A 204,013-nucleotide genomic window follows, 5' to 3' on the forward strand; every position below is an offset into this window, starting at 1 on the left:
AATCTTCCCACGCAGCTGAAACAAATGAGGAGCTGATGAGCTGAAGGGGTGGGAAGGGAAGAGACACAGTCTCCAACGTGGGCTCTCTGGAGGACAAGAGTGCTGCACGTCCACTTCCATGAGGAATATAAGGATTTGGAGATACTTACCTTTGGGAAATACTCACCTTTGGATATATGCACCTGTGGAAATACGTGAGAGACATTTGGAAGGACTTTTTACTGGGTTGGCCACTAGCTGCAACGTGGACTACAGTAAGGCTGGGGAAAAGTTATCTGGGCGAGTGAGAATTATGATTTTGGATGTGGAAGAGACATCCCTGAACTGTTAACCCTTAAAGAGCCACAAGAGAACAGAATTTTGTTATATTTTCGTTAATTTCCCAAGACCTATAATAAAATCCTTGTTTTGTTTGAACCTTGTCTCCTTGCACTACTTGAGCAATCCCGCTGAAAGCTGTGTAGCCTCTCGTGACGTCACAATATATATATATATATATGTTAATTTTTTTTGCTCCTGAACTTCTTCTACTCTCAACCTCTCCGATCATTTTCATGATGTCCATCCGGTTTGCTTCTATATGCCATATCTTTCTAACTGTGCTCTTTCCCAAAAGCTCCCAACATACAACCTATATACTTATTGTATTAAGCATGGTGTTTTACTGTTTTACTGCAGGCCAAAGGGTTGAAACCTCCAGGGAGCTATAGGAAAAATGTTGAGTCTCCACCTTCGCAAAAGAAAGTCTCAGCCAAAGCCCCTTCAGATCGCGGCAACGCACTCGAGGCAAAGCAGTTTAAGCACCTCCTTCACCCAATCCTGATACGTCCAAATAACCAGTGACGAAACCCCCCAAAACGGAACTACTGCTACTCCTGATCTCATGCATCCCTTTCAGTCCCGACAGGTTCTTTGGTCTACATGCAGAATCTGCCCACGAGAGATTATGGGAAACTAAGACTTACATTTTGGGGAAACAACAAGTGGATTTAAAAGTATTAGGATCAACGTGAGTCTCTTTCATCCAATCCATCAATAAACACTGATGAGATGTGCTCTCATCATCTGTATCCAAATGATGAAACAACACTAGATGTATGCCTGAGACATTGTTTCTGCTGCATTGAACTGATCTTGACTGAAACACACTAACTGCAGACACGTGTAACAAATTACATATTTTCCATATGGGTTGAAATGAGTGGTGTGATGTGTATGTGTGTGTGTGTGTGTGTGTGTGTGTGTGTGTGTGTGTGTGTGTGTGTGCGTGTGCGTGTGCGTGTGTGTGTGTGTGTGTGCGTGTGCGTGTGCGTGTGTGTGTGTGTGACCACACAGTGTTTTCCATGACGAGGCTAGCTAGGTAGTTAGATAAGCTCACTTATCATTACTCCACTGCAGAGGTATTGCTGTTGGGGTAACAGTCAGAGGATTGCTGAATCTAACACAACACATGCCATGGCACAAACTCACAAATATCCCTGAATTAGAAAATAATGGAGTATAGTAAGGAGCAATATTAGTGCCAAAATAAATTAAATTAAATTACATTTGTTGTGATTTAAAATTATATTTATTTTGGCTTTAATATAGAATAGTCCTTATCATCAAATGCTGAGACATGTGCATCACTGTAATGTACATACAAATACATAGATTTGATATACAGTATACAGTAACCTGTTTCTGGCTTCGTCCCATATGACACCCTATTCCCTACATTGTGCACTACTTTTGACCACAGTCCCTGAATATGCACAAAAACAAGCTGCCATTCGATTGAACTGAACCATTAACTGCTTTGCTCTCCTGTCTGTGTCTGGTCCCCACCAGCACCATGCAGAGTGCCCCAGAACAAACAGGTTATTACTGTCATCCACAAACTCTAAAAAATTATACCTTGCGAAGGGGTAATTGTGTGGCTCTTCCATTGATGTCTGGAGGGAGGAGGGATATTCTGAACCATTAATATATTCAGTCAGAAAACCAAAGGCTTTATTCTGGAATTTAAACTCATTGGGTTATAGGAGTTTAAGCTCAGGCACATGCCTTCACTTAAGAGAGCATGTCACTTCTTTGTGTGTCTAAAGACAATTTGGTTATGTTGTGAGATAACCAGATCCTCCTTAGGGAACGCGTCACATCACATTGAAACCAGAGCTAAAGTCACCATTATAGAAGGGGAATCCATATAAAGGAGGAGACTTCAGGTATTGAAAGAATGAATATAAATATGTCAGATTAGCTACAAAATATTAGGCTCTGTGGATTAAGAGCAGGGTAGAGGTATGACGAGGTCTTAAAATTACCTTTCTCCCTACACTCAGAGTCCCTTTACTTCCTACATCAATAATGACTAAAAGGTGACTTGGAGAATCACCATCATACAGTGCTAAGATTCCTCTGGCATTCTCACTGGAGCGTCAAACGTATGGAGGTGCTTAGTAGCGCCTACTGTTCCTTTTCCTTCTCTGTCTCATTCTTACAGAGACAACATCTGTTATTGTACAGAGAAGGACACTCTCTAACCCTTCTCAAACCAAAGACAACAATTGAACTTCACCCAAAGGCCAATCTGAATCTATTCAATGGCAAAATGAAGAGTTTCCATTTCAAAACAAAATGATATACTTCCGCTCTCAATTATGATGCTGCTGCTAACAAAGGCCTCAAAGGGCCAATCAGTGAGTCAGAGGAGAAGGCAGAGAAACATAGCAGAGCTGGAATTTGGTATTTTATTAGGATCCCCATTAGCTGTTGCAAAAGCAGCAGCTACTCTTCCTGGGGTCCACACAAAACTTGAAACATGACATAATACAGAACATTAATAGACAACAGCTCAAGGACAGAACTACATAAATTAAAACATATATATATTTTTATTTTTACAAAAGGCACACGTATCCTACATATCAATACATACACACAAACTATCTAGGTCAAATAGGGGAGAGGCGTTGTGTCGTGAGGTGTTGCTTTATCAGGTTTGCTGTTCACTTGAGCAATATGAGATGGAATGGAGTTCCAAGCAATAATGGCTCTATATAATACTGTACGCTTTCTTGAATTTGTTCTGGATTTGGGGACTGTGAAAAGATCCCTGCTGGCTTGTCTGGTGGGGTAAGTGTCTGTGTCAGAGCTGTGTGTAAGTTGACTACGCAAACAATTTGGAATTTTCAACACATTAATGTTTCTTATAAAAAGAAGAAGTGATGCAGTCAGTCTCTCCGCAACTCTTAACCAAGAGAGACTGGCATGCATAGTATTTATATGAGCCCTCTGATTACAATGAAGAGCAAGACGTGCCGCTTTGTTCTGTGCCAGCTGCAGCTTAACTAGGTCTTTCCTTGCAGCACTCGACCACACGACTGGACAATAATCAAGATAAGACAAAACTAGAGCCTGCAGGACTTGCTTTTTGGAGTGTGGTGTCAAAAAAGCAGAGCATCTCTTTATTTCAGACAGACCTCTTCCCATCTTTACAACCATTGAATCTATATGTTTTGACCATGACAGTTTACAATCTAAGGTAGCGGCAAGTATTTTAGTCTCCTCAACTTGTTCAACAGCCAAACCATTCATTACCAGATTCAGCTGAGGTCTAGAACTTAGGGAATGATTTGTACCAAATACAATGCTCTTAGTTTTAGAGATGTTCAGGACCGGTTTATTACAGGCCACCCATTCCAAAACAAACTGCAACTCTTTGTTAAGGGTTTCAGTGACTTCATTAGCTGTGGTTGCTGATGCGTATATGGGTGAATCATCCGCATACATGGGCACACATGCTTTGTATAATGCCAGTGGTAGGTCATTGGTAAAAATAGAAAAGAGTAGAGGGCCTAGAGAGCTGCCCTGCGGTACACCACACTTTACATGTTTGACATTAGAGAAGCTTCCATTAAAGAAAACCCTTTGAGTTCTATTAGATAGATAGCTCTGAATCCACGATATGGCAGAGGTTGAAAAGCCATAACACATATGTTTTTTCAACAACAGGTTATGGTCAATAATATCAAAGGATGTACTGAAATGTAACAGTACAACTCCCACAATTTTCTTATTATCAATTTCTTTCAACCAATCATCAGTAATTTGTGTCAGTGCAGTATATGTTGAGTGCCCTTCTCTATAAGCATGCTGAAAGTCTGTTGTTAATTTGTTTACAGATAAATAGCATTCTATTTAGTCAAACACCATTTTTTTCAACAGTTTGCTAAGAACTGGCAGCAAGCTTATAGGTCTGCTGTTAGAACCAGTAAAGGCCGCTTTACCACTCTTGGGTAGCGGTATACTTTGGCCTTCCTCCATGCCTGAGGACAAAGACTTTCCTCTAATCTCAGATTAAAGATATGACAGATAGGAGTGGCTATAGAGTCAACTACCATCCTCAGTAGCTTATCATCTAAGTTGTCAATGCCAGGAGGTTTGTCATTATTGATCGAAAACAAAAAAAAATCCACCTCTCCCACAATAACTTTACAAAATTGTAACTTGCAATGCTTTTCTTTCATTATTTGTTTTTTTTTATGCATGAATACGATGGCTCACTGTTCATTGTTGGCATTTTCTGGCAAGTTTGCCCACTTTGCCAATGAAGTAATCATTAAAATAATCAAATGGATGAATTTGTCTTTCTGCCCATCATTTAATTTAAAGTACTCCAAAGTTTTTTTCCATCATTCTTTTTATCATTTTTATCTTTGCTTCATAATACAGTTTCTTCTTCTTTTTGTTGGGTTTGGTCACATCGTTTCTCAATTTGCAGTAAGTCAGCCAGTCAGATGTGCAGCCAGACTTATTAGCCACTCCTTTTGCCCCATCTCTTTCAACCATAACGTTTTTCAATTCCTCATCAATCCATGGAGCCTTAACAGTTCTAACAGTCAGTGCAGGGTTGGTAAAGAAGAGATCTGTGTGTGTGTGTGTGTGTGTGTGTGTGTGTGTGTGTGTGTGTGTGTGTGTGTGTGTGTGTGTGTGTGTGTGTGTGTGTGTGTGTGTGTGTGTGTGTGTGTGTGTGTGTGTGTGTGTGTGTGTGTGTGTGTGTGTGTGTGTGTGTGTGTGTGTGTGAGAGAGAGAGAGAGAGAGGAACAGAGGCTCTTAGTGCCGCAACCCCTTTCTCTTTCAGACGGTCAACTCCAGTGTAATTACTGGTCTCCACAGCACAGTGCAGCTCAGCTATCTAAGATTATAGGAGTGTTTTACACCTGATGCCAGAGAAAGTACTCCATACTTTCAATATTTAATCAGCCCCTTCATCATGAAGCAAATGAGGTGTACCTCGGAGGGAGGGCTGCAGATCACAAGGGGCTGACTTGGCTGCATTTGTGAACACACACATACATGCAGGCATGCCGCAAACATGCATGCACACACACACACACACACACAGACACACGTGTCTACATGCGTGCGTGCGTACATGTTTGTGTGCGTGCATACCTGTGTACGTGTATGAGTGTGAGTGTGTGTGTGTGTCTAGGGGTGGGTTGCACACCTGCCCAGGATCACGGCCAAGGTGGCTATGGGGTCCTAGAGGCTCAGCCATAACAACAAGCTAGCCGTGAGGAAACAAAGAAGGAATTCTCCCTCAAACTAAGCCTGTTAGAGTCAAATACATGTTTTGTTGTTGAGTGGGGGAAGTGACACAGGTTGCCAGATGTTATTTTTGGCTAAGGTATGAGAAGCATCTTTGACACCGAATAAAAGGAAGGGAAAGCAATTGCCATTTTCAGCAATTAGCAATCTGGCGACTATTTCTCCTGGGGGAATATAGGCTAACCCTCTCGATCAGTTGCCTACTGCTATAACAGAGAAGCGATACCACTGATAGATGCTACTGGCCACTGGGGAGGTGTAGAGCGGACGAGACAGAGAGAGGAGAGAGAGCAGAATGATGTGATGTCTCTCAGGAGTATCTACCATCAGGCAGCGATGTTGCCAGGACAGGCCAGTTAGAATGTGTTCCTATTCCCTTTCTAGTGGACTACTTTTGACCAGGACCCGTGGTAAACTTTATAGGGAATAGTGTGTCATTTGGGACACACCCTTAGAGTGCTGCCTACACTGATACACTATCGCTCTCTGGTGAGGAGAGAAACAGGGCAATACAGTCTCTAATGATCTCATTGAGTCCTTGCTAGGATCAAGAGTTTTCACTGGGATCTGTGAGCTCTCTGACACAAGCACCTTTACCAAGTTACACTGTTTTCTTTTCTGTTTTCTTTGTGTTCTTGTTTGTGGCACTGTATGTCAGAGGGAGGAAAAGGCATCGTTTCTTTACAGAAATACTGTATGATTAATGTTTCTTCTGCTTTGATCTGGGAACTCTGTTTGAAAAGCCTCAGGATAAACCATTTCAGGTTGTCTAAACAATTTCCAATCATGGTTTCCATATTTAGGTTTTTGTACAGCGGGTGAGAGGAAAAAGACTCGCATGCAAGCGTGCTCGTTTCAAAGGAGAAGCAGGGGGAGGAAAACATGATCCCATCCATTAAGGGGGAAAGCAGACATTGGTTTGTGCAGACGGAGAAGCGCTGCCCCTGTTATTCTGTTCTCCTGCATAACCAGACTGGTCTCATAGACGTAAATCCGGGACACTCAAATTAGTATGATATGTTAAGTTTGGTATGGTTACATAAGATAGAAGGTTGATTAAGGCAAAAATGTAAGGTGGGTGGGGGTATAATGCAAACGTATAGCAACCCTGAGGTTGCTTGTTCGAATCTCATCACAGACAACTTTAACATTTTAGCTAATTATCAACCTTGCAACTACAGTACTTACTACTTTTTAGCTACTTTGCAACTACTTAGCATGTTAGCTAACCCTTCCCATAACCCTAACCTTAACCCTTTTAGCTAACCCTTCCCCTAACCTTAACCCTTTAACCTAACCTTAACCCCTAACCATAACCCCTAGAGCTAGCTAACGTTGGTGTTAACCACTAAGCCACCTAGATAATGTAAGCCACAACAAATTGGAATACATAACACATCATACGTTTTGCGAATTCGTAACAATTTGTACGAATTGTAATTCATAACATATCATGCGAAATGGATGATAGCAATCCACAAATTAATACATACCATAAGAAACGTAACATATCATACTAAATTAAGTGTCTCAGATTTACTAACAGAATAATACGAAATGCTCAGAGATCACATTGGCATAAAACACACACACAGAGGTGCACGTTCATCTCATCCTCCTGTATCCCCTCACACACACGCACCTACAGTATGTGCACGAACGCACACACACACCTGCCCCACAGAGTCAGGTTACAGCCCGTGATGGACCCCTGGCCCATAAAGTTGGGTGTATTATGGCATTAGTGATGACCACAGCACAGCAGGAGAGGGGGGAAACGCACCCCTCTACTCCCCTAATGGCTCCTGTTCCCCCCTCTCTTCTTCTCTCATCCCTCCATCTCTCATCTCTCCCTCCAAACTCACATCTGCTCCACGATTTCTCTCCTCACCTCACATCTCTTTCCAACTCCCCCACCCATGCCCTATCTTGTTTCACATTCGCAACCCATCCTCTACTTTTCTTACATCTACCACCAACCCAATTATTAAATGTCTCTTTCACTCTTGAACTCCAAAAATATGTACATGTTTGAAGTGAATAATCCATATATGCAGTAGCCTATGTCATTTCTTGCACGCTGTACATTTCATGGTGTCGCACGACACCGGCTACACACGTAACAACTGCTAAAAGTTTCTCAAGGCCATGCAGTGAGCCCCAACTGTAAGTGGACACAAATCGCTCTCTACAGTATATGACATCATTCAGCTGTTTTTCTAGCAGTGTAGTCCACCACAATGCCATAAAGGAGGGAGTGGAGGCCACATTCCACCAGCCACGAAATACAAATTCTTAAAACTCTAAGCCGTTGGGGGGAGGGGGGTTCTGACATATTGAATTGTTTTTAGAAGGTCATTCCATGAATCATTTAGTTATTTGGGTACCCCCAAAAAATATGAAACAAATTATTTGATAAAATATTGAATTTGGCCTTTACTACTATAGCCCATAGAAACGCATTGAATAACACATTTTCGGGATGTCTCCTGGTCTGACAAAGAGCGCTGTAGCTCTGCCACTTTCCACCACAGATGCGGAAGAGCGACATAGGCGGATGCGTAGATTGAGACTTAGCCCATGAAAAAAAAAAAAAAACGCTAATTTAAACTGACCGATTTTGATGGGGATTTTTTTATTATGTTACTTAGATTGACGCACCGGTACGTCAATAGACTCTAGGGGGTTTTAAGCAATATTAAGTCACCACATCTGTCAGCCCCTCTGTCCCCCCTCCTCCCCTTCCTCCCCTTCCTCCCCTTCCTCTTTGTCCCTCTATCCCTCTTTCTCTGTTCTTTCTTGGTCTCCCTCTCTCTAGCAACGCGCATGCTCCGCCCACCCGAGGATCTGTCTTTTTCAGCCATCTTTTTCCTGTGTTTGAGGGGTGCAAAATCCACTTGTCACTTAAATCTCACTGGATTAATTGCTTTCATTTTACTCTTGCGACTCTTTTATACTCTTGCCCGTGCCTGTTGTTTTTTCCCGTTAACAATACGACTGCGGACATGTTTGTAATGACCTGTCAAACACACCCGGATAATGCCTGAAATGGGCTCAATAGAGCCACACAGTGGAGGTGTCATAATACCCATAAAACCTAGCGGTCAAACAGGCAAATGGTTCCAAATCGTTTTTACACCATTCATTTTTTCCCATTGGAGATTTTAGAAACACTTAAAATATATGCTTACCCTGGAGTGACATTTGATAACCATATACAGTTGAAGTCGGAAGTTTACATACACCTTCGCCAAATACATTTAAACTCAGTTTTTCACAATTCCTGACATTTAAATATTCCCTGTTTTAGGTCAGTTAGGATCACCACTTTATTTTAAGAATGTGAAATGTCAGAATAATAGTAGAGAGAATGATTTATTTCAGCTTTTATTCATTTCATCACATTCCCAGTTGGTCAGAAGTTTATATACACTCAATTAGTATTTGGTAGCATTGCCTTTAAATTGTTTAACTTGGGTCAAACATTTCAGGTAGCCTTCCACAAGCTTCCCACAATAAGTTGGGTGAATTTTGGCCCATTTCTCCTGACAGAGCTGGTGTAACTGAGTCAGGTTTGTAGGCCTCCTTGCTCACACACGCTTTTTCAGTTCTGCCCACACATTTTCTGTAGGATTGAGGTCAGGGCTTTGTGATGGCCACTCCAATACCTTGACTTTGTTGTCCTTAAGCCATTTTGCCACAACTTTGGAAGTATGCTTGGGGTCATTGTCCATTTGGAAGACCCATTTGCGACCAAGCTTTAACTTCCTGACTGATGTCTTGACATGTTGCTTCAATATATCCACATAATTTTCCTTCCTCATGATGCCATCTATTTTGTGAAGTGCACCAGTCCCTCCTGCAGCAAAGCACCCCCACAGCATGATGCTGCCACCCCCGTGCTTCACGGTTGGGATGGTGTTCTTCGGCTTGCAAGCCTCCCCTTTTTCCTCATGGTCATTATGGCCAAACAGTTCTATGTTTGTTTCATCAGACCAGAGGACATTTCCCCAAAAAGTACGATATATGGCTCCATGAGCAGTTGCAAACTGTAGTCTGGCTTTTTTATGGCGGTTTTGGAGCAGTGGCTTCTTCCTTGCTGAGCGGCCTTTCAGGTTATGTCGATATAGGACCTGTTTTACTGTGGCTATAGATTGATTTGCACTTTTCACAACAAAGTACGTTCATCTCTAGGAGACAGAACGCATCTCCTTCCTAAGCGGTATGACAGCTGCGTTGTCCCATGGTGTTTATACTTGCATACTATTGTTTGTACAGATGAACGTGGTACCTTCAGGCATTTGGACATTTCTCCCAAGGATGAACCAGACTTGTGGAGGTCTACAATTCTTTTTCTGAGATCTTGGCTGATTTCTTTTGATTGTCCTATGATGTCAAGCGAAGAGGCACTGAGTTTGAAGGTAGGCCTTGAAATACATCCACAGGTACACCTCCAATTGACTCAAATGATGTCAATTATTCTATCAGAAGCTTCTAAAGCCATGACATCATTTTCTGGAATTTTCCAAGCTGTTTAAAGGCACAGTCAACTTAGTGTATGCAAACTTCTGACCCACTGTAAACAATTTTTGGAAAAATTACTTGTGTCATGCACAAAGTAGATGTCCTAACTGACTTGCCAAAACTATAGTTTGTTAACAAGAAATTTGTGGAGTGGTTGAAAAACTAGTTTTAATGACTCCAACCTAAGTGTATGTAAACTTCCGACTTCAACTGTAAATCTCTCTCAGACAAGGTGACTTTAATCAATATATTTGGTTCTATTTACTCTCATATTCGAAATTGCTAATAAGTATCTAAGTAGACACCATGCAAGACTACAAATCCCTGCAAGCTCCTGCATGTCATCTCGAGCTGAAACCTTTGCTAAACAGGTATTGTGTCAATTTAAAACTTGCACAAGACAGTTCACAGAATTGTCAATTTAAAGAACTTTAGCCAATTTATTTTTGCATTTAGCTAGCATCAGATAGCTAATCCAGAGATTCTTACCTTTGCCTTGATTCGGCAGGCTCGTCCAGATCACCATAGTATTTGTAGTTCTTTATGATAGCCACATTAGCAGCTAATTAAGATTTCATTTTTTTGTGTGTAAATACAGGCGAATATATTGATAAAAGTCACCTTGTCCTAGAGAGATTTACACGGTTAACAAAACGTCACGCCAGGGTAAGCCTACACGAAACACAGCCCTTATTTTAAGTGTTTCTAAAATCCCTATGGGAAAAATGTATTGTTTAAATATTTGAACCAATTCCCTATTTGACTGCTAGGTTTTATGGGTATTGTGACTCATACTGTGGTACTCCATTTAATACATTATCTTACCGTTGCTTCTATAAGAACGTTAAAGCTTAGTCCGGGATTTAACGCATTGTCTTGACACTTGCATCACAAGAAAGAGAAGAAAGATAACTTTATTTTGATTGGTGTAAATTCTTTTGCAGAATTGAAAAAACAAAAAATGTAGTACAATTGAAACGTTTACAAATTAGATGCACTGAAATGAAAGCAACTTCCTAAAATGAATACTCGGCTTATAGTGATATTATGTCTGATCTTGCAAACAATGTAAAGTATGTATACAGTGCATTCGGAAAGTATTCAAACCCCTTGACTTTTCCCACATTTTGTTATGTTACAGCCTTATTCTAAAATTGATACAATTATTACTTTTTCTCAGCAATCTACACACAATACCCCATAATGACAAAGTGAAAACAGTTTTTTAGAAATGTTTGCAAATGTATAAAAAAACTGAAATACCTTATTTACATAAGTATTCAGACCCTTTGCTATGAGACTCGAAATTGAGCTCAGGTGCACCCTATTTCCATTGATCATCCTTGAGATGTTTCTACAACTTTGATTGGAGTCCATCTGTGGTAAATTCAATTGATTGGATATGATTTGGAAAGGCACACGCCTGTCTATATAAGGTCCCACAGTTGACAGTGCATGTCATGGCAAAAACCATGCCATGAGGTTGAAGGAATTGTCCGTAGAGCTCCGAGACAGGATTGTGTTGATGGAGAAGCAATCGGGGGAGAAGGGCCTTGGTCAGGGAGGTGACCAAGAACCCGATGGTCACTCTGACAGAGTTCCAGAGTTCCTCTGTGGAGATGGGAGAACCTTCCAGAAGGACAACCATCTCTGCAGCACTCCACCAATCAGGCCTTTATGGTAGAGTGGCCAGACAGAAGCCAATCCTCAGTAAAAGGAACATGACTGCCCGCTTGGAGTTTGCCAAAAGGCACCTAAAGGACTCTCAGACCATGAGAAACAAGATTCTCTGGTCTGATGAAACCAAGATTGAACTCTTTGGCCATTTGCCAAGCGTCACGTCTGGAGGAAACCTGGCAACATCCCTACGATGAAGCATTGTAATATAATAATAAATAAAAATAATATGCCATTTGCAGACGCTTTTATCCAAAGCGACTTACAGTCATGTGTGCGTACATTTTTACGTATGGGTGGAACCCACTACCCTGGCGTTACAAGCGCCATGCTCTACCAATTGAGCTACAGAGGTGGCAGCATCATGCAGTGGGGATGTTTTTCAGAGGCAGGGACTGGGAGACTAGTCAGGATCGAGGGAAAGATGAACGGAGCAAAGTACAGCGCGATCCTTGATGAAAACCTGCTCCAGAGAGCTCAGGACCTCAGACTGGGGCGAAGGTTCACCTTCCAACAGGATAACAACCCTAAGCACACAGCCAAGACAAAGCCGGAGTGGCTTCGGGACAAGTCTCTGAACGTCCTTGAGTGGCCCAGCCAGAGCCTGGACTTGAACCCGATCGAACATCTCTGGAGAGACCTGAAAATAGCTGTGCACCGACGCTCCCCATCCAACCTGACAGAGCTTGAGAGGATCTGCAGAGAAAAATGGGAGAAACTCCCCAAATACAGGTGTGCCAAGCTTGTAGTGTCATACCCAAGAAGAGTCAAGGCTGTAATCGCTGCCAAAGGTGCTTCAACAAAGTACTGAGTAAAGGGTCTGAATACTTATGTAAATGTGATATTTCCGTTTTGGATTTTTAATACATTTGCAAATATTTCACCAAACATTTTTTGTTTTTTTGTCATTATGGGGTAGTGTGTAGATCAGGGGTGTCAAACGTACGGCCCGCGGGCCGGATCAGGCCCGCAAACGGGTTTAATCCGGCCCGCGAGATGATAAAAACAAAAAAACAAAACAAAAACAAAACAATTTGTAAAGTATAAAAATGCGCTGCAATTTTTCAAGAAAATAAACTGCTGTTCCAATTGCGTCCACTGGATGGTGCAATAGCAATTGTGTTAAGCAAGCAAACTGTTTATACCGGGGCAGAGCAAGTAGGTCAAGCACGTGCAGCCAATGAGCTACTTTGTTTTGCCCGCGATATTTATTACGGCTTCTACTTTTAACATTATGTGCTTTGGCACCCTCATTGCCCCAATATGTCTCTGTCAAAAAAGAGAAAAGTGGACGCAGAGTGCAGAGTGTTCCAAGAAAAATTGTCATCCTATTTAATCACGGAATTGAATGGGAAAGCTGTATGTTTGGTGTGTTCAGAGCATGTTGCAGTGCTGAAAGAATATAACCTTCGTCGCCACTATGTGAGTCATTTATTGCGTTTTCGGTTGCAATTGATGAAAGCACGGACATTACAGGTGTTGCACAACTGGCCATTTTTTCATCCGCGGAGTTGATGACACATTGACCGTCACCGAGGAGTTCGTGGAGTTGGTGCCGATGACAGATACAACGACAGCAGCTGATATTTTTACCGCACTCGTCGGCGCGCTGGACAGGGTCGGAGTGGACTGGTCCCGCGCTGTCAGCCTGGCTACAGATGGTGCGCCCTCAATGATCGGGAAAAAAGCAGGCGTTGTGACAAAGTTCAGAGAGAAAGTGCAATCTGCAAATGGAGGACGTGATTTTTTGACTTTTCACTGTATTTTACACCAGGAGGCTTTGTGTTGCAAGTCATTAAAGATGGATAACGTAATGAAGGTGGTCATCCAAACTGTTAATTTCATCCGATCCAGAAGCCTGAATCACCGTCAGTTTGACAGCCTTCTCAGAGAGAAAGACCACATCTATGGCCTGCCATACCACACTGAGGTAAGATGGTTAAGCCGAGGTGCTGTGCTGAGGCGTTTCTTTGATTTACGAGAAGAAATTGAACAGTTCATGGAAGAAAAGGGCAAACCAGTGTTAGAATTTCATTCCGCAGAATGGATGCCGGACCTTGCATTTATGGTGGATGTTACAGAGCACCTGAATAACTTGAACAAACAGCTGCAAGGGCGCAACAAAGTTGTCACGCAGTATTATGACAGCATACGTTCTTTCAAGTTGAAGCTGTCATTGTGGGAGACGCAACTTGCCGGTGGTGATGCAGCTCACTTCCCCTGTCTGAAAAATGTGTGCGCGACCCAACATGTGGCAGACATGAAGCGGTTCAAAGATAAAATAACGGGACTGTTACGGGAGTTTGAGCAACGCTTTCAGATTTATGTTTATATGTTTTTATGTTGATGTGCTATTGTTTTTAATTGATTTTATTTTATTTGTATATTTAACCTATTCTTGACTCTGTGGTTCTTGCACTTGTTTGGGGAACAGGATTTCATTATTTTTATCTACATTTCTGCCTGAGAAATGACACCCTGATATAGTTCTGTGATCTGTGAAACAGTTCTGTTAATCACTGAGGCATTGTGTGTTTGTGTGTTCTTTGTCCTCAGAACTTTCAAATAACTTGAGGTGTTTTATGATTAATAGTGATGTTGTGCTTTTGGACACTGTCCTCAGGCTCCAGCTTTATGTTTATATGTTTTTATGTTGATGTGCTATTGTTTTTAATTGATTTTATTTTATTTGTATATTTAACCTATTCTTGACTCTGTGGTTCTTGCACTTGTTTGGGGAACAGGATTTCATTATTTTTATCTACATTTCTGCCTGAGAAATGACACCCTGATATAGTTCTATGATCTGTGAAACAGTTCTGTTAATCACTGAGGCATTGTGTGTTTGTGTGTTTGTGTGTTCTTTGTCCTCAGAACTTTCAAATAACTTGAGGTGTTTTATGATTAATAGTGATGTTGTGCTTTTGGACACTGTCCTCAGGCTCCAGCTTTATGTTTATATGTTTTTATGTTGATGTGCTATTGTTTTTAATTGATTTTATTTTATTTGTATATTTAACCTATTCTTGACTCTGTGGTTCTTGCACTTGTTTGGGGAACAGGATTTCATTATTTTTATCTACATTTCTGCCTGAGAAATGACACCCTGATATAGTTCTGTGATCTGTGAAACAGTTCTGTTAATCACTGAGGCATTGTGTGTTTGTGTGTTCTTTTTCTTTAGAATTTTCAAATAAACTTGACGTGTTTTATGATTAATAGTGATGTTGTGCTTGTACTATTTTGGACACACTGTCATCAGGCTCCAGCTTTATGTTGTATGTTGATCGTATTAAAACAAAGAAAACAATCTGAAGTTGTTGTTTTTAAGTTATATATACCATGATTTTTCCGGTCCGGCCCACGTGGGAATAGATTTTCCTCCATGTGGCCCCTGAGCTAAAATGAGTTTGACACCCCTGGTGTAGATTGATGAGGAAAAAAACAATTTAATCAATTTTAGAATAAGGCTGTAACGTAACAAAATGTGGGGAAAGTCAAGGTGTCTGAATACCATCCGAATGCACTTTAGATAGATGTAATCTAGAGCCAAGCGTGTTAATTTTTAATCCGAGGGTATCCTGCTATTGACACACTTGTTGAATTATGCAACAGAACGTGACAACAACAGTAATTAATGCAGCAGTCTAGACAGTGCAGGTGAGTGCAGGTAGGCCCAGACAGAGCAAGTTTTTGGTGCAGCCCCGTTCCACCCCTTTATGATAATGTTTCATATATGCAAATACACCCAGTATATTTTATTTATTTTAGCACAAAATATTTTTACAAAAAATACCGGATACCATTACAAAATGTATATATGACTGCATTCTAAGAGAAAAAAGTTAAATTTGACAATAAATTGAATACCTGAATTCCCACCCAAATCCCTGAACTCCATTCATTATATGTCCATGCCAGTAAAATGTGCTATAATTTGTTTTATTTAATTTGGGAGTATCTTCATCCATTGTCCAACTTTTGCATTCATTAGAATCGTTTTTAAAAACCTTTAACAATTTTGATGACCGTTGCTACTCTCTCTGTCTTTCTCTCTATACCTCTCTTCGCTCTCTTTCTCCCTCTCTCTCCCTCTGTCTCTCTCTCTCTCTCCTCTTTGTCTCTCTCCTCCAGCTGAGTGGTCACCTCTGTGCTATGTATGCAGCAGGTGGCTACATGCTGTCGTCCTCTCGGAGTTGCAAGGCAGAGGAGGCCAGGGATCTGGTTTCGTCTCCCCCGTCTGTCTCTCCCATCCACATCCCCACGGACCCCCATTAAACATGACATCAGACCCCCTGTGCACAGCTGTGCCCAGAGTTAAACCAAACCCACACACCTCATCTCCTCTCCACCCTCCATAATTTACACAGTATCAGCTAGCTGTGATTCTAGTATAGTCCATTTATCACAGTCAAGATAAAGGGCTATTATCAAGGGTATAAAATTGAATTTGCATTTTTGTTTTCATGTTACAGTTATAGGTGTTGAAGATGTTGTTATTCTTCTTAAGGGCTGGTTTGTGTTTTCCTGTGGAAGAAGTGAGAGATGTGGACAGGTGTTGGCTTGGCTCCCCTCTCAAAACCCCAAAGTCTTGCTAGGACAAAGAACAACTGGTGAGACTCAGCACCTGTTTTCAATGGAGCTTGGAAACAATATCCCAACTTACGCCTGAGAGTCAATCAAAAACAAAACCCAGCTATGGTATCCATGTTATGAAGGTTTGGTCTATCCCAATACAAGAGAAGATCGAAACATTTTCTCATGCATTCAGAGTCAGACATCTTTCTGCTCGCCGTTCAGCTGTGTTTATGCGGACCCTTTCCATACATTAATCCCAATCCCTTTTACTCAATGTAGAATAAGTTCTTCATAGTTTTTAAAGACAGCAATAGACTCTTCACTGTAACACCTCTCTGGACAGACAGCACCACAGAGACCTCCAGTGGTGACACAACAAAACCTTGAGGAACCCCAACCCTGACCCTAGCCAAACTATTCCATTCTTCACATTATAGGAGTATTGCACACACAATGTATTTCTATAGTATGTTTCCAGGTGGGTTTCAAACTTAATACTGACAATTCTTCCCTGAGAGCCTGACTGGGAACATCTTGTTCTTCTTCCTTCTCCCCATCTTCTTCCTTTTCCGCCCCTCCTCCTCCCCCTCTTCTTCCTCCTCCCTGTACTCCTCCTATTCTTCCTCCTCCTCCTCCTCCTTCCTCCTCTTGTTGGGGTTGGGTTATGCCAAAGATGATCTATTATATTGACAAGATGGTCGCTCGAACAATGGAAATACATGGAAATGCATGTCCTCAAAGATGGAAGGCAGGCGAGAGGAGGTGATATCAGGTGGGACCATTCTAGCCAATGAGAGGGCAGATACGCTTGTGAAGAACAGGCACAACTTCGATATAAAGTTGCCGAAATGCCACGTGCACCCACTTATATCAGTGCCTTCATAACAACCTAACCATTACAAAACGTATATTTGAGCAAATTAGCAATTCATATTTTTGTTGACTAAATTCAACACTCTCTCATTGACCTCCATACAAAAATTACTCACTTCTTGGTCTTATTTTCATGGACAGATTTTGGGCAGAGTAAACCCTCTAGCTTTGCCTCTTCCTCTCTGGTCATTCTCTCTCCTCTCGCTATGGGTGACCCCTGAACGCTCCCCTGGTGATCACGCCTCGGACATATGAACTCTGATCCTGGCCTTTGTCTCAGCTCTTCCGTGAGAGGGGAGGGGGTTCCTCAAACTACAAAATGCAGAGGTCCACCTTGCTGCTACTGAGGCATGCCTCTAGCTCTCTCTTTCTCCCTCTCCCTCTTTCTCTCCTCCATTACGCACACCACCATCCAGTTAGATATGAAAGAATTTGCACATTTATCAAAGCATGTCAACCATGCACCATTGTTTTGGACTGTGACATTATCTGGAGTTTCAGTCTTCCTCCCACTCTCCTTGCTGGTAGAGCAGAGAGGCATGGTTGGATATGAGCTATCTGTTGTTGTGTCTGGGAGTAAGGTCAGTCTCTGTGGTTACACCTTATGAGTAGATGTGTGTGTGTGTGTGTGTGGTCATGGGATTACATATCTTAATCTGTCCCAGCATCTCTCTCTCCCTCTTTAAAAAAAAATGAAAATATATATAGTCATTGCATAAGTATTCAGCTCCCTGAGTCCATACATGTTAGAAACACCTTTGACAGCAATTACAGCTGTGAGTGTTCTTGGTTAAGTCTCTAAAAGATTTCCGCACCTGGATTGTGCAATTTTTGCCTATTAATTTTTCATAATTCTTCAAGCTCTGTCAAGGTGTTGGGGATCATGGCAAGACAGCAATGTTCAAGTCTTGCCATAGTATTTCAAGCAGATTTAAGTCAAAACTGTAACTTGGCCAGTTAGGAACATTCACTGTCTTCTTGGTAAGCAACCAGTGTAGATTTGACCTTGTGTTGTAGGTTATTGTCCTGCTGAAAGGTGAATTCCTCTCACCCAGTGTCTGGTGAAAAGCAGAATGAAGCAGGTTATTCTCTTGAATATTGCCTGTGCTTAGCCCTATCCCGTTTCTTTTTAACCTCCCCTCTCCTCTCTCTCTCCCTCTCAAGCTAACCCTAATCATTAGGCCAGCGTCTATATAACCAGCTCTAACCCCTGACTCCCAGGGGCCTGTAGTGGGATTAAGGCATTTGTTTGTTTCCGTTTGGGTGCTCTCTCCGATACCCCTCCAGGCCCTGTCCCACCGTATGTCACCCTCCCAGCCATGTCACAGTCACAGGGAGCTTGCAGTGATGCGTACTGCAGAGGGCTGATAGGAGCTGGCGGACAATTAGGCAGCTTGTTGTTAACAATGGTCACAATACCAGCATGGGCATGTAGAGGGAGATCTCAAAGCACAGGGCATCCCTTCACAGGGCATAGATTCACCAATAGCAGCTCTGGTGGTGGGTATTAAAAGCAAAATGGTGTGTGTGTGTGCGTGCGCCTATTATTTGTCCTACCCCTGCTCTTTCAGAGTGGTCTGGTGTCCCTCTCTCTGTGAGCCACATCTCCCTCTCTGTGACACACCAGATGGCCCCAGATTGACAAATCAATTACCGCAGGCTGAGGCTCCACCTCAGAGACAACCAGAGGGACTTCACTAACAAACCTCCCCACGTACACCGCCTCCACCCTGGGACCAAGCCCCCCTCCTCTACCTCCTGCCTCCAATAATCAGGGCCTGGCATCACATGAATCACCTGGCATCAATATGGCTGACTTACATGGAGAGCTAGAAGAACTGAACCAAACCAAACCGCAGTGAGTGGGTGTGTTGTGTACCCACCTGGCTACACCAGAAAGGATTTAGCTTGCGTTGGAGAGCACTGCTGCCAGCTCTATCTGGTGGTGTCTCAAATGGCACCCTATTCCATATTTAGTGCACTACTGTTGACCAGGGCCCCTTGGGCTCAGGTCAAACGTAGTGCACTATGTAGGGAATAGGGTGCCATTTGGGTCGCAGGCTCTGTCTGTTGCGGAGGAGGACGGAGGTTTGAGGAACTTAATCCGAGGAGAATAAACAACAGCACAGCCTGAGGCAGGTACTGAGAAAGAAGCATCTGGGTCGACTGACTGGAGATGATGGCTAAAATGTGTACTTCACTACCCCCTAGTGGTGAGATTAAGACATTACAGGGAGGAGGACCAATGATAAAACGTGGTTTCTCTAGTAGGTTTTTAGAAAGAAGTTGTTGTGACCATAGTTATTTTTCAATCACAGATAAACCTACACCATATTGAGCGAGAATGAAGTGGTTGTATTTTATCTTTTCATGCCCTAAGCAACATCCCTGCTTGTACTGTAATAAAGAAACAGAGTGATGACATATTGACTCAGTCCAAAGATTTCATGGCCTTTCCTTATTAGCAGTCATCTTAAGGTTTGTGGTGCATTCAATTTAGAAACATTCCATTCAGGATGAGGAAGGGGGTGGGATGCAGAATGTTTCATTCAGAGTGGATATAAAAACCTGTGGATATAAAAACTGGGTGATTTCATTGTGACAGTGGTGGCAGATTCTAAAAGCACAAAGTATAGGCCTACATTTAGTGGAAGTCTCTCTCTCTCTCTCGAAAGAAGTAGATGTACCGAGAAAGATGTGTGGGTGCCCTAGCTCCTATATCCCTCGATTACTCATCCCTCAATCCCTGCCTTCCTCATACTACTCCTCTATTACTCATCCCTCTATCCATCCTGCAGCCAGCCAGTGACAGCAGAACGGATATCCCTGTTGAGAGATTAGACCGCTGACAGCACAACAAAGAAGAATTATACCTCTTATACTGGGCTTTGCCAGTGCTGCACTGCGTTGCGACAAACTCAAATGTAATGTATGGGTTTAACTGGAGCCAAGGAGGATCAACATAATATATGACCAACCCACTTTGCCTGCGTAGTTCCCTGACAGTGATGTAAAAGTGATTTATATATGTCCGTAAAAACGTGTGAGCTAATGAATTAAGACGACACAGAGGCAAAACGCAATGAGCTTATGAGAGAGTTGGCAAGGCAAGCAGCGCAGTGTGGCCTCCAAAGAGAAGAGCCTACCTGTGGCTGAGAGAGAGAGTGGGGGGAAGAGAGAGACTAGAGAGGGAGTGAGAGGAGGAGAGAGGATGGCAGGATGCAAGCCGAGGGAATTGAGAGAGAGTGCTTCTGCATTTTTCTGGAATCAATATTTATTGTTTCTGAATCAAGGAGCGGCACAGAGGGCAGGATAGATTGAAGTAGAGTACCAGGTGCAGTGATTGTTGAAGTATTACTAGATAGTTGATCTACTCAGGTTTGTTTTGGGTTTCTTTGAGGTTTCTGGCTAGCTAAAACACACACGCACAGACACACTATTAATTATTAAATAGGTTTCTCCTAAACAGCATGTTCAAAACGCTCATCAAGTTGGCCTAATTAGTATCTAACTCACTAGAGCTAGGGACTCCATCAGGGGAATTCATGCGCTGTTAGCTAACAGGTTTTGCTAGTGTGTGTATGTGCAAGCTACTAGATTCTATAGCCAAAATTAATGAGAGGTTGTAAAACAGCTATCTCTTCCATCTCCCAAATTAATCAGAACACCTTGTTCTCCTCCACGCAAACACACACACACACACGAACTCTGTGGGAATTATCAGATCACATCCGTGCTAACATGCTACCTCTAATCTCAGATGGTTTCTTCTCTGTTCCTTCACGTTTCACAGGCTAGTGTAGCACATTGGGATGTGTGAAACGTACTCCTCAGTCTTAAGTGTCCCGCTTACATCGCCTTATTAGCTAGCTTTTGATCGGCTAAGACGCTTGAGGAGGGCGGTCATGTGTGTTTGTAAGGCAGAGGTCCCGAGTTCGAGACAGGTATGGGCCGAATTGGGAGGAAGTGGTACTTGCTAAGCAAGCAGCATGATGTCCTTTACACTAGCTTTACCTAATTGTAGGCGACATGCTATTAATCATTTTGTTGAATCCTGTTGCATGAGATGGGGTTGTTTGCCTACCATCCCTCTGTTTTTTTAATTAGGTACAAAAATAGAAAGAAAAGACATGGAGGGCATTGATTATAGACCATCTATTGCATGGTGGCCGAAGGCCTTGCAATGTAATGGCTTACCTTGCTTGTTCATATTTAGGTGATAAACCACATTGGAAGGAACTAGGGTTAGGCTGCAGGGGGAGGTGGTGGGAGTAGTTGATATGATATGTATGTGTTGTCGAAGTGTGTACAGGTTGGGGGTTGTTGAGTAAGTGAGTAGGCTTAGCGTGCACTACTTTTGAACAGAGCCCTATGGGAATAAGGTGCCATTTGGGAATCAACCTCTGTGTAAGGTTATGACATCACCACAAACAAGCCTCGTTTTCACCCACAGCGAGGAGAGGGCTGCAGTCAATGGGGAGGGCGTTAGGGTGTGTGTATGCTGGCAGGGAGAGGTGACATGCAGTTTTAACATCCTCTCTGAGGATGAGGAATGTGAAACAGAGTGAGGTTGGTTCCTGGATCTCTCTGTTCTGTCAGGGCGTCTGTCTGCTCTATGTGTGTGTGTGTGCGTTCGTGCGTGCGTGAGAGTCTGTGCATGTGTGTTTAGTCCACCTCCTGAGATCAGAGACTCCTCGTTGATGTCCATTTTAGTTGGTTTCCCTCAAACTCTTGCCTACATTAGGGTAACTGCCAAAATAAAGGAAACACCTGGGTAAATAGAAAGCAGGTGCTTCCACACAGATGTGGTTCCTGAGTTAATTAAGCAATTAACATCCCGTCATGCTTAGGGTCATATACACTACATGACCAAAAGTATGTGGACACCTGCTCGTCGAACATCTCATTCCAAAATCGTGGGCATTAATAAGGAGTTGGTCCCCCCTTTGCTGCTATAACAGCCTCCACTCTTTTGGGAAGGCTTTCCACTAGATGTTGGAACATTACTGCGGGGACTTGCTTCCATTCAGCAACAAGAGCATTAGTCGGGCACGGATGTTGGGCGATTAGGCCTGGCTCGCAGTCGGTGTTCCAATTCATCCCAAAGGTGGTTGATGGGGTTGAGGTCAGGACTCTGTGCAGGCCAGTCAAGATCTTCCACACCGATCTCGACAAACCATTTCTGTATGAACCTTGCTTTGTGCACGGGGGCCTTGTCATGCTGAAACAGGAAAGGGCCTTCCCCAAACTTTTGCCACAAAGTTGGAAGCACAGAATCGTCTAGAATGTTGTTGTAGCTGTAGCGTTAAGATTTCCTTTCACTGGAACTAAGGGGCCTAGGCCGAACCATGAAAAACAGCCCAGACCATTATTCCTCCTCCAACAAACTTTACGGTTAGCACTATGCATTAGGGCAGGTAGCGTTCTCCTGGCATCCGCCAAACCCAGATTCGTCTGTCAGACTGCCAGATGGTGAAGCATGATTCATCACTCCAGAGAATGCATTTCCACTGCTCCAGAGTCCAATGGCAGCAAACTTTACACCGCTCCAGCCTACATTTAGCATTGCACATGATGATCTTAGGCTTGTGTGCGGCTGCTCAGTCATGGAAACCCATTTTATGAAGCTCACTACAAACAGTTTGGAACTCGGTAGTGAGTGTTGCAACTGAGGATGGACGATTTTTACACGCTACAGCACTCGCCGGTCCTGTTCTGTGAGGTTGTGTGGCCTACCACTTCGGGGCTGAGCCGTTGTTGCTCATTGATGTTTCCACTTCACAATAACAGCACTTACAGTTGACCGGGGCAGCTCTAGCAGGGCAGAAATTTGACGAACTGACTTGTTGGAAAGGTGGCATCCTATGACGGTGCTATGTTGAAAGTCACTGAGATGTTATACACCTGTCAGCAACGGGTGTGGCTAAAATAGCTGAATCCACTAATTTGAAGAGGTGTCCACATACTTTTGTATATATAGTGCATAAAAATGCCCAGCTGCACATTATTTTGGCTACCATGGCTAGAAGAAGAGATCTCAGTGACTTTGAAAGAGGGGTCTCAAAGGAACATGTGTGTGTGTCTCAGTCACCAGATCTCAACCCAATTGAACACTTATGGGAGATTCTAGAGCGGCGCCTGAGACAGCGTTTTCTACCACCGTCAACAAAACACCAAATGATGGAATTACTTGTGGAAGAATTGTGTCGCATCCCTCCAATAGAGTTCCAGACACTTATAGAATCTATGCCAAGGTGCATTGAAGCTGTTCTGGTGGCTCGTGGTGGCCCAATGCTCTATTAAGACTCTTTATGTTGGTGTTTACTTTATTTTGGCAGTTACCTGTATGTGTTAATTTACGATCTGAGGTCTCAGGTCCGGTTTTAAACTTTGCCCCTGCTCTGTTTTGATAAAAAGGGGAAAACATGTCAGAATGAGGTACCGGTAGGTCCTATTGAATCATGTACCTACCAGAGGCTGTTAAAAACGGGTGGAGAATAGAGGGCCCGGCCCCTGAATTTCCAAATGAGAAAACAATTAGCTCATTTCTATAATTCATGTCTAGCAGACCACAGTAAGAAAGGCTACAGGCCAAGGTTGTGTCCCAAATGGCACCCTATTCCCTACATAGTGCACTTCTTTTGACCAGAGTGTATGGGGCCTGGTCAAAAGTAGTGCACTATGTAGGGTATAGGGTGCCATTTGGGATGCAACCCCAGAGTCCCAAGGTGAGTGTTTGAAGTGAAGTGCACCATATGCTGCTGGTGTTTTTCTATCAGGTCCTGTGTGGTGCCAGAACAGCCCCTGGTCTCCCTCTCCCAGGGCCTGTAGGGGATGAGGTATGTGGCTGTGGGCAGGTAATGTGAACAAGTCCATTATGAGCCATGAATCATTGATGTCACCTCAGTGTTTTAGTCTGTTCTTTATGCAGGTGGGCTGTTAGTGTCAGGACCAAAGCAGGGGGGTTGGGAGAGGCTTTTCTGGGTTGCTTGAGTCAGTCAGTGGACGTTTACCTACTGCATTTTCACCCACATTTTCTCAGTTAATATCTGTTTTTTCAGATGGCGATTGATAGGCTTTAATTAGCATTATTAATCTCTGTGCTCAGGAACAGATTGGCTTAATCCCTCCTGTTCCCTGGATCTTTTTCAATACGGAATTATTCAGTTTGATTTATACTTAAAAATGAAGAATTTCAGGAATGACAGATGGCATGCTTCATACATGTCGACCGTCCAAATTCCATGACATTTGTTTGACAAGATCATAAAATTACCACTTGCATACCGAGTCAGAGGACATTTTATTTGACAAGTTAACTGCTTTAACAGACCAATATATAACAGCAAACAGAGGGCTGGTACAACTTACTGCGGCTGCATTTCCCCCAAGAGGAGCAGGTTAGTTGACAGTTACGAGGAGCGATGTGCCACTGGCCCCCATGCATCCATCTCTAACATTAGCCCTGCCTGGTGCTTGGAGGGGGAGGGAGAGAGGGCGAGGTCGAGGGAGAGATGGGCGGAATGATAGCATTGACCTTCTGTTGGACTCTAATGACATTCCTGAAGGTACCTACGTCACCAGCTCACTCTGACTGCATAAGTACAGAACAGGAGTGATCAATAAGAGGACACATGTTGTGTAGTCATTGTTCTCTCTGTATCGATAGGCAGTGTGTGTAATTATGTGTGTAGTATTGTGCATCAGAATAACCTTTTAAATGAATCCAAGGCCAAGATCCATCAATTACTGTGTTGGAACTGACAAACATGTTTCTGTCTACAGTGTAAGCCTTTGGATGTTGCATGATCCAGATTCAGTGGTCACCACCACACAGTGATTTAGTTCATACAGGAATTCACTGCCGTTCCAATCTGACTATGAAAATAGTGCAGTCTGCAATGAGCTAATAGTCTATGAGCTAATAGAAGGTAGAATTTAAACCTATTTCAGTGATGTTTGCTAGAGCCAGTGCACTCCACTTCGGGCTCGCCGCATGATCAAAGATTGAGCACTTACTAGTCTGTCTTCTGCTTGAAAACCCATTCACTTAAAGAAATAACTCATTTGCCGAAGTACTTCATTCAAACTTATCCTTTTTGTAAATGTGCTGTCACAGAGTGTGGGAGCGGGAGAGAGAAGTAGGAAGTGAGGTGCTGTAGGAAGTGTTTGCAATGCTATGTAAGCGTGTAACTATTCCAAATGTCATCCGGCTTGTCGCCGTTATTAACGAGGTTCAAGCGGCAGTAGTGGATCATTTTTCCATGGAAATTCAATGCATTTTAAATAGCAGGCAGCCACATTATTCCAGGCCAGGATTTACATAAGGTAATTGCAGAATGCTGAAAGTACCATAGTGGGGCTAGTGACATAGATTTTTCTCTCTCTCTCCTTTCAGTAATAATATCAAGTCCATTAAATAGGCAATAAATACAAGGCAGTCTGTATCAGTACCCCTGACAGATAATAAAAGCTCTCTCTCCAGATATACAGGCAGTGCAATGTCAGTTCCTGGTAGGCCTATGTCAGTTCCTGGTAGGCCTATGTCCGTTCCTGGTAGGCCTATGTCAGTTCCTGGTAGGCCTATAAGAACATAGCGTCATCATCCAGACCTGGGCTACTGTAGTAGCCTACGCCCCAATACAGTCCCCCACCCAGTTACCCCCTGAGAAGGCTGGAGCTAGGTACTACATACAGGGATCTGGGGAAATCAACCACACTGAGACATTGATGAGGCGCATAAAGATAGACTGTGGGGCTGGGAAGGAAAAAGAAAATGGAGGAGATGGAGAGATGGTTGAGGAAGAAAGAGGGAGAAAGAAGCAGAGTAAAATACAGCAAAGAAAATAGACTATTTTCATTTTAGGGCAGCCTGCTGTGAGAAAAGATTGCCCAATTCACCTCTGTGAACTGTTCATTTTGCTCTCAGACAATCATTGACATGCCAGAATGCAACTTGTTTAATCAAATCAAATCACATTTTATTTGTCACATGCGCCGAATACAACAGGTGTAGACCTTACAGTGAAATGCTTACTTACAAGCCCTTAACCAACAATACAGTTTATAGAAAAATAAGTGTTAAGAAAGTATTTACTAAACTAAACAGAAGTAAAAAATAAATAATGATTAATGATTTAATTATTAATGATAGTACCTTTAAGTTATTGTCCTACACCCATAATCTATGTTATGTTTTCCATACATATTGGAATTACCAGCGCTAGATGGTCTGAGGTAATAGCCTGCGTAGGTATGTCTGCATCCCAAATGGCACCCTATTCCCTATGGGCCCTGGTCAAAAGTAGTGCACTACAGTTGAAGTCGGAAGTTTACATACACCTTAGCCAAATACATTTAAACTCTGTTTTTCACAATTCCTGACATTTAATCCTAGTAAAAATTCCCTGTCTTAGGTCAGTTGGGATCACCACTTTATTTTAAGAATGTGAAATGTCAGAATAATAGTAGAGAGAATGATTTATTTCAGCTTTTATTTATTTCATCACATTCCCAGTGGGTCAGAAGTTTACATAGACTCAATTAGTATTTGGTAGCATTGCCATTAAATTGTTTAACTTGGGTCAAACGTTTCGGGTAGCCTTCCACAAGCTTCCCACAATAAGTTGGGTGAATTTTGGCCCATTCCTCCTGACAGAGCTGGTGTAACTGAATCAGGTTTGTAGGCCTCCTTGCTCGCATACGCTTTTTCAGTTCTGCCCACAAATTTTCTGTAGGATTGAGGTCAGGGCTTTGTGATGGCCACTCCAATACCTTGACTTTGTTGTCCTTAAGCCATTTGGAGTGGTTGAAAAACAAGTTTTAATGACTCCAACCTAAGTGTATGTAAACTTCCGACTTCAACTGTATATAGGGAATAGGGTGCCATTTGGGACACAAAACCCAGCCGTGATCTGCCCAACGATGTCTCTCTACCAGACGAACTCAATGTATTTTATGCACGCTTCGACAAAAACTACACAGAGCCGTGCACGAGGGACTCCGCTGACCCAGGGGACTGGGTGATCTCGCTCTCCGAGGCCGACTTGAGTAAGGTTTTTAATCAGGTCAACACTCGTAAGGCTGCAGGGCCGGATGGTATTCCAGGACGCGTTCTCAGAGCATGCGCAGAAAATGCTGGTAGGCATATTCAGTCATTTCCAACCTCTCCTTGTCCCAGTCTGTAATCCCCACGTCTCAAGCTGACCACCATCATTCCGGTTCCCAAGAACTCTAAGGCTTCACGCCACAATGACTACCACCCTGTAGCACTCACATCTGTAATCATGAAGTGCTTTGAGAGGCTGGTTATGGCACACATTAACTCCATCATCCAGCCACCCTAGACCCACTCCAATTTGCATACCGCCCCAACAGATCCAAAGATGATGCAACCACAATTGCACTCCACACTGCCCTCACCCACCTACATAATAATAATAATAATAATAATATGCCATTTAGCAGATGCTTTTATCCAAAGCGACTTACAGTCATGTGTGCATACATTTTTTTTTTAACCAATTGAGCTACAGAGGACCACATAAAATGAATACGAGAATGTGAGAATTCTGTCCATTGACTACAGCTCAGCGTTCTACACCATAGTCCCCTCCAAACTCGTCACCAAGCTTGGGACTGAACCCCTCCCTCTGCAACTGGATCCTGGACTTTTTGACTGGCCGACCCCAGGTGGTCAGGGTAGGCAATATCCGCCACGCTGACCCTCAACACGGGGACCCCACAGGGGTGTCCCCTCCTGTACTCCCTGTTCACCCACGACTGCGTGGCCATGCACGACTCCAACACCATCACCGGTTGATCACCGGTGACAATGAGACAGCCTACAGGGAGGAGGTCAGTGACCTGGGAGTGTTTTTTCTCTAATGTGTTTTTGTTCAACTTGACTTTTTATATTTTTTATATAGTACTACTGTACTGATATTGATTACTGCATTGTTGGGAAACAGCAACCAAGAAAGGCATTTCACTGTATAGTGCATGTGACAATAAAAAAAACTTGAAACACATACACACACACACACACACATACTGCAGGGGAAGAAAAACTGCTAAATTGAGTCTTTCTCTCTGTGTGACGCAATCAGGGCTGCAGCAGCACTTCATACTATGATTTCTACGTTTTAATCAAAGCTGGTATTAGTGCAATTATCTAATTAGACGTCAATTATGGTACTACATCATTAAGGATTGGAGCTAGATTTGAACTAACGCAGGGTTTCCCAAACTCGGTCCTCGGGACCCCAAGGGGTGCACGTTTTGATTTTTGCCCTAACACTACAGCCGATTCAAATAATCAACTAATCATCAAGCTTTGATAATTTGAATCAGCTGTAATCTGTGTTAGGGAAAAAACCCAAAAGTGCACCCCTTGGGGTCCCGAGGTCCGAGTTTGGGAAACGCTGACCTAACGAGTAATGACATTCAAAGACTGAATGACTGCAGTTGCAAAAATCCAGGAGCATAGACTACTGTGACTAAAGAAAATAATCATTTAGCACTAATTGTGTGTTGTCATTAATGGCCAGTGACCAGCAGAAAATCTTTGAAAAAGACAGTGCATCCCCAAATGGCACCCTATTCCATATACAGTATGACACATTACTTTGGACCAGAGCCCTATGAGTCTTGGCCAGAAGTATTGCACTACATAGGGAATAGGGTGTCATTAGCACTGGTCGAAAGTGCATTGTCTCCCGAGTGGCGCAGTGGTCTAAGGCACTGCATCGCAGTGCTAGCTGTGCCATTAGAGATCCTGGTTCGAATCCAGGCTCTGTCGTAGCCGGCCGCGACCGGGAGACCCATGGGGCGGCGCACAATTCGTCCAGGGTAGGGGAGGGAATGGCCGGCAGGGATGTCGCTCAGTTGGTAGAGCATGGCGTTTGCAACGCCAGGGTTGTGGGTTCGATTCCCATGGGGGCCAGTATAAAAAATAAAAAATATGCACTCACTGACTGTAAGTCGCTGGATAAGAGCGTCTGCTAAATAACGTACATGTAATTAGGGACGCAGCAATAATGGTTATTAAATGTGTGATTTATTGCTCTTATGAGTCATGGTTAAATTATAGTTGTGTCAAGTCTCATTAGCTGTCAATGAGATGTTCACTGTAGCATATAGACAATTAGCTGCTGTTGATTGGGACGCTAATTGAGACGCCTAGAAAGCAGACTCACGTGTTTCTTTATCGACTGATGTTCTGGTCAGCGCCGATATAGGAGGGTCACCTGCTGCTTTCAAACGTTTGTCGGCACATTGTGTTTATTAGTCCAGTTCTGGCCCAGTTGACCTGCAATGGATTTATTTAGCCTTTATTTATACAGGTAGATCCCACTGGAGGTAAGAACAATGTATTACGAGGGAGACCTGTCCCAAGAAGGCAGAGAAGCGGACAGACATGTTACATATATGATTGGACAGTAGTGAGTTACTATTGTTATCCTTTGCCACCCTTAACCTTAGTGTCAACAGAAAGTGAAAAATGTACACTTGTTGCATCTGTCCCTTTTAGTTTTTTATTTATTTATTAGACATAGCAATGTCACAAACAGCAGTTGGTCTGAAAAGTACATTCAAAATGTGCAGTTGACCATGCGCCAAAATCCAGATACACTTTCAAAACCACTTCCTCTTTTGTAAGGATCAATATGTATTCTTGTGGACAATTCAGATTTACAAAATCATATAGTGATATTTCACTTGTTGAACCAACCACTCACCATCAAAACATACATACTTGAATTACTATAAGGGACTTTGAACAATTCATCTTTTTTAATGTAGGCTGCTGTACATAATATGCACAGAGGCTTTTTTTTGCATTGTACCTTCCATCACAATCAACTTTAATGTAATACTATTTTTCCAGTACAATTTTCTCTCCAGTCCCAGTCCAGTGCATATTAGCTTAGGTAAGGAGAGGGATTATGAAGCGGCCAGAGGCCTAGTGCACTAAATAGGGAATAGGGTGCCATTTGGGACGCATCCATTGATCTGAAATAGTAATGTTAGGGTTGACTGCTATTCCCTGGCATCTCCATCTCTCTTTTCCTGTTTGCAGTAACTCCATGACACAAGGGAAGAAAGGAAGAGATGGAGAAAGGGAGGGAATCGCCTTTCACTGAAAAGCCAACAATTTACTTACAACATGTCCACTTTACATATATGAAGGCCTGTCACTAGCAGAGGCCTAACATACCAAGCACATTAGACTAGACAATAACACACATCTGGTCTGTTCTCTAACTGTACACATTAGGGAAGATCTTAGTCTGCATACTAAATGGCACCCTATTCCCTTTTAGTGCACTACATTTGACCAGATCCCTATGCACTACATAGGGAATAGGATGCCATTTGGGACACAAGCACAGTCTTCAGCTCATTGTTCATCATAACATAAATCAGTTTATTTACTGTTTTATCCCCCCAAACACAGGTTTGTTTTGATGCCTCCCAAAGCCAGTCATGTGACATACTGACCATTGTTGATTTCACTGGGGTCAAAGAGTAGATCTGGAAGAAGGAGTGTGTTTTTAGTTCTAGTGAGGGAGGTAGGATGGGGGTTCTAGTTCTAGTGAGGGAGGTAGGTAGGATGGGTGGTGACCTGTGTGTGTCCAAAATTGCACACTATTCCCCGTATAATGCACTACTTTTGACTCATCAAATACTCTGGCCAAAAGTAATGCAGTATACAGTATATGGAATAGAGTGGCATTTCCCTGGGATGAATTTGATGGTTAATTATTTTGTCATTATAAAGTAGGGGAAATATAAGCAAAACATATGAGTAATGTCCCATCCAGTTGATCCAGGGGTCCCCTCCAAGAGACCCCATATTTAATACTGATACTGTATTCATCCATACCACTGGGGCTTTATACTGCACATACAATAACATCACAGAAGTCAGAGGTAGGGCTGTGGCGGTCATGAAATTTTGTCAGCCGGTTATTGTTATGCAAAAGCCTGCCCATCTCACGGTAATTGACCGAAATTAACATAAACACATTTTGCATCTCCAGGCCTCCAGCATAAAAGCTGATGCATGCCTTTGGAACATAGACATTTAAAAAAGTAGAATAAATCAATTTAATATACACCATCACAATAAATCCATTATTTATTTTAGTCAGGTCTAAAGAAATATTATGATATGAAGAAAATGTATTTGAGAAGAACAGAATATGAGTTGGCCTACTGTATTTTAGTTATCTGGCTATGCTCCATGCCATAGGCTGTAGGCTTGTTCATTTAGCTGACAAGATATGCTTATAAGTCCTGTGCCATTATTTTATATGATTTTATAGTAAGAAGAATATAATTGAACTTAGCTGAATAATATAGAAAGGATATTTTTCCCATTACTGCGCGAGTGCGCATATGAAATGGCTATGTTGAGCATAAAAGTGATCATTTGAAACCGGTCCTATATGCTAGATTGAGAGTTATTTGGCAACTTCAGTTGTGAATGATACAAACCTTAGAATGTCTTAGAAATCAAAACATATATGGTGCGACTATAGGCTATTGATGATTTGAGAAAGTACAAAAAAAAGCTTGCTCTGTTCCTTGCCTCAGGCTGCACAGCTGTTCTCTCATCAGGTGATCATATTTTTCACCCATCAGACTATTCTCAATGTAATATTGTCTTTACTAATATGTAAAAATTAGTTTAGATTTAGAATGGCCCACTATCAAATGGGCAGGAACAGGTGCAGGGGAAAAAATACATGTCATCTTTATGCACCTGAATAGCAAATGGGTCAGCACGCTTTCCCGACGGTCCGTTTTGTAGGCTACTTCAGGTTTTATAGCGGAGCTGTGCTTAATATGAGCAGCTGATAAATAAATATAAAAACACTTATTTCACTTCACGCATCAACCATTGTTTGAGGAGCATGTTATCGCTGCCCGACAGGTGATATTCTGCCCAAACTCTGTATGCCATGGGCTCTCCAACCTTGTTCCTGCAGCTACCCAGTGCTTAATTTGGGAAACCAAGTGAAATCTGTTCGGGAACATCGCAAGGAAACATATTACACAAAACTGTTGACAGCCCGTCTACGCGCTCGAGAAAATAATAAAGGAGAGAGGAGGAGATGGAAACGCATGGTGGTGAGATATTCTGTATAGCTAAATGTAATGTGTCACCCTAGTAATTATGAAAATATAAACAATTCCCCTTTACTAGGCTATTCAAAATCAAATACAAAATCAATAATTGTAGGCTAACTGTAAGCCGCCCTGCACAATCAATGGACCAACAGCATCGCCTAGGACTATACGTTCTCTCCCAGACTCATGGATATACATTTTGGAGCGTACCATAACGTAACCAGTCCATCCAGTATGCATAATAATGCAGTCCACACTCAAAGGCTAGACCAATTATGTACCAAAGAAATCTTAAATCAGTTTTCTTTTATGTTTTTCTGCCATGGTAATATGTGTTAGGCTATGTATTGTATAAAGGCAATATTATAATTTTATTCAGTTTATTTTTTTTTCGGGCTTGGGCTCATAAGACTATGCATAAGCTCTAATATGCATATGGTGTTTTGAATTAATCATCACCTTAGAAAGCGCTGTCCATTTCGTTGTGTTAGGCTTTGAAATAACATCCACAACAACCATGTTTTACACTGTTTCAACCGGCTGTGGAACTTCTTTCTTCAAACTGATCATCACAGTGCGGTAAGTTTTAAAAGCACTACACTGTATAGGCCTACTGTTTTGATGATAAGTGTTTGATGTGATTTTTCGATCGCATTTGCATTAATGCCAGAGTGGTTAGAGAGACAATAGAGCCCAGAGTACCAGGCCATTACAACCTGATGGTAGTTAGCAAGTTGTGTACTACAAAAGCATGTCCAGAGTGCATAAAATGAGATGACCTTGACCAATGGTCACAAGGAATTTGACTGTGGTCATGACTCATGACTGCAGGTGTGGCAGTAATAGGATCACCACAACAGCCCTAGTCAGAGGTCAATGTTCCACAACACTGAGAATATACAGTTCAGAGGTTCAGCTTATTATTATTCAAACACAAAGCAATGAGAGTAGTCTTAATACACACAACCAAGCTTGGTCTTTACTATACCACATGGTAGTAGCAGGATATAGGCTTCCATTGATTTGACAGAGAAGGAGAGACCATCCAGCCAGTAATTCAGTGGGTAGTTGTTGCTGTTTGAATGATCTGGAGTGCGCTGTGCCAGTTAATGTGTCTTGATGTCATCAGAGAAAGGAGGAAGTCACTCCGGTGGGCCACATCAATGTATGCCACAATACTCTTCTTCAGTTCCACTCCAGTCCAAAACAATTAGTCTTATTCACCAAGCTCTTGTTTTATGTCGCATGTACTTAATACTGGCCATAGGAATCCAGTGTAAAACACAGTTATACCCTGAATACTCAAATCCACTGGATCACATCACATCGAGGGAGATCCATCCACGCCATTCACACTGCACTCCGTCTGTCATCATGGCAATGACGACACGGTCTTAGATCCAGCCAGCTCACCAACCAACTAACCAACCAATCAACACCCTCCTCTAGAAGCAATGGCTCCGCTCTGCTACTCGCAGCAGGCATGGCAACCAAAGGGAATTAAATCTGTATTTATTTACATCATACTCAGCTCTCTCAAAATGTTAAGTGCAAAGTCGTTCACTAGCTTCCTTTATTAATCTTATTATCAAATGAACAATAATTAAATTTTTGTTTTTCTTTCTTTAAATTGCTTGGTCCACAGCAGCAATGTTTCAGTCACAAAAATAAGCAGAATTGGGTCCGACCAGTCACCAGACCATCCTCTTTCTCAGGTCTCTTCATCAGGTGTTTATTTTCTACCTGCCGAAGATGTTCTCGTACTCCAGTAAGATGAGCTCAACAATCTGGTTCTGATAGACCATGTGAACAGCGATGTTCCCCGTCTCGGTCTCAGGTCTGAGCAGGGTGGGGCCGAAGACGATCGCTACGCTCTGGGTCGTCATACGGTTGGCCTCTCCATGGTCAATCACCCTGGAGAGAGACAGGAAGGAGAGGACGACAATTTAGACAGGCCCACTGGGCTAAAGATGGACCAGCCCATCTGGCATTTTCCCGAACTGCCCTATGGTCCGTTATGGTGAGATAGGCCTATCATTTAGGAAACACATTACATATGTTGGTTGGTCAACAAAGGGTTCAGGTACACACTGGAGACAAAACTCTACATGTATTATGTAACCTACTGCTAGTATTCGAAAAACACAATATGCAAAATGCGATCAAAATACTTTGGGTAATATCGCATTTTAGCCGAAATGTTGCATGCTTTTTCCTTACCTTCTGAGATGTTTGAAGAGGCATTGCATTGTGTCGTGATTCGGTTTTGGCAACTGCTTGATTAAGTCTTTTATTACATTTACTCGCTGCTTGTAATCCGAGCATTCTGGAAGAGAGGGAAAAGTAAAACACCATTAGTTTCACTGCATAAGGAAAAACACAGCATTTACATCAGGGATCATTATTAACTAGATTTAGCCACGGGGCGATTTTTTCTTGAGCGGATGGATGGTCAGGGGGCCGGAACATAATTACAAATCATTTTTATACTTCAAATTGACTGCAAGAATCCCAAACAGATATAACATTTGACTAAAACATAATCATTTCAAATCTTGCTTACATTTGTATACGATCACATATATATCTCTATTATAAAACTGGTTGTTTGGACCCTGGATGCTGATTGGCCAAGCAGCGTTCCTAGTCGTGTTGTATTGGCCATCACAGTCACACTAGGTCTGCTTACAGTTCCATATGAAAATGATCACTGTGTCTCATAAGAGTATCATGTTCATGTTGCTGTATGAATCATCTCTTGTATTTATCTCAACTCGCACATTATTTTCCCTTGCTTCCAGCCTAGCATTTAGTTTGGTACAACGGGGGTTATTATAAACCTTGCTTTTTGCCTGTCCGACCTCGGGAACAATGTTTCACTTTTGAATGTCGATCTCTGTACCATAGAGAATGAACTGTGCCCAGATGAGACTATACATTTTTTTTTGAGCCAGGCGAAATCACGCATCACCTTCATTATCCTGGACATATCCAAGTAAATGCCAATAGAAAAAAAGTTCTAACAAATGAAAATGCAGCTAGTGTACTGTCATTCCAGGTTCAATGTTTGACGTTACTCAGTTACTTGAAGTTGGCTAGTGACAATAACGTTATCCAGCCTGCATAGCAAACATTTTGTTTAGAACGGACGACCAGTCCTTTTGCACAGCAACTATGAAAAAATAATTAAGGACTGGGTCACATCTGTAGCAACATGACCAAAATAACTAACAACCAGATTTTTCTGGTGGAAGAATGAAATTGTATGAATTTACTTATCAAAATAACGTTTTAATGAAAATGTTTAATTCATTGTTATTTTAATATGTTGGTAACAGTTTTGTAAAACCAATAAGTCACGTGAGGCAGTGCTGTATCATGAATACAGACAGTCACAGGTAAATAAAACAACGCCATTTACCTGTGACTGTATTCATGATACAGCACTGCCCCTTGTGCCTTATTGCTTAATTATGCATAGGAATACTTTGGAACAGATTTCCAAAATTAAAATCACTTGGAGCTGATTTGCTGGTGTTTTTATGGTATTTTGTGTGTGTGTGTGTGTGTGTGTGTCCCCCAAAAATAGAAATAACCCCTGATTTACATTATCCTAATTGACTAGGGCGCCATCTTGTGGACACATTTCAAACAGCAAATATTTGGAATCACCTAAACCAAGTGGTAAATTGAGCATGAAGTCAATGTCTTAATGGCCATTGTCTTTAGGCAAACCATCAAACCTTAATTTAACTATTAGAAACAGTGTCTCAGTAGGACAAGCATACAGTAAAGTACAGTGTTATACAGCACAGTAAAGTGTGTTACAGTGTAGTTAAGTATGTTACTACTCACTGATGGCATTGATAAAGTCGTTGAAGGAGTCGTAGGTGAAGAGTGGTTCAGGCAGCTCTCTGAAGAACATCTTCAGGGCTCCCGTGGTGACGTGGATGTCCTCCCACTTACTGTCATCCAGCTCTAACTTTTCATCTGGGAAACAGAGACACAGTCAGGCAAGCTTTAAGACAAGATATCATGGTCTGTTCAAGAATCGAGTATCACAACACAAGTTACTGTTGGACTGACTCACACGAAACTTCTTTACAAAATGACTATATCTCCAGTTACTTCGTCACTAACCATGTACTAAAGCTACTGTAAAAAGCTATAACATCATATTATATCATTGAAGGGAGAAAAGCCCTACCGTGATTCACAGCGAAGCGCAGCTTCTGTATCACCGCTAGGTTCCCACTCACTCTGTATATGCCATCTATACTCAGACCTGTAGAAGAAGGTAGAGGGAGATGGAGAGACAGAGAGAGACAGACAGAGAAACAGCATTATAATTCATGTTTGTGACTGAGCACACAAATATCAATACACAAATCTTGACATCTTTCTCTGGAAAAATTCTAATCACAATTAAAAAGACAGAGAGAGGGAACAGGTAAAGGGACAGAGATGGATGGCTCGTACCTGTGTTCTCCACGTGGTCGATGCACGTGGTGACAAAGCTGGGCACGGACGTGTTCTCCCTCTGACACAGGCTGCTCAGACTGCAGCCAAACACCTGGTCTGAGAGACAACACAGAGCGACGTCAAATGACAATGTTTCTCGTTATCAAGGGTTTTATCACTACGCTTAGCTTCCTCTAGTTGAGGACAGCTGTAAGTCCATTCTCGGAACCCATAACCAAATCTCCATCCATACCTTTAATGTAGCCCTTGTCCTTGACGGCCTGGTAGGTGGGTCGGCGGGTCAGGAACTTCTTCAGCTTCACTCTAGTCTTCTTCTGGTCAGAGGAGTCCATACTGATAGACGTCTTCATCGCTGAAACCATATGGAGGGAAAATGACTAAATGGGTACTAAAGAGGGAATTTGGTGACAATACCTTCTTAGATCACTAAAACGCACAAAGACACCCACACACAGCGTATTTAGTCAAGGCACCTCTGTTTTTCTTGGCGTCTCGGTGGTCTTTCTCCTTGTCTTGTTTCTCTGCCCCCGGGGACTCAGGCATGTCCTCCTCTATGGCCTCATCTGACTCCCATGCCTGCCCCCCCCCACACACACACACACACACACACACACACACACACACACACACACACACACACACACACACACACACACACACACACACACACACACACACACACACACACACACACACACACACACACACACACACACACACACACACACACACACACACACAAACAACATCCGTTAGGGAAGTCAACCTGGACCTAAACAGATAAAAACTAAATGCATTTTCAGAAGACCCTCATTACAGAGATTATAGAGCGTAATTGGCTTGTACTGTACTTTACTAGTCCCTCTGACGGACATCTAAACCGAGCAAGCTAGCGCAGGATTTGATTATGACTTGGGAAATAAAGGTGTGGTAGTTACTACGCTCTGGACTGAAGAGAGAGAGGTCCACTCACATGTGTGCTGATGGTGTCTGTCAGGGTTCGGTACCAGTCGTTGATGACGCTGTCGATTTCTGATTGGATCAGCAGCTCTGTCCCCTGACGGGTCTTCAGTTCAATAACGTGCTTCTTGCTGGACTTATCCTTGGATGCCCAATCCACTGACCCCCCTCTGAGATCCACAGTGAACTCCGGCTTTGACTGGTTACCCACAAACTTCTACAAGGAAATAATTCAACATTCAGACAAATCAGATGAGAGCTGGGTTTCCAGCTCAAGGATAGTAATAGTGGTAAATCTTTAATGAATATTTTTCACAGTTATTTCAAGACGCATTAAAAACAACCAAAGCAGTGTTGTTACAAGTTACTGTGTTATAGTTATACGTAGTTATTAAGTGCTACGTTGACTTGAAGATAAACACGGGTGATCGTATTCACACCACTGTGTTGCAAGCTGGACATTTAGTACAGTATTATGAGGAAGTTCAACTGTTATCTCATTTTTTTGTACTCAGTAGGTTAGTATTGTATGCATATCAACAACACCTTTATCTAGGCCAAACCCCCAGAGGGGTCAGCAAGGGGGGGGCGGGGTCCCCCCCCCATTTTTAAAATAAATAAATATTATAATAATAATAACAACAATATGTTTCATTTTAAGGAACTCAGTCCGGCTTTGAAAGTTGTCATGTTAGTCATTGCATACCTTAGAGAGCTATTTAGAACTTGTCAGAAATGTTCAGATCAACTAGCCCATGTCAGCTAAAGTTTTTATATTTAGGTTTTTTAGCCCACAGATATTGTTGTAATTTTTTGTCACTCAAATATCACATGAATACACATTAGACATGGCAAAATGTATAGAATGGCAAGAAAATTTGTTTTACAACTGCAAAATGTTCTTTGCACCCCATGACAAAATGTGTAGAATTGCAGGAAATAAGCTTTCAACCTGCAAAATTATCTCCACCAACAAGAGGGGTGTGAACAGTTTGTGTCATGAACAGTGCTTGTGCCCATAGAAATAGATGTGGCGGGGGGGGGGGGGAATAACCCAGAGGAAACGCATGCCTCAAACTCAAAGTTCCTTCCGAAATCCCTTGGTCAACCAATCAGGTTAGGTTATGAGCAGCAGGCAGGGGATAGGGCGGGGGGATAGTGTGAGCATGACGGACAGGCAGAGGGACAAATGGAACAAATGCACAGGGACAGAGGAGACATACAGTGGCAGCTGGGGCACGCCCATGGACAGAGTGGACATAGGAGACAGCTGGGCGGGGCTTGACCGAACGCTTCCAGTTGGCCAGCAGAGTGAGCAGCAGCTCAGGGATGGAGCCACTACGGTAGGACGGCTTTGGATGAGGAGAGGAAAGAGGAGAGGAGGAAGGAGAGGAAAACGAGAGAGTAAGAGAGGAGAAGGTGAGGGAAGAACGGCAAATGAGAAATAAAGAGTCACAGACAGATGAGAGAAGAAGGGACAAGGGAAACTAAAGAGCAGATAGAGAGAGGTATGGTGCACTACTACTAAATGGAGATAGACAGCCAACCAGGTAGTTCTTAGGCACTAAAAACTCCTGCAGGTTATTGGAAAAGTAGGGGAGGTATTCAGCTCTAATTTGATTTTAGAAAAAATTAACTGACGTCAACTTTACAAACTCTGCCACATTTTTTAACACAAGACGGTTCCTAACAAGGCGGCTGATGGGGTACGTACCCAGCTGGTGCCACTCCCCTGTCCTTTAGCGAAGAGCAGTGAGGAGCCCTGTAATACTGTCCACGAAGATGTCCAGTTCTTCCTGTTAGAACCATGTCACAACACAACCATTTATAAAACCATCAACCACGTCAGAACAACCATTTATCAACCAGTCCCAACTTGGGTTGCAAAGCTACTGGTAATTTACCAAAGTTACCGGAATCTTCAGTAATTTTGGTAATTAAAAGAAAATATATGATAATCTATTGTTACTTTGGTAATGTTTACTTGAATAACTTGTAAAAAAAAAAATCATATATAGTATTCAGTTTGTATATCTGTGAACATATTGTCCATGAGTTTCTAGTAGATAGACCAGGGGTTCCCAAACTTTTTTGGCCCGCGACCCCGTTTTGAGATAAAAACATTTTTCGACCCCACCATGTAAAGAAAGTTATGTAATCATTTCCATTTTTATTTATTTTTACATTTTAGTCATTTAGTAGACGCTCTTATCCAGAGTGACTTACAGTAGTGAGTGCATACATTTTTGTACTTTTTCCCGTACTGGTCCCCCGTGGAAATCAAACCCACAACCCTGGCGTTGCATGCACCATGCTTTACCAACGGAGCCACACAGGACGGCAAATGTTTACTTTTTTAAATTTGGCCTATGACAGTCTATTACAAATCAGTCTGACAGTATTTTTTTTTTAACAGTATTTCAATCTGAAGAAAGTATGATTTGAAGTGACTGAAATGCATCAGAAAGGTACTGGGAAGTTCAGATGATCATCAGGCAATAATGCTGTATGATCTTCTGTGTAGAAAATATGTTATTTTCCCCCTAGTCTGATTTAGTGCCTGGTCTTGTCCACTAGGTTCTAATGTATAGTAGAGGGAAACAGTACGTACGTACGTGTTCCTGAGAGTCTTATCTTTCAGTGATGGGGTCACTGAATTTGTATTTGTAGGAAGAAAAAAGAAACCGAACTGTTTATTACAACCGCATCGAGCGGCTACCGGAGGTTACTGAGGTAACCACGGTTCTATGAACCAAGCTCAAACTATCTCTCGCAACCCCATTTTCATATCAGGCGAACCCTAGTTTGGGAAAACCTGCGATATACCATATGTTTCAAGAGAAAATAGCTAATTAATGAAAAAAGCATCTAATCAACAATGGCATTATTTTAAATGAACTCTCCAACAATCCCAACTATAGATTTATTTTCACAACTGCCACTAGTTTGACGCTAAAACATTGACAACACATACATACTGACATAGTAAAATAAATACGTGTGTAAATTTAAAAAAATAAAATAATAATACAGATATTTCATGCTGAAACCCTCATATTAACAACAATGGTATTCACTAAGTTGATGGTTTATATTTAGTAGGGCTGTCCCTGACTAAAAAAGAGTCGTCTGTTCTTTCGACCAACACTAAATAAATTACAAATAATATCAGAGGCTGGTCTAACGAAATAAAGTGTAAAGCCTTTATTACAGCATAGCCAATAAAAAACAGCAGAATTTGTGAAATTGTTGCGTGAGTATTGGTGCTCACGGAATCAGTAGGCTATCAACCAAACACTCAAACAGGCAACAGAAGCAGGATCTGTCTTATTTCTGTAGATATATATGGATGATTTATAAAGCAGGCACATTTAACAGTTAGGCTATTGATTATAGACCTAATTAAGTTGGGGTTTCCTCTCGCCTCACTTTTCTTAGACAATTAAGGCAAGGGCTGTTTTCTCGTCTCCTAACTCTGCTGCTGCCTCTGCCGCATTGTTCTCAACACCAATATGCTGGTTAACTTTGCTATTATGCACATAGCAACATGGTCTAGGAAAAGGCGCCAATTCAACAGCGCACTGATGTGTTTCAGAACTGCGGACAGTGACCACTATCCAACGCGAGAGAAAGCGCATTTGTTATAAAATTATATAATATATATATGTTTTGTGTTTCACCATTGTTCTTACATAATATAACCATATACAATTTAAGTAGCACATGTCTTGGACTGATGGACTGTGCCATCCCCAGGGAATCCACAATGGATCAGTCCACTCAGACAGGCGTGAATCAGACAGGTTTCTTGTACACCATTATATATATATATATATATATATATATATATATATATATATATATATATAATTTTTTTTGCTACTGCTCGTCTATAAAAATCTTGGTCAACCAACAGCCTATCGACCAAACAATCGGCCAGTCGACTAAATGGTGTCAGCCCTAATAATTAGGATGCTTTACAGCTTTGTCATTCAAATGTGTTATTTAATTATTTTATGTGATAAGGCCACACAGAGGGCCAGAGATTATTACAGACACCTGTGATAATCTAAATTACCCCAAACAGCCACTAGATGTCTTGTAATAGATTACATACAATCTTTGAAAGATACCAAAATTCTGGTAGTTTACTGGTAAACTTAAAGTTTCGAATAATATACCCACCATTTGCAACTCTAGCCCCAACACAACCATTTATCAACCATCAGTCTGTCCATTATTTCAAAAAATTAATCAATGACAATGTTTTGTTTGTCTGTATGATGCTGTATTGTCCTCTAACTTCCTCATAAGATAATTATAATGTTTTTCTAATCTAATCTACATGATCTTTGTACAATATGGCTTACCGGACTTTCTTGCCATTCTCAGTGATTTTGGTGACGTTGAGGACTCCACACTTCTCAGAGGGCTGTGGAGGGAGACAGACAGGAGACATTAACACAGTCAGACCCAGGAGGTTTACGCACGCACGCACGCACGCACGCACGCACGCACGCACGCACGCACGCACGCACGCACGCACGCACGCACGCACGCACGCACGCACGCACGCACGCACACACGCACACACACACACACACACACACACACACACACACACACACACACACACACACACACACACACACCACACACCCACACCCACACCCACACCCACACAGCAGGGGAGAAGGAAAACACAGCCAGCGGCCGTGAGATACAGAAAAAAGATTATAACAACATAATGAGACTCATGCCTTGAGCACACACTAACACACACATGTACTGATGTACACACATGCAAACACAATGACACAAAGACACTCACTCACACACACACACACACACACAAAAAGTCCTAGAAGAAATGGGGCAGTGAAATGGGTGTGATGCCCATGCAAACAGACATGGTTTGACACAGACATACAATCTACTGATTCAAACGGTTCGTGATCAATCATCCCACAAGGTGACAGACATTACCGTAACAGAGAAACACAACATAAACTAAAGGAGATTGGACATTAGAAAAGGAAGTTGGCTACGGTAGCAGATAGAGACAGAAAGAACACATGCAGGAGAGAAAGAAAGAGGTTTGGGCGATATATCTTTTATACCGCATACCAGGGTTTTTCAAATTACCAACGGTATGATTTCAATACCGTTAAATTTATATTTAAGTTCGTAAAGTTTTGTCACTTTTTGGGATCACTTAGACATTTCCTTGATTTCGAAAGAAAAGCAATTTTATTTTGTCCATTAAAATAACATCAAATAGATCAGAAATACAGTGTAGACATTGTTAATGTTGTAAATGTCTATTGTAGCTGTAAACGGCTGATTTTTAATGTAATATCTACATAGGCGTACAGAGGCCCATTATCAGCAACCATCAGTCCTGTGTTCCAATGGCACGTTGTGTTTGCTAATCCAAGTTTATTATTTTAAAAGGCTAATTGATCATTAGAAAACCCTTTTGCAATTATGTTAGCACAGCTGAAAACTGTTGTGCTGATTAAAGAAGCAATAAAACTGGCCTTCTTGAGACTAGTTGAGTATCTGGAGCATCAGCAATTGTGGGTTCGATTACAGGCTCAAAATGGCCAGAAACAAAGAACTTTCTTCTGAAACTCATCAGTCTATTCTTGTTCTGAGAAATGAAGGCTATTCCATGCGAGAAATTGCCAAGAAACGGAAGATCTCGTACAACGCTGTGTACTACTCCCTTCACAGAACAGCGCAAACTGTCTCTAACCAGAATAGAAAGTGGAGTGGGAGGCCCCGGTGCACAACTGAGCAAGAGGACAAATACATTAGAGTGTCTAGTTTGAGAAACAGATTCCTCACAGGTCTTCAACTGGCAGCTTCATTAAATAGTACCCGCAAAACACCAGTCTCAACGTCAACAGTGAAGAGGCGACTCCAGGATTAGAAATAGTTTTCAGCTGTGCTAACATAATTGCAAAAGGGTTTTCTAATGATCAATTTGCCTTTTTAAATGATAAGCATGGATTAGCAAACACAACATGCCATTGGACCACAGGACTGATGGTTGCTGATAATGGGCCTCTGTACGTCTATATAGATATTCCATTAAAAATAAACTGTTTTCAGCTACAATAGCCATTTACAACATTAACAATGTCTACAGGCTCTGTCGCAGCCGGCCGCGACCGGGAGACTCATGGGCGCCGCACAATTGGCCCAGCGTCATCCAGGGTAGGGGAGGGAATGGCCGGCAGGGATGTAGCTCAGTTGATAGAGCATGGCGTTTGCAACGCCAGGGGTTGTGGGTTCGATTCCCACGGGGGGCCAGTATAAAAAAAATATGTATTCACTAACTGTAAGTCGCTCTGGATAAGAGCGTCTGCTAAATGACTAAAATGTAAATGTAAATGTACAGTGGGGAAAAAAAGTATTTAGTCAGCCACCAATTGTGCAAGTTCTCCCACTTAAAAAGATGAGAGAGGCCTGTAATTTTCATCATAGGTTCACGTCAACTATGACAGACAAATTGAGCATTTTTTTTCTCCAGAAAATCACATTGTAGGATTTTTAATGAATTTATTTGCAAATTATGGTGGAAAATAAGTATTTGGTCACCTACAAACAAGCAAGATTTCTGGCTCTCACAGACCTGTAACTTCTTCTTTAAGAGGCTCCTCTGTCCTCCACTCGTTACCTGTATTAATGGCACCTGTTTGAACTTGTTATCAGTATAAAAGACACCTGTCCACAACCTCAAACAGTCACACTCCAAACTCCACTATGGCCAAGACCAAAGAGCTGTCAAAGGACACCAGAAACAAAATTGTAGACCTGCACCAGGCTGGGAAGACTGAATCTGCAATAGGTAAGCAGCTTGGTTTGAAGAAATCAACTGTGGGAGCAATTATTAGGAAATGGAAGACATACAAGACCGATAATCTCCCTCGATCTGGGGCTCCACGCAAGATCTCACCCTGTGGGGTCAAAATGATCACAAGAACGGTGAGCAAAAATCCCAGAACCACACGGGGGGACCTAGTGAATGACCTGCAGAGAGCTGGGACCAAAGTAACGAAGCCGATCCATCAGTAACACACTACGCCGCCAGGGACTCAAATCCTGCAGTGCCCCCCTGCTTAAGCCAGTACATGTCCAGGCCCGTCTGAAGTTTGCTAGAGTGCATTTGGATGATCCAGAAGAGGATTGGGAGAATGTCATATGGTCAGATGAAACCAAAATATAACTTTTTGGTAAAAACTCAACTCGTTGTGTTTGGAGGACAAAGAATGCTGAGTTGCATCCAAAGAACACCATACCTACTGTGAAGCATTGGGGTGAAAACATCATGCTTTGGGGCTGTTTTTCTGCAAAGGGACCAGGACGACTGATCCGTGTAAAGGAAAGAATGAATGGGGCCATGTATCGTGAGATTTTGAGTGAAAACCTCCTTCCATCAGCAAGGGCATTGAAGATGAAACGTGGCTGGGTCTTTCAGCATGACAATGATCCCAAACACACCGCCCGGGCAACGAAGGAGTGGCTTCATAAGAAGCATTTCAAGGTCCTGGAGTGGCCTAGCCAGTCTCCAGATCTCAACCCCATAGAAAATCTTTGGAGGGAGTTGAAAGTCCGTGTTGCCCAGCGACAGCCCCAAAACATCACTGCTCTAGAGGAGATCTGCATGGAGGAATGGGCCAAAATACCAGCAACAGTGTGTGAAAACCTTGTGAAGACTTACAGAAAACGTTTGACCTGTGTCATTGCCAACAAAGGGTATATAACAAAGTATTGAGAAACTTTTGTTATTGACCAAATACTTATTTTCCACCATAATTTGCAAATAAATTCATTAAAAATCCTACAATGTGATTTTCAGGATTTATTTTTCTCATTTTGTCTGTCATAGTTGAAGTGTACCTATGATGAAAATTACAGGCCTCTCTCATCTTTTTAAGTGGGAGAACTTGCACAATTGGTGGCTGACTAAATACTTTTTTTCCCCTCTGTACACTGTATTTCGGTTAAATTTGATGTTATTTTAATGGACAAAGAAATTGCAACTTTTGAACGGTAGTGTACATATATATACACTGCTCAAAAAAATAAAGGGAACACTTAAACAACACAATGTAACTCCAAGTCAATCACACTTCTGTGAAATCAAACTGTCCACTTAGGAAGCAACACTGATTGACAATACATTTCACATGCTGTTGTGCAAATGGAATAGACAACAGGTGGAAATTATAGGCAATTAGCAAGACACCCCCAATAAAGGACTGTTTTGCAGGTGGTGACCACAGACCACTTCTCAGTTCCTATGCTTCCTGGCTGATGTTTTGGTCACTTTTGAATGCTGGCGGTGCTTTCACTCTAGTGGTAGCATGAGACGGAGTCTACAACCCACACAAGTGGCTCAGGTAGTGCAGCTCATCCAGGATGGCACATCAATGCGAGCTGTGGCAAGAAGGTTTGCTCTGTCTGTCAGCGTAGTGTCCAGAGCATGGAGGCACTACCAGGAGACAGGCCAGTACATCAGGAGATGTGGAGGAGGCCGTAGGAGGGCAACAACCCAGCAGCAGGACTGCTACCTCCGCCTTTGTGCAAGGAGGAGCAGGGGGAGCACTGCCAGAGCCCTGCAAAATGACCTCCAGCAGGCCACAAATGTGCATGTGTCTGCTCAAACGGTCAGAAACAGACTCCATGAGGGTGGTATGAGGGCCCGACGTCCACAGGTGGGGGTTGTGCTTACAGCCCAACACCGTGCAGGACGTTTGGCATTTCCCAGAGAACACCAAGATTGGCAAATTCGCCACTGGCGCCCTGTGCTCTTCACAGATGAAAGCAGGTTCACACTGAGCACGTGACAGACGTGACAGAGTCTGGAGACGCCGTGGAGAAAGTTCTGCTGCCTGCAACATCCTCCAGCATGACCGGTTTGGCGGTGGATCAGTCATGGTGTGGGGTGGCATTTCTTTGGGGGGCCGCACAGCCCTCCATGTGCTTGCCAGAGGTAGCCTGACTGCCATTAGGTACCGAGATGAGATCCTTAGACCCCTTGTGAGACCATATGCTGGTGCGGTTGGCCCTGGGTTCCTCCTAATGCAAGACAATGCTAGACCTCATGTGGCTGGAGTGTGTCAGCAGTTCCTGCAAGAGGAAGGCATTGATGCTATGGACTGGCCCGCCCGTTCCCCAGACCTGAATCCAATTGAGCACATCTGGGACATCATGTCTCGCTCCATCCACCAACGCCACATTGCACCACAGACTGTCCAGGAGTTGGCGGATGCTTTAGTCCAGGTCTGGGAGGAGATCCCTCAGGAGACCATCCGCCACCTCATCAGGAGCATGCCCAGGCGTTGTAGGGAGGTCATACAGGCACGTGGAGGCCACACACACTACTGAGCCTCATTTTGACTTGTTTTAAGGACATTACACCAAAGTTGGATCAGCCTGTAGTGTGGTTTTCCACTTTAATTTTGAGGGTGACTCCAAATCCAGACCTCCATGGGTTGATACATTTGATTTCCATTGATAATTTTTGTGTGATTTTGTTGTCAGCACATTCAACTATGTAAAGAAAAAAGTATTTAATAAGATTATTTCATTCATTCAGATCTAGGATGTGTTATTTTAGTGTTCCCTTTATTTTTTTGAGCAGTGTATATATATATATATATATATATCTGTTGGTTTTATCCTCTATTTTTCCTCCTTGTTGTCCTTATGTCCTAGCCCCTCAACCCTGCCCTTGCTGCTTCTTGTTTCTTAAACCTGTTCACACTGCAGGCCTTGATGCTCAAATCAGTTTCGTTTTTTAAATCAGTTTTGGACTACTGACTGTCGGTGGTGGTGCTCGTGCTTCCTATCACTCAGAAGTTATGTAGCAACCTAAGGTGACAACAATGCCTGCCATGGACGTTTCCCATTTGCTTTGAATGTTCAAAATCATAGGGTAAGAACACTTTAAAAGCCTCAAAGGATAACATGATCCAACTGCTAGCCACAGCAGTCAAGTAGCTAGCTAGGTAGAAGTTTAGCTTTCTAGCACATTCACTAAAGCTAGTTAGCTACCACATGTTCTTGTCAAGCTGTCAGAAGAGTAGCTAGCAAGCAACCAGATATGCTGAATAACAGTCTAAAAACCACTTGATGGCAAATAAATCAGATTTGACCGTTCAGACACAAGTCACATGGCCAGGAATCAGATTTGTATCTGATTTGAAACCACCTACGAAGGTGGTTTGAAATGTGGCTTGAAATATCTGATTCCATGTGCTTTTTGGCTGTTCAGACTGCAGGAAAAATAACAGATTCACTTCAAACTGCCAATGTGAACAAGGCTTTAGTAGACTAGTTTGCTTTCAGATCCAGGTTGATCAATCTCTCAAAATATAAAAATCAAACAATCTTCTCAAAGGAAAAACAGATGTGGAGAACACAGCACTGTATTGAAACAACCAAACTGTTCACTAAAAACAAAATAATCCTAACTGCTGCTGTTCAGTTACATGGTGATGTCACATTGGTGAGACATTGGATGTGTTTGTAAATTCAATCTGGAGTGCCAGAGTGCGCTCTGGGCATTCGTAAATTCAGAGTGTTGTCAGATTGTCAGTTCGTAAATTCATAGCGTTTTGCTCTCGGAGCATTCAGAGCGCACACTGGACGCTCTGGCCGAGGAGTAGGGTTGATCCGAGCGTTCTGACCTTACAACTGCAGTCAAGCACCCAAGCGAACTTGCTAACATTGGCTAGTTTGCTAGCTACTTCCAGACACCTCACTCTGAACATTTTACTTGCCCTTGCAGAGCTGGTTAGGTTGTTTTCATGTTAACCAGAGTGTTGGTGACTGTAGCTGTGCTGCTGGCAACAATTTAATTACGCTTTTTTGCCAACACCAGCCATATTCAACGGGTGTTGAGCATTCGTAAATTCATCAGTTATTCTGTGCTCTGGCACACTCGGACGAGAGTGCTCTGAAATCGGAGGAGATGGCCAGAGTGAAATTACGAACGCACCAATTGTGTCCAGAGAGAGGAGATATCAAATGTTAGATGGATGTTGCATGTTGTGGAGTCAAAGCCAGGGAAAACTAACAGGAGTCAAAGTCAGGAGAACTCTGCTTGGGGGCTGTAGGGCCACACTCCTACAGACAGAGTGATAAAGAACAAGGTCAACATGATGATGATGGAGACTAGAGAAGGTAGGATGAAGAGGCTGGTTAGATTATGGTTAGTTGGTGAGGAAGAGAAAATGTATCAAGAACCTGGAGCAGAAATCTTCCATAGTAGCTAGAGCAGGGGTGACAAAATCATTCCATGGAGGGCCTAGTGTCTGCAGGTTTGTGGTTTTTATGTTCAATTAAGCCCTAGACAACCAGGTGTGGGGAGTTCCTTACTAATTAGTGACCTTAATTAATCAATCTAGTACAAGGGAGTAGCGAAAACTCACAGACACTCGTCCCGCCGTGGAATGAGTTTGACACCTGTGAGCTAGAGTGATGCACCCTTGGATACTTAAGGCAGATTGTCTGATGTCAAACTGGCAAAGGCTATTGTGAAGTGGTTGTGTTAAAAAAAAAAAAAAAAGGAAATATGTTAGTTAAAGGCTTTGTTTCACTTTCAAGGTATAGTCAAAGGTATTCTCTAAATGATTTGGTTTGACTCACAGACAGACAGAGATCAACACAGCATATTTTATTGAGTAAAGGAATTGATTCAGGATCAAGATTTAGCGAGGCAACCTCATACACTGCTTTTTTGGTTTAAATCATCAATTAGGTAGGTATCTGATAATTTCCGCTCTGGATTGGTGGAAGCGGGGTAAGAGGGGAGGCGTGAGAGCGGGGGATACTAACTTTACCACGGTAAAGAGTGCGACCAGCTCTCCCCATGTGATGGCTTGAGTCAAAGCGCCTGCATTTTTTGAAAGAGAACTGGAACAGAACCACAAAGACCTGGGTCAAATACATCCGTCAAATATGTTCAAATACTAAGGCTGCACCTGATTCACTTTTCCAGGTACAATGGAACAAATGGACTAGTCCCAAGGAGAATGTTTGGAGAGCATGGTTTAGCCTACATCACGTGACTGGGATTTGTCAATGAGGTATTCAGGGATTAAACTCACTGAGACCCAAAGAAGGCCAAGAGGATGTGAAGTCACCACATGCTGGCCAGACTGACCACCTGTTGTACTGACCAGAATAACTACTGACCAGACGGCTTCGATAGGGTTCAAGAACAGTCTTACAGAGAAGCGTCAAACTTATTTACAGCATCAAAACAAGTGGTGACTGGTGACAACCAGGGTTGGGGGCCGTTCCATTCAATTCATTCAATTCATTGAAAATCAATGAGGAAAATTGGAATTTCAATTTAGTTACGGAATTGACTCAATTGAAATGGAATTGACCCGAATTGACAACAGTAAACATGGAGTTGCTGAAAGAAGGTTACTGTACACATAGACAGAGAGCATGTGGTCTTACCTTGTCATTGAGGTCTAGTACGTAGGTGCTGTGTCTCCACTTGGTCAGGACGATGGGGTCTGGCTGTTTCCGCTCCAGACTACGACTTTTGGGGGGATCGCCTGGCTGGGGAGGAGACACGTTGTACTGGAGGGAGGGAGAGAGGGAGGGAGACAGGGGAGCGAGACCGTGGAGAACGTCAGAGGAGGACAGAAAGAGAGCGAGCGAGCGAGAGAGAGAGAGAAAGAGAGAGAGGGGGGGTGGGTGAGGGTGAGAGAAATAGTGGTCCAGGGTTAACTCGTTATCCTCCACTGATCAGATGACAAAGTAAAGGTCCCAGAAGATCTCTGGCTTGGCATGTATCCAGTATCTCCTCTTCATACCTCTCCTCTCATGGCCCAGCGTATCATCAGTCACCCATCAGTAGGACCCTACTCTGAGAGAAGGAGCTCCCCGCATGTGTATTAATCCAGGATTGCTAAAGGATACCATTTCACCCAGCTTATCTGTATCTACAGTATGTGTGTCTGTCTCTCTGTATCCCTGTGTGCGTCCACTCAGCCCGCCGGTTGGCCAGCCAAACGAAAGCTAATGCCTATTCTCTACCTGTCTGATCCCTGCTAAACCTACAAGATTACAGGAAAGTCACTAGCTACTAATAGTCCCTGTCAAGTACATTAGTGCACAACCTCCACGCCGTCAATGGACCACAGGTGACAGAGACTGAAGACTACTGTAGATCATCGGGGAGGAAATAGACTGAGGCACTAAGAAGTGTGCCATCAGGTCGTAGTGTCATAGCAGTGTTTTCCATAAGCGCCGACCGTCGGCTAAAAAGCTGATAACAGACTCATTGTAAGCAGGCTACTTTTTCCACTTCATAAATTAACTAGGCTTCTTTTCACTTAAAAGTTTCAATTCGCTTGTCAGAAAAGCCTTCGCATAGCCTTCCCCAGCTAGAATGAACGATATGCATCTTCTAGTGATCTATTCATAGGACAGGCGCCTGTCAGTCACAAAGTGAGCGATGACAGGGAAAGACTGCTGGTTTGTCAGTCTGCTGTCTGTCCTGCCTCTCGGTATCAGTGTTATTTTTGTGCGCTGTGGTCAAATGTATTTTCACGGAGGAGCGAGAGCATGATGCTTCTTCATCATCACCTTGTGAGCGAATGTACATGTCCCATGCAATGGAAGTGGTAACGATGAGTTGAAATCCACTTAATTATTGTTTTGTGGCACATTCATTTATTTTATTTTGCGTGTTTCATAGGCCTATAAAGCCACAGAGTGGGGGCGTATAGGCTATTTAGGCTACCGTGCTTTGATTGATGACCGAACAGCAAGTGTTGACTAGTTTATAAAAAGGTGTCGAACTGACTGAATAAAGTACATCTCCTATATCCCTTTGCTATTTATAAATCATACAACATAGTTACACTGAGTGTATAAAACATTAGGAAAACGTTCCTAATATTGAGTTGCACCCCCTTTTTGCCCTCAGAACAGCCTCAATTCGTCGGGGCATGGACCCTACAAGGTGTCGAAAGCGTTCCACAGAGATGGTGGCCCATGTTGACTCCAATGCTTCCCGAAGTCGTGTCAAGTTGGCTGGATGCCCTTTGGGTGGTAGTCCATTCTTGATACACACAGGAAACTGTTGAGCGTGAAAAGCCCAGCAGCGTTGCAGTAATTTGAAGAACAAAAATCATATTTTCCAGTAAAACTGTGAATATGACTTTAATTACGGTTTAAGAGAATTACGGGTTTACTGTTAAAAAAGGTTCTCTTACTTAGAAAATAGTCCTGATCATATCGGCCTAGACGATATCCAAAACACCAACACACTGAATTTATACATTTTCAGTCATTTTTATTGTAAAGTCATGTCTTTCTACTCAATACCACAACACATTTTTACCAAACTGGGAGGTAAAGTCATTAAAGTATTCAATACTTTAGCTGTGGATTTCGGATGGAATCAAAATAGAGCTCATTCTGCAAAACAAATTTGCGGGGGGCATGCCCCCCCGGACCCTCCCAACCCGGAACTCCCTTGCTGGCTACTTTTTCTATTTGTCTGGCTACTCCATGTGCTTACGGAAAACACTGCATAGGAGGTCAAACCAGAACCAGAGCCAGCACAACACAACACATTGATATGTTGACTTACTTTGGGTAGCTCCCATTCGGACCTGGAGCCATCAGCGCTGTAGTAGTATGGCCTTCCCTGCTCGTCCACGTGCTTTATCCACTACAAACACAAACACTAGTCAGCACTGATCACAGTTTCAGAAATACACTGCTAATACACTACTTGTCACAGATAACAGCAGGGTAAAATGTTCACGAATAAAGGTAAAGAAACTAACAAAAACAACTTCTCTCAACCAAAAGTCCCAAAGCCAGTCCTGCCATGGGTACATAGACATGCATAATTTATTGATTTAGGATCCATCACCCCATGAACCAGTGACAATACCCAGAGCCCTGGGAGAAGTGACAGAGAAACAGAGAGGAGGAGAGCCCCAGAAAGGAGAGCCCCAGTACCTTCTCATGAGTATATTCACAGACATAGAGGGTGTGTCCGTGTTCGTCCAGTTCCTCTGACCAGCCTCTAGGGGGCGAGCCGTACTGACTGTCTGACTGACTGGAGTAGGTGCTGCTGTGACAGTTCTCCTCGGAAGACAGGGGCTGCATGGGGCAGCAGGGAGGAGGAGGAGGAGAGGAGGAGGCGGAACAAAAGATGGGAGAAAGGGAGAGAAAGAGACCATTGTGATTCGGGGAGAACAGAGGTTTTTTTCCAGTTTCATATGTACAGTGCATTCGGAAATATTCAGACCCCTTTACTTTTTCCACAGTTTGTTACGTTATAGCCTTATTCTAAAATGGATTAAATAAATAAAAATTTTACATAAGTATTCAGACCCTTTGCTATGAGACTCAAAATTTAGCTCAGGTCCATCCTGTTTCCATTGATCTTCCTTTAAATGTTTCTACAACTTGGAGTCCACCTGTGGTAAATTCAATTGATTGGACATGATTTGGAAAGACACACACCTGTCTATATAAGGTCCCACAGTTGACAGTGCATGTCAGAGCAAAAACCAAGCCATGAGGTCGAAGGAATTGAGCTCCAAGACAGGATTGTGTCAAGGCAGAGATCTGGGGAAGGGTACCAAAAATATGTCTGCAGCATTGAAGGTCCCCAAGAACACTGTGGCCTCCATCACTCTTAAATGGAAGAAGTTTGGAATCACCAAGACTCTTCCTAGAGCTGTCCGGCCAAACTGAGCAATCGGGGGAGAAGGGCCTTGGTCAGGGAGGTGACCAAGAATCCGATGGTCACTCTGACAGAGCTCCAGAGTTCCTCTGTGGAGATGGGAGAACCTTCCAGAAGGACAACCATCTCTGCAGCACTCCACCAATCAGGCCTTTATGGTAGAGTGGCCAGACGGAAGCCACTCCTCAGTAAAAGGCACATGACAGTCTGCTTGGAGTTTGCCAAAAGGCACCTAAAGACTCTCAGACCAAATGAAACAAGATTCTCTGGTCTGACGAAACCAAGATTGAACTCTTTGGCCTGAATGCCAAGCGTCACGTCTGGAGGAAACCTGGCACCATCCCTACGGTGAAGCATGGTGGTGGCAGCATCATGCTGTGGGGATGTTTTTCAGCGGCAGGGACTGGGAGACTAGTCAGGATCGAGGGAAAGATGAACGGAGCAAAGTACAGAGAGATCCTTGATAAAAACCTGCTCCAGAGCGCTCAGGACCTCAGACTGGGGCGAAGGTTCACCTTCCAACAGGACAACGACCCTAAGCACACAGCCAAGACAATGCAGGAGTGGCTTTGGGACAAGTCTCTGAATGTCCTTGAGTGGCCCAGCCAGAGCCCAGAGACCTGAAAATAGTTGTGCAGCGACGCTCCCCATCCAACCTGACAAAGCTTGCGAGGATCTGCAGAGAAGAATGGGAGAAACTCCCCAAATACAGGTGTGCCAAGCTTGTAGCGTCATACCCAAGAAGACTTGAGGCTGTAATTGCTGCCAAAGGTGCTTCAACAACATACTGAGTAAAGGGTCTGAATACTTAAGTGTGATATTTCAGTATATATATATATATATATATATATATATATATATATATATATATATATATTTATTTATTTTAATTGCAAACATTTCTAAAAAACAGTTTTAGCTTTGTCATTATGGGGTATTGATGAGGGAAAAAAACAATGTAATCAATTTTAGAATAAGGCTGTAACGTAACAAAATGTGGAAAAAGTCAAGGGGTCTGAATACTTTCCGAATGCACTGTAGACTGATAGATAGATTGATATCTCTATGGCTCTAGTTGAGCCTTTAGAGAAGCTAGTACCCACTTCATATGTATACACTGTATTCTAGTCAAAGCTCATCCTATATAACTACTGCTGGACACACCTTTTCTATTCATATACGGTCCATAATATCTATACACACCATCATACATATATATATATATATATATATATATATATATATTCTGGATATTTCTTAATTCCTTTTTATTTTTGGGATTTGCGTGTATTGTTTTGTATTGTTAGGTATTACTGCACTGTTGGAGCTAGGAACATAAGCATTTCGCTACACCCACAAAAATATCTGCAAAATATATGTACGGAACCAATTTATTTGATTTAGTAGTGAATGATCAATGATGCCCAAGTACCCATAATAAGAACATTTATTGAAAAAGGAAAACATCCAACTATGCATTCATGCATCCCACCACCATAAAGGCTTAAATCCCCAGGAAAAGGAGAACTTGATCAACTATGGAAATAAGTGTGTATTTACAACTCTAATATTTCCTGCCTGGTTGCAATACACTCAACCACCTCATGGTGGCAGTGTTGTACCACTAACACTACATGAAACCCAAACTGAGGATACTCTTACTGATTTGGTATATTTTACTGACTTGGTATATTTTACTACCTAGCCCTCATGAAAATAGCACCAGCTTGTTTCACTGCCCACAGTTACCACAACATAACTTCTACAGTCGTTGGAAATCATCTATTCCTCTCCGTACATTCTCCCTCAGGTTTCCCACATTAGTATCATATGAAAGTGACATGCAGAGTAGACACATATTATGTCCCAGATGTCACCCTATTCCCTTTTTAGTGCACTAATTTTAACCAGAGCCCTATAGACCTTGGTCAAAAGTATAGCACTATATTGGGAATAGGGTGGCATTTGGAACGCATTCCATCTGTGCTTCTGTCAGCTGTGGCATTACATCGGATGAATCATAAATATTTGGAGAGCGTCTCTCTAACTGGTACTTAAATATAGTACGGCCTCGTCGGCCTGAAACCTACTTCAGTCCTGACCTGGTTTCATTTAACACAGAGTCACACTCACCCCGTTTCAAAAACATAGGGAGAGCTGTAATAGGACCTGGACTACCACTGGGCCAGACCAAACCAGTCACGAGACCGCTCCCTTTAGCCTCAACACCTGAACTCCTTCCCCTTTCAGCTTGGATGACAGCCCAGCACGTCAAGCTCAACCTCGAACAAGACGGAGATGCTCTTCCTCCCAGGGAAGGCCTGCCTGCTCAAAGACTTCTCCATCACGGTAGATAACTTCATGGTGTCCCCCCTCCCAGAGCGCAAAGAAGCTTGGCGTGACCCTGGACAACACCCTGTTGTTCTCTGCCAACATCAAAGCAGTGACTCGCTCCTGCAGGTTCATTCTCTACAACAGCCGTATAGTAGACCCTTCCTCACACAGGAAGCTGCACAGGTCCTAATCCAGGCACTTGTCATATCCCGTCTAGACTACTGCAACTCTGTTGGCTGGGGTCCCCGCTTGTCCACCCCTGCAACTTATCCAGAACGCCGCAGCCCGCCTGGTGTTCAACCTTCCCAAGTTCTCCTCTCCCTTGTCACCCCGCTGCTCCACACACTTACTACGACTGTGATGTGGTTGTCCCACCTAGCTATCTTAAGATGAATGCACTAATTGTAAGTCGCTCTGGATAAGAGCGTCTGCTAAATGTCTAAAATGTAAATGTAAACAGTAGGACCCAGGGCCACCTTTCAGAGCAGTTGTTGATACGTTAGGGGGCCAGATATATTAGGTAGACTGTAGATCAGTGGCAGGGGTCAACATGCTGGGTTGAACTTCCTCAGTTTGATCCAAACCAAACTCTTTTCTCTCTCTCCTTACAGCTCAACTTCAGCTCTGACTGTGTCGACAGTATGCTACAGCATGACAGTCAATGGAATGTGGGTCTGTTTTGATGGGGCGCACAAGAGGTGTGTTACCTACCTCCATCTCTCCAGTGCCGTGGGGGTCTCCCCGACTACTACTGGAAGTGCCACTAGCATCCCGTGCGCGGGGCGGTTTCCACGTGCGCTCTCCGGTGGCTCTGTTATAGTAGAAGTGTCTGCCGGTGAGGTCCTTGTGGGTCTCCCAGTCCCAGAGGATGTGCAGTGGAGAGCTGGAAGGAAGGGGGGGCAGGCTGGACTGGGAGATCTTCAGCTCCTGGAGGTTGGTGTAGACAGGAGACTCAGGCCGGCCCTGCCCCGCCGGAGACGTCGTCTGGAAGGGGGAGAGGGATAGAGAGGAAAGGTTAGTCGCTTGTGAAAAACTCGAACAAAGTAGCATGCCCAGCACGCACTGACCGGAGAGGTGAAGTTTATGGAGAACTATGGAGGTACATTACAGAGCGAGAAATATGGGAGAGGGTAGTTTCAGACCACAGATACAGTGATATAATCTCAACAGCAAAGCATGAAGTAGAAAGAGGACGCATGGGCAGCTTTGGCAGTCAGACATGTGGTACGGATGGACGTTGAAACATACTCTATCCATCTGTTCAAAACAATGCTGCATGGTATCCAATATCTATCCTACATACTTCAACTATAGTCAAGCTATCCTTTGTTAGGCCAGTCAAATGCCTTATTTTGTTGCAAAATCCATACACACACACCTGTGCATAAACTTGACTTTTTTCATGACATTCAAAATAAAAACTACTGTGCAATACAACAAGATTCAAGATTTATCATTACTGGACATTGATGGGCCATAATTGGATTAAATACAATGCCCACATTAGGAGATCGAGAGAATGATTTCAAGAAGAAAAAACAGAGGGTCCTTACCCTGGTGAGAGGAATTGAAGGGGTGTTTAAAAGAGGAAGTGTAGGCAGATAAGATACAGAGCACTAGAAGGAGGGTTTCCTATCACTTAAGTAGCTAAGCGTCAATCTCTAAACCAAAGTACCCACTGACAGAAAGGAGACAAACAATCCTCTCAGCCTAGAATTTTTACGGAATATTGCTCAGTTGAAACAATAGTTAAAAAGAGTGATATTCCATTTGGATTCCAGGCTACAAAAGCTCTAAAAACTACCTTCAGACTCTAAACATTGGAAACATTGGACTCTAAACAAGGCTTTTGGCTGAGCTGTCGTTTATGATATATATTGTCAAGACAAGAAACGAAAGAAGGCATGTTGCATAATAGTGTTGCCATAGTGCTGGCCTAGTGCTGGTGAACCTATATTTTGAGGAAATTTACAAAACGCTAGTATATTAAGGTTAGGGGGAAACTGAAAGTTGGCTCCGTCAACAGTTTCACATGCCACTCAGTCTGGCCCATACAACAACACAGACAGGATTTCCATGACTACTGAGAATCAAATGTACTAAAATATGATGGTTTCGGAATAGAATAGTGAGGTTGAGGTACAGTAGTGGTAACCAGACTGCCATCTCTGGTGTGGGCCAAGGGTCAAACTAACATTGTGTAAAGTGGCCGTATTAATCACATAGGTCGTAGCTAGACCTCGATAGAAAAGCGCCTGACTAGACCCCATGGGTCAAACACATACTGTCAGTGTCAAATATTTGAGCTGTGTTTGATTTCGTGTGTACTGTACAATGGAACCAATAGAATAGTTCCAAAAGTGCAAACTCCCAAGTTAAATCGAGCACACCTTAAACACAGTAGGCCTATGTATTTGGACCCATGTCTGCACCTGACCAATACAGATGCATCATATTGCACTCAGTGCCATAGGCTGGCTGCCTAGTTCTGGATTATCTTTTTATTGAAGACAAGCAGAGCCTGGCAGGTGAAGAATGCAAGAGGAAATGCGACAGGGAGGAGGGAGGGAGGGAGTTTGAGTAAAAACACCGGACAGCACAGCCAGACAGACATTCCCTAGAATGGAAACAGATGGGGCTTCCTGCTGGGCCTGGAAAAATAGGAATATCATCCAAAATAATTATTTAATATCCTGTAGAGCTGCGCTGGAACAGAGTGAAGTTTGCACCAGGAGAGGCCCCGTTATTTGTCCATTCTTATCCAGTGTTCTGACTGTGGCATTGGTAGAAGACATTGGCAGCTGGGGGTTAAGACGCACTGAAGAAGGCTCTTAACCGAAACGTCTGTGTATGATTCTAGTGAAGTACAGTAAAAATAATTTGCTACATCGTGTGGGGACCTACTATATTTCCAGCAGCTGGGTGTCAGTCAAAGAGCCCCAAGGCACAAATAATAGTAAGGCACATTTTACATTGAAACTCAGCTGTCAAAGGCCAAACTCAGCAGGGAAACTGAGAATTAGAATGAGAATTGAATGATAAGAGTCTATGTAAATCAACTGCCAAAAGTGATATGAAGTACCCCAAGGAAAGGTTAAGGGGTCAAAATGTATATTAAATAAACCCCATGGTGCCACCCCCATTTACCTGCACTTGTCTTTCCTACTAGCACTGACTTATTATGATAATTACTTTATTGAAGGAAATTGTACTTACGATGACTGAGATATGTGGTTGTCTCACCTAGCTATCTTAAGATGAACGCACTAACTGTAGGTCGCGCTGGATAATACCGTCTGTGTTAAATGACAAACTGTAGTGTTTTCCTGAGAAGGAATGTTTTAGCGAGGGAAGGCGGAAGCTTGAGCATGCAGACAGCGTTTTGTCCATGGATGGAAGAAATCAATAACATTTTTGGAGAGTGCTCACTGCTATACCACATCAATGTGATTTCTAAACGGAATGTATTTCTCTCCTCCACAACATTTTGAGAGTTCATATTATTAAGTCCACATCCGCAGGGAAGGACTCCAGAAATGTACTTAACACACACACACACACACTCCCCTAAGAAGTTGTTTGCATTCTAATTACCCTTCTCTCCACTGTTCTGTTGAGAAGTAAAATAAGAGGTCTCTCTCTACAGCAAGCAAACTCAGAAATAGACCGACTACTAGAGTGAAGGCAAAGAGAAACGAGGTGGCCTCATTTGCTAAATGGGATGGACTGGATGAAGTAAGAGTTAAATAAAGTTCTGTCAAGTTTTTAGCTCTTGGCAGGTTTGCCACACAGTGCTGAAATAGGCAATTTAAGCCAAATGAAAGAAGATACTTTATGAAGCAATAGACAATAGCCTATGTATATTTTTTAACATGCAAACATTTTCATCTTACATTTTGAAGTAAAAGCTGACAGTGGATATCAAGTATGACCTACTATATCACAACCATGACAAACTAAAGACCTTGTCAGATATCTCTGATACGTCTGTTACCTTATTTCCTTGGCTGCAGACAAACACCTCATCATCCTCCTCCTCTGTCCTGCTGCAGCCTTTAAACGTACTGAAAGGGACCATGGCTGACGGCTGCAGCCCTCCAAATACAGTGACCCCCTTGGTTACCCCTCTCTTCCTGTCCCTCTCTTTCTCTATCAGTCTATCCCCGCTTGCTATCTCATTCCCTTGCTCTATAAGTCTGTCCCGCAAGGTAGAGGTACTTGAGATACTGGCAGGGTCAGAAAGCCAGAGGAAATAGGATCTCTCCCTCTGCCAGACGGACACACATGATTGCACGCGCACACACGACCACAAAAGGAAGTGGTGGTGAGAGTTCCCTTTCCTAGCAGACAGCGTGTGTGTGTGTGTGTGTGTGTGTGTGTGTGTGCGCATAATTAAACAGGGTCTCGATGCCCTGACGTTGGGTCACAATGAGTCCAGAGAGGTCACAGTGTTGAGTTTTGACAGATGAACTAGTCGTTAGGGAGGGACTGAGGACGGGGTGTGAGTATATAGACACTATATTTATCCTGCTCTCTACATTCACAACAGTGTGATAGAAACAACATGTGCAGAGGGGAGATAAAGACCCTGATCACCATCCATTGAGCTGATATTTCCCAGCCAGTCAGTCAGTCCCCCATAGCTCCTCTATGGAGTGGGTCAGAGTGAGAGAGAGTTCAGGTATTCACCTTTTCAGCCAATTAAGAGGTAGATTGAGAGACTGATATGTCCGCAGAGTGCAGTCAGTTAACCTGAAGTAGCCTAGCTGTTCCGCCCCTGGTGCTTAGTGAGATTATGGCCCCTAGTGATAGGATCAAGGCAACTACAATCATTGATGACCACCACCACATTTCATTTAGAATCTCTATCCTTTGTGAGGAAGACAATCCACTCATTTTCTTTTGAACCACATTGAAGGGAGTCAAGCCAGGTCTCACTGTTCTGTCTGTACATATTCAGAGTTAGCTTCTCTAACAGCTTGTCGCAGACTCGGATTCCTCCAAGCTAGATTAATATGAAATGAATGAGATGTGACAGACAGCACGTGTGGATATATAAGGGGTCATTTACTGCTAGAGGGACCTAGGAGGTGTGGTCCACTGCCATAGAATTAGAATACTAGTAATTTAATAGGACCTCTATGGCCACCTCTAACTCTCATGACTGGTCTGACAAGGTCTTTAGTCAAGCTGACTGTTCTGCCGTTTATGCAGAGTGGTCTTTGCTAGGCTTGTCTCTGTCCGCCAGCCCAGACCCTGATAAATGAGTTCTTCTCCACTCAGGGTGAGTAACAGTACCGGCCCAGAAAGGCAGATTAGAATGCATTATGCAGCCCTGTAGCTGTAGCAGACGGTAGTTGCATTCCAAATGGCACCCTATTCCCTTTATAGTGCACTACATTTGACCAGGGCCCATAGGACTCTGGTCAAAAGTATTGCACTATGTAGGGAATAGGGTGCCCTTTTGGGATGCAACCTGTAGCTAGGTGCACCTGGGAGGAGATATGGGATGATACATTCATTCTGAGGTCAGAGGTTAATTGAGAATTTGGCAATATGTTGCAATATGGTAGCCTATATGGAGTTAGGGGCAATATCTGCCTAATAAAGACCACTTAGGTACAGCATGATGTCAGTCTACATTTCCTTTCACTCTTCCTCCCTCTCATCTCCATCCATATATCCTTTTCTCATCTCCATTGATATTGTAGTCATTTAGCAGATCTTATCCAGAGGGACTTCCAGTTAGGTGTCTCTCTCCATCTCTCTCCCCAACCTTTACAGCTGAAACAGTGTACTGTGTGCTGTTCCAATCACTTTGCCTTGTAGTAGCCTATGTAATCTTTAAATAAAAATGAAGTCATCAATCTCACTGACATGCCGTGCAGGTCAGCGTAAGAGCAGAGACCAGTGAGAGACCCTCTTGCAGTTCTCCTCTGTGACCACTTGGTGTCTTCCTCAGGCTACAGAGGAGCCAAGGGTGGGTTATGAGGAGGGGGGCTATCTGTCAATCACAGCTAGCACCATGAGGAAGGCAGCTTGAGGGGAAGGGGGAAGGGTCTATCACTGGCAGGCTGAACACATGGCAACCCACTCCAGCACATTCTTTCCTCTCTGTTGCACATCATCCACCCACACCTCTGATTGCAACGCTTCCGGGCTGCGCCCCCCCCAACATAACGCTCCAGTCACCCCCTATTAATGTCTACTCACAGAGACAAACGTGGACTGGACACACGAGGGAAGACACACACACACACCGATGAACAAGAAGTGAGTCCATTCCATTCCATTTCAATACCCAGATACACTCCATCCCTTAGAGAGAGTATCAAATAATCTCATTGGTGCAAAATGGGGGTATGGCGTAACCCATATCAGACGTTCAGTGTGTATTGTAATCAGTCCCACAGGAACAGCTAATGTAAAGCGGGACTAGCTCAGCATGTTGCCGTAAGTCTTTGTGACGCGGGTTACGAGACACACTAGGTCTTTCAATTAGACTAAAGCAGGTTAAAGTCACTGAGGTGGAGAGGACAGAGTGGAGAGAGGAGTGGGCTGCTGATTTGCTTCTCGCTCGGTGGCCATGACGATACAGACACACACCAGCAAGCACACGCACACACATCGAACGCATGCGCGTGCACACACCTAGTACTAAATCCCAAGGATGAGTAGAGTAGTAGAGCATGGTTTGATGGGTGATGTCACCCCCCCACACCTCCTATTCATTGATCCAATCTTCTCTCTGCTGACTGCACATCCATCCACTCCCTTTCTCCTTTCTCCTCCATCTCTCATTCATTCTTCCTCCCCACCATCACCTTTTTCCCCATTCATTCCCTCCTTCAATAAAATGCTCAGCCAACGCCCCTCTGTTCTGCCCCTTTTCCCATGCTACGGACACACACACAGGACTGTACGGAGGTACGGTGCCATATGACCAGATGAACCTACATTTCCACCTCACTGGGTATCAGTCAGACCATTTTCACATTACACCCCCACCCACCTCCTCTTTACCCCCACCAACCTCCTCTTTACCCCCCTCAATCGCGCTCTCTCTCCCCCTCTCTGAATCTCAAATAAAATCTCCTGCGGGCCACCTGCCAGTTGGGGAACCCTGTAATACACCATGCAACTTGTCCAGCTTAGGAAGTTAAAAACATGGAAAGTATTTTTAAAAAGGTCACCATGTTAAATGGTGTTAATAATTTGTAGAAAATCCTATCAGACACAGAGAGAGAGAGAGCGGGCTAGAGAGAGCGAGCGTGTGTGCGAGAGAGAGCGCGCTACAGAGCGCGGGCTAGAGAGTGAGAGAGCGGGCTAGAGAATATTTGACCTAATGTACCAAGGTTGGTGGGATTTTAAAAGGGAAAGTTCTGAGGAACCCATCTGGGGATATAAGTGAGTCTGTGTGTTTTTCCGTGTTGGGACGAAGACTTTCATTTCTTTCCATTTCACAGATCATTGAGTCTAGCTAGTCTCACGTCCTTACAGACAAGCAGCCAATTCACCTTTAAAACCTGAGCTGATAGTCCTCACAGGAAATGAAATCACTGTCTGTCTGCAGAAATACTAACTCCACAAACGTCTCCCCCAACCCCGCTCATAACTACTGCTAGTAGAGAACAAGGTCCGTCCCAAATGGTTCCCTACTCCCTATATACCCAGAGCCTGGTCAAAAGTAGTGTACTATATAGGGAATAGGGTGCTACATACAATACATCCGTCCATGCGTACACAATGTCTGTCAGCAAGAGTCTAGCCTCAGAGAGACTAAAGCCAAGATATCCATAATAACCCGTCTGGAACACAACCCAACCAGAGAATGTGGCACAGTCAATTCATTTCAGCCTTGGCTGTTTGAGGTTTGAAATGAAAGCATGTAAGTATTGGCTGTCTGAACAGGGCAATGTAATTGTATTTCCAATGATAATTCCAACAACAACTGAATTCAACGAGCTGTCGTTAAAAAGAGCAGCGCTCTCTCATCACACTGGTCACATCCCAAATAGCACCCTATACCTTACATAGTGAATATACCTATGGGCCCAGGTCTAATGTAGTCTACTACATAGGGAATAGGATGCTATTTGTCGTTGTGTTGCTTTAAGAGACCCCCCAGTAATGGTTTCTCAACATGACACGATGAACAATGATCCATTTAACCAGTGAGTCTAAACCCCACTCTGTCTGTCTGATCATTGGGCTTTTCACTTCACTTCTCAAAAGCCATGTAGTGAAACATTAATGAAGGATGGAGTGAGGGATGGAGGAATGCCTGGAGCGAAATTCCCCCCATTCTGTCCTGGCTCATATGTGCTTGTGTGCATTGGGAACAGTGGTGCCTTCCAAAAACCAAACCAGTCCCTGTTACTAGGCTGCTAACGAGAGCCTTGTGGTGTGTGTGTGTGTGTGTGTGTGCCAGTAGTGCACATGCTTAACTAGAGAAAGAAGCATTGCATTCATTTCTGGGACAACACGTCCATGCTACTTTATACACAGAAAGAGCTTACTAAATTTTACATTTTAGTCATTTAGCAGACGCTCTTATCCAGAGCGACTTACAGTTAGTGAGTGCATACATTTTTCATACTGGCCCCCCGTGGGAATCGAACCCACAACCCTGGAGGAATGTGTGTGTGTGTGTTTTTTTGTTTTACTATACTTGTTCTATACTATACTAGAATTAGGACAAGTGAGGACATTTGGCCGGTCCTAATTAGGAAAAAGGCTATTTTAGGCTTAGAGGTTCGGGTTTAGGGTTATGGTTAGAATAGGGTTAGGTAAAATAGGATTTTGAATGGGAATCAATTGTGGTCCCCATAAAGTCCTCACTTGTATGGTACCCAACTCGCTGCAGGCCAGAGAGTCTGCCTGGGTCCCTTCAGCGATGGCACCCTATTCCCTATATAGTGCATTAGTGTTGCACAGTATACCGGAACCACGGTAATATGAAGGTGCCAAAACGTCATGATACTTATGATACCAAAATTTTAGAATAAGTAGTACCATTTCATATGATCCTACTGACTTTACCTACCCTACCGAGCTAAAGAACCCGCTGGCGCCTGTTTTAAAATGTTTATAAAGTCAGTTTGGTTTATAAATTCAGTTGAATTTAACAGCCACTAGTCTCTTATATGCGCAGGTCCAATAATATCCACTTCACTTTCATGCGCATATCAAGTGTGGCAGCAGGAATCAGCCAGCAGCATCCCCTACCAGCCCTCAGCCAGCAGCATCCCCTACCAGCCCTCAGCCAGCAGCATCCCCTACCAGCCCTCAGCCAGCAGCATCCCCTACCAGCCCTCAGCCAGCAGCATCCCCTACCAGCCCTCAGCCAGCAGCATCCCCTACCAGCCCTCAGCCAGCAGCATCCCCTACCAGCCCTCAGCCAGCAGCATCCCCTACCAGCCCTCACTCACCTGCTTCTCTCTGTCTGCTCTTTATACACGTCTTTTCCTCCATCAGTAAAAAAATGGATATATAATTTTGCCGTGGTGGCGAGCGAGGATGCAGACCCAGACCCTGATGAGTCTTCTGTTGTTAGATTTGTACATTTGTTACGGCTTGTCTCTAGCCTAAACGTTTTTTTTTTTTAATGACCCATATTACCGGAGGTGCCTTATTTTCTTTCTATCGGGATTCGTGCGCATTTGATATTATTGCACAAACCATGTCACCGGCCGTTTGAAACTAATCCCGGTAGCTAATTATTGGTTTGATAACAAACAACGTTGTTCAGTCATGTTATCTAGCTAGCTAACAACCTGGTAACTTGACAGTAGGTTTAGGCTAATTTGATTGGCACAGGAAGAAAGGAAAAGGGTCTGCTACTCATGAGATGTGCTTCAAAAGGTAGGATTCACATAGGCCTAATGGTAGACTAAACTATATCAAAAACACATTTATTTCTGGTGCTCCTTAAATTCTGTTTAGTGCCTAACTTTTTAAAAGTTGGGAGCAGTGTGTGTATGTGTGTTTGTGGGAGAGAGAGAGTGGTGTGTGTGTTTATGAGAGTGTGTGAGGAAGGGAGAGTGTGGGTGTCTGTTAACTGAAGGAGGTTTCATGCTGTGTTTCCCCTTACTGACACAATGACATACAGATCATTATGCATGTATATCACAGGAGGCTGGTGGCACCTTCATTTGGGAGGACGGGCTCGTGGTAATGGCTGTTGCGGAATCAGTGGAATGTGTTCTATGTGTTTGATGCCATTCCATTTGCGCCGTTCTAGCCATTTGATGAGCCGTCCTCTGTTCAGCAGCCTCCACTGATGTATATTCCTTCCTCCCATTCCTTCAGCCAATTCACAGGTAGGCCTTTGTAAATATGAGTAAATCAGCCATTCTATGCAGTATTCTATTATACACTGAACAGTGTGAAGTTGAATTCAATGTGTGGTATTGAGTAGAAGTGTGAATTTCAGTGACAGGTTTTTAGAGAACGTTTACAAAACGTGAACAAGGATCCTTGGCCACTGATTTTTTTCCACCGCGGTATCGCGATACTACTCGGTATCGTGATACTTGGCCTGGTAACATATTGTTTATAAAATGTTGGTATCGTGACAAGCCTATTGTGCTTGTCACGATACCAGGATCCATAGGTCCTATCCATCCACTGCACTTTGAACCATGGTTGTATTTGGGCACAACGTAGCAAAACTAGTTCCTGTTCTTTTATTTCATTTGGTGTCTAATGAACATGACCCAGGCAATGGCCTCCGTGATCTACCCTGCATCTTCTGACCATAACTCCTCCATAATGCCCATCGGACGGACGGACGGACATATACTGTAGGTACAGACAGTACAGAGATACACACGCCAATATCTGTTACTCACACATGTACTGAGCTATCAGGAATATATGATGGATTAAGGTTGAATTCCTTAAAAGGGTCAGACAGGACAGGGGCTAATAAATGGCTACTGGCTCAATGAGTCAGATGACCTGCCACAACCATGACAAGATCAATTTGTTTTGCTTTTGCAATTCCAGCTCGGTGACATTGTCTTCTTCTTTTTTCTTACAAGAGGAGAGAACATTGAGAACTGATGGTACAGGGACAAATAATCCAATTTCTTTAATGGATTTAGTGTATAGCCAAAGCTCTCTCTCTCTCCCCACCTCAAGTTTCCATGTACAAAGTACAGACCATTTAAACCACACAACCGTCGGGCCTAGGTCTGCGGTTCAGTCTGCACACCACACACAGAACCAGATTGAAGAAGCTAATGCTGAGGAATGTACATCTATAGGCCACACAACACATGGACACATTCAGAACTGAGAGATTGGACGGCTCATGATAGCCTTTATTAAGTCTATGTCCCCAATGGCACCCTATTCCCTATATAGTGCACTAAGTTTGACCAGGGCCGATACGGCTCTGGTCAAAAGTATTGCACTATGTAGGGAATAGGGTACCATTTGGGATGCCGCCTATATGTGCCAACAGAACACAGTGATCCTATCCACCCAGTCCGGATATAGCTAGTGCCACTAAATTCTTTAAGCCTGGATATTTCTCCCGGTCGTGCACATTTTTTCTCTAACTACATGAGGAGGAAAGCCTTCAGCTGGAATTACCAGCATTCCTCCCAGTCAGGGTAGGCAGACAGCTGACAGCTAAGCTGCTAGCTAATGGGTAATCCGCCCTTAATGCCCTTGCTGTGATTGGTTCAGGCTAATTACACTGTTTCAGCTAGGCCAATCTGGGGCTTCTGTCGAGGGGCAGGGCAGAATGGCGGGCGGTTATTTGGTGACATGGCCGATCAGGTTTATGTAATGATATCAGGGCCTGTATTCACAAAGGGTCTCAGAGTAGGAGTACTGAACTAGGATCAGTTTAGCCTTTTAGATAATAATGAATAAGATTATATGGACAGGAAGGACCTGGTCACAGATCAGCACTCCTACTCTCAGACAATTTATGATTACCGGCCCAGGTCCCCCATTGATCAACCAGGGGTCAGCATGGTGACCAACAGTTCCACTACATGTAATTTAACTAGTCATTTTTTGGTACATTTTGCATTAGCTTGGTGGTAGATCAACTCAATTCAAATCTTCGTAGGTTGAGGTTATACAATGCATATACATCCAGTACACACCTGCAGTGCAGACTACAGAACACATGGAGAACACATGCACAAAACAACACATGAACAGCAACTAGGGTTGCGCCCCAAATGGCACCCTATTTCCTATAGTGCACTACTTTTGACCTAAGCCATATGGGCCCTTGTCAAAAGTAGTGCACTATATAGGAATAGGCTGCCATTTGAGACCTAGCCTATATGAAGGCACAGTTCCAGTCTGGCTGTATAATATTATTATTAGAGATATCTGCTGCTGGCATCTGGCCCTGGTTTAACTCTGTTATGAATATCCTCACTGATCTTCTGTTCTAATATAGCCGGTTTACAGACAGACACAGCACACACGCACATGCACACAGTCTTCTATGGTAATCTAGCCAGTTTATGAAGACCCACAGAGAGTAACGACACTCTGAAGGGGTTTGAGAGAGAAGAGTGAGGCAGAGCCCCAATTTCCAACTCTTTTCCAAGAGCACACCCCCGAAGCCCCTTTAATGTCTCTGATAGTTTCTCTCTCTCAGTGGTAATAATGGAACATCCCAATGGGAATCAATGTTGTTTCCACGTCATTTCAACGATGACGTCTGTGCCCAGCGGGATAGAACATTGTGATGTACTCTAGAAAAGCACTTCCTATCTTTGAAAATATGTCAATAGGATTTGCTTATAGGCCCAGTGCAGTCAAAATGTGTTTTTCCTGTGTTTTGTTTCATATGGTACAACAGCTGATGAAAAGTGTGAAAAATGTTTTATCAGTGTTAGTTCCTAGTTGAAAATACGAATAAAAACGTAACAAAATGGCATCATAATATATGCACAAACTGTTTTGGATGGGAAGCATGGGGATGCCTTAAGAGTCTATATTTTTGGGAAATGACAGCATAGATACATGTTTCAACCATCTTAAAAATGTGGCTTAAGTAAAGGATTTTTGGATAAACAGATGAAAAAGGGGTCTTAGAAAACATCTACCAGAAAAACTATTAAAAATACATCAAAACACAATAATGTTGACATAAAGACCCTTGCCAACTAATATCAACACATATTTAGTTTTGGAGAAATTGTTTACCTTCTGTAAGTTTAAGAAATATAGCCTTGTGCCTTGTAATTCAGTTACCAAAATCCCAAATATCTAAGACATTTTCTAATTACTCTCCCTCATGAGGAGGGAATATAATGAAAGTTCACAGAAGTAACAAGTAATGGTAGACCTACCAATTAGTTAGTGATTTTACTGATATCAATTTTGTTTATGAATTATTAAGTGATAAAAACTTGTAATTACCAAAACAAATATGTAATTAAAACATAAATAAGACAACATAAATAAATATATAACCCTTATTTTACCAGTTAAGTTGCCTGAGAACACATTCTCATTTACAGCAACGACCTGGGGAATAGTTACAGGGGAGAGGAGGGGGGATGAATGAGCCAATTGGAAGCTGGGGATGATTAGGCTGCCATGATGGTATGAGGGCCAGATTGGGAATTTAGCCATGACACCGGGGTTAACACCCCTACTCTTACGATAAGTGCCATGGGATCTTTAGTGACCACAGTGATTCAGGACACCACAATGGGAAATCATTGGCTACAATGGGAAATCATAATAGTTACAAACCACAGTTATGTGGCTTCCTATTTCGCAACAAAGCCTCCTTCACTCATGCTGCCAAACATGCCCTCGTAAAACTGACTAGCCTACCGATCCTTGACTTCAGCGATGTCATTTACAAAATAGCCTCCAACACTCTACTCAGCAAACTGGATGTAGTCGATCACAGTGCCATCCGTTTAGTCATCAAAGCCCCATATACTACCCACCATTGTGACCTGTACGCTCTTGTTGGCTGGCCCTCACTACATATTCGTCGCCAAACCCACTGGCTCCAGGTCATCTATAAATCACTGCTAGGCAAATCTCCGCCTTATCTTAGCTCATTGGTCACCATATCAACACCCACCTGTAGTATGCGCTCCAGCAGGTATATCTGGTCATCCCCAAAGCCAACACCTCCTTTGGCCGCCATTCCTTCCATTTCTCTGCTGCCAATGACTGGAACAAACTGCAAAAATCTCTGAAGCTGGAGACTCTTATCTCCCTCACTAACTTTAAGCATCAGTTGTTAGAGCAGTTGTCATTAGCCCACCCAACTACCTCATCCCCATATTGTTATTTATTTTGCTCATTTGCACCCCAGTATCTCTATTTGCACATCATCTTCTGCACATCTATCATTCCAGTGTTAATACATTATTTTGCACTAATGGCCTATTTATTGCCTTACCTCCATAATTTACTACATTTGCACACACTGTATATAGATTTTCTAATGTGTTATTGACTGTACGTTTTGTTTACCCCATATGTAACACTGTGTTGTTGTTGTTTTTATCGCACTGCTTTGCTTTATCTTGGCCAGGTCGCAGTTGTAAATGAGAACTTGTTCTCAACTGGCTTACCTGGTTAAATAAAGGTTAAATAAAAACCTGCTACTGTCTTCCCTTCCACTGGCATACTGTTATGTTCAGCTGATAACTGTTTTCTTTGTCTTTGTGTTGTCTGGTGGTCAAACCTAGAGTGTTAAAACAGTCTCTCTCTCGCACTCTCTCTCTCCACAGACAGGTTCAGATTTGGTCCAGTCCAGTCTATCATATACCCTTTACAGACAGATTTTTACGGTATGTTGCCTGTAAAAAATAATAATAATCTGCCAATGTTTTTAGAACCCAATTCATACAGTCCCATTTTTACCACATTCTTGCCGGGATAAGCCTTTTATATCTCCCGTGCACATGCCGGCAAGTTTAGGAGTGGGAGTAGACGTGGGCCGATGTGGTTGGACATCTATTTGAATAAATCCATTGAATATACACCATCACAAAGAAAACATTATTCATTTGTTTTAGGCAGGTCCCTAAGAAACATTATAAGACAAATACAATTTATTTTCAAAAGAACAGAACGGCATATTTTGAGTTCAATTATGTTACTGGTCTGTGCAGCATATATGCACATGAAATCAATAGACACACTTAGGCTACCCTGATCACAATCAACACACATACACGAGTGTACAAAACATTAGGAACACTTTCTCTTACCATGACAGACTGACCAGGTGAAAGCTATGATCCTTATTGATGTCACCTGTTAAATCCACTTCAATCAGTGTAGATGACGGGGAGGAGACAGATTACAGAAGGATTTTTAAGCCTTAAGACAATTGAGACATAAATTGAGTATGTGTGCCATTGAGTGTGAATGGGAAAGACAAAAGATTTAAGTGCCTTTGAACGGGGTATGGTAGTAGGTGCCAGGCACACCGGTTTGAGTGGGTCAAGAACTGCAATGCTGCTGGGCTTTTCACGCTCAACAGTTTCGTGTGTGTATCAAGAATGGTCCACCACCCAAAGGACATCCAGCCAACTTGACACAACTGTGGGAAGCATTGGAGTCAACATGGGCCAGCATCCCTGTGGGACGCTTTCGACACCTTGTAGAGTCCATGCCCCAACAACTTCAGACAATCAGCATTCAGGGTTCGAACCACCCAGTTTATAATAGGCTATAGAATATAATGAAATATAACAGAATAAAATACAAATAATATTTTATTTTCACGGCAACGTGTGGAACCGCTGTCATATAAATCATTTGATATTTTGAAACCGAGCCCAAGGCAAGCCCATGCTTTTTTGATCCACATTTCATATTTTTCTTACCCTAACTCTGCTTTGTTAGGGAACAGGCCTAGGATCTTACATTGAGAATATCTTCATCATGATACCGATAGAAAATAATAGCAATCTATATTTTCAAAAGCATGCAAGTCTCGTGTTCATATTTCCCAACCTCCGTGGGCTTTTAGAGTTGCCTTTACGTGATCGAGCAAAATAATAGGACTATACTTAATATAGACTACATTGCATGTTAAATGTTTCTGATCAGTTATAGATGAGCAAACTAATAGATGAGCTATACCATCTCCACTTATTTGCCCAGCAAGAGAATTAACTCAATATAAAAATAAAGATAGAATCACATTGATTGAATGATTGATTAGGACAAGTCACAGGCTTTTGGTCGGGAGTAGGCCTAGGGTACTAAGCGACTGAAGAGCAAAATAATCCACTTGTTAAACGACACATACTGAACAGAGATATAAACGCAACATGAAAGTGTTGGTCCCATGTTACATGAGCTGAAATAAAAGATCCCTGAAATGTTCCATATGCACAAAAAGCTTATTTCTCTAACATTTCATTCACAAATGTGTTTACATCCCTGTTAGTGAGCATTTCTCCTATGCCAAGATAATCCATCCACCTGACTGGTGTGGCATATCAAGAAGCTGATTAAACAGCATGATCATTACACAGCCTTGTGCTGGGGACAATGAAAGGCCACTCTAAAATGTGCAGTTTTGTCCCACAACACAATGCCACAGATGTCTAAAATTTTGAGGGAGCATGCAATTGGAATGCTGACTGCACGAATGTCCACCAGAGCTGTTGCCAGATAGTTTAATGTTAATTTCTCTACCATAACCCACCTCCAATGTCGTTTTAGAGAATTTGGCAGTACGTCCAACCGGTCTCACAACCGCAGACCACATGTAACCATGCCAGCCCAGGAACTCCATATCCGGCTTCTTCACCTGCGGATCGTCTGAGACCAGCCACCGGACAGCTGATGAAACTGTGGGTTTGCATAACCGAAGAATTTCTGCACAAACTGTCAGAAACCGTCTCAGGGAAGCTCATCTGCGTACTCATCGTCCTCACCAGGGTCTTGACCTGACTTTTCGGCGTAGTAACCGACTTCAGTGGGAAAATGCTCACCTTCGATAGCCACTGGCACGCTGGAGAAGTGTGCTCTTCACGGATGAATCCCGGTTTCAACTGTACCGGGCAGATGGCAGACAGCATGTATGGCGTCGTGTGGGCGAGTTTGCTGATGTCAGCGTTGTGAACAGAGTGCCCCATGGTGGCTGTGGGGTTACGGTATGGGCAGGCATAAACTACGGACAACGAACACAATTGAATTTTAAATCGATGGCAATTTGAATGCACAGATATACCGTGAGGAGATCCTGAGGCCCATTGTCGTGCCATTCATCCGCCGACATCACCTCATTTTTCAGCATGATAATACACGGCCCCATGTCGCAAGGATCTGTACACAATTCCTGGAAGCTGAAAATGTCCCAGTTCTTCCATGGCCTGCATACTCACCAGATACTCACCCATTGAGCATGTTTGGGATGCTCTGTGTCGACCCGTACGACAGCGTTTCAGTTCCTGCCAATATCCATCAGCTTCGCACAGCCATTGAAGAGGAGTGGGACAACATTATTGCATGTTGCACTTATAATTTTGTTCAGTGTAGTTGACCACACACTTGTAGGCTATTGATTCAAATGTATTATAACAATTGGATGACTTGGGAGTTTCAGTAAGCAACAATTTCATGCTTTCAATTGCTTCATACTTTATTCCAATATTTTCGCCATTCAGTGATATTCAGTGATATTTATTCCCACAGTAATTCTTTATGGATCCATGCAGTTGTGGTTAAGAAAACAGTGCATGTGGTGGGCTACGCGAAGAGATGGGTGAAGTGACATTCCTTGCAAAGTTTAGAACTGCCAGGAGGATAGTAGTAACCAACGCTGCCTAGCAACCATCAAGAGCTTAAGAGCGTAGTGCGTGCCAATGCTGCCTTAGCATTACGGCTACATTTCATACTAAGCTGTAGGCAGAACTTTAACACAATCATGACTAGGTCGGTTGGCTGAAATAAAAGTAGAGGCTTTGTCGCCGGCAATACCTTTCATATATAAAGAAAAGATGGCAAAAAGTTGTCAGGATGCTGAAGTTGCCAGAAAAAACATCTTGGCTTGAAAGGTGTATATCATAAACGTATGTTTCACAAGTTTGGATAGCACAGTGCAGTACAGTGAGTAGAGCACAGTACAGTACAATATAGTACAGTGACTAGAGCACAGTAAGTACAGTCCAATACAATACAGTAGTGCAGTACAGCACAGCACAATACAGTACAATACAGTATAGTAAAGAAAAGTAGAGTACAGTATATTGTACTGTACTCTACACTACTTTACTGTACTGCACTGAATTCTACTTTATCCTACTCTGCTCTGCTGTATTGTACTGCACTCTACTGTGCTTCGCTGTGATGTCCAAACATATCAGGGACCCATGATGTAATTCCTTTACAGTAATTCCGTTACCGGGTGTAAATCCACTTCATTACTTTTTTTTCAAACTCAGGGTGCCATGTCATAGCTGACACCCCATTATTTCTGCAGACATCAGAGTTTTTGGAAAACGTGGTCACACAAAAACCTGAGGGAGATTTTACCGTAGTTACCAAAGTTTGCATCTGCACAGTTCTTCCACTAAATTAGTTTTTGTAAATTATTCAGTGGAAATTGGTAAAAGTAGTCTTTGTGAATAGAGTTGTATGGTTTGTTAAACTTATCAATTTTTAAGTGAAATAACTGAGTCAAAGCATAATTCTGTTACCGTGTTATTGCCCTTCAGAAGATCCCATAACCATAGCCTAATCTAGAAGCTAACCACAGCCCCCTAACACAAGCAATCCTTTCCATTTTCTAGGACAGTTAGAAAAGTATTTGTTACAATAATGTGCTACCGATCTGTTTTATCCTAAATCGGTCCTGTGAGCTCCATCTGCTCTGTACATACATCAAAAGGATTTCCCAGAACCCCTTTGGCTCGGAACAGATGGAAGGATCCGGGCACGTCCGCACATCCTCCACACACACACACTATTTTTCTTGTCTACTTGTGAATGTGTCCATAGACCTCCTTGTCCGTACATTTTTACATTTTACATTTGTGATTTAGCAGACGCTCTTATCCAGAGCGACTTACAGTTAGTGCATTCATCTTAAGGTCATTCAGATGTTTGACTCCAGTCAACAGTGTGATGATTCCCTATGCTGAAACTCTTAGCTCCTATAATCCATCAGCGATAAAGGGATACTTTGGTATTTTGGTAATTAGGCCCTTTATCTACTTCCCCAGAGTCAGATGAACTAGTGGATACCATTTTTGTATGTGTCCAGTATGAAGGAAGTTATGCGAGCCACTGCTAACTAGCGTTAACACAACGACTGGAAGTCGATGGGCATCTACTAGCATGCCATACACTTCCAGTCATGCACTAACGCTAGTTAGCATTGGCTTGCGGAACTACCTCTAACTTCCTTCATACTGGACGCAGAGACATAAAAATGGTATCCACTAGTTCATCTGACTCTGGGAAAGTTGATAAAAGTACCAAAGTATCCCTTAAAAACCAAGAATGAGCGGGGTAGACTCAGATGGGAACTGATGCTTCTCATCTTCATCTGGCTGAAGTCTTATCAAATATAAAATCAACACAAACACATGACATGCTACAACAGAATTCTTGGCTTTGACCGAGTCGAACAGTGATCCAAGAGATTAAAAGTAAACAAGCACTGATATCGTGACTTCCTTTACATTGTACTATGAGATAAAGCTCTGATTATTTTTCAGTTAAAGTCGAACTGACAGCAATTTAACTACTTTGCAGATATGAAACTAACAGACAATCATAATATTAGTAAAAAATATCAAATTCCCAGATACAACAAAACCAACTTTATTTGGGATTTCATTGGACGAGTGGGTGATTGGCCGACTTCCCCCCCATATTGTTTTTTGGTGGCTACAGCTAAAGATTCAGGTGTCATTTGGTTAGTTAGCAAGAAATGTCAATCACTTTGCTATAGCTAGCTATGGTGAACTTGAACGACTGTTATCAGCAGGCAAGCTGCAGAAGGGCAAGCAGGCTCCTATTCTCACATCGTTTATAAGTGCAATTTTTACAACCATCTACAAGCTCAAAAGGTTTGATCTACTGTTGGCTTGTTAGATTTTAGCTCATCTCGCTCTGGCTAACAGTTGTTGTTGATGTGCATAGGCAACTGAGCCTACCCGTCTATGGAAGTCTCAAGGTTTTGCTCGCCTGAGGTAGAGTATCTTATGATAAGCTGCAGACCACACTATTTACCAAGAGAGTTTTCATCTATATTTTTCATAGCTGTCTATTTACCACCACAAACCAATGCTGGCATTAAGATTGCACTGAATGAGTTGTACAAGGCCATTAATCAACAGGAAAACGCTCATCCAGATGCAGCGCTCCTAGTAGCAGGGGACTTTAATGCAGGGAAACTTAAATCCGTTCTACCTAATTTCTACCAGCATGTTAAATGTGCAACCAGAGGGGAAAAAACTCTAGACCACCTTTACTCCACACACAGAGACGCATACAAAGCTCTCCCTCGCCCTCCATTTGGCAAATCTGACCATAACTCTATCCTCCTGATTCCTGCTTATAAGCAAAAACTGAAGCAGGAAGCACCAGTGATTCGGCTAATAAAAAAGTGGTCAGATGACGCAGATGCTAAGCTACAGGACTGTTTTGCTAGCACAGACTGGAACATGTTCCGGGATTCTTCAGACAGCATTGAGGAGTACACCACATCAGTCACTGGCTTCATCAATAAGTGCATCGATGATGTCGTCCCCACAGTGACCGTACGTACATACCCCAACCAGAAGCCATGGATTACAGGAAACATCCGCACTGAGCTAAAGGGTAGAGCTGCCGCTTTCAAGGAACGGGACTCTAACCCGGACGCTTATAAGAAATCCCGCTATGACCTCCGACGAACCATCAAACAGGCAAAGAGTCAATACAGGTCTAAGATTGAATCATACTACACTGGCTCTGACGCTCGTCGGATGTGGCAGGGCTTGAAAACTATTACAGACTACAAAGGGAAGCACAGCCGCGAGCTGCCCAGTGACACAAGCCTACCAGACGAGCTAAACCACTTCTATGCTCGCTTGAGGCAAGCAACACTGAAGCATGCATGAGAGCACCAGCTGTTCCGGGACGACTATGTGATCACGCTCTCCGTAGCCGATGTGAGTAAGACTTTTAAGCAGGTCAACATTCACAAGGCCGCAGGGCCAGACGGATTACCAGGGACGTGTACTCCGAGCATGTGCTGACCAACTGGCAAGTGTCTTCACTGACATTTTCAACATGTCCCTGACTGAGTCTGTAATACCAACATGTTTCAAGCAGACCACCATAGTCCCCGTGCCCAAGAACTCTAAGATAACCTGCCTAAATGACTACCGACCCGTGGCACTGACGTCTGTAGCCATGAAGTGCTTTGAAAGACTGGTCATGGCTCACATCAACAGCATAATCCCAGAAACCCTAGACCCACTCCAATTTGCATACCGCCCCCAACAGATCCACAGATGATGCAATCTCTATCGCACTCCACACTGCCCTTTCCCACCTGGACAAGAGGAACACCTACGTGAGAATGCTATTCATTGACTACAGCTCAGCATTCAACACCATAGTGCCCTCAAAGCTCATCACTAAGCTAAGGATCCTGGGACTAAACACCTCCCTCTGCAACTGGATCCTGGACTTCCTGACGGGCCGCCCCCAGGTGGTAAGGGTAGGTAACAACACATCTGCCACACTGATCCTCAACACGGGGGGCCCCTCAGGGGTGCGTGCTCAGTCCCCTCCTGTACTCTCTGTTCACCCATGACTGCATGGCCAGGCACGACTCCAACACCATCATTAAGTTTGCCGACGACACAACAGTGGTAGGCCTGATCACCGACAACGATGAGACAGCCTATAGGGAGGAGGTCAGAGATCTGGCCGTGTGGTGCCAGGACAACAACCTCTCCCTCAACGTGACCAAGACAAAGGAGATGATTGTGGACTACAGGAAAAAAAAAGAGGACTGAGCACGCCCCCATTCTCATCGACGGGGCTGTAGTGGAACAGGTTGAGAGCTTCAAGTTCCTTGGTGTCCACATCACCAACGAACTATCATGGTCCAAACACACCAAGACAGTCGTGAAGAGGGCACGACAAAGCCTATTCCCCCTCAGGAGACTAAAAAGATTTGGCATGGGTCCTCAGATCCTCAAAAAATTCTACAGCTGCACCATCGAGAGCATCCTGACTGGTTGCATCACCGCCTGGTATGGCAACTGCTTGGCCTCTGACCGCAAAGGCACTACAGAGGGTAGTGCGTACGGCCCAGTACATCACAGGGGCAAAGCTCCCTGCCATCCAGGACCTCTATACCAGGCGGTGTCAGAGGAAGGCCCTCAAAATTGTCAAAGACTCCAGTCACCCTAGTCATAGACTGTTCTCTCTGCTACCGCACGGCAAGCGGTACCGGAGTGCCAAGTCTAGGTCCAAAAGACTTCTCAACAGCTTCTACCCCCAAGCCATAAGACTCCTGAACAGCTAATCATGGCTACCCGGACTATTTGCACTGCCCCCCCACCCCATACTTTTTACGCTGCTGCTACTCTGTTAAGTATTTATGCATAGTCACTTTAACTCTACCCACATGTACATATTACCTCAACTACCTCAACTAGCCGGTGCCCCCGCACATTGACTATGCAACGGTACCCCCCTGTATATATAGCCTCCCTACTGTCACTTTATTCTATTGTATATATAGCCTCCCTACTGTCACTTTATTTTTACTTCTGCTCTTTTTTTCTCAACACTTTTTTGTTGTTGTTTTATTCTTACTTTTTTGTTTAAAATAAATGCACTGTTGGTTAAGGGCTGTAAGTAAGCATTTCACTGTAATGTCTGCACCTGTTGTATTCGGCGCATGTGACCAATAAAATTTGATTTGATTTGATTTGATTGTTTGATCAGGTTATTTACAGAAATCCATTCAGGTGTATTTTGTGGCTTTTGGCGAATGCTTTCTAATTATCTAAAGTCGTGCTGTTGCTACGGTCTGTAAACCAATGTCCAGTTCAAAGTGAATGATGGTATGCCCTTGTGGCAAATGGCTTATCTGCATATAGGCCTACTGTAGCTCTGATTGGCTATGGCGCACAGGTGTGTGTAGAGTCGGGGCCTGGACAAGACTAACACGTTTTATTAGGTTTTATTTACTGCAGTGTCTATTAATTGTCCAAATGCACGGCCGTTTTCCCATTCTATATTGCTATAGAATTTTCACAACTGCTTTACTCTACGTCCTTTCCAAACATTCTATGAAAGTATGAAAACATGAAAATTAACATATCTATGTGCTCGCTTGTCAGAAAATGTAAAACAATGGCATCATATTCTTCCTAGGGGTGTATAGGAACAGATTTTCATACGATTTAATTTTGCTAAAACGCTGTCAGTTCCACTTTAAACATCAAACAAGTCTCAACAAATGGCAGCATTTGGTTGTGCCTGTGTCTCGTGTTCTATGTATCAATTTCGCTGTATACATGGAACTCTCTGCATAAAGAGATTTGCGACTGTGTAGCACAATATTGAGGCTTGGCATTCCTCCCCTCCATGACTCTGGCTGTTTATAGTTGTTGGGTTGGTTGAGCCAGTAGTCTAACTGTACCCTGAGGATGTGTAGCCTGACATTGAGGCCTACTGAATGACTCTACATCAGTGTCAGATGTGGCATCACAACAAACAAAGGTGAGGTTAGTAAAACAGCTTCCACCAGTAGTGTGGTGAATCACCAGACCAGGGTTGTGGTATCTGGTAACCTAACCTCCACCCCTTATTACAGGTCTACATCCAGCCACATTCCTCACCATGTAAACAAACACTCAAAGTGGCAAAATGGTAAATGCAGAGTAAAACGACTATTTTCTCACAGAGACTCTGGTGTGCCTACTAGTTGCTGCTAAATAATTGTATCTTTATTGAGCCTGTCGGAGACATCTGTTGATGTGAGTTACAGTTCCTCAGCATCCCAAAATGCTGGCCGTTTTGACAGATCCGAAGGCGGGCTGTGGAGGTGGGTGGCAGGGGACCAGGGGTGCAGTCCGAGTAGACACTGGGGGAGTGATGAGGTAACGGTGAGGGAATGGTGATATTATGACAATAGGGCAGAAGTCTATTGATTGTGTGGCACATCAACTACGTTCTGGATAACAAGGGCTCTTGGTACAGAGGAAACAATGGCCATTCAGCCCTGACTGCCTAGAGGAACAGCTGCCCATGACAGGAGAGAGAGAAAGCGTGACAATGACAAGGGAGAGAAGAGAGATGGAGGGAGGAGAGGGGTATTGTTAAAGGAGAGGTGTCAGGAGAAAGTGTCACGCATTAATTCAGTCACTTTGTTCCTAATTGGAGAGAATAGAGGAGTGTGTGTGTGTAAGGGGGGGTGGTATTATCAAGCCACAGTGGGTGCACTGCTAGTTTTCATTCACAGCTGCTAGGACCAGGGGACCAAAGACTGCCTTTATACTATGTAGATACATCTATAGACATCTACGGACACAAACATTTATAGACTCTCTCCTCAATCCGTATTCACATGGCAGGTGTGTCAGTGTGGAGGAAAGGAAACTGAGAATCTTCTGAATGAACACACACACACACACACACACACACACACTCGCCACCTTGAGACACAGTCATATCACACAGCAACTCTGCCCACTGACAAAACCTATCCATGTCAGTGAGCTACTGGAGGTTGAAGTGCATTGGGCCCCCATTCTTCTCTTCCACTCTCTTTGTATCATACATGGATTCCTTTTGAAGTTGAGAAGGATTCTGACAATAAAGTCTCACCTCAGATAGCCCTGGTCTGGTTAAATAACACAGCCGTTGCATGACTCAGTCTTATTCATCATGAGCATACCAGAACAAGAGCTATCATATCCTCAGAAAAGGATTCAAAAAGTATTCAAATATCAATGGAAACATCCTATACCTATCACTGTCAACACACAAAACAGCCCTATAGGCTTGCAATGCAATGGCCAGCCCTATAGCAAAAACAAAGTAATTCACTCTCGTTCCCCTCCACCATCTAAGCCCCAACGGATCAGAAACGTGTACATTGCCTACAGAGGTACAGCTGAAAGCATATAGTATGTACTCACTACGTAGTGTGGAGTCCTCAGGTAGGAGAACATGGTTTCGAACATAGAAACAGACTTTTTTGGGTCCAAGTCCAAGGCAGCAGCTTTGTTTCGCACAGTCCAGTAACAGTACTCCAGTCCCGGTCAGTCCTGCATGCAACCAGCGTGTCGTACTGTTCCAGAGACTGAAGGGGCCTCTGTCGGCCACCGATTAAAGGATTTTAAGATTTCTATTTACAGCCACTGTGTTCTCTTTAAATAGGAGCTCTCATTAGCAAAATGACCTCAGTCACCACAGGGGTTTGTGTAAGAAACAGAGAAGGTGAGAGAGAGAGAGAGAGAGAGAGAGAGAGAGAGAGAGAGAGAGAGAGAGAGAGAGAGAGAGAGAGAGAGAGAGAGAGAGAGAGAGAGAGAGAGAGAGAGAGAGAGAGAGAGAGAGAGAGAGAGAGAGAGAGAGAGAGAGAGAGAGAGAGAGAGAGAGAGAGAGAGAGAGAGAGAGAGAGAGAGAGAGAGAGAGAGAAGGTGAGAGAGAGAGATAGAGAGGGGGGTGAGAGAGCGAGGGGGGTGAGAGAGAGCGAGAGGGGGGAGAGAGAGAGAGAGAGAGAGAGAGAGAGAGAGAGCGAGGAGGTGAGAGAGAGAGAGAGAGAGAGAGAGAGAGAGAGAGAGAGAGAGAGAGAGAGAGAGAGAGAGAGAGAGAGAGAGAGAGAGAGAGAGAGAGAGAGAGAGAGAGAGAGAGAAGGTGAGAGAGAGAGAGAGAGAGGGGGGTGAGAGAGCGAGAGGGGGAGAGAGAGAGAGAGAGAGAGAGAGAGAGAGAGAGAGAGAGAGAGAGAGCGAGAGAGGAGGTGAGAGAGATAGCGTGAGAGGAGGTGTGAGAGAGAAAGAGAGAGGAGGTGTGTGAGAGAGAGAGAGAGGAGGTGAGAGAGAGAGGAGGTGAGAGAGAGAGAGAGAGAGGAGGTGAGAGAGAGAGAGAGAGAGAGAGAGAGAGAGAGAGAGAGAGAGAGAGAGAGAGAGAGAGAGAGAGAGAGGAGGTGAGAGAGAGAGAGAAGCTGAACGGGTGGTCATATTGTGGGGTCTGCCAGCAGGCCACAAAGGTCAGAGGTTATGACCCCTAGGTGGTAAAAGATACTGGTTCACATGCTTTAGTTATACAGAAGGACATTTGATCACCTGCACACAACTACATGCTCCTCCTAATGTAACTGGGAATAATCTGTTCAATTATTTATTGTTATTTCTTCCAATTCAACAAAATAGAAATAGCTCAAAAGGCCTAATCTAAGGGTGTGGTCGTACATGCTGCTAATGTTACTCCAGGAATATGTCTTATAATCTCTTCAATTAAACTTTTGTTGAACAACTTTGATAAACAATAATAGCTCTCTCATCAATCCTCCTCTAAAGGTGTTTCCACAATCATAAAAAATTGTAGTCACAAAAACAAGTTATTCATTTCACTCCTTTTCTATCCCTTTCTAACAAATAACATCCAGAAACAGCAATCCTCAAATTGGGCAGAAATCCAGTGGTTTTATGTTGGAGAAGCTTATCAAGATTACCATTGGAATTTGTGTAATACTACTGCCAACTGTGCACCAGCCATGAAAACAAAAGCATGTGGCTGAGCTTGACACCCATTTAAATGGATCATCTGTCCAGAAAAAAGACCAACACACTGAGAACTGTGATGATAGATTACATTCATTATCAACATTTACTAAACAGTTAAGCTTATCTGACAGATAGACAGTCTGGTTAGTCAATCAAACTATGTCCACTCAGGAAAATGACATCTGAACATCCCGACTGTGACACTTGCCATTCCCAGGTTCTATCCCTGTCCATCTTTGGAATGTTGGTCACAATCCGGAGGTGGGAAACCGGAAATTCCGAAGTACCCGAAAGGACATTGAGACCACTGTTACACTCCCACACACCCTCCCTCTAGCCTTAGTCAACATACAAAACAGGAAGTATCTAATAGAATACACCAAACCACCAGTCAAACTTTTAACCAGCACATAATGTGGATTTGACAGCTAGAGTGAATGTTTGATGGACAGCACATTGTGGATTCATTTAGGATTCATGACTCCTTCAAAGCTATTGAAACATGAATACTGAGCAGAAAAAAGGAAGGCAACTATAAGAGTGCTAAAAAGGTAATTACAGTGGGGAAAAAAAGTATTTAGTCAGCCACCAATTGTGCAAGTTCTCCCACTTAAAAAGATGAGAGAGGCCTGTAATTTTCATCACAGGTACACGTCAACTATGACAGACAAAATTAGAAAAAAAATTCCAGAAAATCACATTGTAGGATTTTTAATGAATTTATTGGCATATGATGGTGGAAAATAAGTATTTGGTCAATAACAAAAGTTTCTCAATACTTTGTTATATACCCTTTGTTGGCAATGACACAGGTCAAACGTTTTCTGTAAGTCTTCACAAGGTTTTCACACACTGTTGCTGGTATTTTGGCCCATTCCTCCATGCAGATCTCCTCTAGAGCAGTGATGTTTTGGGGCTGTCGCTGGGCAACACAGACTTTCAACTCCCTCCAAAGATTTTCTATGGGGTTGAGATCTGGAGACTGGCTAGGCCACTCCAGGACCTTGAAATGCTTCTTACGAAGCCACTCCTTCGTTGCCCGGGTGGTGTGTTTGGGATCATTGTCATGCTGAAAGACCCAGCCACGTTTCATCTTCAATGCCCTTGCTGATGGAAGGAGGGTTTCACTCAAAATCTCACGATACATGGCCCCATTCATTCTTTCCTTTACACGGATCAGTCGTCCTGGTCCCTTTGCAGAAAAACAGCCCCAAAGCATGATGTTTCCAACCCCATGCTTCACAGTAGGTATGGTGTTCTTTGGCTGCAACTCAGCATTCTTTGTCCTCCAAACATGACGAGTATAGTTTTTACCAAAAAAGTTATATTTTGGTTTCATCTGACCATATGACATTCTCCCAATCCTCTTCTGGATCATCCAAATGCACTTCAGACGGGCCTGGACATGTACTGGCTTAAGCAGGGGGACACGTCTCGCACTGCAGGATTTGAGTCCCTGGCGGCGTAGTGTGTTACTGATGGTTGGCTTTGTTACTTTGGTCCCAGCTCTCAGCAGGTCATTCACTAGGTCCCCCCCGTGTGGTTCTGGGATTTTTGCTCACCGTTCTTGTGATCATTTTGACCCCACGGGGTGAGATCTTGCATGGAGCCCCAGATCGAGGGAGATTATCAGTGGTCTTGTATGTCTTCCATTTCCTAATAATTGCTCCCACAGTTGATTTCTTCAAACCAAGCTGCTTACCTGTTGCAGATTCAGTCTTCCCAGCCTGGTGCAGGTCTACAATTTTGTTTTTGGTGTCCTTTGACAGCTCTTTGGTCTTGGCCATTGTGAAGTTTGGAGTGTGACTGTTTGAGGTTGTGGACAGGTGTCTTTTATACTGATAACAAGTTCAAACAGGTGCCATTAATACAGGTAACGAGTGGAGGACAGAGGAGCCTCTTAAAGAAGAAGTTACAGGTCTGTGAGAGCCAGAAATCTTGCTTGTTTGTAGGTGACCAAATACTTATTTTCCACCATAATTTGCAAATAAATTCATTAAAAATCCTACAATGGGATTTTCTGGATTTTTTTTTCTCAATTTGTCTGTCATAGTTGACGTGTACCTATGATGAAAATTACAGGCCTCTCTCATCTTTTTAAGTGGGAGAACTTGCACAATTGGTGGCTGACTAAATACTTTTTTGCCCCACTGTATGTCTGATTCAGGTAGGGAGAGGTCCTATTAAAGAAACCTCTTCCCTCAGTAGATGTCTGGATACCCGGCCAGGCTGATGCTCACCCCACCACACCCTCTCTGTTGAACAGGGCAGGACTGGACAAGGCTTTAGCCACAAAGGGTTCTACTCCTGCTCTCTTTACCCGCCAGGGAGGGTGCGTCTTTCTGTCAGTACTAGCACACCTCACCTCTATGTTTACCCAGTCTTAGGGAGCCTTGGGGTGAGGATATCTCAATCCTGGTCTACATTAAGCAGTGTTGGAGTAGGAGAGAGTAGGCCTACATTCATCCAGTTCAATTTTTCATAATATTGTCTATGGCAGAGACAAATGCAGTACTAACTGTCAGTGTGGTTGTGTTTGATGTGGCTGGACAATGGTCGGTCTCTCTCTCTCTCTCTCTCTCTCTCTCTCTCTCTCTCTCTCTCTCTCTCTCTCTCTCTCTCTCTCTCTCTCTCTCTCTCTCTCTCACACACGAGTCATTACCTCAGAAGAGCTTAGGAGCGGCTGCAGACACAAACACACTTTGAGAATATTGTGCTTTTATCTCTTACAATTTAATTTCAGTTTTAAGTACAGGCAGGAAATACCTGAGAGGATGGCACGCCACAGATTGGGTGAATTATGTGTGTGTGTGGATTCCGATGACAGATTTGAATGATCCTCTTCCAGTGTGACCCAGATAACTACCACCCTGGTGCCTGTGTGAGGTTGAAGTGGCACATTCTCACACACACACACACACACACACACACACACACACAGAGGCCCTCTTCACCCTCCGCATAGTGCTATAGGATCCCTCAGTAAGGGTATGTGGCAACAGCTCCTCCAAACTGACTGAATTATTCACAGCTCTCTGGTTGGTATTAACCCTCTGAGTACATCCCCACGGTGCTGGCTGAATCCCCACTAGAGTTAGGGCTCGGCCACAAAGAGGTTTCGTACCTGGAAAACCTGACTGAGCCAATGATTTTCCTATGAGGCTCATACATTGACAGACAATGGAGATGGTGGGCACATCAGGTGGCCAGTCAGACCTGATCTTACCTGGTTCCATACGGTATGTGTTGTAACTAACTCTTCTCGTTGTTTTGTTGACAGTATTGGGACTAGGCTAGGTCTGGGCTACTTTGAACATGAGAGAGACACCCCAAAGGGAAATGGCAACATCTGGCGAGACAAAACCCCAAACTGCCACTGTGGCACAGTCTTTTTTAGCTCAGACAGGAAGTGATACAGCATTTGATGTCTAGAGTAGAGTAGAGGCGAGAGACTGGTTAAAGCTGTTTCCTGTTGCATTAGTTACTTAGCATATTTACTAGACACTAGTAGTCTGCTAAATGGCATATTATTTATTATTATTTTAGTATAGGAAAACAGAAGAAGAATGCCTTCAGCCAGCAAACCAGGAAGGGTTTTAAAAGAAGAAAGGCAGAGGAAACCTTATTCTGATAAGTGATGTTTCAAATGATTAAAAAAATGACTAATCAAGAGGATGTTAAAAAGCTCTGTGCTTTCACTTTACCAGTTCAACCCAGACATGAACATAAATGCCATAAAAGGTTATCTATGAACATTCACAAGCTTGGGCAATGGCATTTAGACTAGATATCACGGATGTCGGTGACTGGGAAAGGATGAGAGGAGGGAGTGAGGATGGAGGAGAAGATGGATAGACAAAGCGTTAGTTGGTAGAGAACAGCAGACTGAAGACTAAAGCCACGCATCTGTTTTTGGCGCAGGCAGATAGCAGAGAGCCGTCGCAGAGCCGACAGACACATTCAGCTCTGCCCTTTACAGACAGAAAATGGAATTATCACGATGGAGGGAGAGATGGACAGAGGGAGGGAGCCAGTGTGATTCCAGGACACGCGGTTTAGGACATGCTGGGGAAATGAGATTTTCAAGCTTGTACAATACAACACAATTCCATCTTGCCATATTTTGTCAAATTGGTATAATGGGAGTGTTAAAATGCTCTACTCTAACACTACATGATTTATATTAGATTTACAAACTCAAAACTGATGGATGTTCCTTAATAATGGATTCTCAACTGAAACATGATGCCTTATGAAACATTGTAGCTTATAGTTCTATAGTTCTAGGCATCCTACAGGAAAAAGGCTTTTTGAGGAAGAATGGACCCCCCTGTCCTGTCCCCGAATGCTTCAGTCTGTCCTTGGCTGCTACAACGTTACCCCCTAGCATGACTCAGGGTGTGTGTGACAGAGGTGCATTGTGCTGATGGAGGAAGGCACAGTGTCCTGCTCATCTGGGCCATAGGTCATCCAGTCGTCCCACGGCCCAGCCGCCACCAGCACTCCCTCCATCCATCCATCCATCCATCCCTCCACGCAGAGCGATGAGAGAGAACAGAGAGAGAGAGAGGCCATTGTTCTGCTGTGTACAGACCCAGTCTAGGGCCAGAGCAGTGTTGTCCTGTCATCCATACTGTGCTGCTGCAGTCACATGGGAGGCTTGTTCAAAAGGGAACGACATCATCAGCTGTAAGGCCGGCCTGCCCTGCCTGTCACACACACACACACAAACGGGTGCGAGCGAGTGAGCAAACACAGCTGCAATGCATGTCATACAGAAAACCCACAATAACATGACCACAAGCTGAACCCCGTAGCCTTGATAAAACGCTGTACTGTTACTTTGTCAGTGACACAAAGCTCAAGCTCAGACCAATCCAGTGATATCACATTTTGGAAATCAAACCATTGATGTAGAAGGATAGCCAGGACCATATAAAAAAGATACACAAGGCTATTTCTTTGCCGTTTTCTAAACAGTTAGATACACACACACACACACACACACACACACACACACACCATTCTCCAACTATCTGACAGTACACACACATTTTCCAACTCACAAACACACTTTTCCCGCGCACTTCTCCAAGCATCTCTCTCTACTCTCTCTCTCCCTCGTCCTTTAAGTGACCTGCGTGTGAGCAGTCCTGGGTGGATAATTGATCGACACAGAGAGCCTTTCTGTACGGACCAATTCCATTTCCACCGGCCAGGTGGGGACGTCCTGCCACATCAGCTAGAATGGCTCATTTTGTCCCGACCGGTCCAACACAGCAGCACGTACAGACATATCCACATTTTTGGGCCAAGTACTAGTGATGGGGGATCAATAACGTTGCATATCGCAATATAATTTTTTGACTATATTATATCGATACTTTGATTCCAAGTATTGACTTGAAAGAAATACATGTATTTTTTTGCTAGGTAGCGTTAGCTAGCGATAGTCGGCTCTACCTGCGTCAAAACGTAGGTATTTTTTATCCTATAGCTTGTTCTCCATCTTCTTCTTAAATAGTGAGCCAACATGATCCTCTCGTCTCTCTACAGCAATATGTTTGTAACATCAAATAGCTGTATCAAATTGCAATACATATCGCATCGGCACCTAAGTATCGTAACAATATCATATCTTGAGGTCCCTGGCAATTCCCAGCCCTACCAAGTACCATCCCACAATGCACTGGGAACCAGTCAGTTGGGTCTGCGTCCCAAATGGCAACATATCCCTATTCAGTGACCACAGGGCTCTGGTTGAATGTAGTGCACTATATAGGAAATAGGGTGCCATTGGGGATGCAGGCTCTGTGCCCGCTGGCGCAGGAACCAGGCCACCCGGTAACCTGTCACCTTGGACCAGAGAACTCCTAGGGAGTGTAGAGAGGGAAGAGATTAAAGGTGCAGTGACAGTAATCTATTTCCTTTCTTGGACCAGGTCTGAAGAAGCCAGCCAGCAGTTTGAGTTCTACTGCATCTCTACTGTAGGGAGGGGATGGCAAAGGACGAGGGCTAGCTGGGTGGAATGCCACCAGCCAAAGTTAGTTGGAGTTCCACTGTTCTCAACTGTAGCTAGCTGATAATCAACTGAAGTTAGCCTATGTTGCCTCTACAGAGAGAAATGGTGGTTAAACACACTTACTGTCATGGTTTCTGCCTCCCTGCATTCACATCAATGGGGGCTCTTAAGACCCTGGGGATTCACTGGCCGGCTACAACTACTCTATTGGCTACCAGGAGGGGTCCTGGCCAACAACAAGCTCTTCCATTGGCCATCATGAGGGGTTCTGGCCCTGCCAGCCGAGAGAAAGAAAGATTATCCCCCTTTCAATTACCGTAAGAAGAGACACAAGAGAAAGGAGGGAAGAGAATGAATAAAAGGGTGCTGTGAGTGAAGTAATTCAATGAAGACATGGAAGTCAGGAAGACTGCTATGCAGCCAGGAGACCTCCAATGCCCTCTCGCAATCTGACTAAAATAAACATTTACAGACTGGCAACTGATCTGGCACCCGAAAGACTGGGGGCTTTGGAGAAGAGAGGGAGGAGAGTGAATGTACAGAAAGAGGAGCAGAGAGATTTATTATCTCCTTCGGGGGTCAAACAAATCTGAGATCACAGCCATTGTATGTGTCCCAAATAGTGTCCCTATATAATGTACTACTTTAGGGAATAGGGTGCCATTTGGGCCCTGGTCAAAAGTAGTGCACTATAAAGGGAATATGGTGTAATTTGGGACAAAGACATTGTCAAAGACATGAGATGAGGAATACTAAAACAACATAAACTCAAAGGGAATGGGCTGGAGGAGACTGAAAGAGAGGTGGGGGGTCGGGTGAGGCAGGGAGCTACAAAGCCCTACCCATTAATCCAGTTTTGGTTTATCTATGTAGCCACTGTCAGAGATGTAAGAAGATTGGATCCAGGGTGCAGGGGGCAGGGAGGGGTGTGGGGGTTGGGGTGTCTGGGCTAGGCCCCAGCACATAGCAGCAGACCTGTAAGCCCCTGTCCTACACTGACTGACTGGGGGAGTAGCTTACCCTGAACCTAACCACCCAGTAATACCAGCCAGCTCTTTTCAGTAGATTAGACCACTCCCTCCCTAGTTTTACCAGCCCTAATCAACACAAACAAAGTCCCCAACCAGTAACACACACACAGATAACTGCTCTAAGAAGAGCTGCTAGAATCAATCAAATCAGTCAAGCAGTGAACTGTGAGGACAGTGTAATCCCTGAAAAATGTAGGCTACTGCAATATTGAGATCAAACCCCAAACAACGACCCCACTTTCCTTCAAGTATGTATTGCTTGTGATGAGAAAAACTATGTTACCAAGGAAATCAGAGAGCGAGTGAGCGAGAGAGAGAGACTAGCAACAGCCTACGGGAACAGTGACAGATTGAGGCAATTATGTTTTAATCATGCCATTAATTAATTATGTCAAATGAATTTGGGGAATCACATCCATTTCCTAATACATATGGTTCCTCTGTACTTCAGCACAGACTAAGCTGACCTGCCCAATATTGGCCTTGTGCAAGGCCCACGCAACAGCAAGACAAGAGAGAGTGTGTGTGAAAACACATCAACACAACCGCCTAAAGGAAGGACCTTGGATTGTTTACAATTTCACTGCTCATTAGGCTTGGGCGATATACCGTATACCGAGGTATTTCGAAATACCGACTGGGGCTGCGCGCTACGCCACTGCTTATAACTAGAAGTTAAGTATAACTATAAGAAATCTAAGATGTGTCAAATAAATTATATCCAGCTCAGGGCTCCAGCTTTGCATTTGGTTTGCTAACTTGCTAGTAGCTAAGTGGCTAAATGTCATGATCAAGCTTCTTAGTTACAGCAGAGACATTCTAGCCCGAGTACCAGTCTCTTTAGTTAACATTCCACTCCTTGTCATTACCAAAGAGACTGGCCTTTCTGAAATCTTCAAATATGAACATTATATAATTAATGAGTGAGGAGAACACAGGAGTTGATCCTGATTCGATAACCCTCACAGCTATCCTCCTATCACAACAATTAACCAAATATTGGAACTCACTTGTTTTTTATGTTTGGTATCCGATTGCTAAGCAACCATTTTGTTTGTCCAGACGAAATCAGTCTGTCAAAAGTTGCTAAAATCTCAAACTAAGGGTGCATTCGTAAATTCACTCTGGCTATCTACTCCGAGTCTGCCAGAGCGAAGAACAACTGATGACCGGCAAAAACCAGTTTAATATGAACGGTCTGACCGGCAAAAATAAATAAAAATAAATGTTACCAATAGCACAGTTACAGTCACCAACGCTCTAGATAACATGAAAACAGCCTAACCAGCTCTGCTAGGGCGAGTAAAATTAGGTGTTCTCTCATTTGTGTCTAGAAGTAGCTAGCAAGCTAGCCAACTTTAGCCAGTTAGCTTGGGTGCTTGACTGCAGTTGTGAGATCAACCCTACTCCTCGGCCAGAGCGTCCAGTGTGCGCTTTGAAAGCTCAGAGTACAATGGACAATCTGACAAAGCTCTGAATTTACGAACGCCCAGAGCACACTCTGGCACTCCAGAGTGAATTTACGAACACACCCTAAATGCATACTGCAATTCCAACCACAAAACCTCTTTGCTAACAGCTAAATGTTTGTTTTTGACTTTGTTATAATTCATATTCTATTTGAGGCTCCACATGTTGTCATGGAAAATAGTTATGCTATTTCCAACAACCATGGAGCAACTACGCTGTAAATCCAGCTGCATATTGAACGTTGAGGTTGCCAAAAGGCCAGTCTCTTTGGCAATGACATTGAGTGGCAAGGAGTGGAATGTTAACTAAAAAAGACTGGTACCCAGACTAGAAACATTCAATTCCCTCTTGGATCAAGATCCTGGTTGCCTGAAATTGTTTTGATATGGCGCCCCTTGTGTGCATTTATACCCCGGTATGGTACAGAAACGGTATGAAAATCTGGATACCTTCCATCCCTACTACTCATAAGCTTTCATAACAACACCAGAAACGCTTAATACAACCTCTCATGTCACATTTGCGTAGTGTACAGACACACATCACACAGCATTATGTTGTCACACATTATTCTGACATTCGTGTTTGTATCACTGCATTATAATTCATTTTATTTCTAAGAACATTGTGATTGGCCTTTCATGTCACATGACTGTCAGAGGTCATAGTTGAACTGTAACTTAGCAGGAAGTAATTCATTCTAAACCCCCATGAGGTCAAGACAGATTCTCCCGTTTTGTGCCTTGGAAAAGCTTTGCTTGTAAGTTTTTACAATGTTCATCACTTACTACATACAAGTGTGCATTTAATTAGCTTACATTTCATATACCTTATATAAATAGAGTCTGTTTTTGGCTAATGTTAGGAGGCTAATTGTGTGCTAATGTATAGCTCCATTTCATGCTGGCTAGCTATATAACAGTCTGTTCATGCTAACTAATGCTATTTTGAGCCATTTATACAAGGAATTGACACTTTCTAGCCAGTTATTAACAATTAAGTCTTTGGAGAAATGAAGGCAATGAAAACACCAGTCAATGTTCGCAATCTGTTAATTTGTGTTAGACACACTGAGGCACAGGATGATACCAGTATCGCAATATTTTTTCCTTGGCAAAAATGATAACACGAAGCAGGCCGAACTCTTTGGTCCTTTAAAAACCTGCTGTGTGTAAAATATTGTGTGCTATAGCATAGCTTGGAAAATAAATAAATGTGACTCTGGATGACAACATAATAATGTTTGTTTCCAACATTAGGGCTGTTCTCCTACAGAAGTTAAATTCGCTTCGTGTTTTGTTTCCTTGCCACGACACAAAATGAGTATCACGATACTGGTATCGTCCCGTCCCTTGTATGGACACTGCGATACAGGAAAGCAAGCTTCAGATCAAGCACCTCTATCCCTCTACCTCCATCATCACGCTTCACACACCTGGGTTGGGTTCGGCATTACATGATGGCAGACAACAGGAACACGAGAACAATTGATGCTGAAGACTTCACAGAGCTGGACCAAGCATTTGTGACAAGATCAGTAGCCTGGGGGTCAAGAGTCATCTAGGGGGTCAAGAGTCATCTGCAAGCATGGTCTTCTCACGCTCGGATCGCCTTTGTCAGCAAAGAATCTGTAGTTATGGTAGGAAAGGCCCAATTGGAAGCTAAGTTTATGGTTTTAAAGCAAGATAAGGAGTTGGCTGCAGCTATCGCTGAGGCTCAAGTTTATGACGCAGCAGCAGAGATCGAACAAGGCAGTAGACAGAACTCTCTCCACCACCCATGAAGCCATGCAGCATACTCATGACTATATAGAACGTAAATCCCAACAGCGCTCGGTCACCTCCAGGTCTTGAGTCTTACACACCACCTCTACAGCCTCTCTGCAATCTCGACATAGATCCCACACCTGATAGGCCACAACATCCCAGCTCTTCCACTGGACAAGAGCAATCCCCTGATACAAAAGCTTCACACGCAATGGGCGAAGAAGACCAGAAGGCACAGCCACCTGGGAGGCCCACACCAGCAGTTCATCATCCTCCTGCTCAACCGCACACATCCTCTAACAACAGAACAGACATGAGTGAAATCGCAAGGTACTTAGTATGTCGAACTCGAGAACTCTGGGCTCATTAAGTTTGACAATCGTGCTGAGAACTACTGGGCCTGGAAGTCCTCATTCACCAACACCATTAAAGGGCTGCAGCTAACGACCAGCGAGGAGCCCAAATGGTTAGGAGACCAGTCTACAGAATCCGTAAGGCGAATAAGATCCATACACATCAAATAACCAGCTCTTGGCCTAAATAAGGCCTAAATGTGAGTGCTACGGCTCTCCGGAAGTCATAGAGAGCTCTTTTTGACAAGATTGAGAACTTTCTAAAGATCCACATCTAAGACCCCTTGAAACAGAGAGCTTGGGGATCTACTACAGGAACGAGAGTCTGCAAAGAAAGAGGACTACCTGCCTGGAGTCAGCTACTTGGATACCTGAGAGAGGTGTCTGCCCCATCGTTGAGAAACTGCCCTATAGACTGCAGGAGAAGTTGCTGGCACAGGGCTCCCAGTAAAAAGAACAACACAAGGTCGCCTTTCCATCATTTAAATGTTTTACTGACTTCATCTGCAAAGACGCACGCACGAGGAATGACCCAAGCTTCATCCTTCCATCAGCTCACACAGTTCCATCAGAAATGGAGCAGCCAGCTAAGAGACAGGGTTACACTAAGGGTCACATCTCCACTCACAAGACAGAAGTCTCGCCAAACCCCACAACTCAGACGGTTCAAGCAATGAGTCAGGTGACGTGTAGTCTCCTGAGTGGCGCAGTGGTCTAAGGCACTGCATTGCAGTGCTAGCTGTGCCACTAGAGATCCTGGTTCGAATCCAGGCTCTGTCGCAGCCGGCCGCGACCGGGAGACTCATGGGCAGCGCACAATTGGCCTAGCGTTGTCTAGGGTAGGGGAGGGAATGGCCGGCAGGGATGTAGCTCAGTTGATAGAGCATGGCGTTTGCAATGCCAGGGTTGTGGGTTCGATTCCCACGGGGGACCAGTATGAAAAAAAAATATATATATATATGTATTCACTAACTGTAAGTCGCTCTGGATAAGAGCGTCTGCTAAATTACTAAAATGTAAATGTAAATGTCAACGGTCTCATCCTCTGAAACGATTTAGAATGAAGCCCCTTGACGAGCGCAAATCGTATCTAAAACACAATGGCACCTGCTTTAGATGCTGCGAGTTGAAGCACCTGGCAAAGAGCTGTCAGGCAAACGTGAAGTGCAGAGAATGCGAGAGTGACAGCCACGTCACAGCACTCTACCTGACCAGCCCCATGGACCTTGTCAGAGAATGGCGAGGAGCAAGGAGAAACAACTCAACCTGCAGTCACCTCGTCTTGTACCGAAGTCTGTGGAGATGGTAAAAGCCCCAAATCTGCCTAGTCAAGATCTACCCAGAAGCCCACCCAGACAAAGCAGAAAAGGTGTATGCAACAGGTCCCTGGTCAGGTCTGAGTTATTTGATCTCTTCCACATCAAAGGAGCAGACTCACCTTACACCCTTCAAACCTGTGCTGGAGCAACAGGATTCAGGAAGAACAGCAACAGGATTATTGGCCGAGTCTCTAGACAGAGAGACACAAGTGACACTGCCCACACTCATCAAGTGCAACAACATGCCAGACAACAAAGCTGTGATACAGACCCCAGAGGATGCGCAGTATCACAGTCACCTCAAGTTCATGGCTCACCACATACAAGCTTTGAATCTCAACGCCCAAATACTTCTCTTACTCGGATGTGACATCCTCCAAGTCCACAAAGTGCAGGAGCAGCGCAACAGTCCTGACAACGCCCACTACACACAGCGACTGGACTTTGGATGGGTCGTCGTAGGAGACACCAGCTCAGGTACTACCCACACACCTGCAGCTTTCTCGACCAACGCCAAATGGGTCACAGGACCTATGTTACTGTCACAAGCTGAAGAGACATCGTCTCCGCAAAAGAAAACATACCGATCCACTGAGCCTGACCGCTATGGAAAGCTCAGGAAGATTGAGCTCACTAAACAGGGGACAGCAAAAACATTCTTGAGACTCTAATACAGAACTTCTTATGTCACGAAGGCATAAGTACATTTAAAGTCTGCATTGGCCATGCAGCATTTATGGTGATTCGGCCTCTGCAGAAGTCAGGGCATTCATACTTATTGCGCTTTGCGGAGCAGTGCAGCACTGTTGAGTAGAGCTGTTGTGAAGAAAGTTGTCAAGGAAGTGAGTTTGTGTTTATACAGGACCTCCCGCCCCCACCTACCTTCAACCAATCATGTCAATGAGAAGCTAAAATGGTGCTATATGGAACCCTCCGCATTGTTAACAAATTTGGGAGGCGCACGGCGATGCAGTACGGAGCACAATTTGGCCGCTGCGTGCCTCCGGAGGCTCCGCAATCGCGTCACACCCTCCATACGGAGCCTTCGACCACATTTTAGGATCAAGCATAAATTGGCTTTTAGAGACACCGAGGACAGACTATTATGGATGTTTCATCAACATACTATAGTACAGTGCTAGTAGTGCATAAGGAGGCTGCTACTATTATTAGTAGTGCATGAGTAGAAGGCTGGTGGTCTAGCCATTAAGACTAAAACTCTTTAATCATTCTGACAGGGGTAATCAACAACATGTCAATCACTGCAGCAACAAGGTGATCAAACAACCAATGGTGTTCCAGGGCCCGGCAGAGCGTGAACAGAACATTGAGACATCTGTTACCACGGGAATATCCATTTCGTGAATGGACACTAGTTAGTGGCTCTTCTCCAATCAAGAGGCAAGGACACTTGCAGCCTTTGGCCTTGCTTTCCTCCTCTCTCTGCTGCCAGGGGGAAAGCAAGGGCTGTGCCCCAAATGGCACCCTATTCCCTATATAGTGTACTATGGGCCCTGGTCAAAAGAAGTCCACTACATGTGGAATAGGGTGCCATTTGGGACGCACATGGGACAGATAAACCACCTCAGCTTCACCTTCCAGGGCGGCAGGTAGCTTAGTCGTTAAGAGCGTTGTGCCAGTAACCGAAAGGTCGCTGGTTCTAATCCCCGAGCCGACTAGGTGAAAAATCTGTCGATGTGCCCTTGAGCAAGGCACTTAACCCTAATTGCTCCTGTAAGTCGCTCTGGATAAGAGCGTCTGCTAAATGACAAAAAAATATTGGAGTTACCCTGAAGCCTACACAAGGTTTATTGACAGGGCATTCCCAGAAGGCACAGAGGTGTGTGTGTGTCTGTGCGTGTCTGTGCGTGAGTATGCACAAGTTATTTTTTGGACCCCTTGCTGTGCCCCAGCCTCATTTGGGTAACAATTATTTAGGCACTGTACTGTTGTGTTAACCTTAATGTGGATTGTTGTAGCTAGGTGATGTTTGAAAGTTTGTTTATACACAGAGCAACTAGAAGGCGCTGGAACATTCGACAGTGACCCTCTCTGAACATTTTGTCCATGCCATGCAATATGTCTCTCTCTCTTCATCAACAGTAACAGTGGCTTGTTGTGGAAAGTTCTAAGGACAAAGGGCTGAGTCTCTCTGGAAGGTCCATTGATTGACCAGCAGAGCATAATGCTGCCTGGTCTGTCACGGGACCAGCTGGACCACAGAACCGCTGAGCAGCAGATCCACACCTCCTAACATATAGCCTGGTCCCACACTGGATATGCATACATGTATGGCACAGTAGAAGAGTTGGCTAACCTCATAACATGTCTGTGTGTGTTTGTACATGAAAGAGACCTTGATACACCTTCTGAATTGTCAGTCTCTTTTGGAAACGCATCTATACATCTTTATTTTTTTACTGTATAGTACTACTAGAGTAACACAATACATTTCAAGTTCAGAGCATTAAAATCAACAGCCATCTCAATGCCGGGATAAATCCAACACCGACTCATTTCCATCCACATACAGAACAAAATAGCACATTAACCCTCTGACTGGCTCTCCTTGGCAGCCATGTTCAGTAATTACCATTAGCGCTGGCATATGACAATGACAATGTGCCCTCGACGCTAGACGCCCACGCACCTACCTACCTACTGGCAGGCAGCCTACAGCATGGAAACCTCAGGGGCTAACTGGTACACTGTGTTGTGCTGCTGAGGGAAAATGTATTTTGTTGTTGATTGATTGGCAATAAAGTGTCAATTCTATTAAATGTTTAAATGTTGCCTACAAAAGAACAATCTGGCTAAAACAACCCTATCAAAAGATAAAACACTGACACACACACCACTGTGTGTTTATATAAGAAATTAAAAACATGGATGGATACCCGAACTATACTCTTCTTTTTTTAAACAGCATCCACACCCCTGGACTGAACAGAGCTCAGACATAAAAAATAAATGACAAATAGTTCCACCCACAGGAGACTGAATCCTGAGACAGAGGATGAACAAGGCAGATTAGGAAGGAAAATGACTTTACATGTAATATAGGTTGTGTCCCAAATGGCACCCTATTCCCTATGTAGGGCCCATAGGGAATAGGGTGCCATTTGGGACGCATCTATTGTAAATCACCAGATATTATTCACATTATTCATGCCCTGGGCTGATTCATTCATTTAAAATGATTGGATAGGAAGTCCAGGATTTTAGTGCCAGATATTAATCAGGCAAGAGGATCATTTGTGGGGGAAACCTTTACCCATTCTGAAACCTGGAGTGATATCATAGAGAGAAACGCAAAGACTATCTCTGTGGGGAGTGACAGACAGTGTTCCTGTTGAACGCTCTGCTTGCTCTGATCCCTCCAGGTACATTCAGCTGTAATGTGAGGAATCAGAAAACGTAGCTACGATACCACAACACCTCTCGCTTGCCACACTACATCTGACAGAGCCAAAACACCTTTTAACTCCGCCCGGACAGGAACCCAATCTCTGATTGACTCTCCTGAATTCTGACATCAAGGTAATATGCTGGTGCACCCCATAAAAAGAAGAATACATTGTATTTACATACATAAATACATACATACATACATACATACATACATACAACTAGCTATATTGTCCATCGCAACAGAAATGTGTAATATTTGTTGGGACCACTATCCCTTTAACATAGAGCCTCCTCCAGGCAGCATCTTGAATCTACCTGTAGCCTGTCCACTGATCCAGTACGATGGGCCTCTGAGAGAGAAACTACAACCAGCTGTTCAAACGGTTCCAGACAAAGTCTAGGTTATGTAACAGGGTCCTGAGAGATGAGATCCTCTCATACACAGTTACACACAGTCTACCTTCCGCTCTGCTCACTCGCCAAAGTACGGGTCAGTTTCTCACACCATCACTAAACAGTAAACACACACTCAAAAGCAACCGGTGGCTATCAATCTGCACAGATGAGGGAAACTAGTCTTCCTAACACCACAACAACCAAAATAACAACACTAGTAGCAAGCAGGATTTCAGCAGTGGCACAAAGGCAAGGCAGTGCGTTGATTTTCAAATGCTAGCTAGTTGACACACTAGTCTCAGCTAGTTTAATCAGGTGTGTGGCTGAGGCAGATGAAGGGATGGAAGGTGAGGTGGGGAGGAAGGCGGGAGGGAAAGAGGGGTGAGGAAAAAGCATTCAAAGACAAAAGCAGGGATGACTCTCTTTCACTCATTCATTCGTTCTGGTGCTTACCTTGTCCTCTGGGTACATGCTGTCCCAGTCAGTCCAGCACAGCTCCAAACACACACACACACACAGACAGAGAAAATGAAGGGAGTGAGAGGGAGTGAATAACCGAACAGGAGAAAGTGAGGGAGTGTAGGGGAGAGAGAGAATGAGTGAAAGAGATTCATCGCTGCAATCATTCAAAGGTGAATAAATGCCCCACAGCGGTGCTAGCGTTTTCTCCTCCTCTACAACCTTTCCCTTACCAAAGGATTACCAGAAATCCCAGGCATTATGAAACAGACACGATTCTTGCTAAACTGGAAATCTATACATCAGCTTCACTTCTAGGAGGCGCACACACACACACACAAAAGGAGAGGAAAGGCTCAACCCCCCCAGGGCGCTGTAGACTATAATCCTATTGTCTCAGCACAGAACCACAAATCTCTGGGAGAGGATGAAGTAAAGTCCAAACAGGTTAGCTACCTACTATAAAGGCTGCCTGGAGCCGGAGGTGTTTTCAGTTACTATGAGTAGCATCATGTCCTTCACATATAGTACCTCTGACAACCCTCTATCAACAGCATTCATCATCGAGAGAGAGAGAGAGAGAGAGAGAGAGAGAGAGAGAGAGAGAGAGAGAGAGAGAGAGAGAGAGAGAGAGAGAGAGAGAGAGAGAGAGAGAGAGAGAGAGAGAGAGAGAGAGAGAGAGAGAATAAAAATATCAATTGAAATAGAGATGAAGAGAAAGAGAGAGAAATAGAAAAGAGAGAACCACAGAGAGAGTAGACAAAGAGAGCCAGAGGGAGAGAGAAAGAAAGAGAACCAGAGGGAGAGAGAAAGTAAGAGAACCAGAGGGAGAGAGAAAGAAAGAGAACCAGAGGGTGAGAGAAAGAAAGAGAAAAAGAGCAGCAAAAGCTGTAGACTTTTATGTACTATTTGCTCAGGGTCAATTCCACAGTAACAGAGTGATGCGAAGACAAAACAATGATTGCAAAGTCAAACAATCCATACAACTCTATGCACAAGGACTCCTTTTAACAATTTCCTCCGAAAATTTTACGAAAACATATTTACTTGAAAGTTTGGTAACATAATGACGGTTTGTGCTGTTTGTGCCGTCAGTCTGTTACCAAACTTTGCATCGGCACTGTTCTTCAAATATTAGATTAGCTGCTTCACATCATAGGTATAAGCAGGGCTTCATTGAATTACCCATGCACTAGACCCACAGCCAGGTCTGTACAGCAGGTTACAAGTGTGTGTGTGTGTGTGGGGGGGCAGGAATGACAAGTATGCACTGGAAAACATGCAGGGGCCTCCTTTTCAGCCGGCTAACAGAACAGTGGGCAAATTATAAGAGACTTCTACTACAGAGACCAGACAAAACAACCTGCTTTCTATAAGTATGCAGTACCTTTATCACAACAGCAATTCATATTTTTGAGGTTCTATTTTTTCAAAGGTGAAATATGAAGCACTGTCTGTTACCCATAACCACCGCCAACATTGTGAGCTACGTCGGTCAGTAACCTGTTAAGCCCCTGCTTCACATTCACAACCTTTGCTCCCCTGCCTCCCCTTGCACAAGTTTGTAAACAAACGACTAACAGACTGAGGTAAATGTGTAGGCCCAAATAACACATGAGAGAAAAAGAGAGAGGAGAGAAAGCGAGAGAGACAGAGCGGGAGAGAGAGAGACAGAGCACAACACTAGCTAGCAGACTTCCATCCCCTCACAAGATGCTTTTTGTTCTTCTACATCTTTAATGAATTGACATTGTTGTAATGTTTCTCTTTCCAGTCATTCATGGACAGACGGTAAGTAAGTCATTGGTTCACAGACCCACTAATCTCCAGATTCACCCAAACAGGAAAACAACCATCTCATGTAATAAGATGAAATGGCGCTGTATTGTATGGCTGCCGTCTTGCGAGCTCCGTCCGAAGTTTGCTATTTTGTGATTCTTTTGGCGTTTATCTTTACTTTTTTTGCACTAAATGTATCTGCTATCATTTCTTATGATCGACAATAACTTTTAAACATCAGATCGGCAGTTACTAACCTCAATTCTGGCTTCAACTTCGACTCATCTACCCAGAGGGGTATCCTACGAAGCAAGCTAGATCTACTCAGGGTTTTCTAAAGCTAACCAGCTTCAGTTATCTTCACATTCCAGTTCAGGATTCATCCGTACTACAACGGTGGATATTGCTCGTCTGCCTGCCGCTAACAGGATTGTAACTGCGCGTGCATGTCGCACATGGCTAATCGATTGCCAAACTATTCATTGAGACAATGCTGAGACATCAATCCATGGGCGAGTCAGTGACACATTTTCATTTGTGCTGAAATCAAGATGGCGCCGAAAGACATGTTCGCTCTATTCCTAGTTCCGAGCCAACTTTGCAGTATTTTTGTTGTTGTTGTTATTTCTTACATTATTAGCTCAGAATGTTTCTTGCATTATTACCAACAGCCGAAAATAACTTTGGGATATTAGATTGGCGGTCCCTCACCAGCATTTAGACCAGAAATTAGACTTTCCTGAATTGCATCCTTTGTTTGTAACCCCCGGATAATCCAAGATGCCGCCGACGGAGAAGAGGAATCCGGAGTGGGCTTTTAGGTCGACTTGGGAGGCGTGCATACCATCAGGGCGAAGATCTCCTTCCAGAATGACATCCGGGACTGTAACATACTCTGTTTCACAGAATTATGGCTCTCTCCGTATGTACTGTCCCCATCCATACAGCCAGCTGGGTTCTCCGTACATCGCGCGGCTTGGCAGAACGAATTCTCAGGGAAAAAGAAAGGCGGAGGTGTATGTTTCATGATTAATTACTCATGGTGTGATTGTGGTTACATACAGGAAATCAAGTCCTTTTCCCGATCTGGAATACCTCACTATCAAATGCCAACCACATTACCTCCTGAGAGAATTCTCTTCGGTCATCATCACGACCGTGTAAATTACCCCTTACGCAGACACCGCGATGACTCTCAAGGAACTACACTGGACTTTGTGCAAACTGGAAACTGCATATCCTGAGGCTGCATTTATTGTAGCTGGGGATTTTAATAAAGCAAATCTGTGGAAAACGCTACCGAAGTTTTTTCAAACACATCGCCTGCGGTACTCGCTCATCAAGAATTCTTGACCATTGCTACAAGGCCTTCCCCTGCCTTCCATTCGGCAAATCAGATCACGTGTTGGTCTGACCAATCGGAATATATGCTTCAAGATTGTTTTGACCACGCGGACCAGGATATGTTCCAGGTAGCCTCTGAGAATAACATTGACGTATACACTGACTCGGTGACGGAGTTCATCAGGAAGTGCATAGAGGATGTTGTTCCCACTGTGACGATTAGAACTTATCCAAACCAAAAACCGTGGATAGATGGCAGCATTCGCGCAAAACTGAAAGCGCGAACCACCGCATTTAACCATGGCAAGGTGACTGGGAACATGGACGAGTACAAACAGTCCAGCTATGCCTTCCGTAAGGCAATCAAACAAAGACGTACAAAGACAAAGTGGAGTCGTAATTCAACGGCTCAGACACAAGACGTATGGCGGCAGGTAGCTTAGTGGTTAAGAGCATTGTGCCAGTAACCGAAAGGTTGCTGGTTCTAATCCCTGAGCCGACTAGGTGAAAAATCGGTCGATGTGCCCTTGAGCAAGGCACTTAACCCTAATTGCTCCTGTAAGTCGCTCTGGATAAGAGCGTCTGCTAAATGACTAAAAATTAAAAATAAAGAAAGTAAGTAAGAGGCAGGGGCTCCAGACAATCACGGATTATAAAGGGAAAACCAGCCATGTCGCGGACACCGACACCTTGCTCCCGGACAAGCTAAACACCTTCTTCGCCCGCTTCAAGGAAAACACAGTGTCGCCGACACAGGTAATTGCCGCTCACGAGGACTGTGAGCTCTCGTTGTCCGTGGCCGACGTGAGTAAGACATTTAAGCGTGTTAACCCTTGCAAGGCTGCCGGCCCAGACGGAATCCCTAGCCAAGTCTTCAGAGCATGTGCAGACCAGCTGGCTGGAGTGTTTACGGACATATTCAATCTCTCCCTATCCCAGTCTGTTGTCCCCACTTGCTTCAAGATGTCCACCATTGTTCCTGTACCCAAGAAAGCGAAGGTAACTGAACTAAATGACTATCGTCCCCTTAGCACTCACTTCTGTCATCATGAAGTGCTTTGAGAGGCTAGTTAAGGATCATATCACCTCCAACTTACCCGTCACCCTAGACCCACTACACCAACAGATCCACGGATGACGCAATTGCCATCTCACTGCACACTGCACTATCCCATCTGAACTAGAGGAATACCTATGTAAGAATGCTGTACATCGACTACAGCTCAGCCTTTAACACCATTGTGCCCTCTAAGCTCATAACTAAGCTTGGGGCCCTTGGTCTGAACCTGCCCTGTGCAACTGGGTCCAGGACTTCCTGACGGGCCGACCCCAGGTGGTGAAGGTAGGCAACAGCACCTCCGCTACGCTGATCCTCAACACGGGGGCCCCACAAGGCTGCGTGCTCAGCCCCCTCCTGTACTCCTTGTTTACCCATGACTGCGTGGCCATGCACGTCTCCAACTCAATCATAAAGTTTGCAGATGACACAACAGTAGTAGGCCTAATTACCAACAACGATGAGAGCCTACAGGGAGGAGGTGAGGGCCCTGGCGGAGTGGTGCCAGGAAAATAACCTCTCCCTCAACATCAACAAAATGAAGGATCGTGGGCTTCAGGAAACAGCAGAGGGAGCATGCCCCCATCCACATCCACAGGGCGCCCAGAGGAGAGGGTGAAAAGCTTCAAGTTCCTCTGCGTTCACATCACTGACAACCTGAAATGGTCCATCCACACTGACGGTGTGGTGAAGAAGGCGCAACAGCGACTCTTCAATCTCAGGAGGCTGTAGAAATTAATCTTGGCCCCTAATACCCTCACAAACTTCTACAGATACACCATTGAGAGCATCCTGTCGGGCTGTATCACCACCTGATACGGCAACTGCACTGTCCGCAACCGCAGGGCTCTCCAGAGGGTAGTGCGGTCAGCCCAACGCATCAACGGGGGCACATCTACAGCACCTGGTGTCACAGGAAGGCCAAGAAGATCATCAAGGACCTCAGCCACTCGATCCACGGTCTGTTCACCCTGCTCCCATCTAGAAGGTGGAGACAGTACAGGTGCAGCAAAGTTGAGAGACTGAAAAAGAGCTTCTTCCAGGCCATCAGACTGTTAAAGTCACCACTAGCCGGCCTAAGCCCTGTACCCTGCTCTGAACTTTAGTCACGGTTACTAGCCGGCTACCATCCGGTACTCAACCCTAAACCTTAGAGACTGCTGCTCTATGTACATAGTAATTGAACACTATTCACATTTACATACTGTTTTACCCAGATTATATGTATACCGAGTGTACAAAACATTAGGAAAAACATGCTCTTTCCATGACATAGACTGACCAGGTGAATCCAGGTGAAAGCTATGATCCCTTATTGATGTCACTTGTTAAATCCACTTCAAATCAGTGTAGATGACAGGGAGGATTTTTAAGCCTTGAGACAATTGAGACACGGATTGTGTATGTGTGCCATTCAGAGGGTGAACGGGCAAGACAAAAGATTTTAGTGCCTTTAAACGGGGTATGGTAGTAGGTTCCAGGCGCACCGGTTTGACTGTGTGAAGAACTGCCGCGCTGCTGGGTGTTTCACGCTGTGTATCAAGAATGGTCCACCACCCAAAGGACATCCAGCCAACTTGACACAACTGTTGGAAGCATTGAAGTCAACATGGGCCGGCATCACTGTGGAACGCTTTTGACAATTTGTAGTCCATGCCCTGACGAATTGAGGCTATTCTGAGGGCAAAAGGGGCTGCAACTCAATATTAGGAAGGTGTTCCTAATGTTTTGTAGACTCAGTGTAAATACTGTATTCTAGTCAAGGCTCATCCTATATAACTATTACTGTACACACCTTTTCTAAACTGTCCATAATGTCTATACACATCATAATATACATATATATTTATATTCCAGACTCGGGTGACATTGCTCATTCTAAAATGTCTATATTTCTTAATTCCTTTTTATGAGGGGGCTGCGTGTATTGTTTTCTATAGGTATTAATGCACTGTTGGAGCTAGGAACATACGCATTTCGCTACACCCACGATAACATCTGGAAAATATGTGTACATGACCAATACAATTTGATTTGAAATCATAATGAAAGAAAAGTTATCTTGCAAATTCAGCAGGCTGTGGTGTGAAACGGGCTTTTAGAAGTGCCGTCTTTATTTTACTACTTATTGTTAATGCTGTCTTTGGTGTGCTTTGATGTGTTAATCAATGCACAACCACCTTTTTTCTCACTCCTATCGATATTATTCATACAAAAGTGTTACATTGCGTGAAGTTTAAAATGCATTCTGTCATTGCTAAATGTGTAATGTGATACATTTTAACATTACAATTTTGATTTGATTAATATAATTTAATATTAAAAATCAGTCGTCTTCCTCAAATGAAGGGGATTATGATGTAATATTTGCAAGAGGGAGGGAATCTGATTTCATTGGTCCTCAACTCGCGGCTCAGTAATTTTATTCAGGGTAAGTGGAGTTAGCCCTGAGTTAGCCTGCCCCGGAGTAGGTTCGTTCTGAAAGATTCGTTGCCATAGACATTTACCTGGCTGAACAATGAGTCACTTTCGTATCAGCGGTTATGCCGAGTTGAACTCAGAGTTGACCAAAGTTACCTCGATAACTCCTCAAACGTGCTTCGTGGCATACCCCTCTGGGCTCTTTGTGTAATTCTGACCCAGGTTTCAGAGTACCCAAGAGGAAACAGCGAAAAAGAGGCAGGAGAGGGGGAGTCCTTGCAAGATTAAGGCGAAGGGAAAACCAGCCATCTCTTCCCTTCATTCTATTGGCCAATGTACGTGTATTGAAGGTACAGTCACTTGATAATTGCTATCAATGGGACTCTCGTAATTGCAATATTCTCTGCTTTTCTGAAACATGGCTATCTAACTCGATGGATTCTCCATTCACCGAGCGGACAGGACATTGAATTCAGGGAAATTGAGAGAGGTGTACAGCAAATGGTGTGCTGACTCTAGCGTCCTCCGTATCGGAGGCTATGCTACAGGACTGCTTTGCTAGAGCTGACTGGAATATGTTCCGGGACTCCGTCAATAGCATCGACGAGCTAACCAACTCGGTCACCAGCATCATTAATGAAGGTTCGCTACTTCCCCAATCAAATGGATTATCACCAATGTTGGCACTAAGCTAAAGGACAGGGCTATCGCACACAGGGCTATCGCAGCCAAACCCGATGCTACGACTGAGAATACGAACAAGTACAGGAAGTCCTGCTTCGACCTCTGCAGAGCCATCAAACAAGCAAAAGGACAATATAGGAACAAGGTGGAATCCTATTACAGAGGCTCCGACGCCCGCTGCATGTGGCAGGGGCTACAGTCCATTACCGATTACAAAGGAAGACCCAACCGTGATCTGCCCAACAATGCCTCCCTACCAGACAAACTCAATGCATTTTATGCACACTTTGACTAAAACAACATAGAGCCATGCATGAGGGCCCCCGCGGACCCAGGGGACTGGGTGATCTCGCTCTCCGAGGCTGACGTGAATAAGGTTTTTAATCAGGTCAACACTCGCAAGGCAGCAGGGCCAGACGGTATTCCAGGGCGCGTTCTCAGAGAATGCACAGAACAGCTGGCAGGCATATTCATGGTCATTTTCAACCTCTCCCAGTCTGTAATCCCCACGTCTATTTTCAGGTCTCTCCAGAGATGTTCGATAGGGTTCAAGTCTGGGCTTTGGCTGGGCCACTCAAGGACATTCAGAGACTTGTCCCGAAGCCACTCCTGCGTTGTCTTGGCTGTGTGCTTAGGGCCATTGTCCTGTTGGAAGGTGAACCTTCACCACAGTCCGAGGTCCTGAGCGCTCTGGAGCAGGTTTTAATCAAGGACCTCTCTGTACTTTGCTCCGTCCATCTTTCCCTCGATCCTGACTAGTCTCCCAGTCCCTGCCTCTGAAAAACATCCCCACAACATGATGCTACCACCACCATGCTTCACCGTAGGGATGGTATTGGCCAGGTGATGAGCGGTGCCTGGTTTCCTCCAGACGTGACGCTTGGCATTCAGGCCAAAGGAATTCAATCTTGGTTTCATCAGACCAGAGAATCTTGTTTGTCATGGTCTGAGAGTCCTTTAGGTGCCTTTTGGCAAACTCCAAGCGGGCTGTCATGTGCCTTTTACTGAGCAGTGGCTTCCGTCTGGTCACTCTACCATAAAGGCCTGATTGGTGGAGTGCTGCAGAGATGGTTGTCCTTCTGGAAGGTTCTCCCATCTCCACAGAGGAACTCTGGAGCGCTGTCAGAGTGACCATTGGGTTCTTGGTCACCTCCATGCTAACTTACTTCGTGTTCTTCTTATTTATAATTTGTGTGTTTTTGTTCTACTTTATTTTATAGTACTAATATTGATTACTGCACTGTTGGGAAAGAGCTTACAAGAAAGGCATTTCACTGTACTTGAAACAACCATGTCTGTGTCTGTCTGGCCTTAGGTCTGAGAAATGCACCCTTTTCCCTATGTAGTGCACCCATATTGTTCTGGTCAAAAGCAGTGCACTACATACAGTATGTACGCTGTGTTAATCTGATCTGGGTGCATCCCTGGGATCCCTGGGAATAGGGTGCCACTTGGGATGCACCCAGATCAGATGAGAGTGCCGCTAGCAGATTAACACAGCATACATAAGGGCAGACGGGAATTTATAGATCTGACCTTGGGTCAGCTCACACCAGCTGTTCCTTTTCCACAGATTTACTCCTGTATACAGTTTTATTCAAGTTATGTCATATACGCTATTTGTGGTCCTGAGCAAAGCCTGGAAGTCGAGGATATACGGTAGACAACAAAGTGGTGGTGCCCTTTCCCATTGGAGTCGCTGTCATAAAGACATGCGATATGTGGTTCTTTTCAGGGTTGATAGACATGCTTCTAAATATAGTCCATTTACTATCCCTGCATTAGATACGCATGGTGGTGCACATGGCAGGGGTATGGCTTCTATAGTAGAGGAGCGGTTCCCAAATGTATTTACTCAGGGCCCCCCTTTTCCCATTCACAACATGGGACTCCTCAACATAAGAAGGTCAAGGATATCCCTATGTGCATCAGAGTCGTGTCTTCCTCTGGCATTTGACCACTTGTTTCTAGCCTAAAGCATCGCAGAGTTATGCGTAGTTATAAATCGATTTATACAATCACGAATTTGTGAACCAAAGAGCATCTTGCAGAATAGTCCAATCAAGAAAGCCGGGCTACAGAGTAAGATAGTGGTCACATTTAGCCATTGTACGACATACATATGCTCACACCTCTCAGAGATTGTTTTGTCTGATGGGCAGAAAAGCGTGGGGGTTGTCTTGGGCAGAGCAAGGCAAGCAGCCAACAAGTTCCACTGCCTGGCTGGCACCAGAAGGCAAAGCCACAGAAACAACAGAGCCATGAAGCAATGTCTACCTCATTCTCTCTCTACTCAATGACGCATTGCTGAGAGAGAGGAGAGGACAGACAGACAGACAGACAGACAGACAGAGACAGACAGACAGATAGACAGACAGACAGACAGACAGACAGACAGAGAGAGAGAGAGAGAGAGAGAGAGAGAGAGACAGAGAGAGAGAGAGACAGAATGACTCATCTCACAGACCCAGAGAGAACGGAAAGGAGATATCTAGTCAGTTGCACAACTGAATGCATTCAACCGAATTTAACATTTAATCCCTCTGAACCAACCCCAACCCCTCTGCCTTAATCGACGTCATCGGCGCCCGGGGAGCAGTTGTTGTTGGGGGTCAACTGCCTTGCTCAAGGGCAGAACGGCAGATTTTTCAAAATTGCCGCTAGGCTGTCTACGCTCTTAACCGCTAGGCTGTCTACAGATAGTGATATATCATGTTTATTGGGTCTCGTATATGATACACAAGGTGCTACAAAAATTACCTACAAACCCGAGTATGGATAAGTGAAAAATAACAAGCTTTAAAAATGGTACAGCTTGGCCGCAGTACAGGGTGGCTCACATCATGTCCTTTAAAGAACTCAAATACCACTCCATACGGATGCCAGTCTAGGGTCTTGAGAGGTAAGGAAAGAGGTTTATTTTGACAATCCTTTAAGAGCAAAGGAGCTGTGCTTTTAGAAGAGCAAGGAGGGGGTCGGGGGTTGTTGGGGGAATCTAAATGGGATTCAGAGGTGACATTGCCAACGAACCCATCGAACCCATCGAACCCAAGCTGTGTATCAGCCAGAGAAAAGTGGGCCACCCCATCCTATAGCTACTACTGGCCTGACAGAGCCCTACAGAGAAGGGAATTAGGGTAGGGAGAATATGGTAACACACAGAGGTTTACTATCATTCACTGATCTGAACAAATCAATTAGGCTAGGGAGACGAGCTGGCGCTGGCACAGGCTCAGGCACTGGCTCGCTTGTCACTGACAAATCCTCACACACATTCCCTGATTCTCTCTCCCATGGAGGGAAAAGGATAAAGGCAAGGGGGGGGGGGGGGCGGAAGAAGGAGAAAAGAGGAAGAGAGGCATCTGTCTCAGCTCAAAGTGATTTGCTTAGCACACACCTCTTTCCTGTAACCCTGCAATGACACAGGAATTGAAAGTGTTGGTTGGTTGGCTGCACTGCAGGGCCAATCACCTGCATGGCAACTGGCCACAAAGTGACATGGAGTGGGTTTCACCTGACCAGACAGTGACCAAGCTCTGCGGTTAACTAGCAGAGCCAAATCTGCCGTGGGGTAGGCACACGCTCAGTTGCCACTACATTCTGTCAAAAATAATTACGACAAAAACCCCTTGATGCACAAGTAACATGTAAATGTGTATGATTATGGTCACCAATTTGACAAGCATGAAATTCATTCTGGTGAATTAGACACAGAACATAATTTTGCATGCAGCTGGTTGGGATTTCATCATTGTTTTACACATATTCTAATTTTAACAAAAAAACATTCAATCTTGTTGTCATGGTCTGTTGCATTGGTTCCGTTCTCTCTCTCCTCTAACCCTAAGCACATGGCTCTCACTCTTTGCATACACACACACAGGTCCCCACGGCCAGCGGGGCGACAGAGCAGAGCCGACTGATCCTCAGCTGATATTACCTAGTTTCTATTCAAGCCCAGTCCCTCTCTTTGTTCCTCAGCTGCCTTCTGCCTCCTTCTCGACAAAGAACCTTCATATAATCTACCCTAGGCCTGAATTTAGAAAGAACCCACAAAATGCTACACAATCCATCTGCACCTTCTGTAGACCACCACCTCCTTCACAGGAGGGACTTCACAGGTTCATTCATTTACACCTCAGACAGAGACAGACAGGATGATCCGGGCCCCTCCTGATGATATTGGGGGAGTCCTACATGATCAACCTCGGTGCAGTGAGGTCTGTGAGTCACACACATGCTGTTCCTGAGGCGGACACACAACTGAGACTCCCATAGCCCTCTGCTCTAGACTTGGAGGCTCCCAGAGCCATTCTACCCTCTTGCTGAGAGAAAGACCTGTTGGTACTAAGGAATGTTTAGGCTCCAAACTCATCAGCACTATATTCCACTGTTGAGGTTTACCTCTCAAAACTGACCTCATCAGCAACTACATCCAAAACCAGACACCTGCTTGATGGACCAGCATATCACTCCAGTATATCTCCCTGTGTCGGTCCTACAACCACACTCAATTACAGGACCCTCAGATTTAACAGTGGTGCTATGAACACCCCATTTAGTCTTTAACGGCCCAAAACGCTTTATTAATAAGCACCTGCAGCAACTGTTGCTGCTCTTGTCAGATCTGGCAAATGAGGCCAAAAGTATTCAAGGCAATGGGGTGGAATAAAACAGCGTTCTCCATGAGGGCTGATGAATGAAGGCAGCTCTGCAGGAGACAGTGGAGGAGAGACGCTCAATCAATCAACGTCTAACCTGACACTATCTGACAGGAGGGAGAGCGAGAGAGAGAGAGAGAGGGGGGAGAGGGATGGGAAGGACACTCATCAGCTAATGTCTTCAAGCTAGCCAGGGACATGGATGAAAAAGAGAGCCAGGGAGAAAAGAGGATGATGGATAGAGAAAGGGTTGTAATAATCATGGGTGTGTCGGTTCCCATTTAACCACAGCAGCATCATACCGTCTCTTACCTGCATGTGTTCAGTAGAGCTGCTACTTAGGTCATCTCCAGACTCCGAGTCGTTCCGAAGCGTCTCCGACCCCTCCCCCGGGGAGTCGCCAGAAGAGGAGGGGGTCCGGTCTGAATCATGACTCCCCTGGTGGTTGTTATGGTGGTTGTAAGGGGCCCTGGGGGGCGGAGAGTCCGCCCGCATCCGTGGTAACGTGGAGTTGTTGCTGTGGTGATGGTTATTGTTGTTGTGTAGGAGCACCAGCTCCGCTACGCCAGGGGGCTTGCTGTGCCGCGGGCTGCCTGGGTTCTGGTTGGCGTCCTTGGGCAGAGCGGGCGGGGTGACGTGCCCCGGAAAGGGCGACTGCATGGAGGAGGGCGACGGACGCCCAAAACTAGACATCTCCTGAGGCGGCCTGTTGTTGAGGTTCTCATTGGACGCTCTACAGATATCCAGAACTGTAGGCTTCACACGGACCGCCCCACTCATCCCACCGATCCCGCCCGACACGAGAGGCTTCTGAGGGGGCATGAGCGCCCGGCGCACTTCCTTGACGTACTGTGCTGGGACATAGAAGGCTTTCATCCCCTCCTCCTTCCTCACCTGCCACCAGTCCTCGTTGGTCTTCCTGACCAGCATGTAGCACTCCCCCTGCCTGATGGAGATAATCTTATCCTTGGCCGTGTACTCATAGTCGTACTCCACCTCCACGTACACCTGGCCCGGGGCGATGATGGGCAGATCCACCCCGCCGCCATGCCCGTCTCTGTCAGCCATGATGGTGTTGACCCCTTCTGACCTCGTTGACCTTTGACCTCTATTGGTGCTCAGCATTGGAGGGCTGGGGGGATCCACATCTCTTACTGGGGATCAGCTAGACTGCAAGGAGAAGAAAAGAGGGAAAGGGGAAGGTTTCAGTTAAGGTTTCATTTTTGACTGCATTATTTATCGGTTTTATGCTAAACCAAGGCCAATTGCCCTCTGGGACAAATCAAGTTAAAACTTGAACCTACTAAAGACTATTATTGTTCTCCAAGGTTGGTACCTTCTTTCATCACAGGCTAAGGCCTTAATTTCTACCCCCTATCCCATTCCAACAAACCTGACCCTGCATAAAGACAGTACTTTTAAGGCACTCACTCACTAACAGACACTACTACTCACCACAACAACACTCGCCTTTAAATCCTACTTTATTATGGACATCATTCCACAAGTCTCTCTCAGACAACACTAGCATGTCACAAGCTATTTCCAGATATGTCAGTAAGTGAAGATCATCCAGTTGCCAATTCACTCATTTTCAAAAAGAACTTTAAACCCACAGAAACAGAAACAGATGGTTGCGGTTACAGATATGACTGGATAGGAAATCCACAGCGGAAACCTCAACTAACCTCAGAAGAACACAGGTGAGGCCAGCCTGACCCCAATCACCTGAACCCACACACATACAGAGCCTTCTAGTGATCAGATGACAATGGCAGCGAGAGAGATAAACACTGTCCTAAATATAGCCTGAAATGGCCAGAGTTACATATAGTATTACTCATATAGGTTTACTAGAAATATACCCAAAACCGTAGCCTACTGGAACCGCATCCTTATTTGGAATATTTAAGGCTCTGACTGAGGCTAGCTATTTCCTTCGGTTTCTCAGATGACACAAAATCCCTTTCTTCATTCACATTTTACTGCATCTAGTGACAGCCAAGTCCCTCTAGTGTTTCCTCCCCTTGTATTTTGACTGGGAACTGGGACTGGGTCTTCCTCCGGTTTGGAAGCACTGTCAGTGATCTACAGTATCTGACATGGAATATCCCCTGACATATCACCTATAAATACCCATCAACATCAACGCAAGGTTCAGGGGCTCCCCTGCCAGAGTAGCTTCCATCCATGACTCCCTCGTGTCAGATTATCTTTCTGCTCCTTTAAATAGCATCCGCTGCAGTCTGTCTGACATCCTGAAAAAGAGGCAGGAAAAAGCAGGTGCTTTTCTGAGGCGTGAGTCTGTGCTGTATCTATATAGAGGATGGTCCCTCGTATGTAAAGGGATAAGAACGCAAACATTTAGCCACTGTGGCAGAGTGGACACACACAACAGCCTCCCACCAAGAATAGATATCTGGTACTTACAGTGGTCTGGGAGTGAGTGTGAGTGACAGAGAATAGGCTATACCACAGAGCAGTGAGTGTACACCAATCAGGATGGTCTACTACAGGGCAATTCCACGGTAACGGAATACGCTTTGACTCAATCCAGACTATGCACAGGACTATGCACAGGACCTCAGCCCCCCGAGCCACAGCCTGTTCTGCCTGCAGCTATAGAACCCTGACCTGTTCCCCGGACGTGCTACCTTGTCCCGGACCTGCTGTTTTCGACCCTCTCTCTCCTTCTCTCTTTCCCCCCTCCCTCTCTCTACTGCACCTGCTGTTTTGACCTCTGAATGCTCGGCTATGAAAAGCCAACTGACCTGTTGCACCCTCTACAACCACTGTGATTATTATTTGACCCTGCTGGTCATCTATGAACGTTTGAACATCTTGAAGAACGATCTGGCCTCAATGGCCATGTACTCTTATTATCTCCACCCTGCACAGCCAAAAGAGGACTGGCCACCCCTCAGAGCCTGGTTCCTCTCTAGGTTTCTTCCTCAGTTCCTGCCTTTCTAGGGAGTTTTTCCTAGCCACCGTGCTTCTACATCTGCATTGCTTGCTGTTTGGGGTTTTAGGCTGGGTTTCTGTATAAGCACTGCTGATGTAAAAAGGGCTTTATAAATCAATTTGATTGATTGAAATGTTATTGATTTTGTACACTCAGTGTATATTCCGGACTCCAACATTGTTCGTTTTAATATTTCTATATTTCTTAATTCCTTTCTTAAAATGTTTGGGATTTGAGTGTATTGTTTTGTATTGTTAGGTATTACTGCACTGTTTGAGCTAGGAACATAAGCATTTTGCTACACCCGCGATAACATCTGCGAAAATATGTGTACATGACCAATAACATTTGATTTTATTTGAAAAGGAGTGAGTGGCGCAGTGGTCTAAGGCACTGCATCGCAGTGCTAGCTGTGCCACTAGAGATCCTGGTTCAAGTCCAGGCTCTGTCGCAGCCGGCCGCGACCGGGAGACCCATGGGCGGCGCACAATTGGTCCAGCGTCGTCCAATGTAGGGGAGGGTTTGGCCGGCAGGGATGTGGGTTCATTTCCCACAGGGGGCCAGTATGAAAAAAACTAAAGACAAAAAACATGTATGCACTCACTAACTGTAAGTCGCTCTGGATAAGAGCGTCTGCTAAATGACTAAAATGTAAATGTAAAATGTACTTTTAACAATTTCCACTGAACATTTTACAAAAAATTATTTTGTGGAAGAACTGTGCAGACGCAAACTTTGTTACCGGAATTACGGTAAAATCTCCCTCAGGTTTTTATGCGACCACGTTTTCCATAAATAATGGGGTGTCAGCTATGACATGGCACCTTGAGTTTGAAAAAATCTATTTTGGTTATTGAACTACAGTAAGTTAAATGGATTTACACCCAGTAACATAATTACGTTAACAGTCCCTGATCTGTACTACACAGAACTGCATAATTATGGATATGAATGTCATTCTCCTCATCATGTTTCACAAGTTTGGACATCACAGTGCAACACAGCAGAGTTGAGTAAAATAGATGGGGAGGCAGGTAACTTGGTGGTTAAGAGCGTTGTGCCAGTAACCGAAAGGTCGCTGGTTCTAATCCCAGAGCCGACTAGGTGAAAAATCTGTCGATGTGCCCTTGAGCAAGGCACTTAACCCTAATTGCTCCTGTAAGTCGCTCTGGATAAGAGCGTCTGCTAAATGACTAAAATGTAAAATGTAATTATAGTACAGTACAATATACTCTACTTTTCTGTACTACTGTATTGTACTGTACTCTAATCACTGTACTGTAATGTACTGTACTCAGTAGTGTACTGTACTGTCCAAACTTGTGAAACACACTGTACGTCTATGATAGTAAAGGGTCTGGAAAAGTAATAGGTCAGTTTGGTGCCCCAGCTGCCATTGAATAATAAAGGCTTAGACATAGAGGAGGGGTCATAGTGATTTGCATTAGCAATAGACATATACAGTGAGGGAAAAAAGTCTTTGATCCCCTGCTGATTTTGTACGTTTGGCCCACTGACAAAGAAATGATCAGTCTATCATTTTTATGGTAGGTTTATTTGAACAGTGAGAGACAGAAAACATCAAAAACATCCAGAAAAATGCATGTCAAAAATGTTATAAATTGATTTGCATTTTAATGAGGGAAATACGTATTTGACCCCCTCGCAATCAGAAAGATTTCTGGCTCCCAGGTGTCTTTTATACAGGTAACGAGCTGAGATTAGGAACACACTCTTAAAGGGAGTGCTCCTAATCTCAGTTTGTTACCTGTATAAAAAACCTGGTGGCCAACTACAAGAAATGTCTGACCTCTGTGATTGCCAACAAGGGTTTTGCCACCAAGTACTAAGTCATGTTTTGCAGAGGGGTCAAATACTTATTTCCCTCATTAAAATGCAAATCAATTTAGAACTTTTTTGACTTGCGTTTTTCTGGATTTTGTTGTTGTTATTCTGTCTCTCACTGTTCAAATAAATCTACCATTAAAATTATAGACTGATCATGTCTTTGTCAGTGGGCAAACGTACAAAATCAGCAGGGGATCAAATACTTTTTTCCCCTCACTGTAGCAGTAGACCACAATGATTTGTCATTCTCAACATATACAAATATGCCTCTGTGCGTTTCATTTGTAAGCTCAAATGGACAGTGAGCAGTGATGTCCAACAGGCCTTCAAAAAACAAAATACTTCTCTGACTTATCATAGAATATGGGGTCATCCTGCAGGTGGTTTCTGAAACTAATTAAATATTTGTAAGAATCAATTGAGTCTAAATTAGGGAAGGTTTCCTCCCAAGGTCAAGAGAGAAAGACCTGTTGTACACTCCAGCCACTAACAAGCTACTTGTATCTGTGGTCTCATGTCAACAAAACTGATGTAATGGTTAAGTTCGTCACCTGGAAGCTTAGCCATATATGGTCTACCGGTTTATTGAAACTCTAAACTCAAGCTGTTGAGAGGTGATATTAACTGGAGAGAGAAGAGAGACAGTAGGGTTGGGCGGTATCCAGATCTTCATTCCGTCATACAGTTTCTGTACCATACCGGGGTATACAGTATTACCGAATGTGCACACAAGGGGCACTATTTCTAAAAAAAAAAATATTTGTATTTTATTATACGCACAAAACAATTTAGGCAACAGGGTTTGCTGTAACCAAAAGCTTGATCTTGACATCTAGCCACTTAGCTAGCAAGTTAGCAAACCAAATGCATAGCTGGAGCCCTGAGCTGGATATAATTTATTTGACACATCTTAGATTTCTTATAATTATACTTAACTTCTAGTTATAAGCAGTGGCATAGCACGCAGCTACGCACACCCGCAGCCCCCGCGATGACCAATTTGGTAACGGAACACGAGTTTAAATTACTTACTAATTCAAAAACAAAATGTATATCAGTAAAATCACTATAACTAATTGGTAGGTCAAGGCTCGATATTAAAATCGTTGGACAAGCAGATTTTACATTTAAGTTGTCTGAATGGACAAGCATATATTTTTTTATCCCTGGTTCATTGAATGAGGGAATTATTTTATAAAGACATAAAAAGTATTTGGCTCTAATTGTAATGTTTCAGGGTGGTCAACCATCCTCCTGGAGAGTCCACGAGAGCTACTGGGGATGCAGGCTTTTGCTCCAGCCCTGCTTCAGTTCGGCTGGCTAGCCGAAGTCGGCTAGGCGAACCGAACGAGTGTGCTCACACACTCCCTTAAATGACCTTCACTTGAAAAATGAGAAAAAAGCAGCAATAGTACTTTTTGTCCGTTTTGAGACGCCGTAGCCAGTATACACATCCTCAAAATAGTCCGAATTAATCGAAGATAACTCAAAAAATTGGTTATTAATGTTGACGTCTTTGCAGAGGAGATCTTTCCTACTTACAAAGCATGTAGAGGTCTGTAATTTTTATCATAGCTACACTTCAACTGTGAGAGACGGAATCTAAAACAAAAATCCAGAAAATAACATTGTATGATAAAAAAAAAAAATAATTGCATTTTATTGCATGACATAAGTATTTGATCACCTACCAACCAGTAAGAATTCCGGCTCTCACAGACCTGTTAGTTTTTCTTTAAGAAGCCCTCCTGTTCTCCACTCATTACCTGTATTAACTGCACCTGTCTGAACTCGTTACCTGTATAAAAGACACCTGTCCACACACTCAATCAAACAGACTCCAACCTCTCCACAATGGCCAAGACCAGAGAGCTGTGTAAGGACATCAGGGATACAATTGTAGACCTGCACAAGGCTGGGATGGGCTACAGGACAATAGGCAAGCAGCTTGGTGAGAAGGCAACAACTGTTGGCGCAATTATTAGAAAATGGAAGAAGTTCAAGATGACGGTCAATCACCCTCGGTCTGGGGCTCCATGCAAGATCTCACCTCGTGGGGCATCAATGATCATGAGGAAGGTGAGGGATCAGCCCAGAACTACACGGCAGGGCCTGGTCAATGACCTGAAGAGAGCTGGGACCACAGTCTCAAAGAAAACCATTAGTAACACACTACGCCGTCATTGATTAAAATCCTGCAGCGCACGCAAGGTCCCCCTGCTCAAGCCAGCGCATGTCCAGGCCCGTCTGAAGTTTGCCAATGACCATCTGGATGATCCAGAGGAGGAATGGGAGAAGGTCATGTGGTCTGATGAGACAAAAATAGAGCTTTTTGGTCTAAACTCCACTCACCGTGTTTGGAGGAAGAAGAAGGATGAGTACAACCCCAAGAACACCATCCCAACCGTGAAGCATGGAGGTGGAAACATAATTCTTTGGGGATGCTTTTCTGCAAAGGGGACAGGACGACTGCACCGTATTGAGGGGGAGGATGGATGGGGCCATGTATCGCAAGATCTTGGCCAACAACCTCCTTCCCTCAGTAAGAGCATTGAAGATGGGTCGTGGCTGGGTCTTCCAGCATGACAACGACCCGAAACACACAGCCAGGGCAACTAAGGAGTGGCTCCGTAAGAAGCATCTCAAGGTCCTGGAGTGGCCTAGCCAGTCTCCAGACCTGAACCCAATAGAAAATCTTTGGAGGGAGCTGAAAGTCCGTATTGCCCAGCGACAGCCCCGAAACCTGAAGGATCTGGAGAAGGTCTGTATGGAGGAGTGGGCCAAAATCCCTGCTGCAGTGTGTGCAAACCTGGTCAAGACCTGCAGGAAACGCATGATCTCTGTAATTGCAAACAAAGGTTTCTGTACCAAATATTAAGTTATGCTTTTCTGATGTATCAAATACTTATGTCATGCAATGAAATACAAATTAATTACTTAAAAATCATACAATGTGATTTTCTGGATTTTTGTTTTAGATTCCGTCTCTCACAGCTGAAGTGTACCTATGATAAAAATTACAGACCTCTACATGCTTTGTAAGTAGGAAAACCTGCAAAATCGGCAGTGTATGTAATACTTGTTCTCCCCACTGTATGCACAAACTGTTCCGGCTGGGAAGCATGCGGACGCCTTAAGTGTATGTGTACTTCTGTCACACGTACTCTCGTGTCACACACAGGAACCAGAGCTCACCCTCTTCAGCTTACACTACCCAGCACATCTAGGGGTGTGAAGAGGGGAGCCTGACTGACTCACTGACAGACACATACGGTGTAAAGAGGTGGGACTGGAGACATATTACAGATAAGCGCAACACGAGTGGTGCTGCATACCCACAGCAATCACTCCCTAACAGGCTCACATAGCTTTTCATCATGCCACCATCTCCTAAGATGGATTAATCATTTTGTTTGGGCATTCTGTAGCCTCGTCCCATACGGTACGCATTGTAGCCAACTTGTATATTTTTCCTTGTAATGTATTGCATGATATACAGTAAGTGTTGGTTAGAGTAGACAGAGAATGGGACGAGGCATTATGTTTCTACGATAAAGGACAAAGTGTTGGTAAGTGACTGACAACTTCGCCACCACACGGTGACACATTGTCTGTGTGATATGACCGTATATAATACTCCTTTGTACTATCTGCAGAATGGAGCACCATCTGTTGAGTCTACCAGTGGCTTCTTCCTTCACACCCTTACAAGGACCTTGTGTCGGGCGTACTTCTCCTCAGCTTCCTTCCAGGGAGTTACACATACAGTTGAAGTCGGAAGTTTACATATACCTTGGCCAAATACATTTGAACTCAGTTTTTCACAATTCCTGACATTTAATCCTAGTAAAAATGCCCCGTTTTAGGATCACCACTTTATTTTAAGAATGTGAAATGTCAGAATAATAGTAGAGAGAATGATTTATTTCAGCTTTTATTTATTTCATCACATTCCCAGTGGGTCAGAAGTTTATATACACTCAATTAGTATTTGGTAGCGTTGCCTTTAAATTGTTTAACTTGGGTCAAACGTTTCAGATAGCCTTCCACAAGCTTCCCACAATACGTTGGGTGAATTTTGGCCCATTCCTCCTGACAGAGCTGGTATAACTGAGTCAGGTTTGTAGGCCTCCTTGCTTGCACACGCTTTTTCAGTTCTGCCCACAAATGTTCTATAGGATTGAGGTCAGGGCTTTGTGATGGCCACTCTAATACCTTGACTTTGTTGTCCTTAAGCCATTTTGCCACAACTTTGGAAGTATGCTTGGGGTCATTGTCCATTTGGAAGACCCATTTGCAACCAAGCTCTAACTTCCTGACTGATGTCTTGAGATAATAATAATAATAATAATAATAATAATAATAATAATAATAATATGCCATTTAGCAGACGCTTTTATCCAAAGCGACTTACAGTCATGCGTGCATAAATGTTTTGTGTATGGGTGGTCCCGGGGATCGAACCCACTACCTTGGCGTTACAAGCGCCGTGCTCTACCAGCTGAGCTACAGACATAATGATGGTCATTATGGCCAAACAGTTCTATTTTTGTTTCATCAGACCAGAGGACATTTCTCCAAAAAGTAAGATCTTTGTCCCCATGTGCAGTTGCAAACCGTAGTCTGGCTTTTTTATGGCAGTTTTGGAGCAGTGGCTTCTTCCTTGCTAAGCGGCCTTTCAGGTTATGTCGATATAGGACTCGTTTTACTGTGGATATAGATACTTTTGTACCTGTTTCCTCCAGCATCTTCACAAGGTCCTTTGCTGTTGTTCTGGGATTTATTTGCACTTTTCGCACCAAAGTACGTTCATCTCTAGGAGACAGAACGCGTCTCCTTCCTGAGCGGTATGATGGCTGCGTGGTCCCATGGTGTTTATACTTGCAAACTTTTGTTTGTACAGATGAACGTGGTACCTTCAGGCATTTGGAAATTGCTCCCAAGAATGAACCAGACTTGTGGAGGTCTACAATTTTTCTTCTGAGGTCTTGGCTGATTTCCCCATGATGTCAAGCAAAGAGGCACTGAGTTTGAAGGTAGTCCTTGAAATATATCCACAGGTACACCTCCAATTGACTCAAATGATGTCAATTAGCCTATCAGAAGCTTCTAAAGCCATGATATCATTTTCTGGAATTTTCCAAGTTGTTTAAAGGCACAGTCAACTTAGTGTATGTCAACTTCTGACCCCACTGGAATTGTGATACAGTGAATTATAAGTGAAATAATCTGTCTGTAAACAATTGTTGGAAAAATTACTTGTCTCATGCACAAAGTAGATGTCCTAACCGACTTGCCAAAATTATAGTTTGTTAACAAGAAATTTGTGGAGTGGTTGAAAAACGAGTTTTAATGACTCCAACCTAAGTGTATGTAAACTTCCGACTTCAACTGTAGGCTCCTATTCCCCAAGGAGGCAGTGTCAAGATCTCTAAAGACCTTGTGAATGTTAATATTATGTTTATAACTAATCTATAGTTGTAACAAAAGGTTGCAAAAATGTTGTTCTCAGTAATATTCCTAGTCTGAGATTTCCATGGTATTTGGTATTTTATTAGGATCCCCATTAGCTGTTGCAAAAGCAGCAGCTACTCTTCCTGGGGTCGACACAAAACATGAAATACAGAACATTAATAGACAAGAACAGCTCAAGGACAGAACTACATAAAACAATTTTAAAGGCACACGTAGCCTACATATCAATTCATACACACAAACTATCTAGGTCACATAGAGAAGAGGCGTTATCTGTTTTTTGAAACAAGGTTTGCTGTTTATTTGAGCAATATGAGATGGAACTGAGTTCCATGCAATAATGGCTCTATATAATACTGTATGCTTTCTTGAATTTGTTCTGGATTTGGGGACTGTGAAAAGACCCCTGGTGGCATGTCTGGTGGGGTAAGTGTGTGTGTCAGAGCTGTGTGTAAGTTGACTATGCAAACAATTAGGGATTTTCAACACATTAATGTTTCTTATAAAAACTCATTTGGCAACTCAATTGAACCAATGGATGACTTCTATGGAAGAGGGGTCAATCAAACCCACAACAAACCTCAAAACCCAGATAAGAAAACTCTGGTGATGGAGCCACAGCATTACTTCCGACACATAAATCACCCCATTCTAAACTACAGCTAACTGTAAATACGTCCGACTTCTGAGAAACAATCAAACTGACAGCTTGAGTAACAGTGTTTTTGAAGGCTTTAACCTACTGACTCCCCTCTCTCTGTCTGCATCCCAAATAGCACCCTATTTACCCTATGGGCCCTGGTCAAAAGTAGTGCAGTATATAGGGAATAGGGTGCAATTTGGGACGCAACCTCCGACTGTGATGTGTCGTTAATTTCTGTGGCAGGCTGCCTGGTTGTGAACCAAGGAAATAAAATCCATCTCAGATAAACTCTCTGCTCTAAGAAGAACAAAATACAGTCAGTCCTCAAGCAATAGGCACTGAGCCAACTTGTTGCTCTGTTATTGATCAAAATCAAAACGTGGCAGACAAGTAAAAATGCCTTTCAAAATGGCAATGGCTCACCTTTGGGAGGTCTCACCCTATTGAATGAGCTCCAAAATACTAGGCTACTTGTTGATTACCCTCTTTTATACCGCATATAATAGGGAATTATTCATGCTTATCTTGATGTTCAGGTCCCCTGTAGGCTATGCACCAATAAGATATATACAGTGGGGAAAAAAAGTATTTAGTCAGCCACCAATTGTGCAGGTTCTCCCACTTAAAAAGATGAGAGAGGCCTGTAATTTTCATCATAGGTACACGTCAACTATGACAGACAAATTAAGAAAAAAAAATCCAGAAAATCACACTGTAGGATTTTTAATGAATTTATTTGCAGATTATGGTGGAAAATAAGTATTTGGTCACCTACAAACAAGCAAGATTTCTGGCTCTCACAGACCTGTAACTTCTTCTTTAAGAGGCTCCTCTGTCCTCCACTCGTTACCTGTATTAATAGCACCTGTTTGAACTTGTTATCAGTATAAAAGACACCTGTCCACAACCTCAAACAGTCACACTCCAAACTCCACTATGGCCAAGACCAAAGAGCTGTCAAAGGACACCAGAAACAAAATTGTAGACCTGCACCAGGCTGGGAAGACTGAATCTGCAATAGGTGAGCAGCTTGGTTTGAAGAAATCAACTGTGGGAGCAATTATTAGGAAATGGAAGACATACAAGTCCACCGATAATCTCCCTCGATCTGGGGCTCCACGCAAGATCTCACCCCGTGGGGTCAAAATGATCACAAGAACGGTGAGCAAAAATCCCAGAACCACACGGGGGACCTAGTGAATGACCTGCAGAGAGCTGGGACCAAAGTAACAAAGCCTACCATCAGTAACACACTACGCCGCCAGGGACTCAAATCCTGCAGTTCCAGACGTGTCCCCCTGCTTAAGCCAGTACATGTCCAGGCCCGTCTGAAGTTTGCTAGAGTGCATTTGGATGATCCAGAAGAGGATTGGGAGAATGTCATGTGGTCAGATGAAACCAAAATAGAACTTTTTGGTAAAAACTCAACTCGTCGTGTTTGGAGGACAAAGAATGCTGAGTTGCATCCAAAGAACACCATACCTACTGTGAAGCATGGGGGTGTAAACATCATGCTTTGGGGCTGTTTTTTCTGCAAAGGGACCAGGACGACTGATCCGTGTAAAGGAAAGAATGAATGGGGCCATGTATCGTGAGATTTTGAGTGAAAACCTCCTTCCATCAGCAAGGGCATTGAAGATGAAACGTGGCTGGGTCTTTCAGCATGACAATGATCCCAAACACACTGCCCGGGCAACGAAGGAGTGGCTTCGTAAGAAGCATTTCAAGGTCCTGGAGTGGCCTAGCCAGTCTCCAGATCTCAACCCCATAGAAAATCTTTGAGGGAGTTGAAAGTCCGTGTTGCCCAGCGACAGCCCCAAAACATCACTGCTCTAGAGGAGATCTGCATGGAGGAATGGGCCAAAATAGTGTGTGAAAACCTTGTGAAGACTTACAGAAAACGTTTGACCTGTGTCATTGCCAACAAAGGGTATATAACAAAGTATTGAGAAACTTTTGTTATTGACCAAATACTTATTTTCCACCATAATTTGCAAATAAAATCATAAAAAATCCTACAATGTGATTTTCTGGAAAAAAAATTCTCATTTTGTCTGTCATAGTTGACGTGTACCTATGATGAAAATTAAAGGCCTCTCTCATCTTTTTAAGTGGGAGAACTTGCACAATTGGTGGCTGACTAAATACTTTTTTTCCCCACTGTATGCGCCCCATGATAAGATCTAAAGCAGGGGTGTCAAACATATGGCCCATGGGGCATACATTCATACAGTTTATTGACTGTGTCCAGAGCTCGCTAATAATCACCGAAATGAAAGCTAGACAGTCAGGGAGAATCGAAAATTCGAAAAACGATGGCTAAAATACCATTTTTCCAAATTTTGAAGGGGATGGAAAAAATAACCCGTTTTCAGTGCAGCCCTCCGGACCTCGTTGAAGAGGTGAATGCAGCCCCAGGGGCAAAATTTGTTTGACACCCCTGATCTAAAGCATCTGCTTTTTGTGATGATCTCTCCATACATCCACAGCCACACACTAAATGGATTACTGAAAATTATTATGTAGAAAAATATGTCCTATTATTAGAAAGAAAAAAATCTGCAAACTGGGGACCCCTCCTAAGGTCTGACGATGATGGGTGGATTATCATTATGTAAGTAACATTAACTATGCTTTTATTTTCACACATCTGCGCATCGCTGGCCACGCAAGCACCAAAACACAGATTCTACATGCCTTTGTCGCAGTGGTTCTATTGGAAACAGAATAACATATGTCACTAAGGCTGTGCGGTAGCCAACAACATGTGCATATATGCCTACTGCTGTTCAAATGTTATCAATTTTAGTTGTATATTCGTGTGTGGATGGGGATAAGTAATGGAGCAAAGAAGCATTGCATTCAACAACTTTGCAAGGCAAAAACATGGATTAAATATCTGAGTTTTCGCTGGTTTTTGTAGAACCACCTGCAACCGGAAACGGACATTTCACCGAATCAAAAACGAAGAAAGAATGTATCGCCAAGAAAAAAAGGTTAGTTGAAAAATCTATGGCGGTGGTTTGTAATGGGCTTTCCTGTAATGCCCAGTAATGGACACCAAAAAGCATGTAACTAGGCTCTAGCAGACCTGCTCTGATTTAGAGCCAAGGCAAGGTCCTGGGTACTTTTCAGCTTGCATTTACATAACAATGGCTAACTGTGAACTTTAACACCGTCTCACAAAGCAACAGTCTTGAATGATGCAGGTTGTTGATTCTGCTCGCCACAAGTCTTTTTATCCATCACTCCTGATGGAAACAATAACGCTAGAGCTAAAATTAACATAAAACACTGGCGACCCGCTGGTGTGGGGGTAAGTCTAGATGGAAAAGCACCATTGAAATACAACAAAAGGAGTTTAATCCATATTCAATGTCAACAAAAGACCCTGAAACCACAAAAGTCTGGCAAGTGCCATTAACGTTAGTAGTGGTGCAGGCAAAGCTGAGGAAAAATGATCCCTTAATGAAACATTTTGGACACAGATGTGATTAATATCGAACTATTAGACGTGTTAGGAATAATTTGCCAACCAATTGCAGGCTACCTATGCTAAGAAACCAATGCGTTGTACAAAAATGCAGCCAATGTATCACGTGAAACCCACGTACAACCAAAACAATATTGGCACCCCAATATCACCCAGAGACAAAACAATCCCCCGCCTCCTTTGCCATGATTGTGTGCGTTGTAGCCTAAATATCACAGAGCTCACGTTTATAGATATAGTTATATGTTACTACACCACAACAACAGTAGGTTCTAATGCAGCCATCTGTAAAGGAATTCGAGGTCGAAGAATCAAAAGTAGCCAGTCGTTTTGCAACAATGCATTACAACAAGGTAACTCTGGAAGTAACCAATAGCTATCCGCGGTCTTGCGATGAATGATGTAGCCTACACACCTTGTTAACGGTATCTTCTTTCTCTTCAAATAATAAGCTGGCGAACGGCGGTTGTTTTCAGCGGAACTTTTCCTCCAGATATATCATTGGTCTAAACTGCTCCTAGATAGTATGCGACTCGAGTACGCTAACTCTGTATTCAGTATTCACAATCCCCCGCCTCGTTTTCACTCTGCGGTGGTGCTATCGCTTGTGAGCGTTGGGTTGGTCGGTTCTCCCACCCTGCCAGTCTGTCTGTCTGCCAACTATGATGGACGATAGGCTTCCTGGCATGCCCTCTCGTGGTCAATAGTCAGTGGGTATAGGCTACCACTGGCTTTCTTTGAAAGCTGTTCTACCAGTCTTAATTTTGAAAATATGTTATTTGTTCCGAATTACAGTTTAATTTGTAACAAATGTGGTTTATTGGTTTAGCCTATAGGCTACTATATCCCATGTGTAACGTGATGGGGTTGATATGGGTATCTTTTAGTTGCAATGATAATCTGACAATTCAAATACCGGTGATGATGATACAAATACCAATTCAAATCACCGGTCTGGTGATCATCAAGACTGAGCTCCATAAAGAAAGAGCTCATAATTTACCGTCTCGGTTTCTTGAGGCACCATCGGTTACCATCTCAAACCAAATCTGTGACAGACTATTCAAGACGGCCCAACAATGATCTAATTATTTAATAATAGATTATGGGGGATTTGGAGTTGCCACATTAGGATTTGCCAAATTATCCTCACCAAAAATAAATCACTATTCTTTGTAAGAAAAGCCAGTCCTGGCAAAGCTAAGTAAAACAATTACTGAAACCATATCACCAAAATGTACAATAGCTTGCCTTTCACTGATCAGATTCCGTTATTTGATAGCGTGTGACAGTACCATAGCGTGCTCTGCTGGTGTGAATGGGCCAGTGCATCCTACGGCCCATTGAACGCAGGTAATCTACTGGTAGGGCTGGGCAATCGTTGCCATGAGCAACAAGCATTTTTAAACTACGTGTACTATTCTATCAGACAAGGGTGTTGTCGTGACCCAATCAGTATGATATATGGATCCCATACTTTCCATGTAATACAAGCATCTCCCTTCTGTGAGTAAAAACTCAAACCACAAAGAGGAAACATTCACTTTTAATAAAGAAGCAGGTAAATGTAAATGTTTATCAATTTCCACTGGCCTCCGAATTTCCTTCACTTCGCTGCTTAATTCATTGACCGTTGAAAGCAAGGTTGGAGTGTTTCCTTCCCTTTCCTGATGAAAAAAAGTTGACCACGATAAACGAGTAAGTAGTGCACTGACTTCTCTCTTTGAGACTTTATTGGTTTAATCTCTAGGGTAAAATCTTGGGAAACAAGGCTACAGAAAGCACTTGAGGATAACGATGTGCAGTTCACTGCAATTTGATCTCCGTTATATAATATACACACACACAATTTGCATCTTACACAGACAGTGCAGGCCGTCCTAACCTGGCCAGACCACGAGTTCTCGGACAATCATTTCATTATGATTACTTAAGTTTACAACCCAAAGACAGAACAAGTCCGGTTATGCTTTGCTTGTTTGTTTTTCTTTTGCAGAAAAAGAGCAGAATCGGTATTTGAGCGGTCCTTTATGGCAGGTACAGTTACGACAGCTACAGTTATAATCCAAGATACATTTCAAAAGTGCTTCAGGCTAAATTTCAACTTCAAATATAATAATAATATGCCATTTAGCAGACGCTTTTATCCAAAGCGACTTACAGACATGTGCGCATACATTTTTACGTATGGGTGGTCCCGGGGATCGAACCCAATCACGCATCATGATAATGATCAACCAAAAGTCAGGAGACTTTTGTTTGTTTTAATTTGCTTTAAATGCAGGTCCCACTCCCTCACTTAATCCTTGTGTTGTTAAACCTTCTTCACAATAACTGATCCATATTGCACTCATAATAGTCAGGTATGTACAGCACTGGGCTATAAGACAGTATTTTCTTTGCAGATGCTTCAGAGTTTTACACTCATTAAGGGGAAGGAAGGACAACGTTTTGAATCATTTCATTTTCTGATAGAGATGGATACAAATAGTCAAATCAATAAAGGTAAACAAAAAAAGAAAAAACCCATTTAGGAAGTTTAAAAAATTACAGCGTCTAAAGCGTTTATCCTGCTGACACAGCAATAAATAACTCAGATGCCATCTATCGACTGTAGCTAGGGGAGGATGGTGTTATGAAGATTGGCGACTGCTTGGACAAGACAGGCACCGTTCCTATATCCACATTAGCATGTAATCTTGTTCACTAGACACTATTAGAAGGAGACAAGGTTACTTAGAATGAAGCAATGCATTGGCTAGTTTGGACATGTGAGTGTAGACGCAGATCCCAATTCACCACTCCCCCAAGCAAACCCCTGCCTTGTTAGCCTGCATACAAGAGGCAAGTGTGCAGTGTAATAAAATGAAAAAGTTGGGCTGCTGAAGACTTTTGTTGACAGATTCAGACACACAGATGAAGAAAAAAAAGTTGAATACAGAGAGAAAAACAGAATCACTCCAATGTATGCCCAAACCACACAACTACGCATAGGCAGTAGGCACAGAAACAAAATGTGCACACATCAAGAAACAATGACACTCATAGTCTAAAATGAGGGGCTCATACAAGTTCTCTCACAAACTAACCAATGGAAAATAAAGTCAACCCATTTCTATAATTTCATCTGAGGACATTTGTTTAAACGTCATCTTCCAAATAGAGCGTTTTCATATTTTCTTATGATAGGTGGAATGGAGGGATAGCTGGCATAGTGACATCATAAACTTTACAAATTCATCAGGACAGTCAATGATCAGAATAGTCAAGCATCTAGAACAATTTTTTTGTGGTCCAAGAAGTAATCTTTCCACTGACATACTTTTCTCTTCAGTGATAACATTGACATCAGTAGGCCAAGATGTTGCATTTCTTCAATTTTACCAAACGGGATATGCAGCGCTTGCATATGCTGATATTGATATACATACAGTACTAGGGAACATTGCAGTTCAACCATTATAATGTCATCATACAGTACATTAACATCCACTGGATATCTTGGACTTAGGCGTGACATTGAAGCAGCTTCATTTTCTAATGTGACAAAATCTCACTCTTTTTGCATGTCTGCCATTCTCCTCAGTTGTTCTATCCAACAGGGTGCGTCTCAAATGGCACCCTATTCCCTATTTAGTGCACTACTTTTGACCAAGCTCTTGTAGTGCATTATAAAGGGAATAGGATGCCATTTGGGAGTCCTTTTCTGTCAATCGCAGGTGCATGGTCCTGAAGATGTGTTCTACTACAGCATTTTAGCTCCGTAAGAAACAAACGTTAAAGAAAAAAATATGTTAGTGCTCATCCTAACTGTACAATAGAGGACAGTAGTGTTTTTATACCTTTAAAATAAGCTTTATCAATCTAGACAGGAGGGTTAATTTGATGATATACTGTACATGGATAATCAGGCTAGGATGCTTCTCAGCGGATCTTCCAAACTTTGTCTTATTTTTATTTTTCGGAGAACCTGCGACGACATACATTCAACTTGGCACAGTGCAGACTAAAACCTATTAGGACATTAATGGACAAACTGCTGTGCGATAGATAAAATGGACGAGCTACGAGTATGCGTTATTAGTTACATGTTGTTGTTAATTTCGCCAGGCGCCAAGATTGCACTTTTATTCTATTGTTTGATCTCTGTCTTTTGTTTTGTAAGGAAATCAATTTCATTCATACATTAAAACAAAAGGATCAGGAAAAAGAACTGTACAGCCTGTGTCTATTTCTTACATATATATAGTCATATATATATATATAAATGTTGATACTGGAAGAATCGTCCCATGTCACGTGACAAGTTCTGTATAGTGGAATGCCAGCTCCTGTGGGTGATCTTTGCATCTTCTGTGATTATGTTTATCTTCTTCAGCAACTGAAGGAAAAAGAGAGCAAGAAGACAAAATGAGTGGAGGTAAAGCAAGACTTGTTTGAGCTCTGCTGCCATCTCTGCCTTGTCTATAAAACAGGGTCGTGTTCAGTAGTAATTAATGCCACGGAAAACGAGTATCTGTGTTCTTATTGGACAAATTCAGGTAGTGCCTCCCGGCTTCGAAACGTTTTCTACCCAACCGAACATCAGACTGGCTCAGTAAAGTCTTCTGAGAGGCCTCGACTTACTTCTTGTTCCCTCATTGCTTGGCCCCTCCTCCTCTGATGGCGGTGGGCTGGTTGTTGAAGAGCCCAGCCCGGTTGACGTTGGGGTGGGTGGGGGACGCCACAGGGGGCTGGCCAGGCCGGATGGGTTTGGCTGGGGAGGACAGAGGCACAGCACAGGTTACATACCATCAAAGGAACACTAATGGCATCACTATTTAGCGTCTGAAAAGACCAAAATGTAATGTAAATGTATTTATAGTATTATAGACAAAAACATTATGTCAGGCAGAACAGAGGACAGATCTTTCGGAATAAAAAGCAAGCATTCAACTCTTAAATCAGTGTGTGTGTGAATATTAATGACTGCGTGTGTATGAATATGTGTGTGTTTATGCCTATGTGTGTCCTCGCTCCTCACCAATCTGAGCAGAGTGGCCCCTCCTGGCCATGTTCTTGGCCCTGACGGCCTCTTTGATGCGGTCCACCTCCTGCTGGTAGCGTTTGCGGTCGCGTGCGGCGTTCTCTTTGGCCTCCTTCAGGGCCGACTCCAGGGCCTTGACTCGCTCAGCTGTAGCACGCAGGCGCTTCTCCAGTTTAGGAAGCTCACAGCGCAGGTCTGCATTATCACGCACCAGCTAGAGGAGGGGAGGGATAGTGAGTGAGTGAGTGAGTGAGTGAGAGGGAGGAATAGACAGAGACTGTGACCAATCATACAGGTTTCACACTAATTAATTCGGTCTTTCTTTCAGTCACATTGCAGTTGTCCTTGGTATCTTTTTGATGTGTGAAGAACATTTGTGTTGACAGAAGAGTACCTGTATCTTGGAGTAATTTGGCATGTCTGTAACAGAGCCTTCCATTACAATAAAGGGCACAGAATGAACAGGCATAGAACCCATTATGGCGTCATTGAAATGAATGGGGACGTGCATTCTACTCAGTCTAATTCTATGGTCTGTACCTGCTTACTGACTTTAGTGAACCATACCATTCTAATTCTATGGTCTGTACCTGCTTACTGACTTTAGTGAACCATACCATTCTAATTATATGGTCTGTACCTGCTTACTGACTTTAGTGAACCATACCATTCTAATTCTATGGTCTGTACCTGCTTACTGACTTTAGTGAACCATACCATTCCATCAAAGCAGGATACTTCTCTGCCATGGAAGACCTCATAACATCAGATGTATTTGTGTGTGTTTCTTTGTTTGTTTACCTGTTTGTGGACCTTTGTAAGCTGTTCCAGGTTGTTCTCCAGAAAGGAGATCTTCTGTTTCTGAGCAGCACTGCCCCCTGTATCATCTGAGTCCATCTCAGCGCTCTGCAGAAAACATACATTTTACAGAACATTTACTTTTATAGCACATTTATCAATCACTCCATTTATTTATCATTTATGAGACACACGCTTCTCCATTTTCTGTGAAAGGCTCCATTAAAGCCACAAGTTAAGAGTTTGAAATGATCACTGGGAAGCAGTAAATTAATATACCACATTGTGCCTTTCACTGATCCATATACTTTCAAGGTGGAATTGTGGTACCACAAGCTTATAACAAATATAAAATACCACAAATATCACATTTGTGACTCAGAGCTGATAAGAGACTTTTAATCTAACTTATTGCAGTGATCCAGGGTCACCCGTTCTCTCCTCTCCATCGTATCTATGTGAGCCAGCTACAGCCTGGAGCCCGAGGGTTGGTGAAGAACCTCATACTAGTCACTGAGGGTCTGAATCACAGCAGCACAGCGGATGCGTCCTAAACGGCACCCTATTCCCTATATAGTGCACTACTTTGGACCCTATGAGCCCTGGTCAAAAGTAGTCCACTATAAAGAGAATAGGGTGCCATTTGGGACACAGACAGCATCGTATTTAAATCTTTACCTTTGAAGAAGAGAACTACAGGCTGACCTAGTTACCAATGCCTCCCTCTTTTGTCTGCTGAGGAGGTTCATTAAACATTCAACAGGGTAACACTAAAGTGGGGCGCTTCAGGCCAGGGTTAAGGGAACAGTTTTATTTAACGGAAAAGTCTACACCGGTTGTATTCGGCACATGAAACATCAAATTTGATTTGAACGAGGATGTGTGTCCCGCACTGTCCCGGTCCAGGTGATGATGGTACGGTCGCTCTTGCAATGTAATGGCAATATGTGAACGTTGTGCATTACAGGGCTGATAAAGTAACTGATTCATATGGTTCCTTCTTGGTCTTTCTAAAATGATAATGAGGGGGCGGAAAGGTGCATCTCTGGCTTGTAAAAAGCTAACTCAGTGCGTTTTACCTTCTTGACTCTGGTAGCCAGGTCCTGAACAAACAGCTTTCTGAGGTTGTGTAGCGTCTGAAGCTCCTTAGCCACAGTCTCCTCCAGCCCCTTCAAGTCTTGTCTGGCCTGCTCTCTCCTGTCCTGCATCACCCTGTAACACACACACAAAACCAGATCAGTGATTCCCCATTGCCACGTCACAGCTGTTCATATGGCTGCAGACATTAGTCATGTATTTCTTCTCATTTATGCAGGCAAATCAGCTAAGGACACCTTTGTGTGTATATATCGATTGTGTGTACGATGGCAACTGGATGTGTGTTTACGTACGTGAGCTCGTGCAGCTTGCGGCTCTTCTCCTGGTCGGTGGACTTGAGCTTCTCGTGCTCCACCCTCAGACGCTCCTGTTCCAGCATGATCTCCTGGTTCAGACTGGAGAGAGACAGATCCAGACGTAGTGAGACAGAGACGGCAACTAACTACAAAAGAACAGTTGTTCCATATGTCATTTTTGTGTCCGATGAGCCTCAAGGAATGATTGTGCGTGTTCCCTTACTCCTGGAGCTCAGTGATGAGTTTCTCCTTGTTGTCCAGCTCGTCTCTCAGGCTGCTGATCTGTTTCTGATGGGCCTCACGGTGAGACTGGATCTGATGCTCAACCGCCTCCTAGGATCAACGGACACATATACAACTAGTGACCAACAAATATATGAAAACTGAGTACCAACACAAAATAATAGTATTTTTAGCAGACACTTATCTAAAGGGACTTTCATAGCAGTAACCTTTGACAAAGATATATATTGAGTATATTTGGCCCATACAGGATTCAAACATACAATCATGGAGAATCTTGTACACAAATACAACTGATTACCAACACATAAAGTTTGAATAATCGGAATTATCAGTTATCAAGTGAGGAAAGAATAGCCTGTCAGGAGAAATCCACTGTTGGTCATTACCTTTACTTCAGTTGCAGTTTGGACCTCATTCTCCTTCTCCATAGCCTGGACTTTCTCTGTGAGGGGAGAAAAGTAGATGTGTGTCAGCAATCATTTCACCACTAGATAGCACTATACTGTTCAGGGCTCGACATACAGGGCTGCCCGCTGGCCCGGGGAGGTTTTGGAAACCCTCCGGGCCAATCGATCATCCCAGTCCTTGGCACGCTCGGGCCAGTGATTTTTGTTTTGTAATCTAAGATATAAAATTGATTCAAAAGATGTTCCAAGTTATGATATCTACCAGTAAATACTAAGGCAAGAATGGGTATGCAAACCAGGTATTTAAAAAGTAAAAAATATTGGTTGAATCTTGGAATAGCCTACCTTAAAAATCTGACATTTTCTCTAGGCTATTTGGGTCCTTGAAAAGACATTGAAGTTATGGTAGCCGATTTAGAAGTTCTACAGCTCCAAAATATACGGAATAAAAATATAAACGCAACATGTAAAGTGTTGATCCCATGTTTCATGAGCTGAAATAAAAAGATCAGACATTTTCCATACGCACAAAAAGCATATTTCTCTCAAATTTGGTGCACAATTTTGTTAAGATCGCTGTTAGTGAGCATTTCTCCTTTGCCAAGATAATCCATCCACCTGACAAGTGTGGCATATCAAGAAGCTGATTAAACAGCATGATCATTACACAGGTGCACCTTGTGCTGGGGACAATAAAAGGCCCCTCTAAAATGTGCAGTTTTGTCACAACACAATGCCACAGATGTCTCATGTTTTGAGGGAGCATGTAATTGGCATGCTGACTGCAGGAATGTCCACCAGAGCTGTTGCCAGAGAATTAATGTTAATTTCTCTACCATAAGCCGCCTCCAACTTTGTTTTAGAGAAACGCAGACCATGTGTAACCACGCCAGGACCTTCACATCCGGCTTTTTCACCTGCCACCTGGACAGCTGATGAAATTGAGGAGTAGTTCGGTCTGTAATAAAGCCCTTTTGTGGGGAAAAACTTATTCTGATTGGCTGGGCCTGGCTTCCCAGTGTGTGTGCCTATGCTCTCCCTGGCCCACCCATGGCTGCGCCTCTGCCCAGTTATGTGAAAACCATAGATTAGGGCCTAAGGAATGTATTTAAATTGACTGATTTCCTTAAATGAACTGTAACTCAGTAAAACCGTTGAATGTTGCGTTTATATTTTTGTTCAGTATAACTATTCTGTGATTTCATTTCAGGGCTCAACGGCGAGATGTAGCCGTTTTCATTTGTTTTCCGCCGTTTCAATTGAAGGGTGTTGCGCTAACCTGTTGCAGTTATTATGAGCAAGACGACGTCGAATGTTGGCTTCAACTTGGTTTTCCATACAAAGCGTTCTATTACAAAGGGAACACGTTTTTTGGGGTCGCTTTCTCATTTTAAAACATGATACAATAACCCCTCAATAACTCATCAACATCTCAAATGGCAAGACTGACTAGCTACCACATGGACAGGCTTCATAGAGTGTTTGTGTCGGGAGCATGCTGTCTATTTAGCCAGGCATTGCCCACATTCTGACATATTTTAGAATGTTTAAATAACGTGAACGTCAATGCATAATGCCATTGGGTAGGCCTATAAAAATATTAATTATTCTTAAAGTGGTAATGCATACTTTTTTTCTATAGGCTATTACAACAATTACATATAAAATGTAGGTCCTTGAAAATTACAATTAAGTACTTGAAAAAATTATTGAAAGTCCTTGAATTTGACTTACCAATGTCTGTATGAACCCTGTATAGCCTACTTGCTCAGCCCACAAATGAAAGATAAAATCACCTGCTATTGAAATGATGTACACCATTCGCTTTCCAGTCAGATCTGGACCCGGGCCAGTATTATTAAAATAATTATCGGGCCAGTAGCTTTCAGTTGGCACTGACCCATGTACCACTGGAAAATGTACCTGAATGTCGAGCCCTGCTGTTGAAAAGCTGGGTGTCAACCTGTAGCCAAATGTGTCCATGGGTTTGTAAAAATAATATATAAAAATACACATTTCAATAATGAATGTGTGATGTGCCTTCTTGGGGACAGGTCTTCCTATTTGAATAAAGGATGAATAAATTATAAATTAAAGCGGTTGTAGTCACCCTGAGTGCTGATCTTGACCAGCTCCTCATTCAGAGAGTCTACGTTCTCCTCCAGCTGTCTCTTCTTCTGCTCCACGTTCTGAAGGTACTCTGTCAGGGACTTGATCTTAGCCTCGTGCTTGAGGGGGAGAGAGAGAGAAAGTGAAAATGGAGCAATACATGGAACCAGGGTTGGGGTAGATTTCATTTCAATTCAGTGAATTCAGGAGGTAAACTGTAACCCCATTCCCTATCCAAATGTTACTCATTGCTTTTCATTCACTGAATTGAAATAGAAGTGATTCGATTTTAATTTGAGTGACAGCCACCCTGTGACACCCTCTCCCGAGCCCTCTTGTTCCAGGTGACGTTGGTTACCTGGGAGATGCGTAGCTGACAGGCGGCCAGCTCCTTCTCGTTCTCGTCCATCTTCTCGTTGCTCTCGGCCTGGGTGCTCTCCAGCTGCTTGCTGCGTTTCACCATGGTCTTCACCTCTGACTTCATCTTACTGATGTACAGACGAGCCACCGTGAACTCCTCGTCTATCAGACCACTGCCCTCGTGTTGCTGGGAGGGGGGAAAGGGGGAGGAGACGAGGTAAAGGCACAAATGTTAGACTCAAATGTCACCGTGCAAAAGACATGCATCAGACAATGTAACTAATGCATAGTTTAGGAGGAGGTTACGTATGTTTGGGATGAGGTTATGTATGGTTTGAGATGAGGTTACGTATGGTTTGGGATGAGGTTACATATGTTTGGGATGAGGTTAAATGATACTTATAAGAGCCACACAGGCTCCCCCTCTTCCCTGGAATCCCCAAAAAGTATCCCAATTCTAGGCTTCCCTTCCATGACTGGCTGGCGTGGCACTGAATGATGATGCGTACCTTGATGTCGTTGCTGCCCACGGCGATGCCGATCTCTACCAGGTCTTTGAGCAGCGATGACATCATCTCAGTGACCCTCTTCTTCTGGTGGTTGGTCATCTCCTTCAGCTTCTGCAGCTCAGAGTCAATGGACACCAGGATACTCTGAGGAGGACAAACAGTACAGGTTGATTTCAAAACACTTCTGGGTTTCGTTACTTTCTTCTAAATCAGGGACTTAATGATTCAACAGCTGACCTCCGACACTAGCTGTGTACACTCTAGCTAAATCAGTGACAATCAATTAATCAGGGAGCAAAGAAAACCAGCAGTACTCCCCCCCCCCCCCTTAGGTTGTGATAGTTGGCACATAGTGATCAACCAAGGTGTGTTAAGTTTGTGAATGACCAAAGAGGAAGAAGCAAGAGGGATAACTACGCCCAAAATCTTTCTCCAGCAGGTAGCTGGATGTATGGAGGTCATTGAGTGTCGAATTTGATGAACAGAAAAAATGGAATAGCAGTTTGGTAATGATTAGGCTGTGTGTACTGATAGAAGTAGGACAGAAGACATCCCGGTAACTTTGACAAAAAACACTTTATATCAGAGTTGTGCCTGGTTGTCACTAGTTACCACAGCCACAAAGTCATAAACCCCACCTATTTCAAAAATGTTCTTCTGATTTTTTGTTTTCATTAATTTTTACAATATAATCCATTTTGACTATGTGGCTGTGGTTAATGGGGGGTATGGGGTGTTACAGGTACAAACGTCAAATTCATATAATTTCATATATTCAGTTCATATCATATTGTCATTCATTATTCTCCATATCTATTTATGTTCTACCTGCAATAGTTGGCACATAGTCATCAACCAAGGTGAGTTTAGTTTGTGAAGGAATTTGTTTTCTCCTTCTTTAAATGAAAGTTTTATCAAATTTCCAACATGTAACATTGTGTAACACGTAACTGAAAATAAAACCAACCGATTTCTGGTTGAGCTCCTCACTGAGAGCCTCAAACTCCTTGGTCTTGTCCTCCACCTCCTGGCTCTTCTGGTCATAGTTAACAGCCAGCTCCTCCAGGGCCTGCAGCACCTCCTTCACCTCCTCCTTGGACGCCTCGTTCTCAGACTGCAGACGGTTCAGCTCTACCTGCAAGTTGTCATGGTCACGACGTGACGAGGCCAGCAGCTGGAGAAGGAACACAGGGTGGTGTTCAGTAGGGAGAAAATGTTTCGAAACAGGTAGGTGGGAGGTATTACCTGATCTTGTCTAATAAGAAGATGTATGCTTTGTTGCAGAACATTATGCTACGTTGTGCCCTACTGAACACAACCCAGGGCTGGGGGTAGCCATTAATAAGTCCCTACTCATTCTGAATATTCATCTGTAATTAAAATCCAGTCTACTGAAGGCTGAGTTGAGACAGAGACAGTGTTAAAGCTCAGATACACTGTAGGATTGTCAAGTGTTTGAGTGTCGGCTGTCAATCTCTTTTGTGTTCACACCACAAAGACCTTGGAAGTCGTCAGCCACTCAGCCTTGTTAAAATACTCCAAACTAGAAGGTGGCACTAGCGTTGTTTGGCAATGTTTATCCGTGCGTATTGCTTATGGTCTGGATTCCAAGCTATCTGCGCTAATGTTGCTATTTTGTAGAAAGCTAGCTAGCTAAGGACACTGCACTAACTCGGCAGCTAACACAGGCAGCTGTTTCATGGAAACTAGCTAATCCATTGTGATTTAATTATGTCAATACTAGCTACAGTGGTTAGCGAGCTTGGAGGAAGTATTTAGTGTTTTGTGCTTTGCATCTGTGCACTTAGCTAGCTACCATTCCATAGCCTACATTGCATATTTAGTGTGACTAGCTCATCCGTGGATGTACGGAGAAAATCCCCTATTTTGTCAGCACCCCCACGTGGGGGTTTGTGCTCTCTGATTGGCTCAAAGTCAAGATGTTGGCAACTGACAAGTAGAAACGGTAGGTTCGTCTCCACCGGGTCAGCATGCAGCAGGTACCGCTTTTGTTCTAGCAAGAGAAGGAAGGGCCTCCCACTGTGATAAGTACCTATCAGTGTTTCATGCTTTAGATGTCCGATTCTCCCCAGGCTCTAGCAGTAGGCTGATAGGTGCCTTTTTAACCCGGCTGTGTCTGGGTTAACAGTCTGACCCCCTCTCTTGGCCCTGATGAGCCTGTCCAGGCAGACTGATGGCCTAGTTAACAGAATGGCCCGGCAAGGGGGCAGTAGAGGCACGGCAGGGGTCTGTGTGTGGCAGTAGGGGGGGCTCACCTCCTCCTGGTCCAGCATCTGCTGCTTCAGTTTCTCTGCCAGCTGGCTCTGCTGGTTGATCTCATCATCCTGATGGAGAGAGAGAGAGGAGGGAGAGAGCGAGAGAGAGAGAGATGGTAAGGGTGTTGTTGAGACCAAAGTGTTGTTGTCAAGGGAAACCAAAATCCTCAATAAAACATTTTAAATGACTACCTCATGGAAATCTCTGTGGCACCTCAGTGTGTACAACGTCACTGTCTAGATAGAATCTAGGGAGTTGCAGTGTTAAGCTCTGCTCCCTTACCTTATCATCCAGCTGCTTGTAGATAGAATCTAGGGAGTTGCAGTGTTAAGCTCTGTTCCCTTACCTTATCGTCCAGCTGCTTGTAGAGTTTAGACAGCTCAGCCTCACACTTCTCCTTCTCTGCATCGGTCAGTTTAACCCCTGGGATGCTGGGCGAGGGGGCCATCTTCTCATTGTTCACCACGTTGTCTAGAGCTTGGACCTCAGCATTAGCCTTCTCCTTGTCAAATTGCTCCTCCACCGGCACACTCTCACCTACAGGAGGCAGCACAGAGGGATGAGGGAGGGAGGGGTGGGGTGGCAGGGATGGTGGAGGGGATGGAGGGAGGGGAGGGGAAGGGATGGATGGATGGAGGGAGGGGAGGGGAAGGGATGGAGGGGAGGGGAAGGGAGGGAGGTGAGGGAGGGAGGGAGGTGAGGGAGGGAGGAAGGGGAGGGAGGGAGGGGAAGGAAGGAGGGGCAAGGATGGAGGGGGGATTGAGGGAGGGAGACAAGGACACAGGCAGACAGGGTTAGAGACAGGGCATAAAATTAACACCCGCCAAATGTGGGTAGATTTAGGCATTGGTAAGAATGTCTATTTTACCAGACACGTTGGCGGGTGGTCAATTTGCAGTGCTCTACAATGCGAGCATTACATTCGCAAATAAAAATAGTCAAAAGTTAAGTATGAGCACGTGCGAGTTGCGATCCATTGCAGTAGCCTTTTTCAAAGTATTTCTGCTGTTTTGTTTCAAAGCTGCTAATCGCACAAAGAAATATGAATCCTACATCCCACCTCAGGCAGCAACACTGCCTGGCAGGAGAGCTGTGCGCTCTGAGTGAAGTGCTGATAGATTCATTTTTGGAGGTGCTGTGCACAGGCATAAAAGTTGGTCTAATTTACTATAAAGTCTACAAAGTGAGATTTTGTCCTCATGTTTCTTGGATATTTACATCATTTTGTTCACAAGTACGGTTGTTTTTCAACGTTAGTTTGATTGTGCTGCTTCAACTGATAACGAAGAGACGCCCTAGTCAGATCCTAAATCTCAGTCACAGATGACACGACTCAAGTGGCCCTGTTACCACAGTAACCTCCCGCCCTTAAAAGGGACATCTGAACATTTTGTTTAAAAGACTTAGATCACAAACATTTTTATAAAATTGAACAATATACCACATTACTTGTCTTGTTTTAGAAACATTACAAAACATGGTCATCCGTTTTGTTTATTTTTTTAATGTAATTACGGCAAACAAATATTTTGGCTGTTAAAAAATCGGATTTTTTCATCTACCTGCCAGTGGCTGGTGGACATAAAAGTTCATTTTAGGCCCTGGTTAGAGAAGAAAGTCAGCTTCTGTGGTATCTACACAACACTTTTCTGGGTCATATTTATTAGTGCACACCGTCACAAACTATTTTGCAACGGAAACAGTTTACTCTAAACGCGGTTTCCGCGACCCTGTTTAATCCTAAAATAGTACACGAGCGTTATTCATGATATAATCAATTATCCTAGAACACCAACTGAATAATTACGTATTTCTTCTCTCACCGTTTCTCCAGCGGTTGAGTTCGTTCTCCAGCCAGGTGACGGTGCTCCTCAGGGTCGTGTTCTTCACCTTTTCTCTTTCATACTTCTTCTTCCACTGTTCTGCCGTCAGCTCCACATTCAGACACACTGTGTTCTTAATGGTCTTTGCTCTGAGGTAACACAACAACAAAAGTTACAGCAACAACGGTTACCTTTCAGAGTGGGAGTGTGTTTGGCAAGGCAACCACTTCCGACCACTCATAAAGCATACAGACTTCACTGCAGTACATTCATGCTATCACAGCCATGGCTAACATACTAAGCATAGAGAACCAATAATTCACCCGTTCTATTTAATTCTGTGGTACCTTCATTCAATTGACATTTATAACACTTCCGTCCACTGACTGACTTTAACACATTTTTACATTTACATTTTAGTCATTTAGCAGACGCTCTTATCCAGAGCGACTTACAGTTAGTGAGTACATACATTTTTCATACTGGCCCCCCGTGGGAAACAAACCCACAACCCTGGCGTTGCAAGCGCCATGCTCTACCAACTGAGCTACACGGGGCCACTCTTGGTTCTGGGTCATTTACAGCATTGTTTCTCAACTCAGAGTTAATAGTAGAAATGGGGGTACCTGGCCGATCCACACCAGGGTACTTGGGAAGACTCAGAAGAACATGGTCATGGCTAGATGGTATCCAGCTTTTGCCAAATTAACAGCAAAAGTCAATTATTTTTTGCATTTTAGCTAACACTAACCTAATTCTCCTAACCTGTTACATTAATTATCCTAAACAAAGAGGTGCAATGGGTTCGCACTCAAAAAGATGTCGCATAAAGCTTACTTCATTATTCAATGTTTTAAACTTTTTTACTGCATCAGCGATAGCGTACACAGACGTTTCGGCTTTACAGCCTTCAGTGTGTAGGTACAATTTTATTTAATTCAAAACAGCATTTGTAAAGAACAGATGAGCAGCAGGTGCTTCTAATCAGGGTTGCCACCCATCTGCCAATCAGGGATGTGGCTTTTCTGGTCTTCCTGTATACAAATTAGTCACAAAGAGATACAGAATTATAGGGTATGGGAGCGGGCACGAAGGGCAACTCATTAATTCGCTCATTAATTATCCTAACCTGCAGCATAAGTTCACCTAACCTGCTACGAAAAGTCAAATCTGACATTAATTTGACAAAAGCTGGATCCCTTCTAGCCATGACCGAAGAACATAGGCCTAATGATCAGTTGTATAGAGGGGGTACTTTGGGCAGATGAAAATGTTATTGGGGGTACAGTAACCAAAAAAGGTTGAGAACCACTAATATACAGTCCAGGCGCTGAGAGCGTACCTCTGTCCGAACATCAGTGTGGACTTGGTCTCAGCCTCATTGTAGGCGGAGGGTGAGGCACAGATGACCATGGTGGTCCTACAGTTACCACCCAGAGAGTCCTGCAGGATACGGGTCATCTTACTGTCTCTGTATGGGACATAGGTCTGAAGAGAGGAGGGGAGAGGGACATGAGCTTCACAGTCAATCTACAACACTAATCACTTTGTCCTGGAGGGTAATAAATGAAAGCCTGGTCCCAGATCTGTGTGTGCAATCTAGCCAACTCACTGAAAACTTTTATAAGCGTTTGCCGCATCTTTGACTTATGGAAAGATGTGTATGGTGCTTTTGTGCTTCACATGCATATTTTACCATATCCCCCACCCCACCCCCCCCCATAATTCCAAAATGTCCTCGTTAGAAAAATATGTATTTTTCCAATATGTACCCCATCTCCTCCCCTATTGCTAGAACAGCTGTTTGTTGACATCTGAGTCCCAAATGGCACCTATTCTCTACATACTGCACTACTTTTCAAAAGTACACTACATAAGGGATAGGGGTGCCATTCGGGACGCAGTCATTCTCCCCAGCACCAAGGGAGCAGAGTGGAGTGTTACTGTCATCTCACCGAGCCTTCAGCCAGAGCAGAGATGACGTTGCCCAGTGCAGACAGAGACTTGTTGATGTTTTTAGCTTCTTCCAGCACCGCACCTTCCGCTCCAGTTTTACCCACCTACACACACACACACACACACAATTTTAGGAGATCACAATAAACCACACATGCTCTCATGACAACACTAGTACAAGATCATATCACTTGAGATCACATTAGATCTGAAAATTCTAAGATAAACATGACTGCATCCTAAATGGCACCCTATTCCCGATTTAGTGCACTACTGTTGTAAAAAGTAGTACACTATATAGGGAAAAGAGTGCCAGTGTTTCCCCTATATTCATTTAGCAGCAGTGCCCGCCACTGCTAAATCGTTGCCACCACACACAAAACAAATATCCCCCATGCAGTCATCGTAATTGTATGTTTAAATCACTGTATGTCTAATAAATCACTTTTTATTTAATGAAAATAAATCTAAAATATATTTGATCATTTATTTCCCTGAGCCTCCTTTGGCCCTTCAAATGCTCAGTCTGATCGTGTGGGCGTTTGAACAAGTTTGAAGATATTTACATACACAGCCCTGATTGGCTGATAGGATGTGTAGAGCCCACCCCCTTACCAAGATGAACAGTCATTGGTCTATTATAATAAGATCACATTGTGACGTCATGATGAGGGACAAAAAGTTTGATTCCACCTGAACAAGCTGAAATTCCAGTATTTTTTTTCAAACAGCTCTTACACAAAAAGGGCATTATCATTTTCACAATTTCAGTGTTATTTTGACCTGTGTGGAAATATCATTAAAAAAAGGATATCAGGTTTAACTGCACTGCCCCTTTCATTATTTCTGCCAGATGTGCTTTTAGTGCTTGATTTCAGCAATTAAGCCCCTTTACTTACACAAGTCAGATGAACGCATAGATCCAATTTGTGTCTGCGTGCAGTTTGAAGAAAGCGTTAGCAAATGTCCTAACTAGCATTAGCGCAATGACTGGAAGTCCATGTGAACAGTTAGCATGCTAGCTGAATCAATAGACTTCCAGTCATTGCGCTAACGCTAGTTAGCAATGGCTTGCGAAACTACCTTCAAACTGCATGCAGACATAATATTTTCACATTTGCATTTCAGTCATTTAACAGACGCTCTTATCCAGAGCGACTTACAGGACTAATTAGGGATAAGTGCCTTGCTCAAGGGTACAGACAGATGTTTCAACTAGTTGGCTCGGGGATTCGAACCAGTGACCTTTACTGGCCCAACGCTACCTGCCACCCCAAATAAATGGTTACCATGAGTTCATCTGACTCTGGGAAAGCAGAAAAAAAACAGCTTGATTGCCAAAATCTCACACTATTCCTTTAAGGTCAGAGTGACAAGTTAAAACGTATATTTGTTGCAAAATGAGCGAGCAGTGGCGCAAATAAGGGCCACGAGCGTACAGCCACCGCTTGCTCCTCATCTCCCTATAGTGCAGCGGCGCCCATCACTTATATTTCAGATGGTGTCAACATAATTACATTTTCATGCATTTGAGTAGAATGTCCTGTTAAAAAAAGTCACCTTCTACTAAAAAGGTACCCTGCGGTACCTTTACCGCCGCTGCTGAAAAAAATCCTAGGGGAAACACTGAGGGTGCCATGTGCACTATGTAGGGGATACAGTGCCATTTTGGTACACAGCCCATACCTGATTAAGGTAGATAATGCTGCCAAAACACACTAAAGTCTTAACAAAGAAGATACAGGAGACCACAACAAACATTGATGTAACAAAAACTGATTATGAAAGAGGGCCACAAAGCATGTTAATGGCTTTGCTTGATCTTAATGCCATCCTGTGGATTATCATCAGATTAATAATACACCGATTACTGCTGTTGTCGTGTGAGTAATGAGTAACAACAGATGTGCTAAAGACTCGAGGCGATCCAAGATGTGGTGGTACAAGTAAGTAGCCTTGTCCGAGCCAGAACAGCCTATAGGGCAGAAGCCTATCACCCGTTTCTGTAGCGTGAGGCAGCTTGAGGTACAAGCACACCCCCTGGACAGGATGCTAATCCATGGCCTTCGATGTGGTAGGCTAGTTTGTTAATTGTGACCAAATGTTCAAATCAATAGCAGCGTGTTAGGCTATATCTACAGTACAGTGCCAGTAGGAGAAAGCAGGCATTGTGCAGAAGTGAATGTGATGAACTTAAACACTAAGACGGAGAAGGGAAAGGGAGGAAACAGAGGAGAAGTAGACAGAAAGAAAGAAAGGCTTATGCCAGGGTTCCCCAACTGGAAGCCCGCGGGCGTTTTTATTTGGCCCCACATGTTAAAAAAGTTATATTCCCACGCATAATAGAGAGATATACTGTATATGATTGTATACAAATGTAAGCAAGGTTTTAAATGATTATGTTTTAGTCAGGTATGATATCTGTTTGGGTTTCTTGCTGTCAATTTGTAGTCTACAAATGATTTGTAATTATGTTCCGGCACCCTGAACATCCACTCAAGAAAAAAGAAAAAAACACCCTGTGACTGAATATAGTTGATGATCCCTGGCTTGAGCTACGTCCTGATTTCCCACCCCTTTTCCAGAAGTGTGACCATGCAATCTCACCGTCATGCATTTAAAAGCATAGGATTGGCGTAAGCACTGGCTGGAGTGTGTTACCGCCATTGTAAAATCCATGCAAAAAATACTTCTGAAAAAGGGTGAATGACCGGGACACAGGAAGGAAGGCACAGAGAGAAAAATAAAAGACGGAAAAATACTTTTTCACTCCCGGCCAAATCGACGAGGTAGAGCTTGCCGCTGAGTTTCTGCTCTGTAGCAGTGTTCTCCTGCTTCACGTTGATCTGGAAGATGCTGTGACTTCTGGAGCTGTGCTCGTTCATGTCTGGAACAGACACGAGCATTAACACATAATACATCTAATGCCAACAGAAACAGAGATCTTGATGGCCATTATGAATTAAGCAACATTTATTCATAAAAAAATGTCAACATCAAGAACATCTTTGATAACTAGCATCAGTGTCGTAATGTTTCACTTTCAGTTGGACCGCTCAGCAAATGTTTACATTTCTCTGTCTTGAGAAAACTTGTACTGTAGCATAACTTGGGTCTATAGTTTTTCCTGGTTCCTGGTCAGAAAAACTCCTGGTCCTAATTATGTAATGATGTGTAATTGCATCCTATTCCCTATATTTGCATCCCAAATGGTACCCTATTCCCCTATGGGCCCTGGTCAAAAGTAGTCCCTATCAAGGGAATAGGGTGCCATTTAGGACGTAGCCTGGGACTGCTGTGTGAGATTGTATTGGTTGATCCTGTGAGGCCAGCCTGTGAGGATGAACCCATGAGAAGCAGGAGGGACTGAAACAGACCCAGTGTTGGACTGACTCACTTGTGACGGCAACGTGCCGGTTGGATTTGCCCTCGTCAATAGTATCCATGACCTCATCGGGGCTGCACACAAAGCGCTCGGTACACCCCTGGGGGACACACAAAGAACCAAGGAACCACTTTTCATTTGACATGGTAGACGTTCATAGACAAAGAGGCGATTATGAATACATTTTTTGATAACATTGGCATTAAAGTCTGGGACAATCAGGAAGTTAGATCGGTATTGTCTATAGTGCACTACATTTGACTAGCGCCCATATATCAAAAGTAGTGCACTACAAAGGGAATTGCGTGCCATGTGACCCACAACCATTCTCCCTATTGATCTATAGGCAATCCATCATTATCTACATCTACTGATCTGTCTTCTATCGATTCATCCCCCTGACCAAACGTTCATCAATCAATCAATCTATCTATCTATCTATCTAATCTATGGTACCATTATAGATGTTTGGTTCACTTGACCATAAATAAACCTGTGCCTCACCTTGACATAGGGCACCCTGTTCTTATCCTCATGTACAGACAGGTTGTTCTTTGTTACTGCAGAGGAAAAAAACAAAACCAAGGTTATTTTATTATTGCAGTTATTACAGGTTGTTGATCACCATAGTAACAAGGAATCATCAAGCTCTGCATTTAAAGGGATACTTTGGGATTTTGGTGTTGGAGGCCCTTTATCTACTTCCGCAGAGTCCAATGAACTCATGGATACCATTTTTATGTCTCTGCGTGCAGTTTGAAGGAAGTTGCTAACTAGCGCCAGCGCAAATGCTAACTAGCACTAGCGCAATGACTGGAAGTCTATGGGTATCTGCTAGCATAAACTTCCATTATTGTGCTAATGCTAGTTACCATTGGCTCGCGAAACTACCTCTAACTTCCTCCATATTGGACACAGAGACATAAAAATGGTATCCACAAGTTCATCTGGCTCTGGGGAAGTAGATAAGTGCCATACAGATTTTGGGCGGAATATCACCTGTCGCGCAGCTCCTCAAACAGTGGTTGATGTGCGGAGTGAAATAACAGTTTGACAGTGGGAAAGCGTGCAGCCTCCATTCGCTATTCGAGTGCATCCAGATGACGTGTCTTTTCCCCCCCTGCCCTGCACATTTGATTATGGGCCATTCTAAATCTAAACTAATTTTAGATATTAGTAAAGACAAAATTTAATTGAGAATAGTATGATGGGTGAAAATATAATCACTTGCTCAGAGAACAGCTGTGCAGCCTGAGGCAAGGAACAGAGCGGCTTTATCAAATCATCAATAGCCTATAGTCGCATCATATACGTTTTGATTTCCAAGACATTCTAAGGTTTGTATCATTCACAACTGAAGTTGCCAAATAACTCTAAAATCTAACATATAGGACCTGTTTCAAATGATCACATTTACACTCAACATAGCCACTTCATGTGCGCACTGGCACCGGAATGGGAAAAATATCCAAAAGTTCAATTATATTCTTCTCACTATAAAATCAGATAATATTAAATAATGGCACATCTGGTCAGCTAAATGAACAAGCCTTACAGACTATGGCATGGAGCATAGCCAGATAACATACAGTAGCCAACTCATTCTCTTCAACTGAAATACATTTTCTTCATATCATATTGTTTCTTTAGACCTGACTAACATAAAGAATGGGTTTACTGTGATTGTGTATATGAAATGGATTTATTATACTTTTTTTAAAATGATGATGTTAAAAGGTGCGCATCAGCGGCTTGCATGCAGCTTGATTGCGTGGAGGCCCGGAGATGTAAATTCCAAGCATCTGCCTCTAACCCTAGGAAGCTCTTTGCCACCTTCTCCTCCCTGCTGAATCCTCCTCCCTCTCCGCCCCCCTCCTCCCTCTCTGTGGATGACTTCGTCAACCATTTTGAAAAGAAGGTTGACGACATCCGATCCTCGTTTGTTAAGTCAAATGACACTGCTGGTCCTGCTCACACTGCCCTACCCTATGCTTTGACTTCTTTCTCCCCTCTCTCTCCAGATAAAATCTTGCGACTTGTGACGGCCGGCCGCCCAACAACCTGCCCGCTTGACCCTATCCCCTCCTCTCTTCTCCAGACCATCTCCGGTGACCTTCTCCCTTACCTCACCTCGCTGATCAACTCATCCTTGACCGCTGGCTATGTCCCTTCCGTCTTCAAGAGAGCGAGAGTTGCACCCCTTCTCAAAAAACCAACACTAGATCCCTCTGATGTCAACAACTACAGACCAGTATCCCTTCTTTCTTTTCTCTCCAAAACTATTGAGCGTGCCGTCTTTAGCCAACTCTCTTGCTATCTCTCTCAGAATGACCTTCTTGATCCAAACCAGTCAGGTTTCAAGACTGGTCATTCAACTGAGACTGCTCTTCTCTGTGTCACGGAGGCTCTCCGCACTGCTAAAGCTAACTCTCTCTCCTCTTGTCCTTCTAGACCCGTCTGCTGCCGTTGATACTGTGAACCATCAGATCCTCCTCTCCACCCTCTCCGAGCTGGGCATCTCCTGCGCGGCTCACTCTTGGATTGCGTCCTACCTGACCGGTCGCTCCTACCAAGTGGCGTGGCGAGAAGCTGTCTCTGCACCACGTGCTCTCACCACTGGTGTCCCCCAGGGCTCAGTTCTAGGCCCTCTCCTATTCTCGCTATACACCAAGTCACTTGGCTCTGTCATATCCTCACATGGCCTCTCCTATCATTGCTACGCAGACGACACACAACTAATCTTCTCCTTTCCCCCTTCTGATAACCATGTGGCGAATCGCATCTCTGCATGTCTGGCAGACATATCAGTATGGATGACGGATCACCACCTCAAGCTGAACCTTGGCAAGACGGAGCTGCTCTTCCTCCCGGGGAAGGACTGCCCGTTCCATGATCTCGCCATCACGGTTGACAACTCCGTTGTGTCCTCCTCCCAGAGTGTGAAGAGCCTTGGCGTGACCCTGGACAACACCCTGTCGTTCTCCGCTAACATCAAGGCGGTGACCCGATCCTGTAAGTTCATGCTCTACAACATTCGGAGAGTACGACCCTGCCTTACACAGGAAGCGGCACAGGTCCTAATCCAGGCACTTGTCATCTCCCGTCTGGATTACTGCAACTCGCTGTTGGCTGGGCTCCCTGCCTGTGCCATTAAACCCCTACAACTCATCCAGAATGCCGCAGCCCGTCTGGTGTTCAACCTTCCCAAGTTCTCTCACGTCACCCCGCTCCTCCGCACACTACACTGGCTTCCAGTTGAAGCTCACATCTGCTACAAGACCATGGTGCTTGCCTACGGAGCTGTGAGGGGAACGGCACCTCCGTACCTTCAGGCTCTGATCAGTCCCTACACCCAAACGAGGGCATTGCGTTCATCCACCTCTGGCCTGCTGGCTCCCCTACCTCTGCTGAAGCACAGTTCCCGCTCAGCCCAGTCAAAACTGTTCACTGCCCTGGCACCCCAATGGTGGAACAAGCTCCCTCACGACGCCAGGACAGCGGAGTCACTCACCTCCTCCCGGAGACATTTGAAACCCCACCTCTTTAAGGAACACCTGGGATAGGATAAAGTAATCCTTCTAACCCCCCCTTACCCCACCCACATTTTTTTTGTAAAGTGGTTATCCCACTGGCTATAAGGTGAATGCACCAATTTGTAAGTCGCTCTGGATAAGAGCGTCTGCTAAATGACGTAAATGTAAATGTATGTTAATAAACGGTCAATTACCGTGAGATCGGCAGTCTTTTGCATGACAATAACCGGCTGACATGTCATGACCGCCACAGCCCTAGCTCAGGTGCATCCAATTTCCTTTGATCTTCCTTGAGATATCACTACAATTTGATTGGAGTCCACCTGTGGCCAATTCAATTGTTTGGACATGATTTAGAAAGAAACACACCCGTCTATATAAGGTCCCACAGTTGACAGTGCATGTCAGAGCAGAAAAACTATACCATGAAGTCCAAGGAACTGTCCGTAGATCTCCGAGATAGAATTTTGATGAGGCATATATCTGAGGAAAGGTATAAAACAATTTCTACAGTGTTTAAAGTTCGAAAGTCTCCATCATTGGTAAATTGAAAAAATATGGAACTACCCATATTCTGCCTAGAGCTGGCCATCCAACCAAACTGTGCAAAAGGGCAAGAAGGACTTTGGTCAGGGAGATGACCAAGAACCCAATGACCACTCTGACAGAACTACAGAGTTCCTTGGCTGAGCCGGGAGAACCTGCCAGAAGGACAACAGTCTCTACAGCACTTCACCAATCTGGGCTTTATGGGAGAGTGGCCAGACGGAAGCCACTCCTGAGAAAAAGGCACAACAGCAAGCCTGGAGTTTGCAAAAAGGCATGTGAAAGACAGAGCATAAGGCAAAGGATTCTGTGGTCTGATGAGACAAAAACAATTATATTTGGCAAGAATGAGAAAACCAGGCACAGCTCATCACCCGTCTAACACCATTCCTACCGTGAAGCATGGTGATGGCAGCAGCATGCTATGGGGATGCTTTTCAGCGGCAGGGACGGGGTGACTGGTAAGGATAAAGCGAACAATGAACGGAGCCAAAAACAGGCAAATCCCTAATGGGAACCTGCTTCAGAATGCAGATTTGGGCGAGGTGAGGCGAGGTGAGTAGTCATGCTGTACTTCGCTCCGCAGGTAATATGACACATTACATTACAATGGAACGATTTGATTAGTGTAATGTTGGCTAGCTACATAGTTGTATTTGTATCAAAGATAAAGGTGTAGTATAGAGTAACTATCGAGGTTAGCTAGCCAGCTACATTCGTTCGCAGCGACGCCGTTTTTCAAACAAAGTCAACACCGCAGCCATTGCTAGCTAGCCAACACTACCAGCTAGCAGTACTGTAGCAGTACTGTAGCGGCTAAATACAATATCGTTGTGCTAGCTAGCCAACGTTTAATTCTTGCTGCGTTATGAAAGGAACTAGACACGGACACGAATTATCTGTTTAGTGTGTTAACACACTATTGGTAGTTTGTTGTAACCAAGTATTGGTGCTAAACCGTGTGTTATTGGATGCTAGCATGCTAGTTAGCTATGGCGTCATAGTTAGCTAGCTGAATAAAGTAAGTTGAGTCTATTCCTTGAAACATTGAACCGCTGTAGTTTACAACAATTCTAATTTCTAAAGTGGATGTTGGGAGAGTTTTATTCGGGTGTTTCAGTGAAACAATTATAGTCTCTGAGGTGGAAGTTGGGAGAGTTATATTTGGGAGTTGTGGTGAGGGAGGCCCGCTCTCTCCTTTCCCTGATGTTTAGTTCATTTCATTCCGATCTCCTCTGCATTATTGTAGCCATTTGCTACAGCCTGTCAACTATGCCTCTGCCTATCCCTGTTCTCTCCTCTCCGCACAGGCTACACAAACGCATCACACCGCGTGGCTGCTGCCTCTCTAACCTGGTGGTCCCTGCACGCACCACACACCTGGAGTTCCAGGTCTCAGGCAGCCTCTGGAACTGCCGTTCTGCTGCCAACAAGGCTGACTTCATCCCAGCCTATGCTACCCTCCAGTCCCTCGACTTCCTGGCGCTGACGGAAACATGGATTACCACTGAAAACACTGCTACTCCTACTGCTCTCTCCTCGTCTGACCATGTGTTCTCGCATACCCCGAGAGCATCTGGTCAGAGGGGTGGTGGCACAGGAATCCTCATCTCTCCCAAGTGGACATTCTCAATTTTTCCCCTAACCCATCTGTCTATCTCATCATTTGAATTCCATGCTGTCACAGTCACTAGCCCATTTAAGCTTAATATCCTTGTCATCTATCGCCCTCCAGGTTCCCTTGGAGAGTTCATCAATGAGCTTGACGCCTTGATAAGCTCCTTTCCTGAGGATGGCTCACCCCTCACAGTTTTGGGGGATTTCAACCTCCCTACGTCTACATTTGACTCATTTCTCTCTGCCTCCTTCTTTCCACTCCTCTCCTCTCCTCTTTTGACCTCACCCTCTCCCCCTACTCACAAGGCAGGCAATACGCTTGACCTCATCTTCACTAGATGCTGCTCTTCTACTAATCTCACTGCAACTCCCCTCCATGTCTCAAACCACTACTTTGTATCCTTTTCTCTCTCGCTCTCCTCCAACACTACTCACTCTGCCCCTACACAGATGGTAATGCGCCGCCGCAACCTTCGCTCTCTCTCTCCCACTACTCTCTCCTCTTCCATCCTATCATCTCTTCCCTCTGCTCAATCCTTCTCCCTCCAATCTCCTGATTCTGCCTCCTCAACCCTCCTCTCCTCCCTTTCTGCATCCTTTGACTCTCTGTGTCCCCTATCCTCCCGGCCGGCTCGGTCCTCCCCTCCAGCTCCGTGGCTTGATGACTCATTGCGAGCTCACAGAACAGAGCTCCGGGCAGCTGAGCGGAAATGGAAGAAAACTAGACTCCCTGCCGACCTGGCATCTTTTCACTCCCTCCTCTCTACATTTTCTTCATCTGTTTCTGCTGCTAAGGCCACTTTCTACCACTCTAAATTCCAAGCATCTGCCTCTAACCCTAGGAAGCTCTTTGCCACATTCTCCTCCCTTTGAAAAGAAGGTTGACGACATCCGATCCTCGTTTGTTAAGTCTAATGACACTGCTGGTCCTGCTCACACTGCCCTACCGTATGCTTTGACTTATTTCTCCCCTCTCTCTCCAGATAAAATCTTGCGACTTGTGACTGCAGGCCGCCCAACAACCTGCCCGCTTGACCCCATCCCCTCCTCTCTTCTCCAGACCATCTCCGGTGACCTTCTCCCCTACCTCTCCTCGCTGATCAACTCATCCCTGACCGCTGGCTATGTCCCTTCCGTCTTCAAGAGAGCGAGAGTTGCACCCCTTCTCAAAAAACCAACACTCGATCCCTCTGATGTCAACAACTACAGACCAGTATCCCTTCTTTCTTTTCTTTCCAAAACTATTGAGCGTGCCGTCTTTAGCCAACTCTCTTGCTATCTCTCTCAGAATTACCTTCTTGATCCAAACCAGTCAGGTTTCAGGACTGGTCATTCAACTGAGACTGCTCTTCTCTGTGTCACAGAGGCTCTCCGCACTGCTAAAGCTAACTCTCTCTCCTCTGCTCTTGTCCTTCTAGACCTGTCTGCTACCTTTGATACTGTGAACCATCAGATCCTCCTCTCCACCCTCTCCGAGCTGGGCATCTCCGGCGCGGCTCACTCTTGGATTGCGTCCTACCTGACCGGTCGCTCCTACCAAGTGGCGTGGCGAGAAGCTGTCTCCGCACCACGTGCTCTCACCACTGGTGTCCCCAGGGCTCAGTTCTAGGCCCTCTCCTATTCTCGCTATACACCAAGTCACTTGGCTCTGTCATATCCTCACATGGCCTCTCCTATCATTGCTACGCTGACGATACACAACTAATCTTCTCCTTTCCCCCTTCTGATAACCAGGTGGCGAATCGCATCTCTGCATGTCTGGCAGACATATCAGTATGGATGACGGATCACCACCTCAAGCTGAACCTTGGCAAGACGGAGCTGCTCTTCCTCCCGGGAAAGGACTGCCCGTTCCATGATCTCGCCATCACGGTTGACAACTCCGTTGTGTCCTCCTCCCAGAGTGCGAAGAGCCTTGGCGTGACCCTGGACAACACCCTGTCGTTCTCCGCTAACATCAAGGCGGTGACCCGATCCTGCAGGTTCATGCTCTACAACATTCGGAGAGTACGACCCTGCCTTACACAGGAAGCGGCACAGGTCCTAATCCAGGCACTTGTCATCCCCCGTCTGGATTACTGCAACTCGCTGTTGGCTGGGCTCCCTGCCTGTGCCATTAAACCCCTACAACTCATCCAGAATGCCGCAGCCCGTCTGGTGTTCAACCTTCCCAAGTTCTCTCACGTCATCCCGCTCCTCCGCACACTCCACTGGCTTCCAGTTGAAGCTCGCATCTGTTACAAGACCATGGTGCTTGCCTATGGAGCCGTGAGGGGAACGGCACCTCCGTACCTTCAGGCTCTGATCAGTCCCTACACCCAAACGAGGGCACTGCGTTCATCCACCTCTGGCCTGCTGGCTCCCCTTCCTCTGCGGAAGCATAGTTCCCGCTCAGCCCAGTCAAAACTGTTCGCTGCTCTGGCACCCCAATGGTGGAACAAGCTCCCTCACGACGCCAGGACAGCGGAGTCACTCACCACCTTCCGGAGACATTTGAAACCCCACCTCTTTAAGGAATACCTGGGATAGGATAAAGTAATCCTTCTACCCCCACCCCCCCCCAAAAAAAATAAATAATAATAATAAAAATAAACATTGTAAAGTGGTTATCCCACTGGCTATAGGGTGAATGCACCAATTTGTAAGTCGCTCTGGATAAGAGCGTCTGCTAAATGACGTAAATGTAATGTAAAATGTAATGCAAACGACCTTAGACTGGTGGTGAAGATTTACATTCCAAGAGGACAATGACCCCAGGCATACAGCCAAAGCAATGCTGAAACAGCTTCAGAACAAAAATGTGAAAGTCCTTGAGTGGCCCAGCCAAAGCCCAGACTTGAATCCCATTGAAAATCTGTGGAAAGACTTGAAGATTGCTGTTCACCACCGCTTCCCATCTATCTTAACAGAGCTTGAGAAAATCCCCAAATCCAGATGTGCAAAGCCGATACAGACATACCCAAGACGACTCAAAGCTGTAATAGCCACCAAAGGTGCTTCTACAAAGTATTGACTTAAGGGTGTGAATACATTTCAGTATTTCAAATCCAAATTTAGAATTCAGGCTGTAACACAACAAAATGTGGAATAAGTCAAGGGGTATGAATACTTCCTGAAGGCACTGTATATCTCCAGAATGGTCAAATGAGGATGCCTGCTGTGCCGCAGCATACAGTACATACCATCCAGTAGGTCCTTGATCCTGTCCAGGTAAATCTCAAAATATGAAACCTGCAACAGAGATACCTCTGATTAGAAACAATCCTGCTGTGCTGTGTTTTTTATTAAGATTATGTAGCCGATGTGGAATAACTAGCTAGTCAGCGCCCAGTGAGGGACGGACGGACAGAATATACTCTGTCATAAGTTTTTCAAATTCGCAACAGAAGCACTTGAGGCCAGCTGTGTGGTTGAAGTGCTCCATACCTTGATATGGAACTCCAGGTTCTCGTCCATGGAGTAGATGTAGTTGAAGATGTCCTGGACTATTCTGGGGATGATCCCCATACCATCCGGGTCATGGAGGCTACCCTTTACAGGACAGAGACAGGTTCCCGTCAACCATAGAACAAGAGTTGAAAGCAGGGTTGGCGTCAATTCAATTTCAATTCCGTCAATTCCAGAAGTAAACTTAAATTCCAATATTACTTAATGCCTTTTTATGAGAAAAATGTGGAATTGGAATTTCAGTTTCCTTCCTGCATTGACTGAATTGAAATGGAATTGACCCCAACGCTGGTTGAAAGCATTTGACCAAACGCATTAAGAAGGATGTATTGTATAGGCCTCTCTCACCTCCATGGTGTGCGTTTTTCCAGACGATGTCTGCCCAAAGGCAAATATAGTCCCATTGTAGCCATCAAGCACATCTGTGTATAGAGGAAAAGACATGGAGAACTTATTAAACCATGACTTTAAACTGCCAAAAGGTTTCCACTGCTGGTATAGCACCAGAGCTAGTTACCTGGGCTCGCTGCATCCATCCTTCCTTACCTTTAACAATCATTTGAGCAGAGGCTTTGTACATCTGCTCCTGTGTCGTATTGGACCCGAACACTCGGTCAAACATGAACGGTTTACCCTGTAAGACAATAGGTCAAAGTGAATCAGCAACAAAGGATACCTAGAGTATCTTGTTACAAGAATAGCAAGAATGACAAGAAAAGTGATAGGGGAAAATATTCAAACAGAAACAATTACTGTCACTTGTTCTAATGTTGACATTTACATGAGGCCTATTTTCTGTGGTAGCATAGGCCGACTGATATAGCCTAACCTACTAGCCAGGCCTATATATTAGACACTCCATTTTAATACTTGACCAATTACCATTATTCTATAATTAACAAATCAACAAACAATTGAAATACCGGTAGACAGGTATTCAAAACGGGCACAAGAGATGACATTAGTCGTCCAGCAGGTCAATGAGAAACACTACAGTATACGGTATTCACCACTAGACCAACTCAGTCCAAACACAGCCTTTCATAATTAATTTGTGTCCACTAATGGGCTGTATTGTAAAGAGATCCATTGCACACTAGACCAAGGATGTGTCCCAAATGGCACCCTATTCCTTATATAGTGCACTTGATGGGAACTGGTCTAAAGTAGCGCACTATATAGGGAATAATGTGCCATTTGGGATGTAGCCCTGGCCTTTCCCTTCCCTTCTCAGTGTGACTAAGGGCCAGAGACAGCTCGGGAAAATCTACATCCTCCCTCTGTGTCTCTGGAAGATGCAAAGGCTTTATTTACTGACAACAGATCAGCAGGGCACTTCAGGCTATTCATCTGACAGCAGCAGTCAATATCAATCCCTACAGCTTACATGAGGGAGTTCTTTAGGATGATACAGCGTTCGCTCTATCATTGTATAGGCCTATGTTCCCTTTGTTGTGAACTACAGTATTGTTTTTGTTGAGTTAGCCTATACACTGTATGAGAAAATGTCTACTTTCCCTGGTCAAAAGAAAGTCATTAAAAAGTTGGGGAAATAAAATGAAATACATAAACTACAGCGCAGTAGCTAAAACACAGTCTGGGAATCAAAACCTACAGAAGCTGTCCTTGTGGGTAACATTATTTTCATAGGCTATCTGGCAGCATGAATGAAAGCGACTTGTAAGGTTATTTTGGTGGAAAGTTTTGTGCTGCTGACATTCGACAACACTTTTTCCCCCATCAGGGCGACTGAAAAGATTTGGCATGGGTCCCCAGATCCTCAAAAAGTTCTACAGCTGCACCATCAAGAGCATCCTGACCGGTTATATCACCGCCTGGTATGGCAACTGCTCGGCATCCGACCGTAAGGCGCTACAGAGGGTAGTGCGTTCGGCCCAGTACATCACTGGGGCCAAGCTTCCTGCCATCCAGGACCTATATAATCGGCAGTGTCAGAGGAAGGCCCAAAAAATTGTTGAAGACTCTAGTCACCTAAGTCATAGACTGTTCTCTCTGCTACCGCACGACAAGCGGTACCAGAGCGCCAAGTCGAGGACCAAAAGGCTCCTTAACAGCTTCTACCCCCAAGCAATAAGACTGCTGGACAATTAATCAAATGGCCACCCGGACTATTTACATTGACACCCCCCCCTTTTTGTTTTTACACTGCTGCTACTCGCTGTTTATTATCTATGCATAGACACCTACATGTAGAAATTACCTCGACTAACCTGTACCCCCGCACATTGACTCGGTACCGGAACCCCCTGTATGTAGCCTCGTTATTGTCATTTTATTGTGATACTTTTTTTTTTTAACCTTAGTTTATTTAGTAAATATTTTCTTAACTCTTTCTTGAACTGCATTGTTGGTTAAGGGCTTGTAAGTAAGCATTTCATGGTAAGGTCTACACCTGTTGTAAGAAATAAATAAAATAAAATAAAATAAAATAAATAAATAAAAAATTGTATTCGGCACGTGACAAAAAAAAAAAGTGCTATGATTTGATGGTGTTAGAGTAACAACGTGGTCTCAGAGCATTTCATATTATTCTTTAAGTAAATCCGAGACACTCCATTTAATATGATATGTTACGTTTCGTATGGTACGTATTAATTAATCTCATATTATATGTTAGGAATTACAATTTGTACAATATGTTAGGAATTGCAATTCGTACAATATGTTAGGAATTTGCAAAACGTACAATGTTACGAATTTGCAAACTGTATGATATGTTACAAATTCCAATTTGTTGTTGCTAACATTGGCTAGGTGGCTAATGCTAACGTTAGCTAGCTTTAGGTGTTAGGGGTTAATGTTAGAAGTTATGTTAATTGGTTAGCTTAAAGGGTCAAGGTTAGGAGAAGGGTTAGCTAACCTGCTAAATAGTTGCAAAGTAGCTCAAAAGTAGCAAGTAGTTGCAAAGTAGCAAAAATTGTCTGTGATGAGATCGAACACGCAACCTTTGGGTTGCTAGACTTTCACATTATACGCCCACCCCGACCAGCCACCCTACTTTGGTTTTTGCCTTAAGTAACCTTCTGTCTTATGTAACCATACCAAACATATCATCCTAATTTGAGTGTCCCGGATTTACATTTACTATGTTACGTCTAGTCTATGAGACCAGGCTGGGAGTAGAGGTCTAAATGATTCACTACAGTTCCTGCATCTACAACCCTGGCAATAGTCTGACTACCTCGATCCTAATCTTTGTCTGCATCCTGATTCTCCCCCTTTTCCCGAAGTGTGCACTTGTACACTTTCTCACATGGACTAACAATGGTGGAAACTGCCCCCAGCCAATGCTTTAACCAATCCAATGCTTTTAAATCCATGACGGAAAGTGTGCAAAGGCACACTTCTGGAGAAGGGTGGAGAATCGGGACACAGCCTTTGTTGTGCTGCTGTGGACTGTCCATTACTGAGCACTTCCAAAATAGTCCTCCTTATCTATGCTTCTGCTGTCACTAATGTGGGGTGTTCTCATTCTGAATGATCACTCTGATTATGTGCCTGTGAGCACAGACAAAATGCCAGCCAAGGACTAGGCTTATATGGTAGTAGTGATGGGTTGCGCCATTCTATTAGGAAGCCTTGGTGGTCTCCCAAATGGCACCCTATTCCCTATGTAGTGTACTACTTTGACCAGGGCCCATAGTGCACTACATAAGGAATAGGATGCCATTTGGGACACTCACTTGATCCTACTGGGCTGGCACCAAACAGTAGATAGAACGCCAGGCCCATTCTCATAAAGGGTCGTAACACCTCAAAAAGGATTGACACCCACCGTCTCAGATTGTTCTGAAATAGTTTCCGTTCTTAGAAACAGATAAGACTAGCATTCCTGCAACATTACTTTGTTTAAATAAAATTTGATCTGAGAAATTAAGCTAATTGATTGCACCCAAATTGGCCATTTCCATTTATAGGATTCAGATAATATTCAATAAATATAGTACCTACGGGACCTTCCACACCCCACGTCAATCCCACCCCAACGAGTATATAGTATCAGTTCTCTGTCTGACAAGTAGTATGGAGCTGCGGCTCGGCAATGGTGTAAAATATTTCAGTAAAAATACTTTATATCTACTATATAAGTAGTTTTTGGGGTATCTGTACTTTACTATTAATATTTTGGACAACTTTTACTTCACTACATTTCTAAAGAAAACAATGTACTTTTTACTCCATACATTTTCCCTGACACCCAAAAGCACTCGTTACATTTTGAATGCTTCGCAGGACAGGAAAATGGTCCAATTCACGCACTTATGAAGAGTGCACTTATGGTAATCTCACTGCCTCTGTCTGGCAGACTCACTAAAGACAAGTGCTTTGTTTGAAAATTATGTCTGCGTGTTGTAGTGTGCCCCTGGCTATCCATAAATTTAAAAAACAAGAAAATTGTGTTGTCTGGTTTGTTTAATATAAGGAATTGGAAAAGATTTATACTTTTCCTTTTGATAATAAAGTATATTTTTGCAATTACATTTACTTTTGATAATTAAGTATATTTAAAACCAAATACTTTGACTTTTACTCAAGTAGTATTTTACTGGGTGACTCACTTTTACTTGAGTCATTTTCTATTAAGGTATCTTTACTTTTAGTAAAGTATGACAATTGGGTACTTTTTCCACCACCGCCGCTTGTATGCATTCCCAGTAATGTATTCCCAGAGAATTTGTATTTGTATTTTTTTGTTTTTATCTGCTCAGAGAAATCGGTAATTGAAGTTGTTTGGTTTATGTCTCATCCAACATCATGATATTACCAGGTTCTGACCACTAGATGGTGAGGTAATTTTTTAAAGTCCCCCCCCCCCCATGTTAAAAGGATAGTTCACCCAAATTACATGTTGGTTTGCTTACCCTGTAAGCAGTCTATGGACAAGGTATGACAGCAATCCATGCTTTGGTTTTGTTGTCCACCATTTCAAATGCTAACTTGGTAGCATTTGTGGCAAAAATCCAATGCAAGTCAATGGTATCTATATTAGCATTTTGACGCTTCATGTCCAAATTATCCTAAACTATCAAAATATGTATTGTGTAACTCAATGATGATACTTATAGAGGATTTGGATATGAAGCACGAAAATGCTAATATAGAAACCACATTTTTGATTTGTGAAACAGTGGCCAGGTAAACAAAAACCAAAGCCTGGGTTGCTGTCATACCTTGTCCATAAACTGCTTAGAGGTTAAGGAAACAAATGTCATTTTGTAATTTGGGTGAACTATCCCTTTAACATTGAGGGTGGATTCTTTAAAAAAAAGAGCACCTATTAGCAGGAACAGCACCATCTAGTGCTCAGAACCTGGAACTATCAGGATGTAGGATGGTCCAAATCAGCTGTTAGGTAATATTATATGAATCCTATGAATTCAAAATGGCCAATTTGGGTGCAATCAAGTAGCTTCTCAGAGATCAAATTATAGTTCAACAAAACAATGTTGCAGGAATGCTAATCTTATCCATTTCTAACTACAGAAATGATTTCAGAACAATCTGATATGGTGGGTGTCATGGCTTGCTGAAATGACATGGAACGACCCATAAAGGAAATGACTTCATCATCAGACTGACTCAGGCTTTTATATGTCAGCGTCCCAAATGGCACCCTATCCCTCTGGCTCTGGTCATAAGTAGTGCACTATGTAGGGAATACGGTGCCATTTGTGACACAGCCTATTCCACTGTTTTGAACCCTGCCAGTGCCTGCAGCCAACCAACCTCTTAGACTGTGGACCTAATACTATACCACAGTCTCTCTGTTGTCCTCCATTACTGGACTATAAAACTGGCCAATTTGTCTCTGTGTACCTGCTTCTCTGAAAAGCACAGTCCATTGCTCCTAGCGGAGAAGAGTAAGGGTTGTTGAACTAGAATGAGCATGATGCTGACTGGTAGAAACAGGTGGAATGCCAGGTTTTAGGCAAGCCCCACACACACACGCCACAATTTTTTCAGCACATCTGGGTCAGTCTATGGGCCATGTCTGATGTACAGTATTTGGGTAGTCTGTTGCCATGGGTAACACTAGGGTTGCCAATGGGATTAGGCAGTAGCTGGACATCTCACCAAAGGTTAAAGAGGCCAACGTTATTCAAATGAACGCAAAAGCAGCGACTGGCCAACACCAACAAATGATGTATCCTTCCCAGGGATTTCCACCCTCGCTAATGCTACTAGTGGGTCTAACCCTACTTTTGATCAGAGCCCCGGTCAAAAGTAGTGCACTTCATAGGGAATAGTGCTCCATTTGGGCCACATGCCCTGAGGTCTGGGTGGGTGTACTAGGAAGTGAACTAAGCATAGTGAGCTTCTATTAAAAGACAAATCTGGACAAAGAAATGTTTCCAGTACTCACTGCCCACTCAAATCCCTCCCCCATAAAAACGCCACACCCCTCATCCATCCATCCAACTGTTCCCAGTTACACTGTAAAATAGAATGTGCCAATGACAACATAAGTCTCTCTCATAGGGAGGAATGTTGAGGGACACATGAATTGCGCCCGGCACCCTATTCTCTATATAGTGCACTATATAGGGTATGGCCCTGGTCACAAGTAGTGCACTATATAGGGAATAGGGTGTCATTGGGACACATGGTTTCCACTTCCAGAGAGATAGGAGAGAGACAAGGAAAATGTTCATCATTTCTTAGTTTAGTATGAAGAAGGCCGACAATTTATCTCTCAAAGAAAAAGTGAAGCTGCTGTGGATCATATGTTATGCTTGGGGCCAAGAGTTTTCCTCCTAACCACATGACATAACAGACATGTATCCAGTCACCATGACCAGATGCCACACCCTTGGCTTCTAAAGTACAGTTGACACCTTTGTTGGTACTGTGTAGGGACTTCTTCCTCCAGTTTTCCAACTCCATTCACCCACATCTCTTTGGGAATTGTTCAAAAACTGTTTATCATTTACAAAAGGAACATCATTAGGCTACAGAATTGAGGGACCTGTTTGGGGTTTTATTGTGGTAAATTCTTGTAACTTGGAAGTCCATAAAGTTTGTCCCAGCAGTTATGATCGCTGTCATTTACCTTTTTTACAAGGCCAATGAAGGGGTGGGGTAGTGTACTGAGCAGGTGAGATCACCTGACTCCAAGTTTTCTATCCTAGTATTGCACCCAAAATGGTTTTCCAGAACAAAGCCCCGGCTCTATACCACCATCTCTGAAGTCAGTTATGGAAAAATTAATTTGCAGTAAGTTATTGTCGGGCCTAGTTAGTTAAACAATTCCCCATTCAATACGCCCAAAAAAGGACAGCTGTCAATGAGGCGATAGTATCTGCGACGTGGCTATCCCTAGGTAGCTAACGTTAGTAACTAGCTACTATTTCAATACCGCACAAGGGACTGATAGTTAGCTACCTAGCCACATTTGTGCGATCATAACTAGCTAACTAGCCAACTTCGAAAATAGGGCTGAGTTAAGATACAGGATTGATAGCAAAATCAGTTGTTCGGCCATCCCCTCCCAAACTAGTTAGACTTCTTTAAGCTCACGTCAATTAATAAAAGTAGGCCGTGGACGTGTATTACATTAGTTAACTGGTTAGCTGCTAGTTCAATTTAGACAGCAAAACAGTAGATAGCTAGCTGAGTTAACGTTAACTGGCTAAAGTTAGCTGACACGCAAGGGTGTTGCGGGCGTCATGTGTTGTGAATCGATTCGAGATTCATGCGAAATGGTAGCTATTTGAACGTGATAGTAATAAATCAATATGGCTAGCTAACGCTATTATGAGAAGGAGAAAACAATAAAGTGTCCTTGCCCTTGGCTGGTGTAGCTTTGCAAGCTAACGTTAGCTAGTTAGTTAGTGCTAAGCTTAGCTAGTTAACGTTAGCCTAGCTAGCATTACAAAGGCCGGGGGACTGTTTTCGTAGGCCAATGTTTGAACGCCAACTTACCGAGATAGACACTTGATCCTCGCCTGTAAACTTCGGTATGTATTTATCCCCTCTCTCCACCTCTGACTTGTTCAATGGCCTAAAACGGCACATCACTTTGATGGTGCACTCCGCCGGGTCCACCATCTTCGCGGCCGCTGTGAATGAATGGAGTCACACCAGACAAGATCCTGCGGCTGCTAGCTAGCTAACTGCTACCACAGGAGAAGCGCCCGATCGCCCTGTTGGAAGCAAAGAGAGGCCGCACCCAGTGAATGCTGCTTGAGTTTGGTCAATCTCTTCCCTCCTCGTAAAACGTAGCAAGTTGACTATTCATCAGTAATATTAATTTAAAAGGACATCCATTCAAAAGATGGAAGTCATGTTGACGACCCCGCTGTACAGTACAGTACTCTGACTTGCTCTTCGAGTCGGGAGGGACCCCTGTGTCTGCGGGTCTGAACAGAGAGGAAGAAGCGAAGCGAGAGGTATAACTACACCCAAATCTGTCTTATCCAGCAGGTGGCGTTTTTCCGCTCACCAAGCGAGAAGTTTTTGTGTGGCGGTCAATGAGTGTCGAATTTGGTTAACAAAAAAATAAATGGCTTATTTGCTACGTGTATCTTATTTGATCGAATATAAGTTTCGTAAGGATTCGGTTGTTACCAGTGTATTAATATAAGTAGGACACGTGACATCCCGGCAACTTTGAGAAAAAACACTTTATATCGGAGTTGTGCATGGTCATCACTATTACCGCAGCCACAGTCATAAACCCCGCCTATTTCTAAAATGTATCTTCTTAAATGTGATTTTAAACATAACCCTATCCACACTGCTAACCTTCTGCCTAATTAACACCAAAAAGGAAGTGTTTGTAATTTGTACGATATAACCAAGATTGACTGTGGAAACTGTTGTGCCTGTTGTTCACGTATCTGCACTCTCATTGGCTAAAATGGTCCCACCTGATCTTGCCTCCTCTCGACTGCGTTCCATTTGTGGATGCATGGTATTTTCGTTGTTAGAGCGGCACTAGAGTATCTGGTCAATGTAATGGATAATCTGTGGTCTGAATAACCCGGTGACGTCACCTCTGCAGTTATGCGGCGTTCATATACTATTCGGAACTAGGAAACTTGTAAATTTCCGACTTGCTGATTTGTTGAACGCAACACGTGTATAACTACAACCACTTAGCATGTCGGAATTTTCCTAGTTTCCTAGTTCCGACTAGCACATGAACGCGGCATAAATTATCAACAAACTACAACCAATAGGTTTTGTCAGTATCAATTTGTAGAACATGCCACCATTAATTAATTGACATTCCTAATTTGGACAGTGTCACTGACTATACTGGATTATTTCCTTTACATGCAATCTATTCGAGTCCTACAAGACTGTAGGCTACTACCACACTCAGACAAGTGGTCACGCTGAACAGATTTCAAGATGTAGGAATGCTTATCACAACTGTGATAGGCAGGCCAGACTTCAGAGGGGCCAAACTCTAATCCACTGGGGTAGGATATATAATCAGATTCCAATGGGATTTGCCTATGCAAATACTCCTTCATATGACACAAAAAAACGACACTGGTTTTTAATTTGAGTATCCACCCTTGTTTGTCTGGGATGTCCAAATTATCAGTGTGGCCCTTGACAAAGCACAGAGAAGAGCAAACATCTCTATGACTAATGAAACGAAAAACCTGTTTTACTCACTGTGTGTGGTGTGTGGAGGTGTTTAACTATACTTGCGGGCACCAGAATTCCCAACAAGAACAGTAAACGAACGAAAATTTGACCAACTGGTCAAATGCTATTTCTAGGTGGTTTACGGTTCAAGTTAGAATTAGTGTTAGGGTTAGAATTAGAATTAGGTTGAGGGTTAGGAGCTAGGGTTAGTTTTAGGGTTAGGGTTAAGGTCATGTTTTGGGGTTATGTTTAGGGTTAGGGCAAGGATGAGTGTTAGGTTTAGGGCAATTTTTTTTTTTTTTTAGTTTTTAGTCATTTAGCAGACGCTCTTATCCAGGGCGACTTACAGTTAGTGAGTGCATACATTTTCATACTGGCCCCCCGTGAGAATCGAACCCACAACCCTGGCGTTGCAAGCGCCATGCTCTACCAGCTGAGGTACAAGGAGGGAAAATAGGATTTTGAATGTGACTGAATTGTGTGTCCCCACAAGGTTAGTTATACAAGACTGCAGGGTAGGTCCTTGCCGTTCTGCCGCCCTAGGCAAGACCAAAAAAAATCAGGCTCGTTTTTGGTTCTGAATGAAAGTTGAAAGTAAGTCATTTATAGAGGTCTACGTTTGGGCCAAATCCGGACCAGACCAAAAATGTATGTCCGTGGCCTTAAATCAAGGCCGGTCTGGACCACACCAAATCTGAACCAAACATAGACGTCTATGATTGGTTCAGATTTGGTCCGGACCAGACCAAAAACCAAAGTCTGTGGATGTGGAAATCAAGGCCTGTCTGAAACTGCACCAAAAAAAAAGTCAAAAAGGCGTCGGCGTTGGTCCATGCTTACTGGGGTGTAGCCTACAGTGTTGCCTGAAATTGAATTTTATGAATGCCCATCTATGTGGTAAGCCTACGGTTTGTAAAACACACAAAAAAGACGTCTGTCCAGGACCAAAAAAAGACGCCCAAAAGACGTCGGCTCGTGCTTACTGGGGTGTAGCCTACCATATGGCCTGCAATGGAATTTTATGAATGCCCATCCATGTGGTAGGCCCACCGTTTGTAAAACAGGCCATTGCATTGGCTTTATTAGTCCTGATTCCTGTGACTAATCAATTTGGCTATTTAAGCTCTGAACATCAGCTACCCAACTTTATCAGGAGTTATCGTGAGCCTATTTGCAATGTGTTTACACAGCAGGAAATGCAGAAATGTTTTCTTTTTCGCTATGATCAGCTTGTCAAAAATTGACGATACCAACTTGAAACCACTGATCATGACAATGGGGTGAAACTCCTGGACAACAGTTGTGATTGTCCATTTCATATTGTCCATTTTACTTTGAACTGTCCTGTTTTTAGGATATGTTGTATGTTAACATGACAGCGCATTTTTTTTTGGATTGAGCGCCATTTAGGTTAGGCTGTTTGATCGGAGAAACCTGCATGATGTAATAAGTGTCCGTCTCATTACATTATCATACAATTTATCTCCAGCCTGTAGGCTACAGAAAAGGCCACATTTTCTTTCTACCATATCTTATATCTGCTACGTGATTTATGTTAGGTGATTTTTTGTTGTTGGTGGCTGTTGGAGAGACGCCCCTGCCTTTGACAAAGTGGGCACTGCTTATCACAGGGCGGCATCAGCGCTCACCTAAAAAGCCCACATGCCACTGGTTGAGAGAAATTGTCATTGTTTTTGGGCAGAATTATGTGAGGTTTTATGTGTTGTTGTTTTAGGTGAGTCTTGGTCAGTTTAGCTCAGAAAATGCAGCCCTCGTCAATCAGCCGCTGGCATGCTTGTGTTTGTGTGGGAGTGTGCACGCCAATGTGTGTATGTGATGTGTGCGCTTGCATGCTTGTGTGTGTGTAAATGCATGTGTGCCTATGTTAGTGTGTCTATTTCTCAAGTAATATACCAGCTACAGACCTAAAATATTAATTCCAGTGGCTTTACTTGGTGATATAAAAGCATAGACATGTTACCTACACTGTAGTCTCTCGTTTGGTTCTGTGTGCAGAGATGACGTTGTACACAGTACCTTAGACAGAGATGGCTGACATACAAACCTGGCTCTGGGCCTGCTCTTTGAAGGTAATGGAAGAATGTACTGCCAAGAAGACATTCTACACATCAAGCCATGTGCTGTACACTGTCTCTGTACACCCCAGATTTGTCCAGTACACCTTTACACACACAGTGCGGCTGTCCAAAGACAACTTCTCGAGGGGCATGTTAATGTTTAGGTAACAAAAGAGAGTCTAAGAAAAGATCAATGGAGCCAGTTGTTATCTGAGAGCTAGATTAGCATCCCTCTCATCTGACACCTCTGAAGTGTGTGCCCAGCCCTATGTTGACATGGGTTTGGGCACCGGCCCAACTGAACAGGTGGTCCCCGTCCCCAGATAGATACTGCTTTCAACCATGGTTCTGTACTAAATGGCATCCTATTCCCTATATTAATCCTATGGGATCTGGGCAAAAGTACGGCACTATGTAGGGAATAGGGTGACAATTGGGATGTATCCCATGGCTTTCTTGGCGAGAGCTGCTTCCTGCTGCAACAGAGAGGGTTGAGTGGGGATTATAGGAGATTTCACCTTAGGGATATTTGGAATCACTTTGGGAAGGTGAAATGGGTTTTTAAACTGTCTGTTCTGGAGATTGACTGATATAGAATCCAGGTAAACCCCATGGGAAATATATTGTCAACACACAAACCAGGATTATCAAACACTGCCTCCTTGTGGTTAGGATCAGTCCTTCACTGAGGTATGGTAATGAGATTGAGGGCCACCCAGTTGAAACCTACATTTGGTATGAAATTATGACATTCTTATGTTGATTGTTTAATTTACACACACACACGCCCGCACGCACACATACACAGACACACATTCTAGAATGAAAACGTACCCAAATGTGCTTCAGTCCAGCTTGTACCAAAACACACACTCCCTGTCTGTGAGAATGCCATCCTGTCCGTCTCCTAGCAGAACAGCCTCTTAATTATGGGGGGCCTCTGCAGCAGCCAATTAGTGTAGCAGTCCCACTGGTCTTAATTATACAAACTACACTGATAATGACTACAACACAAACGCATGCTGTCATTACACTGGCTGCACACAAATACTCGCTTTTTTATTTTTTAATTCACAATATTTCAAAGGATGAGAACAGAATGTGCTGATGATTGAACAGGATGATTCAAAGAGGTATGGTAGACAGTCACCTTGCTATTAATATAATAGAAGATGGCATTGAGAATGTTCTAGACTTTCATCTAAAGAGGTTCATCATCACGGTTGGAGGACTAAAAGAGTATGTCTGAGAGATGAGTCATTCTGGTTTTACAAGTTCAGAGAACATACTGTACATCTCAGAACCCCAACAATGGGGTAGGCTCTGCTGGTCACTGTCATTTTTAACGGTTTATTTTGAGTCCTCCAAGAATCAGCTTCCAGCTAACTACAAGATGATAGTCTACAAGAGGGAGTTTGTCACCTGAATTGTATTGTACTTTATTGCATTGTATTATATTCTATATGTACAATGGAATTTAGTTTGGAGACTTGTGTATGCCTAATGTATTTTTAGTTTTGTACATTCGCAAGGAACAAACCACCACCCACACACGCAGAAAATGAGAATATGTGGGCATCACGTACCACACAGCATCAGCGGCCATTGAATTAATCTAAAGTTTCTATGGTAATGGTGGCTGTGGTGTTCTTGGAATTCTACTGTTGCTTCCAATTTGTTGTAGGTTAATTACTTGACCTAAAGGGTATCAGACCCTCAGCAGCATGACTGACAGCCACGATGCAACTACACTTGTCTGTCTGGGACTGCCTGGTGTCTATTAGAATCGTGAAGAACACATTGCAATCTTTTCACCTCTCAAAGAATTAACATTTGCTTAGTTAATGCTTGTCAATGGAAGTTAAAATACAAATACAAATGTCAGTGAAAGAACATTATGATTGGAGATGTCTAAAAATAATACTGAGTATTAAGCATAGCCATAGGCAAACATTGTGTCAGAAAAGTAATACTTTTATATCATCCTCTTGAATAGTACAACGTATTCCTTTTGGCCACTAGATGGCATATGGAGCTCTAGCCTGAGGATGCTGGGCAGGTTTACAAGTCTATGTAACCCTTACTGTCAGATTAACAATCTTTGACCCAGACCCTGCAGTATTATGTAGAACTGTATAAAATCATCTCAATTAGTATCAGGCAGAATTGTACAATTTTTTGCTTTTTTGTGTTATTGTGAACAAGCAAGCTCTATTGATTTACACTGAATGTATAATTGAAGTCTAGTAACAATATTATAAATTGAACTATGACTCTTATTCTCATTCCTTGAAATCAGGTTCTGAGAAAATGTCTTCTGCCAACCCTTTAAAACACACACCAAATTCTGTTTGGCTGAAATCAATCAGTGTTTTACCTCCTTTGACTAGGGCCATCTCATTCTTTAACCCACCCGCTCTGCCTGGGTCTACAGTAATTACCAGCCCATTTAGAACAGTTTTATGTCCCAACAGGTTCTACGGATCCCAGGCCACCACACAGAGAGTTTAAAAAGGCAACCATTTTTACTTTAAGATTTGGGAAAGTTACAAACATTGAAAACTCCAAACAAGATAAAACTCAGTCCCAAGATTAAGTCCCAGCTGCTGGTGAGGTGAACAAGATGGCTGCCGCCAGTAGGTTGCCCATCCGTAGGTTACCCATCCGGTCGCTTGTTGGGCCACCGTTGGCACATGCTGCCTCGCAACTGGCACAGGGGGAAAGAACAGAGCAGCAGGCGGGGGGGCAATCTCAGAAACACACACTCACTCAGTCCAGGAAATTGACCGTCACTTATCTGGTCAATAGCAGGCGGTGTGCATCGTAGCACTCATCGTTCGGCCCTGTCCTCCATCCCCCTCCAGGCGGCAGCATGGCTCGGTTGCAGATTAGTAGCATGGCGGCCTCACATCCAGTCGTGGTCGATGTTCTCACCAGCAGCAGATGCAGAATTCGTCTTTGATGAGGTTTAACGGCAGTTGGTACCAATAAATGTTGCATTAGCGCCACCAACTAGTCTGGGGTATAAATCTCTTATACTTTACATGAAAAATAAAAAATAAAAATACCCTGCCATCTAAACCTACATTCACGGCCTGGGAGGATGGGACACCACCGCTCAACACACCCTGTAACTCTTCTGACGTCAACGCTCGTACACCCAAATACTTCTCTGCAGCTGCCACCACAACCTTTATGTTCCCGCGACTTATATTCCATCCCTGCAGTACAGTTAATAACCATTGCTATGAACGCTAAAAAGCCAATATTACTGAAGCATATATCACTCGTTGGCCTATCCCTCTGTACTGGCACAGATCTACTACTCACATGAATCCTCTCAGGATCCCTCCTCCTTGACCCGTCTTCCTCTACGTTCTTCACTGCCTCACCATACAACACCCTTTGCACTACTCTAACCCTGGTAACCTCAACCTGCCTCTCTCGCACCGGACACTTCTGATTCCCAGCCCCATGGGCACCCCTACAATTAACACATACCGCTTCTCTCCCCAATACTACACATTCCTTTATCTCATGCCCTTCTGCACACTTCTCACACCTAGGAACCTCCCTCCTACACAATGCTGCCACATGACCATAAGCTTGACACCTGTAACAACGTAATGGATTTGGCACAAACGCGCGTACGGGATAACTGAAATATCTTAACATCACATTGTTGGGCAAAGACTCAACATCAAAACTCAAAACAGACAGTGACTGTTTCACCACTCACGCCACCCTGTCTGCGTCACACCAAATGACAAGCATCACAAACACCAGGAATCTTCCCCTTCGGTTGGTCCACTTTCACATTTACAGCTACCCCAGTAATCACTCCTTTTCAACGGCGCCCTTTTCTTGAGAGCAAAACACGTCACAGCTTGTCTCCATTAGTTTGGCGCCTGCTCCCGCTGACCAGCAGAAACAAACTTTTATCACAAGACCACTTCGGGTTACCTTCACCGATTCCACAGCACCCAACTCCGTTTTTACCCACCCTGAAATCATATATGGATCAGCCAAAAGGCAGGGGTCCACTTTCTCCAAAAATGTCACTCTTACCGTCACAGACTCATCTTTATCCTGACCATCGGTGCAAGCTTCGGGCTCCGAGAACCTCACCACACCTGCAGTCTCAGATAATTCGCCCTCATTCAATTCTATTTAGCCTCCAGACCGCGATCTGTCATACGGCTCACTCTGTTTACACTTTCTACCATTCTTCTTCGACAAACCATCTCCCTTTTTTCTGCCATCTTGAACCGATTCAAGCTCACCCTCTACCTCCCTCACTCTCTTTGACCTCCTCCGCCTATATTTTTCCCGCCATTCCTCCTCCGTATTCCAAGTATACATCTCCTTATGATAATATTGCACTTCTCCTGACATACATCTCGTTCTTGCCCTCTCAAGGGACACCATTTTCTAAAGCTCTCCAGCCCCAAGTTCCCCCTCTCCTATCAATGTTGCTTCTGTAGAAGCCAGAAGTGAGCTGGGCGCTCCTTTTTATATGGTGCACAGCCTCGTTAAGCTCATCAGGCTCAGGTGTGGCAGCTCCCATGCGTGCCGGTTGCCATGGTGACCAACAAGGAGGAGAGAACTACAATGAAACAATTAACGAGAACAGAAAAGAGACAGCAAACCAAAACTGCAAAGGCCAATAATAACATACAGGCTACGGCGACATTTATGCCATGCTGTCACAGTATCATTTCTGAGCTAAGGGAGTTTGGATGAAGCGATGCAGCAACCAAAGTGAGACCCATAGGTGTGCATTATGATGGAGAAGATGGGGATCTTCTGTGTATGTGTGTGTTTGCGCGTGGTGTGGTTTCTGGTCCAGCACAGAGCTGACCATCCCGGTGGAGCCTCTTCTCTTCTCTTCTCTTCTCTTCTCTTAATCACTGTCTCTGAGCCACATACACGTCGAGCCACAGCACCTAGGGTGATGTTGAGACTGGATCCACTAATGAGCATTGACCTTACACTGACTTCTTTCCTTGGCAATGGTTACACATGGTGCTGGAAATCACACACACATTCACTCTCAGAAGGATGGATAGGATACAAAGAGATGAGGGTCAAAGGGTTACAGAGGACCACACTCCAGTGCTCATACAGTCCTTCTGAATAGAGTGTTAGAGAGAACGCGAGAGAGAGTATGAATGAACTCAGCCCTCACCCACACAAACCATTCAATCACAACCAAAAAGGAAGGAATATACTGTAGCAGGATAAAACATAAATTGAATTGGTACGAAATAAATGTGATGTGTGTTGGCCTTGTATTACTGCCATTCATTCAGGATGGCCATTTAATCAATGCTTCCTTCAACATGCTCCCCATCAAATTGCCCTAAAGCAGGGCTGCCCAACCCTCTTCCTGGAGATCTACTGTCCTGTAGGTCTTCAGTCCAACCCTAATTTAGCGTATCTGATTCAGCTAGTTAAGGTCTTGTAGAGCAGCCAATAAGTAGAATCAGGTGTGTTAAGTTAGGGTTGGACTGAAAACCCACAGGACGGTAGATCTCTAGGAAGAGGGTTGGGCAGCCCTGCCTTAAAGCAATGGTAGTAGCTAGTAGGAAAGTAATATTATTTACAGTGAGACTCACATCATTCCCACATCTCACTCACTCTTCTTTTTGTTCCTTTTTTGTGCACAGGGAAAAGGAAACATGGACTCCAAATAAAAACATGTTTTACGTAACTGTGCTATCATATGATACAGATCCTTATTTTTTAAAAAGGGGAACACATTCAACTATGGGGGAGGAAGATGGTGTTACTCTCCATTTCAGCTTTCGTCGTTATCAGTTCACACATAATCCCAAAAACGGGCAAAAAAGCACCAGCACAAAGATTACTTGATTGGTCAATTGCACACAAGGTCCAACTGAACTGTTACATCCACTTTCAACCCAACCCCTCCAGAAAACACACCGATTTTGGAGAAGTGCAGGGTCTGTCACACTGGACGCCCAGGGAGCTGTTGTGTGTGGGGAGGTTAAGTGCCTTGCACAAGGGCATCTAGGATTTGATACCGGCTCACTTCCCGGCAGATTCTTCCTGTCGGACGCAGGATTTGAACTGTTGCTGGCTTGCCTTTTTTAACCACTAGGCTACCTGCCGCCGCTAGGCTACTAACCCACTTTGACGCAGAACACAGGTTAAATATAACACCACTCCTTTCTAAACAAGCTATGATGTGAAGATTATGACAACCGTGCCACTGTAATATGGGGACACATGACTCCAGAACCAAACAATCTACATATTTCACGTTTCAGGAGAAGACCCAGACAGTGTCGAAGTAACAAAAGTTTATTACAAAAACAGGGGGCAGGCAAACAACAGGTCAAGGGCAGGCAGAGGTCAGTAATCCAGATCAGAGTCCAAAAGGTACAGAACGGCAGGCAGTCTCAGGGTCAGGGCAGGCAGAGGTCAATAATCCAGGGTGGTGTGACAAGGTACAGAACGGCAGGCAGTCAGAATGGTCAAAACCAGGAAAAGTAGAAAACAGGAACTTGAAAAAGACAGGCGCAAGGGGAAAACCGCTGGTAGGCTTGACGAAACAAAACGAACTGGTAACAGACAAACAGAGAACACAGGTATAAATACACTGGGGATAATGGGGAAGATGGGCGACACCTGGAGGGGGGTGGAGACAATCACAAAGACAGGTGAAACAGATCAGGGTTTGACAACATATTCTGGAAGAGAAGCTTTTGGATTGGGTGACAGTTTTTTTTTTTCATTAAGAGATATGCATGAGATGTAGCCAGTGAAGTGAATGGTTCAGATAAACACTCAATCTCAGGATGGATCAATAATCAGTTTACAATCACAACATGGATTGGGGATCCACTCTAACTCGCCCAGACTTGCTCATTGTCATTAGGAACTATGTAAAATAAGACTATAAAATCGATGGGACTGTGTACACTGTCTTTGAATGTGGCTCAATCCATGAAAAGGCACATTTTATTCATGTAATCTATCCTCAAGATACTGTGACTGTAAGTATGAGGGCTGCACGTAATAACAATAGCGATTGTAGCTATGAGGTTATGTCGTAGGGGTTTACTAGGGAACCAGATTGGTCATTTGTCAATCTTCTTTTCTGAATGGGCTAACCAGGTGTAATCTGGTAAAAGGTCAACAGAGGTCACGCCTAATCTCCGTGCAGGTCTGGGTCATTGGACGCTGAGGCCTAGAGTGTTGGTCAGGCCCTAATTTGTGCTAGTGCCCTAGTCTAGTTTAGCACGGTTAGCATAAGGTAGCGCCAGACTAGCGCTAAGTGGTTTGTTAAGACATTGGTTAACGGATTAAAATGTACTTTACTCAGTGGTAAAACCTGATTGGCCAACACAACAAGCACTGTGCAGGCAGAGGAGATTGATGTATTCCACAAATGCTTGAACTGAATCGCACAAGAAGACCCCTTGCTACTAATACAACAGTCTTCTAATACCTTTACCAATAACTTGGTTGAATATTGGATACAAGCTATTGTGTGACTTTCAGTCAGTTTCCTCACTCTCATGTCTTGAGTGTTACTTCCTCGTAGGGGGCGCCAAACATCCAAACCAAAGCGAGGGGCGATCAGGGACTGTGATACCTACAGTACCAGTCAAAAGTTTGGACACACCTACTCATTCAAGGGTTTTCTTTATTTTATACTATATTCTACATTGTAGAATAATAGTGAAGACATCAAAACTATGAAATAACACATATGGAATCAACCTAAAGAAATTGAAATTGTCTTTCTTCTGAAACCAAGTTACATGTTCCTCAGTACTCAAACATGCACACAACCAAAATGAGCCATACCGCGCGCTGCTGGGCCCAGTCAGGTCTTTGACACATTCACCCAGTCCCCCGCTAAAAAATCAGCCACAAAATGTTGTCACCATTGTAACAGGTTGTAATCAACCCCTGGTCTCCAGCATGGGAACAGAAGAGGAATACCTGGTACGGTAGTCTCAGGTTGGACTACTCCAAATAATATAATATAATATGCCATTTAGCAGACGCTTTTATCCAAAGCGATTTACAGTCATGCGTGCATACATTTTTGTGTATGGGTGGTCCCGGGGATCGAACCCACTACCTTGGCGTTACAAGCGCCGTGCTCTACCAGTTGAGCTACAGAGGACCACGTTCTGACACACACACACAAACGCAAGCTTTGCTGGTCCATCAACCCATTTAAATACCTCTCACACCCTACAGTAACCTGTGGATCATGAGAGAACCTTCATAAATCAGCAGAACATTAATAACCTATTTATTGACACTTTATGTAGTGTCCTGTAACACTTAGTTTGAAGTGAGACACCTTCGGTCATTCATAACACATACAGTACCAGTTTAAAGTTTGGACACCTACTCATTCATGGAATCATGTAGTAACCAATTTTTTTTTTAACAAATCAAAATATATGTTATATTTTAGATTCTTCGAAGTAGCCACCCTTTGCCTTGATGACAGCTTTGCACACTCTTGGCATTCTCTCAACCAGCTTCATTTGGAATGCTTTTCCAACAGTCTTGAAGGAGTTGCCAGATATGCTGAGCACTTGTTGGCTGCTTTTCCTTCACTCTGCGGTCTGACTCATCCCAAACCATCTCAATTGGGTTGAGGTCGGGTGATTGTGGAGGCCAGGTCATCTGATGCAGCACTCCATCTCTCTCCTTCTTGGTCAAATAGCCCTTACACAGCCTGGAGGTGTGTTGGGTCATTGTCCTGTTGAAAAACAAATTATAGTCCCACTAAACACAAACCAGATGGGATGGCGTATAACTGCAGAATGCTGTGGTAGCCATGCTGGTTAAGTGTGCCTTGAATTCTAAATAAATCACAGAGAGTGTCACACCAGCAAAGCACCCCCACACCATCACACCTCCTCCTCCATGCTTCACGGTGGGAACCGCACATGCAGAGATCATCCATTCACCTACTCTGCGTCTCACAAAGGTTGGAACCAAAAATCTCAAATTTGGACTCATCATACCAAAGGACATATTTCCACCGGTCTAATGTCCATTGCTCATGTTTCTTGGCCCAAGCAAGTCTCTTCTTTTTATTGGTGTCCTTTAGTAGTGGTTTCTTTGCAACAATTCGACCATGAAGGCATGATTCACGCAGTCTCCTCTGAACAGTTGATGTTGAGATGTGTCTGTTACTTGAACTCTGTGAAGCATTTATTTGGGCTGCAATCTGAGGTGCAGTTAACTCCAATGAACTTATCCTCTGTAGCAGAGGTAACTCTGGGTCTTCCTTTCCTATGGTGGTCCTAATGAGAGCCAGTTTCATCACAGTGCTTGATGGTTTTTGCGACTGCACTTGAAGAAACTTTCCGGATTGACTGACCTTCATGTCTTAAAGTAATGATGGACTGTCGTTTCTCTTTGCTTATTTGAGCTGTTCTTGCCATAATATGGATATGGTCTTTTACCAAATAGGGCTATATTCTGTATACCCCCCCTACCTTGTCACAACACAACTGATTGGCTGAAACGCATTAAGAAGGAAAGGAATTCCACAAAATAACTTTTAACAAGGCATACCTGTTAATTTAAACGTATTCCAGGTGACTACCTCATGAAGCTGGTTGAGAGAATGCAAAGAGTGTGCAAAGCTGTCATGTGGCTACTTTGAAGAATCTCAAATCTCAAATATATTTAGATTTGTTTAACACTTTTTTGGTTACTACATGATTCCATATGTGTTATTTCATAGTTTTGATGTCTTCACTATTATTCTACAATGTAGAAAATAGAAAAAAATAAGAAAAACCCTGGAATGGGTAGGTGTGTCCAAACTGTTGACTGGTACTGTAGATCATCCAACCAGCCACCTTGCCTCGGCCATCCCTGTGTTGTGTGTTACCATGAGGCTTGTGTTTCTATTTTTAAAATCCTATTTTTCTTGGTTACCCCACCCTCACACAAACCCCAACAATCACTCCAAATAATAGCTACGAACAGCACATGGGCTGCTCATGAATAAATGTCATCCTCCTGAGAGACCAGGGGTTTAGACAGAGACATCAACTCTACTGGAGAGAGGAGAGTTGTGTAAACAACCCACCACACACAATGGATAGGAAGCCAGCTGAACGCGATTTGGAGGGGTGACAAATTGAGGAGAGATTATGCGAGTGTGAGATGCACCAGCTGGCAGTGTGTGGAGTGTGTGTGTGCGTGCGTGTGTGTGTGTTGAAGGGGGGATTCTCCCCCAGGACTACAGGCAATCCTAGTCACACGTCAGTAACCACACACACTACAGCGATCATTAGATATACACACAGCTGGTTTGTAGGTGTCCATTTTCACAAACATACTGTATGGATCAATGTTTGCCCTTAAGGAACAATTATTTCACGTGAAATTTCCACGTTTTGCACGTTACATTTTATTTCACATGTGAATTTCCACATGTGAAATCATGTGAAACCATGTGTTTTTGGAACACTTCAGGTGATTATATTTTCACATGTGATCCCATAACCTTTCACATGTGGATTCAAATTTTCACATGTGAATATTCTTCACATGAGAATTCACAGGTGATGACCTGCAAACAAAGATTAGTCGTTAGGATGCGCACAAACAGTGCTTTGAACATACAGTGTTTTCAACATACATTTTTTCGCACTTCGACATACATGATTACATTGTGTATGTTTATTTAAACAGTAATTATTATTCAACCCGTCCTCACCTGGTATTTTAACTCACAACCTCTTAGTTCACAGCATTCCAATCTTCCTGCTACACAACCATGTCTGTCAGTGACTGAGTTTTATATGTGAAATAGCTGTTTTCCCATGTTGAGAAGAGTTTTTAACTCTCACATGTGGAATTGCATTTTCATATGTGAAAACCTTCACATGTGAAAATCGAATATGCACTTTCACATGTGAAATTTTGCATCCCCATGTTGTCACATTTATTTATTTCACAAGATCATGTTTTCACGTTCTCAAAATTGTAGTTTCATAGTATCACATGTTGTCACATTTATTTCACATGAGATCATAATTTCACATGTGTAGTTTCATATTATCACATGTTGCTTTTACATATTGTCACATGTTATCACATTAACTTCAAATAAGATCACGTGAAAGTCATGTGATTATTCTGTAAGGGATGCATCACATAAATAACTAATAGAACAGCCATGGTGTTATTTAAAAAAAATAGCTGTCAGTAAATATGCATAAGAAATAGAGGAAATAGAATAGAATCTTGTGAAGGAATAGAACAGAATGATGAGTGAAGCCAGAGAGGTTTAGTCACACAGCAGTAGGTTATATGGGACACGCACTCCTCAGCTTCTGTGCCAAACTGCGTGGGTGTAACACACACACAGACACACAAACACACACACACACACACACACGCTGCACCGGTGTTACAAACACACATACAAAACCTTTGTGTCACAATCTATGAATAGCATTTCTGTGTACATTTTGAGGCAGTTTGGCAAAATGCATACTTTTGACTTAAGCTGCCTATTTATTTCTGCTGTTCATTGCTTATTGGCAACAGCACCAAACCGCTTCATAGATATAAAAGTTAAATTGAATGGCCTTCTGATTTTTACTATTCAGTTAGGTCTATGATGATTTGAAGAACATTGACTGAAATAACCAAGCAGAACAGTGAAACCTTTGTAACCTTAATGATCGGAGTGTATCTGTGTTACAATGACCTTTGGAGGACCACAGACTAGGTGGTCCTTGTCGACACGTGCAGGTTAGTGTTTTACGTCATGTACTGGAGGCAGCTCTGCAGAGTGGTCACTAGCTGGCACTGACACAAAGTCATACAATCTGATTTTAAACCTCACCCTAACCACACTGCAAACACTAATACCAAACCCTACCCTTAATTAAGACCATAAAGCTAGTTTTTGTTTTTATGAATTTTTACAATTTAGACTTTGCAGCTGGGCAATCTACAGGGTATCTGCAGGTTCCATGAAGTTGAATTTAAGACTTTTTAAGACCTTTCTAATGCCACTTAGAATGCAATTTAATACATATTTTGAGGTCTGTGCGCTACACACCTGCTAATATTCCCCTCCAGAAATGAGCTCATATTGGCAAAAAGTAGCAGTTAATTTGTAGAATCTGGTGTGTTAGAGTGGGGCTGGAACAAAAGTCTACACACCCAGTAGCTCTCCTGGAGGTATTATGCTATGACATTGGACTACAACCAAAAAGTCTAATAAAATAATTCCCTCATTCATTGAATCAGATATCAGATGGCTATACTTTGAAGCAAGGTAGCTAAGCGGTAGGGCTCTAGACTGACTTTTTCCAGTGCCAAGTAAGACATGAAGGAAGTTAGCTATTTCATCTATTAGTTCAGAGAATGCATGATGGATATATTATGATGTGCAACATTTATTTTTGACTCTTTAGAGATTAATTTGCCTACATGTTTTTTGTGCTGTTGGCCTAGGATATTTAGCACCTGAGGAAGTGGGAACTCAAAACAGATTTGCTAACTCTAAATATGATATTGTTGCTAGATGGCCATGCAATTAATCCTACAAGGGGAAAGCACTCAGTTCTGCCTCCAGGACAAGACTCATGACAATAAACGTCAACCTGCTTGACACGTGCCTGCATGTGTAGTCACATGCCATGCCCCAGATGTGTTCTAATGGCTCTTTCTTCCCTGCATGATGCCACATGCCATGGTCCACCACCTTCACAGAAACGTATCAAAGCGTCACAAATGACAACCCTATTGCCTATTTACTGTCCATACCATAGGTCAGAATTTGTGCACTACATAGTGAATAGGAACACATCTTATATCAGGTATCCAGAGTTTCGGCTGAGCCCAAGTAGTCTGATTTATGTACAGTGTATACAGTGGGATTAGATATATCGGAGTTTGCTTTGATTTTAGTTTTATTGTTAAAGTATGTAAGGACTCTTGAACAGGATGATAAACAGGTGATGCAAAGCACTTTACAATATTTGTAGGCAAAAGAAAAAGAAATTGGCAGCAAAGACAGCAGATAAACCAATTGTCACGATCGTTTACTGAAGCGGACCAAGGCGCAGCGTGATAGGCGTACATACTTTTATTGTACTGAATACACGATCTAAACAAAACAAACGATACGTGAAGTCCTAGGTTAATACAAAGCAAACCTTACGGAACAAGATCCCACAATACAAAAGTGCCAACAGGCTGCCTAAGTATGGTTCCCAATCAGAGAAAACGAGAATCAGCTGCCTCTGATTGGGAACCATACTTAGGCAGCCTGTTGGCACTTTTGTATTGTGGGATCTTGTTCCGTAAGGTATGCTTTGTATTAACCTAGGACTTCATGTATCGTTTGTTTTATTTAGATCGTGTATTCAGTACAATAAAAGTATGTACGCCTATCACGCTGCGCCTTGGTCCGCTTCAGTAAACGATCGTGACAGATCCCACCAAAACAGGACCAAGCAGCGTTTCCAGGAGCAAACGCCGGAGGTAACGTTGGTAGATGTCCTCCTCGGTTGGGGGAGGATAACGGAGGAGGAGGCCGTCCGTTACCGGAGGGCGATGAAGGGGGAGACCCAGGCAGGAGAGGAGAAGCGGCGCCAACCGGGCCGTCGTCGGACAGGCGAGAGGCAACCCCAATAAATAAAATTGGGGGGGCACACGGCATGGACGACGGGGCTGCTGGAGGCAGCTACAGGGCGAGATTGTGGACTAGGAGAGAAGGCCACCAGGTTACGGGGGCCATTGGTAATTAGAGGGAAGGAGAGTGTAGAGGCACGGCGAGAGGTACTGGGGTGTGTTACCAGTCCGGTCCGGCCCGTTCCTGATCCCCGCACAAGGCCAGTGGTGTGTGTTCCCAGTACGGTCCGGCCTGTTCCTGTCCCTCGCACCAAGCCTGTGATGCGCGTCGCCAGCCCGGCCCGGCCTGTTCCTGCCCCTCGCACCAAGCCTGTGGTGCGCGTCGCCAGCCCGGCCCGGCCTGTTCCTGCCCCTCGCACCAAGCCTGTGGTGCGCGTCGCCAGCCCGGCCCGGCCTGTTCCTGCCCCTCGCACCAAGCCTGGGGTGCGCGTCGCCAGCCCGGCCCGGCCTGTTCCTGCCCCTCGCACCAAGCCTGTGGTGCGCGTCGCCAACCCGGCCCGGCCTGTTCCTGCCCCTCGCACCAAGCCTGTGGTGCGCATCGCCTGCCCGGCCCGGCCTGTTCCTGCCCCTCGCACCAAGCCTGTGGTGCGCGTCGCCAGACCGGTCCGGCCTGTTCCTGCTCCCCGCACCAAGCCAGTGGTGCGCGTCGCCAGCCCGGTCCGGCCTGTTCCTGCTACCCGCACCAAGCCAGTGGTGCGCGTCGTCAGTCCGGCACAGCCCGTGCCTGTTTCACCGGTGCCTGGTCAGGTACCGGTCAGCTGCTCCATACCGGAGCCTAAGCAATCCGCTCCACCGATGTCCAGTCCAGCTCCAGCCAGCGGGGCCAGACCAGACCAGGGGCCCTACGGGGGGGTAGTTAGAGGGTGGTGGTCACGCCCGGAGCCGGATCCGCCTCCGAGGCGGAATGCCCACCCGGCCCCTCCCCTGTTGGGTTTAGTTGGCGCGGTCGCAGTCCGCGCCTTTGGGGGGGGGGGGTACTGTCACGCCCTGGCTCTGGGGACTCTTATATGTTGAGCCAGGGTGTTAGTTTATATGTGTAGTGTCTATGTTTTGTTTTCTATGTGTTCCTTTCTAGATCGTGTGTTTCTGTGTTGGCCGGGGTGGTTCCCAATCGGAGGCAGCTGTGTCTTGTTGTCTCTGATTGGAAACCATACTTAGGCAGCCTGTTGTGCACTTGTCATTTGTGGGATCTTGTTCCGTGTAGGTTTGTGTTTATGACCGAGGACTTCACGTTTCGTTTTGTTATTGTTATAGTACTCAATAAAAGATGTACGCATTTCACGCTGCGCCTTGGTCCACTCATTACGACGATCGTGACACCAATGCAATCATGGTAATTATTATGTTCAACCTGCATGCTCTATTTCAAGATGATGTACCATCGATTGACCATTGACGGGGAGAAACGTGTGTCCTTGTAGAAAATTGCTTTTCAACCTTTTCCCATGTTTTCTTTTCTTTTATCCTTCAATGATTTCCTAAGAGGAGGAAGCAAAGTGGATTTCACAGAAAGAACGTCCAACCACCAGTGTGTCTGGCTTAAAGAACTGTGTCTTTTTTCAGGAAAAGGGAAGTAGATGCCATCTCTAGTAGACTAGTGGAGCCTGTGTAGAGATGTTAGATAATGGCAGCATGCAGGTGGCATTTTATGAACGGGGAGACAGACAACCTCAAAAACCACTGGTGGGAGGAAGTAGCTTACCTAGCAGATATTATAGAGATGCTTTTGGATTTAAACTCAACAGTAAAAAGCCCTCTTTGTTGGTCTTAGTCAGTGCTTTAAATGCAGATAGAGAGAGCAAGAGAGGGAGAGGGAGAGAGAGAGAGAGGACATACCATCCCCCTTTAAAGCCACTGAAGCCTATTCTGAGAGGGGGCCTGTTTTGTGGGTGGTAGAGGGAAGGGAGGGATGGAGGGAGGAGAAGCAGGTGCTGAGGAACAGGGACTCTATTGTGGGTCCTCTCAGTCTCTTCACTCACCCTCCACTCTCATCCCTCTCTGTCTCCAACTCACACCATCACTAGGAAACAGGTGTATGTGTGAATCCCTGCCTCCCTGCCTGCCAACTCTCTTCCTCTATCCCTCCATCTCCCGCTCTTCTTTTCTCTCTCTCTCTCTCTCTCTCTCTCTACGTCCTGCTTCAGCTGTCTCGCCCGTGCTGTTCTAAAATGCAGTGTATTGACCAGTTTAAATATTGATGTTATTGCCATCATCATCAAGGTTTCTTTCTGTCACACGCAACTCCTGAATCCCCCAAGTCATACCATCCTGGTTGCATCACAAATGGCACCCTAGTGCTCTACTTGTTAACAGATTCCCCACTATATAGGGAACAGGGTGTCATTTGTGGCGCAGCCCCAAGCTCCTGTTTCACCTGACCATGAGCTCAATAATCCTTTTGGACCCTGCGGGCGTGAGAACATTGTCAAGGTGATAATATTGTCATGACTGCATTGTCAAGGGTAATGTGTTCTGATTGGGGGCAATAAAAGCCTATGAAAGAGCAATCAAACTTCCATTTGGGTTGGCGTTGATGAAGAGCACATGACGATAACGCTGTATGGATTCATTCACAACACTCTGCTGAGGTCAGCACACCACAGAGGCCAAGTACAATCCACCAATAACAAGTCAACACATTTAGAATATAATGCATCATTAAATTCTATCTCAATATTTATTTGTGTTATCAGTTCAGTTCATCAATTTGAAGTAGGCCTAGTGTATGTCCCAAATGCCACCCTACTCCCTATATAGTGCACTACTTATGACCAGAGCCCCATTACATAAACAATAGATTGCATTTGAGTGCATTGGAGAATGGACACAATGGAATCAGCAATGTATAGAGTCATATTACTGCATACGGCAAGACGTGTTCCACCAACAATGAAGACATGGGCTGCATCACCAATGGTACCCTATTCCCTATATAGTGCACTACATTTGACCAGGGCCCATAGGGATTTGGTCAAAAGTAGTGCAGTATATAGGGAATAGGGCACCATTTGTGAAGTATCTCTTTGATTGCCATCCTCACATTGCCTTTGACTGCTGGATGTATGAGTCAGATATAATAATGGCTGGGCTGTCTATTGACACATATCAACTGTGACAATTGGCTGCTGTCGTGACATGATGTGTATAGCCATGTTCTTACTGTTTGTGCATCTCAAATAGCACCCTATTCCCAATGTAGTGCACTATATAGGGAATAGGGTGCCATTTGGGATGCATCTTAGCCTTTGCTACCAGCTCTCATGTCTTCTAAAAAGCTATGTTACAACCATGGTTACAAAATGTTTACAAAGTCATGCAGTCAACATACAGTACAAGCCTCTACATCACTGATTCCATTGTGTCCATTCTCAAATGCACTGAAATGCAATCTATTTTTAATTTGTCTTTTATTGTTGAGACACTGTCACTGTGAGGCCTTGCTGCCTAGCAACAGAAGCCTACCGGCTGCCGTTTATCAATCTTTTGTCAGGGAAATATCCTCCTCTTCCTGTCCCCAGGGGCAGATGGAAAGGTCACATCACTCTTCCACTTGTCTATCCACAGAAGATACGGAAGGAAGGTTTACCTCTGTCTGTCTCTCTGTCTGTGGGCACAAAACATCCACTTGGGGACAATGGGAAGGGCAGCCATAGTCTGGAACCCACATTGAATATTGCTCTGTTAAACTATTGTTTGACTTCGCAGTGGGGTTGTAAAATTCCAGTACCTTTCTGGATTTTTGAAAAACTTCCGGTAACTTTCCAAGCCTACCAGTGTCCAGTGGACCTCTCAATCTTGAGTCAAGGAGATGTCCTGCCTCTTCTGAACTGCTTTTACGCACAGTATTCTCTCCCAAAGGAACATAGCTTGATATACTTTATTTATCCCAGAATGGAAATAAACCTAACATCTTTTTGGAAAAAAGGCATCTAATTTGGCATTTGAGGGATGAAAGCTTCTGTTCTATCATCACCTCATTGGGATTCCTCTCACACAACACACAGCTATACATTTGTGCATTCTCCCAGATTAAGCAATCAGGACCGAGATGGATTTCCATCCCTCTCACTTTAGTGAATGCAACGTTTTATCAATAAAGCAGCTCATTTAAAGCAGGCTGAACACACACTGCAGAAGCCAAGAGTGTGAACGTGAAAGCCTGGCTATGTCCAAAATGGCACCCTATTCCCTACATAGGTCCTATGGGCCCTGGTCAAAAGTAGCGCACTATATAAGGAATAGGGCACCATTTGGGACACAACCCTGTTGAAATCTGAATTAGCATTCCATTCGCTGTTAGTCATTCTGAAGAGCCTTTTTCCATTAAAGGCATTATTGACAGAGTCGTGAACAGAAAAGTTTCTAATAATTCTAGGGCTTTTGTGCCAAATGATAACCCACTGGGCACACACTGGTTGAATCAATGTTGTTCCAATGTAATTTGTCATCATATTGTGACGTGGAATCAACGTGGAAAATACATTGGATTTGAAAAAAGTAATCAACCAGTACTATTTTCATATAATTTCAACCAGCGTTGTAAACATGGAAATTAGGGTAAAACTTAAATACATTGACTTAACCTGACTAACAGGTTGTTACATCAATCTAATTTCAAGATAATCATCAGAGCTATGTTGAAATTGCATAGAAAATTCCACATAGAAACTAAAAAAACATTCAATATTCAATATATATTGGGTGGTTGAAATCACATTTAATTTTTGATTTGATTAGACATATTTTATTTGACCTTGTTTCAATGTTGATAGTAAAATTGTATGTTTGAATCAACGTCATTGTTTCAACGTCATGCTATCAACCTAAATAAAGAGGTACTGTATATTGAAATGTGTGCCCAGTGTGTGCTAAAGTGGGAAGTGACGTGATAGATAAAATGATGAAATGGGAGTGCATCCCAAATAGCACCCTATCCCCTATAAAGTGCACTATAGGGAATAGGATGTAATTTGAGACATAGCGGGGGAGTTGGCCTGAGGGGGCTGTATTGTGAGAGGCTGTACAGTACAATACTGTAGGTTGTTATTCAATCACACACACAACAAACCAACCAACCAATTGACCTACCACCTCTCTCCCAGTTAGTCAGTACCTCTTCTGAAGTGACAGGACAGGGCAGCATCTCCCCTCTCTCTGCTTCACGAGAGAGCTGACTGTCTGACTGACTGACACATAAACACACACACACTCACACACACACACTCAAACACACACAGACACAGACAGACAAACATAAACACACTCTAATTACACAGCCACGTATTATACCGTAAACCCTATCTGAACATTCAGTACCAGTCCTACTCATAAAGCTCTCAGCTGCTCTATACAAACATACATAAATGTACTGTATTCAAACCCTCCTTATTTATTTCTAAGAAGACTGAATCGGAAAAGTAGGATCTAAATGATGAGCGTAAAAGGTTGCTGTGGCAACTGCACTTAAACAGCAGTATAAACTGAATAACACAGTAATTAAATTGTTATCCCTGTCAACTCTTATGTGCAAGAGTAAACAAGCATTTGTAATCTTCCTCACTAGTACACAATGATTGGAAAATTGACCATCTAATCATCCAGAAAGTATAAAGTTGGAGTACCTTACCTTACTCTGTCCTCTCTCTCCCTCTCTCCCTCTCTCTCTCTCTCTCTCTCTCTCTCTCTCTCTCTCTCTCTCACACACACACACACACAAGCAGCAGCTACTCTTCCTGGGGTCCACATAAAACATAAAACATGACATAATATAGAACAGTAATAGACAAGAACAGCTCAATGGCAAAGCTTCAAATATTTTAAATAAATATAGAAATATAAACGGTCCTGTGCTGACAAAACCCTTAGGAAAAACGGTCCCGATTTAAATGACGTGCAGCTTATAAAGCCTTCATAAAGCCTTCATAAACACTACATACATTTGTTACAAATCATCTATAACCGTATGCCATGCTTTATAAAGGGTTAATAAATGTGGCCTAACTGTGTGACATAACCACCAAAGTCAAATGTGACATAACCCACTATGTCAAACATGACATAGACCTGTGCTTTATAAAGGGTGGCATAAGCATCGCTTAATAAAGGCCATATCAATCATATTAAATTGAGGCTTCACTAAGCATTTATAACCCTGTTATGCATCTAGGTAGAGCATTGCAACACCAGGATATTGGGTTCGATTCCCGGGACCATCCATACGTAAAAATTTATTCACGCATGACTGTAAGTCGCTTTGAATAAAAGTGTCTGCTAAATGTTATATATTATATTATATTTCACTAAAACATTTCTAGGATGGCCCAACCTCTTTCCCTCTTGGGTGCATAGTCAATATTGGACCTGATCTCAACTTCCCCCAAAATGCTGTGCTGCAGGATGACACAAACTCTAAAGTGTAAAAAGCAAAAAACTTTGGTAGGGCCTTTTAAAATCTGTATGTATTTTTTGACTACTTCTGTTTTTTCCACAAATTCCGTTTTCTTGGTTTTTATTTTTCCAGGTTTCGGATTTCCCCCAGTTTTTTCTGGTTTACCCCAGTAGCAGCCAACAAGTGCTCAGCATATGTGGGAACTCCTTCAAGACTGTTGGAAAAGCATTCCAGGTGAAGCTGGTTGAGAGAATGCCAAGAGTGTGCAAAGCTGTCATCAAGGCAAAGGGTTGCCAGTTGAAGAATCTCACATTTAAAATATATTTTGATTTGTTTAACCTTTTTTTGTTTACTACATGATTCCATATGTGTTATTTCATAGTTTTGAAGTCTTCAGTATTATTCTACAATGTAGAAAATAGTAAAAAATAAAGAAAAACCCTGGAATGAGTAGGTGTGTCCAAACTTTTAAACTTGGTGCTGAAAAAATGTATGCACTCAGTAACTGTAAGTCGCTCTGGATAAGAGTGTCTGCTAAATGACTAAAATGTAAAATGTAAATGACCGCTTTACACACGCTTGGCATTCTCTCAACCAGCTTCATGAGGTAGTTACCTGGAATGCATTTCAATTAACAGGTGTGCCTTAAAAGTTATTTTGTGGAATTTCTTTCCTTCTTAATGCGTTTGAGCCAATCAGTTGTGTTGTGACAAGGTAGGGGGAGGTATACAGAAGATAGCCCTATTTGGTAAAATATCAAGTCCATATTATGGCAAGAACAGCTCAAATAAGAAAAGAGAAACGACAGTCCCATCATTAATTGAAGACATGAAGGTCAGTCAATACGGAACATTTCAAGAACTTTGAAAGTTTATTCAAGTGCAGTCGCAAAATCCATCAAGCGCTATGATGAAACTGGCTCTCATGAGGACCGCAACAGGAATGGAAGACCCAGAGTTAACTCTGCTGCAGAGGATATGTTCATTACAGTTACCAGCCTCAGAAATTGCAGCCCAAATAAATGCTTCACAGAGTTCAAGTAACAGACACATTTCAACATCAACTGTTCAAAGGGGACTGTGTGAATCAGGCCTTCATGGTCAAATTGCTGCAAAGAAACCACTACTAAAGGACACCAATAAGAAGAAGAGACCTGCTTGGGCCAAGAAACACAAGCAATGGACATTAGACCGGTGGAAATATGTCCTTTGGTCTGGAGTCCAAATTGGAGATTTTTGGTTCCAACTGCCGTGTCTTTGTGAGACGCGGTGTGGGTGAACGGATGATCTCCGCATGTGTATTTCCCACCGTAAAGCATGGAGGAGATGGTGTTATGGTGTGGGGGTGCTTTGCTGGTGTGACACTGTCTGTGATTTATTTAGAATTCAAGGCACACTTAACCAGCATGGCTAAAACAGCATTGTACAGCGATACGCCATCACTTACGGTTTGGGCTTAGTGGGACTATCATTTGTTTTTCAACAGGACAACGACCCAACACACCTCCAGGCTGTGTAAGGGCTATTTTACGAAGAAGGAGAGTGATGGAGTGATGCATCAGATGACCTGGCCTCCACAATCACCCGACCTCAACCCAATTGAGATGGTTTGGGATGAGTCGGACCGCAGAGTGAAGGAAAAGCAGCCAACAAGTGCTCAGCATATGTGGGAACTCCTTCAAGACTGTTGGAAAAGCATTCCAGGTGAAGCTGGTTGACAGAATACCAAAAGTGTGCAAAGCTGTCATAAAGGCAAAGAGTGGCTATTGGAAGATTCTCAAATATAAAATATACTTTGATTTGTTTAACACTTTTTTGTTTACTACATGATTCCATATGTGGTATTTCATAGTTTTGATGTCTTCACTATTATTCTACAATGTAAAAAATAATAAAAAAGAAAAACCCTTGAATGAGTAGGTGTGTCTAAGCTTTTGACTGGTAGTGTCACGGTTTCGGCCGAGGCTGCTCCTCCTCCTGGTTCGGGCAGGCATCGGCGGTCGTCGTCCCCGGAGTACTAGCTGCCACCGATCTATGTTTCATGTTTGTTTGGTTTGGTCTTGATGTTGTACACCTGTGTCTAGTTAGTCCTCATTTAGTGTTCTATTTAAGTCTCGTTGGGTGTGTCTGTGTTTTGTGTGTGATTATTTCTGTCGTGTGTTGTGCTTGTATTTGCTTATTCGCTCGGTTGAGCTTCACTCCACTGTGTTGGAGCGTTTACGCACATGTTTAGTGCGCCTTTTGTTTTGTGTCGCCTTCGTGCGTAGTTTCGCCTTCGGGCAAGTTTTGTTCGTATTTTCCTTGTTGGAATTTGAACTAAAGTCTTTTGGACTATACTTCGGTGTCCTGCGCTTGATTCCACCACTACACCCACCTACAGCATTCTTGACAGAATCACACACCATCAAGAATGGAATCAGCAGGAGCCGCAGCAGCCCAGGCGACGCTGGAGGACAAGGTCCGTGAACAAAGTGACCAGATCCTGCAGATGGGGTCCGCACTGCAGGAGGTGATCACCACCATCCGAGGCTGGGGGACTCCTCCACCGCCATCCTCCCTGCCAGAACCATCGGCCAGTCAGCCCATTCCCGTTCCGGAACCCCGAGGAGTTCGACTCTCGCTCCCGAGGGCCTACGATGGGACCGCGGCCGGGTGTCAGGGATTCCTTCTCCAGGTGGAGCTGTACCTGGCCACCGTGCACCCGGCGCCCTCGGGACATGAGAGCGTGTCCGCCTGATCTCCTGCCTTTCCGGGAAGGCGTTGGAATGGGCCAACGCGGAGTGGAGGAGGATCGACGCGGATACCATCACCTACGACGAAGTTCTCCCGCCGCTTCAGGGCGGTGTTTGACCATCCCCGGAGGGGAGCGGCGGGGGGAGCGTCTGGTCTTCCTCCGGCAGGGGAGGAGGAGTGCTCAGGAGTTCGCCCTAGAATTCCGTACTCTAGCGGCAGATGCAGGGTGGAATGAGCGGGCTCTCGTCGATCACTACAGATGTGGTCTTCGCGAGGACGTCCGTCGGGAGCTGGCCTGTAGGGACACCAGCCTCTCGTTCGACCAGTTGGTCGACATGTCCATCAGGCTGGATAACCTGCTAGCTACCCGCGGGACGTTCCGAGGGGGTCCGTCCATTTCACCCTCCAGCGCCTCCGAGCCGTGCCCCATGGAGCTCGGGGCGCTGGCGCTAGAGAGCGGAGGAGGAGGAGCCCGAGGGGGCCTGTCTCCTGCACCAAGTGCGGTCGTGGAGGGCACACTGCGGCCAGGTGCTGGGGAGGGTTCTCCGAGGGAGAGGACAACAGGCCACGCACTGGGGGGCCTCCCAGGTGAGTAGACGCCCGCTTACCCAGAGCTTTCTGTTGCGCACTTTTGTATACCTGTTGGTTTTCCACAGGTTGCACCTCATTCCCAGCATAAGGCGCTAGTAGATTCAGGCGCAGCTGGGAATTTTGTTGATCGAAAGTTTTGTTTAGAGTTAGGGATCCCTCTCCTGCCTGTTGACAAACCTTTTCCCGTACATGCCTTAGATAGCCGCCCGTTGGGGTCGGGGTTGATCAGGGAGGTCACAGCGCCACTTAGGACGTGTGCGCAGGGGGTCATGAAGAGACTATACAGCTGTATCTGATCGACTCTCCTGCGTACCCAGTGGTGCTGGGGATTCCCTGGTTAAGCACCCATAACCCTGCTATTTCGTGGCAACAGAGGGCTCTCGATGGGTGGTCTGCTCAGTGTGAGGGGCGATGTCTGGGTGTTTCCGTGGGGGCGACTTCGGTGGAAAGTCCAAACCAAGTGCCCGCACTGCACATTCCGCCTGAATATGGGGATTTAGCTCTTGTGTTTAGCAAAACTAGGGAGACGCAGTTGCCTCCCCATAGACAGGGGGATTGTGCGATTGATCTCCAGGCAGGAGCAGCGCTCCCACGGAGCCATGTGTATCCTTTGTCTCAAGAGGAGAGGAAAGCTATGGAGACTTACATAGCCGAATCTTTGAGACAGGGATACATTCGGCCTTCCATTTCCCCCGCCTCTTCGAGTTTCTTTTTTGTGAAAAAGAAAGATGGAGGGTTGCGCCCGTGCATTGATTACCGTGGTCTCAATCAGATTACTGTGAAATACAGTTATCCACTCCCTCTGATTGCGACCATGACGGAGTCATTGCATGGGGCGCGGTTTTTCACGAAAATTGGATCTCAGGAGCGCGTATAACTTGGTGCGCATTAGGGAGGGCGATGAATGGAAAACGGCGTTTAGTACCACGTCAGGTCATTTCGAGTATCTTGTCATGCCATATGGGTTGATGAATGCTCCATCAGTCTTCCAATCCTTCGTAGATGACATTTTCCGGGATATGCAGGGACAAGGGGTGGTCGTGTACATTGATGATATTCTGGTGTACTCGTCTACCCGAGCCGAGCATATAACCCTGGTGCGACGTGTATTGAGGAGGCTGTTGGAGCACGACCTATATGTCAAGGCAGAGAAATGTCTGTTTTTCCAGGAGTCGGTCTCCTTTTTGGGTTATCGGTTGTCCGCGTCAGGGGGTGAGAATGGAGGTGGATCGTGTGTCCGCTGTGCGTAATTGGCAAACTCCAACCACTGTAAAAGAGGTGCAGCAGTTCTTGGGCTTTGCGAATTACTACCGGAGGTTTATCCGGGGTTTTGGACAGGTGGCAGCTCCCATCACGTCCCCTTCTGAAGGGGGGGTCCGGTGCGCCTGCAGTGGTCAGCTGATGCGGACAGGGCCTTTGGGAGACTGAAGGACCTGTTTACGTCGGCTCCGGTGCTGGCGCATCCGGATCCCACTATTCCATTTCAGGTTGAGGTGGACGCGTCTGAGGCTGGTATAGGGGCCGTTCTCTCTCAACGGTCCGGCTCGCCACTAAACTCCGCCCCTGTGCTTTTTACTCCAAAAAGCTCAGCCCGGCGGAGCGTAACTATGACGTTGGGGACAGGGAGCTGTTAGCTGTAGTTCAAGCCCTTAAGGTGTGGAGGCATTGGCTTGAGGGGGCTCAACACCCTTTCCTCATTTTGACTGACCATCGGAACCTGGAGTACATCCGGGCAGCGAGGAGACTGAACCCTCGCCAGGCTCGATGGAGTATGTTTCTCACCAGGTTCGTATTTAAAATCACGTACATCCCTGGGTCCCAGAATGGTAAGGCAGATGCACTGTCCCGGCGGTATGACACGGAGGAGAGGTCCGTTGAGCCTACTCCCATACTACCGGAGTCTTGCCTTGTGGCACCGGTGGTGTGGGAGGTCGATGCCGAGATCGAGCGAGCGTTGCGTACAGACCCCAGCCCTCCACAATGTCCTGAGGGTCGGAGGTACGTTCCGCTCGAGATTCGGGATCGACTCATCTACTGGGCTCACACGTCACCCTCCTCTGGACATCCGGGTATTGGCCGGACAGTGCATTGCCTTAGCACTCAATACTGGTGGCCTACTTTGGCTAGGGATGTGAGGGTTTACGTCTCCTCCTGCTCGGTGTGCGCCCAGTGTAAGGCGCCCCGACATCTGCCCAGGGGTAAGTTACAGCCCCTACCCGTTCCACAACGACCATGGTCCCACCTCTCGGTGGATTTTGTAACAGACCTTCCCCTCTCTCAGGGGAATACCACCATCCTGGTCGTTGTGGACCGGTTCTCTAAGGCCTGTCGTCTTCTCCCTATGTCGGGTCTTCCTACTGCCCTACAGACCGCTGAGGCCCTATTTACCCACGTCTTCCGGCATTACGGGGTCCCCGAGGATATAGTGTCTGATCGAGGCCCCTCAGTTTACCTCCCGTGTGTGGAGAGCGTTTATGGAGCGTTTGGGGGTCTCGGTTAGCCTTACCTCGGGGTACCACCCGGAGAGTAACGGGCAGGTAGAACGTGTTAACCAGGATGTGGGTAGGTTTCTGAGGTCGTATTGCCAGGACCGGCCTGAGGAGTGGGCGTTACATTCCCTGGGCCGAGATGGCCCAGAACTCTCTCCGCCACTCCTCTACTAACCTAACCCCTTTCCAATGTGTATTGGGTTACCAGCCGGTTCTGGCACCATGGCAGCAGAGCCAGATCGAGGCCCCTGCGGTGGATGATTGGATGAGGCGCTCGGAAGAGACGTGGAACGCTGCCCACGTCCACCTGCAGCGGGCCGTCCTTCGTCACAAGGCGAGCGCCGATCTCCACCGCAGTGAGGGGCCGGTGTACGCACCCCGGAGATCGAGTCTGGCTCTCTACCAGAAACCTGCCCCTCCGCCTGCCCTGCCGGAAGCTGGGTCGGCGGTTTGTGGGGCCCTTTAAAGTCCTGAGAAGATTGAACGAGGTGTGTTATAGGTTACATCTACCTGTGGAATATAAGAATATTAACCCCTCGTTCCATGTGTCTCTTCTCAGGCCGGTGGTAGCTGGTCCACTCCAGGACAATGAGATAGGAGAGACTCCTCCGCCCCCCATTGGACATCGAGGGGCTCCGGCATACACCGTTCGGTCCATCTTGGACTCCAGACGCCGGATGGGGGGTCTCCAGTATCTCGTGGAGTGGGAGGGGTACGGCCCGGAGGAGCGGTGCTGGGTGCCGCGGAGGGACATCCTAGACCCATCTCTCCTGTCGGAGTTCCACCGGGACCATCCCGCACGCCCTGCTCCGCGTCCTCCTGGTCGTCCCCGAGGCCGGGGTCGGCGCACGGCTGGAGCCGCGCGTCAAGGGGGGGGTACTGTCACGGTTTCGGCCGAGGCTGCTCCTCCTCCTGGTTCGGGCAGGCATCGGCGGTCGTCGTCCCCGGAGTACTAGCTGCCACCGATCTATGTTTCATGTTCGTTTGGTTTGGTCTTGATGTTGTACACCTGTGTCTAGTTAGTCCTCATTTAGTGTTCTATTTAAGTCTCGTTGGGTGTGTCTGTGTTTTGTGTGTGATTATTTCTGTCGTGTGTTGTGCTTGTATTTGCTTATTCGCTCGGTTGAGCTTCACTCCACTGTGTTGGAGCGTTTACGCACATGTTTGGTGCGCCTTTTGTTTTGTGTCGCCTTCGTGCGTAGTTTCGCCTTCGGGCAAGTTTTGTTCGTATTTTCCTTGTTGGAATTTGAACTAAAGTCTTTTGGACTATACTTCGGTGTCCTGCGCTTGATTCCACCACTACACCCACCTACAGCATTCTTGACAGGTAGTGTACATCACAGAAGACTGAAATATAACAAAACTGTTTGACATAAAAACACCAGATTTTCATCATAAAAACAACAACCTTTATTAATGATGACATGATGAAAAATATGAATAACATTCTACCCATGAGGCCAAAGAGGGGCTTTTGATCATTGACTGTAGGAAAGGCTTGTTTCAAATGATCATCATCAAATAAAATAAAATAAATGTGTATTTGTCACATGCTCCGAATACAACAGTGAAATGCTTACTTACAAGCCCTTAACCAACAATGCAGTTTTAGGAAAAAATAACTGTTAAGTAAAAAATATATAAGTAAAAAATAAATAATAATAATAATAATAATAATTAAAGAGCAGCAGTAAAATAACAGTAGCGAGGCTATATACAGGGGGTACCGTTACAGAGTCAATGTACCGGGTACACAGGTTAGTCGAGGTAATTGAGGTAATATGTACATGTAGGTAGAGTTAAAGTGACTATGCATAGATAATAAACAGAGTAGCAGCAGCGTAAAAGAGGGGGTGGGTGGGGGGGGACAATACAAATAGTCTGGATAGCCATTTGATTAGCTGTTCAGGAGTCTTATGGCTTGGGGGAAGAAGCTGTTAAGAAGCCTTTTGGACCTAGACTTGGCGCTCCGGTACCGCTTGCCGTGCGGTAGCAGAGAGAACAGTCTGACTAGGGTGGCTGGAGTCTTTGACAATTTTTAGGGCCTTCCTCTGACATCGCTTGGTATAGAGGTCCTGGATGGCAGGAAGCTTGGCCCCTGTGATGTACTGGGCCGTATGCACTACCCTCTGTAGTGCCTTGCGGTCGGAGGCCGAGCAGTTGCCATACCAGGCAGTGATGCAACCAGTCAGGATGCGCTCGATGGTGCAGCTGTATAACTTTTTGAGGATCTGAGGACCCATGCCATTACAGACTCAGTCATGCCAAATCTTTTCAGTTCCTTGAGGGGGAATAGGCTTTGTCGTCCCCACTTCACGACTGTCTTGGTGTGTTTGGACCATGATAGTTTGTTGGTGATGTGGACACCAAGGAACTTGAAGCTCTCAACCTGCTCCACTACAGCCCCGTCGATGAGAATGGTGGCGTGCTCGGTCCTCCTTTTCCTGTAGTCCACAATCATCTCCTTTGTCTTGATTACGTTGAGGGAGAGGTTGTTATCCCGGCACCACACGGCCAGGTCTCTGACCTCCTCCCTATAGGCTGTCTCATCGTTGTCGGTGATCAGGCCTACCACTGTTGTGTCTTCGGCAAACTTAATGATGGTGTTGGAGTCGTGCCTGGCCATGCAGTCATGGGTGAACAGGGAATACAGGAGGGGACTGAGCACGCACCCCTGAGGGGCCCCCCTGTTGAGGATAAAGTGTGGCAGATGTGTTGCTACCTACCCTTACCACCTGGGAGCGGCCCGTCAGGAAGTCCAGGATCCAGTTGCAGAGGGAGGTGTTTAGTCCCAGGGTCCTTAGCTTAGTGATGACCTTTGAGGGCACTATGGTGTTGAACGCTGACCTGTAATCAATTAATAGCATTCTCACGTAGGTGTTCCTTTTTTCCAGGTGGGAAAGGGCAGTGTGGAGTGCAATAGAGATTGCATCATATGTGGATCTGTTGGGGCGTTATGCAAATTGGAGTGGGTCTTGGGTTTCTGGATAATGGTGTTGATGTGAGCCATGACCAGCCTTTCAAAGCACTTCATGGCTACAGACGTGAGTGCTAAGGGTCTGTAATCATTTAGGCAGGTTACCTTAGTGTTCTTGGGTACAGGGACTATGGTGGTCTGCTTGAAACATGTTGGTATTACAGACTCAGTCAGGGACAGGTTGAAAATGTCAGTGAAGACACTTGCCAGTTGGTCAGCGCATGCTCGGAGTACACGTCCTGGTAATCTGTCTGTTAAAAGGTCGACCTGTTTAAAGGTCTTACTCACATCAGCTACGGAGAGCGTGATCGCACAGTCTTCCGGAACAGCTGATGCTCTCATGCATGTTTCAGTGTTGCTTGCCTCGAAGCGAGCATAGAAGTAATTTAGTTAATCTGGTAGGCTCGTGTCACTGGGCAGCTAGTGGCTGTGCTTCCCTTTGTAGTCTGTAATAGTTTGCAGGCCCTGCCATATCCGACGAGCATCGGAGCCGGTGTAGTACGATTCAATCTTAGTCCTGTATTGACGCTTTGCCTGTTTGATGGTTCTTCGGAGGGCATAGCCGGATTTCTTATAAGCGTCAGGGTTAGAGTCCCTCTACCCTTTAGCTCAGGGCGGATGTTGCCTGTAATCCATGGCTTCTGGTTGGGATATGTAGATACGGTCACTGTGGGGACGACGTCATCGATGCACTTATTGATGAAGCCAGTGACTGATGTGGTGTACTCCTCAATGCCATCGGAAGAATCCCGCAACATATTCCAGTCTGTGCTAGCAAAACAGTCCTGTATCTTAGCATCTGCATCATCTGACCACTTATTTATTGACCGAGTCACTGGTGCTTCCTGCTTTAGTTTTTGCTTGTAAGCAGGAATCAGGAGGATAGAATTATGGTCAGATTTGCCAAAGGGAGGGCGAGGGAGAGCTTTGTACGCGTCTCTGTGTGTGGAGTAAAGGTGGTCTAAAGTTTTTTCCCTCTAGTTGCACATTTAACATGCTGGTAGAAATGAAGTAAAACGGATTTAAGTTTCCCTGCATTAAAGTCCCCGGCCACTAGGAGCGCCGCCTCTGGATGAGCGTTTTCCTGTTTGCTTATGGCCTTATACAGCTCATTCAGTGCGGTCTTAGTGCCAGCAATCTGTTTGTGGTGGTAAATAGACAGCTACGAAAAATATAGATGAAAACTCTCTTGGTAAATAGTGTGGTCTACAGTTTATCACTCTACCTCAGGCGAGCAAAACCTAGAGACTTCCTTAATATTAGATTTCGTGCACCAGTTGTTGTTTACAAATATACACAGACCGCCACCCCTTGTGTTACCGGAGGCAGCTGTTCTATCTTGCCGATGCAGCGTAAACCCTGCCAGCTGTATGTTATCCATGTCGTCGTTCAGCCACGACTCTGTGAAACATAAGATATTTCAGTTTTTAAAGTCCTGTTGGTAGGATATTCGTGATCGTAGCTCATCTATTTTGTTATCCAATGATTATACGTTGGCTTATAGGACTGATGGTAGAGGCAGATTACCCACTCGCCGTCGGATCCTTACAAGGAACCCCGACCTACGTCCCCGATATCTCTGTCTCTTTCTCCTGCGAATGACGGGATTTGGGCCTTGTCGGGTGTCTGAAATAAATCCTTTGCACCTGACTCTTTAAAGAAAAAATCTGTGTCCAGTACGAGGTGAGTAATCGCTGTCCTGATATCCAGAAGCTCTTTTTGATCACCTCCACTACACTACTTTGATAAGTATCAGTGGGGATTAAGAAGTGAGTATACGCAATGGCCACTGAAAAAATGTGGGTATATGGCGAATACATGCATATAGCCTCCACTGTCTACACCATTTGCCCTTTGTGTTTTACAAAAAGTGCACTCTCCTACATGAGTGCGCTGGTATTACCATTGCTGTCCTTTCCAGTGGCGTGTATTCATGGATGCCAAGGGAAGACAGGCTTCCCCAAAAAATTGACCAAGAAAAAAACGTTCCTCTCTCTGTGTTTTCATAATTGTTTTTCAATTCGGAAGAGGCTGAATGTATCTCACCAGAGAAAGCATCCGATCGATAGAAACAGCGCCCCTCTGTCTCTGTATGTCTAGGCCATCTATCTGATGCTGTCTGGTCATAAAGAGTATGACATTGTTGCTGCCTGTAGCATTGAATGCAAGGGAAGCCAGCGAGCATTTGGCCACCCTTGAAAACAAAAGTATAAAATAATAGCCAATCAGTGTTGAGCTAAACTGAGTGAGCTCAACTGTGAATGGTCCTGGTGCATCAAAAAAAAGTGTCATGGGAAGCCAGTTTGGATTTGGCTTCACTCCTATCACAGAGAAATATGTCATTGGTAGAAACAATTTGAATTGCTGCATCTCGTTGTGTTCTTGTCCTTAGGTGGGAAGCTAGCTAGCTAGCTAAAATTGTCCCTTTCCTAAATTAGCCATGTATGGAGATAGGGATTTGGACTTGTGGTTTTACTTAATTCTCTGTACTGGCCAATGATTATAATGCAGATTCTGATCCAACCATAAAATACATTGTGCCCTTGGACTGAGAGGACGGAAGTTCAATATGTAGCTAGATGTAGAAGGCTAATGTTAACTAGCTAACGTTACCCATGAAAGGAAGTAAGGCTAGCGAGCAAGCATTTTAGCCAGGTACCCTAGGACAACAAAAAATAAAAGTGTGTACTGTATGACAGAGTCATAGACTGTCTCGTCAATATGAAAGAGAGGAGGATGGCATTGAAGTTTCTCTACAAGTAGGGTGATTCAACAATGTTTTTTTCTACTTGCACAAATGCACACACACACAAATCAGAACCATAGACAGGCACATCATATTTAGCTTACGTTGATTGGACTAAATTGTTTATGGTATATTTTAGTTGTCACTGTATTCGACTAAGCATAGGTCATTTGATGATGTTGAAATGTTGAAGTTGAAATTGTGCTGGAATAGTGGAGGCAGCTCCAGTTTTCTTTGGGACTTGCAGTAACTCTCCATGGTTCGAAATCAACAGTTGTTTAGAAGTCCAGTTTTGTGATGAAACAAAGGTGTGGTTTAATTTGTTCTGCCACTGTATCTTCTTATTGTCTCGGCCTTAGGCATACATCCCGGTCACAAGGCATATGAACTAACAGGTTATAGAGCAAACAACGCAATTATCACAACACATATGTTGTAATATGGCTTTTTTTTCTGGCTTCCCAAGTGATTTTCCCACACACCGCTACTGGTCCTTTCAGCATCAGGAACCTGGTACACACTGGTCCAATAGGCCTAGGTCCAATAGGTTCACCACTGCGCAAACGTGTCTATAATAGATATAAAGACTGTTCAGGTATTAATGTTTCAAGAAAGGAGTGTATATATTTGACTTGGCGAAGCAGTTTTATGTGCTTATTGAATGGAAGCTGATAATTATGAGTTTTCTACTCCACTGGTCGTGAAGAAATTAAGAGTCCTCACCAGTGCTTAATTTGAACCGGATCCGGTACCTGTCTCGGCATGATTTATTAACTGTTTCACTGTTCGCACTGTAGACATTCTAATAAAAGCGATCAACGTTAAATCAAGTTGCCTCCTCGTTATTTCTCCAGCCTCCCAGAAAGACCATCATGGAAAAGCGTGGTGATCCTTCTGTGTAATCATGCTATCCTGCTACGCTGATTCCAGACCTGCTCTCTTATTTGTACATAGCGGTTATGGGGAGGGCCGGTGTTGTAAGTAACTGATATCGACACAGGTCTTGATAGTGGTGGTCAGCTAGTGAAGAGGCCCCTACGTAATCACGTCACGTATCGTCTTCCTACTGAATTTCAATCGTGGGAAAGCCTAATAAAAAATGGATAAGAAAAGGCAATCGAGTTTGACATTTTTCAAGTCCAAAAATCCAGAGAAAGTTGGTGAATCGAACCCAGAACGAGCCAGACAACTGTCATTGCCGGATGAGAGGAGTGAGGGGCAAACTGTTCCTGATTGCGATGCCTTAGCTAGCAGCGCTGCTAATCCTGCCAGTTCAGCATCACCACCGGCACCTCCACTAGCTAGTAGGCCTACTAGCGAGTCAGAAGCTAGTCAGACTCAGCAGGAGACCGGGAGCTGATGGTGGAGGGGGGCAGTGCGTCGGCCGATGAAGTGCTCGGAGCAGGTGCAATTAGCATTTCAAGAACAAGCAAACGTATAAGCCCTGGCTTGTCATGCAGAATTGGGCTGCACAACATGGAACAAGGTAGGGCGCTTGGGTCTAGAAACGACTGGAGGGATTAAACTAGCAAAAGAGTGGGTGGAATGTACAGTAAATTAACATCCTATGTAAAAAAAAAAAAAAAAAAAACAAAGAGCCCCCCAGAAAAAAGGTTTTTGAACATGCCCGAACCAAGGCGCATTTGGTGGCAGCAAGCCTTGTAGACAAGGCTAAAGAGGACACCCAGGTTATAGTTAACACTCAAAATGAAAACATTCTACAGCTAGTCTTCAGAACAGCCTTAGGAGGCTAAACGTCACAGCCACAGGCCCGCTCATGGCTTTGAGCAAGAAATGGACTCTCAGGAGTTAAATGGACTTGACATGGGGGGAGTCGTTGTGGGAGGTTTTGAAAACTAGGATAGGTAATTTTTTAAAATAATAAAAAAAAAAAACTGGTTCTGTACTGTGAAGTTAATCTGAATATGTACTTCATATTATCACAAAGGCAGGAGGCCTATATATTCTCATATCTGTGTTCTGCTGTAGCCTACATTGATTTATTTTATTTGAAGTTATATTCCGATATTGTGATATTTGTTCTACTGCTACATTGATGTCTTGAAAATTATATGAAATTCGGGTCTTGTAAGCCCCACAGCTGAGGTATGTATGTATGGCGGGTGTTCTGCAGTGTAGTCTAAGAATGTTGGTCTACATTGATGTCTAGAAAATTAGGCTATATGAAATTCGGACTTGTGTAAGCCCCGGAGCTATACTCAAGTATGTGGGCATACCAGTGACGTCTAAAATGCTTTGAATTAATCAGTACCTTGGAGAGTGCTGTCCGTTTCACCACCATAGATAGTAGGCTACTTGGCTGTTTACTCTGTCTGCTGCGCTGCTACGTTGTGTTTGACAAATTTTTTCTCGCAATGTGTTCCGGTACCTCAGAGCCCCCCGGATAACCGCGCTTCTCGCGCTCACTATGTGTTCCGGCAACACTGCACATAGCACATACAGTATAAGCCTGGGATATCAACCATTCAAAGTTGGCCTTAGTGGGATTCTATAGGAGTGACCTTACTGAGTAAAGTATTTGTCATCGTCACTACTTAACACAGTCAAAAAGTCATAATTATTGCTAAACCCTGCCCATTTCCACAATTTAACTTCTTAAAATTGGATTTTAAACCTAACCCTAACTAATGAAGGCCAAGTTTGATGCGTTGGTCCAACAGACCTTCCGCACATTTGGGTGGAAGTGTTTGAGATTAGGTGTAATGTGATTAACATGACATCACTTTAGAGGGTATGCCATCCTTCAGCACAACAGGTCACCCTTTACAGTGGGGAAAAAAAGTATTTAGTCAGCCACCAATTGTGCAAGTTCTCCCACTTAAAAAGATGAGAGAGGCCTGTAATTTTCATCATAGGTACACGTCAACTATGACAGACAAAATGAGGAAAAAAAATCCAGAAAATCACATTGTAGGATTTTTTATGAATTTATTTGCAAATTATATGTATTAATAAGTATTTGGTCAATAACAAACAAGCAAGATTTCTGGCTCTCACAGACCTGTAACTTCTTCTTTAAGAGGCTCCTCTGTCCTCCACTCGTTACCTGTATTAATGGCACCTGTTTGAACTTGTTATCAGTATAAAAGACACCTGTCCACAACCTCAAACAGTCACACTCCAAACTCCACTATGGCCAAGACCAAAGAGCTGTCAAAGGACACCAGAAACAAAATTGTAGACCTGCACCAGGCTGGGAAGACTGAATCTGCAATAGGTAAGCAGCTTGGTTTGAAGAAATCAACTGTGGGAGCAATTATTAGGAAATGGAAGACATACAAGACCACTGATAATCTCCCTCGATCTGGGGCTCCACGCAAGATCTCACCCCGTGGGGTCAAAATGATCACAAGAACGGTGAGCAAAAATCCCAGAACCACACGGGGGGACCTAGTGAATGACCTGCAGAGAGCTGGGACCAAAGTAACAAAGCCTACCATCAGTAACACACTACGCCGCCAGGGACTCAAATCCTGCAGTGCCAGACGTGTCCCCCCTGCTTAAGCCAGTACATGTCCAGGCCCGTCTGAAGTTTGCTAGAGTGCATTTGGATGATCCAGAAGAGGATTGGGAGAATGTCATATGGTCAGATGAAACCAAAATAGAACTTTTTGGTAAAAACTCAACTCGTTGTGTTTGGAGGACAAAGAATGCTGAGTTGCATCCAAAGAACATCATACCTACTGTGAAGCATGGGGGTGGAAACATCATACTTTGGGGCTGTTTTTCTGCAAAGGGACCAGGACGACTGATCCGTGTAAAGGAAAGAATGAATGGGGCCATGTATCGTGAGATTTTGAGTGAAAACCTCCTTCCATCAGCAAGGGCATTGAAGATGAAACGTGGCTGGGTCTTTCAGCATGACAATGATCCCAAACACACCGCCCGGGCAACGAAGGAGTGGCTTCGTAAGAAGCATTTCAAGGTCCTGGAGTGGCCTAGCCAGTCTCCAGATCTCAACCCCATAGAAAATCTTTGGAGGGAGTTGAAAGTCCGTGTTGCCCAGCGACAGCCCCAAAACATCACTGCTCTAGAGGAGATCTGGATGGAGGAATGGGCCAAAATACCAGCAACAGTGTGTGAAAACCTTGTGAAGACTTACAGAAAACGTTTGACCTGTGTCATTGCCAACAAAGGGTAATTAAAAATCCTACAATGTGATTTTCTGGATTTTTTTTCCTCATTTTGTCTGTCATAGTTGACGTGTACCTATGATGAAAATTACAGGCCTCTCATCTTTTTAAGTGGGAGAACTTGCACAATTGGTGGCTGACTAAATACTTTTTTTCCCCACTGTATAAAGCACATGTTTATATCATATTCGACAGTGGGTTATGTCATATTTGACATTGGTGATCATGTCACACATTTATGCCAAATGTATGAACCCTTTATAAAGCATGACATACAGTTATAGATGCTTTGTAACACATTGATGTAGTGCTTATGAAGGCATTATGAAGGCTTTATGAAGCCTTTATAAGCTGAATGTCGTTTAAAGCGGGACAGGTAAAACATATTACTTGCTAAGGGAGAGGCATTGTGCTGTAAGGTGTTGTTTTGAAGCTGATTTTGCTGTTTACTTGGGTAATTTGAGATGGAAGGGCGTTCCATCTAACCATGGCTCTATACAATACTGTGTGTTGCCTTACATTTGTTTTGGACTTGGGGACTGTGAAGAGACCACTGGTAACATGCCTGGTGGGGTATGTATGTCTGTCAGCCCTGTATGTTATTTGATTATTCAGACAATTTTTAATTTTCATCACAGTAATATTTCTCATAATAACAAGACGTGATACAATCAATCTTTCTTCTACTTTAAGCCAAGTGAGACTGGCATGCGTCTTGTTGATATTAGCCCTCTGTTAACAGTGAAGGGCAAGACGTGCCGCTCTGTTCCGGGCCAGCTGCAGCTTTCCTAGGTCCTTTTTTGCAGCTCCTGACCATATAACCGGGCAGTAGTCAAGATGTGACAAAACCAGAGCCTGCAGGACTTGTTTGGTTGAACGTGGTGTTAAAAATGCAGAGCATCTCTTCAACACAGACAGACCTCTCCCAAACTTTACATCAATTGAATCAATATGTCTTGACCATGACAATTTGCAATCTAATGTAACACCAATAAGTTTAGTTTCCTCAACTTGTGAAATCATGTGTTTTTGGAACACTTCACGTGATATTTAACATGATGTTTCACGTGTTTTTGGAATACACACACAAACAGCACTTTTAACATTGTGTTTTCAATTTACAGATTCAACACACTTGATAACATTGTGTATGTTTATTTATACAGTAATTATAATTCATCATGTCCTCACCTGGGATTTGAACTCACAACCTCTTTGTTCACACCATTCCGATCTTCCTGCCACGCCACCATGTCTGTCAGTGACTGAGTTTCATATGTGAAATATATGTTTTCACATGTTGAGCTGAAATGTTCAGTTGTTCACATGTGAAACCATCAGTGGAGGCTGCTGAGGGGAGGACGGCTCATAATAAAGGCTGGAATGGAGTCAATGGAGCGGTATCAACCACATGGGAACCATATATTTGATGTGGTTGATACCATTCCATTGACTCCATTCCAGCCATTATTATGAGCCGTCCTCCCCTCAGCAGCCTCCATTGGAAACCATATGTTCACATGTATTATGTTTAGAGTTCACATGTTAACAACACCTTTTTACATGTGAGAATAACGTTTCACCTCACGTGTGAATTGCAGATTCACATGTGAAATTTGCACTTTCACATGTGAAAAACATTGTTGAAATTTTGCATCCCCATGTTGTCACATTTATTTCAGGGGATCATGTTTTCACGTGCTCAGATTTGTAGTTTCATGGTATCACGTTGAAATTTTGCATCCCTGTTTTCACATTAGATCACGTTTTCACATGTAGTTTTATGTTGTCACGTTATCACTTTAACTTCACATGTGATCACGTGATCTCGCTAGGCAGGTAGCTGCTGGTTCGAATCCCCGAGACGACTAGGTGAAAAATCTGTGGATGTGCCCTTGAGCAAGGCACTTAAC

The 204,013-nt window shown here is 44.0% G+C and overlaps 2 protein-coding genes across 4 annotated transcripts; both read right to left on the reverse strand.

Annotated features, from left to right (window-relative positions):
• Positions 1 to 33,342: 33,342 nt before the first annotated feature.
• On the reverse strand, positions 33,343 to 125,867 carry LOC121549975 (rho GTPase-activating protein 12-like). 3 transcript variants are annotated; one of them, XM_045210532.1, is made up of 18 exons: positions 125,633 to 125,867; positions 111,109 to 111,966; positions 56,618 to 56,890; positions 52,840 to 52,983; positions 52,463 to 52,543; positions 50,314 to 50,439; positions 49,681 to 49,758; positions 42,198 to 42,259; positions 39,542 to 39,623; positions 39,051 to 39,179; positions 37,841 to 38,044; positions 37,341 to 37,443; positions 37,100 to 37,219; positions 36,865 to 36,963; positions 36,593 to 36,670; positions 36,241 to 36,375; positions 34,606 to 34,711; positions 33,343 to 34,299 (listed from the first exon to the last, which is right to left on the reverse strand). In XM_045210532.1, the coding sequence occupies exons 2-18, from the start codon at positions 111,919 to 111,921 to the stop codon at positions 34,125 to 34,127; spliced, it is 2,808 nt and encodes a 935-aa protein (XP_045066467.1). In that variant the 5' UTR covers positions 111,922 to 111,966; positions 125,633 to 125,867; the 3' UTR covers positions 33,343 to 34,124. The 3 variants fall into 3 exon arrangements, with proteins under 3 accessions (XP_045066467.1, XP_041717946.1, XP_045066468.1); XM_041862012.2 differs by lacking the exon at positions 49,681 to 49,758; XM_045210533.1 differs by lacking the exon at positions 39,051 to 39,179.
• An 878-nt stretch (positions 125,868 to 126,745) lies between these two features.
• Positions 126,746 to 163,053, reverse strand: LOC121549974 (kinesin-1 heavy chain). The gene is made up of 25 exons (XM_041862011.2): positions 162,595 to 163,053; positions 155,197 to 155,284; positions 154,999 to 155,072; positions 154,630 to 154,734; positions 154,386 to 154,434; positions 146,012 to 146,067; positions 145,520 to 145,607; positions 144,885 to 145,009; positions 142,122 to 142,226; positions 141,509 to 141,654; positions 140,167 to 140,315; positions 138,690 to 138,880; positions 138,343 to 138,411; positions 137,034 to 137,240; positions 136,067 to 136,210; positions 135,556 to 135,744; positions 135,199 to 135,316; positions 133,068 to 133,123; positions 132,659 to 132,768; positions 132,433 to 132,534; positions 132,121 to 132,253; positions 131,045 to 131,149; positions 130,241 to 130,457; positions 129,844 to 129,973; positions 126,746 to 129,598 (listed from the first exon to the last, which is right to left on the reverse strand). The coding sequence occupies exons 1-24, from the start codon at positions 162,718 to 162,720 to the stop codon at positions 129,855 to 129,857; spliced, it is 2,871 nt and encodes a 956-aa protein (XP_041717945.1). The 5' UTR covers positions 162,721 to 163,053; the 3' UTR covers positions 126,746 to 129,598; positions 129,844 to 129,854.
• Positions 163,054 to 204,013: the final 40,960 nt, after the last annotated feature.

Source organism: Coregonus clupeaformis, chromosome 34, assembly GCF_020615455.1.
Source record: "Coregonus clupeaformis isolate EN_2021a chromosome 34, ASM2061545v1, whole genome shotgun sequence".
Taxonomy (NCBI): Eukaryota; Metazoa; Chordata; class Actinopteri; order Salmoniformes; family Salmonidae; genus Coregonus; species Coregonus clupeaformis.

What these genes read in the sequence shown, in the direction of transcription:
- LOC121549975 (XM_045210532.1), bottom strand. Translation starts at nt 111,921, where the DNA reads ATGCTGAGCACCAATAGAGGTCAAAGGTCAACGAGGTCAGAAGGGGTC. An exon ending in AGACGCCAAGAAAAACAGAG is followed by an intron (nt 37,220 to 37,340) that starts GTGCCTTGACTA and finishes ATATGGTTTCAG; the next exon opens with CGATGAAGACGTCTATCAGT. An exon ending in CGACTTTATCAATGCCATCA is followed by an intron (nt 34,712 to 36,240) that starts GTGAGTAGTAAC and finishes CCTCTCTTCCAG; the next exon opens with AATGCTCGGATTACAAGCAG.
- LOC121549974 (XM_041862011.2), bottom strand. Translation starts at nt 162,720, where the DNA reads ATGGTGGACCCGGCGGAGTGCACCATCAAAGTGATGTGCCGTTTTAGG. An exon ending in ACCTGGAGTTCCATATCAAG is followed by an intron (nt 154,435 to 154,629) that starts GTATGGAGCACT and finishes TCTCTGTTGCAG; the next exon opens with GTTTCATATTTTGAGATTTA. An exon ending in CCGGCACGTTGCCGTCACAA is followed by an intron (nt 145,010 to 145,519) that starts GTGAGTCAGTCC and finishes TGTCTGTTCCAG; the next exon opens with ACATGAACGAGCACAGCTCC.